Genomic DNA, 288,358 nt, shown 5'->3' on the forward strand with positions numbered 1-288,358 from the left:
AAGCAACCGAGTGCACATAGTGTTGTCCAATGAGGTTTCAATATTCTGCACATAAACCGTGTGCACCTGGTGTGCGTGTGGCGTGTGTGAGACTGACCTTCCAGGACCCGATTTTGGCTTGTGAAAACTCATTTTAGAACGAGAGGCTGACATAATAAACAGATTCTGTTGCATCTCTTTAAGCGCTATAGGCAAATGGTCAATCTCATTTTTTTGTTTGTGACACCTAAACAATTTAGACATTGTGACTATGATTTTCCATTTGTGGATAGTAATCTTTGCTCAGTGTCATATGCTCTATATTGAGCATCCTGAATAGAAAAGGCAAGAAACTGAGGCAACCAAAGTCAGACAAATTGATTGTCAAATACTGGCTGTCTGTGACTTCTGTAAAGAGAATAACATATTTTCAGGAAGAATGGCACGTGTTACTGTGCATCCCATGTCATCCGGCATAAGGAGGTACAGTACCATTTTTGGTGTGGGATGTCTGTTCCACCTTGGATGGGTTAGGGGCTAGAGGCTTTTAGTTTGAGGTAAGCTGTCAGTTCAGGATGTCCACTGCATACTAAACACACCATGTCATTCTGAGTGAAAACTCTAAAGGACAAAGAGAGAAATAAAAATGTCAAGCTAGAGGGTCACAGCAAACATGACAGCCAATGCTGTCTCTTTAGCATGGGACCTCGCATTATGATTAATAAATGGGTTATTTGACCTCATGCAGATTCGTTTGGATATTCAGGCGTGATGACATTTCCTCCTGCTGGTTATCATGACATTAATTACATTTCATGACATTACTTTTCTGTTTAAATGTCTCAATATCAATGTGTGCAATTCTACCTGTTCATTGCCCGATATATTGGCAATAGCTTTATTTTAAATTATTCTTCTCAACATGTCTAGATGAAGGCAGAAAAACCAAGTGTGCCTTGTTCTTTCAATCCCTTCCCCCAATGGGCCAACCTTTTTGAAGTTGTTTGGGAATGTTTGAAGACTGAGCGTCATTTGACTGTTATTGATAATAAGGTTTTGGCTATGATTCTGATTGATTTTTAAGATATTTCAGCATCCTAATGGCTTCCTTGACTTTCATCTCTTTGGTCCTGTTGACAGACACCAAGAGTAGACTCCAAAGGCAAATGCAAAGCCTACAATCAATACTAGACATCGGCAGCCCTCTTATGACTGCACAAATGTGACGGAACACACCTGACTAATCAGAAGCACCAGTCAAGCCAATTTTCCAATACTTTTGGTATGTCTGAGAATCTCTACTTTAACCTCATAGTAATTGTTTGATTTCAAATCCAAACTGTTGGACTGTAGAACTAAAAGAAGACAACAAGCTTTCTCTTTCCAATATTTGTGGATGGCGCTGTATAAGCCTTTACATAGGCCACATCTGCACTGTGTGTACAATGTCCTACAGGAGCAGCATATCAGCTCACACTCAAACCACTGTGAGTGATTTTGGGCAAGAGTAAAATGCAATGTGACAACAGCTGACACACACCCCACACCTTCAGCAAAATATACAGTCCTTGGGCATTCACCAGTGGGGTACCAAAGTCAAATCCGAAAGCCCTCTTCCCAAGGGTTCACATTGCAGTGACATCACTCCTGACTGTGCCTGTCAGAATTCCCTCTTGGTGTCGGCAGAATGACATCACTTGTGGCGAGACATGTCAGGACAAGGTATGTGTGCATCTCGAGCACACAGTTTACATCTGACATTCTCTTATGGACTAAGGGACCTTATTCATTTCAACATCGACGGGTAGGCCTATGGTTTGATATGAAATGCATAGAGATAAGAGCTTGAGAGAAGAGTAGGTTAGATGAGTTTATAATGGTAATATTTATAACTCATTAAATGCTGTTTAATCAAGTGTTTTCTCCTATTAGTCTTAATGGAACTCACTGATTTTTTTCAGTTTTGTCACCCAACTGCACAACAGAATATTTTGATGATGACAAGCAGTCCAAAAGCTGTCCTAAAAAAGGCTCCTCTGTATCTGCAGTTTGTCAATGGAAATTAAAGATGCTACAGTGCAGGCTTAAATGTCATGGTAACCATTGTGCGTTCAGAGTTCACATTCTATCAGCTGTGTGACTGTGCTGTGCGTGGATGATTGGATGGACAAGATGTTAGTTCATACTGCAAGAGCTCTGATAGGTCGAGAACGTCCTCCGAAAGTTGTCATAGCTACTGTATAAGTCTACAGAAGGAGGTGAGAACCTAGAGCCTCCTAGGTTTTGTATTTAAGTCAATGTAGCCAGATAGAAGCCATATACTGTAGCCATATACTGCTTATACTGTTTATACTGTTTATACTGTTCATACTGTTTATATTTTTTAGTAGTTCTATTTTATTTTATTCTATTTTAAAACTTATTGTTGCACTACTCTGTGGCACTGTCACTTTTGCATTTCACTGTATACTTGTATGCACGTGACAAATAAAGAATCTTGAATCTTGAAAATAGCTGGTTTAGTGCTGCCCTAGAGGGTGCTGTTGAGACTGTAGACCTTCATTGCAAAAGTGGTTTTTTTTTCAGGTACTCTATTGGTGACGTGAATTTATTTAGTATAGCTTTAAATAAAAAGGAGCCTCCACTGATTTCCTGGCTACTTACAATACAAAGACCACTGGTAACTTGCTGTTGAGTCATGATGACAAACAGTGACATTTTCCTTTAAAGGTTATTCGAAGAGATCCTAAATAACATTTTCCATTGCTTGTTGCTTGCCAAATACACTGTTTGTTTTATATCACATCTGACTGGCTTGTTTTCCCCGTTGCTAATAAGAATATTGCTTATCCCAATGCAGTCAGTACAGGATGTCAGTTGGCTGTTATTTCCTGAGCACTGACTGATAAACGGTGGTGATTTGGTAAGCATTTGACAGTTTGCTTATTTCCCTCAGAGGGCTCTCATCAGCTAATTTCAACATGGCAGTCTCGGAAGCACAACTAAGTGTTTGGGGAAATGTCATTTTTAATTAAATCCCAGGTCCTTTAAGATAAGCAGTTAGGCATTAATTTCACCTAGGGCGTGAAGTTATAAAGAGCCAGAGTAGCATGACGTATGTCTGTCTAGAATAATGATATGCATAAACTCATTTTTCCCCCTCTTGGTATGACAAAAGAGCCCCTAATTATATGCCTGTCATGTTGCCATAGTCCTCCCCCATTTTTTTCAGTAGCCTATATACTTTTTGGGTAACACTTTTGTATGGGGAACACTTATTAGACACTCATTTGTAGCTTATACGTGTTTAATAAGTTAGTTATGCTATGTTTTGGGTTTACTACCCATGTATTACTGTAGGTATTTATTACGTGTTTTCTTGTTCTCATGTTATTAGTCATGTAGTAGCTGGCCAGTTAGATGTGATTTCAGCAATCCTCCAGTCACCAGCTCACATCCAGGGGATTGAATGAGCGGTTGTGGTTCCTTGATAGCCTCCCTAACATCAAGGCCAACCTTTTTTGTTCGCCGTTATCAATAAGCCATATTTTCTTTTTGTTCCACTGCCCCAAATTTGTCAAGGGGGCTTTTAGTAGAATTTTTAAATGTGAACATCTAAATTTGTATTCTGATGGTGAACTCTCTGACATGTTTGAATGCACCCAAACTGTACTCAAATCATTTTAAAAATGTGTCAAATTTACTTTTAAAGGGACTTATTATCTCCAGCACCATACCGAGACTACATGAAAACGGCGATGTTCTGCATTATGTAGTCGAAAAGATAAGACAAAAGGTCCGAAGGAAATTACCCCCTATGTCATTAGTGGTAAAACAAAAACATTGAATTCATTGATTTTCAAACACACTCCCACTTGCTGGAAAATCATTGTAGTTTCTAAAAATACCTGAATTGGTTATTATTTTATTCCCAATAACAGAGGGGGTCATTTCCTTACATTTCTCATATTTGACTACAGAACGTCGAAAATCGCCGTTTTAAGTTGGTGAAGTGTCCCTTTAATTTGATCAAGATCAAACATTGAAGACTGACTGATACATGTTTCATCTCTCAGTATAATCCACAGGAAATGAGTCGTCTGAAAGAGAAGCCAAAACAATCCACATGTTAAAGAAAATCCTCTCACATTCAACATACTGTATTTTACTATCATTACATTAGCTTACTTCAAGTGCTTATTTCGAATGGTTCGACAATATCCGCCTATTTCCGCCACTGTCTCCAGCCACCTCCATTTTGTTGCCGTGTGTGTGTGCTTGCTTGGTGCTGTTGGCAAGAGAACATTGCTGAAAACTCTGTCGTTCAGAGAGATTCTCCGGCAATGGACGGGTGAGCAACATTGTATATTGTACACATTCGTGCTTCTGTTTACATGTATAAAGCACGCGAATTCGTCTTGTGTGTGTATGATGTAATCTTGTTGAAAATAACTTGCCAAAATATCTCCTAGATGGCTTTAGCGACAATGGTATTTATTCGCCAGCTAGGGTATGACTAATCCCTGGAACGATAGCGTTCCATTGAACGTTGGATGTTGTTGAATATTATGTTTTATATAACGTAGCTAATGTGTAATTGTAGCGCTCCTTTATATAATGATTTTACAGATCATAAGCTTATAATCAAGGTGAACGGGAAACTTGTTTTGGTAATGTTCAACAACGCTCCATTATTGACGCGTTCCATTATTTTCCAGCATTTAGACTTAACCCGTGAGCTAGTCAACACGCCTACTTGCTAGTGCTAACAAGGGGTCAGTCTAGCTTCTGAAATGGTACGGGAAGTTACAGCTGATGCATGTTGCTGTTAGCAAGCTAGTTAAGCCAGTTTAGTTAAGTAATGCATGCATCACTCGTGTGATATATTCTTTATTTTGGGGGTATTTTATTATTAAGTATGTGGTTATAAGTTTCATATCTGATACGAGATATATCCGATATGGATGGAAAATCCATGCTGGGAACGTTTTCCTTCCAGGGATTGGTCAGATCACTTACAAGCCATCGCATCAGAACAGAAGCATGTGGAGTCTGGGGGTAGAAATCGAAGGATGGGCTCGTTGTAATACGTGGAATGGAGTGAGGAATGGTATCAAACACGCCTGATGAATGGAATGGAATGTTTCTTATTCCATCCCATGCATTACAATGAGCCCATCCTCTGATTTCTACCTCCACCAGCCTCCCCTGAGGTAGAGGTGACTCTGGCTACTTCACATTCAAACAAAGTCTGATTGATTGCCCGATTGATAATGCTTGCTATTTAGAAACATTTGGCTGGCTAGCTTGCTAGTTGATGGAGCGCACCAGTCCAGTCAGAAAGGGTGTGTTGTGAGACTTGATTATAGGATTAGGAATCTTGATGATCTGATCATCAATTATTTTGTGGACAGTTGTCAGCTAGTTATGCAGTTTAGCCCTGGTGGTTATATGGCCTCCATACTGTCAGATGTAATGATCTAACCATGTGCCTCATCTCACACTCACAATGAGGACTAACTTGAAGTCTTTTAGCTGTAGCTGTCCAGTTTGCTAGCTGGGTTACTGGATCATGTTTTTCCCTTGTTGACGGAAGTCTATCAATTTAGTGAGGAACTAGCACAGATCCCAGCTGTTATGTCAAACCATGAATTAAAGTAGCAGACTAAATGGTTATGAGTAGCCTAATCATAGTCGATACAACAATTAATAATTCAACATTTCCCTGTTCTTTTTTTTTTTTTCCAGCATCAGTGATGTTGCAGTTGGCGTAAAGGTAAGTCTTAGTCCACCACAAACAGATACTAATTTACAGCAATGGTAGTACACAGAACCCAACTGAAATAGTATCATATTTTGTTTTTATCGATAGTAGGCTATATATACTAGCACAGTTATCATTTGAGTTGCAATGCAATACACACAGGATTTTTGTTGGGACGGTGCCAGACCTGTAAATGTTGGTCAGGCCCAGCCAAAAGTTTGTTTTCATACAGCGTCCAAGATCGAGATGAAACATTACCATTAGGTTTTTGTCCCTATTTGATCCTGGACCTTTTTTTTATTCATGCCAGGGCCTATGTATTGGGACTAGAGCATGCATGTGTCAGCTTGATGTTCTAAGTAGGCTATAGAATGTTCTTTGATTAGGCCTACTGAAGATCTTTTGTCAGAAGCAAAACATATTGCACAAGTAGCAATAGGCCTAGCTGTATAGGCTACTTGATCTTGAATGGACTACGGTTTTGGGATGATGTATTAGATTGAAACTGCTTGATTGCATTTCATTTCATTTTAAAGTTCTTATTTCTTGCTTTCATGGTATTAGAATTTGAGCAATGAAATGGTAACAGTGCATGTCTGGGTTGGTTTAGAAAAAAACTGGTTATGTTGTATAAATACATTGTGGTCCTGGACCTCCTAACCTAGTTTGTCTGCAACAGCAGCATGTTTGTGTGTACAAAACAAAGTTAAGTCTTCCTCTAGGCTAAGGGAGATGGTTGCAAAAACAGATTTCTCTCATAAGATTGGTCCTTGCCATAGTGTTTCTTTCATCAATATTTCATGTCAAAAGAAGGTTGGCTTGAAGAAACATTTCTTAGCTGTGGTGTGTGAGTCGTCACGTTTAAGTCATAGACAACTTTATTACCTGCAATTTATTTGTGGACTTTGGGCCCTATGGGGGGCTCCGCATCTAATTTATCGTAACCATAAAGAATGTTAGCGCTAAAGAACAATTTGTTCAAATTCACTCACAGACGAAGGAGAGAAGCCTAAGATGGCCTATTAGGAAGTTGGGTCTGTAATGGCTCCACGCCTGGACATGCTGTCCCATCAGTCAGTTTTAGCGGCGCCCCCAGTGCGTCAGCGACCGACTGCGGCGGACAGCTCCGAGCCTTCAGGGAGCACAGAAAGATCTAGATGAAATGACATGTCTGACATCCTAGACTCGGCGAGATTAAACCGACATGCGGGGGGAAAAAAAAAAGAAAAAGAAAGGGCCGACTCTTCTGGTGTTTTATGCCCCTCCGTTTCCTCCGACTGTCTTGAGAGAGCTGTATTTCATTGTTTTCTTTGAGGGGGCTGACTGCAAATAAAAGGTGTCTTTCTTGGAGAGCATGCCTTTATTTTACTCTCACTCACTGCTCTCTTTGTTTCGCTGTTTTCTCTCCAGAGGGGATCAGACGAATTGCTGTCGAGCGGTCTCTACAACAGCCCCAACTCTGCCATGAGCAGTATCAGTGGTGAGTTTGGGCCCCCTTTTCTCGGCTCCCTTCCCCTTGTCTAGCCCGCTGAATGGAATTTGCATAAGTCATTTGATCGGTGTCCAACGGCATTAAAAGAAATCAAAGAATTAATGGGTGTTTCAAAGTGAAACTGCTGTATTGTGGATCCCTTCCTCACGGGAGGTATTTAGTATCTGAATAACCTTGTGCTCCTCTGTAGGTGGGCACCCACACAACGCAAGCATGTGACTGGAATAGTGATGGTGTAGTGCTGTGAATTTTAATGTCTCTCTTTTGAAGATGGTTGTAATGTCTTAAAGAGAAATAGAGCACACTTCTGTAATTTTGTAGGTTTCACACTTCTGTAGGTTTCTCAAAGCCATATACAAAATGCCTTCTTTTTCCACTCTTTCAGAATAAATGATAAGGCTGTGTTCCTCATGCAGGTTTAACTATTGGGCTGTGCTCATTTGTGTTGTTACATGTGATGAGATCTTTGTAGTCTCAGTCTTTGAATCCGTTTTTTTGTTAACATTTGTAGTGGGAGGTTTATTGACATTGGCTTTCAAATTCGGTACGGTCAATGATGTCGGAGATTAAAGCAAGGAGACATAAATCCCATAAACGGTTTATGATGCTTCCCATTGTGTCTCCTAGACGGCACATCAAATGGAAGCGACAGTAAGAAGTTAAGAGTGGAAGACAGAATGGAAGCGCCACCCTCTCGTGTCTTGCACATCCGAAAACTACCCAATGAAGTTTCAGATACAGAGGTCATCGCCCTGGGGTTGCCTTTTGGGAAGGTCACGAACATCCTGACGCTGAAAGGAAAAAACCAGGTCAGTGGGAGGTCTGAGGATAATGCATCCATTTTACATTTTGCCCTCTGTCCGGACCGGCCGATGACTTTTCAACGAGTATGGTGGGAGATTGTTGGCATTAGGCCCTGATATTCAAGATTCTACATTCTTTATTTGTCACGTGCATACAAGTATACAGTGAAATGCAAAAGTGACAGTGCCACAGAGTAGTGCAACAATACGTTTTAAAGTAAAATAAAATTAAAATAAATAGAATATAAGCAGCAGTATAAACAGCGGTGAAGCAATGTACACAATGGAATGGCTATATACAATGGCAATGACAGGTTGACAGTACAGTTAATTACAGTGAAAGGATTCCTCTCCTGTATTGCGGCTTTGTTTGATTCATAACTGCCAACGTCAGTCTTAATCGATTAGCGCTCATCCCTAACCTCATCACAAGGACCCGGGGACAGCAGCTGTGTTTGTCTGAAATGAATCATGGTGAAAATCTGGGTGGTTTCTTGAACCTTACCAGAAAACATGTCTAGGCCTACTCCTCTTTGGTTTGATTCTGTACGATATCTGCAAGACTTAAGATAAAACACCATTTGATGTTAGGGTGCAAGGAAAATCCTTTGGGCCCAACTTTAATACTTTAAATAAAAGAAGACACGTTCGATTCCCGGAGTCAATTGAGGTTTACCATTTATTACAGATCTGCAGGAGAGAGTCAAAAACGGCTGTCTGCGCAGAGACCCAACTCTCTGGCAAAGTTCACAATCTCTCTCTGTCTCAAACTCTCTCAGATGAGGTGTTTTCACGCAGCCTATTTATAGGGACAGCAACACATGCACAGTTCAATAACAAGAGGCCTCCATTTATGTCAGGGTTGCCTTGCACCTAACTTGGCACGTCCCCACCAACAGATAGAACCCAGGGGAACGATGTAACTGGCGCCTACTGACTGGCTGTCTCTATTTGTACTGTTGCTACATAAAATCATCGAGTATAATATTGATCATAACAGAATCATTGAACAGTGTATGACTGAGCAAAATATAATCAAGACATGGCTGTACTCATTTAAATAGATTGTTTTATGGCTATAAATGATGATAATAAATGACAGATGCAACATCTGTCTCCGCGTACAATAACACGAAGCTCAAAATGCTTTTTTTTGTGTGTTTTGCTGCTCAGGCTTTCATTGAGCTTGGGACAGAGGAAGCAGCCATCACCATGGTGAACTACTACTCGGCGGTGACACCCCAAGTTCGCAACGTTCCCGTATTCATCCAGTACTCCAATCACAAAGAACTCAAAACCGACAACACAGGAAACCAGGTGTGCAAGACAGTCCAACGGACTTCTCAGACTTTCACAAGCAGACATGGATTCATCCATAGTCCAAAAATAATTGCACTGTGTGATGTTAATGCCTACGTTTTGTCTAAACATTCTTTAGCAAGTCCTTTATAAGAGAGAAAGATGGTAATCCTCTATTGGTTGTGCCCTATACTGATCCAAACACCTTGCCATCCTTCTCCTAGAGGACACAAGCTGTCCTGCAAGCGGTGTCTGCGGTCCAAGCGGGCGGAACACCTACATCGGGTTCCGTGGCCGGTGATATTGCACTGTCTGCAGCCTCCAGCCCTGTGCTCAGAATAATCATTGACAACATGTTCTACCCCGTCACTCTGGATGTACTGCAGCAAGTATGTTCACTTACTTCATTACCTTATTAACTTTGTTGATATTAGTATGTGTTTTTAAAAATCCTCTTCTTTCAGTTTTAAACGGCTATGGAGCTGTTACATTATTGCGTTTTCATCTTTGTCCACTGTTTTGTCTTTTAGATTTTCTCCAAGTTTGGTACAGTCATGAAGATAATCACATTCACCAAGAACAATCAGTTCCAAGCCTTGCTGCAGTTCAGCGACCCATTGAACGCACAGCAAGCCAAACTGGTGAGAGAGGGGTGGCTCACCAACGGCTCTTTTCTGATGCACGTTATCCTCTTAAAAGACCAAGAATCGGGGCACTTAGTGGCGTAGCACTAAGAATCGCAAGATTCCTGGTTCAATTCCGACCCTCGACATGTCTTGCATGTCATCCCTCCTCTCTTTCCCATCCTTCCTGTCAATCTCTACTGTTTCTAAGCAGAAATGCCCTAAAAACATTTTTAAAAATAAATAAATACCAAGAATCGGCAAAAAAACGGAATTAACATAACTGGTGATGTTCCATTCTTCCTCAGGCCCTGGACGGTCAGAACATATACAATGCATGTTGTACACTGCGCATAGACTTCTCCAAGCTGGTCAACCTGAACGTGAAGTACAACAACGACAAGAGTAGAGACTACACCAGACCAGAGCTCCCAGCGGGAGACGGGCAGCCCGCCATGGACCCCTCCGTCGCCGCCGCCTTCAGCAAAGACTCCTCCTCCCTGCTCGGTAAGATCCCAGGTAGATCCCTCTCTTTTTTTTTTTCCCTTCTTCTCTTTATTCTTCACATTCCTCTTTGGACTCTTGGGGGTTTTGGGCGTGTGTGTGAGCTGTTTGTAATGTATTAAATGTCTGCCACCACAAGATTCTCCCCCGAGGCGCAGCAATGTTGTACACCTGCCTCCTAATTCCCCAGACAGGTGGTTGAGGCCCTGACACTGTATACTTGAGAACAGTAGACATACAATCTGCTGTCTAGGATGAAGAGGGGCTTTAAAATGAGGGGGGGGGGGGGGGGGGTTGGGAAATGAAAGGGTTTGATTAACGCCCAGCTATTCTCATGCCAGATCGGCCTCAGGGTGAATTAAACAAATTGCTTAAACAGTCCTTAGGGAGGCTTCACATAATACTGACGGAGAATTATCCTATCACTAAAACCACCAGTTACATCTTTTTCCCGAGGTCTTACATCACAGCTTGACACTGGCGTTGGGGGGAGACTTACTGTCTTTTGCCCGTTGCAGGTGCCCTGAGTCCGCTGAGTGCTGCTGCCGCCGCCGCCGCTGCCGCGGGGAGGGTGGCGCTGTCCGGACACTCGGGCTCCGCTGGCGTGCTCCTGGTCAGCAACCTCAACGAAGAGGTCAGTTCTACCCTTCCCCCTCTAGAATTTACCACCCATGACCTAATCTATCTCTCTTTTTCTCTCTCTCTCTCTCTCTCTCTCTCTCTCTCTCTCGTTCAGCCAGCCCACACCGTGCCGCTCCTTTTGTTCCCATCATTGTCTTTCGTGTCCCTTTTGTATCGATTTTTTTTAGTTGGTCTACAAATGTAATGATATGTTTTGTTGGCTAATTGGCAGATTGGTTGAATGGTTTGATAGGATCAGCCTCAATACAAGATTGAAAGGCACAGGTCTACAGTCATTAATTGATTACAATGAGGTTGGTTATAATGCACCAGCAATAAACCAGGCCACTACATACTATTCACTAGCTGATAGTATATGGGCATGTAGCTTAGTTTCTGTTAATCTTTTTGTGTATTTTTTTGTTGTTGCCCTTTTGATGTCCTAGCTGTTCCCTTCATCTGTCTCCTCACCCTTAATAACTAATAAATGTTTCCCCTAAGCCCCGGTCCTCAAAATATAGAAAAGGGACTCTCCAGTCCCTGAACTGTGACTCCATTTCACCGATTCTGCTCACTGTTTCCTAGATGCTCGCTATTACCTTTTTGTATCCTCTCTCTCTCTTCCATGTTGAGCTGAACCTGGTTAACCCTCTCTGTTTTCTCTCTAAGCTTTCCCCTCTCTCTGGCTCATATGAAAGCTCATATGACATGACCGCTCTCTGATTTCCCACCTGTGTCTTAAATCTTTCACAAACCTTGATCTTGTCTCTCATCACTCTCATTCTTTTTTCTTTCTTTCTTGTCTCTTCCTTTGCCACACTGAACTGAAACTCAAATCTCTGCTTTCTTTAAGCTCTCTCCTCTCTACTTACCAAGCTCTCTCCCTCCCTCTCTCTCTCCCTCTCTCTCTCTCCCTCTCTCTCTCCCTCTCTCTCTCTGGCTCCTATGAAATGTGGGAGCGTCACTACTCTCCATTCAGAGGACCCCCAAATTTCAGATACTCTTATGTCTTGTCCCACACATTCCATACGTGTCTGTGGAGGTCAAACATGACGTGTGAATGCCATAACGCACTGTCAGGTGGTTTTCACATCAACTCTTGCATGCTGGTGGTACAAACAGGGATTTGAGTGCATGGTCTTCGACTAATTCTCTACATTTCATACTCTTCAGCTGAGAGATTCTGAAAATCCAGCTCTACTGCATGTTTGCTTTCTTCCCATTACTATTACTCCTATTATTACGTTGTGATTATGATTTTACCCATGTATGTCCAGGGTGACGACATTTGGCACAATTTGTTTGCTTGTGTATTTATTACTAAGAACATGAACCAACCATTCTCTGACCAAACTCCTGCATTTCCAGTGTACTGACCTGTATTTTTATTTTTGTCCCCCTCCCTCCATTTTGTTTTTTTTCCAATTTGCATTTGCTCCTCCTCCCCCACCTCCCATAATCCCCTTTCCTTCTCTCCCCCCTCTCTCACCCCAACCTTTCTATCCCACCCCATCCCTGTAACCCCTACTGCTCATGCTTTGGACTTGAACCCAAACCATCCCCTCGACTCCCCCCCCCCCCCCCTCCATTCTTACAAATTAACTGCCTTGAACCATGCTCCATGACCACCTTCACCATTCTCCGGGAAACCACCCTCCGTTATGGATGATCTGTCCATCTCCGCTCCGCTCTCTACCTCCGACTCTTCTCTCTACCTGTCTCACGCTGCTTGCTCTTCTCTCCCTCTAAAGATGGTTACGCCCCAAAGTCTGTTTACCCTCTTCGGTATGTTATTGTTAGCACTCTACCTTTTCTTTTGTTGTTTATTTCTCTTTCTTTTTAGAAACACCACTAGGCTCTTTATTTATGTATTTATTTATTTCCATACAGTCATGATTTTGACTTGTAGTTTGTAGTATTTTGCTCTTCTGTCTATTGGTTTGGTTCTCCCCCTTCCTCTTTTGGCTCTCTAAACCAACCCATAGATTTGTGTTAATGCATGTTTATATATGATTTTTGCACGTAGTTTGATTTACCATCTCACCAAGCTTGTTAACTTATCTGTTTGAGGGTGTCTCTTATCTGTCCTTTACACCTCTGTTCAAGTCTTTCAATTGTCAATTTTATATCTGATGAGTGCTCTCCATCTCTTACTCTGTCTAAAACCTCCCTTTCTCCAGTGCTAACTTGTTTCCTCACTGTCTGTCTGCTCTTTCTCCCCTCACTCCCCCTCCTCCTGCCTGCCTATGGCTCTAATGCAGGGGTGTATGGGGATGCCCAGAGGGTGAAGATACTGTACAACAAGAAGGACAGCGCTTTGATACAGATGTCAGATGCTAATCAAGCCCAGCTAGGTGAGCCTCTATATTGTCTTTCTTTTTCCCCAATAGTCTGTTCTAACAACAGCAAAACAGCAAACACCTGGACTCTATGTAGTTATCATGTATCATTTTTCTTTTAACTGAATTCGGCCTATTGTATGAATTGATCAGACCCTCTTCCCTCTGTCTTTTAAATGTTGAAGCTAAGCCTCCCTGTTGCTCTGTATCTTCTCCCACCTCAGTCTTTGTGTCTGATTTTGTTTCTGTGTCTCCCAGCGATGAGTCATCTGAATGGGCAGAAGATGTATGGGAAGATCATCCGGGTGACGCTGTCCAAGCACCAGTCTGTGCAGCTGCCCAGAGACGGCCTGGACGACCAGGGGCTCACCAAGGACTTCACAAACTCCCCCCTCCACCGATTCAAGAAGCCTGGGTCCAAGAATTTCCAGAACATCTTCCCTCCCTCCGCCACACTCCACCTCTCCAATGTCCCGTAAGTACACCAGGGAACTACTTGGGTACACTTTTCTGACAAAGGTTATTCCAGGCAAAATGTTGTGCGGTGTGTTTTAAGATTATTTAAAGCACTTAGGAGTAGCAATTACCCATGTGCTGGCTTTTCTTACCTTTTAACACCAAACTGTTTTGGGGTGTGCATCACATATTAGACATGATTTAAACTTTTCATTTAGCTCTGTGTCCATTGTTCGAATGCTAAGCCCATGTCTCACTTTCATAGACAAGACGTAGCTGAAGATGACCTCCGACTACTTTTCTCCAACTCTGGTGGCACTGTGAAAGCCTTCAAATTTTTCCAGTAAGTAACTTATTGGCCATCATAATGTAGGCTAACTGATTTAACAGTCCTTTTTTTTTTTTAGATTCTATTGTGAATGAACTTGACCGTACATACCTAGATTGCATCAGTAACCAATTTGCCTTTTTCATAGGGATCACAAAATGGCGCTCCTACAGATGTCCTCAGTGGAAGAGGCCATCCAGTGCCTGATTGACCTCCACAACTATAACATGGGCGGCAGCCAGCACCTTAGGGTGTCCTTTTCCAAATCCACCATCTAAACCTGCGCTCATCTAAACCTGCGCTCATCTACACCGCTTTGTCTCCAAGCGCTTTTTCTGGCGTTAACCTGACTACTGTTTCTGGACATTGGGGACCACAGTTTTTACCCATTTTTGTGTTTTTTCCTTTATAAGTTTTAGCATTCCTTGAGAGTATCAGAAAACTCTAATCCAACTGTGTAAAAAAATGTGTGTATCCCCCCTGTGAGTCCCATGCCCAATTTCTATTACAGGCAAGCTATTCTCCCTCCCCCCCACACACAGACACACACTTTTTCAAATGAAGGAAGGATGAATGGACATTGGCGCCTCATTTTTTATTATTATTTGACAAGATATGTGCCTTACCTGACAATATCAACTCTCTTTGCATCTGAATATTTCCATCAATACCCGTAACCTGCTGTTGAGGCCCATTGATTCTGACGGTGCGTGACATTGTTTAAAACACAATTTAAGTTGTGTGTTCATGCAGTTTGTCAAGATCTGCCACTCAGGAGGTGTAGCCTAGCCGTTTCAGTTGTAGGTAAAAAGAAATTGGGCTCAATTCATTGGTTGTTGTGGAATGACTAGCCATTAGATTGACATTGAAACAGTCTTTTTACCGTTTTTAAGCAAAGACCATGATGCTTTAAAAGGTTTCATATAGACAACAAAGGATACAGCTTTAATCCCTGTTTCTACCTGTGAGATTAATTTAGCTTTCTTTTCCCCTCTCAAGTTTCCTCAACTCATCCGCAGCTAAAATGGTATAATGTGGCTTGTGGCTGAATATTCTTTACGTGTTTTTACCTTCGATGCTTTTCTATTGCAATTTACTGTTGTACATGGGTTGAAGTTGACAGTGGTTTTCTAAGCATGTCTAGTTCTTGGAATTGAAAAAAAAATCTGGTGTTGCATGCATTGGAAGAAGCTAACAGAAATGAGCCTACAGTGAAGTCATCTTGTGATAGTGATTGTTACTGGAGTGGGCCAACTTTGTGGGACCAAAGTTTTATGTGCCTTTTAGTTTTGATTTACATTGCATAAAAAAAGGAGAAACATTTTATTGAACTTCTGAAATGTTTTGTAATTGTTGAATAAGAAAAGATTCACAATTTGATTCAGACTCGACATTATTCACAATGGGATTTCTCAGACGGTTATCTTCAGATTTACAGTACATGTACCCACTTTTGTTTCATGAAGAATCCCTTCCCTCTAAAGCTCAGCCTCAGCCTTCTGCAAAGATGTATCCAGAGAAATAGATTCTGTGTCTGTTTGGGGGGAAAGAAAAATAAAATAAAATGTCATGTATATTTTCTATATTAGTTGAATTTTTACATCTCAAGAAATGTAAGATTCAGTATAGTTTTGAAGCGGCACAATTAAAAAATAATTTTCTAACAAAGTGGGGAGGTTTTTGACTTGGTTGTGTGTTTTAGATTTTTGCTCTCTCTCTCTCTCTCTTGTGTGTATTCTGCTTTAACTCTGTAGCATGCTCAATAAACACTTCTGTAGCTCTGTATTCACCTCTCCTCTGTCTCTCTGCTGCCTCTTCCCCTTTTCTCTCCGGTCTCACATCACTACGCTTCTGTCATGCTCTGTCCAGGGTGGGAAATGTCCTAAAACATTTTTGGGACATATATAAACATGTATCCAAACAAGCCTGATTTAAAGTATCTGATTGTATAGATTGTAAGATTAGTGAACCATAAATATACATATTCCCAATGGTTTCCCACCCTGATTTAACTCTTGCTTTGACAGATTCTGCACCCTCTGGTTAACTCTTGTTTTGTGTCCTGTAGTTGTATCTACTAATCAGTCTCTCAGGGGCTCATGCTCTCTCCTGCTGTTTCATCTCTACTCTCTCTTTCTAAACTGTGGGGGGCCTCTACCCAGTCTGACATAAAACTTTCTTAACTACACTGCAATATGTACTTTCCCTGTGCATCAACCTCTCAAGCACAATCATTTCAGTGCCAGGAATATTTGTGGATCAAAAAGTCCAGTAATAAGATAATTACTATCAAATGACAGAGCTACAATGAGCATTTTTCTTGTTTTCAGTTTTCTTTACTTATTTTTCAAACTTTATCTTCGACCACTTAAGTGATATTTCTGAAATATAATACTTGGGCGAGATAAGAAGTCTTCCTTCCACTAACCAATAAAAAGTAATGTAGTCAGTTTGGTCTTTTCTCCCTTAAGCATTCCTGTACTTGACCAGTAGCTGAGGCGTTACAGAGTCATTTCATCGGCATGGGCTGTACGACGATGGACGCCCTGTCTGGGTTTGCCTGATGAAGACGATCCTCCAACCCCGCTCCAGAGTTGGGCCCTGGGAAGGCGTGATTCATCATGACCAGCCTGCACCCGTAGTGCTACACCATGCAGCTTTTATTTTGCACACTTAAATTGAAACGCTTGTGTTCTCAATCTACCTTTATAAACAAAAATGACATGATATATCAGGGCACTGGCCCAGACCAAATCAATAGCTCGTCTAGCCAATGCATCATGGGCTGGACATCTGTATCCACTCTCCATCACCCAGTCAAGAAGATGGGAGGTGGGTTTTTTTTTCAGTTTCCCCCCCTGTTGTCTTTGTGTTCTTTGCCTTTTGAACCACCAATAAGGTGTGACTTTGTTCTTGTTGCTGTTGAATAGTGATCATATTCTATAGTATTCTGAAAAAGATCCTATATAAAGTTGTCACAATGGATAGTTCTGTCCTATGCCAGTTTGCTCGAGTTGATTGCTCTTTTGTTTTGTAAATCCTGCTGAAAACTTCTTCTGAGGTTTCAGATGTGATTTGAATTAGATCTCTTTTTTTTTTAGTCTCTTTTTCTTTTTTTTCCCCTTTCACACAGTGACTGCAACTATTACTTCCATTCACACTCTCCATCATTAAGTACCTGTAAGTCCCTAATTATGGCTTTTTCCTGAGAGTAGGTCCTTACTAGTGTTGTCCCTCTAGCAGTCAGCAGCACTAGCCCCACTCAGCCATTCCATGCCGCTGCTCTCCGCTACACTAGTTTCATTCCCTTTTATAGAGATACAGTCCTGAGCCCGCTGTTTTGATATTGTATTCCATTTACTAAGTTCACTACTTGGTCATCAGCGATTGGTGGAGACTATAACTGCTAATCCATACCTGCTCCACTCAGGCAATCCAGGCCTCTTAAAGGGTTGTGAGGGCTGCCCCCTATCCATCACCCACCCCTCATAATCTTCATGTGTGTCAGCTCCCCCTTTGCCCAGAGGTTCTGTGACATCTAATTCAACCCCGGCCCGGCTGATAATGACAGTATTGATTTGGATTGTGTTCCCTTTGTGAGAGAGACAGGAGGATTGTGTCTTTTAAAGCTTGGCGTGTTCTATGCTGAGATCTCTGCTCCAGCTACCCTTCCCCCTTGCGTCACCACCCCCCCTTACCCTCACTTTGGCCCAGCCCAGTGGAACTGAACTGTGTGTTGTGGGATCGGCATGGTGATGGCTGTCACTAAACACAGGGGAGATGGGGGGGGAAATATCACAAGTGTGTGTTGTGTGTGCTTGTCCTTGTAACGCCTAAAGCAAGACAACCACAGCTATGGTGGATGGATGAGCCCCATGTAGAATTGTCCTGTCAACATTACATTAAAGAAGTGTGCAGGTTTACAACAGGAAAATCAATCAATCCTGCACAGTGTTGTAGAAACGGTCCAGTAGACAAAGAACTTATTTGTATTCTATGGCTTCTATGTGTTTGATAATGAGTATTAGGATTGTCTTACTTGCTTTCTTTTAATATTTTCACATGTAATTCAAGTCATTTACCTGGAGGGTACTAAGGAGCATGTTTAAGGCAGCTGCTATTGGACAGACCTCAAGGTGCTTTAATATAGGACCTCTGTCTGTACAGTTTTCATTGTTTAGCAGAATATCGTAAGCACAGCTCAAGGCAGCAAAACGAGTAATTTACTAATTGAAATGAAACGTATGAATACAATTGTAAAATAGATTGTTGTCGTACATCATTGTATTGATCTAAGATGATCAACTTGCTCGTGTCTTAAGGTATAACGTCACCACACAGCTAGCTTTACACACTGAATCAGTAATATAATTTGTCCCAGATGGGAGAATATAATGGGAGACCATACAGGGTTTTTTTCTTTCTCTCTGGCTCCATTAAGCTGCCAGCAATATATATTTTTCCGCAGGAACCCCACCTTCAGAGGTAAAGTTTTATTACATGGTAATTTAAGACATGGTTCGTTCATCTCAAGTGTCGCCGTTGGACATACAAATCAAAGAGCCCTGATATTTTCGTTCTTCATTTTCTAAGCCCACACATTATCACGTTTTATTATATATATGTTATCTTCATATATCACCTGCGGTGAGGAGAGGAATCCTATGATAGCCATGAAAATCAGCAGTCATCTTATTTTATGTGTTTCTGCTTGGGAGGGAGGGAGGGAGGGAGGGAGGACAGTGAAATTTGTCACACCTTTACACCATTGTACCCACATGATTTACAGCAGGTCGCCTAATGCTATATGAGGAACAAGAGAACATGGAAATACTGTATGTCCTATGGTCTGATTGCTACTTGCATTTCCAAGGTGAGACTACATGTTCTAGTTTGTATATTACATCACACTGTACCTACTGAAGCCCATCTCCTCTCTGTTTTCCACTCTGTTTGTGAAACTCTATGGGATGCACACACTCAAAATCACAACCTAATGCTATTAAAGAAACCAAATGGAGGTAGTTGTAGGAATACCTGAATCGCTCCATCATGAGGCCAGAATGAAAAAGCATTCCTTTCAGACACATTTTCTCTCTCTTTCTCTCTCTCTCTCTCTCTCTCTCTCTCTCTCTCTCTCTCTCTCTCTCTCTCTCTCTCTCTCTCTCTCTCTCTCCCTCTCCTGGCAGACTGACTGTGTATGGTCAGGGAGACACAGCTCGGTTGCCAGGCAGAGGGGTCAGAGCGCTAACGAGATGCTTTGAGAGAGAGTGACAGGGGTGTGCATGTGTAAATAATCTATTAATTAAAGGGGGGTGCAGAATGAATAGAAAACCTTTGCCTGTGATATCTTCATCCTTCCTTCCTCCTCCTCTCACACTCCAGGTTCACAAAAAAAACACAAGAGGCGTTTATTGGGAGATTAAAGCCAAATCTTCTAGATTGCGGTATAAAAAGGTAATTTACAATATTAAACTGACTTTTATCTATATGCAAATGACTCCCCTCCTACACTCATTTGAATAATTTATGTGAAGGTTTGAAAATGAGGTGGGTGTCTCTTGCCGTCTAAGATAACCCAGTTAGACTATAAAGGAAACTATTAACTTCCTTCTTCATTCTATCTCTCCTTTTTTTTTTACCAAGAGTTTATTTCTTTCAATTACAGCAATTGCTTTCCTCAGTTGAGCTATGGGAGCTAACATTAGGGTTATTGCACTGTTTCTTTGAGAATATTTTGCCTGTAGGTTGTTCACCAAGTAATGTCAATTTCAGGAGCACACCTCATTCCTCAAGTCTCCCTCAAACTGCTTGTCACACATTCAGATGGCTTCCTGACATGGATAATTTCATCTCACGTCGAAATGTTTGCTGCTGTGAGTTCACCAGATATGACTCGCGTCCTCTTCAATACCCGAGGCATCACTCTCCTGTCACCTCATCAGAGTGGCATAGGGATGTGCAGGGAGTAGCTCCACTACAACAGCTGAGATTACTAAATCACACTTGTTGTTTAAAGAATTAGCTTGTGACATAGGCTACCATTACAGAACTGTACATGAAAACATATCATGTCCATTTATACACAGTTAAACTATCAACCAATCAGATAATACGTATGGTTACCCTCAGTTGAAATTGTCATTTTCTTTCGGGAGAAAGTTTTTTTTTTTTTTTTTTTTTTTTTTTTTTTTTTTTTTTACATTGATATGTTATCAAGGGAATGAGATGTGAAACTAAAACCATTACTTCAACCTACAAAATGCCCTCAGCCTCAGGCAATGACAAGATATAATTGAATGGCTGCAGTTGTAGTGTTTGTGAAAGGTAAAGTGAGTAGACTGGTGAATTTTTCTCCTTTTTTGTTGGACTTCAGATAAGCTTGTCTACAGAATTGGTGAACACTAGGTAAAATATACTAACCAGATAGCAAAGACTTTGTCTTAGATGTTATAAATACTGTACCTTCCTTTTGCAAATACCCCCCCCCCCCCTTATTTTGTTACCATGCAAAACCAAATATCCACCCAATATCAGTTTTGTCGTTATTCAAACACATTCAGTTAATTTCAATAAACTAAAGCTTATCATTTGTTTGAATATATGTTCTGTAGCCTAGAGACACTGCACTGTGATGACGAGATGATGACTCCAAAGTTTGGCAGAGGGTTCATCTCAACACCAGTGGCTAATTGATGATTATGTACATCATCACTGCAAAGTGATTAATTTAATGAAGAGATTATTGGCAAAATGACAAGTGGCCAACGGCCCAAGCGGCCCCCCAGGACCACTCCGGCATGGTGAATGACATCAGAGTGTGAGGTGAGGTCACCAGGCGTGACCTAATCTCCCACAAAGATGTATTAGAGAAGAAAAACAAGTTTAATATCCTGCTCTTAGGATGGAACCTCTTCCCCCCCCGATGGCACCACAAGAGTAAAAGCTCCATAAGCCCCATCCAGAAACACATTACAGATATTATCACATCTCAATATCCCCCCCCCCCCCCCCCGTCCTTATAATGTGATCCACAGCTCTTGTGTTTTGTATAGTTTAGTCCCAGTGGCTATGAAGTTGATTTGACCCTTCACCATTTTGTTTTCTTGCCTGCTCTAATGATGATGTTATTGAGAAATTATATGCAAATTCTAATTAATTATGAAATGGTTGGTTCATCCAAGCACAAAGTCCTGACACACATGCATCTGTGTAATGATTGAAAACATGTACTGTTGTCTTGGCTAAAAGACAGTGGTTTTGCAGTGGTGTCGGTGGTTGAAAGGTGCTTTGGTCAGCATTAGGACTTGTTAGCGGATAGAGGCATGTTTTCTATCTAAGCTCCTGCACATTGTTGCCTTAAACTAGATCTCAGTGGCTACAGAATCCAAAACAAAATGTCTGCCTAATTGGTGATGGTTGATCAGTTTATTTCAGGCACATACATTTATTATAGCTTGGAGGGTCTTTTTCTCAAAGGGATTTTGAACAGGGAAATAAAGAAAGGGAAATCCTCCTCTGGATGAGAACTGAATAGGAAACATCAGTGAGAGATTGATCTCACCAAAGATGAGAGATTGAAAATACATTTTTCGCACATCTTTAACGCTATTAGCCTTTGATTGGGTTGGATATTTGGACTTTAAACCGTAATTGTTGCCCCGGAAATGCTGGGAAAAAAAGAACGATGCTGATGTAACCGCCACCACTTTGTGGATCTTTGCAGGAACTGATGATGCTTGAGCATGCATATTTACTGTAAAACACATTATTTCATCTCTGTCTCACTGGATCAATGGAAACACATTTACTGTACCTTACTTATTGACCCAACAGCTGCGGTGGGCTTAAGAGTTGAAGAGTGACTTCATATTAGTCTGACAAAGTTGACAGCAAACTTTCAGAGAGGAATTAACAACCGGGCTGTCAAAATGAGGAGAACGAGGAGCAGAAAATACCCTCAGTAGGGATTCCATAAAGCATGCCTCTAAAAACGTCTCATTGTGAAGAAGAATTCATAGAGATGTTTTCAGTTTCTTAGTTCAACCAGGGACAGATCAGAGTGACAGAGAGTCGCCTGGGACAAATTTAATCAAACCTGCAGAGAACCGAATTCGGTTTTACAGTATATTGTTGTCTCCCGATCACGACTGCTGTAAAACATGTCTGAAGAATCATACTTAAAATGTGCTTCGTATGGTGCAGGAAAATCAAAGCAGTCTACCACTTGATTTAATTCTAGACTCATTTGTACTTTTCATCTAGTTTAGCTCAACGATGAAGGCCTTTTGAAATAAAGTTAGTGCAGCAGGTTGATGTACCTATTTGCACCTGCACCTGTAGACTATTGGGACATTGGGAATATATACTGTATATTTAATGCTTTCAATACATTGTGTGTTCTGTCTGGACTTGGGGGAATGATGGAACCCCCCCCCCCCCCCCCTCTTCTTCCTCCATCTATCACCATCCCCACCCCCCACTTCATTAAATGGTTCTCTTCTATCATACTGAAATTCTTGTAATTTTCAGATCTTTGTTGAAAAGATGTGGTTTGTTCTAAACATAACTGTTGCTTCACAGTCAGACAGTAATTCATTTAATCCTGCCCCCTGTTGAGAGTGTTCTCTCAGGAGAAATGTGTATGCGCTGTGTCTAATTGGAAGTATTTGACTTGAGACATATTTACAGAAAAAAGTGTTTCCTCTTAGAAAAAGGACCATGGTTATAAAAGGTTCATTATTCTTGGCTTGTAGAATCGTTCAGAAAAAAACAAAAACAAACATCTGACCAACACAAGATTCGGGTGGCTTACGATGTGTGCGTGTGTTGCTTGTATTTGCTAATGGGAAACCATGTGTGTGTGTGTGTCTGTCTTGTGTATTGGTTACATTGGTTACACTGTGTGTCTATGTAGGCATGTATCTGTGCATAATATATATATATATATATATATATATATATATATATATATATATACGTGTCACAAAGTGAGTAGAGCATGTGCAGATGCATTCAATGCCCTGCGGTGTGCCAGTAAAATGCTGTTATTAGCGATGATGATTTTCATAAATCTATCCATAGGCATAACTGTTGGGGTAGAAATGCCAATTCTCCATGAAGGACACAAAGCTTTTCTCCCAACAGATGGGATGAAAACCACTTGACAGCATCAAGAACGACCTTGAATACAGGCTTGGCATGCGGTTTGCATGTATTGATAAAATACTTATGTTATTTTCCTCAACAGTGTGTAACACCTATGCTTTGCATTCATTGTATTCAGCCTTCAGCCTGTAACTGTAATATAAAGCAGCTGCAGTAGAAATGCAGGATGACAATGTTACTGTGCAGTGACAGGTTGCAGTGAAGATGTGTTGAAAGCATTAGATTGTTAACTTCTGACATTGGAGGACAGGCATTTCCTTGGCTTTCAAATACACTTTTCTGTTATTCATAATAATCTGTTATTCATACCATAATAAACGCTTTGTTCAACGCAAAGCAATAAGAAAGAGAAAGAAAATAAGGTGCATTTTGCATCTCTAGTCTTTGATTATTCCCACCATGCATATTTGAAGTTCCTGGTAATTGCCTATAATTTGCAGTTAGGTGCCTGGCAGGAGAAAAGGTAAGTTTGAGAAACCTTTAACAGCGGGGTGCTCACAAATGAGCCAGGTTCACAATTAACTGACATTTCCCTCTATCTCCCCTGACTAGAACCAGCCTTTGCATCACTTTTTTGTAATAACATCTCACATAAGATCTCTACAAAAAAGTAAAAAGTAACTTAGAGAAACCCAATTAACACCTTCTATTGCCTTAATCTTCATGGCAGAATCAAATGAACTCTGACCCATCATTAAAATGTTGCAAAGGATTTTCAGCCAATTAAACATTTATCCAAAAAACAAGCTTTCATTACAAATGTTGTTAGGACTGCTGATAGATGCACTGTTTCAACAATAAGATTAATAAACTTTGGACAAGGTTATACTGATAATACCCACAATGTTTTTCTATGTTTCCTTGTTTTAATTGATGCTTTGAGAAAGAGAATTCACAACAGACCCAAGCGTCTGTGCTATGCAAGCACACACCCTTAGTCATAGAGAGACACATGTTCAAAGCTTGACTGAACTGAATGTATTGTTTTTTTTTCTTTTTTTCTTTTTCATCCACCAGATGTCGAGGGAGGGACAAGTGTTTGAGGGGAGGGTTTCCTTGTGTGAATACATGATAGATTTACAAATATACATGATGTTTCTCACTGGAAGTATTTGTCTATTTGTTCAGATGTTTCTGCTCCCTTGTGGTCACTGAGTCTTTGTTCAGTTCCTTGGTGGAGATACTGTTTGATTGATCTGTACGAGAGTCTCAACCATTTGGCAGTGCCACAAATAATGTACAAGTGTCTTTTCTCTTGCTCAAAGAGATTGGTCTGATTGTGGAGCTGCTTCAAAAAAATTGTTGCAAAAACAAACCCCCCCCCCCCCCCACACACACACACACACACAAACACACACAAACACACACGCACACATGCACACACACACACACACACACCATCTCACACTGTTATTGTGCAGATTACTGGCAGAGAGCAGGGCATCAGGGAGCCTCAGCAGAGGTGTATTTTGTGGAGCGTGGGGCGAGTGTGTGACACCCCAGGGCCCTGGGAGCCCACAGCTAAGTGAGAAGAGCTCTGAGGGCTATTTGAGCAGCGAGCAGAGAGGATAATCCCTGGGGCATTCTTCATCCCCACAGGGAGGGATGGATCACCCAGCATGGGCACACACAGTCCACATCTCTCTCTCTCCTCCCTCTCTCCATCTCTTTCTCTCTATCTAACTCTCTACTTTTCTATTTCTCTCTCTCTCTCTCTCTCTCTCTCTCTCTCCTGTGAACGTACTTGTGTTGGTGAGCACCTGGGGCCTGGAAAATGATGTGTGTGCTGTTGATGATGCTGGTGGTCTGCTGCTGAATGTTTTAACTCCTTTTTTTCCTTATAGGGATGATGCAGAAGATGATAATGACAACGATGATGATGATGATGATGATGATGTCCTGAGTGGTTCGGTGTCTGAAATTGCATTGTTATGTACTGACCCAATAAAGGGGATTTTTAATTCAAATTCTCTCTCTCTCTGTTTCGCATGACTTCCCTCTTTGCATGTTCTACCTCTCCCTGTACTCCTTTCTCTTCCTTTCCATCTCTCTACCCCATCTGTCTGGTCCTCTTTCTTTCACCCCCCCCCCACCCCCCCACCCCCCTCCCCTCATTTTTTGGAGCCTCCAGCAGTGCAATGAGAATCAGCAGTGGCGTCTTATCCTCCACGTTCCCCAGGCTCCCCAGGCTCAGGGTCATTGACTACACAGCAGCGTCTCTCCGTCTGCCTGTACATCATACCACACTACATTGAGTCTCTCCCCTCCACTGGCCTCACTGTGGTCCACAACACCATAATGACACTCTGCCTCTCCACACAGCTCTAAAGGGGGATTTATGTTCTTCGCAGGAGGATTTCACAAATGACTGTTGGCCAAACATGGAGTTAGTCCACCTATGCTTTTGTTTATTACCTCACGGCATATCTCTGTTGTTGGTTTCATTTCTATTGCTGGCAACTTGAGATACGGCCTTGTCTTTGTGACTTCCACTAGGTGAAGCATTCCATTATGGAAATGTCCAAAACTTTATCTGAGGTTGTCAAATAGCTAGTTGCGTAATAAGCTACACCATGCTATGCTAAGACTGAGAGGGTTGTGGGGTAAAACGTGACAAACTAAGCCTAGGCCGATCTTGAATTGGTGCCTCAAAGTTCCAGGTCATCATTTCACACCAATATGCTGCCTCCTCAGAGCCATTGTGCAGCATAGTGGGTGCCAGGAGCACCTGAGGTAAACAACAGGGTCTAATTCATCAATCCACCTGCTGTCCCCACTGCTGTATCAGTAGGCGCTGGGCCGTCCTGCCAATACTCGGCAGCCGAAAGGTCCATTTGCCTCGTGAGGTAATCACTTCCATTAGCATTTATCAGCGCATCTATCAGGGGACCACTTTGCTAACATCTGCTTTATGCTGCGCTCTAAAAGGCAGAATGTTCCATCCTGCAAGCCCAGGCTGGCTCCAGCAAGCAGCGCCAGGGCTTTATCATTAATTGATGGCTTTTGGGGCACGCTGGGGTATTAGTGGCTAAAAGGCTTTCCCTACAAATCTGCTAAAAAACAATGGTGTTATGGGGCTAAATGGAAGCCAGACACAAGTATGTCCCAAGCTCATTTGAACCTGTCACTCTCTCTCTTTTTAACCCACACTCTGAACATACATACCCTAATTTACCCAAAATCATGGATGGGCATTCCGTCAGGTTTTGTCAATGCAAAGCCTATATGTAAAAGCCTTGACAGTGAATGCTGGTACTGACCAGACCCATGCCTGGTGGCGCTGACTGGGCAGAAGCCCAAGCTAGACTCAGAAGAGAGCTGGCTAAATGAAATTACGGCAGACTTGATGCCACAGACATCCTCCCTCCCACAGGCTGATTCCATTACGGTGGCAAATAAGATTTGATACTTTTATATGGCCATTGGAGGGGAATTGATTTGAATTTAGTCTAACTGGCTCAGCCACATGCATTCAGCAGTAAGGGCTAATTTCTGAGGGGATGAGTCTACCCAATGTGATGTTTTTCAAAATGTTTTCATCTAAAATACATTTTGAGTGATACTTACAGTAGTTGAAGAGGGATATTATTGTCAGGTGTTATTCATTTCTGATGTAGTTTTGGGCTGTTATTGTAAGGTGTTATTCATTTCTGATGTAGTTTTGGGCAGGTGGCATATTCGTCCGTGGTAAGCCCAGACTCACAAGTGTCCATCAGGCTGGTTGGAGATGATTTTTCTGTCAAATTCCAAGTTTCCGAGGGCGGGAGGGATGGTAGGAGGGTAGGATGGTAGAACGTGGGAAGAAGGACCTCAGGGTAGGATCTTTTTCAAAGGCAAGGATCACATCACATCTACTGTCTTACATATATGTATTTGTATTATGTGATTGATTGTTTACTGCGGAATGATGTACAGTAGTTCTCTGTCACTAGTGAAAATGAACAAGGGTTGGTTGCCAGAGTAACCAGAGTGTATAGACAATGCAGTGGATGGATACCTTTTTGAATTTACATGTACTTATGAGCATGGCAGAGAGCATTTACTGTCATCATCCCAGGTATGTATTTATCAAGCCCAAGAGAACCCATGTGCCTGATACCATGTTTATTATTTAATAATGTATTATTACATTATTTTATGTTTGTAGATGTTTCTCCACACGATATCTGTTCTACGTCATGTTCCCCAATGTAAGTCAACACCATCATGATATTTATATTGCTATTGTTGTATATGGTCATAAGTTAAGTACCGTATATACATCACAGAAAGCTGTCATCAGGTCTGGTTACACCTGTCCTATTGGCCCACCAGTACCAGTATGTTTCTATTAAGATGTCCCACTGCAACATGTCAGACACCTGTTCTGGCCGCTGAGAGACAGGAAAAAGAGAGGTTGAACAGTGATGACTGACAAGAGGGAGACAGAACCCTGTGTTTAGGCAAATGGAACTCTGTGATCCGGTGAAAAATCGACTTTGTCAGAGGGGATTAACATGGTGGCAAAGTTAACAACAAACAGACAGACAGAGAGAGAGAAAGGTAAAGGAGGGAAAAGCAATTACAAGTGCTTGACAAGACAGCTGTGGTGGTAGTGTTCGGGGAGAGATGTCGGTGGCGCACACCTGCGATAGACTTTACAAGGCCTTAAAGAGACATTTGGGTGAGAGGAGTCCTGATGAAAGCGTTCCCTTCAAGACTACCAGAGGAGCCAGCAACAAGGTAATTCTACTAGTCACTGTTCTTCAAAGGGGTACTGGCTCTGAGGATGACGATCGGTTGATTGAAAATAACTTCCAGGGCCCCAGTCAATTACCCTGATGGAGATGCACCTCCTCCCCTTTCACCTTTGCCCTCACCTGTCACCCTCGACTCTCACTCTGAATGACGTGACGATGTTGGGGCTGGGACTTCAACATATAGTACTCTTTGATTGAGGCAAGGTCAAGCAAAAGAGACAAGTGTTGTTGCTTAGTGAAGTGTTTGGTGACAAAAGTCTCTGTGAATACTATCTATACTCCACTATTCACTAATAGTAACTGATGACATTTTATGCAGAATGTTAAGTAAATTCTTCTAATAGCACGAATCTGCTTTCGCAAGGTAATACAAAACAGTACAAATAATGATGTAGAGTGAACATGCATTCCAGTCTATGTCATATTCATTCCTGTGAAGTGTTCATTTCCTCTTATCCGTCGCGCCCTTGATGTGGAGAGCAAGTGTGGGGAGTGGTATTCAGTCAAGCATTGCCCATCAAACGGCTTCATCATATTTTCAGACATGATAACACTTTTTTATTTCTCAATTAATTTATGCCTTTCTGTGAAGGACACTGACAAAGTGAATCCTGCCTGGAGCAATTATAGGGGTCAAGGTTCTGCACTCTATCTGCTGTACACTATTGCCTGCTTTTTACCATTGTGCCAGTATGCTAATGTGATTCCATGGCCATGACTGCTTTCATCCTCCAAAAGCATGCAGTGTGTTTTCTTCACATATTGTGTGTGCATGTACAGGAATGAGCCTGTCTATAATTGACTATGTTTAGAAAGGCGTATTATAAAACACATTGGCACACGCGCGCACACACACACACGCACACGCACACGCACACGCACACGCACACGCACACACACACACACACAGACACACGCACGCACGCACACGCACACGCACACACACACACACACACACACAGTTTGAAATTCACTGGCCATCTCTCCAGCTCCGTCCCTTTTTAATGACAGAAACGGTTATTTTCTTGTGTGTTGACAAGCTTTGATTGTGTCACCAGTCCCCTCCCCTGCAGGACATCATCTGTTGTGGCATTATTAAAATGCTCGCCTCGGACCAGGAATGCAAATACAGTAATGTAATAGATAGCATCACGCATCATTGGGTAGAAGAGAGGGGGGGGAGAAAAAATACATATGGGCTTCAGCTCCCGGAGCATCATTGGAATTTGCATGTTATCACACAAAGAATATCTCAATCAAAATGTCACCCATTGCCTGTAGTCACCGAGCGGTTTATGCATGCACAGCCATAGAGTTAGGAGTTTTCCTCGCACAGATGAGAAAAAGATCCTACTCTGCTATTTACCTTTTCTCTAAATGTCAAACATAAGCATATGAAATAAGAACAGCATGTGACTACAAAGACAGAGTATTAGAGTTGATGTGATTCGTGTGTTGAGAATTCTTAAAGGGATGGGTTTTTCATTAGACCACTCATTTTCCACTTACTTGCAGTGTTGTAGGCTCATCCAGACACTTTTATTTGGTCAAATTTCCAATCTTGAACTTTCTTTGGCTGGTTCTGGACTAGCGTTTAGCCATACCAGTGGACATGAATGGGATCAGTGCTACACTATACATACGACTACTTAAAAACATCTCCACAAGAAATTCTATAGCCATCTCATATCTTTGTGGGCTATACATGCGATATGAAAACAATGTGTTATTTCCACGATAACAAGCGTAAATGTATATTATTCAAACCGAGAATACTTACTGTTTTGCCCTCAGTTTGGAACTCAAGTAAATGGAAAATGAGATAAAATATTGGAAAAACCTGAACTATCCCTTTAAACATGTCAAGTCTCTCTCAAAAGCCATACAGTATACTGCAATTAATGTTTCAAGGGCTCTAGCAATATTCTACTGTATTTTTTCTATCAGGCTGTTCCAGTCTTACTATATCTTGAACTGAACAGGCATCTATCAAATGTTATATTTCTTTCTTTGATTCCTTGTAAAAAAAAAATATGTCCTCAGGGGTGATATGTCAACCTGCTGATTCCTCCTCCTTGTCTCCCTCTCAAAACGCCTAGCAGATGGTAAGACGAGAGGAAGTTGAGATCTCCACCTCCAGTGCTTTTTGAGAAGGAATTATAGAAAGACTTTTGAGATTGACCCTCTCTCTCCATCAATCTTCTCATGTCGCCCTATGGCTTGATGGACACAGCGCCCTCTGTTGGAGAAGGGAGCGCAGCACATTTCACAGCTCTGTAAGGTTGACTGATTGGTATGGATCCAGAGGGACCAAGCGGTAGAGGTCGTGAGCATTGGCCAGCCTGGGTGTGTCCTTACATTCTGGCAGCTGCCATGCACATTCTCTTAATTTGGTTGGCTGAAACAAAACTGTGCTTTCCTAATAAGTGATGAATAAAGGACGTTTGACTTACATGATGATTACCTATCACACCCTCTTGCTTTCACATAGAACCAATATGTGATAATATATTCTTAGAAAGCATATGTAACTATTCCAAATGTATTTCAATGTGTACCTGTTTGTATACAAAATAATCAAAGACTACTATGGTAGTAATTCCACTGTCTCACAGGTCACCATACAGAATCTCACCGTTTATTTCTAGAGGACAACTCTAGAAAACTCCTCTCTGAATAGTCTTAACACTTCCATGTTGATGAACGTGGTTCAGGGGAGGTAAAAAAACAAAACCTGTTGACCTCCTGTATACGTCATTACTAGTTTTAATAGAGACCAGTTCCTGACATCATACTCCAATGCAAAGGTCAACATTGTCTTTTGAGCATGTGCAGAGCAAGGCTATAGAAGGGTTGGGGGGAAGAGGGAGGAGGCTACATCTATTAACATTTATGAATAATTTAATCTTGCATGGCTGGCCAAAGTCCAAGTGCATAATTCACTAATTGCAATCAGAAGGGAGAGGGAAGTAGTGTGTTGCCGGCGAGGAGATATGCTGGTCTGGGAATTGGCTCTGAATGCAAAGAGAGAATAGCACATATCACCCATGCATGTTAAACACATTCTCACTGGCCTTGCTTAGCTATTACACAAGTGAACATGGGAGTCAGAACAGAATATGCATTTTTTTTTTTTTTTTTTTTTTTTTAAGTCTTGAATACACTCCACATTGTACAGTATAGAACTGGAGTGTAGAGCTCTCAACATAAGAAATTCATCGCAGAGAAATCTCAATGACACTGATACACTGGAAACAATGACTTGTGAATTAATGTTGACATTTTCCCTCACTCACTCTGTCCTTTGTAACAAAGTTTTTTGTCTTGACAAAAGTATCCGGAATGGAAAACATCGACATCATGGAATCCATCCAGTATACCTTTTACAGAGGGGCGTACATACCACACTGGTCTCCAATTCAAATGTGTGTACCTATACATGATTGTGCCTGGTTGGTGCTTTTAGCTATACTGGCAGCTGGATACGGAAGGCGGAACAGCTTGCCTAGCAACCCACACGTTGCTAGTTCGAATCTCGCTATGGACAACAATATTTGCTAATTATTGTTGCTAATGCTAATGTTTGCAACTGCCTTCCCCTGACAACTTCCCCTTACCATAACCATTCAAAGTGAATGCCTAATGCTGCCGAACCTCTCATGCGTCAACCAGGACACACAATTGGGAATACTTACTGTTGTGTATAGGTACATGATTTAATTAGGAGACTGTGTTGCCACAAACAGTATAGAAAATGTAAATCTTTATGTCAGCCTCATGCCTTTATGATTGCTTGGAAGATATTAGATGTTGGATGTCCCAGATCTTTTTACAATTGAATGACAGTAAAACTGCAGTCATATTTGGGCCTCCTAGCTCCACAGTAGCAACACAGGACAGTCTTGGCTGTCTGTCTGACAACGTGAAATCTTCAGCTCGTAACCTAGGCTCGTAATTTTTCATGCTAACCTCAATTTCGAGAAACAAATCAAAACAGTGGTACAGTCATGTTTTTTATCAGTTGAGAAACATTTCCAAAATACAGCCCTTCTTGTCATTTGCCGATCTAGAAAAAGTCATCCATGCATTCATCTCATCTCACTTAGATTATTGCAACTCCCTCTATTCTTCCCTCAATAAAAAATCCCTTGCACGGTTACAGACAGTCCAAAATGCAGTAGCTAGGCTTTTACCAGAACTAGAAAAAGAGACCACATCATCCCAATTTTAGCCTCCCTACTCTGGTTACCTGTTCATTTTAGAATTGATTTTAAAATTTTACTGATAACTTTTAAGGCTTGGCTGGGTCTGGCACCGGACTATATTTCTGACCTTTTAATCCCCTACGAGCCTCAGCGCAGCCTAAGATCCTCAGGCAGGGCCCTTCTGGCCGTTCCGGAGTCTAGACTGAAGACAAAAGGTGATCGTGCCTTTGCCATTAGAGCCCCTAGACTCTGGAATGACCTGCCTGAGGATATTAGGCGAGCAAGATCAGTATTGTCTTTTAAATCTCTTCTTAAAACTCATTTTTATAGACTAGCCTTTAATTGATGCTGCCCTTATTCTTTTAAATGTGTTGTGTTTTACTGTTTCTATTATATTGTAGTTTTTATTTGCATATAGTTTTATTTATTTGTAAAGCACTTTCTAACATTGTTTTATTATTATTATTATTATTATTATTATTATTATTATTATTATTATTATTATTATTATTATATCAACATCAGGGTAGTCTTACACTCAAAAAAACATTACCAATAGAAAATAATTTTCTTTCTAGGAAGGCTTTCTGGAAATGTCAACATTCTGAGCCAAAAAAAGGAGATGGAGAGAGAAGACTCAGCTTTGGAAGCAGCCAAACTTTCAAATTGACGATTACCCTGTGCCAACCTCTCTCCCTCTTCCTTTTGACAGTGAGAGGAGATGGTTTCAAACACACACACACACACACACACACACACATACACACACACACACACACACACACACACACACACACGCACGCACGCACGCACGCACGCACGCACACGCATACATACACACACAGACTGGAAATCAATTCCTGGGAACGTGTCCTTTTGAAGCGGTGCTGTACAGATGCATTCTCCCGCTGCAGTCTGCCCCCTCTGTGACACTTCTGAAAGGCACCGATGACTACGCTACCACAGAGAAAAAATGTACAATACACGTCAACTCTCTCTCCACAGAGAAGCCCAGAACAAAGGGTTGGTTTTCAACAATAACATAGCCAAACACACTGCTATGCTGAACACCACATTCAAAACCCGGTAAGAACAGCGCTAGAACCTGCCCCTTCGGCCTCCTTCACTGTTCATTCCATTAATCCATTTTTTTCCCATTATGTTTAGAATCCACAAGACACTGACAGCCTGTTGACTTAATCATATGGCAAGAACAAGAGGTTGGTTTTAAAAGCCAGCGGGGTGAAACAGGACATCCTTCAATACTGGTCATTTAGGCTTAGGTACTAAGGACCCCCTCAATCATCTATCCCTTCAGCCCACAAGTCCCAAATGTCAGACACAATGATTTCTCAGCAGCATCCCCCCTGCAAGATATGGACAGGAGCGAGATATTGTATCGAACTGTGCTGAGGGAACAAATACAAAAGCTTTGAGCTAATGCTTTTGTTCATTACACTGCACCTGATGAATGGTATTGGCTCAGGGAAGTTTCAACACCTCACCTGGGATGCAGCAGTGATGCTAGCCATCACTCCAGCCAAAATGTTTTTCTTCTTCTTTTTTTTCTTTTTTTTTACGTCTTTTTTCGTCTGAATTTAAACTGAAAAAGGTTTGTTGCTATGGTAACTGAGCTACAGCAGCGATGAAAAAGAGTATGGTCTACAAAATGAAATTCCAATAAAAGTCAGATGTAACTTTGAAAGCACACTTTTTCTTTCAGTGTTACAAAAGAGTGGAGTTTGCGTTGTGAATGTCTATTCAGCTCATGATCCAACACAGAGGTGTCTTTATTCTGATAGTACCCTTGTCTAGTTCTATTCTGTCGACAAGACTCAAAACCTTGAGCCATTGAGGACAAATACAATGTTAAAACTGTATATAGTGGTTGTCCAAGGTAACTCTTTGAGAAATATGAACAAAGGCTACCAAGACTACACGTTTCAATGTCTTCTATTCAAATGAACGCAAAGTAAGTCCTAAAAAGTCCTAATCAGACTGAACTATGTAGCAGCCAGCGAATGATGATTTAAGGTGATTTAGTTCTGTTTTCTCTCACCTCAGTTTTTCATATGAGTATCTCTACAGTCTTGAGGCAGCCACATAGTAGCTATGGGGATCTGCTTGGTCTAATGAGGTTTGCTCTGGTTCTTGGCTGAATTCCAAATTCTGAATAATGGATCAATACAGCCGCCTGCATTAATGTGAAAACATACACAGTGTTGGTTCTAATGTTAAACCATGTTTCAAACGCATCTCTCTCATTGGCCAACTTGCCATGTTTGACCCCCAGCTAAAATAACCACAGCGCTCATTTACATAACATGGTGTGTCCTCCTTCTCCCCCTCTCTGCTCCAGTATCATTAATTCAAGTGCAGCAGAAATCGCTCGTCTGAATCACGTCTTGAAAAGGTATTTTTTTCCCTCTTGAATAATGGACAGCCATACATTATGTCGGGCATGTGTCTTGTGTGCATCCCTTATTCGACATACTATGTTGATTCTGATTATGTGGCTACGAGAGAGCCTTACCCTTATTTGTGGACAGACATTTGGCATCCATTATAACTAGCAAGCTATGTGACCTGCTAGATGTAGCTGCATGGGCTAGCAGGGAAGGCTAACAGTTGTCAGGTCACTCACATATAGATGAAACACTGTCGTCCTGCCGAGGGGAGCCTGTGCCACTCCACCCACTCTGCGCCTGCCACTTACAGCACCGCTGATGATCGTTTACTCTGCCCTCGAGTTCATTCCCGTGGCCCAAGATTGATGCCATGTTGATTTTTAATGATGTACTGCAGAACGCAAGGCAGGATAGGAACCATGGTAGACATCGTGGAATCCACAGCTATGTTAAATGTCATTCTAATTATCTTGCCTTTTTCCTGAATGCAGAAGTAAACATTTACACTAACCCGTGCCCTCCGGTCCTGCTCTGACGCTGTGTTTGGGGATGCTGTTCATGTCCGACCCTTTCTGTGAACCCTGCCTTGTTTAGTTCTGTTAGGCTTTAAACTTATCCTCCATTTTACGTACTGCACCACTTCTTCCACTGTTACCGAGGTGGTGTTTAATGATCCAGATACCAAATATGCTTATACTCAGAGTAGTGGACTCTCCCTGGGCTGTAAGCCTGCAGTGTAAACGTATGGAAGCTTACAGGAAAAAATAAGATACGATGGATTGTCTGATAGAGGTGAAACTGCATACATACACCAGCTTACAGTATGTCATCACTGAGGTCTCCTTAGACGGTGTACCTAGAGTGGAGTGGAGCGATGCAGCACTGTTCCCTCTAATGTTAGTCTCTGTTACCACTACATCAGGGAATGAATTACCCTCACACACACACACACACACACACACACACACACACACACACACACACACACACACACACACACACACACACACTCTCTCTCAGATATTCAACTAAAATGTGTGTTGGAGTATACAGTAGTAGCTGTGAGCAGTAGTTTATTGCCCTGTAATACTGTCTATAGTCACCATAAGCCTTTAGAATATTGACTATGAAGACGTAACAAGGATCTGTTAGTAATTTAACATTTATTTAAATGGTCACCATGTCTGTATTAGCGCAGCACAACAGATTACATTGCATATTACTAAAGATTACATCCATTGCCGTCACACCATGAACAAAGTGATTTCCATTTAGCTGCACTTAGTAAAGCTTCATAGCAACAGAATTACATCCAGAATCTCACATTACCGAACTGAGAAAGAGTTCTAAACAAAATAAAATACCATTTTGCTTCATAATCCATGAAAATGTGATGTAATTGTGTATATCAGACAAGACACGGTAACATAAAGTCATGTAGACAGGTATGTACCCTTCAGGCAGGTACCCACAGGGTTTGATACAGCGTATTGCATTGCCAAGGCGGCTGCCATTTTGGGCTCTGTGTGACATATACTTTAAACATGGCCCAGTACATGTTGAGATGAGAGTAGTCAGGGATGACCTTTAGGGTTCAGAGAGAATCACAGCTAGTATTCATATCTAATGATCTGGAAACAGTCACCAGTGACCTTTAGTTACAGCAGCACCCATAACACGGTACAACAAGGAACCCTGATTTTAAAATGACATACCAAAATCAACAAGAAATGGGGGTTAAAAACACAAACACAAACAATGCATAATTACTTATAATCAACTTGCAAGAATAATTATAGATACATACAGTAGATTACATTTAAAGCTTTAGCATTTAGAGTTTCTGTAAAAGCAAGCTGGGCCTAGCTTATACTGGCACACTGACTAAACATGATGCAGTGCTTGAAAACAATGTACCCAATTGTTGTGAGAGCAGCAGGCTGGACGATCAGGAATGGAATAAGTCAGCCTCATGAACACCTTTTCATCTCTGTTCATTACCGCTTCTTGTCCTTCGGATTATTTTCCCACCACATAATGTCTCATTTTATTGCTTTGGGCTTGTGGATCGACTGTCATCGCGCTGCTTGTTAGGAAACGTAGCCTTCGTCAGAGGCACAGGGCTTTCGCCATGTGCATAAACATCCCCCCTTCACTCTCATTATCATAGCCTTGACAGAGCGGGAGAGAGAGAAAAAAACGACAACACATCGCTCCACCATTGTTTAGAAATAATGCAACTATTTGCGCACGCCCGTTTATTTCTGGATAATTGGCTTGGGAATATAAGGCAATTATTTCTCCAAACTAATTATTCTTTTTCATATAATAAAGGTAATTTTTCACACTGCAATTATAAAGAGGAATCAATGTTGTTAAGTAGACATTTGTGATTATTATTATTTTTTTTTTCATCCCTTTAGCATACAGGCATGACGGCTTGAGGCAGGCCTCTCTTCGGCACGTAAGGCGTTGTCCTGGCAACCATTTTGATGCAGTCGATGATGGGGCGCACGCTCAGGCAGAGAGTGCAGCCGGTGCAGCTGTCGTTAACTATGGGGAGATGGGTCTCAGGGTCAAATGTAATAGCCTGCAAAGAGAGAGAGAAAGACCAAAGGCTATTAGACTAGAATGGACCCATCATACCGCAGGAGCGGGGGTTTAGCGTGCTAGCACAGGAAGCTAAACGAAGCACCCTTACAGCCATAGACCGATGTGTTCTGACTGCACCATTACGTCAAAGCAAGGCCTATTTTGCAACGACCACAGGCTGTATTGAAACACGCTGTGTAATACTGTGTTCCATTTGAACCTTGCTCTAAAAATTTAGAAATTGTACTCATTGGAAAATGCATGATATTGCATTTTGCCACCTATTCATCATGTTGATAAATAATTTACAGTTTTTGTTTATTGTCGAGGCCTTATCATAAAATGAATACATATTTATGGCGTCGAGATGTCGCCATATTGTGCTGAATATCATTCTGGGAGGAATAATACATCTACCCTTTTTGTAATATTAGTGTTTTCCAGGCCAGGCAAAAAGTGGGCTATTTTGCATTGTGTGTGGAGCCACCCATTTGATCGTGACACATTATGCTGATGAATGCTCCTCTTTATTAGAAACCATTAATAATACGTAATCCCTCTCAGAGATCCACTCACAGACAATGAGCGTCACTGTGAACAATTACAGCTTTGATAAAATGGGGACCGCTACTTCATCAATACCCTTGTGATAAATTGCAGGGGACATTTATTTACCGGGACAAGGGGAGATGGATACTTTAATAAAACTGTCACAGCATTCCCTCCTAGTACAGAGGTACTTCTGCAGATGAGACAAGGAAAGACTTTAGCGTTTTTCCCAATTTATATGAATCCCTGTGTCTGCAGTGACGGCAAGGCCTAGTAACAAGGCGTTTGTTCTCTAGGAGAGACAGAGGACCATCAGATGGGGTGTGATTTGATTGTGATAGCGAAGCACAGAGAGGTGATATACTGTTGGCGCTGTTATAGTGGATGGTAGATTATCTCTATTCACCGTAGTCAATACGGTGGGAAGCAGATTTTGTGTGGGTGAGAGCAATGTCAATGTGTGTGTGTGTGTGTGTGTGTGTGTGTGTGTGTGTGTGTGTGTGTGTGTGTGTGTGTGTGTGTGTGTGTGTTTGTGTGTTTATCCATGTCTGTATGTGCCTTGGGGAGTGAAGGGTGTGTACCTGGTATCCAGAGTCGTTGCAGGTCATGTAGCATTTCCCACAGTTGATGCACATCTCCTCATCTATGAGGGCCTGCACCTGCTCTGAATTGCTGAGCTCCCCGAAGGCTCCAATGTGCTTCAGGGCCCTGGCGATCACATCCTGGGTACAGGACAAGCACAGTGACCATGTCAGTAACATATTTTATATGTATGTCCTTAGAATACATTCAACACATAGTTGAAGAAGAGGAAGATAGAGGATTGGTGAGGGATCAATATGAGGGATGTTTTTCCTTCCCTTACCTTGACAGCTGGGACTGGTGTCTTGGGGTTGTAGGTTCTCATGCCATTGGACTCCATCACTGTCTTCTCACTGTTGACTTTCATTGCCTGCTTGTAGTTTGCCAAGACCTTCTTCTTCTCCAAGAGATAGGGTCCAAAACTGGACAGACTCTACCAGGCAGGAGGGATACAAGTATGAATTGATTTTGAATTTCATCAGGTTCACTCAATTCTGGAATACTTTTTTCTTTAGGCAGTACATTCTTTTTGTTCCACTGTAAAACAGTATTTCCTTATTTCTTCTTCTCTTCCCTTCATATTAAAAGATAGATTGTTTAATAAGGTTGTAGAGTGAATATCTTACTTATTCATAGCCACCCAATTATCTTTGCAATAGCAGGGTAATAGATCATATCCTCTCTCTTTAGGCATAATGTACAGTGCATATTTTATCTCATATTTCTGGTCACAATTTACACTACATTGTTTCTATACATTAATTATGTAATTACTTGAGTAACAACATTGTACTACCATAATGATACATAGTATATAGGGAATTGCTTTCTAATTGCAGAGTAATGAAGTTGGTGGTAGTTTGTTATCACACAAGCGGAATAAGAACAGTTACTCGAATAATTACAGTGTTACTACACAAAGGGGCAAACTAATGAAAAGCGTTACAGCGTTTCTAAGGTTGTCTTTGTTACTGTCTCATGTCCTCTATTATATCTTGTCAGCTTTGTTTACCTGTGAGAGTAGTTGTTCTGGTTACTCCTGATTACTGCGTCTGGAAGCCCTACCTCTACTGGGCACCAAGGCAACACTGATGTGTTGTTCATTAGTGCATCACAGAAGAACAAACAGAGAGGCAGATGAGGACGAGAGCTCAAAACACCCACAGACTGACCGCATTAAAGAAACGCTGTTTGCTTTGGAGTAGCGGCCACTGTTTTTCATCCTTGAAAATTAATGAGATCCGTTAGACCAACATTGGCCAACATTGACACTTTCACTTTATCATGCACCCAAGGAATCTCTGTGGCTTATTGGGTTTTTAAGCATTTTGTTTGATTTTGTTTTATTATGTCTTGCTTCATTTTCGGGAAGCTTACTCCAAAAGAACTCCCCACCCCCCCAAAAAAAACAACAAAACAAAACATGACAAAAACTAAAAGTACAATAAAAACATATTTGTTTCAGTTCCAGCTCTCCATCAAAATTATATCTCTTTTCCCAGCTGTGCACCGGACGTGATATTGAAAAATTGTTTGGGTTCCAAAAGTGAAATAAAAGCTGATGGTGGTCATGGAGTGTGGTTTTCTGGGAGATTATTGTCGTGGGTTTACTCCGTTTGCATCTCCTGTAGGCCCTCTACTGTAAAATCATGCAATATATTTGCAAAAATATTCATTCGCCATCCAGGCTTAAGACATTACCGTGTCAATGAACAGGAATTGCTTGCTCACTCAAAATGGTTGCTGCAAGCTATTCCACTTGATATTTTGCAGTGGAGGTGATGTTACAAGACAACATTACCTAAAGCACTTAACGTCTTTTCTGAAATGGGCAATTTTGTTTCACAGTAGCATAACAGAGAACAACATCATAACTTTGTCTGGAAAAAATAAGATGGATCTATGATTGTTACTGGAGAAAAATAATCGTGGAAATGGGTTCTTTGGAAGTACTATGGAAATTTCACTCATTTACAGCTACAAGCTACAGTGTACAGTACATGGGGAAATATAAGGACATACATGTATATTGATATAGTAGGCTGTGTGGAAAACTCTGAGAAACTTACTGTAATAAGACCACTTTTAACTAACATCACATAGACAAACATCAAACATCAAATTTGTAATTTCATAAATAATTGGGACTCTACAAATGGCAGACTTGATCTTACTAAAACATAAAATAAATTGTGTGATCAATGAGGACATCACATTCTAATTGAAACAGACATCAGTAGGGGGAATCCCTTACTTGCTATATTTAATCTGGATGGTACACTTTTGATATTCAGATCTTCCTTGTTCTTTGCTTCCATGTTCTTCCATGTTAAATTGCCAAAGACAGAGGACACTCTTTGATCAGGAACAAGGTCAGTTTGTGTGAGAAGAAAGTGAGACCTGTGCTATATCATGTGTGATTCTCAGAGCGCTTCACCTACTCACCCCATCATCGTTACACACAGTTGGCGCCATGGCGGGTGGCGGGAGGCCCTCAGTCCCCTGTGGATGTGTCTGTGTACAGTATGTGTATGTGTGTGTGTGTGCATGCACGGTAAGATGCCCACAGGCCAATTGTGTCTCTCTTGGTCTGTTCTTAATTGTAGAAGTACCTTCTCGTACAGATTATCATATTCATAACAGTTTGGAGGGGGAGAATTCCACATGTGACTAGAACATAGAGGAGGGGAATTAAGCTCAGACCTTTGGGCACCCGTGTGTGTGTGTGTGTGTGTGTGTGTGTGTGTGTGTGTGTGTGTGTGTGTGTGTGTGTGTGTGTGTGTGTGTGTGTGTGTGTATGTATGTGTGTGTGTGTGTGTGAGTGCGTGTATAATTATATTATAGAATTTAGGGGCACTCCTTACAGCTTCATGGAAATTGCAGTGACCAACATGTCACTGAGGCTCTGTGGAAATGCAATCACCTGCCACAGCCTGGGTGCCACTAATTCATTTCAACCCCCAAATCTCAAAATTGACCAAAAGGAAATTGGGTAAGACCAAGCTGTTCAAAGTATCAACATTGATTTGGCTTTCAAACATAGCTTTCCTTATGAATTTTAACAGAGCTCTCACTTCGTTAATAACAAGGGGCACTTTGAAATATAACAGACCAAAAAAGTTGTCAAGAGAAACAATTATAATAGAGCTATATGCATTTTACCCCCCAACTACAAGTATTTTATGTCACATACTGTAACATTTATTTTATAGTAAAATTAATTGCTTGAGTAATTGAATGGAATCAAATGGAGTCAAATAATTTACATCTACACATGAGACACATCAAGTTAAGACAGCAAATGGTTTCCAGTTTGAATCAGCTGGTTGTGTAGAATTCCACACAGTAGCCCATTCAAACACTGACTGGAAACGGGGTCTGGCATGTCAAGTTATTGTATCTTCATCATTTTAGACAACCAATGCAACACATCGTGTAAGAGGAGAGCCTGGTGGAGATAGAAATCAGAGGATAAGCTCATTGTAATGCATGGAATGGAATCAAACATCTGAACTTACGTAAGAAGTTCATCTTTATTAAGGCAAGGGTAAGTTGTCAGAGGAAGGAATTAGCAAACATTAGCATTAGCAAGAATAATTAGCAAATGTTGTTGTCCACTGCACAATTGGAACCAGTGACGTGCGGCTTGCAACGCCTCCACCTCCCCACTAGCCTCCTTACAGCGTTCCGCCTTCTGTATTCACCTGCCAGTATAGCTAAAATCATGAACCAGGACACGCAATTGGGAAGGCGTACTATCGTGTACATGATTTTGACCAGTCTGGCAACAACATATAATGTAGCACTCCTTCAGTGATTGAAAATTAACTTGAAACTCTGTTGATGCTTGCTATTGTTAAAATGTGCAAATTGACTGAAAACCTTTTAGTTTCAAACACGATTAATATTTATTGAACGGCCAACATCTTTATCTCCTCTGAGGATTACAAGCAACACATCGTCTACTGTATGTGTCAATCCACTGAGACTGACAAAAAACAACTCTATGTGCAACAGGAGTATCGTCACGTGAAAGTAAAACCTCAGAACACCTGTAGGTTAAAATTTTTTGACATATTATTTCTGCCTCTTTTTTTTTCTCATTCACAGCTGTTCACAAGATATCAAATCCAAAACAGGGAGGGAAGTAAATGGAAGTACAGATGGTTGGTAGGCAACTTGTTGCAAGTTTTATTGGTCGATCCTCAGGAAAAACAGGTGTGTGTGTGACATGTTTTGCTTTTCATTTAACCATTTATTCAAATGAATGTTGTTGTTTTTAATTAGATTTTTTTCCTCCTCCAATTTCATATGATAATGAGACTATATTAGAGCCATAAACTTCAGAAATATAATTTAAACACATCGTTAAAAGTTGTCACACCATGACACCATAGGTGCACATTAGGACACATGCATGGTGCAAAGTGTGTTGTGTGTGTAATGTTGCGCCTGTATATTACAATCAGTAGACATCAGAGTTCCAAGGCTGTCTTCTGCAGTCACCCATTATTGCAGATATTCCAGTATCTATCAATCCCTCCTATAGGTTTCAAAAGAAAACTCAATGCCATCTATCCACACAAGGCCTTCCACATGAAATAACTCAAGGTCTCGACGCAAGAGCATTTTTCCTAATGCATATTCCACCAACCCATACAACCCATCCAAATGAGTTAGCGAGAGGCCCTCAACTCCTCTGTGAGGCTCTTCTATACAGTATGATAAGAACATTAAGGCTTATTGCTCCCTCAAATACACAAGTCATCAGGTTATGAGTCTAAAAAAAAAAAAAAAGCAAAAAAAAAAAAAAGCATCAACAACCCCACTGCATAATAATTGTGCGATTTATCCTCACTAAACTACTGCAGTATGCCATAATTAAACATGAAAACCTACATTTATCTCTGTGTGTTCAGCCCTCATTAATTTAAAACCAGGACAGCTCCAGATACTGTAGGTTCTAATCCACCCCCTATCCTCTTGTTGTTTTTCCCCCTCCCTTCCCCTCCCATTACAAAGCATTAAAGTGTATATTAGCCTCCAAGGTCCATCGGCATAAACCACAGACCAGGGGGAGGAGCTGGGGGGAAACCATAGAGGACGGAGATGAAGCACTCGACTGGCTCGGGCACAAAGGAAGGGAGAGAGAGAGAGAGATAGAGACAGTCACTTAGCCTCATTAAGACAAAGCTGTCTTTGCTGTGCGTAGCCCCTGTGTCCTGCATGATAGCCGCCTATTTGTTTAGTAATAACTCTCTCCATTGAAAAGTTGCTAGAGCCGATGAGCTGTGTCCACTTTAATGAGAGGTAGCAGGATGGCGTTGCCAACCCATGCTGCCCGGCTCCACATCTTCAACAATCACACAACATTCCCTAATTGGATGCAATATTTTCCACTCCTTGTGCGAACACACACACACACATGCGCACACACACGTGCACGCTCGCTCACACGTGTGTGCACGCACCCACACACACACACACACACACACACACACACACACACACACACACACACACTCTCACACACACACAGAAACAAACTTGTCACTGGTTTGATTTGTTTATGTGTTTTATTTGTTACATTTGCTTCCTTCAACTGTAAATCAAGAGAGCACTGTTGCAGGGGGAACTAATAACCCACATGTACATCTGCCTTCATAAATTATGCAGCAAGCGCAGCCTGTTGTCTGACAGAAGTTACTGTCAGTGTAGACCACAGTTTTACAGGTTGGGAAATTATCTCCATGGTAAAACTGGGTGGGCGGGAGGCTTTTTTTTCAACACATCTCCAAAATTCAAACTGGCAATTAAAAACTTTCCACTAATGACTAACTGTGTACACTTTCCTTTTTAAACCTGTCATCGTCATGCAACTCAATTCAGTCCATTTTGGCCCTTTGACACTGTGAGTTTAAAAAAACATGCCAGCTTGGTTTCCAAATGTCCATCGTTAAGTCCTTCATAGTCTTTCAAATCAATTGAAATTATGGCAATATTGAGATAGACATGTTTGCTTGACTATCACATACAGTGCCTCTCCGACCGTGGTGAACCAGCATGGTTTCCCTCCTTCACACTGTCAAGCTGATAGGCTCTCAGCAGCAGCGTCTAATAACAGACACACAGGAGGCTCAGAGACATTATTTGCCCTCCGTCTCAGGGGCGAAATATGAGGGCGGCTAATGAAAGATCCCATAGAGAAACTAGACAGCCATGGCAATAACTGTATATCTTTACTCTGGTCAGGCTAATAGGCTAGAGGACAGGCTGCCTCCGCTTTCACTTCTTATAACGTTCACAACCGGACTCCCTACCAAATCCTGTGCTGCCTTTTACCGTTTGTGAGAAGGTGGTTCTAAACAACGCACAGAATAAACAGGGACTTCACTGGTGAACTGAGACAGTGAGGACTTTACCTGCAAAATGAGTCGAAGAAACAGTACCCATTTGCAAGGTACACTGGATATACTATACGGGACCATGCTGGCCAAATGGCTTTTTACTAACCATGTTTTTGTTGAATCTACCAGCCCTCAGCCTCTAACCCACAGCCCTCTCAAGCCAGATCTTTGGCCCGGCCCCCAGCAGAGAGAGGCAGGTCGTCCTGTTCCGAAGGCTTCATTACCACTGTGGGCCTGCCAAACTCCACCGTGCAGTGCAGACGGCCAAACCACTATTTAAGAGCCCCCTCATTCCCCCCTCCGTGAAGCTAGGGGGGGCGCCAGCACTCCCACTCCTTGTTTGGCATCGGACGGGGAGATGAGGCTGTATGGGGGTGGGGGAACAGAGATACCGGGTGAGACCCAACAGGGGGGTTCAGGGGGGTTGTTGTGCTTGCCAGTGTCGGCTCAGGAGTAGGCCACAGCGCCTGTTCCAGCCTAACGCACACCTGTGGTTCTGGGCCTCCCGTCCTGCAGCAAGAGCAGTCTCACACAGAGCACACGCAGCTTTTAATGAACCTCACTGCCAACTCCCATTTTGTAATCCACATGTACTGTAGTAGAGTAATAGGTCTGCAGTGTGCACCAGGCAGTGTTTTCACTGATGCTGTGCCACCTAGTCTGTGTAACTCGGGTGAATTTAGTAAATTCTTATGTAGTGTTGCAATTACACATTTCGGTAGGCCTTTTTTTATTTTACGATAATGCTCCTCTGGTATCTACCAAAATACAAGCTAATTACGTGGTTACACTGGGTACTTTTTGTGGACTTACTTCAAATAATTCAACACAGCAGGGAACTACTAGTGTTCGTTATAATGAATCCAAAAGTACTATTTACTTTCTAGCAAATAATTTCTATACAGTAAGATAAACATTCAAACTATATCTGTATATGTTAATAATATGGTGGTCTAAATTCTATAATAAAATGACACACACACACACACACACACACACACACACACACACACACACACACACACACACATACACACACACACACACACACACACACACACACAACCTTACCCTTGTCTTAGCTTGACTGTGTACTGTAATGTAAGTAATGTGATCCTGTCCCCCCATGGTGTGCTGTGTATTTGTCTTGTTGGGTCTGTGCCACAGCTCTCTCTGCCCTGCGGCCACAGCTGCCCTACACACAGGTGAGCTGTCACTCTCTATCTCCACTGGCCACCAGTGCACAGACAGGGTCTCCCTTAACAGCAGGAGGCATTCTTGCTATCCGCTAACACACCAACTCAAAATTGCAACTCTGAAGGGTCCCAACCCTTATAGAAAAAGGAAAAGTGGATATAGAAATACTGGAAACACTGTGAAACAATGTGAAAAAGTAAAAAAAAAAAAACGTATTTATACTATGCATTCAAACTTGAAGCAGAGCTGGAGTATGTCTATAATGTCAATATGATGGCCAAGCATTCACCTTTAGAGAGAGAAGCACCCGTGGAGCCCTAAAGGCCTGTTTATGGCTAGGTCAATGGCAAAAGTAAGGTTGAAAAATCACTGGGGTGTATTTAGCAAAAACTGAGAGTAGAGAATTGAGTGCATGTGGTCCCAAACCTCTCTGTGACCCATGATGTCAGTGACTGTTGGTTCCTGTGTGTCAGGCTGTACTCCCCTCAGTGTATCCAGCACCGTGTTAGCCTGGGGAGACGTGGGGTGCTTCACTGTGTCTGTGACAATGTTTCTACATGACACCACACAGTTCCCAACTTCACTCCGCACTCCCAGCTAAGGGGATGCTGCTGACTGCTGTTATCGGAGAACTCGTGCAGACAATTTCCCCCAACAATGTTGGCAGCAGCAGATGAGGGAATTACTTCTGTTTATCACCTCTCTGATATCGCTTGCCTCCTACTCGTTTATTTCTGTTAATTTCTCCCCTCGTTCCACTCTTTTGGCATTAATATTTAAAAGATTTAAATATTTATATTTGGGTGGCATTGTGGTGCAATGTCCCGCCGTCAGAACTGTAGGAAATTTGGTGTGTTTTTGGGGCCACGTGTCGGCTTCAAAGCCTTCCCTCCGCTGGTGTGTAAGTCAGGGTGACTGTGATCTGATAACAGTCTCTAATTTGAAATGTTGAAAGAGTTACAGAAGTTTTTTTTGTTGCTCATTTAAATTTGTCTGTGCATTTCTCTCCAGCAAATAAGGAGAGATTGGGAATTGCAGTATGTGGACTCAGAACATAATGGAGGAAATGTTTTGACAATTGGCTTTGTCAAATTTGATTTGAGATTTCTTCATTGTGTTAGCGGCAGGCATTGGATTAAGACAGCGCTTGTACAAATCATTTTTGAGAACGTTCTATTTCAAAGTAAAATAACAACAAACTACAGGGAATTTAAACTGCTTGGGCTCCTGAATTGGTAGCAGTTAAGCTATTCATCACCGGAATGTTTGGCCTTTTACATCAGTGCCACAACCAGTGACAAAGGGGATTGGTCTTACTATAGAGGATTTCAGACAAAGCTTTTTCTTTTGACTCAGTTCTGATATTCAAGCATCCAAGTCAGTAGGAGGCATGTAGGAGATAAAGCAGGTTTGAAATACGAGACTGTAGCATTAAGCACAGCACTTACCATTCGGACAAGGCTGTCATACCAATGTGAAGTCCAGGCTTCAATAATATAATTTACATAAATGCAAGTCCCAATGAATAATTGCACGACTACAGATTACATGAAAATGTATGGTTTACAATACTGTAAATGGACATGCACGATAAATAATGCAAAGTAAATGGAGGGGTATGGGAGTGAGGGGTGATGCAGTGTAAGGCCAATGGGTAAGAAGAGAGCGAAGCTAATGGTCAGATCAGCCGTCAATCACTCACCTTGCCCACCAGCTCCTCCACTCTGGGGATTGGTTTGCCCTTCTGGTGGCGCAGCGTGGGTGGTGATTGGCCGTCCCAGTCCCACAGCTCCTCGATGCTCTTCAGATAGAGCGAGGCCTTCAGACCCAAGCAGTAGTCCTCGATCAGGGTGAAGTCTTGATTCTGCACTGCACTGCACACCTGTCAGCAAACACACACAGACATTGACGCATTAAAAAAAAGACATACACACACATACGCATGCAAGTGCACACACACAGGCATGCATGCATGCACAGACAGACAGACAGACAGACAGACAGACAGACAGACAGACAGACAGACAGACAGACCGACCTATCAGTGCTTACTCCGTCCCCACATTTACAATTCCATTCATTTAATTAAAGGTTAGTCAGATGGAATAAAGCTTATCAGGAGAGTCAGTTCAAGCTGACTCGTGAAAGGCATGTGAAACCCCCTTGGTGAGACCCATTCACATGGTTTATCCTCTCCGCAGAGAGTATCTGATCTGCATCATGCACTGGGAACCTTGTCTTTGTGCGTCTGTCTCTGCCACTTCACACACACGACCCACGGTGAGCCTTAAAGCATAGAGATAAGACATGCTTATCACCCGGCACCATCTCTGAGCTGACATCTCCCCTGCACTGAGTGAGAACCCACTATCAGAGGATTAATGTGCCACCAAATGGTAAACGGTCGAAGCACGCGCACCTATGGGTTCACACCGCAGGTGCAAGGCACGTTAGGAAGGGGAGAGGAAATTTTGTCAAAGTTGTTTTTACATAGCTGGGAGATAGTCATAACAAATAATTTCCTTGGGAAAAGTGAAGCTGTGCGGTGTCATTTGTGTATTTAAAAACCGCATTTCCCAGTGACTGCCCCATGCTGAGAAAATGAAGGCATTTATTCTACCCATCTCTGGCTTGGAGATATGCTTTCATTAGGATCCTGATTAGCATACCGCTTGTTACTGTGTGCTGTTAAAAGACTGTGTTGCCTGTCTCTACACATCCTTCTCCCCAACAAACAACCTGTAATTCACACTGATAGGGACCCACATCCACATCATCACAACACATGAGACACCGTGGGCATACATTGTAACGACTCATAGGGAAATATGTCAGTTAATTGGAATGATGTACGTAACTGAGATGCACATTCCGCATTCTAGGAAGTAAGAAAACGGCACATATTGTAATTTTGTTTAAAAAGAAGAGAAAATAGCCAATGTTTGTTGTGGAGGAAGAACACATGGGGGTGAAAACACCATCCTCATTTACGTCAGAGAGAGAGAGAGAGAGAGAGAGAGAGAGAGAGAGAGAGAGAGAGAGAGAGAGAGAGAGAGAGCAGGTCCTCTAGAGAAACACATGCGTTAATTACCCAACATCCGCCCACAGATGAGAGCAGTTTTCAGCAATCTGAGGACAGATTTTATGAGGGCTATTAGAGAGTAAATATGAATCACATTCTATCAAACGGAAACAGTGGTTCACTGTACACTCATATCGCAGGACATTTTGATCACTGGACCTCAAAACACTTCCTATTTCTCAAATAAGGTCAGAAGAGCACTCTCCTTTTCTATTCTCTTTCTCTCTCTCTCTCTCACACACACACACACACACACACACACACACACACACACACACACACACACACACGCACACACACACACTCACACACACACACACGCACACACACACACACGCACACACACACGCACAAACACACAAACACAAACACAAACACACATTGTCATATAATATTTTCGGTAATAACTCAATTGAAAGTGAATGATAAGAAAAATAAATAAGGAAAACATGATGATATCTGCAGATGAGTCCTCCAGCTAAATCTGGGCCTACACATGTGTGTAGTAGAATGTCCATTAGAGCTTTTATTTGTCTCAGAACATCAAAGATGTGATGTCCTAACGCACTGCATTTAGCGCTAATGTAGCCTGACTCCTGAAATAAATCGATGTGAGAATTTCTAAGTAGTTTCCAGGCAATTGAGACAGCAGGTCCTTTTTATGTGCTCAGAAAAAACTGTGGCTGCGCATTGATTTCAACTCCATCTGAGATCTCAAATGCTTTTAGATTCCCTGCCCCCCACCCTCTCTCTCTCTCTCTCTCTCTCTCTCTCTCTCTCCTTTCTCCCTGTCTTTCTTCCTTTCTCTGTCAGCTCTTTTATTCCCAATGATACAATTCTGGCATTTAGTAGAACCCCATCCTCTCGAAAAGAGTGATAGATTAATTCAGCTTGGAGTCAAAAGCTACAATGACTATGTATGAACCCCCTGTCATTTTGGTTTGAGTCCTATGTCCAATATGTCAGAGGATACAAACCAGTGATAGTTTGTCTTGATCCTCAGGTAAACGAGAGATGGAAGTATGTACATTTTACAAATCAATTAATACAACCAATTTCTATTGTCAGTAGTGTGCAGTTCTAAGTGGAAACTTAACTTTTCTCTCAGACTTTTTGTGATGTGCAAGGTTCTTTAAATCACGATCTAAAACATTGAATAGCCTGCTTGTTAAATGACTGTGAATCATTTTCTTTCACTGGCAACAGATTCCTGATGTTTACTGGTCATGGTCATGTTTGCTACCTGACAATGGTTCTTTTATAGCAGATCACAACTGTAGACATGCTTCAAGGACAAGGCGAATAGCACCCTGGATCATTAAGATTGAACTTGTTTAGTCATTAGTGAAATATAGCTCCATCTCCTCTAAAGACCTGCCGATAAAATCACTGGCCAAATCTCCTCAGGCCGTTCCAACGCAGCAATTCCACAATTTAATGAAAACGACAAGAAATAAACACAGATAGCTAGAAAAGCACATTGTTACCTCGTAACATCTTCATTCAATGAAAATTGGGTTATTGCACAAGAATAATGTGATTATTTCTCTAACAACCTATTCAAATCTAAGATCTCTTATTTTTTGGAGTTAATAAAATACTGCAGGATTGTTCCATAAGTCACAGGTATTGTAATCCCTATCTGAACGGTAAGATGCCCTGCACTGCACATGTATAGAAGTCAATAGGCATATGCAGAAGGAAGGAGTCCCTCCAGGGTAATTGCAACTGAATGTTTTTGGTAATGAATGAACGAAGACGTATCGATTTACAAGCGGATCACATCAACTCCTGGCTACATACAGCAGGTGAATTCGCAAGGATATGTTTTAGGTATACGCAGGTTTGCGTAATGTCTATGGAATGAAGGTTAGGTAAAAATGCATCGGAATGTCCCAAGTTGATTCATTTGAGACCTGGCTTTTCAGTTGAGGTTACATCTTTTATGCATGTCTACATATGGAAATCAATCATACAAGCTGTAGAGGGCCTGGGTTTCCATAGTAAATACATAACTTCAGTATACACATTCCTCATGTGTTGTGAACGATTAAAAACACAAACACTACAGAAGAAGTTTGAGGGTCCAGCATTGATGGGTTTGTGTGAGATCAGTGGTGGCTCTGGGTGCACTTCATCATATTGTTTATTCAGAGAAGAATGTGTCTGAATCAACCTCTCTAAATCATCTCTAAATCAACCATGGCTCTCTGAGGCAACGCTGCACGCTTGTCTTTTCTGTACAAGTGTACAATACCTACAGCCTTGGCTGTGATTCTCCTATTCAACAGCATCAACGTGGAGGACAAGGCATACTGATTGGAACCACCAAGATGACAACATATTGTTTTAGGCCTTTTGTGAGTTCAATGTCTTTCGCTGCTAACTGCCTTGCGTTTTCTCATAGGTTTGACGTGGATACGCAGGCCTGCTAAGTATAAAGCCAAAGCTGCAGTATCTCTATTGTTGGGTGTCTGTAGTATGGACAAATGAGCCATGCAGACATTGTGTTGAGGGCTGTGAGCTCTTCATAGATATCAGACATTGTGTTGAGGGCTGTGAGCTCTTCATAGATATCAGACATTGTGTTGAGGGCTGTGAGCTCTTCATAGATATCAGACATTTTGTCGAGGGCTGTGAGCTCTTCATAGATATCAGACATTGTGTTGAGGGATGTGAGCTCTTCATAGATATCAGACATTTTGTTGAGGGCTGTGAGCTCTTCATAGATATCAGACATTGAACCATAAGACCATAGCTCTGTCTCCTTCACACTTGACAAAGATCAAAGTATCAGAGCATTTTCAATGCTGAACTGAAGCTTACTCATAATTCCAATGACAAACTTTCATTTAAATTTTATCAAGGTAAAAACATGGAACTGAAAGAAAGCATTACAAATAATGAATGAATCATGCACGATGAAACACAAATTAAGGTTTTTCGAGAGAGCACCTAAAATAGATGGCATTCTGATTTGATCGAGCGCATTCTTTTTATTCTGTAATTAAAAATGTTCCATTAATTTAGAGGAGGAATCTGTGGTTCCATTGCTAAGGCTTCTCAGATCCCATGTGTTCCCATTTGTCTAGGCAGGTGGAGGGGCGGTATTACCAAAAGATTAAATTATGAAAAAAAACAAAACAGAGTGGATGCATTTATTCACAGATTGTGATTCAATTTACATGCTGATTCCGAGCCTGATTACTCCCTCGGCACGAACCACTGCGGGAGCGGTGAAGTTAAAACCACTTTCCAATCTAAATATAAAAGTTAGGAACATTCAAATAAGAAGTTCAATTATTGGCCCCTGCAGCATACTGAGAGACTGTGCAGTCCTTTTATGTTTGAGGCTTTAATACCTTTACACACAGACCACACATAAACATGACACACTCCAACTCGCTGTAAGTGTAAGATGGTGGCACTGTAAATACACACAATGTAACATCCCGCCCTGTTCCTTGGTTTACGTTTGTCTTTGTTTCATGTTATTCCATTGATGGTTTCCTGTTTATTTGTGTGTTCCTCACCTTGTCTCTCGTATCAGACACTTCACCACCTGCCCTTGTGTTTTTACTGCCTGTGTGATTGTCTACCCCGCCCTGATTGGCTTCACCTGTTCCTCATCATCCTTCCCTGTGTATTTAGTCTGTGTCCCCCTGTCTCTATGCCAGTTTGTCTTTGTACCTTGTGTCAAGCATTCCAGCGATTTTTCGTAGTGTTGAGTATTCCTGGTTATTTTGATCTCTGATAGTGTTTCTGACTTTGCTTTTTGCCTACCCCTTTTTGCATTATCTGCCTGACTTTTTGAACTGCCTACCTGTGTACCAAACCCTGCTTTGCCGACCCCCTTCCTGGATTATCTGCCTACCCATTGACTGCCTACCTGTGTACCAAACCTTTTTTGATAGTAAAGACTATTCTATTGGATTTAAGTTTTTGTCTCTGAGTCATGCATTTGAGTCCTCTGCCTAAGTACTCCAGTCATTACACGCAACAGATGGAGTATTGACTGTAACCAATGGTTTTCACAGTCAGGGCCCAGCGTGAGGTAAAATATACTTAACAGTACATTCTGTGGAGTCTGTTTACTGGTGTAAATGGTACATGGTGAGAGAGGAGCACAGATTATTGCAGTGTTGTACCTGAAGGACTGATGCACCAGCGTGGAGGAATGGCAGGCCTGCCTCGGCAGAGTCAATGCCCCCGGTGGCAAGGATGGGAAAGACAGGCAGGGCCCTGCCAATGGCAGACACAGCACACAGGGCGATGGACCGGATGGCATTTCCTGCACACAAACACATCATAGACATCATGTGTATGAGTATGTGACATCATTGACACACACACACACACACCCCAGTCCAAAATTCAGAAATGACCATTGATCACATGAAACTGAGCTTTAATGCTTAATTAATGAAGCTAAACTATCTGAACAGACAACCTGTGCCACCAGCTTGCTGCCTCAAACAAGACAAAACCCTTTCCTTTACCATGAATAAAACCTGTATTTCATCATCACGTCTGCTAACAGGAAATGCTCCACTAGTTTGTCAAAGCTCTAGAGAGCATCACCTAATGTCACACCCCTTTATTTATTTACCTGGGCTCCCACGTCCCCAATGAATTAAAACTTCCACTCCAATCAGGCTGACAGATGGAGCAGTTTATCACATTAGATTTAACCTCATTTAGCTGGGAGGGTTTTCTCTCATTGATCAGAGCCAGACATTGTCTACACTCATTTAGCTTCTGGATACTCATTTAGCTTCTGGATAATGTCCTGTGCTAGGCCACAGAGAGAGAGAGAGAGAGAGAGAGATCCCTCTAGTGCAGCCTTTATTAATGCAATCCTAAAGCTGAAAGAATGAGTGGAATGACATGATACACATTCCCCTCCATGTCCATGGATAGTTGGTGGGATATTGGGAATTTGTATTTTCTTGTAAGTCTTGCATGTTGGGAACTCTTCAATTCAATTCATAATTCGATTCATAATCCTCTGCTATCACAGGGGTCCCCTGCCACGGCAGGGTTTTGCACACTTTGGTTGATGCAGACAATAAAGTCTTAAGAAGGGGATCCTGTCATAATATTAGTTGGTTTGGAGTGTCTGCAAGGTGTTTTGGACATACTGTATTTCCAGAAAGAATGGGGCCCTACGGGGCCAAAATATGACTACTCAGTATCTAAGGAAGAAAAATATTGAACTAAAAATGGTCTGGGCTAATCAACTACTGGGCCAACACGAAGGGACACACTAGGAAAATAATTTAAAAGTAGAACATCCCTTCAAGACAGATTATCTGAATCAGGTGTGCCCGTGCAGGGCTTGAACAAAAGCCTGTGTAAACCCTGTAGCTCTGTATGGTTGGCTACCCTGTAGCTCTGTATGGTTGGCTACTCTGTAGCTTAACATCCATTATTTGGGCTGGAATGTTTGGGACAGACTCAAGTCAGGCTAAAGCTAATGTTTAGACTGTCGAGTCTAAGTCAGACAAGACAGTCAAGACAGTCTTTATGCTTTATGATATATCTGTCTTTAAACCCTGCTGATTACCACAGACAACCAACCCAGTCCCCTCTGTTTGTATCAAACTCATACTTTCACCTGTTAAATACATTGTACCAACTGATTTGATGAGCCATCTTTGATAAGACGGAGAGCTGATGGTGTGAATCTCTAATGCTTGACTATAGACACGGTAGGAGAGTGTCAGCTTGCTTTAGCCAAGTCAAGGAGCCAGTGTTGTCAGAGCCAATATGACACGCTCTAAAACGCTAATCCAGCTGGCTGCGTGGGTCACACGTGCGTTATGGATCAGACTGTCAACAAGGAGCCTGTCCTCCCTCTCTCTCTCTCTCTTTCTCTCTCTCCCCTATCCCTGTCATCTCAAGCTGAACGATGGCTTTATCTACCTGAACACCGTTCAGCACTGTGTCCCATCAAAACGCAATCACGGCCACCTAAAGCCATGTAATCTACTCAGGCAAATCACAGTCAACTTAGCCTAGGGGGAGTGCACACACACACACACACACACACACACACACACACACACACACACACACACACACACACACACACACACACACACACACACACACACACACACACACACACACACACACACACACACACACACACACAGGTCTCAATGCCTGCTCTGACAAAACACTGTAAAGAGTGACAGAATGGGCGAGTATTCTCAACGTTCTCGTGTCTATTGTTTCACGGATTATTGCTTGTCCTTCTCAACGCAAAGCTCCTGTTGTCAAATCCCCCTCCTCCTCCTCCTTCTCCTCCTCCTCCTCCTCCTCCTCTCGCTCTGCTCAAGCGACAGCTCCCCGTTGTCTCGGTACAACACATCTATCTTTGGGTCGTCCTCCTCATCATGGTCTTTTGACAAGCTGTCCATCGTGGCCTTGCATGTCAGTGCCACGTGTCCGGTGTTTTCCAGTAGGGGAGCTCTGTGTCCAATGCTTTACATGCTGGAGGGAATCTGAGATATAGACTACTAGTGCAACAAGCTGAGGCTTCTCTCAACAAGAGCACACTGGCCAATAGCTGCTTAGGCAAGCACTGCACGTAACACCTGCTATTTTGATGAATAATTTCAAACACAAAAACAGAATCAGGGAGGAGGAGAGGGAGAGGGGCTCAGAATTTGGTGTTTCTCATCAAACCATGGGGAGAAAATACAAATTCATGGAGGCAACTAGGTTCAGGCCATAGAAAAGGTCTACATGGTGTTATACCAGGCCCTACAGGACCAGCTTGTTTAAATCAAAGTGAGAAGCATCCATTGTGGCTCATACAATATCCAATTTCTGTTCACTTAGAAATCACATGGAATACTGATGTATTGTAGTACATTGGTTCGTACATAAATTGAAAGTCTCGGTCCAGATTGAAATATCTCTAAATATGACATATACGATGTGTGACAAACTGAAGTGAAAATGGAAATAGTTACAATACAGTTGAGAGGATGAGTTACATGGCACACATGATTAGTCAAAAATCTTAACTCATTATTTAATATTTATATCATATTCAGTTGTAGTATTGTGTTAAACTGGATAAAAGGCTACAGTACATGGGCCAGGCATTTATTAGTTAGATTGGTTTGGTATTAATAATGTTTTGCATAGTTGAGGCGAATTAGTTTGAACTCAGAAAGTGATTTGAATTTCATGACTTGCAAAATGTCATCAGTTCACCTTTTCTTTTGATGATATGATTATATAAGTACATTTACTGTATACAATCAACGACAACAGTTTAATAGAATTGAGTATCTGGTGTACCTTAAAACAAAGTCCTATTTCACAATATTCCTCATTCATATGACATTAGTACCCCTTGAAATCCACACCTTCTCGTGTTACTATAAAGCAGCAATACAACAAAATAAGACATTTAATAGAATTAACATCACCAATGTTGTGATCTTTCCCTTTTTGCATTAATCCATTGATTACAGGGATCAGCCGGATGTGGGACAAACTTTCAATTTCAGTGGAATAATGGGACCCTCTTCAGTGGGTGGCCTTTTCTGTTTGTGCAGGACAAAGCAGCTGGGTTTCTGATATCAGTGATGGCTATCTTTGTGGGGCTCAGAAGATGCATAATTCAACAGTTTAATACCAGCGTTTGGTATTCAGGGTCTAGAATGGCCACAGGCCCTATCCCATCACATTCACAGCACACACAGGACAAGGAAAGGAACCAGGCCAGCTGACCTCTCCAGCAACAGGCTTCCTAGGGTTTATTATTCAAACTAAAGAGTGGCAAGGGTCAAGGCTAGGGTGGAATACTGAGCACTGGTTTATTGGCCAATCTTTATTTGCATGGGGAGGGTCTTTCTACCGTTGATTCTACAGTTACCCAATCAGCAGAGTAATGATTGCCCATATCTGGCCCACACCTGTTTTCTACCAGCATTCGGATGTGATCCAGGTACAACTTTGTTCCCCGGGCCAGAGGTGGGCCAGCTCTGGCTGTCATTCGCAAGCTTTATCTTCGCCATGAAAAGACCAGGCCTTGGCCGGCATGTGGATGTGGCCCAGGTACGAGTTTGTTCCACAAGCCAGAAGTGGGCCAGCCCTGGCTGCAATTCTTGAGCCATATCTTTGCCATGAAAAGGACAGACCTTAGCCGGTATGTGGATGTTGCCCAGTTATCACTTGATAAAACCGTCCAGATATGGGCCAGGTCTGGTTGCTTAAGGCTGAGATGTGGTAACCATAACTGGCCCATTTCTGGGTCATCATTCCAAGTGGTAACTTGGTCACATCCATATGCTGGCTAAGATGTGGCCTTTTCATGGTGATGATTCGGCTTAGGTACGGCCAGCAGATCGGAAACAAACATTCCGGCCGAGGCTTGGCCTATTTGTGGCAACAGCCTGGCTTAGTTATGGCAATCGGAAAAAAACAAACATTCTAGCGTAGGCTTGGCCTATTTGTGGCAACGGCCTGGTATAGTTATGGCAATAAGATCTGGTTTAGTTATGGCAACCAGATCTGGCCCTGGTCTACTCAAATTGTGGTCAAGATCTGGCAACTGTAGAGGCTGGGGGTGGGATGAGCCATAAGTATAACTCTCATAGCCAGTGGAGTTACCCTGTTTAACCATGGTGGAGTGTTGCATAACTCAACACTTTTAAGCCTTGGTCTGATGAACATGTGATGCGTTTTGCATATATGAGATCAGCTGTCCCTCACCTGACCTGAATTTACGTAAACTTAATTTCTGTTCCTTTATTCCAAATGGGATGTGGACTCAGATTTGTTTAAATAGCCAATGCCAACTTCAGCTAATTGTAGCTACTGCTAACAAAAAAAAGTTATATGGAAATACTGACCAAGTGTAGTTTCGAATTTCTCAAATTGCCAGATATCAAATCTCAGAGCTGACCATGAGCAAAATGCCAACTCTCACCCAGCACTGGCAAACCACACTCAGACCAAAGATGGCAGAGTAACTATAGGAACGTATCAGGGCCACATTCCTCCTACCCGAGCTGGCCCATGAGCAAAGTCACCCAGTACTGGTCCCATGCTGCGTTTCTCACTTTCTTGTGTTGTTAAATATGGACCAAATTGTAATGAATTTTCAGCCATAATAGTTTTTAGATTATTAGTGCCTGGGTTTAATTACTTTATAAACAGTGTTAAGGTAATATGTAGGTGTACGGTATTTGATTTCATACCAACTATTTACTGCTGTAGTGGATAGTATGTCTGCTAATCAGATTAATATTCATTTTGATCAGTTAGGACACCATTCCCGACTGCCCCGGCCCTAACCAGAGATAGGATCCCAGCCAGATACAGTATAATGACCACATCAGGCCCAGCCCCAGCCCCAGCCAGAGATATGAGCCCAGTGTTGTTGTGGTCCTGCATGGGCAAGTCCAGGAGCTGCAGACCACTAACTCACAGGTCATGCATGACTTGCAAAAAGAGATGAGGCAGCTCAAAAGCTCTGTGGGGGAGCTGAGGGCCACGCCCCAAACAGTTCCCAGCACCAGGCCCGGAGCTGAGCGGCCAGGAGGAAGGAGGAGACAGGGTGAGTCACTGATAACTTGACATAGCCATCTTGACATCTCTTTATTTGTCTTAAAATAGGTGTCTATGAAATATTCTGCTTACATTCCTCCTACTCAGTCATCTTGTATTTGTGTGCTAATATATGTTTTTAGGGCATTTCTGCTTTATTGGGATATAGATAGTAGAGATTGACAGGAAGGGTGGGTGAGAGAGAGGAGGGATGACATGCAGGATAAGTCGATGGCCGGAATCGAACCAGGGACCTTGCGATGATATGGTATGCGCCTTAGTGTGCTACGCCACTGAGCGCCCCTTGTGTGCTGTTCTCTTGTCATTCACAGAGGGCAGTGCAGGAACTACACAATGTTGGCCAGAAGTACAAAGGTGAAAGGAGAGCTAGACACCCATTCTTTAGTCATTTGGAGACATCACAACAATTAGTAGTAGGCCTAATACCATCAAAATCAACCTGCTTAGGGACAAGTATGGTGTTTACCTTACCTTACAGCTACATGGTGCCAGGAGAAACTGTAATCCATGGTTCAGATTTGTTGTTTCTTAAGCTAATGTAAGACGCTGCTTTTTACATAGATCCGAACCATGAATTATAGTTTCTCCTGGCTTATACTGTAGAATACTTTCAGGGTATGGAACCATATAAGGTAAAATGCAACTGGGTTGAACATGATGGTGTTGTTGTGACATATCACAATGACATGAACAATGGTGATGTTAGCAACAAACAGCTGTTTTATTCAACGCTTAACTAATCTAATTGGTTGGGTATGCACTACTAAGCAGCAATAACATTTGTGACTTCGGCCCGATAGTGATGGTAATTTCAAATTAGATTGTATTGTTGTAGTGTTGTATTTGAATAGTGTTGTATTTGCATTATTTCACAGTAATAGATATTTACTCAAGTTTCTCATTGTCCACAGTAAAAACAGTGCACACAATACCATGGTGAGACAGGACCAGTGGTAACCCAGCTAAGGACCATATTCCAGAAGGCATGGTACCTGGAAGAAACTTTTTTTAATTTACTCCATCTAACATCGTCTTGAATGTCACAAGTTTCAACCGCCTTTCATCATTAGATGTTCTTACATTGTCAAATCTGTAGTGTAATCAGAGTGAATCTTTTTCCCATCCTTTTGGAGAATTTGCTTTGCTCATGTCATGAAAATAACCACACACTATTTAATTAACATTTTCTTTTTCTGTTTCGCCCTTAAGAGGCAGCCAGTAAACTACTGGATGCAGAGGGAGGCCTTCAGGATGGGACTCCTGGAGAACAGAGTGCCACATCATTGACTGCAGTCTGCACCAGACTGCTATGTAATATAAAGCTTAAAATGTCTCTCTAGACATTGTGAGTCAACTGCAATCTAGGCCACCTGGAACCCCACCCTAGTGTCTCTAACCTTTCACTCAAATCTGGGAGGATTTGAGATGAGAAAGAGTGTGAATCTTCCACCTGTCCCATCAGAAGACAAAGTAGAGCTATTACACTACTGCTTATACTGTACCAGGCCTGTCCAACCCCCCTCCTGGAATTCCTTGCCTCATCCAGAAATAACCCCTAGCTCCTAACCCTAGGCACTTGTTTAGATTTTGGAAAGACTGGATAGGTCTAAGCAGCAATATGGTGAAGGTCCCATCTAGCCTAACACCCATGGAGCCGATGGACAACCAGCATTTGATTTTCACTAGGGTTCATGGGTTAGGGTCTTGACGTTGACTTGTGTGATTCAGGTGTGTAAAGTACAATATGTTCTCTATAAACTGTTTTGATAAATATATGTACAGGCATTATCACTTTTCGGTGGATAAGCTGTTATAGACATATAGAATTATGTTTAATTTAACAGTGCATATTATTTCTTTTTATATATTTCTTTTTATTCAGTTTTTTTGTACAGGCCCATATCAAATGGGTGAGGCACCTGACTCCAGAGGAAAGGGAGCGCTGGGAGGGTGCTCGGAACGACAGACATGAGAGAGTGATGTGGATTCTTCTTTGAAAAGGAACCACAGAATAAGGAGGCCCTGATCGCCAACCCCTCCTCCATACCTTAATCTCATCAATTCATAAAGATTCATTTATTTTGACCAAAAACAATACCATTTCATTATTTCCTAGGACGATGGTAATGGTAATTTTATTGCAGTGCAAAAGCTTATCCTCTTATTGTAGAGATCAATACTGTTCCATCAACTGATTTAGAAATGTCCATTTCATAATAGCCAAGACAACTTTCATCCATTTCGGAAAAGGTAATTTGGTTTGGAAAATTGATTTGACAATATTATATTTTTGATAAAATAAAACATTATAGCTATGGAATGTATTATGAGGGTGAACCAAACCATCAGGCTAAGGCAGTTTTAGAAAGAATACAAGTGAATAAAAGCATCTGATACAATCTGTTTTAAGATGTTCAAGCATGTGTTGAAGCATGTGCTGTCAAGATGTCAAGCTGTATGAAGGTATTCGATACATTCTGTATTCAGATTCCTCATACCAGAGCTGGCCCATGAGTTCAACCTGCGTCGTTCAGGCTTTGTGATCAGTTGTTCATCTGCTTTGCAAACCCTGCCTGGGGTAGGGCGCTGTCTACACAGAGCCTCTCCCTTTGGATCGTGGGGGCGCCATTGTTGAGGCTTACAATTCTAGGGGATTGCAGCCCCCTGTAGGAATCCAGGCACACTCCACCCTCCGGTTGGCACCGTCTGGGCCCTATTCAAGGGTGTCACTGTTTTGGAGATATGTGCTGCTGCCAGCTGGTCTTCTTCATGAAGGTTATACAGCCTGGATGTCACTGCGCCCTATTTGGTGCATACCGTCATTAGCACTGGTTAGCACTACATCATCTATGTGATGTAGAAGGGGTACATTCTTGTATCTGTACAGGTTTTCAGTTTGGACCAGGCAATCAGGAAGTTTTGCAACTTAAGGTCCCATAATGAGAGGTCAAACAAATATCTCTGAAGGAGATGAGGGAGACCCCTCATCTCATTGCCCCTCTCGTGCTGAGCTCGTGAAGAGTGGTTCACTGGATGAAATGAGCGTTTACAAATAACAGGTGATAGGCGGGGCTATGGCCTGCATGCGCCACCAGCCTGCACCAGGCGTGATTGAATAGGGGTCTTCAGCTAAAAGTACACATAGTGAGGGATCTCCCTAATCTCTTTTAGAAAACCTAGGTTACATTTGTAACCTTTAGGTTTCATCAGATTGCAGTATGATCTAAAATTGGACAAAAAAAAAAAAAAAAAAAAAACATAGAGAATATTGACTGCATGTGAAGGACCAATGTCTTCCATCACACATTCCAGGATGACAAAATAATGGCAACACGTATTGCCAGTACTGTTACCCCTAACCACTTAAGATGTGGTTGATTTTGAAGTGGCCATGGCATACAGCCTATTGCCTTTACAACCAATGCATTTTAACATAAAGACCAACACTTAAACATTAAAACCTATATGCTGCCACATTCATTGCTGGCAGGGCATCAACATCTGCACAAATAATGCACTACAAATATGTACAAGTAATTACAACGTTGGCCCTCCCTTACAGAAAATGTGTGAAAATAACAGTTGAAGCATCATCTCCCTCCTATTATACAGAGAAATCAGTAGAGGGTAACACTACTTTCTTAGCATTTTAGAGCAGGCACACAAAAGGCCTTCTCTCCCCCTCCAGTGGAAAACAGCAATATGCTAAACCATGTTAGGACACGTGAAGAGGCTGCAAGGCTGTATTGCATCAATAAATTATGTGCCGTGTGCTTACCAGAGCTGTGCAATGTATTGTAAAAAACATGTTATGGTATAACAAGCATGAAAGGTAAAATATGTACAAAAGGAATATTTTTGATTCTTCAACAGCACATGCTACCAACTCCCCCCACTTAGGAAAATTAGAAAATGTAGTAAATACATGAAAAAATGTATTGCTGTTTTTATTGATTTCCATTGTCGCCACGTGTTTGCTTCAACCAAGGGAAAGAAGAACGAGGTCTTGAGCACCAAGGGTAAAGAGCAGCAAAGAGTGTTCACTTTATATTCTACAAAACATGAGAGAGGAACCCTTAATGTCTCTTAAAGGGACCACACTGCACTGTACATTACAATATATTACAATATAGCTTTAAATAGTCCCTTCAAACTGAACTGTTATGTGATTTTATTTGGTTTCCTTAGAAACACTGACTGTTCATGGCCCTGTCAGTGCTCAAGAAAACATTTCTCCTGTTGTGTGGTTCAACTGACAGCAATATGATATTTTAAATATGTTGAAGAAAAGACATGCAGTTTTCTCTTTCAAGATAATTAAAGTCTTACCAGCTCAATTATCACTGATCTAGTAAAGAACACTAAATTGATCTAAATCAAATTATGATATAATTGTTCTTAGAATTAAATTATCATCGGCATAACAACTTCAAAAACATCTAACTAGTCTCAAAGTTACTAACATTGGGAAGTTGAGAGTTATTTCTATCATAGAAATAAAAGAAAAGGAAGAAGAAGAAAAAAGGTAAACTAGTCCAATAAGACATGATTAAGTGTTAATTTTCAAGTAAAGTCTCTGATGAGAGGGAACTTTAATCAAGGCAGGAGTGAGATACATTGAATAGACAAGTCAAAGAGACAGCCAAACAGCCAAAGAAAGAAAGAGATACAGATTTTTCAGACAAAACCATTACGCCTGTCTAAAACACAGCAGGGCAAGACTGTCTTCAGATAAGCTTGGATGGCTCACATACATACTGTAGCTGTCTGATGAAAACAGAGGCAGATATCAAGGCTTCTTCAGGCATTTAGTGCCACTGAAGCAGACACTTGGAGAGTGGTAATCTAACCGGCCTACTTGTGCGTGCTGGTCAATAACGCATTTGTGGTGAGCCAATCAGAGCGTCACCACCACCTTGCCTTAACCCTAGGCTTCAGAACACACTGAGAATTCACAGAACAGATAAAATAGTCTGTGCTGTTTTTCTTAGTAACTGATACAGCACTGTGTGTGAATACTATGTATTTGTATGGCATTACAAGTCATTGACCATATTCAAATAGAGGTAACATCTCTATATATTAATAATAGTCATGGTGCACATAGTGTACAGTTACGCTTCTAAACAACTGGTTCTTTAAAAGCTACAGGCATGGGCCAGTCCTACGTAATCAAATCATGAGGAGAGACTCCATTCTGCTTCCAGGAGCCCACAGGCAGAACGGCTTCCTGTGCATTTCAAGAGCTGAGAGCTCCAGCTTGACCAGCAGATCAAGAATGAGAGAGAGCGAGAAGGAGAGAGAGAGAGAGAGAGAGAGAGAGAGAGAGAGAGAGAGAGAGAGAGAGAGACAAAAAAAAAGAAAAAAGAAAGAAAGAAAGAAAGAAAGAAAGAAAGAAAGAAAAAAGAAAGGGAGAGAGAAAGATATTCCAGTCATGCTCTCCGTCCCTAATTTCTCCTCTCACCGTTTGGTCTCCTCACCGTCGTCCCTGGAGACGAGGAGTGATTGATAGCCTAATCCAATGACTGTATTACAGGCGCCTCATCTCGCCCTGTGTTCTTATCATTAGCAGTTAGCCTATGGTTACGTTCACAGCTCGCTGGCTAGCGCCGGCCCCTGAGATTTAGGGGTCTGGCCTTTGGAAAATATTTAACAAGAAATTGAAATCTTGACAGCACCGAGGAGTCCGTCAGCCGCGGACAGCCCTGCATTTTTAATTAATCGGACCTACTGTACCGTGGCTCTGACAAACACAGCCTACACTGGCACCCACCAAGAAAACAAGCAAAGCTGAATCAAACAGCCATAGTACCGTCCCTCCCAATGCACGCAGTGCCCCGGACCGCTAGGGGGCCTTGTTTTTAGGGGGGGTTTTCGGAGGAGGTTTAGTAAATGTGTTGGTTGTCACTCCACATTCAGTTGAGCAATTCCCCTATTAAAAATAACATTTGGCTCTTTTAAAAAGCAACTGAAGGCTTTTCTTTAGCCTTGCTTTTAATAACCCAGCCCTTTATATTATTTTATTCTATAATTTGTATTTATTTATTTGAATGCGTGGGGGGGCATTTTTTGCTTAGGGCACCATAATCGTCATAATAGCTTGTGCCGGCACTGAACAGTCACAACCTTGCATTTAGCAAGGAAGAAAACACGTCCTCCTTTCCCACTGTTTTAACAGACGAGCTGGGTGTTGGGGGAGGGTAGGGATGGGGAGGAAAGGGGGGATGGGGACTTCTCAAGATAAATAAAAATGCAAATATGAAAAAGACCTGTTCAGCTATTCGGAGGCCTTCCAAGATGCACTTTACGCGTTATGACCTGCAAACGGATGCCATTGACTACAAAGAGGGGGAGGCATTATTGCCTCAAACACCAGCGCCTAAGTCCTCTCCCAGTGCCCATCCGGAGAAATGTTTAGGGGGCATCTCGGCACATTAGTTCATACAGGCAGAGATAATGTGGCTTAACGGAGGGATCTGTGAATTAGGTGTTGGCTCAGGAATCAATATGCTCCGCCAAAACCTGTTCTCCGGCAGAGCCTCGTTCCCCCGCCGTCATTACCGAGTGCTCACGTCTGCAGCGCCCTCCAGAATGACAATCACTCCCACACTTCCTCACTGCATCCTGCAGACGTGCAGCAGGAAGGATCGGCTTATTACCCAGCACACGCTAACGCAGGGGTGTAGCAGTGCACTGTACTGCATTGCTGAGAGGCTGTAGAAAGTTCCAGACCTCCACTTTCCAGTTAAATCATGTAGCTCGACAAATCCAAAAAAGGCAGGCCTGGTCGATATTTGTGGAGGGAAAAAAAAGAGGAAAAGAACAAGAGGTGAGACATGACTGACATGCTCAGACGCTCTCTCACGGGACGTTGAGAAATCACTACTTCCTGGTTCTCTGGAGCACTTCAGTGCTAGATTTGCATTCCCATCTCACCAGCAACCCCCTTCCCAACCCCCACTCACTTGCTTGCACGCACACGCACACACACACACACACACACACACACACACACACACACACACACACACACACACACACACACACACACACACACACACACACACACAAACACACCCTCCTCCAACTAAACCCTGGGAAATGGGCTGCAGTTATGCCTGAGCATACAGTACCCTCCTGCTAACCCTTGGAGTGGTCTGGTTGAGACCAAGACACTGAGGGATAATGGACTAAAATGAGGGAGATTCACCTAGCAGAACACTGGTCGTTTGATACCACATGATTATTTCTCTTTCTGACCTATTGTGTTATGACGAGCGCTTGGATTTGCAACAAGGCAACAGAAATGAGGGGGACCTAATAGTCATTATAATTCAGCTTCACTCTACGGTATCTGCCAGCACAGTGTCTGTTTAACCAAAGTTAATGTATTGCAGTTGTGTTCTTTGGAAGTCGTACAGAACAGTGCAAGGGCATCACATATTGCTGTCTTACTACAAACAAGCCACCAGGGAATTTCTATACTGTACTGGTATACATTGCCAAACAACAACAGCAATTCCTGGAAAATACCAGTTCACCAAAGGCAGTAGCTACGGTATAATGTTTCCTGGAAACCAATACCTAGAGTACAGTACCGATCAAAGTGACTCTGACTTGCTCGACGGCTGGCAAAAAAAAAAGAAAGAAAACATACAAAAATAAAACATGAAATATACATGTCAGAGAAAGAGCATTTTCCGTGTGAAATGTCAATCTTTATATGGAGTTATACTTCAAACCAAGTACTTGACATTTGTGTCTGTTTGGCTTTGGTGGGGGTGTGGTAAATACGAGGGGGTGGGGGGTTGGTTGTTGGGGGGGGGGGGGGCAGGAGTGTCTTGGGAAATCTTTAAACAGGCTCTGATCTGACGTAAACTGGATCAGCTGTGAATAACAATAATAATAATAAGCAGAAGAAGAAGAATATTATCATTATTAATAATAATAATAATAATAATGTTTAATTGGAAAAAAAGACGACATTGAGTAGTTTTGCTTACATAAAATACTGCTGCAATAGTTTCTCTAATAGTTTTTGCCGTACTTGTTTTTCCATCTCCCCCTGACGTCTGTACAGTCACTGAGGCAGGAGACTGAGGCAGAGCTGAGAGGAAAGAAAAACAAGGGCGGAGAGAAAGAGGTCGTACTAAAGAGAGAGAAGAGACTGGGGGGGGAAGACATACAGGAAGGAAGAGAGGGAGAGAAAAACAGTGGTACACACACACACACACACAGACACACACACACACACACATACACACACACACACACACATACACACACACACACACACACACACACACACACACACACACACACATACACACACACACACACACACACACACACACACACACACACACAGCTTCAGGTGGACCCAGTTGTGACCCTGGTGGTGATGGCAGACTTCTTGTAGTGTCGTAGGAGAGTGCTGCTAGCTCATAAATGGCATTAACAATGCAACAGCACAGCAGTACAGTTGTGATACAGTGAGGGGTGAAGGTACAGAAAAGTATCCCCATAAATTATTGACACAGTGCTGTATCACACCAGCAGGTGGATAACATGTTTGTTGTTTTCTGAAATAAGGACAGGGAAGAAGTGAGGTTGATATTAGAAGAGTGAGAATAACTATCCAGTCATTTCCACAACAACACATATTAAATACAAACCAATGTTTCTGTACTGTAGAAATGCTTGCTGAAGTGTGTCATTTGAGATTAATAGCGATAACATTGTGATAAAATAGCTCACCACTGCATAGCCCAAACGTACACATCAAGTAATTAATTCTGAACAGGCATGTTTATCCGAAATTCATCAAAGTCATTCCATCTGAGAGGACTTAGGGCACTGTGTACTCTTTTGAAGACAGAGCGGCTCTTGCCTTTCTAACATCTTCATAAAAAGCCTCTATTTCACAGACAATGTCAATATCCCATGGCAACCAAGTCCTTTGTTTCATACCCGCTACCATATCTCATCACTCAGGACTGTGAACAAGTGTTACCCAAAAGGCTGTGCAAGGCACTTTACAAGAGACGTTATAAAGCGGTTACGCTTTCAGAGGAGGATGATACAGTATCAGGAAACAATCTTACAAGAGCCGCATTTGCTCAGAGATTGGTTGTACCTTTACATATGTATATTCTTCTCATATTGCTTTTATCTGTATATAGTGCCTGTAATTACCAAAGACAGACAATGAGAACCAAATAACTGCTTGACACACAGAAACAATGACAGACCAGCATCTTCTCTTTGCTGTGATTTCAAGGTTTTCATCAAATAAAAGCCTCCTGATTGGTGGTGATACAGCGTACTCCTCTAGGGGAGAGTGAGATTCTAGAACAAGACTGACAGTAACACTACAGTATAGACAACATTAAACAACATTCATTCCCAATACAATATTCACTGTGGACCAGAACAACCATGAAGATACTGGTGACCAAGAGACGATCAAGAGATCCCATTGTTGGCCAACTGGTCAATAATAAAATAGCTATGGTTTACTAACATAGAAAAACACTGTGCCTTTCCAGGATGCAACCTTATGTTTCCACTGAAATAATACATTTTTACATTAGAACACATCAGAAACATATCAAACTTGGTCCTGCCTTCCAAATACTACACACTCTAATATCACACTTTACACCAGAGAAAGGCAACTTTGGGCAGAGTCCCTCTCAAAATGATTGTGGCAGGTTGTTGCAGTCCTCTTCTATTCAGTCTCTCCCATTTCATCCCAGCAGAGCAGAGAAGAGCCAACATTAGGAGCACTTTCAGACTCAATCTGGCCCATCTGTCACTGCTATTAGAGACACTGACCAGCCTCACTGCCTCCCAGCGCGCGCACACACACACACACACACACACACACACACACACACACACACACACACACACACACACACACACATACAAATACCGTACGTACTGGAGTGGAGCAATAGCTACAGGATTTATCCTTCAGCATACCAACGTACACATAAATGCACACACACCCACATGCACCTATGCACACATGCGCACAAATGTGGACACACACACTAACACACACACACACACACACACACACACACACACACACACACACACACACACACACACACACACACATTCAATCACTCACACACTGACAGAAAAAATCAGGAAGCAGTTAAAGACTCTCCCTCTCTCTCTCTCTCTCACACACACACACACACACACACACACACACACACACACACACACACACACACACACACACACACACACACAGTCTGGCTGTTCCGGCCCTGAGGGAGTGGTATAGGGGGATGCAGCGAGTCAGATGACACTTACCAGACACACCGCCATATGTGGTGCGCTTGCCTTGGCCGATACCAGGCCAGGGAGTGCCGTCTGCCTTCAGTCCCATCAGCCCCGAGACCGTGTTGGTAGCTGTGACGCCATCTGCACCACCTGCAGGGATATGTTTAGCCGTTAGCTGTGGGGGAACGGGCACAGGATCCAAACTCAGGGCCAAATCACCACCTTAAAGGGTCCTGCAGAGCACTGTGGGGTGCCCGTAAAGATGCCTGTGGACTTTAGCTGTGCCAAGTAATTCCATTAGGCTGTGTTGTTTAGAGCTGTATATGTCTGTTGTTGTCAGTTGCTACCAATAGTAGTTTAGAGAAGGGGAAGAGAACAAGTTCACATTAATCTACTCATCTACTCAACAATATGTAGCTGACTATGATGCACCAGTTGCATTCTTCAAAACAACATACAAAGTTCATCCAAACACAGCAGATGTTCACAATCAAACATCAATGAGTAAAATCATCCCAAAGTCCTTTCTGTGAGTTTTCAGTGAACATTGACTAAGGGAGGTGGGGGCTCGTACTGCCAGAGCTGCCTTGGCTATATCCACAATGTTGGTGACATTAGGGGTCAGCTTGGCGAAGAAGGGGATCCTGACAGCTTGGCGGACCCAGCGGCAGATGTTCCGCACCAGCTCTGTATCCTGCTCACAAGTGGGTTCAGAGGAGCAGACACACAAACAACAATATGAAGAGAGAAATGGCGGACGTAAACTGTGCAGCTAAATCTGAGAGGTGGGAGATGGGGTGGTCCATTTTGCTGCCGTTCTGTTACTTTAGTAACTAGGAACCGTGGTGGGGTGCTGACTACAGCCTGGTAAAAGACAGGGTGGTCCATTACGCTGCAATCTGTGACTTTAGTAACTGGGGACTGTGATGGGGTACTGACTACAGCCTGGCAAGAAAATGTATCAGATCACAGTAAGCAACACCTCCTTGAGGATTCATGCTTTATTAGCTTATTGCTCTGAGGTATGGTTGTTTGTGGCTAAACACTGTGAATAAAGAGCTGTATGGTTCCTCCCCTCCAACATGAGACACATACACACTGCAGTAGTTTTGTAGGCTGGTAGGAAAACACAGGTTGTAAACCACTACCATGCAGTAGACAGAAAAACAAGGGTTCAGCAGCCTCCATCAAAAATGAATGTGGTGGCTGGTAAAACGAATATGAGAGAGAAAATGAAGGGAATCTCTGTATTCAAGACATTTCCATCAGAAGAACCCCGCTCTCAGGTGAAGTGAAATAAACATTGCAACACTGATGGGTAACCCCACAGTGAATTATTCAGCACAGTATTCAGCATTAGTCAGCTCGGTTTTCACATTCCTGTCGCACTGTTAAATAATTACCATGTCTCTGATAACAAAAGGCAGTGTAGGCTGATGAGGAGGCATTAGTGAAGGGCAGTGGTTCTGTTCTTCTCTATCCATGCTACCACTTTGGGCTTGTTCTTATTACAGCAGGTCCAGTACAAAATCATGCTCTCAATCCTTTTAACCCTTAAATACCCAGACACAGTTTTCCTTGCAATGAAATGAAGCAATGATCAGGACTGCCCGAGGAGACACAACAGTAACACATTTCTGGAAAAAAAAAAAAGGAAACATGTCAACACTCATATCAATAGTTATGCAATGTTGCCTATATGTATGTCTCTATATACACTCACCGAATTCTTTATTAGGAACACCTGTACACCGTCTCATGGTGAACGTGATGTAATGGTGTGGGGAATGTTTTCTTGGCACACTTTGGGCCTGTTAATACCAATCAATCATTGAGTATTATTTCTGACCATGTGCATCCCTTCATGACCACAATTTGCCCATCTTCTAATAGCTACTTCCAGAATGATAATGCACCATGTCACAAAGCAAAAGTAATCTCAAACTGGTTTCATGAACATGACAATGAGTTCAGTGTTCTTCAGTGGTCTTCCCAGTCACCAGATCTGAATCCAATAGAACACCTTTGGGATGCGGTAGAGGATGTGTGTAGATTCACAGCTTGAAAGTGCACCTGAAAAATCTGCAGGAATTGTGTGATGCAATCATGTCATCATGGACCAGAATCTTGAAGGAATGCTTCCAACATTTTGTGGAATCAATGCCATGAAGAATTGAGGCTGTTTTGAGAGCAAAGGGAGGCCCTACCCAGTATTAGTATAGTGTTCCTAATAAAGCGCTCAGTGAGTGTATATATTATTTTATTCTTATTTTTTTAACACTCTCATATACGTGTAATAGAGATCCAGACTCTGAATGTACGTTTTCATTCAGCTTTTGATCAACAGAAATATAATTATAGCAAAAAGTGTCATTACAGTCCTTAACACCTGATGTTGTGTATACACAACATTTACACAACATTAGCATTTCAAGTGAATATAACTTTTCCAAAAATGAAACATCCATTGATTTTCAGAAACTGACCACGTACAAGACTCTTTTGGAGAAGCAGAATGTCTGTATTTATAAGCTTGTGATTTTCAGCAAAAGATAACAATCCGTTATCTAACAATCTGTTACAACTATTAACATTACAACAATCAGCCACCAGAAGGTGCTAAAAGTGCTTATTAGGATCTCTTGTTGAAGACAGTATTTTTTGTGTGAATTGATCGCCTACAGGCATTTTACCAGGTGTTTAAAGACATTGTTGCCTATATGCAACACCAGGCATTAAAGGGTTAATGTGTCCATAATGATCAGTATATGACTTGTTTACACCTCCACTTGGCTGGGACTCGGGTGTGAGTCCCAAGCTAGTGTGTTCAGTATGAGGAGAGATCAAATGGGCTGTTCTGCTGGACCCATACAGTATAATTTCAGAGGTTATTGTGTTTTCTGTGGTTTGCTGTGTACTTTACTTCACAGTCAATCAACACTCCTCTTTCTCTGTTTGTGCCATTTTTCTCTCTCTATCCCTCTCTCTTCAATGTGCTCTATTCTCCTGTTCTATCTAAGCTCTCTCTCCTCTTAGCCATCTCGCTTTCTTTCTCATCCTCAGCTCTCCCACCCCTCTCCATCTCTCCCTTTTTTTCAAAGGAAATGGGATGCTATTTTGACATATCCAATAACTGTTGGCATATATCCCCTTGAGCAATGGGTTTTGCTCCCCCATACAAAGAAGTGAGATTTACAAGGTTGTGTGCAAAACAGCATTCTGAGGTCAGTCCCTTGCGCAGGCTAAAGGTTAGCATTTGATTTTTAAAACCATTAGCAAAAATTGATTTGTAAAGAAAAAAAAAGAAAAGAATAGAGGGTCCCTGACTATTTCCTCTCTGTTTCCAGGTCATGCTGTGTGATTCAGTGCGCATACAAAAAATAAAAGCTATGTATTGAATGAGATTTGAATGGCGGACATCCCAGGGCCGGAACATATACAATACCAGTGACGCATAGAACACACATAGAGTGGTCAGAACATTGAGACAGCTCATACTCACCAGAGAGCAGGCAAAAACATTGTATTGTACTGGACATTTAATTAATTGTCCAAGCGCATTTGTTGGTTGCCCATTGCACAGCATTCTATGGATCAGGGAAACTAAGCTGATGTGTGTGTGTGTGGTAGTGATTTCGAACATTCAGAGTTTTTTCAGTGAGCCAGATCATTTGACTCTATTCACTAAAAACACACGTGCAGTGTTGAAGCAATTGCATATTTTGCAAAGCGTATTTGGATCCTATAAATACGCTAGCTTATATAGCCTATATTTAATGCATTATGATGATGATGATGATTATATTAGTAAACAGAAGTACTACTACTACTACTACTACATCATCATCATAATAATAGTATACATTGCAAACTAATCCAATTTTGGCATCTTCCCAGACAAATGAAAGCCCAGACAGACAGAACAGCATAAATCACGATAAGTCAGAATATTACAGAAAACTGCCAAAATAGGAAATTAAATGTCTTCTCTGTTAAGTCCAAGGCTGCTGAAATAGCAACTGAATTTCAAGTTTGTGGGATACAAACTCGATTATTGCATTAGTTGCTGGCCCAAGCGCAACTTACTAGTGCCATCTTGCAAACAAAGTCAGTGTGTGCACGAGGTCAGTTTAAGCTTGCGTTAATTCACTGTGATGCTCCGCAGCGGCAGGAATGAAGCGCGCACGAATGCCCCATCGTCAAACACAATATATTTGACTCTATCTGTATCAGTGCTTAAACATATGCCAGATGTTTTCTAAAGGCAGATGAGGGGGGACAGGGTAGGATACTCTATGGGAGATGATAAAATTCACTTGCAGGATTTGGAGAAGATATTAGATTTATGCACTTGTGTCTCCAGCAAGTGCCATCCATAGCAATTTGCCTTGATTTATTCAAGACTTAAACAGAGTATAAACAAGACTGGAGAGGAGGGTTCAACCAGTCCACTCTCATCCGCCTGCCAAACAGAGAGCTGTAATATCTGAGCTCCCAAGAGATGGTTGATAGCACTCGCTGCCTTCCAGGAGAGATTCATTGGCTAGATATTCCACATCCTGCGCCCATTGCATCAATACTTGAGACACTGGATGTATTTGTGGTAGAGTGTGGATGTATTTGTGGTCCAGTGTGGATGTATTTGTGGTAGAGTGTGGATGTATTTGTGGTTGGCATGGTGGGTGAGACAGTGTTGAGAGAGAGAGAGAGAGAGAGAGAGAGAGAGAGAGAGAGAGAGAGAGAGAGAGAGCTAAAGAGAGAGCTAAAGTACAGTACATGCAGCGTGGAGTACATGACTCCTACACTGAAATAAGAGGGCCTAGCCATCCTCCCAGAGGGTCATGGGAAATTGCATTATGCCTGCTTCAGCACAAGAGGCTGGGTCATGGCCTCCAGCCAAGCACCAGCGCCCAAACAGATGCTGCTTGTAAGAACTCTGCTCTCACAGAGGGGGATCTCTCCCTGCCAGGCACGCGCGTGACAGCTTATTACACAGCAGATGGGGGCCAGTGCTCCTGTCTGGGGGCCAGAGGGGCCGTGGGGGGCAGTGTGTGTGTGTGTGTGTGTGTGTGTGTGTGTTTGTTGGAGGGTGAAGGTCTGGGGAGAAGGAGGATGCTGAACCCCTATCCAAGCCGGTCCCAGTGCAGTCTGGCTCATGAGGCCATGACCCAGCCTCTCCACAGCATCATCCGCTTGGCTGCATAGCGCACCTGTATGACAGGCCTGGTTTTGGCTAGGGAGTCAGTGATCTTCTATTATACACTCACATGAGAACATGTTGGGGAGATCCTGCTCCTGCCCCTGCTCTACCTCTGTGCGCTGAGACCCCTAATTGAAGGCCTCAGAGGGAGAAGGGACATCTAGAGCACATAACAGGCAAGCTGTCATGAACACACTAACAACACGCATTCCCATAGGAGAGCAGAGGGGGCCAATAGTGATGGGACATGCCAAGCATTCCATTAAAGTTCCATCAAAAATGGAATACATTCCAAAACAGCAATCCCCCCCTGACTGAATTGCATAGAGAAATGAGTGTTACAGGAGGGCCATGATGGAAAATCAAATAGGGGCCTCGCTGTTAAGGACAGGAGATCTGGTATGAAATTAAAGGAATGGTGAACAGGCACTTGGCGGCCATTTTTTCATATATATTCCTTTTACCTGGTGCGCTGTCACTGCAGGGCAAAGAAGCATGCGGCGCAGGATTAGTTTCAGCACGACAGCCGACTGCTGCAGAGGTGTGTGTGTGTGTATGTGTGTGTGTGTGTGTGTGTGTGTGTGTGTGTGTGTGTAGGGGGGGCTGGATTACCCCCAGGCAGGGTTGCAGAAGGGGTGAAGGCCGCTGAGACAGCCCAGCTCACGAGAGGGAGAGGGAGGTTAGCGCGGGTTTACACCTGAAATTTAAATTTTACAGAGCAAGGTCAAGATAGGTCGGCTCCATCGTTAAGAACCCCAGACTCCCAGCAGGGGTTTATCTGGGGGTGGTCGCCAGGCTCCAGTTCAGGTGGAGGGAAAATAGCTCAGGGGAAAAGGCTTTGGTTTTAATTTGTGAATTGGAGGCGTTATTGAAGAGAAGGGGCGGGGGGGGAGGTGAGTTCCCAGTGGATGCTGAGTCAAACCTGAATAAGAGCTATGAGAGGACGGAACCTCTGCACTCTAGAGGCTTGGCACAGTAACTGAGCCATTCACGGGTGTACCACAAACTCCCAGGCCCCCCTGCAAGGTTGAATCCCAGGGCCTCCCCCCAACAACAAAGACATTGATTGGACCCACTTCTCCAATTTCTCATGCACCCACAACACAAAGAGAGATCAACACAACAACCCACCACTGTCTAATAGTCATTAGCCGACCTAAAGTCATGCAGAAAACCCAAATAACAGATTATTTTTTAACAAACCTTTTTGTCTGTGTGAAGTTCGCAGAGCTGTCAGCTTGTTGAGAGTCTACAAATGTTGCTTATTCAGGTAGACTGAGGGGGAAAAACAAATGCCACTAGCTCTCTGTTTGCAGAAGATATGTGTGTGTGTGTGTGTGTGTGTGTGTGTGTGTGTGTGTGTGTGTGTGTGTGTGTGTGTGTGTGTGTGTGTGTGTGTAATCAGCTGTGTGTAATCAATGTCAGCATTTCCAATACACTTCCACTACCACCATCCCCTATAATAACCAGAGTTCAAGTGCAAAATGAATCGATGCCTCAGAAAAGATCACACGTGATCAAATGCTACATTTGACTGTTACAAAGTGAGAATTATCTACCCAATCAACATTTTGTCTAACATGAGGAAACCAAATGTTAACCGTCTTCAGAAAACAAGGAGGAGCACAATTCTGAACCCCAGCCATGGTGAGTGAGCCAAATTGCATATTAATAAGCCATTAAAATGAAATTTCCCTCCTATTTCCATACATTGAGAACTAATGTTTTTCCCTGGCGTGGAGAGGAAGTGCCATGCGGAGTGATGGAATGATATTGCCTCTCTTTAGTTCACACGGAGGTTACCTGCCTACGGGCACATAGCTTTGATTAGCTTTTTGTCTTACAGCAGAAAATCTACAGCAAAGGGGATATAACTCTGAGAATTTACGGTCACTGTGGGGGAAAATAGCTTTGTCTCCCTGTTTAGATGGCCGCTTGTTTCCCTACACGGGACTCCAGTAAGGATGGGAAGAAGGAAACTCATGTTTTTTCTTTGCCTTTTATCCATACTATAGTAGATAAGGCCTTTAGGTTGTGTTAGCGTGCTGTGTGGTCGTTCAGTCATGACACAGCCTCCATTACTTATATCCCACTGCCTTATTTTATGTGTGTATCATTAGTGATGTGTTTTGTATGTTAACCTTTCCCCTTCTTTGTACATACTGTGTGTTGCATAGGCCTACATATAGTACTCTACAACTACATGCATAATATGACATTATCCATACTTCATTTTGGGGTCCAGAGTGCATTTTTTACCCATATGCAAAACACATTGTGTATTATTGAGGCTGTGCTATTGTGGTGGAAGTATGGTGGTCACAGCTAAAGTTGCTCACAGTTGGCACAGTGGCATTGTCATCCTTAAAGAGACGCTACAGGATCTTTGCGACAACTGTACATATGTATTTTTGAAACCTCCCATTTTGGGCTATAGCCTGTATGTGTATAATACATGATATCGGTCACTCAATTACCTGATATGGCCACAAAATCATCAGCTGCAATGCATAACCTTTCCTAAAAAAAAAAAAAAAAAAATGTGTTTCTGTGCCATTTGAAACTCAGCAAACTTCAAAAGTTTTGCATCCTTCCTTTTCACAATTCCAGCTAAAATAAATACCATATACAGTATATCGATAGTATGGCTGTTTAGTATCTATTAGTGAATAGTTTCAATATTCTACATGCACCTCTCATGCGTGAGGCGCATGCAGTAGACTTATTGTGTGAGAGTGACATGCAGGGACCAATTTGGATCTTACGTACACATTTTAGAACCAGTGGCTAAAATTATACAAATATCATCTTGTATCACTTGAAGACCTGTGACTGTCTCTTTTCAATCATGGAGGCTGAGAAGTCCTGGTTTAAATGTTGACTTCTGATGTGTAGACTGCTGGTGGTGATGGTACACTACATCACATTATAACACTGTCACAATCATATTACAATATTTCCCTTTAAAAGTAGCTGTAAAAAGTCCTGCATGATCTACTGAGTGATAGTCACCTCCAGAGTGGAGCGGGCCATATCTGTGCTTTAAAAGGCCCTTTCATCCTCTTCGACAGAAGCGCTACTTTGCATTTAATGACTCTGTTGTTTTAACATTCTGACACGGTGGGCGTCAGGTAGAGTGTGCTCTCCTGTCACTGAGTTGACCAACGCCGGCTCTCTGACAGGTTGTGTCAGACATGTTCCAGTCAAAAGCCCAATTTACTTACCCACACAGACAGACTCATCTGTAAACATTTAGATCTACGAGAACGTTTCACCATCAGCTCTGACAGTTGTGGTGTGTGAGCAAATGGACAACAGGGTGTAAGTACAGTATTACAGTACGTCATCCAACCAAAAACTGATTTTAGCATCCATTCTACTCCCAAATTGTATGCCCTCCCTTGTGTCTGATCTTTCCATCTCATATTCCACGACAGGCATTCAAAGAAAAGAGAGTGAATAGATAAAATACTGTAATCTTTTAAAATAGTTAAAAATCTGCTACATTAAGCTCAGAGAATGCAGCATGTCAAGTGGAAGGAAAATGTTACGAGGACAGAACGAGGAAGAGGATTATCTAGTATGGATTATTACATTTGGTAAATGTTTCAATTAAATGCGTTGTTATGGAAAAAGGTGTAGCACTAGTGAGCAAACGTGTGAATCCATGCTCCGTTGGAGTGGGATCTTGATAATAGACGTTGAATTCACTCCCCAGTGCAGTTCGTTGCCCCTTGTATCCAACCACGCACACATACCTAATTTTACCCCAGAGTAAAGTGAGAGGTACACGAGTGACTGCACCTCCGAGTCTACATACCCTGCATATTATCACTCCCACTACAGTGGAGACATTCAGACAGTTGGAGAGAGCTACTCAATCAGAAAAAAAGCTCAAACCAGGCATATTCAACTACACTCTGACGTGATGAAGAACTTCGATACATGCCATTTAAAAAATCATTTGGCACGACAAATGGGGGGGGGGGGGGGGTAGATGATGATAGGGACACACTGTGGTTGTATCTGAGGTTCTCACTTAGCTGAACAAGTAGAATAGTTGTAGGGTAGTAGAATAGTTGTAGGGTAGTAGAATAGTGCTCCTGTATCTGTAGTTCACTACGCTGTAGGGTAGCAGAGTGTCTCTGAGACAGGGAAGCATCCAATACATAGAAGACACATTGAGTAAGGCCTGTCTGATCTTTTACTGTATGTTCATGAGGGAAATCTATCCCTTTAAGGTGTCTGTGGGTCAGTAGAATTGTCTTTAAGTGAGGAGTATACACAAATACTCTAAGTCAGTGAAGTGTTTACTAAGATGCACAGCAGTCGAGTAGTGTTAATGTTAGTGAGGTGCTCACTAAGCTTCAGTCCATCAATAAATGTGTAGACAGTAGAGGCTTTCAGTAGGTGGTGTTTTCTATAGAGAGGCACAGTAGTGGAGTTGAGAGCTTACCTGGCCGCAGGCTAGTCCCATGCCCCTCTCTCCCATTCCGTGAGGGCAGGAGAGATTTAACTCCAGGGCATCCGCTCCTGAGGCCTGTTCAATGGGGAAACACATGCAAAAAAACAGCCAATTATTCCAATGCATTCTCTTTTTTATTCATGCCAAAACCTGGGCAGATGTCACACAAAAGCCGGCCCATGAATTTGCTCAGGGGATGGATTTTCTCTTTCAAAATGCATTTCACCCTGTTCCACCATGCGACCATTCAAACAAATGCTCTGAAGAAAAAAAAAACAAGCACATGCGCTTTGAACACGTGAATTTGCGGAGACGCAAAACAATGGAGACTGAAACACAATGCCTAAAATAGATCAGACAAATGATAACTGTTCCACACGGATGGGCGGCAGTCAGACACCACTGTACATAGACTGTTGCTGGTGGAGTAGGGTGTCGGGAGAAGCGGCTGAGCCGGAAAGGCGTTTGACAGGCAATTACATTTCCGTGGGGGCTTTAAAACACATCACAAGAGGGATTTAAACAATTACAAAAAGCTCCACCAACCTGCCGGAGAGACTCCAGCTGCAGATTTATGATTTGGCCTCAGACTGACAGCCATTAGAGAAAGAAAAGAATAATAAGCATTTTAGCCTTACAAAGTTCAGAGGAGCAAGAGGCAGACTGGAGCCATTTATCATAGTCAGCTTTAGGAGTGGCGGGGCTGGTGTCAGCATGGGATTAGGCACCAGATTTCATGGTCAATTAGGGGCCAAACGCAGGTACAAAATGGACACAATACGCTAGGATCCCCAAAGCCAATTATCAATAATGTTTAATTTCACCCTTCTTCCTTAAGCCCTTTATGACAATGGAGGGGGAGGCCGGATTTTCCTATTTTTTCTCTTCTTCCCCCGCTACCACAAAGGCCACACAGACAAGAAACATTAAGCGCTATCATCTCAGATCATAATAAGCAGCTTTGGGATGCTGTGTGAAGGAAGAAGGGAGGGAGCTGTTTGATATTTTTGGCTGTGGGCTTAGTTTAGAGAGAGCAGAGAGAGAGGGATGACAATCCTGTACACAGCAGAAAAGAGTTCAGAGACAGGTTGTTAGACATGTATTCATCCTAAACCCCCTTTCTCCAACTTAGAAAGAGACCAAGAGAGACAGACAGACAGATAGAGAGAGAGGGAGAGAGAGAGAGACACACACACACACACACACACACACACGCGCGCGCACACACGCACACACACAAACACACACAAACACACACACAACACTGAAGTACAGATATAGTTGCCCAACTGATGATAAAGTGTACTCCACAGGTGCATGGATTATAAATATGCAATTTATGAAGCTAGCCATACATATAGGAAATAAAGACCAGGATGTGCATGAATTAGTTATGGATTGAACCAAACACCCTTATTTATATACTTTGTTCCCAAACATCATTACATCAAACATCCAACATCCAAATGGAATAGGGATTATGAGGGAAGTTGTCTAGGAAAGAGAGTAGACTTGCGGATACCCTCCTCAAAAGAGCCAGAGGCCTGAAGTAGATATTTATCAAACCTGACACTGCCTTTGACATGGATTATCAACCCCCAACTTGATAAGGGAAAGATAACATGGCCCCTGTCATACACTCTGTAACATCAAGGTTGGTTTGATCTCCAGGGGTATTAGGAACATGATATGAGGTATGAAAGTGCCTTAAGGACAGATAGAATCTGCTGAGGAAACAGACAGGGGAGGATTGACAGAGCCAGCAGTCCTAAACGTGCTGATCTAGGGTGTGTGTTGTTGTGCTTGACTCAGTGATGTGTTTCAAATGATAGCTTTTTTTTTTACTGTTTCCTCATACAGGTCCTTTAGCATCTTTCAAATGTGCGTTTGTGTGTGTGTGTGTGTGTGTGTGTGTGTGTGTGTGTGTGTGTGTGTGTGTGTGTGTGTGTCCTGCTGTCTTTTTTAATTGTTTCAGATACTGTACCCTGTTGTTTTTCACGGTCTGTATTTTTGTTTATATCAGAGCAGCAGTTAAGACAAACATAACTACAAAGAAATATCGATGGTGTGGTCTTCTTTCATCGATCGGTAACAATGACAACATTACATAGAAAAACATAAAAACATAAAATCCAATTATAGATTTGTGCATCCCTTTGTTAGGGAGAGCCAGTATCTCTGCATGTGTGTCTGGGATTGGGAAGCACATTTTGTGAGGCTTTATCAGTTTTTCACACATTCAGAAAAAACTGCCTTCACCTAACAGTAGTCGGTATATTTCAGCTGTGATTATTGGTCTATGGTTAGGGCATTCATCGACTATCCAACATTCCCTTTTCTTCTCTTAACTTTAGATTGAATAAAATATGAAGGGCTCACAGAGAGCATTTGACATTATGAATTATAGCCTCTGGCATATAGTTATGATGCAACGTTTTTCTCAAAAGCTGGGATTTTCTAATCGTGAAAAAAAAAAAATAGTTGCTGAACTGGAGTGGCAGTTAAAAGCGGCAAATGTTTTACTTCAGATTGACACTTCAGTAAGGAAGGAAGAAAAAAACTTTTAAGTAGTATCCTTAGGCAAGGAACAGTGTTAAGTGTACCCTTACAGATTTCAAAGTGGAAATGAATGGTTGACTCGCCTTGAAAATTGAGTTGCCATAGCAACCAAGCTTTTATTTCATTTTTCCCAGCGCAGGTAGTTAAATAGCGCACAATAGATGTGAGGAAGATGAGGAAGGGGGCCAGAGAGCCTACTTTCCCCTCAACATGAGGGTGTGCTTGCTGAGCCTCTACTGTTAACGAAACCGAACCCTTCTCCCCAGCTTTCCCCAGGACTCCCATTTCAGGCTATTCCCCACTGCTTCTGCAGTGTTGCAACCAAGAGGTTTTCATGAAAAGACAAATTAAATATTCTCCATGTAAAGTCATGGCTAGAGGCCTTTTCAAATGTACTCCAGCATTCCGTGGGGGCCTCCTGTAGACTTGTGCATATAGGGAGCTGCCCTTGTTACCAGTTAGAGGAGTGTTCAAATCCCAGGTGCAATACCACTGACATACTCTTTGGAAAGGTACTTACCCTAGCTTGCTTCAGTAAGCTATCCTGTTCCATCAATGTTTAATTTCTTCATGGATAAGGAAGCATGTTACAGTAACTAAATTACTATTATTATGACGCATAACGTAGAATATGGAGCGGTTAGGGTTATGTTGAGGGGGGGGGTAGGGGTGTGTGTGTGTGTGTGTGTGGGGGGGGGGGGGGGGGGGTTAGGGTTAGGGTTAGTGGTGCACATTTGCACACTGCACATTTGTACCAATATAGTGTATTCTGGATCTATTTTTGAAGGCTGTGGAAGTGGGGGTCAGCATTGAGAATAAGCTAGACAGGTTAGGTGTAATGACATACGGGAATGAGTGGAGCATCAATGAAATCGATAGCAGAATTAACACATTGACATGTAGACCTGTTTGCTTCCTGACATTTTCCCCCTGTGCAATTAAGCACCTGAGATATGCGAGTCATCTCTGATTAATTCTGCAGTCCCTAAACCTACCTCAGAAGGAAACACATATTAGTTACTGTATCTGCTGGTAAAAAAGGAAACGAAAGTGGAATTGTAGCACATGTGGTTGAAACACCTCGTCCTTGTCAGTGTTTGATGTGATTTGGGACGTGTTTGCAGCTTTGGGAGGGGGGTTGAAGAGTTGGAGCGCTCCAAGCTTACATATGGGTGATCCTGAAGATGTCTGGCCTGAAAAAGCTTCCGCATCCCTCCATCCCTCCCTCCATCCCTCCCTCCATAATAGTTTTACTCTCACATTGTCATCTGTGTCCTAGCTTGCAGCCACTTGGCAGAGCCCCACACGTCAGGGCAGATAAACATTTAACTAAATGTAGCACGCTCCAAATTTCCGGATTACATCCCACTGATTCAATATTTGGGGTATTTAAGAGCTCACAGTGGATGTGGCTTTTGCCTCTCTGAAGCGGAGGTCAAATACAACAAATATACTCCAATGGAGGGAATAGAAAGAGCTATGCAGTGGAAAATCAAAACATACAATACGGGAAATAATGTTGTAGACATGTCTGCATAGCAATAAATGTGGTACATTGAAAAAATACATTGAAAAAGACATACCTCTGCCATCTTGGCAAGTTCTGTCCAGTCTGCCTTCTTATACTGTCCATACTGTATATTTTTTAGTACTTCTATTTTTATTTTATTGTATTTTAAAACTTATTGTATTGTTGCACTACTCTGTGGCACTGTCACTTTTGCATTTCACTGTATACTTGTATGCACGTGACAAATAAATAATCTTGAATCTTATAGCTGCACATTATACTGGAAATAATGATCTACAAAGAGAGAGGGTAGAGGACAAAGGGAGAGAAAGAGAACATTTAAAAAAAAAGACAGATTCATTGTGGCCTTTTACCCTTGGGAATCAAGCAAAAAAGTAAGTTTTGACAGACTCCCATCAAGGTCTTGTTTCAATACATTATAAAGATCTAAGCACTATTATCTTGTCTTTGAGAAGCACTGGCATTGTCCTCCCTCTCCCTCAAAGTCACAAAATCAATATTTATAATTTTACAAGATCAAGACAAAACCACTGGTGTGCCAGCGTTATTAAAACAATAAAAACATCAGATAGGGGGGTATTTGCTGGAAGCCTTGAGTGGATTAGGCTTGTGCCATTTTCACTTTCTCTCCTCCAGACACACAATAAGCCGGGCCATAAAACAGGTTATATAGACCCTGCTTCTTAATATTGTTTCTTGGCTTTAAGTAATCACAGAGATAAAAAGGAATGTGATGTATGGACATGATGTGAAGGGTACCCACAAGGCCCAATTCACAAAGGTTGTGCCCCTTGACTGTGAGTCAGAAGAGGTCCACATAGTGAGGAGCGTTTTTCTGACCACATACAATACTGTATCTCTGCTCTGCTTTCTCGGTTATAACTCTACCTGGAAACGGTAACGACATAATGCATATATACTTTCTTTAATTGGTGAACTACAATATTTCACATTCAATATTTACAGAAATAAGGAACTCTATATAAAATGGAATGAAATATTGCGATCTAAATGCCAGTCTGAAATAGCCACCTTGTATGGCTCCTCTCTTGCAATGATGGTGCATTAAAGGTCTAAGAGACAGTAAATGTTACTCCTTACAACAGCGGGCCATATAAAAAGATTCACAGGAGGAAATTAAACTCAGAGGCTTTGCCACCTCCAACCACAAATATCCGCTGGATATAAATCTCAAAGGTATTAAGGTTCCAAAACCCAACTACAGTCCTGCGTGTGTCAGAGGTTTAAATACACCTACATTTCATTGCACAAATAAAGCAAAGCACCCTCGACTCCATGACATTTACCATAGCCTATATACTCTACTGACCCTATACTGTACTGATTCATATTTGAGTTCTCTGTATAGTGAAATATTGGAGTTTCATATGTAATATTAAGAGAGGAATGACACATTCTACTCAAATAGCAAGAGCGACAATAAGGATGAAAAATACAAAATGGAGACATCACAAGTGGCACTAAATGGAGCTTTATATAGAACTGTTCTTGTTGATGTCTTTCATTTTAACTGCTCTGACTGCTTGTGTATGTTGTTTTGGCTACTTCCATCTCCTGGCCCTCAGACCTTGCAGAAAAAAGATGGCCATAAACAAGCAGTGAACTGTCTCCAGGGTTCATTATAACCAATCCAGCATCAAAGACGCAGCTCAGCCTATGAAGTTACCTACCACAGACCTTCTCATGTCTCACCAACGTCTGCAGATAATCTCGTTATCACCTCAGTGATGGAGCCCTGAGCTATGGTAGGAAGAAATGACTTCAGCCAGCCTCCTACCCCCCGTCCCTCCAATCCTTTGGCACTGAGGTAATGAGAACACATTTGGTGCCGTTTGACCCCGAAAAAAACTCTTGGGTGCTATTGGGTAATTTTGCCCTGCATTTCCTCCTGATGCACTGTGTTTCTGTGAGATGAAAACGCTCATGCCAAGTGCTTTGTGGGTCATGGTACAGTTTGAAATGAGCTCCGTCTGGTTTCTGACTATAAGAGCTGTGGGGACATACGTGGCTCTCCAGGAAGACAGGTTCAGCTTTATTAGCAGGGCACGGTGACCCTTGTCTCCCTCACGTAGTCACAAGCCACAATGAACATCATCTGTGTCAACACACATCATCAGCCTTTCCCCCATCACCATACTGTAGGCAGTCAAGCTTTCTCCAACAGACACACACACACACACACACACACACACACACACACACACACACACACACACACACACACACACACACACACACACACACACACACACACTCATAGCACCCATCTTATTTGTGTTCAAATGAAACACATCCCAGAAACACAAATGTACACAAAACCATAGAGCTCAGTGCTTTGTCCTGGTTCAATTTGAATCTGTGAAAATGTGAGTAAAACAAAGAAATACCCTGCTGCTGATCTAAAAACCCTCAGGCATTTGTTTTATTCTTCCATCCTCCTTAGCAATAACTGTTGAAGCAAATGCAGGACATCAGTGGCATCATTACACTTACTCATCAACAACGGTAAGTCAGGGGGAAATCAATTCATCGTTTGATACTGTATGTTTTAATTTTTTCCAAAAGTTGCAGAACAATAAACTCTAGAAGTGAACATATTTGAATAATTTTGTCATTTCATCCAACATATGCCATGTCTGCAATGCACATACTGTAGAGCAAAATGCATGGGTGGGTTTAACACATCAATATTTGGGTGTCATCAATATGCATAAGCCTTAAATCACTCTGAATAATAAAGAGGACACTGAGTAATTAATATTTAATATTTCATGATTAGAAAGCAAATCAAGACTACTGAATATATTTTTTTTTTCTTTATATATATATATATATATATATATATATATATATATATATATACAATTCTTTAAGCAGTACCAACAAGAGCAACGTCTTGAAATAAAGTCTCTTTTAATACAAAACCAACAATAACCACATTTGCAGAATAAGTCAAGAACACAACAAGAAAGTGAATTTCCTTTTCTTCATTTTTTTTTGGCATAGGTCAACATTAGTACCATGAGACTTATGACACAATATTAAACAAACACTAAGCTGTATATGGATCCTGATATGAAGGTTATACACAACACAAAGCAATATTGACCCTGTTTACAGTACTTAGGTTGTGGAACACTTACGTTATTGGGGAAGTCTGATTTGAGCTCTGTCACCCTCTGACACCAGTAGGCCGCAGTCTTCTCACTGATCAGCTCGATGTTGAGGAAGGAGCACTGACCTGGACCAACCATGGGGCCAGAGGTGGTCCCACGCACAATCCGCGGGGAGACGTTTGTGACTAAATCCTGGGGTACAGGAGGGGACAAAATGAATACTATGAAAGTGGGTACAATAAACACTTTTTTTTTTTAGCAAACTTGCAAGTGTCCTTTTCAAAAGTGACCTTTGTATATCTCTGCAGGGCATCTCCAAGTGGCTGTTAAATATGTAATTACATACAGGACACAGCAAGGAGAGTAAATAGCCTAGCAGCTACTTAAGTTGCTAAATGGATCTCTGCCAAGGCTATGAAAGTCTTGTAACGGGCATATGTTCTTAGTTCATTATTTTCCTCTAAAACACTATAAGAAAGACAATTATGGTCATATTTTACAAAAATACACGACACAAACTCAATAATGTTATTTCCTTTTTTTTTGTTCTCCTAGGGGGCTTTGAAGCTGAACTGAGTTCATATGTAATCACATACCACAGCAACTCTTTTGAAATACAACCCAGTGGAAGAGAAAATTAAGTCGCAATGAACAACAAAAGAAAAGCTTTTACGTTACAAAATAAAGCAATTCATCTATCAGTTCACATTTTTTAATAATATATCTCGGAGGCAGCTCTCAGCTCTCTCTGTCTGAGAGAGAGACACTGTGTGTGTGTTTTTTTCTTACATAAGGTTGTCTTTCGCTGAATGAGCACCTTGAGATTTCTCACCCCTTTAGAAGCCCTTTTCTCTCTGTGTGATAGATTTACCCTCAGTGACGGAAACATACATCAAAACTCAACGGCTGGCAAGCGGTTCCTCAACAGAAATTCTGCCAAATGGCCATAATGTCCAGTAGTAATTAGATTCTTGTGAAGGGGAAATTTTTTTTGAAGTCATCCTCTGCAGCTGTAATCAGTCTGCTGTACACATCCAAGCCAGGGCCAGAGGAGGCTACTGGCAGCTTACTCCTGCTAATGCTTTGATCAACCTGCTAATGGCTCTGGCAGATCACAAACACACCAACAACCACCATAACAAATGCAAGGTCATTCTGTGTAGAACACACACAATTGAGTTTTACATACACTAGCTATTTTTTGTTTGTTTTATGGTGCAAAAGCAAACTTGTTAATATATCAAAACAAGTCTGAAAACTTTTTTAATGATTGGATAAAAACAATTTTCTTTCTCATATACCATACATAAAGTCTCTATGTTTTAAACACAGTGTTAAACATACTGGTTAAAAAAAAAAAGTATCTAAAGATGAATTGACATTTCAGCTCTACACAGCTCTATATTCTAATCACCAGTGCCCATTAGAATGTGAAACTATGAACATGTCAAATGTACACATCATAATTACCTCATATGAACAATTAAGGTAATAGCGTAGTTACTTAATTTCATAACATTTGGACATTTTTTGAACTACATAGACAAGAAACCTTAATTAGCACTAATTAGACCTAATTTGCATGTGACTGATAAGACAAGGCACGACCACCATGTGAGTTTATTTTGAATCCTTTTATCTGCCAAATGGCACTGTGAGTTCAAGTCTTACACATTATATGTGAATTCACATGCATTTCCCTCAGCTTGACTTTCATTTGTTAAGTCAAACCAACTCAGAAGTAAAGTTAGTCACAGGTAAAGTTAGCCACTATTTACAATCAGTTAGTGCTCTTTCTAACTGTAAGTTCTTGAGAGGTTGGTCCTAGTTGTTCTATGGACTTAAAGCCCCAAAAAATGTATAATAATTCTGGCCTGGGGTGGGTCAGTGGTGTAGCACCACGGCCTACAGTGCACACATATGCCCATGTCGCCATTGGGTTTGAATGCCCATGCCCTGTTGACATACCCTCTCCTCCTTACTTTCCTGTCTTTCTCTACTGTCCCTGTCCAATAATAACTGTAACAATATGTGAGGGGGACTTTTGTCTTCCCTTTTGCCGAATGACTGTTTGGGCAGTACTTGCAAAGTGTGAATCAAGACATAACCCTGTAGTACCCTCAGGTGAAGAAAGAGAAGCTGACACACTGTGGAGAATCGAGCCAGCGACTGAAAGGGCTCAGGGCGGATCTGCAAGTCTGTCCTTAATGAAGCCGTGACCGGGGAACATTTAGCTGTTGGTGTTATTTATTATCAGGACAGGGCGGAACAAGAGTTTTAATATTAAACAACCAGGAACCATGAAAATTGCCAAAGGGAGAGCAAAGGCGTGCCACTGAGACACAGGTGCCACACACGGTTTTAAGAGATAAGGCTAGCCCCCTCTCCCTGTCCCCCTCCTCTCTACTACTCTGTACTGTATCACACCTCCCCAACAAATTGGATTTCGCAAGATTTGTCCAGCTAGGCTATGTGTAACAGTCACTCTGGAGCAAGGACCTTTGCTTGTTACTGCGTGTGATTACAAATGTTTTCCATGAGAGCAGTAGATTAAAATGTCCAGTGAGTCGTTCTGACTTTTTTCTTCTATTTCACATGACGCCGTTGTGGCTAGACATGCCCTTTCTAGTCCTCTTTTCCAGCTTAATACCTTTGAAGGACTTCTTGATGGTTAAGAAATGGGGCTATCCCGCTGTCCCTTAAGCAGGATCCTGATGGAAAGGAAAATGGCAGCGCACGTCCCTCTATGTCCTGTGATTGGTAAACTGGGTTGTGTATGTTTAGGAAGTGACTGGTATTTATCATGCCCGCACAGGTCTCTAATCCCCCCGAGTACAGTAAGCATCCTTTTGAGAAGTGAACACATGCGAGAAATACTAATCGAATGCTGTGGACTGCACCGTGACATACACAAACACACACATGGGCACACGCACACACACACACACACACACACACACACACATACACACACACACACACACACACACACACACACACACACACACACACACACACACTGACACAGCCACAGAGAGCCACACAGTCACACTCAAAGGCCTCTTGTGATTCTGAGCTATATTATGAGATTATTACACAAGCAGGTATATGGTCATTGCTTCATTGGTCTTATCATGGCAAATCCTTTTTCAAATTTGACCACACTTGGAATTCAGAGAATATCTGCCTTTTGGAGTTGGTAAAGGAAATTATTGAAAAAATTATTAACCTGGTGACTCAATACCAGTCAATACCACCAGAGGATGGAGATAATGGCCATGAATGTTAAAGGGATAGTTCATTTTTTACACCATATAGTCAGATGGTTCCTTATCCTCAAATAAGTCCATGGGCCATGAGAAACTGTAATCCATGATTCAGAGTTGTTTAAATAGCCACTACTAACTTCAGTTAACTTTAGCCAAGGCAAAAGTTAAAAAAGCAGTAGGGAGTGATGGGGGCAATTAAAACATTATTAATCAGATGATTCCATTTAGGAATCATCTGACTATAAGGTGTAAAAAAGTAAACTATCCCTTTAAAGAGGTGCTACAGGATTTCTGTGAATTTCAGCCACTCTCACGAGCCAACAATGGGTCCCTGATAAGTGCGTACTATGTCAGTTTCACGCAGGCCACACGGGCCAGATGCACAGTTTATGTGTAGAATATTGAACAACGCTGCATGTACTATTCTACTTTTCCATATACTGTACCAACATTTCAATTCTCATTAGGGGTTGCTTCTCTCCCATTGAAATAAAATAATTGTGGAAACTTGCCCAAATGTTACTGATCAAACTGCAGTTAATTTTGGATATCTGCCCATGTTGGAAACGTTTCCAAGGATTACTGTGTTTCAAATGGGTGTTTCTACTGCGGCTCATTCAAAAAAGATGTGATTAATATGATGTATTATACATGTATCAGGTTATAGCTCTATAGAGTATATGTAGAGTTCAGTTGTCCTGAGGAAGTTTCTCTCTCTCTCTCTCTCTCTCTCTATTTCTTTTTCTCTCTCTATTTCTTTTTCTCTCTCTCTCTTCCGCATTTGCACTCTCTCAGAGTAGGAAGAGGTCATGAGAAGTGTATGCAATCGAAGGTGAGCTAATCCTAGACATTAAACCTTAGACTAAAGCTAATACCACATCAGATATGTTGATACTCAGTGTAACAGATCATCACTTGCAATGTTTTCAACAACAATCAATTGAAATAATAATACATCTATGTAAAATGTCTTAGGTATTGGAATTTGATTGCCATTCTATTTCTGAATACAACAATAAAAATACTGGGGAATTCCACCATTATAAAAACTAATGTTTTATTGAATAACCAATTAGACCCGAGGCATGTGCAGTAGCCTATCAGGCTACTGTAGCTCTCAGACTTGGATTTTTCTAAGGAGTTGCTCGAGGGTTGTCCAAATTAGATAAACCTTTTTTTTTACCATTGAATCTGAACAAACAGAATATGGAGGAACTAGCCAGAGAGGCCTCCGTCATTACCTGAAATCGTTAGCCTCCTAGCATTGTTTTGTCACCTGCATTTATCTAGCAGATTAGCCCTCTCTCCCTGTGTTGGTGACTACGGTCATTTGAATGCAGATGTACTCTCTACATACAGCACACAACCACCTAAAATGAGACTGTGAACACTGTTCCTTACATGTCTCAGAGCATTGCCTATGGATCCTACAGGTCATGGCATCACATGTATACAGGGTATCAAGATAATACTTTTATCTTTAAAGGGGCAATCAGGGATTTAACATTTTTGGTAAACAGCTGAGGGATAGGGCTGGAGAAATTCATACAGGTAGCCATGGATGCAAGGACTGACCATCCATGAGATAGAAATGATAGTTTTTCACCATGTTTTGAAGCTATACAGTGTTTGTTTACAATTGCATTGTTTACAAACAATGGGAGTAAAGCAATCATATGTTTTCGGTTCTGATGAGGCACAGTGAGACAGTTGAATTAAACTCATGAGATGCAGCGCAACATGCACTTGTCATCTCCCCCTGGACTACTGCAACTCACCTCTGGCCGGGCTCCCTCTGCCATCAGACCTTTGCAACTCATCCAGAGTGCTGCAGCCCGTCTGATGTTCAATCTCCCCATGTCACCCTTCTCCTCCATCCACACCTTCACTGGCTCCCAGTAGCAGCTCACATCAGAGTCACACAGCAGAGTCACTGCCTATCTTTCACAGTAGACTACAGACCTATCTTTTTAGACTACACCCAGGGCCGTAACTGCCATACAGGCCACCAAGGTTGACTTCTCTATCTCTACTTGTGTAGAGGCACAATTGGAATAATCCGATTGCAAGTAAGTTTGTGATAAATAATTGTCAATCCTGCAATTTGCTTTATCGTGTTAACAAGCACAGTGCTCACTCTCACCAGCTCTCTCTGTCCTGTGCTTTCACCTGCCCACAAATAGCATAACTGTGTGTTAACAAGGTCACACAGACGCTTACCATCACCAGCCAATTAGGTCACATCCATCACATTTGAGAAAGCTTATTAATTTGTGGCCATTAGCAAGGTTGCCCAAAAAAGTCCAAATGCAGTTTCTAGCTGTTGAGCTGGAAAAGAAATCTCCTCGGGAAGGATTCCTCTACCAGAGGTGGAAAGTAGCAAATTACGACTACTCTTGTGACTGTAATTAAGTACATTAATCGATAATTTGTACTTAAGTAGCTTTGAATGTTTAGACTTTTAATTTTACTTGAATACCTTTTGAATTAATATTGTACTTTGAAATTGTATTTCCAACAATTGTTACTGTGTGCAAAAATATTCGGACACCACTCTCTCGCTTGCCTTGATTATAATGACTTGGCAATCTTGTTATAATGAGATAGTGATTTCGTAATAATGAGATAGCATTCTGACAAGATAGTAAGTGGTCCATACATTTAATTAAGCCTTTTTTTTTTTTCTGACTTACACTTCAGAGCTTCGGTACTATTCCTTTCTCTCGTATGTTATGTTGCGTGCTGCTGCATGACACAGCTTAGGTGATATAGGAGCATGCAATTTCAATTTTGAAGGCAAATGTTTTTTTTTTGTTTTTTTTTTAAACAAATTGACTTGAGTACTTTTTTATGAGCTACATTTGTACCCTTAAGTTGTTTCCTGGACTATACGTTTTTCTTCTACTGAAGAACATGTTAACTAAAGTAACAGTACTTTTACTTGAGTAGGATTGTTCAGTACTCTTTCCACCTTTGACCCCTACATGGGATATGCATATGACCTAAGTAGAAAATGTCCCCTGGTTACGGCCCTGACTACACCTGGGCTCCTCCTCCTCCTCCTCAGAGCTCTCCCCCTCCTAGTACTTCCCAACATACCCACGGTTGTGCTGAACCTGAACTTTTGCACACACCACGAAAAAATTATTTTGACTGCTTGTGGCACGTATTCTTATAAAAAGTCTTACTTGTGATGATTGTGATGTAAAGTTGTTTTACTTACGTCAGGCGAATGTACTTGTATTGTAAGTCACTCTGAATAAAAGCATGTGCTACATTACTAAAATGTAAAATGCAAATATAATGCAAATCAACAATTCTTATTATTCTTATTTTTTAATTAATTTAAGTCCAAAAACAGATGGACGAATCCTTGGCTTTTTAATTCAAATCCACAAAAACCCTACCATTTGACATGCTACTGCAAATGTTGCAGCTTTAGATTAAATCATATGGGAAACAGCAATGCAGAAAATAATTACGATGAAATTAAACTGAAAAAGTGTTGCAAAAGAGTGCTAAAATAGAACTAGGCCCTCTTGGCTATAAAACATATACTGTATAGGCATCAATACTTCCCCTCTGAGCTTTCAGTGGAGAGCCATGCAAGCATTGTGGTTAGCAGCACCAGAACCTCCAGGTCCCATAATTACTCAGTGGCCCCCAAGTATACACATAAATCATTATAAGCAGTCATGACAGAAAAATCAAAGCTCACTTCTCCTCCTCTGCAGCCTCACTGTCCAACGCAGCGACCCACAAACAGGAAACTTCATAAAACAGAAGAGAGAAAGAGAGAGCGGGAGAGATAAAATAATAAAATAAAATAAAAAGGTCATGTAGCAGTTAGGAGGAGTTCTGGACATCATTCATCTTCGTCTGCAAAGTGCAGATCTAACACTTGCAAAGCCATCATTTAATAATGGTGTTGTGTATTGCCCTTAACCGCAAACGCACACCTTTGCATGCACAGACACACAGAGACACACGTTCAGTGTGTGTGTCGGCGTGTGAGTGTGCGTATATATGCTCATGATGTGTGGTAGATTTATCCTTTTCGATGTCAGTGTAGATTTCTGACAGAGATGGCCTCAGCTGTCCTAATTCTCTCTCTGTGGCTGTCAGTTGCAAATCTACAAACTAGCCCCTCACTCTGCGACACCTATTTGTTGAAACCCTATTCAATCACGCCTGTAGAGGCTGACAACGCTTGCAGGCACGTAGCCCCGCCTAGTGCTCAGCCTATAAAGTGCCTAGCTCAGCCTATAAAGCTCAAATTTATTCTTCAACCCACTCTTCACAAGCTCAGCGTACAGCGTATAGTACAATTCACAAATGTTTTCCGTGATCCTTAAACAAAAAACACAAAGCACAAATAAAATGTACTATACACACAAAAACATCTCTTGATTTGTATTTGTAAACCAGAATTTTAATAAATGCAAAATGATTTGTAAATATGGCTAAAGGTTTGTGAATAAATGCTGTTACATTTGCAAACAAATGTCACGATGTGTGAATAAAAACAAAACCTGGTGTATACCGCCTTGTCCTTTTTTCTCCACTCAATGAGTGGAGAAAGAAGTGTGAACCACTGAGGAAACCATTCGCCGCACGCTTGACTGAGAAGGGCAGCTTCCACAAAGATCTAATAGCCTCAAGGCATTCATCGAGGACGGGCATGTGCTGGTGCGCAGATGAGGGCTCAACCTCTAGGGTGATCCCATCTAGCCTCATCCTCTTAGGCAATGGCAGGGCCGCGGGGAGCTCGAGATTGAGCTTGGAAGAGGCCTCACCTCACCCTGCTTGTCCCATGTCCCTGTAGTGGGCTGGGCGGGATGGGGAGGGAGTCCAGATTAGCACCGGCCTCTCCATCACCAACTGAGAACTCCTTGTTGGAGCTGCAGATAGATAGCTCGCCCACCCGCCTCACTGTTGGTTTCTCCCTAATTCAACTCCTTGCAAGCCTTAGACAAGCTGGGGCTCGAGGGGGGCTCAGCAACGGAGGAAGAGTCAAAGGGGGCATTTCCAAAGGAGTCCTGCAGAGCCTCACCCTCATAGAGGCGTTCAGCAGAAATGACACCCTCAACGCATTTGCCTGCAGGACGAGGCGCCCAGAACGGCGGTCCATGCATGGAGTAAACCAACGCACGGTGGACCGACTTCTGTCTCCCACAAAGCACGACCACATCCATTCGTGCATACTCCCGAAGGAGTTGCCCTGAAGTTAGCAGTAGAAGTTAGCAGTAGCCCTGAAGTTAACAGTAACAGGAGGGTGCTAGCTCTGTTCGCACAAAGTGAATAAGCTACAGTAGCAACTGTCAGATAAGCCACGTGCTGAAGTCATAAAAAGACGAACATGTGAGCTAGCCAACAAGGAACCTAGCGTACAGGGGACATAGCGAAGTTACACAGGGTAACCATCTAGGAATTATGTCAAAATATTAAGTGCTCAAATGGTCCGAGAACTATGAGCTCGGCACTAATATTTCTTGCGTGAGAAAAGGAAAAAATGTGTTTTGTCAAAGCTAGGTAAGGGCTCAACTGATTTGTAAACCCCAAGCCCTCGAAGATAGCCGACCGTCCAAGTGCTAGCCATAGCCTACACAAGGGGCCTAGCACATAACCCTAACCCTAACTTGAGGAATCATTGCCGAACTAGCCAGAGTTCAATTCCGTGGAATTGTGAGCACCAAGATAGCTATCGACCTTCTTGTGTTAGCCTGAAGGTGTGCAAAAGGTGACAACTCCAATGGCTTACCAATTTATGAGTTCTTCAGTGAATAGGTTGGGCATTAGGCAATGCTGTGTGCCTGCAAGCGTCCACAGCCTGACAGAGAACCTTGAATCCAATCCTTGAATCGAACTAACAAATATACAGCCCCGGAATTTATATTAACCATTTGAAAACTCGGTGACTCTTTTTTTTCCTCTATTTTTTTCAACATAAGTTTAGTTGTGCTAAGGAAGTGTTTCGCTCGCTCTCTCTCTCTCTCTCTCTCTCTCTCTCTCTCTCTCACATTTAAGCAGTGAGATGATTTCACCCCACAGTTCTGATTCTGATGTATTGACAGAAACTCACTGAAAAAGAAACCCTTAACATTGTACAGATGTGGGCTGAATAGGTGACAGAACGGCCCTGTCAAAGACTAAATAAATGAATGTCAAAGCAAAAGGATATTAGTCCGCTGTGATTAATGAAGAAGGATATTGTGTGTCAGCTTGGCCATTAGTCCTCTTCACAATTCACTACTTTACCAGATGAAAACCTCCCCCTCACTATTCCGCTAGCAAGCAAAAATAGAAAGACATTGTTAATGTAGCCATGTTGCTAATATCAATTAAACTGCAAACTCCTACTGTTCATTGACAACAGTAGTGGTTTCAGTGTCAAACTCTACTTTGAATTCCTAAAATATCACAATGTTTATTAAAGTGTATTTATTTTTATTTATCTTTATTTAGTTTATCCCATTGAGATGTGCATCTCTTTTGCAAGACTGACCTGTGTTAACTTAACTAAAACATATACAATACAATACATACACAGGTTTCAGCAGAGAACATACATAAAACTGGAGATATCTAAAAGCAGAAGGGAATGAGGTACTCAAGTTTTAATTTGTTTTGAAGATTATTTTAGGTCCAGGGGACATGATAACTAAAACCAGTTTTACCAAGTTCTGTAGCGGTGTATTTAAAACGTGCGATATACAGTAGTGCTGTAGCCTGTCGTTTTAAATTGAAGCAGTAATGTGAAGTAAGATGGTAGTTTCTGCAGCAGAGCCTTTTAAATAAAAAAATAATGCAATGCTGCTCCATTCTTGCAGGAAGGGACGATCAGCCCACTTTCTGACAGAGAACACAATGATTTTTATCAGCTGTAATAAAGCGGAATGTGCCTATTTGAAATACAAAATGATGATATCTAGGCAACAAAATCAAACACTCGCCACTGAACCAAGAAAAAAGTAATACTTGGGCAACAATAGACAATGAAATGCTCTAAGAGTTATTCCTAAATGAGCGATACATACCACAGAAACGAATTGATGCATGCCACAATGCCATGTCACACCCAAGTGAACCAATGACAAGTGGAAGACTCACACACAGGGTGAGTTTGATCACATTAGGAGACAAAGCCGATCTTTGCAGCATAATTTCTCTGCCCTCTCAGCCATGCAAGAGGTAGTCACCACTGCCTTGATCTCCCAATTAATGGGGATATTTATAAACGGTAAACATGTAACTGTAGCTAATGAGGCTGCAGTATTTAGCTTATCTGTTTTTTTACCATCCTCATACAGGCAGTATAAACTCCACTTGCTCTAATTTGCTTGTTAAATAAATACAAACTGCTGGACTGTGACTGGTGCCTTCCAACAGTGTGCTGTTTTTCTCTCTCTTCCACATCATGGATTTTCAGTTCAGGAGGAAAATAAACAGGGGCCTGTCCATGGGCAAACAAAGGATGATGGCGAACTATGGAGCGGGAGGTTGGGGAGCTAACATTCTCAACTCTCGTTATTATTATTCATATGTAGGCTTCACAAGTGGTTCAGCTGTGCTTCCCTGCACTGGCTACAGGCTATAGACCATTTAAGTCAAGTACAAATCTGAAGTAGCACTTTGTTGAATTTCGAATGTTGGATGTCATGTTATGTTTTGAAGGTGGTTTAATTCTTCAGATAATTATCTGTTTAATGTAGTTGATATTGAGGTTTTTAACTGTGTAGGGTGTGTTCTCACCTTTGACCTCTCTCTGTACCAACGCTGTAGTTTCACTGTACTATAGCTACCACTGCAATTACAATGTACACAGTTACAGTTTACAGCACAACCTGTATATAATAGTCATAGAATGCACATCATGTTGGGATCCAGCGGATATACAGCAGAGAGAATGTACACACACACACACACACACACACACACACACACCTAAAAAAAACTGCTGTGCAAGCTTACCCTAATTAACCATCAGCTTAATTAGACAATTTACTGTGTAATTAGCAGGCAATTAGTCAACACCTCTCAGATCTTACACTGACTGCTTTGACAGCCATGTTTCTCTATGCTGATTCCAGTCAAAATCACCTATGTTGATTTACGTATTTTAATGTGAAACAACTGCGCACTAGCATGGAGTAATCATTGCTGATGAGGAGAGGATGAAGGGAGGACACATATAAGACGATGTGAAATATCTCAAATATGTGGTGGTGTCGTCGTGTTTGTCTCCCTTGAAACAACAGGAAACCATGTTGAGTTCGCTGGTTTTGCTTATTATGCCATGTTGTTTGTTGAAGGAAAAACTAATCTCTGAACAGTGAGCAAGTGGTGGGCGTAATCATGTTAATGATTCTACCTTCCAATTATGAGAATCAAACTGGGGAAAAGGAAGTCTCCAACACATAGCTTCACAACTCTTTGTCGACAAATGACTTGCCTCCACATGACAGATAAACTATTTTTGACTGTTTCAAAAATAATCAATCCCAGTTCAATGAACTTGTCAAAAAAAAAGTCAGTGAAATGAAGCAGAATCATCAACGGCTCAGTCCCAAAGTATCTTGAAGATCTTGTCAGACACACATAGCTATGCCACTAAACTAGAGCCAGTGCTACAGATGTTGTATTGTATAGGTTTAAGAGCTTATCTGGGAAACATACTTTCTTACACAGCTTCTGTAGATTGGTTTACAAACTACTGTTAAATAAATGCCTGCAAGTAACCGATTCAGGAGAGCTGTCAAGGAGTGGTTCATGATGTAGCCTAGTATTTGTAATGCGAGGTCATGTCAGTTCTCTGGATCACTGATCTAGACGAGACGAGGTGATTGGGTATTTGTTGATTTCATATTGTATGTATTTTTCCTATTATTGAATGTAAAGTGCCTTTTGTGTGTAAAGTGCTCAATGCACTGCCAGTCTTGCCCTACCTGTCCAATCGTGCTAGCTATCCAATCTTGAATACTTTATCTCACCTCGGTCGCACCTCACTCCTTGCAGTGACAGTGGCTGAAATTACCTTACCTTCCACGGTGATCTAAAAGGAATAGTTATTTACCCTGTTTGCTGATACAGTATTTTTAGTTAAGGAACAACATGGCAGAGGACAGTTTATTTGCAGAGACAGCATGCAGGGGCACACTGTGTCCAACACAGCCCTAGGACCCTGTCCATCTCTGGGCTTCCTCTGTCACTGTGCCAGGAGGGGTGATGAAATGACCATGTCACCAGCACTTCCACTCACACTCTGGGCTTTCCATCCCACCATGCACTCCTGCTGGTGTGAAATGGAAATGAGACGCAGTGCATTGGATTTGGGGTAATGCCAATCTACTGTTCCGCAGCCTTGAGGGGAGACCTGGTTTTATGATACAGTGCCTGATCTAGTTAGAACTCAATGTGTGTAAATGATTTGAAGTGGTAAACTCCCTCCTCAAGTCGAACTGTCCCTACCTGCCCCATCGGATTGCTAGCTTTTCAGTGGCTTGGTTGGTTAATAACAGGCGATTCCAAGGGAGGTCACATGTGTTGACAATACAGAGGACGCAAGGTCGAGACTAGTGTGAGCTTGTGAGCAAGGAAGCAATACTGCTTACCGGCAGCATGACTCCTGTTACAGTGGTGCCAGTTGACTCGGATCCAGAGTTGTGCTCAGCTGAACGGCTGGGTCAGGTTTGGTGGGGTGAGTGTAACTGAGGTTAAACTGTAAACTCACTTCTTAAGTTGAATTACCCCCACCCACGCCATCCAATTGTTAGCTTTTCGTGGCGTAGCAGCATCGGGTAGTAGCAGCATCGGGTAGTAGCAGCATCGTGGCGTAGCAGGTTAACATCGGGTATTTCAGAGGGTGGTCACATGCGTTGGCAATACAGAGGACCCAAGATCGAGACTTGTGTAACTGAGGAAGCAATTCTGTTTTGCAGCAGCGTGATGCCTGTTACATGTGCAGGAGCTCTAGTACTGTATGTGGCTTTTAAGGATCTTTCTTTCTTTGCAATGTTAACTTGAGGCAGCCTGAAATTAAACCCTGATGGTGTTATTACATCGGAGTAAGAGTGCAAAGCTTTCTTCTTTTCTTTGAAGGACTGCCCACCAGCCTGGACCTCACCAAACAATGTGTGTTCCTCTTTTTTGTCCGAACTTGAAGCAGCCCGACATATTCCAACAAAACATGCACCTACTCTTAAAGCAGCATTGGGCCCCCTACCAATGCATTATGCACTACTTCCACAGTCAGAGGTTGTCCGAATAGTGCAGGAGCTAATTAAATCAGCCAGAAGCAGTTCCTCCAGGATGAATAACAGGCTAATTGACTTGCCATACAGCACATGGCTTCATGCTATTTATTACCAGTAAAAATCATCAGAGAATCTGTGTGGCATCGACAGTACATGACCCCGCAACCTCTCGCTCTTAATAAAACGTTGGTGCAGTTGATTAAACTACATCGTTAATTAGTACAGCCAGATTTACAGAGTCCGTGGACTATGCCGTCGTTAGGATGTATGTAATATTAGCAGTGTTGCCATAGAGATGTTTCATAATTTGTCATTTAATCAAGGACACATTTGAAAATGTAGGCTATGTATGAATGAGGAAGAGTTGGTTTGTCATGTTTCCCTTTAATCAGTGTTGAAAACACACATACGGTATGAATGTGTGCTATTGTTCCATTGCTCTTCAAATCCTAATTGTTGTGAGGAAGTTGATTTGAGTAGATCCCCCCCCATCCCCATTTTACCCCCACCATAACACTGGTAATGTAATTCAAGTGTTGAAGACTAACCACCTAGCTACAGGGCCCTCCAGGTCCTCTACCCATGTCTGCAGTAGATGAAGTCTTGATCAGTTTAACTGGGTTAGGGCCAATTACAGGTGTGATGCTTCCGATCCGGGGCAGCCAAGGGGTTAACTAGACCTGTCTGGTCCTTATCTATACCTGGTATCCTTTCTTCCGCGATGCAGCAATGTCTCTGCCACACTGACATCCATCTGGAGATTTGGTAATTAGCCCCCCCTACCACTATGTATCAATCAAAGGATCTAACAGTCGGTAATTGGTAACATCGTGAGGAAAAATGTACTCGTCACTCCTGAGGAAGCGAACGACAAGGCTATAGATCAGCTCCGGCGACAGTGGCCCCGGCGCTCCCTTGTTTCAGATGGGTCTCTTATGGTTCACAGAGGAAAAAAAAGGGGGCAAAAAACTGCATGTTTTCCGCAACATAGTTCATTCATTCTAATTAACAGTGGCCTGGCTTGCACATCCCAGCTTTGTTATCTTCTCCCCTCCGCTAGGCCCTAAGAGCTAATTAGCAATTCCATTCACATTCTTTCCTTTAACGCACAAGGCCCTAGAAACTGTGAAGATGCTCATATCTACCAAGTAATCCACTCTGCATCTCCACCACTATCAATGCCGAAGCATGGTAATGTTTTGATAGGAGCGGCACTGGCAAATACACAGGATATTAAAAAAAAGAGGTCCCCTGTGTTTAAGAAGAGATGATAGCGAGGAGCCGCCTGTTCATTCATATTGACATTAAGAACTTCTTTATCTCTCTCCCCAAAGAAAGCCCCCCGAAACAATCTTACCCGCCAAGCACACAATAAAGAATAATATGATTTCTGTTTACTGAGATATCAGCTGGTATTTCGGTGCACCCTGACAGCCAATAGCTGCAACAGTATATTAGACCCCAATCTGGCATCTACAAATGTCAAGAGTAAAGCTAGGTGTTGAGAGAAAGGGGGAGGGGGAGGGGAGAGATGCACATATGTTTACAATTCCTAAAAAGACATAAATATATTCTGAGACAGAACCATTATTTTAGCATATGCAGCTGTCAATCTTGATTCATGTGCCTGAGAGCAAAGCATCTTGGGATAGTGGATAATGCAAGCACATGCCCAGGGTGACTGACCATTGTTTCTCATTCAACTCCCCTGGTAAGTCTAGGCATGGCAAATTATGCTTATTCAAAAGCCAGTGGTGAGATTGTAGTATATCATACTGTAGCTTACTATCCAGGCTGTCTCTCTCTTTCTCTTTCTCTCTCTCTCTCTCTCTCTCTCTCTCTCTCTCTCTCTCTCTCTCTCTCCATTTGTCTCTCACAGGAAAAAAAAGAAGGTTGACCTTTTCAAAATGACAAGGGGGCAGTCCATAACACAACTGATGGAAACGGTGACAGATTGTCATCATAACAGGCACAGACATGCACTACTAACACTGTCTGACCATTAAGTCTATCAACACACTCACAGGCAGAAGTTAACTGCATGGCTGATGTCCACAGGTCAAGACGTAAATACGTACCAACTATTTTTTATATTTTTAGTATCGCAACATGAACATGTTATATGCTGCAGAAATCTGTCACAAGTGTGTGTGTTTCTTCTTACGTTTTTTTACCTCTTCTTTCTCTTCTTTACTCTTTTTTTTTAAACTTTCTGTTCATATCCCTTTTTAGCTAGACTAATCAAGGGGCAGCAGCTAGCACCGAACAAACATATGTTCCTGATTAATTCCCACACTGACAGAATTAGAAGATAAATTAAAACGAAACGATTCAAAGTTCAATGAAGAGATTATTTGTCATCCATCCATCGAAAGCTGTTTAAATCACACTGAAATGAGGATAAAAATAGAAAGTTGAGGTGGGTGACTCTGTCGTGAATTACTGGAACTTTCACTAGTCTCAGATAAAGTAATGGAAAAACGCTTTCTGTGAATCAGGATGAAGAGACGACTGACTCAGTTTACTTCGTTATTATGATAATTTCCCATATAGAAGATTTGCAATAAACATATTTCTGTTACTTTACAAGATTTGCGGAGCCAATTTCCTCCAAAATAAGGTCCAGTAACTTCGATAAAGAGTTGTGAATACATTTTCGTAAATTATGTAATAATAATAATATTGCCTTGAAAAATTAACTGGGAAACATTTATACAGTACACCTATGCAATATAAACAAGACCAATAAGTAAATACCTTGGTTATAATGAGTTTAAAAAAAAATATGATAACATGATGTTGCCTCAAATTATAATAAGCAAACACAAACATTAGGCACCTATGCTAACCATGAATACCTTGTCGAGGGAGAAGGTCTTGGTGAGAGCAAAGCCCCAGCCTTCCTGGAAAGCCCTGTGGATCATGGCAGTACTGGTGGTTGGTGGGGCGCTGGCCAGGCCAAATGGGTTGGGGAACTTTATCCTGACAATCTCCACACTAATGTCTACAGCATCGACGGCACAGTGGAACAGTGGGATCTGGGGCGTGCTGGCCATACTCTGACGATGGAGAGACTGCAACGACAAACAACCCAATTCAATCAATTGCAGATATTGGGTTTCCGGGATAATGCAACAAAAAGATTCTTATTATTATTGTGAGACTATAAGGAATGTGTGTACTCAACAAAACAATGTTTACGGTGTGAAACCAAAACAATGTTTGTTGCATTTCCAATTGAACATGCCTTCTTGTTGTATAAGAACAATAACATCTGTAAAAACAAAAAAGCAATATCCACAATTGATAAAATTGTGACCATAGGGGTTAGTGTGTAACATATTGAACGACACCTGGCACCATCACAAACAAAACCATCACATTAGGATACTTCGTTCTTAAGACAACAGCAGAGATATGTGCATTGAAAAGGTCATAAAGATTAGTTTTTATGAGCGCTAAGATCTCTTAAGTAGGGTAAGATTAAAGCTTTAATTTAGTCACTCTCTCAGCTGTTAATAACATCAATGCTATAGGCCTACACAGAGATCGAATGATTTAGTGGTTACTGGATTGCAGCACCTCCAGCCATAAAAACAACATATTGGCATCGTTAAAAAAAAAAAAACGAAAACAGGTTCAACCACGCCCATTGGGCTATGTACTACCTATATACAGTATGGCGGTAGGGTATACCATCTGGAGAAGGATGGCTGTTGAAAGTATATTTCCCTAAAAACCCTGCTGCATTGTTTATCTCTGTCTGCGGTGAGATACAAAGTCAACAGCAGTCACACACCAGCCTGTCTTTTTAATTAGCCTGGCGTTTATCACACGTTTCTGATTGCTTTTGTAATGATGTCACCGCCGCATAATGAATGAGGAGGTGTCACGCTGCGAGGAGGCGCGCGTACATGACAGCCGGCGTGCCCCTCCGGGGAATTTGACGTGTGGAGGACTACACGCCAAGCGAGGAAACACAGGGGAAAACAGCAGCAGGAAAATGTAAATACAAAAAGGGCATTATTACTAATGCTAGGGGTTCCAATCACTGTTAGCTGTCAAAGATTGAAATGTTTTGGACCATCTCTTTGCCTCGTGTCTGCTGTGAAACTGGTCTCCTGCGACCTTTAATAGATAACGTTGACCTAAGCTATGAACAGATAATTAATGAGAAGTTGATTCACTTCCAGTCATTTTGCAGGGTTTTTTTTGTTGCATAAATAATGACATATCTCAATTCAACCAAGCATATGATAGCACAAATACACTAAAAACAGCATAAACGCATACAGTACATTGAAACTGAGACCTAAGACACTGAAACAGTATCTGATATAAAAACATCTTTAAAAAAGGGAATGCGTACATGCACTACAGGGGACCTTTGAATGCCTGGGATATTAATTGGTGACCCTTTCTGCAAATTGCCTCAATTCATTTCCTCTTCCTTGGTCCATTACCGTAAAAAGCCAAGCAATCTGCTTGTCCTTCCTTTCTGGTTACAAGTGGTAATTTAATCTGCAAATAAACACTTATCTTTGCTCTGCACTGACCACAGCTAAGGTTCCAACAATTAACCTGCCTCTGAACCTTGAGCATGTCTGCCAAGTGCTGCACTTTGCAGGATAATGTCAGAAAAATGGAAGGATGGGGTGGAGGACAGGAACCTCAGGAAGACAAGCCGCCAGGCTGGGAGTGGACCGGGGGGGGCAGTAAAACATCCTCTCTGCATCTGATCCTGCCTTTAGAGGAGCCCAGTGTGGGTCCATTTGCATTGCACTTTGACTAATTTGTTGGGAGTTCACCAAGTAAGTGCTACAGTAGCATCTGCAGTCCCTGCTGAGTGGTTGACTCAGAGTGAATATGGTAATGCTGATGAGCATGACTTGGTGTTTCCTGTCCAACCACAAAGGAAAAGAAATGCCTCATTTCACAATGGAAACATACCATTTCAATAATTCATAAGATATTGACAGATACGGTAGTTCTCACTTGCAAGAGATAACAACTTGATATAAAACAAACAACTAAACAAGTGATATAAAATACATCGAGGGGGAACCAAGTTAGTTTGTAGCAAAATGTCTAGTCTCTCTCGACAAACTCAGGGCACTCTGCACACTCTGTCAAACATAGATTGTTCAATGGCTATTGGGCAGTCAGAAGTGGGTGGGCTGTTGATGTCACTGAAAAGAAATGACTGACAGGTCGTAGCACCAATCAGATATCAAGTGGGAGCACATGCAGTTTTGAAATGAAGAACTTCAAACAAACACTGTAATCAGTAAATCCTTCATCAATGTTCTTGCTCTCGCTCACTCGTTCTCTGTCTTTCTCTCCCTCTTTCTACATCCTTTTCTCTCTTTCTAAGGTATTTTCTAGTGGCAATCTAATTAGGCTTAGCAAACTTCTATTGCCAATGCCTTAGAGGCAGGATATGCTAGTTAGCACACACAGTGGAGGTGCTGCATATATATCTACTGTAGCATAAAAAAAACACTTCACTCAATAATGCAGCTAAACAACCATTGCAAATGGCTCAAACTGTACACCAGTGCAGGTCATATGATAAAGCATACATTCATTACATACAGTGATGTTCTCAGAGTGGTAATAACTACATTAACATAGCATTAAGGACATTAAGTACATCTATCCCCATATACAATGAATGCATGACTTTCCTCCTTCATAATTAATGTGTCCTCTAGATCCCTTACCATAGGGTTTTCTGGTCTCAGAAGTTAATACCCAAACATCTGCTCCAGTCTCTGAAGCACCAACGCTTCAGTGCAGGTGGGAGGGTCTGTATTTGTATTATCTGTGCTGAATATGAGCATGCCAATGCCAGATAATGTGTACAGTAGACACAATGATACACTGGTTACATACAAAATGTTGGTGTGTGTATGTGTGTGTGTGTGTGTGCGTGCGTGCGTGCGTGCGTGTGTGTGTATAGAACACCACCCCTTGTGGCCCACCTGTAAGTACTTGTGGATGTGCCAGGAGGCTTGTTTTCCATCATTGACTGACTCCACAGTGGTGTTGGCCAGCCCTGCCACGTCCCCTCCAGCAAACAGCCATGGCTCACTGCTCTGCATGCTCTCAGGGTCCAGCTCTGGGAGACCCCAACGACTTAACCTGATGGGGACCATGGCCTCCTTCACTGGTTAGAGAGAAAGAGAGAGAGAGCGAGGAGGGTGGAAAGAGAGCGCGCATGGGGGGGGGGGGGGGGGGGGGTGAGAGTGAGCAAGCGTGATAGACTAGAAACCATACAGAGAGCAATATGAAGTCTGTGACAAGACAAATGACAGTGGCAGATTTGTTCTCCCTCCCTCTCCCCTTTCTCTCAGTTAGGTTAATGTAACATCTCCTGATGCATTTCATTCACCGTTAGCAATGTTAGCCAAGAGATACTCTGTCAAACTGATCTACATTACAAAATGGTATTTTCTTCCCCCTCCCGTGCCCACCTATACAATTCATCTTTCAGACGGAATGCTTTTCAGCATGGACGATGGCCCACATCTATCAATGAGGACATTTTTAAATACAGATCTACGAGCTGGGCGAGATTTATTATACACTATTAGAATTGCTAGGGGGGGGGGGAAGTTTCACCTTTCCAGTCCATTCAATGTGGAAGGTTCTATTTGACGCCCATAGTTTGGCTGTACAGGGAAATGTATAGACTTCATACAGTATTTTTCTTATTTTTTTTATTACACCATAGCATTGGGGTTTAATAGGCTAAAGGCATGGGATTGGTACGCCTCCTCAAGGGAAGGACAGTGGAGAATTTGAGGCACATGATGCGTTGAGCGCTATCATACACACTGATAGGGAATAAACACACCAGCATTACCCTGCCACAGTGATGAATGCACTCATTTAGAGAAAATTGAGAAAACAAAATGGCGTCAAGTCATTTCCCCCTCTCCCACCCATAACATTTACTGTAGACAGCTGATCGTTAGAATCCTACAAACAATATTTAGGAACAAGAAAAACCATATTCCAGAGAGGATTCTCTCTCTCCTACGTAAGAGAATGCCATGCCATTGTTCAAATACATACATGCTGTGTCCTTCACTACTGTGTGGAGGTAAGACCACATTTTGTCATATATTTCCATATATGTCTTCCCTGCATGACCTGTCATGTGATTATTAGCATGCCCCTCCCCTGCTAAGCTACAACACAAAAGAACTGCATTTGTCATGCAAGTCACCTGCAACAAAACAAACATCAACTTACACAAAGCCTCCTGATGAATGATAGCAGAGGGGTGTAGTGAATGCAGCCATTACTACTGATCTATGGTGATTAATGTACTGCTGATGTCTGAATATTTCCCTTTGAGCGGTGGGCTCCACAGTTTGTGACAATGCAGCGGAAAGAGCTGCTTTATCTTAACACTGAAGTGTATGTTTTTGTCCCCCATCCTCCCCAACCCCCCTCCCAGCAGAAATCACCAATCAGCCAAATGCAAGCAGGGATCTAATCATGTTGCTCCCTCCAATGGGTCAGCCCACTAGACTGTGGGCCAGGCTTATACTGCTAAGTCAGCTTTCCTTCACTGCTGGGGCTCCTCTGTGCATCTGACAAGATACTTAAGTGGACAAGCGATTCATATTTCTAGAATGAGCGAATTTTACCACGGACCCTCTCTGAAAATATGTTTCTCAGCATTTTGTTCTTCGTACAGCAGGAACTTGTCTTAGGTTTGAGAAATGCTAAGGTGACAGTGTAGCAATGTATAATCACATCACAGTATGTGCAACGAGAGCAATGTACACACACACACACACACACACACACACACTCACACACACACACACACACACACACTCACACACACTCACACACACACACACACACACACACACACACACACACACACACACACACACACACACACGCACACACGTCACATGCCAAGCTTGGATAAATTCTACCGAAATATGCAGTCAATCAGGTTTTACAGAAATATCATCCAATCAGATTAAACTAGTTTGCTCGCAGTCATGCACCCAATTTCATTCAGCCTCTTATCGGTAATTCCTCATGTTTTAATTAACCTTGTGGACTAATTGCTAATCATAACAATACCCTCCTTCACTTCGACGACACCTTGGGGATGTGGAGCAAGTTCTAAGGACTCTTTTTAACAACAGGTCAACCGTTGTAGAGGAAAAGAGCAGCTCAACATTGTGGCTCATAAAATCAATTTCAGCTATGAGAGGACTGGATAAACTGAATCAGTGAAGCAGGTTACGATAACAGCCAGTCAATCAACCTTTAACATGATCTATAAAATCAATAAGACACAGTCAGATAGAAAATCTGAAACTTGCCTGCATTGTCTTACGTTTGCACCGATACACACTCTATCCTAATTACTTGGTTGAGCGAATGTGTATTTCACCGTCATGGCCGATTATGACTGTGTGTAAAACATGGTTGGTTTCTGCTTGCTTAGGTAGCCCAACTAGGTATTAGCACATCTGTGCTGCCTGGCAAGGTTGGCTAATGGCTCCGCTGGGTAACCAGTTGTAAAGCTCTGTTGTCTCCTCTACCATGAAACTCATTACTGTGATTCCATGTCATCGTTGGTTGACTCTGGACAGTGCGCGGCCCTGGTGTGACACCCGCCTCTGTTTATTCAATATGACCCTAATTGAAAATCATAGCAGGTATGCCCTTTCTCAATGCAATCTAATTACCTGCCCTCACGACAGTGTCACACGCAAAGACAGGCGTTGTCACAGCCAGTGTTTTTTTTTTTTTTAAGAAAAAAACATGTCCTTGTGTTGTGCGGGAGAATACACACCAGGTCAGTATGCAGTAATGTATCAACTTTAATAAGACAAGGTGTAATAAACACCCCCGTGAGACTTAAGCAGCAGTACATGGGAGCCAGTACAGTTCTCATCACTGATACTCATCTTAAGAGTCTCAAAACAAGCTTTACTGTGCGCTGCTGCTGATGAGGGACTAAGTGCTGACTGAGTATCACCTTAAGTCCTGCTCCAACTCTGCTAAATTAAGATAAGTGAGACTGGTATTAGCACACCAGGCAGATACACAGTCGTATCTAAACGGGAGCACTGTCTCTGCTGGTATGATGGGAGGAGAAGCAGGTGTAGCAGCATCTCACAATGGCTAGTGTTTGTTGCCTCAGTTGTCTGTCCGTGTGTAGCAGCTGAAGGATAATGTCCATCACACTTTTCAGAGAGGCGTTCAATCGAAGATGTTTTCTCACAAATAACTGAGCCGTAGACTAGGTAAGGATAAAAACAAGTCATAGTGATGGATTGATTAACACAATACTGTTATCAGATATATTTTTTAAAGGTATCATAATATTGTGATGATGCAAACCCCACAACCGGTATCATGAAAACAGCCATCCATATGATATAACTGCTCGTGAACGGTTATGACACCTTCCTCACGTTCATAAAGCTGTCATTACTGTGTCATAAGGACAACCTCGTAATCAATACCTTTGTTTCGCTCTGAAGCGTATGATCTGGTCCTCATCCTCCATCCACTCTCCTGACTGTCAGCTCCGTCCGACAGAACTCCATGCCTGCCACACAGCCCACCTTCATGATAACCTCATGAGGGAAGAGGAAGGGGAGGAACTCACACTTCTCCTCCTTGGCCAGCTCCATCTACAGAGGACATGCAGAGGAATGTTCAGAAGGCAATATGACCAGAAACTATTAATTATGTATTCAATGTAAGTATCATAAAGTAAACACATTGTAACCACTGACTGATTAGCAAACGTCAGGTAAATCACAGCTGACACAGAGCTGTAAAATAAAGTGTTACTTTAAGTGTCTAACTATTAAACCCAAGGGCTAAACTGTTGTGTTGGCTTGTGAAGGCAACAATACCAACTGCATTTCACTCTAACAATACACCGATACACAATGTTATAAAATAAGAAGTTTCCCCGTTGTGTTCAAACTCATTTGATTGCAAACATAGTAATGAAAAAAGACCCCACCTACAATAAAGTCATTCAAATGTCAGTTTCACTCCTGAGATATGCACACTGCAATTGTCTCAGTTGACATCAATGCTCACGCTTCACACAATATTGAGCAGAATAGCTTTTTTTCTTCTCTGTGAAGGTTACTTACGCCTACAAGAGTCCTAAACTTAATATACCTTATAAACAAACTTAATTAGTGTGAGGCGATAGGAGCAGCTTAACGGTAGGCTCCAGCAGGGAAAAGCAAACAGCTGTTGATAATCACCTTACTTTTCTCATTTCGTTAGGGTTATTTTCAGCGTTACTATGGTAGCATGAGGTAAGCGCTGATATGAAGCGTGACAAAAGTTGCAGTTTGGACCGATCAGAATGTGGCTACTGTTCAACCTCGACATTCCTATTATACCGGTGACATCTGCTTTATTTCTGCCAAGATATCCTCATAAAAAGAAACATGAAGGTCAAATCGTTACGACTGACTTTATATTGGCTACTGTGGAGTTGGAGTGTGTGCTGGGTACCGGTACAGTTGTTATCTTGACTTATCAACATGTTATCTGTCCCAACCCGCAGTCATACTAGTGCAACTACTGTATGCATCTTACTCCCACTGCTACTTGAAGGTCTATAAGTAACATTTAGCGAGCATGCCGCCACATCAAATATGATAAGAATCAAGAGTACATAGAGAGAGAGAGAGAGAGAGAGAGAGAGAGAGAGAGACAGAGAGAGAGAGAGAGAGTGAATGCCATACTTCAATTGCAGATATATCTTTGAAGGAACAGTGAAAATAGCCCTGTCCATGATACATTTCCTCTATCCTTTGTAGATCTGTTGCTACAAAGGGACAGCTAGAGATCCTAGGGAGGCCTTCTGGGGTTCTTCTCTGTGTGTGAGCTGAGTTTTTTGACAGTTATCGCCTGCCGAACCCAAAGACAAGTCTTTGTAATAAACAAGAGAGAAAAGAGGCTTAAGAGGTGTCAGCAGGGGCAGAGAAAGGACACTCACACAGACATCTCAATAAAGCCAGCGCATCCTCTGTCTCTCTCTCGCCTTCTCTCTCTCTCTCTCTCTCTCTCTCTCTCTCTCCCCGTGATGTTGTCTATCTCTCTCTCTTTCTCACTCTCACCCTCTCTCTGCCTCCCTCACTCTCACTTGCTTTCACTCTCTCTTTCTTTCCTTCTCTCTCTTTCGCTCCTCAACTCTCTCTGTCTCTCAATTGCTTCATCATACAGCAATATCGCTCTATCACTGTTTCATTATTTTCTTTACCTCTTCAGGGACAGCCCTGATGTTAGTGAAGCACTTCCTGAAAACTACATAGGCTCGATGCGCACCACATCGCAGGGCAGAGGTGGCACAGTCGAAGGCTGCGTCGCCCGCACCCAACACAATCACAGTGCCACGAAGCTCAGGCTAGGAGGGGCGGCAGCTGCACGTCCCTGAAAAGAGAGAACAGGACAAAAGGAGAAGTGTGATGATACAGCATGTCAAATTACTTATTATTATGTGTCAATGAGAAGTAGGTTTTGCCTATTTCCCCCCCCCCCAAGTATGTCCTATGACTATATACTCTACAGCAGGTAGTTCTAAATATGAGGGAATTATGTCAACAAAGACTTTCCCCTCCCCTGGCTGTGACAATCAATTAATTGTTTCAGAAGTCTTCTCAAACTTTGTAAGTGCTATTACTCATGGCCAACCCTGTTTCCACAGCACTTACACTATTGACTAGGATCCTGTCTGCAGCCTGTTCCCTTTTCTCACAGGCGACCTCTTTACACAATGTAACACATAAAGAGAAGCCACTCAGTAATTACCGCTGCGATGTCACCATGACATTTTTGTAAACGAAAATAAATAAATACTTATGCAATCCTGAAAGCAATATATAACAGTGAATATAGCAAACTGTTTTCAGTTGTTTACAATTCGTAGAATAATGTGAAATTTGCACTTAGGCTCTCTTTCTTTTGGTTGCAGTATTTACCTCTTTTGCTGGCCTTCGCAACTAGGGGGAGGAAATCCTTGGACGTATAAAAGCCCTGCTCCATCGACAGGCCTTCAAAGATTCGATGCCTGTTTGCCTGCGGGAGACCTGTTGACAAGAAAGCAGTACAGACCAAAACAGAAAATTATACAACCTATTCTGCCATGCTACAGCACTGTACATACAGTATGAAAACATCCTCAACAACCAGTTTTAAACCTCATTGCTTTGAAAATGTTCCAGTTTTTTTGAGCAGGACTTATTATGCTGGTCTTTTCAATAGTAAATAACATCAGGTCCTAACGGGGAAATTATATCATGAGTGAGAGCTCATAAAATATGTATATGAACTGCTGAATGATGGTGGCTGTAAGGGTAAATTGTGTCAGAGAGTCGAACGCTTTCCTTCAGTGTTTAAAAATGCAGGTTTATGTGACACAACGGGCACATTGCAATAAGACACACAAATGATTAATATCTCCCATTTATAAGAGAGAACTTTTATGTCAAAGCATAGAACTGCATCCATTCTAGAGCCTACTACTAATGATTCAAAGGAACTACCTTCTTATGAAAAAAACATAAAGACTACATAAAACACTCATCTGTAGGTACATACAGAATAGAAGTAAATGCAAGCTTTTCCTTTCTCCAACCAGAAGATCACACAAACAGTACCACAGCATATCAAAGCAGTCAGGTTCCTAAATATAACAAAAACAATACTAGCATAGCTATAGGCATCTTCTTACAGCCACACAGTTGGTGTAGGTGAAAACATAGTGATTGTTTTGTGAACTTACCTTACCCAATCACCTTGGGCTCATGCTGATTAATGCTACAACTCACAGTGTTGGTTTAACAGACTGTAGTATTCATTAGTATTCACCACCAAATCAGAGCAGACTAACAAAAAAACTGTGATCGTGACAAAGTGGATTTCAACAATAACATCTTCCTTTTTGACAACTCCATTGTAACGTGTTGCCTCTCGTTTCCCTCTCTCCTCCCTGATTCATACACCTTACCCTCGGCAGAGGGACGGTACAAGCACACCCTACCCCCTTTTTATTTAAAAGAATAAAAAATAATAAATCATCAGTTGCAAATGTTTTCATTCTCGGCCCGGCCCGGCTCTCATTAATCACATGTTATCAGTTGCCATCAAAGCAGAGAGAGAGCGAGGAAGTAAGAGAGAAAGAGAGGGAAAGTGAGGGAGGAGGAGGAGAAGGTGAAGAAGGAGGTGGAGGACAGGAGCTCTCCGTTCCCGGCACAGGCTTTTATTCACTGTACAGTCCCTGACCCCGGTCACCCTTATGAATTGCGCGAAGACGAACAAGTGCCAAGGGCACTGTGTTAAATGATGCAGAGGCACACTAAGTACATTAAGATTTAACATAAATAAGGACCTCTGGAGTCATAGATGCCCTCTGTGCTGGGGTTTCATTAACCTTGTCACAGGAAGAAAGGGACGACTCCAAAGAGAGATGTCATGAGAAAATGGCTATTTCTGAAAGATGGAGGCCACTGCATCTCAAACGGGCTTTATGGTGGAAATCCAAGTGGGCTATTGTGATTCCTATCAAAGGAAAAGGAAATATTTCTAAAAGATGTCTGTATATGTGCCAATTATATGTTCTATCTGACTGATACAAGCCTATTGACAGTGTCTTCACAGACAGATCTGATCTTCTCATCAGCCATTGATCAGCCATTGTGATGAACTGTATTAGGGTCACATATAATGTAAGAGTAATAGTCAAAATAATTTAATAAGTTGAGAACTTTTCCTCAGAATAGGGAGCCAAAATGGTTTTCCACTTTACAGCATCAACAGCACACTGTGTCATCAGACCCATTTCAGCTATTTAAATTACAAAACAAAAGTATGTTGTTTCTTTTTTTTTCTAACATCAACATATTTCTACTGCTTTCAAGGCGCGCCAGTCCGATCAATGAAAATCCTTTCAGCCTCTCAAGACTCAGAACATCTGCTGTCGAACGTTCTCTTTAAAAGACCACAGAGGCAAAGAGACATTTCGGTGAAGCTCATAATGAAAAGAGAACCAAGACAATTCAGCCTAGCAGAGATCACATCGAAGGATGGCACAGAGAGGGTTAAAACCCCTCTTTAAACCCAATGAACCTTTGAGCTGGCTTCCTAAGCCTATAGCTCAGAAACAATGCCCTTATCAGCCTCCCCCAACCTGCCTTGCATTTAGCATACTGCCAGGGAAAAATTTGCATGTCAATCATGTCTGAGGATGACATTTAAAAAGCCTGTAAAGGACTAGTATGAAATCACAGAAATTAATTGCAAACACACTGTGCTTTCATTTCTCGCCGGGAATTGAAATTCCTTTACATCCCTTTGACATCCCTTTGTGGGGAAAAATCCCAAAATGGTTTAAGTAAACGACTCACCATAATTAGGAGGCGGCTATCAAAAGACTTTTGAAAAAAAGACTTTTGAAACAATGAATTATGTGCAGTTATCTTTTTTTCTGTGTTGGTTCATAAAAACAAAACAAACAGAGAGACAGCTTCAAGGAATGTTTGAGTTTCTCAGATCCATACACAGCAGCAAAATGTATTTGCCTCCAATGAAAAAGCTATATTACTGTCTTAATACATGCCTTTTATTCTGGCATATATATGTTTCTGGGAGAAGAGGTCTTCATCTGAAGCAAATCACTATGTGAAGAAGTGCCTCTTTGATTCTAATGAGAAATGGAAGCATCTGAATGAATCCATGCCAGAAAGATAACAGGTTCATTCTTTCTCTCTCTCTCTCCCTCCCTCCTTCTCTCTTCCTGCTTCTCCCTCCCTTTATTATTCTCTCTGACACATGTTCAATAGACCTGCAAGACACTGGAAGATGCAGATCCTGTAGAGAGGCCAATGAGACTGAAACAGTAAAAGACTAAACTGTATCTTAAAGATGCAATCTGTACCTCAAACTTTTCTGGTAAACAGCTGAGGGAAGGGGCTGGGTGAGACATGTATCCACTCTCAATTTCATAGACAGAGCTATGGATGCAAGGACTGACCATCCATGAGATCAACATTAGAGTTCTAAGCGTGTTTTGAAGGTATACAGTGTTTGTTTTACAATTGCATTGTTTACAAAACAATGGAGTAAAACAAGTGTATATGTTGGGTTCTGATTAGGTAGGACAGTTGATCTAAGCTCATGAGGCATTTATAAATTATATTCTTCAAGAATCAATGGCTACATACAGTATCATTAATTTAAAAGTTTGATTTCAGTGTAGAGTGTAGAGCCAAAAGAAGAAAACATTTCTTCACTGTCCCATTACTTATGCAGTGCACTGTATGTGTAAAAAAAAAAAAGAGGGAGAACACTGACTGTAATGTAACCTTTGACGGCAACATGGCTATGTGATATGCAACATGGCTATGTGATATGCAACATGGCTATGTGGTGTTAGCGTTCCGTGCCAGTGGTGAGGTAAATGGCTAAAGAGCATTCCAGGTCAGCAAGTGAGAGCTTTGGGATAACTCAGAGGGGGAACTCTGGGAAGGATATTTGATGGGGGCACACTGCGTGATCCGAGGCACCCCAGTGCGCTGTTAGGTTAGCATGTTGGGACCCAGTATCAGACACAGGAATAGCAAATGAGAAGTGAATGGGGCCGGCGGCAGGGTTGGACCTCTGAGAGAGAACCTGACTAGTGAATAACACAGTCAGATTATCCCAGAAAATGGACTGCTTTGGCATGAAAGGCATTTTCACAATAAAAGACTACATTTTCTTTACATTCGCCCCCCAACAAATTGATGTGAGAGGTTATACAGAGAAGACAGGGGGAAATTGCTCTGCGGAAAACACAAGAGAATGAATGAAACAAACAAACAAACCGATTCCGATAAAGACAGCCTTGTAACCCTCTTGTTTCAGAGAAAGTAGAGTCATTCCATCTTGGCCCAGAGCTTTCTCACACACCACCTGCAAACATACAAAATACGCAATCCATTCTAAAGTGAGAACCACCACTGACAATATTTGAACAGTCAATCTACAGTATTCAAACTGGGTAAGAAAGCTATCCTTGTTGATGTGGTGTACCCATAAGCCAGATCCCACTTTGGACCCAATTTACTTGGTTACAATTCTTCATAGCAGCCTTTCATCCACTGTATATCTGTCTTATCACAGAGCAAAATGCTCTGTGATAAGACCCCCCCCCCCCCCCACACACACACACACACACACTTGCAAATACATACTACTCCCACACCCTTGGAGCGACACAATTTGAAATCTAAAATGAGTCCTGAGCAGGTGCGCTGTGCTTTGGCTGTGTGGCCGTGGACTATCGATTGCCCTTTCTCACCACTGTGGCATTCAGACAACAGACAGACAAGCGCCCCGAGCCGGAGCAGGTCTCTGCAGCCGCCTGCCTCCCTGATGCAGCTTTTAATTGTTCTTTATTAATGCGCCTGACATTTGGGCTGGTGATCTTCTCACAGACCTGTCGCCTGCGCTAGCCTCTGATGTCAGAGCGAGGGAGGGATGGGGGGAAGGGAGGGGTTGGGGGAGAGATGGAGAGAAGGAGAGATAGAGGGACAGAGGGACGGGGGGAGGGGGGAGGGGCACTCATTACCCTCACGCCCAAATCCTTCATGAGCTCCACCTCGAACTGCACCACCTCATAGGGCAGTCTGAACTGAGGGATCTCAGCAGAACTGTGAGAAAAAGGGGAAAAACGATGGTGAATCGGAGAGGGAAAGGAGGAGGAAGGAGGGGAAGGTCTCTCGGAGGGATATAAAAGTTAAGAGGTGAGGAGAAAATACGAGTAAACAAGGAAGAAAATACTCTCTGCTGTTGCAGGACCTGTTCTTTTCTGTTATTCCATTTGACGTTTGGTTTTAATTGCTCTCACTCTCCTGCCTCAATGTCCAACCTCTCTATACACACATCAAATTCCTGCTGTTACTGTAAAATCCTGCTGTGGACATTCCTGGGACTCCCATGAGCAATCAATGCTCTACTAAATTGTTCCAAGAGTTAAAGTGGAGGAGGGGTAATTGATAACCCAGTCCAAACCCGGGCATTTGAAAGATGAATATTCACAATTATAGAACTCTCATTAGCCCCTCATTCTGACCTTATACAATGTTCTCCATATTGATCCACCAAAGCATGATCAACAATGCCCTTTAGTGGATAACACTCACACAAAATGACATGAATTTAGATGTATTAGTGATGCATAGCAGCATACATTATAGAGGAATCTGTCTTTAAGTAACAGCCATAGGAACCTGGGCCAAAGCGGCCTTGGTGTGAGGACAATCGTGGTAAATAGTGTAACTTTACCTCAGTCCGCCGATGTACTTCTGTTTTTCAAAAACAGTGATGTCATCGTAGCCCAGGCGTGCCAGGAAAGAAGCACAGCTGATGCTGGCGGGGCCGCAGCCAATCAGAGCAATCTTTGAGTGGAAGCTCTCTGGCATCAGGTTAGAAGGTGGGAGAGCTGGGTTCCAGAGCTGAGGAATCCCCATCTTACATTATGGAGGCTTGGTTCATACCAATACTACCAATTAAGTCATGTTCATAATAACAGGGATGCCATATTAAGTGTTTGAACAGAAATATAAAACATTTAGAAAAACCTCACCAAATTGGACTGTGGTCTAGCCAACTAAAAACTATGACTGGGTGTAAACTGTATTCGTTGTTACATAACATACTCTGACTTATATAGGCTATTATAAAAATATGGTATGAAAATAACATTGATCAAATAGCCACATTAATGTAGGCTACATATGTTAACTGATGATGTGTATGATAGTAAACATTGTAACTAGACAAGCAGTTGAATAAGATCCCTGTATATTCATTACCAGAGGTAAAATGAGAGTGAGGATGCTCTGTCTTCTTAATAAGATTATCTAGATCCATATATAAAGGCTCAGATTGTTAGTACAATATTATGCCTGAGCAGGCAACGTTATATGTGATATTCATTTAGTTATTCATGAGTTTCATGAACTGTGAAGCTCAAATTGCTGCATGACAATGCATTTCTAATAATCCCTGAGAGTCGTTTGGAAGCCTCCCTATTACTACTGCTGCTGCTGCCAAACAAAACAATGCATCAATTCCAAAAACAATCTCTGCTTTCTAATTTTCCTTTGCAACCTAATTGAAACAATGAAAGGCAACCTATTTGTGACCATGGTGCATTTTAGACTCTTTTGCTCGGGTATGATTTATGCACAAGACAATAAGCACACAGCACATATATACTAAAGCATCAATCAACCGCATCCTTCAATGCAACATGAAAAATTAGTTGCCACGCGCATATCATCATCTGACTGAGGACATCAAAACTATTTCTGAGGGCGAGGCCCTGTTGAACTGACACGACCCTCTGTTGAACTCAAGAGAATATACCCAGTCTTGGAGCACATCATTTACCGTGGTGCCAGGTTCCAGACACTAATACCCTTAACCACTACGGGATTAAGGAGGGAAAAAAATGATTAAGAAAGATGCCACGTTATTTTCTCTTTTCCTCCTAAATGAAAACAGGCATTGACTTCATCTGTGATTTGAGTGGAACTACAGGAGCAGTGTCTGAATGGAGCTGGGTGGTGATAGCCTCTCTTCCTGGGGTTATCTAATTATCAGCTCGATAACCGGCATGACCTTTCACATTTAAGGAGAGAGAGGAGCTGCCACCTTGATAGAGATGTATAATAAGTCACAGCAGAGGTGGGTGGCGGGAGAGAACCCAGGCTTTTGTAATTGTGCCTTTTATCCTTTAGGAAGTAATGAAACTTCACACAGAGGCCTTATTTGAAGGGCTGTTACAGATTAAACCTGATAGGGAGAGAGCAGGGGGGTCAGGTGAGTGAGATGGGTCCAAATGAAGTGTCATGTCTGAGATTTTCCTTTCTGTAACAGCATTTAAATAGGTAGCATATATAAATCTGACAGGATTATGAATGCATTAGGTCATACAAACTTGATTAATTGTTTAACCGTAAAAAAAAAAAAAATTATATTAAATTATTTATTTTAGATTATTTTCTAGTAATTATTTTCACCAGGTATGAGCCACAAATTCGGGGCACCATTGGCACGACTAGCAGCACAGCAGCTGAAAGGTGAAAGCCGACAGCGGAGCAAGGGAGAGAATTCAAAGTTCAAATCTCAGAGTTTAGATTTTTATTTAAGGCAAGACCTGATTAAAACTAAAGATATCATATTTTGTAGCTCAACTAGTTTACATCTGTGTACTCTTCAACTCAAGATAGACACACTGGCTGGCTGAGGTCTGACTGAGGTCTTAAATGGCCAGTGTTGTATTTTAGGAAAGACATACTGTAAGTGCCAGTTATTTCGTCTTTAGGCTACAATTAAATACACTTTATACTGTAGGTTTCAGGTCAAATATGGACAATGTTTAAATACCAGCATTTTCATGCCATGAGTCATAATATGATATGATCAAGCTTGCATGTTCTTACTTAAGAATATAAACTCTGGCAATGCTTCAGGTTAACCTGTCTTTCATTTTATTTATGTCTAATTGTTCTGAAGCACAAGTAACAGATTGGCATGCAAATACAACCCTCCACATCACTAGAGATCTTGCTCAAGACGTTTTGTTATACTTCTCTTAGAGAGACAGCTCTTCAGTGATTCTTTGCTCTGCGGTAGTTCTGTGTACAGTAATTTAAAGTTAGAATATACAGCACCTAGAACCACAGAGGAAGCCAATTGAACATGGTAGGGAACATCTACTGAACATTTGGGTATAGTTGCATAACTATGACATACAGTAACATTGTATACGTAAGGTGAATTCCTTGGGAACATTCTGAAAGCATCACTAGGCTTACCTCAACCTACCTGCAGGGTCAGTGGTTCAATTAGTACACTCGCATCAGTTTAACCATTTATTTAATGAAAATGGTTATACATTTAAGCTTGACATAATTGGATGGCTCCGCTCTCTACAGCTCCCTGCCTGGAGTTTAAACGACCATAACATATAAGTACACAATATGGCAGGGAGCCCATGATTATCAAACCCCCCCTAAGTAGGTTACATACAGAGTGACCAAACGGGTGGAAGTTCAGTGCGGTGGGTGGGACGACCACACAAAACGTACTCTCATAGTTGAATGCTATGAAGGAGCGTGAAACTTTCTGCTTTGAAGCCTCTGTCCCTTGAACATATGATGCCGTTTTTGTATACGTGTGAACAAGCTGTCCTGTCACCTGACAAGTCAAAATAACCATTTAGACGGATTTTGTTCGTCTACGCAGAACAAGTTCCAACATCTGCATCCCTCAGAATCTACTCATTATGTTGCACTGTTTCTGCAGTGAAAGCCTTCGTTAGGGAAAATGCATCCTTAGCAGCAGCCACACGAGGCTGCGGGTCAAAGGCAGCAATTCAAGCCCACACACTGTCTTTGACATTTTCATTTAATTAGCAGTTACCATGGAACTAAATAAAGCTCATGACGACAATGACAGGAACAGATATCCTGATTATCTCTGAACTACACCATGAAAATACACACACTCCCACTTTCACTGACTAACACACACCACACGCACTTGCGCACACATACGCCCACACATACACGCTCACACACACACACACACACACACACACACACACACACACACACACACACACACACACACACACACACACACACACCTGATGTTCTTATATTATTCAACATCAGAAAAAAAAGAAGGGCCATAGATGATCAAATATAGCAGTTCAAAAACATCAAGCTTTACGCAAAAAGCTGTCATCAGTGATAACGGTCATGGCACATGAACAAAATCTACTGACATTGCACACATCTCATCTGATATCTATTTACCACAAAACAAATCTAACAGCCTTCCTTTATTTTGGATCTGAATTTCTTCCTTTTTTTCAGTCATTCCTTTGCAGCTTCAAATGAATTTCAGTTCACATCAACTCTGGTACTTCAGACATGAAAGACTCCACCCATTCCTAATGAGCCTTTAACACCGGCATCTTAACAAAGTCATATGCGTTGACTTTGACATCTCACATGAGTCTCTGTTGTCTTTCCCCTCTTTTCTGACCTCTCTCCCTTTGCGCCAGCCTGCTTCCTAATAGTGAATCTGATGTTTATCATGGTAGAAAGCTTGGCCCAGATGATGAACTAGAAGAGAATTATGACTTTAATGGTGGAGGGTGACGGACGCATTGCGCCCAGTCCCGTACCGGTGACATAATAAAGGGTTCAGAGGTGCCATTAATACTGGGGTTGATGCAGCAGCTCGGCACTCCATCAAGGGTTATGGGGAGTTGGCAGAGACAGAAGGACTTACAGTATGGCTGAGGGAAAGCATTTGCACTGTAGGCAGTAGTAATGTGCAGTACAGTACAGTGCAGTAGTGGGGTGAGATTAACTACAGGTGAAATACAGTATCTGGGCAAAGGAGTACAGTAGTGGATAGGAAAATGTGTCAACATTACTTGAAGTGTAAAACTGTATACAGTAGATACAGCAATGATGTAAAACTGTACAGACACAACAGTGTTGCAACAGGACGGTTGGAAATTATAATTTTCTACCAACACATCAACTGTGGAAATGACAGAGAATATGTCAGAAGCCACAAATGTGCCAGTGAAAAACATACATTTCCAGTCAATCTCATTATCTGTAACAATCTCATTCTTTTGATAGCCAGGCAGAAGTACACCTACTCATTGGTTTCTCCAATAGCCCTGCAGTTCAAGAACTCTACCCAGAGACTTTCTCTCACTTAATATCTACATTCATACTAAAACAGCAACATGAAACAACCAACTTCCCAGCTTCATAACTTGGATGTTGAATGAGGGGACAGATCAAAATGCATGTTTGATTTCAGTAAATATAAATACATACAGGTATGCCTGATTTCTAACAAGCACCTGATAATGTGATTTTAATGGCTATATTCTGGACATGTCTTTTCAGTTATTTTCAGTGTACAGTATTAAGATTACTATAGGGTTACATTTATATCTGAATTAAAAACTAGTTCTTCCATACTAATTAAGAATAATGTCCTGTTAAAGACCCTAACCCTTGAGCAAGATAGATAGTCTTACATTTAAAAACATTATCATAATTATTATTCCATTATCATAAATATTCCATTATCATAATGGAGTGACAGCACAGCCACAGCATATGTTACATTATATTTCGCGGACACTGCTTGGTGGACAACAATACCCTACCTCAGTGGCAAACTCTCGGAGGCGTAGAGATTACAGCCCCCCACACAGAGGTCAGAGGTCGGGCACACCATGCCACACGTCAGGCCCAGGGGGTTGTCTGACAAGATTGCCTGCTCTGCCCCATAATAGTTCTGTAACGCAAGACAGATTAATCTAAATCTGAGTGCAGAGAGTTGTGTAAGCATCAGGGACACACCTGTGCTAAAATGCAGGTTTGTATCACCCTCACTCCCATGTGGTAGAGTGGGATTATCAACATCATGTACTGTATACAAGTCAATCAGTAAACACCAGGCATCTTCTTTTTTTTCTTTTTTTTCTCAGTGAATGTTGCATTCTAGACGAGTGTCAAGAAGAATGTCACATCTCCAGTTTGAACTTTAGGGATCAGGGATGTAACAGAGTGACAACAATCTGTGGATGATTGTCATGTGTCCTCTAACTGTCGAAACGGAGAGGCACTGAAAGGACTGGAGTGATGAAGACAGCACTCGTTGCCATGCAGTTTTGTATAGTGTTTATAGAAAATGAAGAATAATTACCTCTCCCTCCAAATATTTTTTGGAATTACATCAACCTTGATTGAGAAACTGCACAATAGATTACATTGAGTTAAACAGTGCCCTTGGAAAGTATTAAGACCCCTTCACCTTTTCCCCATGTTGTTGTGTTATAGACTCAATTTAAAATGGATTAAATTAAAAGAATTTGACCCTATAAAACCCTATAAAAACAAACATATTAATTCCAAAATTACATGAACTATTATCATTGTATTAAGATGGACTCAATTCAACTTATTTAGTGATTTGTTGATGACATTTTTGCATTTTTGCATTTAGCAAAGGGTCTGAATACTTATGTGCATGAGGTATTTCAATTTCATAAATTTACTGAAATTTCTAAAAACCTTTTTTCACTTTGTCATTCGGGGGTATTGTGTGTGGATTGATGGCAAATTATTTTAATTTAATCCATTTTAAATTGAGTCTATAACACAACAAAATGTGGAAAAAGTGAAGGGGTCTGAATACTTTCCAAAGGCGCTGTATATTCTGCATTCTACCTTTCCCTTTATTTCTGACTGTGTTGGTTGGTTAGTCACCCTTGTATTTTGGAAATACACCTTTGCATTGGAAATATCACGAATAGAAATGAACTCTTAACTTAGTTCGTCCTTTAACTGGCAATACAATTTTAAAGGAGCAGGCCATAAATCTGTGACCTCTGACCTCTGGCCACTGCGGCGAAATTCAGTTTGAAGTTCCAAACAACAACATCCTCCCTGATAATAATATAATACCCCGAAATGGACTTGCAGTGTCGGACATTAGCTGTTGTGTTTCTGCATGCACGCACGATTCGAAAGAGGCAGCAAACAGAGACAGAAAGACGAAAATCGGTGAGTCCACTCCCCTAGAACACGCCGGGCCAGTCACAACATATTGGTACTACATACAGTTCAAGTGTCATCTCTAAAGTCGTCTCTAAAGTGAAAGTGATTTTGGGACCAAAACAGCATTCATAAATGAAATGTTTATTTCAAGGGATATCATTCCCTGATGGCTACCGATTAAACATAGTCATTCTAACCATTAGAAAGCTTGAATGTTAGATTTTGCACCTTAAAGAAGGATAAAAACAGCTGTTATGCTTCTGATTTGCGGGGGAAAAAAAGAAAAAAAAAACATCACTCCATTATCAAGTGCATGAGTGAGGGAGAAAGAATGATGAGTCCATCACCAAGGAAACAGTTTGTAACGTCTCTAACCCTAACCCTTTTCGGATTATCTGCCTGCATGTGTACCAAACCCTACTTTGCCTACCCCCTTCCTGGATTATCTCCCATTGACTGCCTACCTGTGCCTGAAAGTAAAGACTATTCTATTGGAAGTTTTTGTCTCCGAGTCTTGAGTCTTTTGCCTGAGTACTCCTGCCATTACACAGTTGTATTAAAGACTTACTGTAAAAGGCCCCTTCAGTGAATAATTATGCTCCAAAACAATTTCAGTGTAAGTCAGATCCAACAATTTCCTTTAATATATCAAAATAATATATTTCAATTCAAATCCTCCATATACTTTTCCTGCTTAAATCAAATGTAAGAGTCTTAATCGCTTTATAATATTCCCTAGCATGGAAAATTAACAGGCATATGTGCAATAGTGGCTAGGCAAGGAGACACTCTTTGGAAAATCCCTGAAGTTCTCTGCTTATCCCAGAAGAAACAATACATACCAGGAGAAAGGAAATGTCAAGAAACAGAGCAAAAATAGCAAAAATGAAATATGATTAATAATATCATGCTGCACGCTTTCGGGTTTATTAGGTAGTGTATATGGCATGCAAATATTGGCCTCACATACAATATTGGCTAGGGTATACTGAATTACTGTACATAATGAAATGAGAAGAGGAATCTTAGATTAGAGAGATGAAAGTCCTTTCATGTTTTTCACTCCACATGCAATACTGGAGTAACTGTTTATTCTAACACTTTCATCTGTGCAGACACTGAAATTACTGATTTTATCAGTTTTAAAATGTTTATCGCATTCACAGCGACATAACTTAGTGTAAATAAACAGTTCTTATCAGACTCTAAATACATTATGCATACTGTGTTTACAAAGTATCATTAAATACCAATTTTGTATAGTGATGTGAGGATGCATGGTCTTGATCATATGGATGCAACATACTCTACACCATGTACTGTTATTTACAATGGTGGACCATCGAAATGACACAGAAATTCATTGGTTGATGAAAAGCCTTCTGAATACAGCTGCTACTGAGGGGAATCAAATTATACCAGGCCCATGGCCCATGTCCCAGCCAATCAGAGCTATTATTGGCACTTCATATGAGTGTCAGTGTGTAATAAAAAATAATAGTGATGATAAGAGTGTCATGAGATGATATAATTGTAAGATGGAAAATTAAAATGAATTGTTACCCTGTTGGCAATGCTAGTGATGAAAGACTTTATGTCAAGGTTGGTTGGACAGCTTTTCTGACATGGGGCATCTGCACATTTCAGGCACCTACAAAGAAATATGAGACAAAATAAGAATCATTAATAATTAAGAAGGAATCCAAACAAACAGAATCGATAGAAAACAAACAACTCAATCAAATATGTAATAAGATCATTGTTTATGTCCTCTCCTTTCCTTTGTATAAGGTCTACCAACATACTGACAGTTATTATCTTAGACCGGACCACTTTTGTTATCCTGATATCGACAGCACAGGACCAACTACTCCCGAGGAGCGATGCTGTTCTAAATGCTGATGGCTTCGGTACAGATGGGAATCACCATATTGGTAAGCAATAACATACCAATTCCAAATGATAAATAGGATAATTTGGGGGAGGCCAATTAAATATTCATGCACAATCAAAATGGATGTGCTGTCTTTGGCGGGCCCGACTTGATTCGTGCAGAACATGCAGGGTGGGGTTGCAGGGGTTGGGGAGGTTCCAGCTTGCTGCTCAACACCACTGTCAAACAGGTTCTCCAACAAACAGCTGTTTTAAAAAGGGGCTTGTTAATGAGCTATTAAAGGTGTGAATGTAGTGTAATGAATGGAGTGAGTCTCGTGAGTACGCATAGGAACCAGAGACAGAGAGGTGGGGGAGGATAGAAAGTAGGGGATGACAAAGGAGGGGTTGGAGGAAAAGGAAGGAATAGAAAGACAGGGAGAAAAGGGAAAAATGGGAGTGAGAGCAAGGGAGAGAAAACCCCCCATCCACTCCAGCTGGACAACTATAATAATCCCATCTTGCAATTCTCCAAGCTCAGTGCAGACCAAAGTGCACAAGGCTGCCATTAATACCACTTATCACCCTGACAGCGGGGTAATTATAGAGGGGCTGTAGCCAGGTAGACGGGCAGGCCAGTCCAAGCACCGTGCACAACCACGCCACTGCACCACCATGTTTTATTAAACCTGGGTGGTTGATCATCAACTGACATTAGCTGTTGACCCATTTTTTATTTAACAATAAATTATCCTTTGCCCATAGCATAATGGATATTGCAGCAGTGTATCTTAGCCCAAATAATAGCTGAAAAGGCATGCACAATGTAAACAGACAAAATGCTCTGGAGCTATCGGCCAGTGTCATGACTGTTATCTGGCTAACCGGGTTTCATACTGGGATAAAAAATATACATTATAGCCTTTGCCTTTAAATGCATAGACACATAAATAAAGATGAGATCTAACAGCGAGATATAAATGAAAATATGTGTGAGGGCACCTTCAGATTGTTGTCCTCTCAGAATTTGAGTTGGCGGAAAAAAAAGTGAATAAAAAATACCCCACCAAAGTCAAAGTAGAATAACCTTTTCCTCCCACTGTCTAAAACAAAGCTCTGGACAGGCATTTCTATGGACAGGATTCCCATTGGTGTTGCTATTCCCCCCTCTCTCAAGGTAACATTAAAGACCCTGGCAGATACAGACACATTTTAGGCCCTCATCTATCTCCCGTGGCCAGCAGCCCTAGCGCTTAGCAAATGTCAACAGAAAATAATGCACACACAAAGGCAATCTTATTGGTTCAAGAACTGCTCTAGGTCACAGCAATTCACCCGGGTACACATAGCCACAGCTTTCCAAAGAGCTGCTCTCTCCTCTCCTCTCCTCTCCTCTCCTCTCCTCTCCTCTCCTCTCCTCTCCTCTCCTCTCCTCTGTCTGGATGCACACTGTGTGTTCCACACAAGAACAATCCTAACACAATACAGGTTCTCTCTCTCTCTCTCTCTCTCTCTGTCTCTCTCTCTCTCCTTCCTAAAACAAATATCCTCTTTGTATTTCTGAAAATGTAGCGTGAGTTGATTAGCTATGCTGCATTAGCTTTTTCTTCCTGTTCCTCTTCTAATAATCAGGGCTTTGAATGCTTTGATGAGTGTATTCTTGTGCATTATGTATCCTCAATATGCGGCAGGTAGCTAATCTGCTAATTCATTGTTTCTATTATTATGACGCCAAATGAGCTTGCAATAGAAATGTGGAATTCAATAAAGCGCCCAGACCTCTGAGGGGTTTACAATTTAAATGATTGCTTTCCCTAGAATAATTATTTGTCACCACACATACAGCTACTCGCCATTAGTTTAGAGAAATTAGTCATTTTTATTCATGAGGACACCTTCTGTTCTTATCTTCTCCCTGATTTGATGATGTCTATCACAATCAGCCATGCAAATGTCAACTGACAATTAGGTGGACATATATTTCTATAATCCCCAAATGCAAAACCAAAGATTATGGATTTCATTATATTTGTTCTTACAGCACTGAATGGCAGCTCTAGGAGATATCATGTTTAATCTCTTGAAACTATTCAAATCTGAATATTGAAACAATTTGAGATATGTCGGCATTGCCAAAAATGAAACCATAGTTGTTGTACAGGTAGCTACAACATTTTGAAAAAGGGGGCCATGCTCTGCTCATTTGAAGGCCTCGGTTTCAGCTCCACGGACAGCAGCTTGGAACCATCTCTGCCATTCTTACTTTCTATACGTTTTACCTGAACAAACTTGCAGTGTCAGCGTAAGCATTATCATAGCATAGCTTCAGTACAATCACATATCATAAGCTAGTGTTAAAGAGGAACTGAAGTGAACAACTTTTCCTGTTGAAAAACGTTTTATGTAGCATCGGTGGTAGTCATATACTATCAAATCTAGTCATAAATTGACTAAACGTTAACTTTGGACATAATTATTTAGTATTAGTATTAGTATTACATTAGTATTCAGTATTTTCATGTTCAGTCTAAATTGAGTCGGTACGAGAATAGACCACGTTTTGCGGAGAGTTATGACGCTTCGTTCCCTGAAAATTTGAAGGTGGGGTTTTCGATGGTACATCAAACCACACCTCTGAGAAACAAGTCTCGTTCTCAGTTGCATTTTTTTTCAAATGAGGAGGAGGAAAATCAAGGCAAAATCAGCCAGTGCAGTCCCTCTTTAACATACAGTATATTGATTCGTATTGAGTATATTGATTTGTTGTGTTCTTGACAGGTTGGTCCTGACACAGGGGTACCAGTGGTGTTGGCGGCCAGGGCTCACTCTCTCCCACACATGTTTAATGATGTCAGCAGTGTGGGTCAGGAGTGTCCTGCGGGGAATCAAAGCCAGGTGAGGTTAGATTAGGCCATGCACACAGGTTACCACCGGACCCATCATGCCTGTCAAAGCTGCCCTGTTGAGGTCCACCACAGATCAGACCGGGGATATCCAACAGCTGCACACAATACCCACGAAAGCATCACAGAGGGACTGAGGGGGCAGGGGCGGAGGGGGGGGGGGATCTACACCCCCTACTTCTGTTCTGTCACCTCCATCAAGAGTGACAGGTAGGGATGGAGAGAGAGAGAGATAGAGAGAGAGAGAGAACACACGTGTGTGTGTCTGTGTGTGTGTGTGTGTGTGTGTGTGTGTGTGTGTGTGTGTGTGTGTGTGTGTGTGTGTGTGCGCGTGCGCTGCGTGTGTGTGTGGATGAATGCATATCATCCTGCCACTGGGTTACAATTACATTTAGGCCTAACGTTTTCTCTGTCCACGGTTTAGGATGTCAAAGACTTATAGTGTGTCATCCATGGTATATGCAATAGAAAACGCTACAAGACTGCATATTTTAGTAGTTATTAGTATATACATTGTTTGTAACAGGCCAACAATGCATTTAGATAAAAAAGGCCCACCTAGTATTCTACTGCAATAACAACATTTCATATACGATATTGAAAGAAATTATGTTTTTCTTCTTTAAATCAACACACACTATCTCATCACAACAACAAAAACCGCGCTAAAACAAACCACAAAAAATACCTAGTGTTTTCAAGGTAATGTAATTTACCATGATGTCTACAATTCAAGCCCAATAATCCTTTAGTGAGAGACACAGCAGTCAAATTCCACTGCCCTGAATACAAAGAGCCATGGCTTAGGCATTGTTTGCACCCCATGACACAGACGTGGTTCCATTGACACATTTCCCCAGCTAAATTGTTGAAACCGGGAGTTAAATAAAATCAAAGGCACAGTGGAGCCATGGTAACAGTTCGAGCAGGGTGTATGTAGGGAGCTGTCAAGGCAGACAGGTAGGGGTTATAATGAACATCGTCCTTTTACATGTTCACCTGTCATCTTAATTGCTTTAACTGTCAAAGTTTTAAACCAATTAAAGTTCCCTCTTTATCGGGGGCTAGGAAAAGGGAGAAGTGTACTTAATATTCAAATCAACAATTCAAATATTTAAATCAAACATCACACAAGGACCTTCATTATCTAAAATACCACACATTAGCCGTGTCAATTTGTTTGTGAGAATTCTTAATGGAACATGAAAGCATACTGTTGAAGCCACAAACTGTACATGTCATGGAAGACATCACTTCACACAGTTCGTCAACTGCTTGATGTCAGTTTTAAACAATTTCTGCAATGATTACTTATTACTATATTCTCAAACACATTAAGCTTTCCTCGTGATGACCTAAAGAAGGCCCCTTAGTAGCAGTAGCCCTTGGACTAAGATACTGATGATGATGATAATAATTACAAACTGCAGGGGACAGCAGAGAGCAGTGTGTGAGCTCACAGACCCGCTCAGCAATAATCCCCCACAATCCTCCAATTAGCACCCTAGGCCTGACCCCAGATCAGCGTTAACAGAGTGCTGGCTACAGCCACTGAGCACGGCTCCCAGTTAATGAGCAGAGGTAATGGGTAGGACACTGGTGCTGACCCCTGGCCAATCCCAGGGAGGAACAGTGGGAGTGATAGTGGCCCTGTCTTATAGGACACGTAGCCAAGGCAGCCAGCAAAACATAGTAACAAGCAGAGACTTTTTCTTACTGCTTGAAAGTATGTAAACCCCTTGTGCAATTATAGATTTTTTTTATGTATAGATGTTTTTACCATGAAATCCGTATTTAATCAGAACCAAGATCTTTTTTATCTGGCATAACAGGTTTATATTTACCAATTCCATATGTTGGTTTAGAGGAAATCATGCGTGTAGTAGAAAAACTAAATTATAAAGAAATTAGTGCAGGTGCAACAATTAGTGAACCCCAAGTTGCATTGGTTAAATCAAGTAGGTAAGTAGAATCAGGTGGGTAATTAATTGAGTACCAAATGAACCAATCAAAGGAGAGATCTTTAGGAAAGAGTTTGGGCGGGACTCTGATAAATAGAAATAAGAAACCTGCTCAGTTTTGTGTTACCCATACAGGTACCATGCTGAGAGGAAAGGAGATCTCAGAGGACATCAGGAAGAGGGTAGTAAGAGCACATCAGTCTGGGGAAGGCTATAAAATCACCTCAACAAGATTTGAGCTCCATCAGTCCACTGTGAGGCAAATCATTTACAAATGGAGAGCATTTAACATGACAGCAACTCGGTCTAGAAGTGGACGCCCTTCCAAAATATCCCCAAGAGCCACAAGAAAAATAATAAATTAGATAAAAGCCAACCCAAACATAACATCTAGAGATTTGCAGACCTCCCATGCTGCATCTCAGGTAACTGTGCATGCTTCAACAATAAGAAGAACACTGAATCGAAATGGCATTCATGGGAGGGTTGCTAGGAAGAAGCTTCTACTGTCAAAAAAGAACCAACTGGACAAGCCTGAAGGTTTCTGGAAGTCTGTTCTCTGGACAGATGAGTCCAAAATTGACATTTTTGGTCACAATCAAAACCACTATGTTTGGCGAAAACCCAACACTGCCTACCACCGAAAGAACCTTATCCCAAAAGTCAAGCATGGTGGTGGGAATGTCAAGATCAGGGGCTGCTTTTCCCCCTCTGGACCTGGACGACTCAGAGGTATACAAGGAGATTCAAGCCGTCAGTCAAGGAGCTAAAGCTGGGCTGAAAATGGGTCTTCCAACAAGACAACGACCCAAAGCATTCAAGCAAATCTACCAAAGAATGGAGAAAGAACATTTGTGTTTTGGATTGGCCAAGTCAAAGTTCTGACTTAAATCCAATCGAGATGCTGTGGCAGGACCTGAAGCGGGCAGTTCATGCCAGACACCCCTCAAACCTCACTCAATTGGCTGAGTTCTGTAAGGAGGAGTGGGCAAAAATCCCTCAAAACAGATGTCAGAGACTGACTAGTGGCTATACGAGACGTTTACTCCAAGTTATCGCTGCTAATGGAGGTGCCACAAGCTATTGACTGAAGAGCTTCACATATTTTTGCAAACATGAAATCTGAGTTTTTGTTAAATAAACCACTTTCGTTAAATAAACAATGAAAATATATCATATTTTTTTGTTTCTGTCCTTTATTTGGGATGTCTTTATTATGAATTGGGGTTTAGATAAAGATTCATTTTAATATTTTATACAAAAATAATGACCATCCCCGTAAGGTTCACAAACTTTCAAGCAGCACTGTATACTTTCCTTTTTATTAAGTGTGCCATTTTCCTATTCCCTTCTTTAACTTTTGCATGACTCACTATGAGATAAATATTTTACTAGCTCCCACACTTTGCAATAATGTTATTACAGACCTAAAAATGATTGTAGAGAGTGTGCCATGAAGTTTATGTGGGTTTTGTAAGCTTGCAAATGCTTCTGTCTTAAGTTCTTAAGTGTCTACATACCAGAGGGTAAAATTGGAGTGTGGTAAAACACAGATGGCAAAACGGCCATTTAAATGTGAAGAGAGTGCCTTTCTGGTTTTATTGCTGAAATGGATACAGAATCAAACACAAGACAACAATTTTCAGCTTAGAATGTCATTTGACAAGATAATGATTATGACCACACAACAGAAAAGGCCTTTCAAATATCATCAAAATATCCCCCACGGGGTTGAAATTCCGGAATTGAATCAATTGAAGAATGGCCCTCAAAAAAAGAATGGCTTTTAATCTAAAAAGGTTTTGTTGAAACAGAATAAAGCAAATATGTACCATATGCCTAATGATACAATTGTAATTCTATTCTTTTTCCTTTTTTGAAAATGACAAACTGAAAAGCCCATTTTCCATTTTCCAAGCTTTAGCCTTGATCCAATAAATACCCATCATTTCCAAGAAAGAAACATTGACAAGAGTCATACAAAGTCCTCCCAAGGTCTCCGGATTTGTGAACTAACATTGAAATTCATACAGCTATTCAACGTGGCCCAGGCTGCTTTCAGGGTAGTGATGTTCCCTGGCAAGTTCATCACTCACAGCTGAGCTGCAGCAGCAGAGAGAAGCCTACAATAAGAGGAAATCAAAAGAAAGAGTGATGTGCACCAGTACAAACATCTTTTCTGAAACGCAAGCTTTCATTTAAGGCAACGACAACCATCTCTCAGTGGATGGACATGGCAAGCTACAGTTCTGCCCTTACCTCCTCTCCATGACTAGCGATGTGTCTCTCAGACTGTTGAAAGCATAGCAGGTGGAAATGTATGTATGTGTGTATCCTATGTGGGGGGGGGGGGCATGGACACAGGATGTGATCCGTTCTACACCCCAAACCTCTGTTCTGTCACCTCCATCAAGAGTGACGGGTAGGGATGGAGAGAGAGAGCGAGAGAGAGAGAGAGAACACGTTTGTGAGATTGTGTGTGAGTGTGCTTCTGTGTGTGTGTGTGGGGGGGGGGGGGATGTAATTATGCAGCAGCTCTTCAAGTATATGTGGGGGCATGCTGCAGCATTCATTAGTCGTCACCATACTAACTAAAAGGAAAGCTTCAGTTCTGACCTTTACTTTGACCTCTGACACCTCTCTTGCCATGTCCACCACACACACCCCTTTGTCCCTCTCTCGTACCCCACTCCAGCATCCATTCCCTGGCAAAGCTAAAGAGGTTATTTGACTGAAGGCTCACTCCTGTAAGCTGCTTATCAGTCAGGGGTAGAATGAAAGGGAGCAGGAACACACAAAGGTAACAGGTGGTCCTCTGTGGCTCAGTTGGTAGAGCATGGCGCTTAGGTTGTGGGGTCGATTCCCGCTGGGACCATATACAGTATACTGAAAAATGTATGCACTCACTGCAATGTAAGTCACTTTGGATAAAAGCGTCAGCTAAATGACATATATAGGTGGACTCTCGTCAGCTAAATGACATATATAGGTGTACCTGTTCCTCATAACATGAGGAACAAGTGGGCATACAGGCAGCTAACCTTCCCATTGGAGCCATAATGACTGCTGTATGACACCATACTGCCTGTCACTAGGTATCCATGGGGAACTACATGTACTGTATGTTTCATACTATGAAAATGATGAAATACAGTCGATCAGACTGTAGATCAGATGGGTGCAGTACAGTTTTGTATCATGCTCTACATCACAACAGTCACATTCTATTTTCATTGCTTCCTGGTTGTAATGTATATGCCTCATAAAATATCCTGCTTTTTCCCCTTTGTTTTATCAACAGCTACGACACAGGTGATGGAGATATTCATCATATCTTACAAGCTCACATGTATTCATGACTTCAGTTTTCTCCTCTCATTTCATGAGATATGCTATTTCAAGAGCACAGTGACCTGACCCGAATCAAGTCACTCAGCAAATGCAAGAACATAATTTAAGGATTTACCATTTATATCCAAGGAATACTGCCATTATTGCTGAGATTTATGCTCTCACACTTGCATTTGGGTGAAAGGTTTATGGGGATTCATTTTGAATATCCTGGCTATGATTTGTAGCTAACCTTGTTAACTCAAGCAATTAAAGTTGTGTCATACACTCGTATTTTGGCTATTACAGCTGGAACAAACTGGATAAAACCAAATACAAACTAGAAAAGGAAGTTCCTGAAGAAACTTTGTGGGCTTGAAAAGTCTTATTTTGGTAGTTGATGATTTTGACTATAAACAGATGGATAAGTGGATGGATGGATGGATGGATGGATGGATGGATGGATGGATGGATAGATAGATAGATAGATAGATAGATAGATAGATAGATAGATAGATAGATAGATAGATAGATAGATAGATAGATAGATAGTTGGGATTTTAAATCAAACAATTACTATGAGGTTAAAGTAGAGATTATCAGCTTTAATTCAATGTTTTCTCTTTTCAGATTGGTTTCACCATTTAGAAATTACATAGTCCCCCTATTTCAGGGCTCCAAAAGTATTGGAAAAATTTGCTTGACATGAGGACCAAAGAGACATCAATGAAAGTTAAGGAAGCCATTATGAGGCTGAAATATCATATAAATCAACAGCCAAAATCAAGATTTTGTAGAAAACGAAAGACAGCACTGGTGAGCTCAGGAATCGCAAACAGGCTGGTAGGCCAAGGAAGACTCCTACAGTGGATGACCAAAGAATGCTCAACACAATTAAGAAAAAAAAAAACGAAAAAAAAAACTGCCCCACAGATTAGAAACACTCTCCAGGAGGTAGGCATATTATCCTCAAAGAGAATGGTGTGCTAAAACGTACCTAAAAAGCTTGCAGAGGTCTGGAAAAAGCTCTTTCTGGACAGATAAGACAAGTGTACCAGAGTGATTGCAAGAGGAAATTTGCAGAAAAAATTATCTGCCCAAGGTGGAGGGGGTGCTATGGCCCAAGCATGTATAGCTGTCATAAGAACTGGCTAACTTGTCTTAATTGATGATGTTACTGCTGACAGCAGCAGCAGAATGTATTCTGAAGTGTACAGCAACATCTTGTCTGCTCGAGTACAAGCAAATGCCTTGTACTTGATGCCTTGGGGCGCTTCATCGTACAGTACAACAATGGCCCTAAACATACTGCCATAGCAACTAGGGAGTTTTTCAGGGCCAAAAAGTTGAAAGTTCTTTACTAGCCAAGTCAGTCTTCAGTCAATTGAACATGCATTTCATTGGGGCCCGAAGAATGAGTTCTGCAGGTCTCATGGTGTTTTTATTTTTAGATATTTAGAGTTCTGAAAGTTCCATGGCAGTTGCAGTAACAATGGAGCTCACAGAATGTTGGCCTAAATCAACATTCCACCATGTTAATGAGTGACAGTTTTTGGAGTTCAAAAAGATGAATACTTTAAAAAGTATAATAGGTATCAGAATAATGTTTACAGGGTTCATAATTTCCTGCACATTGTACAGTTGGATTGATGTGAATAGCCTTCTTACAGGACCTGCTATAAAGGCTACCTGGCCACCAACTTTTCGGGAACACCCCATGTCCGTCATTTTGTGAAGGGAGCGCACCACATCCGTCTGGTCTATAGGCCACCTGTGCTCGATCAAGCCTTTGGTGACCATCGACTTTGAGACTTTGTCTTATAAGATGGCTTTGTTGCTAACCTTGACCATGGTGTGCTCTCGGGTTCATCCTTCATGCACTCAGTTTGCCCCTGGCAACTCTAAGATTACAATACATCCTAACACCGCGTTCCTTCCCGAAGTCATTTGTATGAAGTGCTATTGAACATCACCCACCGCTTCTTCTCCTGAGGATAGACGGGCGCTCTACGCATTTACAAGGACAGATCTGAGATTTCTCCATTAGAGGAACTGCCACGTCTTGGGTTCTGTTCAAGGACATCTTGTAACATCTCATCCTTTTCCTTAGTTCATGTTTGTCTTTGTTTCATGTTATTCATTTATTGTTTCCTGTTTATTTTTGTGTCACTCACCTTGTCTCTCATTTCAGACACTTTGCTACCTGTCCTTGTGTGTTTCCCGCCTGTGTGATCGTCTACCCCGCCCTGATTGGTTTCACCTGTTTCTCATCATCCTTCCCTGTGTATTTAGTCTGTCTCTGTGCCAGTTTGTCTTTGTACCTTCGTGTCATACGTCCCATCCGGACTGACATCTGTCTGGACTTCATCACGGGGTTACCTCCCTCGGAAAGTAACACCACCATTCTGACGGTGGTGAACAGATTTTCTAAAATGGTGCACTTCATCCCTCTGTCTAAATTGTCGTCCGCCAAGGAGACGGTGGAGGCACTGTTGTATCATGTTTTCCGTATCCATGGATTCCCTAGGGATGTGGAGTCAGATCGGGGGGCCGCAATTCATCTCTTGATTCTGGAAGGCATTCTGCTCTCTTCTCAGTGCCACCGTCAGTCTCTCCTCCGGGTACCACCCCCAGTCCAATGGCCAGACCGAGCGGCTCAACCAGGAGCTGGAGACCTGCCTACGGTATGTTGTGTCCCAGAACCCAGCCACCTGGAGCAAGCACCTCACCTGGGTCGAGTATGCCCACAACACCCTGCAGGGTTCTGCTTCTGGCCTCTCCCCCTTCCAGTGCACCTACGGTTACCAGCCACCACTGTTCCCTGACCTGGAGACGGAGGTCAGCGTCCCCTCTGCCCAAGCATTCGTTCGGCGGTGTCGCTGCACCTGGAGCCAGGCCCGGCAGGTGCTCCTCAGAACCTTGGCTCGGTACAAGAGGATGGCGGACCATCGGCAAACCCCCACCCCCACTTACCGGCCTGTCCAGAGGGTATGGCTGTCCACTCGGGACCTCCCCTTAAGAGTGGAATCCCGGTTTGTGGGTCCCTTCCCCATCTCCAAGGTTATTAACCCTGTTGCTGTGCAGCTCAGACTCCCCAGATCCCTGAGGGTGCACCCTACCTTCCATGTGGCCAGGGTCAAGCCAATGAAGGAGAGTCCTCTTCCCACGTCCAGGCACCCCCACCCCCCCCCGGGTCGCTGATGGAGGTCCGGTATAAACGGTTATATACGGTAATAAGGATTTGTGCTGCAGCCAGTGGGGCTCCCTCTCACACTTTTGTGAAATTCTACCGCCTGAATGTCACTGCACCAGGTACATTTCCATGCTTCATACTGTATGTTTGTTAGGAACAATAAATTAATGATTCGGTATGAGTCATTTTGACCCTGATTGACCTTTATACAAGTGTATTGTAATGGCCCTTAGCCTACTATCGTACTGATAACAATTACCAAATTAAACAGTTGGTGGTCGGAGCACGCCTCCAAGCCCCTGAGCCGGAGGGGCGCGTATTATTCCTGCTGTAGTACTCACTGCAACCAGCAGGGCAAACGAACTACTCAAATGAAAGAGTCACTCGGGAAAACTAATCATGACTCGAGTTGTTCAAAAAGAAACATTTGTTTTGCGAACTGCACATCATTAGTGTGCATTAATAAGGTTATCCGCACTCTTCCTGTCGTTTGAGGAGTCACATTTTAACAGCAAAAATAGCACGTTTCAGGGGGAATCCTTGCAAAAAACGATGGGATCAGTTTTAGACATAAGCCCATTAACTTAAGCCCATTATCCCTATCCCTCTGTAGTAGTGTTACAAAAGTATCACGATACCTTGCTCTAAATTCACGCGGCGATATGGATTTTGGCTACACCTTCAATAGCAGTATTGCTCCTCTCCTTGTAACACGTGCAGATTGTGTGTGGCCAACAGTTGAATAAGGAAGTTAAACATGAATATAAGACACTATGATAACATTAAAAAGTTAGCTCTCATCTGTAAAATGAGCAGCTTTTCATGCATGCAACACACAGCACGAAATAGATTATTATATAGATTATGCGCAAGAGGAAATAGCAGAGAATTGACATGAATAGGCACCATATGTGCTATAACAATGCTCCCTATGAAGTACAGAATAACGTGAGGACTTTTCATGACACAGGAGTCAGGTTTTTAGGTTATAGCAGCATTGGGACTGGACAGAAAAATAGGCCACTATCCAGGATAGGAGAACGTCATTTCCCTTCCCACGCAATCTCTGAATGGTTAACCGACTCCGTGTTCTGTTAATAGGATGCTCTTTTTCTTTGCCTGATGTTTTTCTTTTTTGCTGTGGTATCGTTGGATAAGAATCAAAATTGTGATTCTTAAGATGGTATCAGTATTGCAGTCAAAAGTTCGGTATTGTGACAACTACTGTGTGGTGTTCATAGCATCCTCCACACTCAGAGCATTGACTCTACGGTACTCTGTCCGCTAGGCCTAATGAAGGCAAATGTCACCCTAGACTACCTCACACACTCCTAAGGACCAGGACACCAATGCCTTTACGTCCCTCTGATCAGCGACAGATGAAGGCTCCCGCGTTATGCTTTGATGTGCTACATTATTAGCTTTTAGGGAAACCTGAATCTTTCAACAAATTGTGTTGCTCGACTCTGTGGGCGGTCGTTTAAGGAGGAATTACAATCAGGTGAATGCAGGAGAGGGAGGGAGAGATCTGCTTTGCTGAAACAACTTTTTAGCTTTGTGCGTGAGCTGAAGAAAGGGAAGAGAGAGAGAGAGAGAGAGAGAGAGAAGGAACACAAGGATAATCCCAACTATCGGTTCTGCCAATTAGTGCATTCTAGGCAGTTGTAATTCTGACAAATAACAGGCAATGCTTCATAATAGGGATTCAATTAATTGCTATTTTGATTATGTTTGTGTCTCCCTGATGATGTATTTATCTCTGAGCTGTTTAAATTTCTCTAGGAATTATATTCATTTACATGCAGTTCCTTCTAATCCTATTCTATCTGACTTTAATGAAGCTAAAAAGATTAAGTGAGATTTTCTCCTCGCAACATAGGGCTCTGTCATCTTATCATACAGCCCCATTGAAAAATATATGCTATAGATCAATGGGATGAAATTTGGATGGAAAATTCTATCAAAATACATGGATCATAAGAGGAACAGAAACATCAATCAGAATGTGCAGACTTAGACTGGATCTAGTCAAACAGAAGGGCTGATTTATAAGAATGATAAAGAAAAGTGTTTTATGTGTGGTAGTCTTAACCATGACAATGAGGAAATAAATTGCAAAAGTAATTCAGGGTAAAGAACGGGCTTGTAACTATCACAATATGATTATGATGACATTGGTTTCCCCATTACTGTAGCAATGTAGGTAGGAACGTATTATGTGCTGTACATGATCTGTTGCAAAAACATGATGAGATGCAAAAAATAAAATAAAATAAACATTTGCAATTGCCTTGGAGCAAATAAGCCCTTCAATAATCATAACATGTTCCCTGCCTCCAGATAGAAGTTAAAAAAACAAAACATTGATGTGGTACAAATTGATTTATTCAACATCACATAAAAAACGTGAACACCAATCCATGCTATACATCTCAGAGAGTTTTAATATCTTATCAGGCTACCCATAAAGGGGGAGGGGATAAATTAAACATTGACATGTTGGTGGTGTGCAGTTTGCCTGGAGTAGCCATGAGGCACCAAGTTAGGCCCTCTGGGGAGGCTTCTCCACTGACAAATTAATACCTTCGAGAGGAAAGCTGAATGGTGGCAATAAACTCATTTGTTCGACCAATAATGAAGAATGACTTTTTTCCCTCTCCTCCTCCTGCCTCTTTGCCACATCTGTGACTGTTGCCATGGTGACCCGGGCCTTACCTCATTGCTTCCCGAAGTGCTCCACGCTCGCTCAGAGAGTTGTGTGTTTGATGTCATCGAAATTGTTATCCAGCTTCACGCAGCTCTGCCGTTAACAGGAAGAGGGGAGAGGGAGAAAAAAAGAGAAAATAGAGGGATGAGGCAGGAAGTACTGTATGAGTGTTTGTTTGTCTGTTTGGTCTCTGATGCGTTGCATTGATCGGGGGGCTATTACTCTGGCTTTAGGCTTAATCCACTTCAATACTATCACAGGGATTTTTTTAAATCTTTCATCTCCATGCAAATTGCACCTTAGCTCAAGACCTTGAGTGAATCATCAAAAATGGTTATTGCAAAGTTATTGGTCTGGCAATCCCGTGCGTCATGTCTCTCTTGGAGCCGGGCGAGCCGTTGTCATGGCGACACCCCTATCAAATCCCCAGGACCCCTCCGGAGATGAGCATGGGGTCGGGACAGAGCCGGAGAGGCCTGACATTATTGACACTCTAGCGATTAGTGCAGAAGGGCCCTCTGCCCTCCCGGCGGCCAGGTAACCACTCAGCTCCCACCTCAGGCAGTGGTGTGTGTGTGTGTGTGTGTGTGTGTGTGTGTGTGTGTGTGTGTGTGTGTGTGTGTGCACAGTGACCACAGGGCCTTGATAAGGAGGCCACAGAGTCTAATCCTCTCCTCCAACTGAAGAGCATACAGGCCTGGATGTTTGTCTTTAATAACCCACACTGAACAACACAATCAACTCTTCAAACCGATCCACCACCACCAGTAACAAAGCACAGCATCACGTCAGGTGGTCTAAGACCTGGGTTGGTAGTGGAATATTGCCCCAAATGCCTTATGATAGAGCCAAACTCATTTTGCCAAATGCAGACCTCATCTCTGAGCTACAGTTGTTGTATAAGTAATGCACAACAATTCAAGAAATCATTGGCTTATAGCATAGTTATTAACATCATTGCTGCTATACAGCATCAATATCTTACAAGCTTCATCCATAAGATACGTGTACCTATTACATATAATGGTAGTGAAGTCATTTTATCCATATACTGTGGATAAAGTTGTACCTCCCATAAGTGTATCTGCTGACATTTATCATACCATTGGTCCTGTAGTGCTACTGTAATATTCAAAAAGGCTAACTCAGTTATGTGCCCAAATTGCAGAAAGGCAGAAGGTTGCATACTGTATCTAATAACAGGGAACTCTTGCCAATTCCTATTGACATCTAATTTCCATGATTGCAGCCAAAGTACAAGTCAGTGATTTCTAAATTGAATTCTCACACAATGCTCTCAATTGAAGTTTTTATTTAATTGGTTGGCATTAACAAATGTGTTTGTTTATGCTGTTCGAACAATAACAACTAAATGATATGGAAATTGATAATTATTGTATTGCGCGAGTTTCTGAATGACATGGATATATTGGATATCTCAGAAGAATGTGGATACAATGTAAAAAAAAAAGCTTATTTCCTCAGAATCATTCCTTTGGGCAAGGGGTGGAATATTACATTTCTAAAGCAGCAATATTAATTCAACACTGGGGTGTTGAGGTGTTGGGTAAGTGTTCAGTTGTGTCACATTGAGCAGGTTGTCACACAAATACAGTATGGAATATCAGAGGTGCTCCATTATAACTGTAGAATGAGAGCACTACTGCTGTATAGAAAATATATTTTCTTGGCCTTGAGTGTGTATTCACAGTTCACATTTGAGGTCTGTAAAACTGTATATGTGTCCACTGTCTATACCATTTGGGTATAATCAGTTTACGTTTTTTGACCTTACAAGGCAATGGTAGAGAGGAATAAGAACTGAATGTGACATATGGAACACTTGACGGCTCAACTTTTCACAAATTCATTCTAGAAGCACATGCTCACCATCACAGCTCAAGGGAATTCCCAAATTGAGCAGAACACAAAGATTAGCTTGTCTGGTGAGATTTATGAATTTTCATCTCAAATAACTGTGATTAATATGAGCCATTAGGCATACTGATATGGCCCGCCTCTCTTTATGTCTGCCAAGATCTAACACGGATTCCCTAGGCATCCCCACCAACCCCCTTCAACATTGTGCCATATATGTAACCCTATATTTAAAGGAGGATAAATAGTTAGACAACTAAGAGTGAAATACAACATAAGACACACATAACAGACCTACCATAATCCTCTTAATAAAACACCAAAATGTAAAAGCCTGTTGGGAGGGTGAAATGCATTCCGATTACTTCACTGAGTACTCTAAGCCATAAGCTGAATAGGCATAAAGAAAGCCTTTTGTGTGTTCTATTGTACATTACCAAGCATGAAAATGCTTGGAGGGAAAGGAAATTTCTATTAACATCAAATCTTAACCATATTCATGTAATCTCCCCCCACCCCTCCATCAGAGCGGCTTAGGCAGGGAAGTGCTTGTGGTGTAATAATCCATGTATCTGGTAGTTAATACTATGATGGAAGTGGGGAGGGAGAGAGGGTCACCGCTGGGATTACGAGGGGGGTCTGTGTGTTCCAACTGATAAAGCCCATCGATCACAACCACCCCCATACCCTCTCTCTCACTCTCTCTCTCCCTCTCCCCCTCCCTCTCTCTTTCTCTATCTCTCTCCCTCTCTCTTTCTCTCTCTCTCTCCCTCTCTCATTCTCTCTCTCTCTCAATCTCTCTTTCTCTGTCTTTCACGCACACACACAGACACACAGACACAGACACACACATACACGCATACACCCCCCCCCCACACACACACACACACACACAGTGTACTCCATCCTGGTGCAAAGCGGCAGCCTGACATTTGATCAGGCGGAGAGAATCAATGACTGGGTTGATCAGTGTCTTGTAATTATACTGAGGTAGTCAAAGATAACGAAGCAGCCCGTTTGCAAAGTATCTGACTCACTAGCTCACAATGACCTGCTTTAACCACACAGTGAATGTCAACGTTTCATCACAGTGCCCCCTATGGATCACCCACTCCTGGTGCACGTTTACAAGACACCCTGAGGATCAAGGGACCAAGGATGTATGAAAAACATCGAAATATGGCCTAACATACTTAAAGATGCAATCTGGAATTCAAATAAGAAAGCGGTCACTTTTTTGGTCAACAATTGAGGGATGGAGCTCATGATGCATTTATATGTTATATACTTCAAGAATCAATGGGCTAATCCATGATTGCCCCTTCAAGAGGAAAATGAGACTTCCTGGTGGTGTATGAAATTAAGTCTTGTATGTACTTACTGGAATGTAAGTCGCTTTGGATAAAAGTGTCAGCTAAATGGCATATTATATATATATATATATAATTTTCATTTGTGGAAGTGATACCTCTTAGATGGGCTATATATATATTATATATATATATATATATAGCCTATCTAAGAGGTATCCCTTCCACAAATGAAAATAATGGGAGCACAGTACTATATCCTCAGATATACTCTTGTCCTCGGAGGATGTCCTACAATCACAACACCTACTGTGTCTGCATCTTGGAGAGAAGTTAATTGTCAAACCTTTCAGGTTGATCTGTGAAATGCAACCTCTGATATTGCTGTCCCTTTTTAAAAGGAATAAATATTCTTGAGCTGAAGTTTAATCTTCAGCTCGTACGCAACTGGCCTCCCACCATCACCTATAAAACCAACATTGCCACGCCACCAAAATGCCTGAATGCACATTTGTATCCTTCCACCTAAATGACAAAGTATGCCTTCTGTTCTTTCGAAATAAAACATGTCATCTTGTTTTAACTGAAATGACAAGATAACCATGCAGTTGTCACTAGAAATTAGTCGAACAAGAGGTAGACAGCATGATAAACCATTTGTGGTCCATTTTTTGTTTTGATATCTTCATATTTCCTGAATAGAAATTAATCTCCTCTTCTTTCCGACATGCAAATCATTTAATGAGCAATCTGTCTTCACACAGCCCAACTATTAGAGGCATGATCCATTTACTTTTATCTCAATGTGATGGAGTGAAGCAGTTGCTCCTCGTTTGACTCAATTTATATCCCTTCAATAGTGACACATAAACCTGGCAAAACTGCTAATGTGATCTCATCCATAATACTGCATGAGAGGACAATTCTTTCACATGAAAATATGAGAATACATCTCCTCACTCGAAGACCTGCTGTTGGATATGGCACCTATTGCATGGGACAAAGTCCAAATATTGTTGCATACATTTTGTCCTAAGTAGAGATTGACATTCATTGTCACTGGAATGAATTGTATTGGTTCAAAGTGCCAAGAAGAAAAAGAATCTTTTATTCAATACCATGGGTAGAACATGTTATACAGCTCAATTAAGCCATGATATACTTCAATTTTGCCAGTCAAAATACAGTTACTGTCTGATTTTTTGTAATTAATAAAAAAGAAAAAATCTATTGCATTGCTTTTTAAATTTGTGCACATCAATGTGGTAATTCTCTCTAAGGGGGACGTGGGTTAGATTGTTAAATGTTATTCCTATGTCTGAAATGCTTAATTATCAATTAGACAAAATGTTCCAGCACCAAGAGAAACGATAGCCGTAATTTATGCATCTCATGAAAATGAATGGAAGATGAAATTCCTTCCTTAAGATTTGATTGTGATAGAAATAAAAACGACTATTTAAAAAAAGAAAAAATGCATTTCTCCCTCGTTTTATGGGACCTTGACTCTGACCTGGTGCAGAGTGATAATTATGAAAGGCAATTTAAGACATTTAACGAATTCCAGTCAGGATTCACTTATGAAGCATTTTTGCCCTTCTCGCTTTCATCGTGGCTCATTAAAGCAATTACCTTCAGATGCCTAATAAACCTCCCACAAGCCTTCTCTGACACCAAAGCACAGGCCTCAGATCAGACACGGAACAGAAAGGACGATTACAGGGATGGGCAGGGGCTAAATGTGCTCTAAATCACTGTTGTCACCCAGCTTCACTGAGGTCTTAGTACTTATACTAACATACTGTAACATGTAAGACAAGTTAGTTTTAAGGTATGGGGACAAAATTCCCCAATCAAAATTCATGAGGTAGACTTATTGACAGACCTGAGGGTCTATACGAGCGGGTAAGTAGTTAGGTAGGCAGATAACTATTAGACAGGCAGGTAGGCAGGCAGTTAGACAGGCAGGCAGGCAGGCAGGCAGGCAGGCAGGCAGGCAGGCAGGTAGGTAGGTAGGTAGATAACAGTCTTTCCATTATAGCCGGTAATAGCCGACTTTTGGCCGATAAAAATAATGAAAACCCGATAAATAAAACTGTTGCCAGCCAAATTGTCCTTACAATCCTTTGTCCTTGTTTATCGTTGTATGGTTATATAAATGTGTAAATGTATATGTGCATGTATATATGTACATGATCATTCTGCTACTGTAATACAGTGTGCTGTAAGCCCACGTGGGCTGGGCATCCTAAATGCATGACACTATAATAATGAATAAAGAAAATCCCCCAGAATGCACGGCCCACAGCATGCCGGAGCGCGCGCTCCAATGCTTGAAGAGGTAATTTATGCACGCACCTATAATGTTGGAGTTAATGACTGAATGGTAGGTAAGTACAGTGCCTTCGGAAAGTATTCAGACCCCTTCACTTTTTCCACATTTTGTTGTGTTATAGACTCAATTTAAAATGGATTAAATTAAAAGAATTTGCCATCAATCCACACACAATACCCCAGAATGACAAAGCGAAAACACGTTTTTAGAAATTTCAGTAAATTTATTCAAATTGAAATACAGAAATACCTCATGTACATAAGTATTCAGACTCTTTGCTATGACACTCTTAAAATTTGCTAAAATTCAAAAATGTCATCAACAAATCACTCAATAAGTTGAATTGAGTCCAACTTAATGCAAGGATAATAGTTAATGTAATTTTGGAATTAATATCTTTGTTTGTATAAGGTCTCTGATTTGCATAGGAATCAATTACATACTGTGTAGATTAGGATGTCAGTACCAACTCAGCAAATTTCATAATTTTATCTTGATCCTGACAAACTCCCCAGTCCCTGCCGGTGACAAACATACCCATAACTTGATGCAGCTACCACTATTTTTCACACAAGAGATGGTGCAGAAACTGCATTGCATGTGCTGGATTTGCACCAAACTTAATGCTTTGTAGTAAAACCAAATAAACACATTTCCAGCCACTTTCTTTTCTATAGCACTTGAATTTCATTGTTGCAAACACAATTATGGATATGAGATAGATTATTTTCCATTAAGGGATTCTTTTCAGCCACTTGGTTATAAACCAATTTTGTAGACTGACTGAGATGATGTTGTCCCATCGACTGTGCTTTTTCCTCTCCACCATTCAACTTTGTAGATTTTTGTAAGTCTCCTCAGGGTCGCATTCCTGAGCAGTTTTGTTCCTCTCCATTTGCTCAGTTTGTAATGACAACCTGATCCACAATGTGTAATTGATTCCTATGCAAATCAGAGACCTTATAAAAACAAAGATATTAATTCCAAAATTACATGAACTATTATCCTTGTATTAAGATGGACTCAATTCAACTAATTGAGTGATTTGTTTGTGACATTTTTGTATTTTAGCTCATTTTAAGAGTGTCTTAGCAAAGGATCTGAATACTTATGTACATGAGGTATTTCTCTATTTCAATTTTAATAAATGTACCTGTAGGTAGGTAGGTAGGTAGGTAGGTAGGTAGGTAGGTAGATAGGTAGGTAGGTAGGGAGATAGGTAGGTAGGGAGGTAGGTAGGTAGGGAGATAGGGGAGTAGGTAGGTAGGTAGGTAGGTAGGTAGGTAGGTAGGTAGGTAGGTAGGTAGGTAGGTAGGTAGGGAGGTAGGTAGGTAGGGAGGTAGGTAGGTAGGGAGGTAGGTAGGTAGGGAGGTAGGTAGGTAGGGAGATAAATAGAAAAGAAAAGCTATCGCATCTGGATAGCGAAGAGGCTGGTTAAGAAACTGAAACAGTATCACACTTCCCAGACAGTATGATTGTGTGTGTAGGTATTCTATAATTTAAAGCAATAAAACATATGAAGACCTGAAGCGAGCAGCTTACCCTGCCTTCTACAATAATATACAAGATCATAATGCAATATAGAAGTTCATTACGTTGGATTAGGGGACAGAGGTGGCTTACTAATAAAGCATATTTAACAGAGAGAAGCACATACAGTGTATACATGGACAAAAACAGTTGGATTAGTTTGAGCTTAAAAAAGATTAAAAAAAGACATAAAATGTTTTTTCTTAGCCAGGGCTGATAAGGCAACGCTAGACAATGTGCAGAGCCAAGAGGAAGAGACACAACTCAACCCTTAACATAACTCTTTACCTGTATATCCTAGGTTTACACTGGGAAACTATAGACACTGACTATTTCTAGATGCACCTACAGTATAAATGATGTTTACGGCCTCCATGGCATCCGGCCTGACCCAGAGAACAATTATGAAGATGCTCTGGGGCCAAACCAAACTTATTTTAAGGATCACTAAAATACTCATTGCTTTTCCCCTTAGCAAGAAGATAAATCTGTTATCTACAATCAATACTGTGAAACTCAACTATCGTAACCAGAAATCAAAGTCAGCACTTTGATAAAATAGAGTTATCGGCTGTATTTGTTTAGCAGTAAACAGAGTGTTTGGAAGAATGGGCAGAGAGAATTGCAGTGTGTTAGCAAAATACTGCAGTGAGCAAAACAACATCTCCAGTCGTTGGATGATGACTTACTTTGAGTTTTGATTTGACAAGATAAAAACATTCATCATCATCATCATGTATCTAAACACAATTTCATCTATATCTACTCATGATTACTGCTACACTTAAATGCCTGTTATTTCATAATTGAAATTCACCTAAATCTGTTCTAAAACTTCATGAATCCATAAACATACATGTTTGTATAAGGTATGCATATATTCATGCCATATGTTCAATCTATAAAGCTTTTCAGCATGAAATAAAGAGGTGAATCCATCACCATTGATTACCGTGATGAAGTAGCCAGTTGTACTTAGCAACAGAGCAGTCAGTGGGGAGAATATAATCTCTTTTACAAAACACCTCGATCATGTTTTGTGTCTACATCAAACAGAGTCTCAGTTGCCTTTCGGGACAGACTTGGCATTGCAGCCACCTGCCAAAAAACAAACACTCCAGTCGTGTGCTGCTTTTAATAGATATTTCAGAGACTTTGACAGTGTGTGCCTGGGATCCTAAGATAATTTTGTGCTGAGTGTGTTGTGCCTGTGTGTGTGTGTGTGTGTGTGTGTGTGTGTGTGTGTGTGTGTGTGTGTGTGTGTGTGTGTGTGTGTGTGTGTGTGTGTGTGTGTGTGTGTGTGTGTGTGTGTGTGTGTGTGTGTGTGCGTGTGTGTTGTCTTGTCAGTGGTCCTGGACACAGCTGTGGACATCACCATAAGTGCAAGCAAAGGTTAAAAAACAGCTACCTCAGATAACCCGATCAGATGAGGTAGAATGCCAAGGAAATAGGGTTCTCTAAATTTGGAACAGTCACAAAGTCTACAACAATCACATGTGGTGTTTGAATGAGTGTGTGTGTGTGTGTGTGTGTGTGTGTGTGTGTGTGTGTGTGTGTGTGTGTGCGTGCGTGCGTGCGTGCGTGCGTGCGTGCGTGCGTGCATGCGTGTGTGTGTGTGTGTATGTGTGATTGTGGTGCTGGGGGGGGGATTTCTATTCTTTCTCTAGATTCAGGGTGAGGGGGTGATAGTGTAAGGGGTGAGGGGGCGAGGAGTGAACTACTCACGTCACAGCCTTTCTCTGGGTTCCTTTTCCAGTGTCTCTTCTCTACTTTCTTAGCAGCTGTGGAGTGGATCACAGCATGGCTTTTCACCCGAGGGTTCAGGGCCAGGATACTCTGTCAAGGGATGGGGGGAGGGAGGTGTGTGTGTGTTTGGGGGGGGGGGGGGGGGGGGGCGTAGGCAGGGGAGGAAAACTCAGCTTCACAGTGACATAACAGACCAGGTATGGTGTGTATGAAAACAAGAGGAAGAGAGTGAGAGAGAGCATAAAGAGATAGAGAGAGAGAGAGAGAGAGAGAGAGAGAAAGAGAGAGAGAGAAAGAGAGAGAGAGAGAGAGAGAGAGAGAGAGAGAGAGAGAGAGAGAGAGAGTGTAAGGGAGAGTTTTGTGTGGCATTTGTAAGTACTGTAACTTCTAAAATATAAAAACACATCATTGTGAGATTTAAAAAAAAAAAAAGTATGTTTTTAATGGAAAATGTAAGAATTCATGTTCCTTTTCTGCTAGATGTATTTATTCTCAAATAAATTAAAAAATGTCTGTGTTTTCACTCGTATCTTCGTCAGCATGCTACACTGCTCTACATTCAGTCCAGTGGTTGTCCAGGCGTATTGTGATAACCAATGGAGCGTGATAAAAATAAAACTTGAACAACACTCAATGAAAAGCCACAACGGTATTACCGATCCTTGACACCACCCCAGATGATAACAGGCTCAAACCAATGAATAAATTATGCCTTTAAAGTGTATCTGAATTAGACTTTTTATGTCATTCATATAAAGACCCGAGGTGCAGTTCATACTCTCTACTTGGTCAGAAGTACATTGAGTTGTGTAACCTTCCATTACAATCAACTGTAGCCCCACTCTCCACTCTAGACTGGGTGATCCTGCAGGCTTGCATTACCACTGATCAGCAATCATGAGGCTCCCCAATGTATGTCATTATGAATACAACACACTCTCTTGCACTGCACAGTCGAGCATTGTGTATTACACACACCATTCATGAATAGATGAGGGTCTCAGAAGCAGAGACTTGGATTCAAAATACTGTATTTGTATGTGTATTATACAGTATTCATAGTATGTATAGCACATTCGTTTTTTTTACACAATGCCATGGTCTGAATACACAGGGGGGGCATGTTGTTACAGGTATGTTTTGTAAATATATTGTTGACTGTGGCAGTAGATATACTGTATACAGTAGATTCAAATGTAGGCTTTCGGTCCACTGATTATCAAATGCGTTGCCCAGGTGTATTCCCCAGACACAGCACTAGTTCTCCATGAGAGGATGTTCAGTTTTGTTTCTGTAGCTGCTTACTTTGTGAATTTCCTTGTTTGGGTGCAGATGGTGTGTGGAGGATACTCTCTTCCCTCTGCATGCATACTACAATCATCCCTCTTGCGCTGCCCTAAAAATCATATATAAAAGTATTTCCCTACAGGTTTAATGCAAATACGCAGAATAAAGCCAACAAAGTGCATCCCTGAGCAGCGTTTTGGATATATTCACCATGGAATCATTTTCTGTATTTTTTCTCGTTTTCTCCAATAACATCAGCAACCCTCCTCAATTAGTATCCCACAGGCTATGTGACGAAACATAAAGCATCTTCTTTTAATATTTTCACAGTCGGCAGTGAGGAAAGTCTATTTCGTACAGAGGTATGGGGTGTTAAAAAGACCAGGCATACATAACCTGTTTCTCTCCTACTGTGTTAGCCACGCTAAATGAAATGTCCCACTTTTATGCAACACCAAACATCATCCTATTAATTCTTTAATTTCACACCTAATAAAGTGTAGTTACACCGCGGCATGAGGTCCATATTGAAACAATAAAAATACACCTCTTCTTACTTTATTGCCTGTTAGGGACTGTGGTATTTTTATATTGTGGGGTCTAGATAAACCAATATATTTGTATCAAATGCTCATGGGTAATTCTTGAAAATGGGAAGGTAATTTTGCTGGGGGATGTGATCATGCAATAGCTGTCCTGGGATTCAATAGTAACAATGATGCTTTGACAGCATGGACACCACATCAAGTAAATGTGTAGCTGTACTTATTTTATCAAAATAGCTATGTTCATTTATTCAGTTCAGTGACCAAACTTAGAGCCTCTCTGATCAAGAACTATTACAGTGGCCGCTAGACATACTGCAGTTGCTTGACATCATCCAAAAAAGATTGGAAATAACCTCGGCGCCCAGTGTGGCTGTAGAACTTGGACAAAAGGGGGAGGAAGTGATTGTCATCCAGGGGTGGAGAGGCGCGAGGCATGGAGCTTTCTGTACTGGCTGGCAGGAGTGGCAGGACTATGACTGAAGCTCAATCTGGGCACCAATGCCAGGCCATCGTACATAACTGTGAGCTAAACTCTTCATTCTTACCACACCTGGGTGTGCGACGTGGGGTGCAGGGGCATCAACGATGGCTCTTACTTTCTCTGGTGACTTGTGAAAGCCTGAAGCATCGATGGTGTGACCCAAGTATTCCAGTGACTTCCTGAAGAAATCACACTTTTCTCACTGGACATGCAGACCGTAGTCCTCCAACCTGCCAAGGACAGCATCTAGGGTATGCGATGTGTCTTCTGGACCTGTTACCAGTATGTCGTCGAGGTAATGGTGAGTGTTAGGAAGCTCCAGAAGGACTTGGTCCATAGCCCTCTGGAACAAGGGAGGAGCCGAGGCTATTCCAAAGGGTAAGCAGTTGTAACAGAAAAGTCCTTTCTGTGTAGAGATAGTCAATACTTTCCTTGATTTTTTTCTACTTTCATCTGTAAGTATGTTTGTGACAAATCTAGCTAACTGAAGCGCTGGCCTCCAGCTCGAGATGCAAATGGGTCTTCAATGCGTGGAATTGGGTAGCGGTCCACACATATGGCTTGGTTTAGTGTGACTTTAAAATCACTACAAAGTCTTACTGCACGCGAAAGGACAGGTACAACTGTCGTAGCCCATTCACTGCACAGTATTGGTGATGTCACCAATGTCCGAGCTCTGTAAGGCGTGTCAGCTCAGCCTCTACTTCGGGTCATGTGACTTAGGGTACGACGCGTGGCTGACAAAACTTGGGTGTGTGATTTGGTTTCAGCGTTACTTTTGCTTCAGTTCCCTTCATAGTGCCTAGCTCTTTCGCAAAAACACTACTTTGTCTCTATAAAACAGTCTTGAGTGTATCAATACGTATGTTTTGTACAGTCTTTATTTCCTGCCAGTTCAACATTCCTGACCTGAACCATTCTCTTCCAAAAAGTGGTGGTGCATCACCTCTCACCTCATACAATGGTAACTCAGCTGACTGATGGTTTAGTTTTACTTTCACTTGAATTACTCCTTCGGGAGAAATTTCCTCTCCAGTGTATGTTTTCAGTATGTCTATAGGCTGGAATGGAATGTGTCTCAAAGCATCTTCTTATTTTTCTATTGAAATCAAAGACACAGCAGCCCCAGTGTCCAGTTCCATTTTCCTGTCTTTACCTTCAATCTCTGGTGTAACACCGATTTGTGTTAATTCATCTCTTTGAGTGATTATATGACAGTTCATTATCTGTATCCGTGTCTGTTTCATCTCTGTACGTCACGTGCCTCCAAGCGACGTACTCTTCTAGTTTTTTCTTTATCATGCCGCTTGAATGTTCTTCCTTTATTCTCGGTTTTTCCTTGTCTTTTCTCCTGTTCTTTTTACTTTTACACATTTGCCCTATGAGGCCTTTCTTCCCACAGTTATGGCAATCTTGGTCTTTGTACCAGCAGTCATCATCTGTATGATTTCCATTCCCATATCTCTTACATTTATGTCTCGTTTTGAGAGAGGACAGGGTCACTTTGTTTACATTGATGGAGCTGCTCAGCTGTTCAGCTGTTCAGCTGTTCAGCGCTTCTCTTGCGACTGTCTCCGCTGACACGGCGATTTCCACTGCTTTGTGAAAGCTGAGAGCCGCCTCTGTCAAATACCCGTTTCTGGGTAGCTTCACTCTTTAATCCACAAACTAATCTGTCCCGTAGTGCATCTTCCAGAGTCTCTTCAAAACTGCTACATACTGTGCGACTGTCCCCTTCTTCCTGGTTCCGTTTATGGAAGCAAAATCTCTCCTCTATATTGAGCAGTTTTGGAGAGAAATGGGCCTGTAGTTCAGCCACGATGCGGTGAAAAGTCAGGTCCATACGCTCTATCCATAACACTAAGCAGCACTGACACCTGTTTCTCAGCTTTGATGTCATTCACATTTACAAAGTGTTCAAATCTTTCAATATACGTTGCCCATTGCTCCACGGTCTCATCGAATGGATCAATATGTCCAATGGTAGCCGTCATTTGACTTTCTTAGTTTTCTGGCTGTGCTTGCCATGCTGGCTCCTCTGCTAACTCTCCTAGCTCCAACTCTGAACTTGCACTTGATGAGCTAGTGCTAGCCATGCGCCCTTTTGCACGTTTTTCATGGATGTTCTTTCTTTCTTGTCTAAAATTCACTCCCAATGCGACTTTCTTCGCTCATTTTGAGTAGAATTTTATAGACAATACCGTCGACGACAATTTGTATTGTTTGCACCATAATATAGTCATACACTTTATATCATGAGAGCTACGAAGGTCGAGGCGTTGGAATCCATTTTTAACTCTGCTTTATTAGCACCAGGATATCATTACAAATTACAATAAACAGGGTGCGTAGAGCGCCACCTAATGCATGGGAATAACAATGCATTACAATTAAAATAATCAATTGCATACATAACATCTGCCTTGATACCATAGTACTGTACTTTATGTACTGTACTCTCTCCCATCTGTTTAAGGCAATTAAGAGCCGTTTCATGGTAGAATCTGCAGGAAAGCAGTCTGTATGAGCAGGACTCACTATCAATCAAAATGATACATTCTAGTCCGGTTTTACTGGTTTAATTTGATGCAATGTGATTAAAGTCTCTAAACATGAAAAACACACTCCTTTGCCTTTTCACCACATTCACACCGTCAAATAACCTGAAAACCTTAGAACAGACATAGTTTCCCCCCTCCTGCAGAGCGACCCACTTACAGGCCCGTATTGACCTTCTCTCCTCGAGTGGAAAATGTACAAGAGAAACAGATCCATGCCAGGGCCAGGCTGGACCAAACACTAATGATGTTTGACAGCAGTTAATCTGCCGTTGTTACAAAATGGTTAAATGAAGAAAAATAGCAAGGAAATGGACAGCAGTGTTAATCCTCTGGCTTTAAACCTAGGGTTACTCAGGTTAAACCTGGATTATATGAAAAACAAGACAAGTCTCATTGTTTGAACTGACCCTGACCAAAATGTAGGTAGCAGACGTGCATCATTCATAGAGCAGTGATCCTTACATACATCCTATTACTATACATGTTCCTCAAGCATGGTTTAACATCATACATACAGACACTGTATGTACATACTGTACATACATACATACACACACACACATACATACATACATACATACATACATACATACATACATACATACATACATACATACATACATACATACATACATACACATACACATACGTAAGTACGTACGTACGTGCGGGCGTGCGTGCATGCATGCATACACACACACACACACACACACACACACACACACACACACACACACACACACACACACACACACACACACATACATGCATACACACATACAAAGGCAATTATATTATGCTACTATAGGATTTTCTCAGTAAAGTCAAATGTTACGCATCTTGATGGGATCAATAATGTGCACAAGACGGGGCATTCATCCATATGTTTGGATCAATACCTCCTATACTGCATAGCCATCTTGTGATTTTACACATCCTCATTTCCACAGTGGATCTACATGCAACTGAGAGGCAGTCAGACCTCAAGGAGCATGAATTAAAACTACCCATGTTACAATAACATCCCTGGCCGGTGACAAATCATTAGCATGTTATGTATATGCACCGTGTCTTCATGCTAGTGTTTGTGTATGTCCTTGCCTGCGTTCCTGCACGTGTATGTGTATGTGTGTGTGACAATGTCATCAAAACACCAGTGTAAATAACAGAAGAGAACTACTCCCCTACTGTTTGTCTGACCTTTCTACTGGATAGTTGGGGGACCAGCGTTTCGGGTTCGCACAGAAGGTCTTGTCTAAACCCAGGCCCATCTGTGAGTGTTGGCTACGTCCACAGGGGGAGAGAGGGAGCCCGGCCCGCGTCTGGCTTTCTCACTCTCCACTGATCACACAGGGCCCCAAACAGATGGGAGATCAATAACGGCCTCCGCCAGGCCCACAGTATGCAAACGCAGAGCCCTCAGAGGAAATCAAATAGGGGGGGATATATGATGGACGCAGGGAATGGGCAAATCAGATTCAGCTGGAAGCAGTGATAACATCGGGGGCTGAGGAGCTTAGAAGCACAGCTTAGACATGCAGGCCAGGGAGATGCAGAGGAAATACTAACCCACAGTAACAAGCACCAAGGAACTGTGTGCACTGCACTATAACAACAAGTATGCAACACTATGGTGTGACACATTGACACACTGTGTGAAATCCATGTCGGCTAGTATTCCCCGAATTGATCAGTGTTCCAAATTCTTTACAGGCAACCATAGAACTCAGATGGTCAATAACACTGCTTGAAAACTCCTTAAGTATTAGTGATTCTATGACCAGTAAACAAATGTTCTATTCTGTTGGGTTGGAAAGATCATAAGACGTTGAAGACATTCATAGGGCTATTATTAGAAGAACCGTTGTGCCTGCCCTTTCCATGCCTAATCAATAGCCGCGCCATATTGTGCAATAAATTACCTTGACCTTCCTCTTGTTGCAATACAAGACCTCCTAGGAGGACTCTGCATGCAAGACATGCGCTGGAGCTTAGTATGCATAAGCCGCAGTGCTACAAGACTTAACTCTTTCCCACATTAGTCTTAATCATAAACAGGAGATTATGTAGTGTTGAGAGGTGGCAAATGGTTAAACGTGAGCAGGCATTTCTGTGCCATACACTTACTCTTCTACTAAAATCAATAGAGGAATTTCCACATATTGATCTACCGTTAGAAAGATAGAGCAACAGCCTTTGGGTCAGCAATATTAAATATAGAAGAGAATATAATTTGTTGTCCTGTATGAGTAGAAACATAACATAGAAGTGTCCGGTTCACCAGAAAAATCAATCTTGACTGTGGGTCAAGACTGATGACCCACAGACAACAAAATGCCCATTTGAGAGCAAAAGAAGAGAGGAATTTGCACTGCAGTGTAAATTACTTTGTAAATGTCAATGGGTAATTCATTTTTTTTTTTAACAATATTTTCACAGTAGTCATATCATGTCAACAGCTATCATATACTGTATCTCATATACCCATATGTAAGGTTAAGGATGAGTCTTACAACTGAAAAAAACTCTCTGTAAGTCACGTGACTGATTATTTGATTAACACAAATCTAATAACAGCTAAAGGAAACATTTGAGACTCATGACCTTGTTTAGGTTTCTCTCTCCTTAGAGCTTCCCTCCTTCCTATAGTATACTAATGTCTGGTCAACTCAAAACAGTTCTAGCAAGGTGTTTTTTTTACATGATATCCAAAAGGCACCATCTCACTTGAACTGTCCTTCCCTTGTTCTCAATGTACAACAAAACATAAAAACATCCAAATATCATCCACAACATTTTCATAATGTGAATGTGAAGCTGCTTTGCTAGAGACTTGTGTTAAAGACTCAAAGCTTTCTTCCGGACAGTGGAGCAGCAGGATTATAGGGTGACCTCCCACATTGCTGGGTCAGTGGGGAGTCTTAGGAGCACTGGTGGCATAACGGCCGCTTAGTCATGCATGTATTCATGTACAGGAGTCAAACAGAGTACAGAGGACACGTTTCCATGTCTAGGCCCCGCTTCTGTTGTTCTATTAAGTCACCACCTACGATATAGTCTGTAACTGTAAAGCCCTGCCAAGGTTGATCAATGTATCTTTACTTTGCCAACCTAATAGATGCATGGTATACATCCATGAGATCAATGGTTAATCAATCAATAGTTTCAGACCAAAATCAAATTGTGTTTTCTTCCAAGACTTAAAAGACCGCTTCGTAAATGAGATTCAATGGAATATCACAGGCCATCTGTTTGCCTCCTACAGACCAAGACATCTTAGGTGAAAGAAGCCAGTCCCAGAGCACATATCAGTTGAAGCCACTTCTTGGCATCATAGCCAAGGGCTCACCAGAAGGGCAGAGACCCCAGTTCATAAAGTACAGGCAGCCCTCAGTGAAGCTCCCTCCATTCACTATGTGTGTGTGTGTGTGTGTGTGTGTGTGTGTGTGTGTGTGTGTGTGTGTGTGTGTGTGTGTGTGTGTGTGTGTGTGTGTGTGTGTGAGAGAGAGAGAGAGTGAGGGAGAGAGAGTGAGAGAGAGAGTGAGGGAGAGATAGAAACAGAGGGAAGAAAGAGAGAGAAAGAGAGAGAGTAATAGGGGGGGGGGGTTGGGGAGAGACAGAAAGAGAGAGAGACATGGGAATACTGAGGATCGCCTGAAACAAACCATGCACTCGCCTCGGTAACAGAGTTTAATTTGGGTAATGGGCAATATGTGCCAAAGCCCCATTACATGGCCTTTGCAAAGTGTCCCTGGCCATGTTGAGGCTCGGAAAACAATTAGCACAGAAGCAGAAGGTAAATGAACTGTAAAAGAAATCAGGGCTTGATGACCGAGTCTAAGGCCTTATCTTGGTTCTCAGTGGAGGGAAGCAGAGTAAAGTAGAGGGGGAAAAAAAAAAAGGGTTCAATATGCCACATGCTATAAGGGTGTGTAAGCAAGCCTTCTTTGCCTGGGGGGGCCCTGGGCTATGAACTCCACCGAGGGGATTGAGTTTGCAGACGGAGATTGCACCAGACAGAGGGGTCACATGTGATCAGGTGAGTGTGCGCTCCTCCCCTAGGGGACGGAGGTGGCAGTAAATTGTGCAGTGGAGGAAGAGGAAAGTCTCGGGTGGCTGTGCTCAAGCCCCCCCGTTCTCCCTCACCCCCCCCCCCCCTTCTCTCTCTCTCCCCTCTGTCTCTCTCTCCCCCCTCTGTCTCTCTCTCCAATCTTTCTCTTTCTCTCTCTCTTTCATCTGTCTCTCCCTCTCTCTCTGACAAGCCTGGGGATCATCACTGCTTTGTTGATTGATTAAAAGCACAATGTGAACGAACTTCGCCAGGAGTGCAATTACCGGTCCACTGGTTTGGGTGCCACTTGTGAGATGTGCTCGTCTGGGTGTGTTTGAAATGGTGCCAATGCCTCTGCGAAGTACACTCAGCAAGATGCTGAAGATAATCAGAGGCAATGTCTTACATAAACTCCCTCTTACTGGTTATTTCAGTAAAATATGCTTCTTGTACTTGTAGAACTGGCTGCAGGCCGTCTTCAAAAACTCACTTCCTCAAAGAACATCTACAGCTCTTTTAGCACATTGAGCCAAACCAATCGAGCCCAAATAAACCATTTAAAAGGCCTACATACTGTATAACATAATTAAATAAGAAAATGAAGGCTTGATAAACCAGAGGCTTGATAAACCAGATCATTAAGCTACATCTGGAGTTTGCACGACATATACTCATGAATGTATTGTGAGGCATATGACTTATATCTTATATATGTTATATATCTTGCAAAGGATTTATATTGCATACCTATAAAAGTAAAAGTATTTTAAAGTGACCCAATTTCCAAATATGATATACTATATCCACACAAATACCCAGTTATATTATACATAAGCTACACACTACAATGTATCTCTGTAAGCAACCACATGCCTAAACATAAATATGTGCATCTATATAGAGGTCCTTCTTGAAAGGAAATGTTAAACATGTGCATTTGAAGTGTAATTTCTCCCTTCAACAATGATCAACCATGCAGCCAACAACATCATTAATGCCAGGGTCTTTGGAAGTACAGCCTAAATCATTTCCATAACACTTCATTTCTATGCGACTTCTTGGACCAATCCCCTGTCAGTTTTCCAGACAGCAGGTTGGGGGGAGAGGCAGAGAGTCTGCCATGAAGAGTCATACCTCTTTGTTTAAACGCTGTATGGCTGTGGGCTTTTTAATGAACTCTAATGGCAGTCCAGGAGGATTCTAATTAATCTACATGCACACACAAAAGGGGACTCCACATTCAACTTTCAGGAGTGCCGTGCTGGATATTAAAATAAGACATCTGACAGGACGGCAGGAAAAATTGAGGACTTAATTGCACCAGAGATGGCAATTATTATGAGATTTAAAAAGCCATTTTCCAATGGCATGCAGGCGTCATTTAGTGGCCATCTTAAGTGCAGCGCCAAGCCGAAGGTCATGTCACTGTTGTCATTACTCCCTGAATAAAGATGCTAATGAAATGTCTTGACTTACTCCACTGTGAGCTCCATAAAAGTTGCATTAGATTCCCCTCAGCATACAACCACGGCTTCCTAACGCTCATTAACCCACCTAGGTCATCTAAGCAATGTATGCTAAAAGCTAAATATCATAGCTTTTTCAGGTAAGCAACACCATCCCCCCTAAAGACCTCTTCACTCCCACTACCCCCCTGTACAAGTTTCTCTCCTGTAAAAAAAATAATGAAAAAAAGTAATTCTTCCTTCTTCTAGCATTGTGACTGCCAATAGTCCCTGGTCCTACCATAGCTTACTTACTTACTTTTTCTTATGATGACTGATGGATAGATGATTCACTTACTTAAACAAATGTATTTGTTGTAAGTCGCTTTGGATAAAGGTGTTTGCTAAATGCCATGAATGTAAAAAAAATGTAAACACCAAAATGGCAAAATTGAACCGTGAGGGAAAGGTTTACATAAGTAGACGAGCAGCCACTTTATTAGCTTGTACACCTCTTCTTGTCTACTTTATCTGCTTTCTATGCAACATCATCTTATTATTATCATGGATTCAGAACACTATAATCCACAAAGTGATGTGAGTGATGGGGGTGGGGGATTCTAATCAGCTTGAGCATTACCCACTCCAATCGGACCTGTGTAAAATATACAGTTTCCTCTTTTAACCAAACCTCCTTCACCACAATAATTAATAACAACACATTGGGTGTTGGCTACATATCAGCAAATTCCTAAGAAGATATGATGAAACGCAGATGTACACACACACACACACACACACACACACACACACACACACAGTATATATAATATAAGTACAAGCAACCCATTAAAATAGTATAAGATACATATCAACGGTACAATATTGTCTAAACAGATGTGTGAAACTGAAAACCAACACACTAAACATTAACACCATCCCTCTTCCTGGAACCTCTTCTGTGTTCATAGAAAACTCCTCCTCACAGGACATCTCCTTAATGAGCTGGGATTCTCATTGGCTCTCAGTTGAACACATTCCAGTTCATCCAGAGACAGACCTTTGCAACTCCAATACTATACAGTATATTTATATGGTAATGATTAACCACTGACCCAGTATACGTCTCTTTCTGTGCAACATGGTGCAAGGGCATTTATATGAGGAAGTCCTGAGACATATTGCAAAACAATACACAACTGTAGGGCCTGTACAATGGCTCACGGTGACGGGTTGACCCTGGCCTACACGCATTCCACTTGAACAGGCAGCAAACGTGACTCGTGGCTTGTATTACCTCACTAAACTGTACATTCAGTCCATTATGGATGTGTAATAACCCTGGGAAAATAGGCTTACCTTGACTGATTCCTGACTTATGCAACACATGGTATGATTGTTAGAATAAAACCAATACAGAAGATATTATCAGCCAAAACAGCTGAATTTCATAAAATGGTGCAAATCACAAAATAAGCATGTGTCATGTATCATGGAACATATGTGAAATATTCCATATATTCCAATATTCATTCTAATTCAATACCAGGTACTTGCATTCACTAGTAGTGTGTATTGAAAGGCTAGTAGAAGTCTAGTAGCGTGCATCACCTACTGTACCATTAACCCCTTCACTGCCTCTTCATGACTAAGCAACAGATTAAGCCTTGCAGGTGTACTTGCAGGATAACATTTAGTGAATATCATATCACAATCCAAACAAACGATTACACTTACAAATATGAAGAAATACCCACCAAAAAACTTACTCTACAGAAATGAAAACACCCACACAATAAACTTTGCCTCAATACCTTCTCTCAAGGCATCCATCTCTCAGCAGTCCACACAGTCCAACACAGTCAAACTCACAATTTGACAACAAAAGGTCGCAATTATGCATTAATAATCGCATAACAATAGTTCAGCTCTTGCTATGCTACAGTAGATTGGACACACTTCTGTGATAAACAAGGCTTTACTTCAAACATGAGTATTAACAGGATAAAAGGACAAGACGCAGACATGCCAAACAAACCTTTTTGGCCATGCTCCTGTATTGTTCCAATGATCAATTATGGCAATACTGTTGCAATCAATTCGTTATCGCTTACAGTATGTGTTATTAATAACAAAGCAATAGATGCTACGTTTTGAACTGAAATTGAGTGTATGCAGAATACGAGCTTTACACTATTTACAGTATACCTCGATATCCGGAAGGTCCTTGCTCAGCATTCTAGCCATTGCCTTTCGAGGAAATTGTGTTTTTAAAAAAAACGAAAACGAACGAGGTAAACGCAATATAAAACTACGTGGGGTATCGGCGACCTGTTTGATTTCTTGATGCACTGTTTACAGTTTTGCCACTACTGCTGAGGAGACCAGTCCAACCACACTTCTTGCAGGTACTGTATACTTCCCAGAGGACTATCGCCATTTAATGTAATGTGTTGCCCAATGCAGATATTATTATAGAGTGTCTTCAGAGTCTCGAGAGGACCATACAGATTCGAAATAGGTATTAAACGGTAATCCGTTTGGTTCGGCACTGGACAGCGGAAATGGTATATTCCGATATGAAAGAGCAAAGAAAGTTGAGAAACTTCATGCGGCTGTTGAAAGGCGTGGTGACTGCATTAAGTGATATTCGAGGATCCGCAGAATATCAGTAAATTGCAGTGTATCACCAGCATAGCAGCAAAGCATATTGTTATGAATACAATACATTTTGATTGTATGTAAGTTTACAGAATATTCAATCAAGTGCTCATTTTCAAGACCAATCACCAGTATCCTACATGTGATACACCAATCCAATCTGATGGATACTATACTGAAATAAAAGATATATAATTCAAGAAGTTACCACTTCTCTGATTTGTTGTGCTTGCTTTACTCACTCCTGGTTTATGTGGCATTTCTGTGAGCTCAACTTTCTACTATTATGAAAGGGGTTTACAAGGTATGAGCACACAGGGGTCTAAAGAGCACACGCACACATTTTACTCATGTTTGTATTTGGTTCTCAACAATAGACATGTAGTATGATACTGTAGGCCATAAAATTATGGTATGTTGAAAATTCCCTAATCATTTGAAACTGACATATCCCTGAGTGCATACACTTCACTAATACTGATGTATGTGAAATTAAGTGTATACATTTACTGGTTGTCAGGAAATGTGTTTCGGGAATGAATGTTGTTCACTGCTCAAAACCTTTACCCAGTGTATACTACACGTTTTGCACAGTATTAGTGCATGCATCAAGGATTTGTCCATTTCAAATGATTAGGGAATTTTCACTCACTTTCAACACACCATAATTTCTTGGGCATATACTATACCCCCCACTGTATCCCTTCGTAAGAACGTCGTAAGAACACACACACTGAGCCGATAACCTGTCACTGTTTTTTGCTTACTCTTGTTCCTTTGACAATCACATGCAAAACACTGGAGATTGGACATGGCAGTGTGTGTATGGTCCAGCACAGCAACCACATTGCTTATTGATTCCTTTGTGACAGAAACATCCTCAAGTCCAATACTGTTTAATTTGTTAGGCAGATCTTTTAATGCGAGCAGCAAAGTGTGTTGATTACTTTGCATGCGTTGCCCTCCTCGTGTATAAAATGAACAAATAATGGATGAGGTGTCATTCAGGCAGTTAACCACATTTAACCTGTACTTATATTGGAGGTGATTGTTTGGGTGAGTGCTCGATTGAACAGAAGAAATCAGTCTGACCATTTACAACCATTTATTTCTCTCCAAAAGAAATTGATTTTATGCTTAATACTGTATATTAATGCTATATGATGTAGCTTGTGTGTTGCTTATTTTGCTGCATATCATGGTACTACAGTGGTACTACAGTGTATGCAACAATTAAAGGTGCATTTAATCTTCAGTATAGAGATGAATTAGACCAACAGTTTATTGTCGCTGTGGTTGTTGGGGAGAGGGCAGAGAATTAATTTCTCAGACAAAAGTGTGCATCATCTTAATATCGTGCATTGTTAATGAAATGAGGCCAGCAAAACCCAGTAAATAGTTTTTTTAAAACTTTATTGTCGCTGATGAAAAGATTACAATTATATTCAGAACCATGTATTGCAAAGGATTCTCCCCAGGCGTTGTAAAGATTCATCAAGTCAAGTCAAGTTAATGTACTAGGCTATACACTGTGTCTTATTGTGAGTGAAACCCTTAGTGGTTTACAGTAGCTGCTGCAGAGGTCTGCAGGACCAGAATGACTTGGCATTTCAGTCAGGGATTATGAGAGGACAGGGTAGGAATTGATTATGCACATTAAATCCCCCTACAGTACACACACTCCCACGTGCGTGTGAGCACACACACAAACACGCACACACACAAACACACACACACACACACACCCACTCAATCTCCTCTGCTGATCTGACTGACCCACTCAAAAACATGGCTCTCTGACGTGTTTTTTTTAATGACTCAGCTTGAATTTCACTTGAGATGGGCAGTAAGTCGTCTTGTACGGTTATGTTACATGAATCACTATCATTACTGTGTGTTTGATCCCCTTTCTCCAGGGGGTCACATTTGTGTGCCAGCTCTGCAGGCCTACTGTGGAATGAACAGGCCGATCTCTTATAGGGTACATGCGCCTGTACACGAAAGCAGTTAGCAGCTAAGCATGTGTACATGCACATATTACGCAATAGCAAATGTCAGAGTACTACAAAAGGAAGATTGCTTTGCTAGGTGGTAGGTTGGGGGTGGGGGAGTATGTATAATGTAGACTTGCAGCTGCCATTGAAAGTGAATGGATCCCCAAGCAGCTGCCGTTCTCATGTGAAACCTGCTTGAATGCCCAACACTAACCCTAACTACTCAAAGTTAATGCCTAACCCTAACCCTACCTTATCCACTTGAAGTGAATGTCTAATATTGTCTTACCACTACATAAGTTGAAGTACTACATAGTTACATTGCTTACATAGTGTTTTATTTTAAACAAATGTACCCTTTAGTATTGCTTTGTGGAAACATGCAGATTTTATGATACCGTAACGTGCAGATGAGCACTTTATGGTGGTGTTATACTATTGTTTATGTATGTACGTTTTGCTAGGAGACTGTGTTGCAGGACTGGAAATAGATTTCCAATGAACAGAGCATTGTTTGGATAGGGTCAAATAAGAGCATGAAGAAATTGTCTATATGGAAATTATTGTCAGTTTGTTTGGCATATGCATGCCTTTAAGTGGAATGTGGTTGAGATTGAACATCGAAGAACTATAAAAATCTATAGTCTTAATATTTCTACATAAATCTGACTCCAGTGTAAGTGTGAAAGGTAATTGTATACGATTACATTTACTTAATGATTCTATCCATGAAACAGACATTTTTTCTGTCAGATTGTTTTTTAACCCTGCTTGTATTTTGCAGCAGTGAGGAATCAACAACACAACACACAATTAAAATGTTATTGCTATCATCCTCTGTTATTAAATGTATCAACAATAACAGAGCAAATAGCTGTGTCCATGTGAACACAGTTACAGTAAAAGCTAAATCAAAGTAGAAATGGCAAAAACATTCAGAGGGATAATAGTAATTACACAAGTGGGTTGGAAATAAAGCAAAAATCTCTGGACTGATTCCTATGGGCCCAATTTCTCTTGTGCAAAACAGTCCCAATATGTGAGCAAGTTGCATAAAATAGCCCTAATATTCCAAATAGACAGGATGGGACATATTCCAATGGGAGTTTTGAATACTGCAGCTACAGTATAATTTAGCAATCCATTTTCACACTGCTTAAACTCTGGTTGAATAAACACAGTTTTTCAAAAAGCATTGATAAAGAAAACATTGATAAAGACAACTACATTACAATATAAATCGTGCTGTAGAGTGTTCTGAGTTGGTAGGTATTTTTTGCACAAGTTAAATGAGCCATATAAGAGTTTAAATCAGAACTACTGTACAGTACACTGGGCAAAATCCTTCTCTGAATGGTCAATACAGGAAAGCTGCAGTTACAGTACTATGAGACTGCCTGCTCCACCAACCACATGATGAATGGTTCTATCAAAGGCCAGAAAGGAGAAATCAGCATGAATCTGGGGGATAGGGAACGGGACAGGAGTCTTACAAGCAGATAGATTAGAACTGGTTCCCTGTGCTGACACAAAGCCTTTCTTTTTTATCATTATGCTCAGTCTGCACTGGCGGTTTTGTGCTGGTGGTCTGAGGTGTCAGAGCTTGTTAGAGGTTCAAACTGCGGTAAACAGTGCAGTGGTGTACAGAGGAAGGCACTGTCTTTGAACTCGCCTGTGTAAGCACAACAAGGCCTTCCATATGTCTTTGTAGCAGTGGCTGAAGCCTAGCAGAAGCTACAATATAGCTGTTAAATGCACTGTGATGTTCCGGCTTCCCCTTATTATGGGACCAATTTGACAGAATATTTCTTAGAAAACCACTTTGATTTCTGGTACAGACTGCAATGACATTGTCAATCATGTTTATTGCATATTAACATATACATTTTTGGTGGTGAGATAACATTAGAAATGCAAAGACATGTTGCAGAAGACAGCTGGGTGTTTTGTTGTCTTTTTTGTGTTACAGCTCTTCAAAAATGTTAAGATTCTAATATACCACTGAACACAACTCGTCAATATTCTCATCAATAATGGAGATTATTTACTGGTTGGCAAGGGGGTAAAAATGTTTTCTGGGACTCTGTTTCCCAACACTTCATTTGGCTGTGTGACAGGATCCATAACCTGCCCTGAATCCCATCAAATGATGTGGGAGGAAGTGTCATCTCTCCTCCCGACGTTTTTGAGAAGTTTCATCTCTGCGGGGAACTGTCATCAACTTCTTTCTTTTTTTTTCTTTTTCTTTTCTCCCTCTCAGTAGTGGCTCCTGACACCTCTGCCCATCAGATCTCCCCCAATCAGAGGCTCATTTTCCAGCCTTCAGCTCAGCAGGTGAGGGGCTCTCAGACTCAGTTGGGGCTCAACGGCCACTGAGCCCCCCCATCCCCACCCCCCATCCATGGCAGGCTGTGTCCTGGGCCACCTGGGTAGTGTCGTAGCCCCAGGGTCCTTCTTGGTCCTCTCAGCTCACTGCCCACCCCCCCCCCCCCCCCCTTCTCTGTAGCAAATACAAAGAGCCAACTTACATGCCGTAGTGTCTAAACAGAAGCCTGAAAGCACACATTGGAGAACGGAAGATATGTTTTTATTTATTTATTTATATTTTTGTATATATATATTTTTTTATTTTATATTATTATTTTTATTTATTTTTTTGTCATGTGTCATTTTGTCATGTGTTATATCTAGAAGATATACTATATGGCAATAATGGATGTTGTATGTATGTGGTTGCATAAACATTGCTTTGCAAACTGCCTGTAGGCTTCATACACATTCGTTTATTTATTTTCCAATTGAGGGTTGGTGTGAAAATATTATATAACAATTAGTTACATTTGGTTAGGAATTCATTTTCTATCAGCAATACAGTGCTTTCTTCACACGAGTTGAATTGCTGATGAGTGCACCAGGTCCTACATTAAAATTCTAATTGGTGATCCTTAGGGCTTTGATTACATTGTTTTATATTTCTCTGAGACTAATCACCAACCATTGCCAGGTTTATATACTGTTAACAGAGCAAAAACACTGTAATCATGAAAACAAAGCCAAACATACAAAAACATTGCCCATAAACAATGCTCTGATTATGTTGACTGAAACCAGTTCATTCTGATTTAATTCTCCTTATACCTGCATTGGTTTGGTTTCTTCTAAATGCCATTGCCCACAAGCATCCATACTTGTGCACAGTGTATACTACAATCAACTACCATACGTTTCCTCTCCCAATACAAAGATATTGCGAATCGATTCTTTTTTCCTAGCTGATCCATCTCATTTTCCAGCATAATTGAGCCATAATCTAATTGGTCCTGCAAAACCTTTACGTGATTAAATGTAATCAAAGTGATCTTTCTTCAGCTTGCATGGAGGAGATTTTGAGTTTCAGTGAGTAATCAGTCATCTACCGTGTCCTTCAGTCAATCACAATTACCATGATTTCTCGAGGCCAGAGCTTGGCCTTCGTGTAGCCCATATACCACTGTTGGATCCTGGATCTGGATCAATACTCACCTCCATGGCAGTGTTCTGAATAGGAGACTCATCAATGCCTTTGATCAGGGATTGTGTTGGCCTGAGCTACTAAAGGATGACGGATGCTAGTGTGATGATGTGATCAACAATGGTTCAGTGTCATGGAGAACACTGTAATGTGTACCTGTTGGTGAGGGACCACAGTTTTTAAAAGTGGGTTGAAACATCTTGCTCAATTCTCAAAAAGACAGAATGAATACTTACTATGCATTTTTTGTATTAAGATTTAATTGATACTTTTAAGTTCTGTACTGTATATTGTATAAGTAAATGGTTCGAATGATTTTGAAAAGGGAGACAGTTATACTGTTTCCGATGCTTTCAGATTGGTGTATTGATAGATTGGGATCTACTGGAGTAATGACTACACATACAGTATAGGTTGGGTTGTTAGACATGCTTCCCTCCGATTTAATTTAGATAGATAGAATTTGTTTAATTCATGCAAAACCTCCATGAAACTGTTAAAGAGTAACATGAATTTATGAATCTATCCATGCTGGTATTTTGGCAAACTCCTTCCAGCCATTCTTTTCCACCATTCGCTAACATTTTGGCAGCAGCACCGTAATATTCAGTACTATACAGAAGCTCCCACTTGGTTAGCTACTCCGAAGAAGCCTCTCAAAGAGGATGATAATGTGGGCTTTGGTGGTGATAATCCATATTTTGTTGAGGCCTAGAAAGCTATACAACATAATTATGCTGCAGCTGCAGTATTTCTTGGAAAATGTGGAAGAGAGAGTTTGACAACAATGAATGTATAGTGGGATTTTCTTGCTGCTTTTTTGCCGGAGGAGGCTGGCATGTTTGACATAAATATTCACAAAGTAACTTGTTTTGAAGCCTCAGACACAAATATTCAGTTGTTGCTTTATCCAATAAGTGTTGAAATCTAATATTTCTCTTACTTTAAGTGTCACTCAACTCATATAGTCAATAATCTTGTTTTGTACTTAGAGTCACACAGTGGAAGTTTAAGACATTCCAGAATAGCCTGTCACGGTATTTAAAGGACGTATCACATTTCATCCAATTAGGGCTCAGCAAATGGCTAAACTAGATTATCCGCCTGACCAATTTAACAAAAACACTTTAATTGTGTAATCAAGAAATTGAATATCCCAACCATATTGTGTTCCACTAGTGAATACTTAATAACTGTCTTCAGTATAAATGAGCTCCAACATTTTAGACTCAAATCAATCTAACGGCAAAAGATTAATCTCACTGTCATTACACAGCACCTACTGTATGAATGAAAAGGCATGCTGTGTAACATTTTGCAGTTAGCCAAGAAACATACAAATGGACCAACGTAAGAAAAAGTATGTTGCATTTGATTATACTGTATTTTCTAATGAAGCTCTGATTTCTAGGACGTTGCATTAATTTATTATTATTATTATTATTATTATTATTATTATTATTATTATTATTATTATTATTATTATTATTATTCATTATTCATTATTTATCATTATACATTTATCAAAACATAATCAATAATGAAATCAAAGACTCAATATTCAATCAATATAACACCCGAAGGTTTTATTCCAGCCCAAATACTGTAGCAGTCTCCTGGGATCTATAGGGAGCTTAGGTCAAATTAATTTACAAGACATAAAGTACAACTCAAACCTGGAGGAGAGCAACTCACAATTCAAAATAAATTGTATTACTAATTACCATTGGGTCATTTGTAACAGTGTTTGACTATGTTAAACCAACGGGTATCATGGGATCATTAAATGCCTTATCATTTACTGTAACAGTATAATAGACTCATATCTTATAATTAATGCAAACAACATAACATGCACAGTAAACAGGTAAACATGTGGCAAATAATTGTGTAATGTTGCAAAAACCATTAAATTACTGTACTCTTCCTGTGGCTTTGAATGATACACAAACAAATAGACATTGACACATGTAAAGACACAAATAAAGCATGCAGAAGACCGAACTCTCCAGTGTGGAATTTCTTTGGCCACTTTCTATGTGCAAACAGAAGCAACCTAACAACGGATTTACAAAAACTCAAGTGTCCCACTGCCATGATGAAACATTACAGAAAGAACCTGCAACATCGGACCTTAGGACACCCCACTTGCGAGTCTCTGTCTGTGTATATATGTGTGTGTGTGTGTGTGTGTGTGTGTGTGAGTGTGTGCGTGTGTGTGTGTGTGTGTGTGTGGGTGTGGGCGTGTGCGTGTGTGTGTGTGTGTGTGTGTGTGTGTGTGTGTATGTGTGTGTGTGCGTGTGCGTGCGTGTGTGTGGCCGTGTGCGTGCGTGTGTGTGCGTGTGTGTGTGTGTGTGTGTGCGTGCAGTGCTGGCTCAAGCTATTATGGGGCCCTCAGCAAAAAAATGCATATAAGGAGAGACGGCACTGGGTGCATGCCTGCGTGTGTGTCCATGTAAATGCGTACATTTTAAATCAAACATGTCGTTGTGTTTTTCTGTGGTTGTTATGTAAGAGAGGGAACACGTCTTCAAGGAATACTGTACTCTGATGTAACGGTTGAAGCGTCACATATGTGTTAGAAAGAACATCCCCAGCTACGTCTGGCCCTCATCATTTCACAAGTTTCTCAAATGTCCGCTGTACTCCCACAGCACCACAAAAACACTTACCAGAAATATGTAATAAGTAGCTTGACTGAAGCAGGGAAGACGGGAAGCCCATACTCCAAAATGAAGTGTTATTCTTAATTGCAGGTCAGTGTGAAACTGATGTGTCAGCTGCCATAACTGCTAATTAATTCAGCTCTGAAAAGAAGCCCATGACACTCTCCATCTGTTTGTGTTTAACCTGCTATTGAGAGCGAGGTTGGTCTGCCATGGTCTCATCATGACCAAGTGTTTGGCTCTAATTACCACTTTCATGTCGAACAAGAGGGATGCCACAACTTTTGTGTTGATGCTAGTCATTTATAGACACAATTATTTGTATACTTTTGTACAAGTTTCACACAAGTTTGATAGACAACGAAATGTGGAGTGTTTCAATGTTTTCATCTACCAGCTTTATGTTGATATGAACATTATCACATTCATATTGCTGAAAAATTCTAACGATATACTTTTTGTCCTGATTTTATTTCTAATTAACCCCGATGAATGATTGCTCTCTAAATAAATAAAGATTTGAACTATGAGATTATAGATATATTGTAGGCTTTTGGCAAACACTAAAATCCCCTCCTTTAAGAGCTCAGTACAGGATAATATTTTCCCTCTCACAGCTGCTCATCGAAGGCATGGACTGTCATGACAAACACTCACGGCCATCATACGTACATGGCCAGTGATTATGTGACTGTACACTCAGTGGGAACTCAAACAAAGCTGCTGTGTGGGTGAGCCTACCTGCCTCCTCCAACAGCTGATGAAGCCTCAGTTTGACTACACATGTTCATCATCAGATCCTTCATTAAATCCCTCCCACTGATTTTGTCTTGTGACGGGTCAGGCAGATGAGTCCTCGCTTTGATTCAGAAAATGCCCACAGACGAACATGAGCACAAGGTTTAAGTTCACACACCGAAGGGTTTAGAGGGCTATTGTGACTCTCATTGCTCAGGAGGTATGAACAGTTCATCCACTACAGAGGAGAGGTTCTCAATACTCCATACATAAGTACCTACACTTAAGTCATATCTATGTACCATGTGTCCAAAAAGTGGGCTTTGAATACACAATTACTTAAAGAGAATAACTTCTCAAAGTGTCCCCGATGCAAATAAGAACAACTATTTAAAGACTTTAGATTACCTAGTCTCAAATGTGGTTTACTGTGCATTAGAGCTGTGCGCATTAGAAGACAAAACTGAATTTCATGTCAATTCAATTAGTCATTTAAAAGTCCTTTTGCAGACATATCAACCTCAACAAAGGATACAAACATACCATAGTATTCTTTGAATAACAATCAAACAAATCCAAACACTACGATATCATCCAGATAAAATAGAACAAATATCATTGAATACTGCAAACAACTCTTAACAAAGAGCCAAGGCCCTCTGTATACTGTAGGTGAACAAGTCTTTATTGTGGCATGGCTAAGATACGGACACGTCGCGGCCGAACCAGCCTTTGGGATCTTTGCCATGCCATAATAATTAAACTTGTTCACCTGTATAGAGAGTGCCTTGAAGTGCCTTTTTTTTGGAGTTGTTTGCTCTATTATTATACATAGATCACAGCCTCCATCATCTTACAAGTATTTCAACCTTTTCAATGAGCACCTCAACCCACCAGAACCACCAAGGCAGCTCTCCTCTTCTTCTTTCAGTATCACCGAATACAATTTGATGTTAATGATTGGACAAAAGTATGGGTTTTTCTAACATACAGTACAGTATGTGGAATCCATTTGATGGCACATTGATGGCGTTGTTGTTGTTGATGTCTCGGGGAATTCCCTAGCAACTAATTAAACATTTCAAAAAGAGAAGTAGTAGAGACTCAAAAAATTTAATTTCAAAAAACGATTTTATTTTAATTTATTTATTTGACAGTGAAATCTTACATCTGAAAACGAATCTTTTCAACGATGTCAAAGAGAATACAATAATGTCACAGACCTAAAACAAACAACAAGAGAACAGGGCATCGCCATTGTACATTTCTGGTGCTGTCTTCCAAGAAGTTCTTACACAGACATTGTATGAGATTTTTTAACACAAACGCAATGAGATGCATACAGATGGTAGTTCTTTTCACACATCCCATTAGTGCGTAGGTCTGGGGACTCTATAGATCAGGCCAAGTGCTGAGATGCCCCCACTTTGCATGTGAATGACGCCAGCACAAACAGCACATAATCTGACACACAAACCAACCTGCATTGTCTCGTCAAAAGATTGAATGAATCTTTCATGCACTTGTCAGATATGAGGCAAAGATGCACATGGACAGCAGGTGAGGCTTGTGGAGGTCATCTGAGGATGAGTTCATTTTAATGTAAGGTGTTTGATACCATTGCTCATTCCATTCCATATAGTATCAAACACGTGTGTTTGATACTATTCCTTCCTCATTCCATTCCATGCATTACAATGAGCTGTTCTTCTGACGTCTGCCTCCACCAGCCTCCCCATGTACAGTTCAGTATGCAATTTGACCAGATCAATGTACTATACAACATGCCAGTTGAAAATATTAAATAAAAACCTTCTCAATATGACAGGTACTGTACAGTGTGAGTGACACTATGATGGTCATTATGAGATGTATATTCCAAAAACTTGCAAAACATAGCAAACAATTTGCAACCAAAATAGCCATGGTACAAATGCAGCTCTGAGCAAGAATAAATGCAATTCCCATGACAACAAACAGTATGAGCGAACATATGCACATGAGTAGGTACAGCAGGTTACTGTATATACATGACTTTCCGATATGACACTTTTGCCAGAAAATGTACTTACTATTTTGCATTAGAACACAATCAATGCCTAAACTCTGTCTGCAGATAATTCTATTTTTGTGACCAAAAATGGTTTGCTTCCACACTTAGTGAGTGGAAGAAATGATATACAGCAGATCAAATGGTGCTTCTGAACAGACCTGCAGACAATACATGAGAACCCAGGATCCCCCATGTACTCCAGAATGCTTGTTTTCAGTGACAATGATGGTTTGCGCCGTGATGGAGCACCCTGTGAGAATGGGGAGAGAGGTCTAAGAGCTCCACTTTCAGAGGTTTTTCTCAGGAGAAAAAAAGGTGGTGTACGGAATATCAAACTCATCATCAATTGCTTTGGTCTTCTCTCTCTCCTCCCCCTTGTGTCTCTGACTCCTCATCTTTCGCTCTGTTTTCTCTCTCCTACCCACCCTCACTCATACAGTATTTATTTCTTTACCACTGCCCTCTCTCCCTCTCTCCCTCCCTCCCTCCCTCCCTCCCCTCTCCATCTTGATTCTCTCCCTCCCTCTCTCTCTTTTTCTCTGGTTGCCACAGTGTAATCTGGTGGAGTGGGGGTTTGCACCAGACCTCACGCAGGTCCACCTAGTGCTGTGGCCATAGCTGAAGGAGATGGCTGAAGGATATGGCTGAAGGATATGGCTGAAGGATATGCTGAGACAGACAATTAACACCCACTCTACCCCATCATAAAACTAACCAAGTAGCAACTGGCCCATGGTTTGCATTGGCCATACATATTGGAGAAAGAGGTACTTTTATAGGTATCTAGTATCGTATATTTTTGGTATCAAGTATTTAGATCTTTCAAGATTGACATAGTAATAAACTGACAATTGCATTGACTGCAAATCTCTATTAAGTATATTTATATGAGACTGAAGTGTTATTAGAATTGTCTTATGAGGGTTATTTCCTTTGTTTTAATCGTTTTGGATTATTTATTTTAATTGAATACGCAGAGAAGATTTTTATTTGAGCTCCTCTCCGAAGAATATTAGTCACAAGAGTTTGTGAAGTGGGGTGAGATAAAGAAGTGGAGAGAGAAAGCGAGAGAGAGAGAGAGAGAGAGAGAGAAAGCGAGAGAGAGAGAGAGAGAGAGAGAGACAGAGAGCAATTGCGTTCAGAATGGGATGAGGGATGTCCACTGAGAATCGGACTCCCCCCTTCAATCTGTGCAATCTTCAATACACTGAGAAATAAATTGCTTTTTAAATAGATTGCTTAGCTCCTATCTGGGAGCCACTGATGTGGATACATTTCATAGCACCGTATTTAAACGAGCCGCAGTGAATTCGATATTGTCCCATTATTAAAGATACTGGTAAGTAAGACTACTTGTCCTGTACCCCCTCTTGACACCTGAAATGAATCCATGAAATAAAAAAGACATATTATAGTCACATTAAAAAACACACACACACACACACACACACACACACACACACACTTCACATAAATGCTGAGGGGGGGGGGGGGGGGGTAGTGTATGGGTTATTAATCACACAGTATTTTGTCTATAAGCTCAACCCGATCTTTTACTAGAGTCAATAAGCCTGAGGAAAGAATGAATATCTGCCTGTGCCTTTGTCTTAGTAAGAGGCCCAGGCAAACGGAAATGCAGCACATTTCCCATTGATTAATACTGCAGATCTTGTTTGAGGAAACCACATTATGTTCCTGGAGGAAGTAGGGATGGGAGGATAGGCAATCGTTATCATAATGTACTGGAGGAAGATATAAATGGAAAGTCTCCCAAAAAAATATGTTTTAAAATTATTTTCAGGCAGTGTACGTTTACATCTTGACTTAAGAACAATAAAGGTCTGTTGGTTTTGTATTTAGTGCTATTTTAGTTTGTTTCTTATATGTTCCTGTCCTGTCTGCAGTTCCCATTATATCCCTAACTTCCCAACGTCTTGTTTTAATCTGTCTGTAATTTATCCAGTCTTTCTATATTTGTTCACATATTAAAATGTTTCATAATAGCCTATGTGATTTTAGAACATTAAGTGCAATTGTATCGTTTAACCAGAATACTTTGAAAATGTATTAATATACTGAACACTTAATACTGGATACATGGCTAAAATCTTGGTTTACAAAATTGAAAGATAGATCTTTCTAAATCACCAATTACTATTACTATTAGTTATAGGGTATAATCCATTAGATACTTCTTCAATGTTTTAGTACCACAATAGTTTTGCCTAGCCCATTGTATAGAGGTCAATATGCACCTGCTTGTAGTAAGCCTATGGGAGCAAGGATGTAAAGAAAATGCATATTTGATTCGCTGAGGCTAAATTGTTCCTGTGGCATTTCAACCAAATGAACCACTGTGTTTCCTGTCATTAAGTCCATTTCCTTAATGGTGTGTTAAATAAATAACAAGGGCCTGAAAACAACCCTGACCAATATGTTTGGACCACCACATCACCCAAGCAGCTCTGCTGATACAGAGTGGATGGTACATTATGTAGCTAGCGCTCAATAGATTCCATCCTATAAAATCCCAAACTACATTTCAGAACGACTCACCTCCCTGGTAGAATTTGTATTTTAAATCTTAATTTTTGCAATAGGAATTTGATCAACAAACTAAATCAATAAATATCTGATTTCATACCACCAAACATATTTTGGATATTTTGAGTGTGAAGAGATGAACAATGGTTATAATGGTTTTGGCCATGGAAAGCGTTTGGCTCTCGAGCAAGGTGTTTAGTCCAATTACTATGCTTTAACAGGATTACAAGAGATACAAAATACTAAGATGCTCTGGGCATTTGCTGGGGAAATTAAATAGGATGTAATATGGTAATCTGATGAATAGAGATAAGAGGATCTAAATATCAGTCAACAGTAGATCAGCTCTATCTCTGTATATGGATGAGGTCTGCACAGATACAGAGACAACTGGATTTTTACTGTCCAATCTTTCAGAAGGTCTGAAGGTGTTGAGGTAAGCTAAATCACATGATACTTCTTAGGAGGGGAAGGTTGAGGATTTAAACATAAGAGAATGGCAGGCAAAGGCCTCAACCAAATAGATATTTGTATGCATATAACCTATGGTTTGCTATTATTACATTGTTAAGATATATACAGTATGTACATGTTGTTATTCTATAAATTAAGTGTAATGTGACTACTGTAAATGTCAAGGACAGAATATACAAAGCCTTATACTGTATCTTAGGTCACATTTTATTGATAAAAGAAGGCAAATTTACAATAAATTAGATGTATACATTGCAGCTCCATTGCAAACATGTTTTAAAAATAGTAATCTATCTCTTTGGTGCATCGTATTAAAACACCATGAGTACATTCAATAAAGACAATAAATGTGAACCATCATATTGATCTTGGCATGTTATTTCATTGGGTAAAAAATCTTGTCAATTTTAAGTAAATTGAAAGGATGTTAATGATCACTTACTGAGTATTGAAACACATTGTAAATAAATATACAATTGGTGATTTATAAAAAAATCTATCTTTGAATTGATAAATTATGTAAACCGAGATCTTTTCACTATACTATTGGCTTTGGCATTCTTACTGGTTATAAACAAATAGTGTTTTTTATATATTTTATACATTACAAACATTTTTTATTTTACTGTTAATAAGTATCTCTAAATTAGTATAGTATCACTTCCATTTGTAAACATCTATATTGATATTGTATAGTTATCTATAAGTAGTATGCCTATTTACGCAGCATTATGTATCAGCAATTTGACAGATACTGTACTTATTAAAACAGAAAAAAACTGTTTATAAAGGATTTATAGACATTTAAGAATTTATATTGGAATGTTTATGAAAGTTATTACAAAGTGTGACATACAATTGATTGGTAGTGTGTTAGCAGCTGAGTTGATCAAAGTCATGTGATGTCCACGTAAAGATTGCATATTCAATATTACAAATGCATTAATTACCCTCTGGCGTTGTGTATATATTCTATGCTTTTCTGACATAATTGAGATACAATGCAAAAGTGGAGGAGAACATTTGGATATAGATTTGATCAGCTATGTGGTTCCCCTAGTGGTGAAATTTATGGCCAATAAGCATCTGGTGTTTCTCAATATTCCTATTCCCACCCATTCAAACAGATTCAGTGGATTTGTCAACACAAAAAGAATGGTAATTATCAAGTGTGCCAAGTGGTAAACATAATTGTACAAATCTGAAATGGTAATAGTTAACTTAATTTCAATAGTAATTATTCTGAGTATATTTGACAGATTTTCAATTTAAAAATCAGAATAGAATAAATTAATTATAATTACTATTATACATGTGAATATACCAACTATATATATGACCAGTGAAAAGAGCTTGAATGTGTTTTAAATGGCTAATTTAGTAAGTTTAGCTTGTAAAAAAAGATTTTTCCTTCAAAAAAATAAATCTTCAGTGTATGATCATGAGAGGTGACATGTCTGAGGATATGCCTCTATAAGTCAAGTTGATCCTATTATGTGTTTTAAATGGATTTAACATGGGTGTTAGGGTTCAGAATGCGCCATAAGACCAGGGAAGTGATACATATTCATGGCATATACGTAGTAACACAGAAAACCTGGATATAGTTAATTTGAGCCTGTGGTAATTGTTTATCTAGACCCTCTCTCCACAATGCATAAATTGAGCTGTTGCCAGCATGGTGGACATTTTGTTTTCTCAGCCAGTGCGGCACGGCAGTCTTTCGTGTGGAAACCCAGCACGATAAATGTCATTTCAAAATCAATTTGCATGAAAAAAGGGAGGAGAGGGAGGTAAAGGGTGTGTGGTCTGGAGAACTGATAATAAATACACTACATGTATTTGCATGAGAGGCCAAGTCTACCTCAGCTGAGGGCACACAACACAATCCTGTTCAGCACCTTATGAAATTCACACTCACTATAGCATATCTACCAACCAAATGCAAATACAGAGTCGAGCATGGATAGCCTACATGCAAATACTGTACAGTTACATACTAAACATTATAAATGTGGTCAAATAAACATGCATCACGGGATCTATGACAAAATAAAAAAAATAAAAACAGTGTACAAATCTGTATCTGTGAAAAAGGATGGGGGGTGGGGGGTTGTTAAGAACTGTGACCAGAGAGGTAAGCCGACGCTATCTACAAAGACTCGACAGCACAATCATCATAGAAACAGATAGGCAGCAGCAGTGCTCTGTCTGCTTGCTTGATAAATGGGCCTTGGTGTCAGTCTCAACGGTTTGTGTGTGCGACAGCCCTCAGTTTTAAGGGAACCAGGTAGGTGGGCACTTTAGGCTCGATCTGATCTCAGTCCTCAGCAGCAGAGCAGGCGAAGAGAGGACTCTCCTCGACTACGCGTATTCTTAAGCAATAACAACGTGATCCGTATTATCCACCCAAGAATACCCGTCACCGAAGAGAATCTTTTAACAGAGGCAATAAGGGAATCGTAAGCGCGATTGCATCAACTTCCTCGGCCCCAATGGCAAACACACAGAGAGAGGTATCAACATAATTGATTGAAGACACCTTGCAGCGCAAGGCAAGGCCCCATCAATGGCTTTTCTGCAAACAGAAATGAACAGTGCATTTTCAATCCAATCCAGAAGAAGTAATTCCTTCTCTTCTCTGCATCTCTTGTCTCACACACTTCCTCATTCACCACTCACTCTCTCACACACACCAGTGATGTATATAATAAAGCTCCATTAGAGGTAAGGGGTGGTGTGTGGGGCAGCGAGCCCCCTCAGCATGCTCTTACCTGGGCCAGCAGGTGCCTGAAGCCCTGCCTGGAGATCCAGTACTCCAGTAGCCATCAATGAGGAGACTCCCATTTTTGCCCTCTCCTGCTCTCACTACACCATATCCACACGTAATGAGATCTCCTGCAATATAGGGACATAGGGGTTAGGGGTCACCGTGGCCTCTTCAATTGTCAAGGTATATGACGATAGCTTAGTACATCACATTAACAGTCCACAGGCAAGCCAATCCCCCCTGAGAGAATCTGGTGAAATCAACCCATATAATACACTAAAATCAAGACATGAGAGCCTGGAGGCAAAACCATTGATTATTAGAAGCTGGTCCTGCATGTCAGACCAGCAAAACAACTGGAATGGCGTTAGATTGTATATTCATAACTGCCTTTATGACACCAGACGCAAACATTTAGGGAAAATTCAGTCCAATCTCTTTTGGAAAGATCTAATTTCTGAAAATGTAATCGCTGTCATTTTCTTTATCAAATTTGAGGTGTATCATTTTGAAATATTAATTTATCAACGTCCCACATTCTGAAAATCATTTACCAGTAGTAATAATTAAATGCTAGTATAAAGGCATAAATAATGTATGATTAGTAAAAGCAATTTCATTCCATTCCACTCTAATTGATCTGCTCACGTGAATACAAATAACATATTCCAGCTTAGCATATCCAAAATCATTCCATTGATTTGTTTTCTCTAATCAATATCAACAATTACTTCATGGGTCGTCTTGTAAAATTAAAAAAAAATCCCCTCAATCTCAGGACACATATTCAACATTAAACTCTCACTCACACCTAGAGAATCAGCTACAGCTGTAAATGGCATTATATACATGACTACCTGGAGGAAAGTCATACAAAAACCCCCAAAAATAAATAAATAAAGGAAAACATTTTTTTGTTAATCAAGAGCTCAGGACCTGAAAAAAAAACACCCTATGGAGATCCAGACAAGAGAAATTGTGAATCCACACTATGAAACCTAAATTCCAAGCTAATATTTCAAGAAAAAGTACCAGGCACACATATCTACGAGAGAGACAGCTCTAAAAGAAGAGAGATTACAGACAACATGAACGGATGAACACAACGAAAAACCCTGCATCAAGCTTACCACTATTTAGCCCACACACTGAGACAAAAAAAGGGGAAGGAAAGAGGAAAAGAAAGAGAGTGAGAAAAAATAAAGAACGAATGGGAGAAGGAAAGAGGGGCTAATCCATGAGTGGTTCTCTCTAGTACACAGCAGCTTGACTGAGGCGCAGGGCACAACAATAGCAGCTCTCTAGCCTCCCCTCTCCCCTCTCCCCTCTCCCCTCTCCCCTCTCTCCCCACCAGCCTGGACCACTATGCTCTCCTCACTACACACCCTGGAAGACCCCCCTGTGCCGCTGAGAGCTGACACACACACACACACACACACACACACACACACACACACACACACACACACACACACACACACACACACACACACACAAACGCACACACACACACACCAGCCCTATATCCCGGTGGAGATACTTCTACTTCCACCCTCTTAGACACAGAGAACATACAGTACTAACTGGGATTGATTATCCCACAGTAGCCCCAGACCCAGAGTAGTGTCTTACTTTGAAATGATGCACATCAAAGTAGCTCTATCACAGTACCAGAGGAATATTCAGAGCTTCACCAAGCATTAAAAGTTCCACTTTGGAATCCTTGTATCACACTTGCTTTGAGTTGATTTGATTTAAATACTTACAAATTCACGACACAGAACTTAAACCTTGGAAGGAGAGAAGGATGAGCAGAGAAGAGAAGGAGAAAATCTGTGCATATTTTTTTTTTCTGCCGCGGAGTATATCTCTGGATGAATCTGTATTCTCTTCCTCACTCCACACCTCCCTCCTCCTCCTCCTCCTCGCCACGAGAGCCCCGCGCCTCGCTTGTCCGCCAGATCAACCCCCCCTAACTTGCGGGACCCTTTTTCTGATTGCAATTTAATTGCAGGAGTCCCATGAATATGGTAATACTTCACACCACAGGGAACGGATCCAATGAAAAAACACCAGACTGTCAAACACACCAATACACACAACGGGACGACAAAACACACACTAAAAATCAAACACAAAAAACCCCAACCAAACTCCTCTGTGTATACCAGTTAACTGTTTGTCAGTATGCACCAGAGAGAAAAAAAAAAAGAAGATTTTTGTTAATAAAAAAAATGATATGGATTTTCCTTCTTTGTTGAGGAAAAAGAGGGAATTTTGACACGTCCACTTGTGCTGAAGCCGCTTACCCTCTCTCACTGCTGATCCTAGAACAGCCTCCCACAGTGCTAAAAGCCAGGGTGGTGCCTGATCCCTGCCTGAGATATGCCCATGATTGTAAGGTATCGCCTTGCTCTGGGTCCACCCAGGAGGATCTCTATGGTGTTATCATGTTCGGCCAGAGGCATAGGCAGGCGTTCCCCGCGTGGCAGCCAGCCCCTCGCGGTCCCAGCATGTAGCGTGCAGCGTGTCAGCCCCAGGTTCTGCAGGTGGAGGATGCAGCAGCAGTAGCAGCAGCTGTAGCAGCCTCACAGGGGAGGGATGCTCAACAAAAGGATCAGAGCCACTCTCTGCACCGGAGCCAGTTGTTGCTCACCACAGCGAATGAACTTACAGCAAGAGAAAGAGTGAGAGGCAGAGTGAGAGAGACAAGAGAGAGAGCTAGAGAGAGAGACGGGAGAAAGAGAGAGAGAGTGACAGAGAGGAGAGACAGAGAGAGAGTGTGTGTGTGGTGTGCTGTGTGTGTGAGAGAGCGATAGAGAGTAGAGAGAGAGGGAGAGAGGTAGAGAGAGGGGGAGGGAGAGGTGGGGGTAGAGAGAGAGATAGAAGGAGGGGGGAAAAGAGAGAGAGATGGAGAGAGAGAGAGAAATCGCAGCATAGAAAACCCACAGCTACAAGTCTGTGGAGCGACACTGGATCCTCTCTTGCTCTGAGGAAGGGAGAGAATAATTAGATTTGAGCTGAGCACAGTTCCAGGAGGCAGTGAGTCGTGGATCCCAGGCACCTAATGGTGGATTAATTGAGGGAGAGCTGACGTGCTGCACGCTCTATGGGCCCCACATCCATGACTTCCCAATCGGGGGGAGGAGACACCGGGGGACATGTCCCCCCCTGGGACCACTGTTAATACACAATGAAGAAAGAAAAAATGCCATCATGAAAACGCTTTTCTATCTCTCTGCCTCCATCCCCGATGACCAGCATGTGTCTGATATTGTGAAGTTTGTTATTTAGAAGAAAAAAATAATAATTAAAAAAGCAAATTTTCTCTATGACTCGTAAAGATTCCTATTTCATCCCCCTCTGAAGAAAGTCAAATGCGTCAGGCTGTCACCAGTGGCTATGGAGAGTAGAGACAGTTGAAGAGGGAAGGGACAGTAGAAGACACCAAAGAAGGGAGAGTTGCTCTCTGTGATGATGACTAGTCCTTGGCTCTTAGGGGGGAAAAGAGATATGGGGATAGACAGAGAAAGAGATGATAAGAGAAAAAAAAGAGAGAGAGAGAGAGAGAGAGAGAGAGAGAGAGAGAGAGAGACAGAGACAGAGACAGAGAAACAGCCCTGTGAATTTCACTGGAATAAAGGAGAGAAACAAAAGCACCTAATTTATTCCAGGATGATGTAAGGTCGTCTTAATGCCAACAAGCCTTTTAACTTCCCACAATGGGGCTGACTTTTGAAGCTGACATTTTCAATTACAAAGGCCTACAATGATTTGAAGAGAGTTTTTTTTTTTTAAGATAATGGCCTGATCAGAGATGTTTCCCTGTAGATCAGAAAGATAGGATATATAAGCACACATGTAGATCAATAGAAAAGTATGTTTGGTATGTCACTACTCTTTTCTCAAAGCAGCCACAACATGAGAAGAACACATGCTTACAAAGATCAATGTTTTACATACTTTTTTTACACCATATTATAGGCTTAGTGAAATTACAACAGATTGGAAATTCAGAAAAAGACAGCTATGGCTATCCCAGAGATGGATCAACAATAGACTAATAATCGTAAAATAAAGATCTGTGGTGATTTATTGTGTATGCATACATTTGTGTTATATGATACATTAAACCCTATGAGGCTCCACAATTAAGTTGTAGGTGACCACATATAAAGATGCAAAGCCTTGTGTCTTTCCGTTTGATAGGATGATGGATACATTTCCCATTGACCAGATTCACACTGACATAAATGATCTTTAACTCCAAAGACACAAAAAAAACCTTTGTGTGAGTCAAACAAATTGTTACCAGCTTCAAGATATATGAAAAATAATATAGCCTTATCTTGTTGCAGGATGCTAATACAAAGCAGACAAAGGAATGGAATGGGCCGAATTCATCTCAAATCACAGCCCTTTACTGCCCCCTATTGACGTCTGTGGCTCTCTCCACACACATGCAACACCCGAATTGCCTTATTGTTCTCTGAAAGAATGTGTCATTCTGTAGACACACTGCAATTACCACTGAATAACGAATAATTCTTTATGAGGCGCAGTCATTCAAGGAAACAAACAAACAAGACACAAATTATACAAAGTAAAGGCAAGACACAGCAACAGTCCTTATCAACCACTCTAAAAATGGAGAGAGAAAATGGGCAAAAAGCAAAGGCCTTGGGGTGAATGAGTTGCTTTTTGAGATGTTTCAAGGTAGAGTGAGCCAGTCACACAAAAGGCTCAATGATCCGCGTTTTCAGTGCTGCAAGGCCACGGTTTCACTCAGCACAATGTGTCGCACGTCCACACAAAAAAATCTGCATAAGCTGCTTTTTTGACACAGGGTAGCAATTAATGTGAGAGTAGCTAGCTCTTCAGGGGGAATGTAAGAGGTTAAATCCCATACATCTGTAGTTGTTGCTACCCCTTGTTTGCACTCGTTGGAGTAATTGCAATCGACTTTCAGAAGACTGGGTGCATTAACTGTTTTTCATCGATCAGGGAGATGCATACAATAGTTAGGTCTGCACCCCATTATGCATTCCAAGATGTACACAAATACTACACAATGTTAATATATATGGATGTAATACATATATGTATATATTAACACACATATACATATATACATATATATATATATCTGTGTGTGTGTGTGTGTGTGTGTGTGTGTGTGTGTGTGTGTGTGTGTGTGTGTGTGTGTGTGTGTGTGTGTTAATATATACTTACTGGTTCTCTCTACATTTTTACTTAACTATTTTCTCTTTTACTATGTGAAAATAGTACAAAATATCCTTACAAGACGATAACTGGCTTACGACAGCTACAGCTCTGTGACTACCACAATCATGTGGATCTCTTAATGGTAAGAATTAGCACATATTTGATATGCACAGCCCTAATAGAGCTCAAATGATGTCTTAATATCTGGCCATATTGGCAATGGAAATGTTCTACTACACACTTAATCAGTCAGTCAGTCAGTCTGTCGGTCATCAGTCTGTCTGGCAGCATTCTAATGATCTAGTCTCTCTTGGTGATGTTCACTTAGTGGCCTGTTTTTGTAGCCATTCACATGAGTGCATTAGTACCTGTGCAGCCGTAATAATCCCCTGACTGCTGTGAAGGAAGACTTCCTTGGGTATGAGATGAAAAAAAGAGATATATCCAGATTTGATTCTCTCTATGTATTCACCTCATGGCTCATGTGCAGGGATGTTCGCCTACTCCTGCAATGTAGAGACATGAGCTTGGCAATGTTTCAATTCAACGCCCAACAGTGGCAAACTAGGACAGATCTACACATAAATGGTTTGAAATTACACATACAAAGACAAAAACACAACACACATATAGATGCACGCACGCACGCACGCACACACACACACACACACACACACACACACACACACACACACCACACAAACATACTGTACACACACCATTATTATCATAATACTATCTCTATATCTCTTCACAGGTATGAACCATTTTACCTCTAGTAAATCAAATTCCTTCCCTGACGCGGTGCACCTGTAAGCTTAAACGAACACCATACATGAGAAGGGATAAAGGGATGTGAAGGCTATGCAGTAAAGGCCATGCTCAGTGCAGCTACAATCAAATGGCATTATTTTTCCCTCAATGTGTACATCTTAGCGATGCATTATTGCAGAGAGAGCGGGAGTGCCTGAGGCGGTAGCTGAGGCAACGATAAACAAGATGGAATGCACACCTTTTGAGAACATCCACTTGACACTGTACTGTACTGTACATGCTTAGCAGGTGAATACGCAGCCTGCAGATAGGGACTCAGTAGGATGTAGTCGTTTACATTCTGCTACAGACCCGGTGCATAACCTTACTAGCTGTCTGTATGGTGCTACTGCTAATTGACCAGACGAACACTGGCGACCAATGGCTACAACAGCAACAGCCTGCAAATCAACACCCCCTCCACCGTGTCACCCTTTGACCTTTGAAAGAAGAACTAGATAACGTTGGGCATGTCTGCTGCAGTAGCCACCAGGTGTGTGCAGTTGTTTTTTGCACCAGAGGTCAGAAAGCAAGCAATACCCTAGAGGAGGCTGTACTCTATTCTACCATAGTGGGGGAGATGCCATTGTTTCAGACACAGTGTCACTTCTAAGTAAAAACAATGGAAATGCAGCATATCTCTATCACTCCATCTGTCTCTCTTCCTCTCTTTCTCTCACACACATACACAAGAAGCATGCACACACACAGACACACACAGACACACACACACACACACACACATGCACGCACACACACATGCACACACACACACACACACACACACACACACACACACACACACACACACACACACACACACACACACACCCACACACACACACACACACACAGGAATGTAAATTGGTTACTCTCTCATGCAAATTATTTACAGGTTATGAAAAGAGACTGGGAGTTTTTCAGACTCCCTCTCTATTGGATTATCCAGACTGAGAATAGGAGAGCTTTTAATAGTATAGATGGAGGAAAAGCACAAACTGATTCCAAAATGGCTTTGACATGACTAGTTTAGAATTCCACGTGAGAAGAGTGCCAAAATCTTTTTGATTGTTACATCTCAGCTCACATATTTTAGATACAAGTAAAACCTCAATTACAAATACAAATCCTTCCCTCAAAGTGTCTCTCTGGTTTTCTGTCACCTATCAGTTGGGCCATCAGGCGTCAGGAGAGCCGCCCAATCTCACCCTGCAGTCCGTCTGTCAATACTGACAAAGCAGAATTATTACGTGTCACCAAAAATTTACAGGCCGAGAGCTTTAAAGCAGACAGGATTGTTCCATATTATTTGCGTACAGTGTCCATAAATTGACCCCAGTCAGCTGCCATAAGTCGTGCTCAGACACGTCGCAGCTTTGGGAGGAGGGAGGTGGTTGGGGGTGGGGGTGGGGTGTGGGGTGTGGGGGGGGTCGTAAATCAGGGGCCAAATGAAAGGCTCCAACCTGAGGCTATACTTAGAGAGGCAGCAGCAGTGGCAGCAGTGGCAGCAGCAGCCTCCCAGCCTCCCAGCTCAGTGCTCTCCCTCAGAGAATAGCTTCATTATCAAATTAGGCCCACCGATGGGGAAACGTATGCATGCATTTCATAATCAATCGGTCATTGTTATGGTCTCCTCGTGCATAAGACCCTCTCTGATTGATCGTATGTTTTCCTTGCCTAGATGAGATGCCCCGGAGTAAGTGTGGGCATGTACAAATCAACATTTGCGTGAGGGCAAGGTCAAATCTCATGTGGTGTACGTAGGTGTGTGTTTGTGTATGTCTGCAAAGGTCTATCCAAGGGTTACAGGTATGTGAGGTGTGTGAATACAGATTTCTCACTAGATGTGTATATAATGTAGGATGAGACTATATCAATATAGATTCATACATGTGCATGTGATTATGCGTGCATGCGCTTAGTATACACGACTGTATAATAGTGCAAAAGTTAGGGTGACATTTTCTCAAGACTAACAAGCTAGAAATTAGGAAGTAACTCACACTATCTCAAATGCAGAGCTCCTCTTTATGTAGCGTAACCTAAATAGTGACTTAGTTGTCAGAGGAATCCCAGAAACTGTCCCGAAGGCTGAAATAACACGGAATGTTCACTCAATGGGGTTTGATTGTCTTACATTCAAGTTAATTAACTGTCACTCGTACATTTTTCCTTTTTTTCTCATTTCTTCTTTTTGTCTTATTATTTCTTGGCACGTTTTCTTGTGTGTTTATCCATGAACAATCAGTTATCTATCACTCAGGAGGGGGGGGGGAAATGAGTTGAAGTGGAACACATTTCTTTAAGCTTCTTTGGTTAAAGAAGGCAGTTTTGGTGACTCGATGCAGGGTGTTGCAAATGTGATCAGAGATGGTGTGGGTGTGTAAACATCTAAAACATTTTCTGAAACATCTATGACACTGAAGACTGAGACTGAAACATATCCATCCTCAACTCCTGGGTCATCAAATAAGCATGCAGATGAAAATGGTTTATTTGAAGAAGCATTCTTTATGTCTGCATATCACATCATGAAAATGACACAATGCCCATCCCAACAGATTTGATCTCTCTGCAGTCTGTGTAACCTTATGGTCTGTGTAACCCTATAGTCTATTATCCCACCATCAGATCTGCCTGTCCAGTCAGTGCTTAGGAGACGCCTAGGCATGCCAAAGAAATGCCAATAGGTATTAAGCTCATCTACTCATCCGAAGAGAGACACTGACCAGTGAGGATACTGCATTTGGCCTGATGATTTCTCCTAACCTAATTCCTGGACTTGCTCTATCACTCTGCCCTCAAACTGACAATTTATCCTGCTGACACAACTTTAAAAACCGCAATGATTAAATCTGACATCATCACCTCCTTGATAAGCATCACCAGAGGAGTACAATCTGCCGATCGTCAAAGTCATTAGTACACACCCTCTCTGTAGATTTTGATAGACTCTCCTGTGTGTACACATCTGAGTGTTATAGTGTTCTAATAGTGTGTCCTGGTGTAGGTGCTCCTAATTGAAGCTATGAGGCAGTGTGGTGACGCCGTTGTGACTGGAACACAGCCATGACTCAGTCAGACAGAGTGTGACAGAAACATGGCACCCAGAAGGATTACACAGCCCTGGCCGTCCCTGCAGCAGCCAGCCTGACGCACCTCAGACCCAAATACGCTCTCTCCGATGCTTCTCTTTCTGTTAGATCAAATTCACATTCTCCTCCTTTTCTATCTCTGCCAGTCTCTCTACATGTTTCTCACTGAATTTCCAATGAGTGGAGAGTAAGAGCAATTCAGGGTGTGTTTGAAGGGAGAATATTTTAGTTTTCAGTTGAACTCTCATCTTTTTTCCCTTTGTGCGGGCTACCCTCCACTGACTTTACTACGTACATCAAAAGCAGTGATTTTCTCCCCTTTTCATCTGCTGTTTTATTTTTTTCCTGCTGATTGTTCTCCATGGGAGAACAGTGTGTGTTCTTTCCACGCACTGCAAAGCATCTACTCGCAATCGTTATATTTGCCAATCTGTGATAAGCGCCAGTGTCTCCCTTTATAGTGCAGCTGCATTTTTTATGCCTTCGTTCCTATGCCACAGTGTCAAATCTAAACATCCCTATCTTCAGCCTTGTGTTAGGCGACAGAGAAGACTGCAGCTTCTCTCCCTCTCTCTCTCTCTCTGAGGCCCTGATCGCCGCCTGTGATTGATCCTCTTGTTTTTATCAACCCTAATTAAACATTTAGAGCCACGGGCTCCCCATTGTTCAATGTAATTTCCTCTAAATTCAAAAGTGGCGCAGCCCGAGAAATCTTTATTATTGGCAATGGAGCCAGCGCGATAATGAGCGAATGGGATGAAACGCCCAGTTTAGCGGGACTCCAGCCGGCCCTGTCTGAGAGTGCACTGATGAGAGGGAGAGGAGGAGAAAGGAGGGGGAGGGGGGGGGCGGGGGGAAGGAGCCGAGACAGAGGGTCAGATATGGCTCCCTTATCACAGAGAGAGAGGATCAGAGAGGCAGAGCTCAGGCAATGATACCCCGTAGAAGAGAAACATAATTTGCATTCATGCAGATAACACATTTCTCTATACATTTGCCTTAATTTTCACCATGAATTCACAGGCATTGGAATAACATGCTGTGTCTGGCTGAACAGGGTTGCCAAGATCGTAAATACTTTGTGGCTATCGAGCAGAGAACAAAACCAATGAGCAGATTGGAGTTACATTATAATCAAGTTATCATGTATACATGTAATCTAAAACCTGAGAGTCATGGTCTGCTGTTTGAGCCCAAATTCAATATGATTGGTCAGACAACACAGACCTATCAGCCACTAAAATTTAGAAATTTAGAAATATGATCAATAACGGTCAGTGTCTTATTTCATTGTTGGTCCTTGATGGCTTGCCTGCCATTTTTCATTGTCTGGTAGATCTTTCCAGACATAGCAAGCTGCCATGCAACCTTACACAAGAGAAGTTATAGGATGGAATATAATTAATTTCAAACGGATATCTGATTTGTTAAGCAGACTTTTGCAAACAATGTTATGGCAATTTCACTGGAACATAATGACAAATCACTTGAAGGACTGTCTGTTGTAGGCTTGAGGATTCTCATCTTCGCAAAGTCTGCTATACAACTGGAACAACAATCATAATCTCAACACTAATAAACATATCAACCATAATCATAACCATTAGCTGCCAAGTCAAAAAAGCAATAATCGTATTCATGGGAAAGGCCATTACTGTAAATGTGCCACTTGCATTTCTTCTATGACAAGATGACATGGATATCATCTATATAGCTGTTGTTATCATGGCCATTTTATGAAATGCATATGTCTGCAGCCAATTGCACATGTCCACAAGTCCAACACTACAGAAGCCTCCAACAGCCTTACCCTTGTTCACATTAATAATGTTAAAGCCAATCTGATGGTTGGAGGGCAGGGGAAGCATTACTCATTTAAGAATCGCACGGGACTATCTGTCTTTATCTCTCTCAGTGTGGGGGGTAATGGCTCTGATTGTGTTCCAAATTAAATTTAGACAGGATATTACTGTTACATGAGCTCTCTTCAACAATGCCATTTCCCTTGCTTACACAGTACATTACCCAGCAACCCTCGCTCCTCCTCCCCTCGTTCCACTTGCGCTAAAATAAAATAAAAAAACGGGCAGGGCAATCTTACAGCCCTGTGAACAATAGCATGATGACTGGTGATTTCAAACTGTATTTAAGAGCGTGTAAATTGAAAATTCCTGCTGCAAAGCGTGCTGGATTGCATGATGCATTTGCAATCGGGCAAACATGCAAATAATTCAATCGTAATTCAGAAGAACATTTCAGAAGGGGTGGAAGAAGGAGAGGGGAAGAGGAAGTTCAGGTATGTACAGGTATACACATGAGCATACACACACAAATACACATACATGTACAGGTATACACATGAGCATACACACACAAATACACATACATGTACAGGTATACACATGAGCATACACACACACATACAATACACATACATATACACATACACATTGTATGCTCAATGTTTAACAGTCATGTTGCTGATTCTCATTATAAGTGATGGGGATCTGTGAATCCAACCTCATGTGGTTCTTTTGGCGCACATAGCTGATCTTACTCGGAAAAACGGACATGACCGTTAATGAGGAGCAAGAGAGAGGGAGAGAGAGAGAGGAAGAGAGAGAGAGAGAGAGAGAGAGAGAGAGAGAGAGAGAGAGAGAGAGAGAGAGAGAGAGAGAGAGAGGGGAGGGGTGTGGGGTTATGTTTAAGCATGGAGGTCCCTGTGAAAGAAACACTTCACAGTCGTCAGGTGCTATTGTGGTGGGCCTGGTGCTGCACATAAGTTGCCTGGGCAAGCCAGGCTCTGATTACTTTAACAAATAGCGATCCTATTCAAGTCAACAGAAAGGTTTTCAATGACAGCTCGCATGACAAAAGGTCAGAGGAAGGCTTCTTGCCGTTAATTAAGTAAAATTGGTGAATGTCAGATCCACAAAGGTCACGACTAATCCCTAGATATTGTCATTCCCCCACTGTCTTATACAGAGAGGGTTCGCAAGGCAGGGGTGGGGGTGGTAGGCAACTTCATATTGAAATGCTTTTGCATGATATTCACATTCGCTGCTGTCTCTCTAAAAATGGATACAACAAGAACAACCAAGGAAAAGAAAGACCTCTGACATGGCACCACCTCAAATTGAAAACACCGATAAAGATAACAGCGATGCTACGCTTAACTTTACTCATTATCTTCAACCAACTGTGTGGGTTTCCCTGTGATGCATAACAAACATTATGTTCCTGCAATAGGACATCTATTTTTCACTTTAGTCTAAACGGCAGATACATAATCTATGTATTATCTTTCATCTGTAACAAAAAATAATGTCCCCGATTTAGTACCCTGCTGTGGCAGTGCTGGGAGAGGAGGTGTTTGGATGTACGGTGGCATCCTCTTTGATTGTTAAGGCCCTCTGGGGATGGTGTGACATCGTGAGCCACATGTAGTTTATAATAAGCAACAGAGCAGCTCTCTAGTGGGCCTAGCTATTGATCATTAGCCTCTTGTGCAGGCTGTAATTTCTTATAGAATCACTGTCGCTTGAGAAAGGCAACTATATCCAGTAAAGTTTGCAGATACTATCTGAGTTCACGAATACTTTTTGTGAAAACACTTGCTAACAAGAGGTGGTAGCAGCTGACTTCTGGATAATCTTGTGTCTGGTGGAAAGAATATATGGGTTTGTTGCTGCGGACACATTAACATCTTATGTTATGCCTGCATCTTGTTCCTTGTTATGATCCTGAGGTTAATTTATGCGGGATTCATTGAGCTAGCTAGTGTTTGTCAGTGGTGCTCACTGTTGTTATTATTATGAGAGTCAGTGACGTAAGACACAGAGAAAGAGAGAAAGATGGGGAGTGAGAGAGAGGAGAGAGAGAGAGAGAAAGAGAGAGAGAGAGAGAGAGAGAGAAAGAGAGAGAGAGAAAGAGAGAGAAAGAGAGAGAGAGAGAGAGAGAGAGAGAGAGAGAGAGAGAGAGAGAGAGAGAGAGAGAGAAAGAGTTGAGGATGGGGAGAAAGAGAGACAGGAGGTGTCAAGAGGTATCAGTGTGGCCTCAGTCAGATATAACATGTATTGGTTGTGAGCAGGGCTGTATTGCTCTCTGAGAAGGTATTGTTTGGTGCTACAGCTGGGGGCCAGTGTTGCCTCTGTGCAAAGTGTGCATTAACTTGTCAGGAGATCTGACAATCACACTGCTGGCCAGCACCACACCCGCTCCACACTTGTACAAATCTCATTTACATCACAATTAAAACACTGCCAATGAATTCAGAAGGATGTTTGCACTGCAGGAGACTAATGTGCATCCCTCCCGGTCTGATATTGTGGTTATCCAGGTGGCTACGTTCCTCCCCCACCCACCCGTCCTCCCACGTGTGTGTGTGTGTGTGTGTGTGTGTGTGTGTGTGTGTGTGTGTGTGTGTGTGTGTGTGTGTGTGTGTGTGTGTGTGTTTGTTCCCTGAGGTTGTATACATTGTCTGCATTTATTAAAATGCACTTGCAGAATTAGAGCTTGCAGTTATGCATTTATGTAGCTAAACATGTTAAAGGTGTGGGCCCTGGGCATAAGCTCTGTGTTTTGTCGCCCAACGAGGACAATGTGAGACCAATTCTACACTTCCAGCACTCAAATCACTACTAGTGTTCTGTGATCTGTTCCTACACCGCTGAAGAACGCCAGCCCAAGGAGTCTGTTCTCAACCCAAACCACTCTGGCGCTGTATAGCACACTAAAGCTCTGTTCATACATTTGGATGGGCCCATTCTCAACAGCTTGGCCCTTCACTGCTTATGGACGCTATCCCAGAGCCGTTCTCTGGAGCGACTGTGAGAGAGAGAATGGTTATTTACAATTACAGCCACAACCCCAGGGAGAAGGCAGTCAATGCGAACAACGAACTCACTGCGCCACAACATCCTTTATGATGCTGGGCGTTCACGTTCATTTGGAAAAAACACCCCCTCCCCATACTCTGCATTACACATGAATTATTAATGCAGGTGCTCCAATGTATTTTTAATCATTAGACAAATTGAACATTGAACAGGGCTCTATTCATTAATAACTGCCAGCCAGGAGAGTATTTCCTTTGCACTGGTGTACATTTTAGCCCAAACTGTAATTGCTCATTTTTCAGCCAATGATTATAATAAAAAAGACTTGCAGTTACAGGAGAGGAATGTGGGGAAAAAAAAATAATTAGTACTGCATCGCAAATCTAATTTGGAGTTCTTTTTAGCCAGGGACCAGTCCATGTATTACTGTGTTGATTAAGCCTGCTTTTCAGGGGGCCGTTGAACTCTATGAACTGACTTAGATTTTGGTTATTAAGGGGGAGTATTTTTGAGGGGGTGCGGTGGAGGTGAGGGTGAGGCAGGGGTAGGGGAGAAGGGGAGGCACTTGCACCCTGGGCTCCATGCAGCTCTCCCGATTAGCTTGGCCTCTCTCCGGGCTGTTTAGGATCATTACTGCTCCCTAAATGCTCCAGCGCCCTCCTGGCTCATAGAGCACACTGGAGTGGAACACAGGCCCTGCACTCAGTCTGATAAAACCTCCCCAAATAGAGAAAAACATCTAGAGTCCATCTTCTGTGGTTAGTATTCCGTTTGAGTTCATTACATTATTTATCTCTGGGTCTGAAGAAAGAGCTGGAAAATTCACTTGGCGATAGTGGACCCAAGACCAGTTCCAGCGTGGACAAGAAGGGTCTTATAATATGAATTAAATGTGAGACAATATTGGAAATGGAGAAGGAAAATATACAGTACACTTGTTCAAAGCAAAGGGTGTTTAATTCAATCAGGATTTTTTTTTTTTTTTAAAGTAAGAGAAATAATGTGAAGGTTTAATGGTATTGCAAGTTGCATATTATATCGGCATACAAGGCAAAGTTGTAAATCAAATAATGCATGTGATGAGTTGGAGCTAGCCTTAAAGGTTCAAGCAGACAGTCTTGATAAGACCAACCAATTCCTTTGTTAAAAAATAGCATATATTGATTTTCTCACTTTCAAAGAGTGGGGCACCCATTGAACCCACAGGCTCAGTTGGAAATAAAGTACCCACAAAATGGAAAAACATTGCAGGGAAAAAGATTATTCACAATTTATTATGTACATCGGAAGACCTGCATCACAAAACTGGGAGCATATATTTTTGGGGCATTTTTAGAGCCTTTGTTCACGGTTACACGATTGCCCACATTAACTGGTGCCGGTAAGTTTGCTAAAACCAAGTGAAGTCATAAAAAAAAGTGTCTGTACCCTTCTACAACATGCCATTTACTTCAAACATAGACATTTGGTTAAAAAAACATCTGAACTTATCCTTTAAGAGGCGAATGGCATTTCCACTGTCTGACCTGTCCATGATTCATCCTACCATGAGCTTGTAGACTGCAGGAGGAGCTGATCTCTCACCCTAGCTCTTTGACTCTGCAATATTGAAACAGTGGACAGCAAACAGACAAAGAGGCCTATGTGGACCCCCCCCCCCCCCCCCCAGCAAAATATGACCAAATGTCATCTATGCTCAAAATGAATGAGTAGAGTATGAAGAAAATATAAATAATATTGTTTACTGTTGCAACACTGGATGGGTGTGTGTGAGATGAGGTATTCTCATATGGGCTGCCAAACACTCCCCCCCATCCTCCATTAATAATGCACAGTGTGTTCTACTCATTTCCATTCAAGACAGCCACAATGTTATGAAGTGCAAGTTAATGGGTGAACTAATTGCAATAAACAGGAGTGGTGTTTAAATGTGAGCAGGCCCTCTAATAGGGAAAACAGCCCTAATTAGCAAGTGTAAGCGGCAATGTGACAGTGGGTGCTAAAGGAGAGGGGGGGGGGTCATGAAAGCTTTCTGATCTTCTTGGCGCACTGACGAACCTGGGAGCGTCTCTCAAAGAGCTCTACCTTGCGCTGTACCATTGATCCACCAGCACGCTGGCGGGGACAAGACAGATATGTGGCATCTCTGTCATAAAAGTACACTGACCTCTTTGTCACCCTTCCACACACACATAAACACGTAGAATACACTCTCTCTCATACATACACACACTCTCACACAGACACACACATACAGTACACACACAGACACACAGACACACAGACACACACACACACACACACACACACACACGCACACACACACACACACACACAATAATGATGTCGGAGCCACTCTCATTGCCTTTTGATGAGGGGCATTCAAAAAGCTAGCTGCTGTGATATTGGTCTCACTATGCTGGCCCATATTTGCATTAAGAGCAACCAGGTAGCCTCAGTAATGGCTTAGTGAACAGAAACATGGTGGTCACAGAAGTCTTTGATGTCAGACAGTCAATGGGCCTCTTCATATTTTTGCAGACAACGCTTCTGGACCCACTTAGGCAAGACCATGAAACACACATAAAAGTGTATTTGGGGATAGGACACAGTCTTGCTAGGGGATTTTCCTCTCTCCATGGTCGACTTTGATATATTTCCTGTTTCGTTGAAGTCAAATAGTGTTGTTATACTTTTAGAAGAGAGAAATAATGCTTGAGTTTAGAGTGGGATTACAACTCTGAGTAACGGCCAAGAAATCTAAAACATTTCAATCAACCTCACTTCAGCCTCCAGGGTACACTGACGAGCAAATGTCAACTCTTCTCTTTTGGGGGAGGTTGGTCCCCTCCATTGTAGCTAAAAGGCACAATTTTGATAAAAGCACCGGCGAAGTCTGATATTGGATGTGACTGGGGTGATAATTTGAAGAATGGGAGGTGATGGTTAGTCATTATCCTCGTCAATGGGAGCCAGTAAATGTCCTGTGGCAGCCCCAGCTTCCTCCTAAAGACAGGCTGTCACCATTCACCACACCAAAGGGTATACTGATTAATCACTACAGACCTGCTCACTATGTTTTCTTATTCAACCTACAATACAACACAATAACGTCCCCCCCGTATCTGCTCTGCCACAGTGTTTTGACTTTGTGGTTGGTGGTTGGTTTAGTGCAAACCCAAGTGACTCCAGCTTGGGATGCAGGTAGCATCTTAAGCCAAAACAGAACGAAGAAGAGGCCCCAGTGGACATGTTGGGGTCAGAGCATGGGGGCCATATTAACATAACTGAGATGGCCAGCCAACGTTGGGGCTGTTCCTAGGCACGCTAATTACAGATCCAGAGTTTAAATCAATACCTTGGAGGGAACGTTGCTACAAAAATCCACCCAAATTACACTGGATTTTTTTTTCTTCCTCTTCCAAAGGCCTCATTAGGGAGAGGCAGCGTTATCATTGTGCCGCTGGAGCCTCTCCACACTGTGTCTAATGCCACCCAATTCGCTGTGTTTACCAAAAAGGCTCCCTCTCCTAATGCGCTGCTTTAAATTTTAATGCTGGGAGTTCACACTGGAGGGTTAGACGGGGCCCATCAAGGCAGAGGCAAGAGCCAGATGCCCATCTTGCCCCCAGAAGGATGTGGAAGTATTACATTAGACGGTAAATCAACACCGGCCTTGTTAATTATTTAGGAAAACAAAGTGCTGCAGTCATAGACACTCCGCTGGGCGGCTGGCGATGTTTAATCTACATAATGTATCTGGAGGCAAAAGGCAGTAGGGAAGGAGGGAGAGAGAGAGAGGGGGCAGAAACATACATTAGAAAGAGGGAAGTGAGAGAGAGGGGTAAATGAGGGGTTAGAAAGAGAAGAGGGGGATAGTGAGGGGCAATAGAGGAACGAGAGGAAAAGGGGGATGGGGTAAAAGGGGGAATTAAATGGGAGAAATGAAACAGGAAAGATAGAGAAGATAAGGAGGCATAGAGAAGTCAAACTAATGATGGAGGAGGTAAAAGAGAGGGGCAGGAGAGATTAGAAGAGTAAAGAGTAAGGATGATGGCCATGGAGGGGGGTGGATGGATAGGGAGGAAAGGGTTGGCTAGAGGTGCACATTAGGCATGATTGGTAAACAGCTGCACAAGCTGCAATCTATACAGAGAGAAGGTGTAATAAAACTTCAACAAAAGGGAGGAGTAAAGTAGAGGGAAAAGTCAAGTATTGTGTGATAAGCACACAAGACGCAGCCAAAATGTCTTCTTAAAAGCAAGCCTTTTTCCTTAATCCGACCATTGTGTTGAAAAGCCCTCTATGTCTCGCGTCACTGAACAGAGGCACATAATTGACAATATCTTGAACTGTAACATTAATAACGGCGCAAAAGGAAAACCAAGAAGATTGTCATAATCTTACATTTTAGCACATCACTTTTCACCACTTCCAGTAGTTACTGTATACATTCATATACATTCAACCAAATTGGATCAAGTTATCAGGACTTACTTTATGGATTTGGTCTTCTTTTTAAATCAGTTCTGTAAAGCCTGACCAATCATTTTGTATGCTATCCTCCGTAAAGTAATGTCCCAGAAACTGTAAAAATGTTTACATATGGGCAGTCAGTTCGTTGTACAGATGTTAATGCCTTACCCTATAACCACAACAGTAATCCTAACCACTCAAAGTTAATACCTAACCCTCAGCCTTACCTTAACAGTGAAGATACCGAAGCGGAAAAATATATACCTTATATAAGTATTATATTTCTAGTATACGTGAGTTTAAATATACTTAAGTATATTAAAGGGCACTACAATTTCCCATCTTAAATTGTATTTAAGTTATTATGTAGATTATGTAGGTATTGTATCATATGTATTTTAACATATGATGTGTACATGAAATCAACCTGCTCACCTCATGATACGGACACATTGTTCATCCCACAGAAAACGACCAATACTTTACGTATGCCTCCATCGGCCGAGAGGGGAACTGCCGACGCATGACAGGAGGGGAGGAGGTGCATCGCCCAAGCGAAAAAAAAGTACACTTAAGTGTTATTAAAATCAAAAATAAATGTGTACTTAATATACCTCAAATATATTAATGTTTTTCTATACTTAATTTGTACTGAGGTTGAATATATTGGTTGAGAATCTACTTGAATATATTTCCGCTTAGTTGTATTTTAGGTATACTTCAGAAAAGTATACTTGAGAGTAACATGCTATTAACTGTAATCAAATATACTTATAGAAAGTGTACTTGGACATAACATAACTACAAATAATTAGGACCATACTGTAATTAGGACCAAGATATGGAATGCACCATGTACAAGTACAAGCCTATGGGTCTCCTTGCTCGGCAGTTGACCTGCTGCAAGAGTTGCATAGTTACATGTCATGTCCCCCTCAACCTCATGTGTTAATAAAGGTTGAATATTAAATGTACATGCTGTAAATACCAATGTGTTTTTGGTCTAATTTAAATGTACTTTTAGTATACACAGAAATATGCTAGTGACACATTATTAATTATTTATTATACTATTATAATTCAATTATAATATACTTCATGAACCGCCCGACTTGCAACTCGAACATGTTTGGTTAGAATCGTGCTTGGGACACTACTTTTTTTTGGTGCTGATTCTTACTAATTCTTGTTGCTTATGCCAATATTTGCTAATGCCTTCTCCTAACCTTAACCACTCAAACCGCCCGACTTTTTGTAAGTATACTTAAGTACAGTATTTAAAATACATTCAATTCTAGCATACTGTTTGCAAGTATGCTAAAGCACAAATTTAAGGGCATGAAATGAATGTATACTTTGAGTAAGTACACACAAATATGAAGTCAGTACAACTTTTGTGTACTTTAAGTAAGTATAGAAAAACATTAATATATTTTAAGCATATTAATTACTCCTTTAATCTATTTTCAATACACTTCAGTATACTTTTTTGTTTCACTGCATACTAATTTAGTTGGACACCACATGGAGAACTGAATCAAGTTAATCTTCAACTGCACTTCTGTGTGTGTTTCAAAAATATATATTTGTCTTAGTAAAATGTTCATCGATAGATAAGTGGAGGGATCATTTGCCTCAGGTTCTGTGAAATAAAAAGTCTGTAGCAGCCATTTGCCTTTATTAATATAATCCCCCGCCCCCCTCTCTCTCTCCCTCTCTCTCTCTCTCTCTCTTTCTCTATCCCTCTCTTCCTTACCCTGGGAGAGTTGTGTGTCTGGTTACATTTAGCACTCTTCCCCTTCTGTCGCCTGCATTTCCTAAACTCACTGTGAACCCGTCCGTCTGTCAACCTTTAAAACTATGCCACTGGTTACAATTTTTTTTAGGAAAATAATACAACTCCTTAGGGAAAATTGGTCTGTGGAGGTAATAATTGTACATGTTGCAGATATCTATTCTATTGTGTCAGGCAATGTTTTGTCATGAATTCATTTTGTCTGGATTCAATATTGGTTTTGTTGGAATTTCAATTGGTATAAGGAGCAATGTCAGTTGTGTTTTTTTCACCAGTGCATGCTGGGCGCTTTGAAACCTGAAGAATTAATTCTATTACCAATTCAACCATACCTGATGCAATCCATGTGTACTATAATTTGGAATTCCACAGAGTGCACTCTAGTGCATGTTTTTCCTTCTGTTATCTCTTCAGTTCAGCCCTCAATCATTGCACTTTCTATTTTAATTTATCTTATTTCTGGCTGATTGATTAGTAATGCTTTTTTTGTTTGTTTCTTGAGGAGACTTAATTAGATTTCACAGGTTAGAGGTCTATGTACTGAGAGTTCAAGATAATTATTTCTCTTTTAATTGGGGGCTGCGTCAAATCAGTTTTTGGGAGGTTATTTTTATTATTTCATTTTCAAAATCGAACATTCCAGTGGTTTGTGTCCCTGCTATCAGTGTCTCAGGGGAAAGCTGAGATGCACTACCTTCTCCAGTCCGGAGAAGTGTGTGTGTGTGTGTGTGTGTGTGTGTGTGTGTGTGTGTGTGTGTGTGTGTGTGTGTGTGTGTGTGTGTTGTGTGGGTGTGTCAAACATGTCATCGTGTTTTTTTCTGTGGTTGTTGGTCCTTAAATCATGCAAATTAGATGAAATACACCCCATATTCCCCAAAACCCTTTGTGTATTTGTATACATATTTAAAATCACAAGTTCATGAAACATGCATAATCTATATGTAAAAGAAGAGAACAGTTGTTGTAAAGAAAACCAAGGACAGCTAAAAAAGTTGAACTATACCCCTGCCTCTAACCATCTGTGTATCCAGCTCACAAACCCACGCTGCTTGCAAAGGAAGTCTAAAAGTTTCAGTACCCTTGCTTTAGTAAGACACTTCAGACACAAACAGGATGTTTATTTGCTCCCTATGTTGGAATGCTGACATCTTGTTGAATCCTCTTTCCCAATGTGCAATGCACTCAAACTGTTTTAAGACTTTTGAGAATGTTTTCAGTTTTAATTCAAATTAGTAGCTGCTCCTTACATAAAAATGTGGTAAGTAAATGATTCATGTCATGCAAGCACTTCACTCAGAAGACAGGCCATATGACTATTCACCTGTCACTTTTCACAAGAAAAGGAAGCTTATGAAGACTGTTGGAACACAACCTCAGTCTCAGATTCATGATGAGAGCAGTGGAATGCTAGCACTGTGCTGTGACTGATCATTTATATGACACATGTATGTTCATAATGACACTGATAATCATACCACACTTATCGGATTGGACACCTGGCAGGAATTTAAATGTCTTTCGCATTTAAAATGCATTTACAGCCTCAATTATGTATAATGGCCCTCATCTGAATTCTAGTTTGTACTCCATGTCATAATGTGAGCAAAAGAAAAAGAGAGAAAAATGTGATAATCAGAATAAACACAAACAAAGATATGAAACAATGTGTGATACAACACTGTGCCCTGAAATGCAGGGCCCAACTGGCTTGCATGCGGCTTTAATTAGAACGCAAAGGTTTTTTTTACAGTAAATTGATTTTTAATTGTTCACTTCCCGCATTCGTCCAGGTGGCCAAGTCTTCCCCACCCTAACCCCCCCCATTACCCCTCCCCTTCATGCAACATGTTTGGAGCTGCCATGCATTTAGTAGCAATTTCCCAGAGCAGAGACATTCAACATTGGGAGGGAGAAAAAAAGAAAAGGAGAAAGCAGGATAAGAGTTTGGCCATAATTGTCTGTAATGCTTTCTGCGTTATCCCTTTTAGGAGCAGTACAGAGAAACAGCAGCAATAAGGGTTTTTTCTAAAGACACTTTGGTTGGCCACACTAATGGGTCTGACAGGGCGTAAATGCAATTTGAAAGAGCTGATCTTTGTAAGCCATTGTTGAGGGGGGTTGGTGGGGTGGGGAGTGGAGGGTAATGCTGATCTAATTATTAACTGCTACTGATGGAGCTGCTGTTTGGCCCTGAAGAGCAATGGCTACGTTTTGGGCTAAGGCCAATGGAGGGCAGTGAGTGGTGAATGCCAGAATGAGTGCCAGGACACATCTATTTGACCATTCCATTCTATAGAGTGCCATGGACATGTGCCACACTATCTCTGTATGTGGTGCTGACATCTCTAACATCCCCTCATTTAATTCAACGAGTGTAGAATGATGCACTAACTAACATGTCACTTGCTTTACTGTATTGCACCCAAGCAACCCTCAATTCCAATATTGCAAATGGTAGTGAACTGAAGTCTTAAGCCGACATCCTGGAATCCGTTTTTGGTTCCATGTACAGTAGAACCCTTTCCACACAGAGGATTCTGTATGGAATAAAAAAAGGTTCTACATGGAACCAAAAAGGGTTCTTCAACAGGTTTTCCCTCAGGGACAGACAAAGAACCCTTTTTGGTTATACAGTGGGTAGAACCTTCTTTGTACAAAGAGTGTAATACAGACAACATTCTTTGTCATGGAAAAAAACCACATTCTTAACATCAGCTTTAAATCAATCAAACAGACAAATGATACAAAATGGCAGCGAGATAATATGATTGTGGTGGCTGTGACCTTTCTGTGTATTCTGCGCTCTACCAGTCTAGATTCCACACAGCAAAACCATGACCTTTGTAGAATTATTGCAATACCTTCTAATCTGAATAGCAGCTGAAGAATATGGCCTTCCAGGTTTATGGAAAGGCTATGATAATGGCAGTGTTTCAATGACTTCCGGCATGTGGGAATTGGTGCGGCAAGAACGATTCAATATTTGAGCGTCATAGTCATGTGCATTTCAAAAATATTTTGATAAAACAGAGCATTTGAACAAGCTTTTTTTTTCTGATCTGTGGAGCAACAGTAGTGTGATGGTGGCACTGTGCCACCAGTATTAAGAAACAAGGAATAAAAGTGCTGTTACCTGTTCTGTTTTGCATTACCTTGAATGCATTGAAATGCACCTTTTTTGACTGTCAAGGTTCAGTAAGTGAGTCAGACATTGATTATCTTGTGTGCATGAGGAATGATCAGTGACAAATTCACAATTAAAGGTCCAGTATGTAACATTCAAGCTTTCCAGTGGTTGTATAATGACTATGTTTAATCGGTAGTGATCAGGGAATGAAATCCCTCGAAAATAATATTTCATTTACGAACACTGTTATGGCCCAGAAAAAGTGCTTTCTAAAATGGAGTGTCCTACCCGACACTCGGTTTGCACATAAACATGTTGTTACTGCCAGGGGTGTGCTAGGGGAGTTGAAACTCATCGAGTTTCAACTTTCTGTCTCTGGTGGCTGCCTCTTTGAATCGTGCGCGCATGCAGGAACACAACAGCTAATGTCCAACACCGCAAGTCCATTTCGGGAAGGGGAGGTTATACTATATTATTATTAGGGAGAATGTCGTTGTTTGGAAATGCGAACTGAATTTCGCCACGGTGGCAGATTTCCAACAAACTTACGCCCTGCTCCTTTAAGGTTTATCATTCATCATTTGAGAGACAATATTAAGGTTGCATCATTAGATTAGACAATTGCATAATTGATTTCAGAAACATTTGTTTTTGACCTACGGTCTACTCCAATAATAACATTTGATGATCCACATGCTATCAACAATGAATAGTATAGGGTCTAGATTCTCTATAAACCAATCAGATATCCTCCATCTGTTGTATCTGTATCTTTTATAATAACATAATTGTGATGTGTTCTCAAGAAACATGTAATGAATGTTGGGCATTTTAACCCCCTAGAGTACAGTACATTATTCTTTTGCATTCCAAACATAGTGCTACGTGGCCTTTGGATGAAAAGAGATTACCATCCTTTGTGCAACAGTGACATCTTTTGGATACAAATATATCCCGCCTTTGGTAGGTCTATCGGTCCAGCAGATGAGAAAAATTGTTTTGAAAAACTACATGCAAGTAATGACCAAAAACAGAATCATCTTCAAAATATTTTTTGTGATCTGTATTATGCTACATAACATCAGAGGTGACAAAAGATCAAAAGATCACAATGAGTGGCACTGTCATGTTCCATAAGTCAGTCATTGATACCCCACAGTTGTGTGCTGATGTTGTTATATTTGAATTCATATCTGTCATCATTGGCCATTATGATTTAAAATTGTGATTCATAGTAACCTAGCAACCTACATGCCTTCCCTGGCTCTTTGCATCTTTGCCACCATTATAATGGGCAGGAAAGACTACAGTTGCTCAGTGATGATTTAAAGTATTTTCACACTTGGTCCCTTTAAGACGGTTTTTGTGTCCCTTTAAGCGGTCACCAAAATGTTCAGGGTATTTTCACATATAGTCCCACATATAGTCCCCAGTTAAAATAACTGAACTGAGTCCTCCTTAAGTGAACCAAGAGATGAAAACAAAGTATAATAACACACATTTCGTATTCACACTGCCCTTTGCTTGAATGAGGACTTCATTTGTTTTCCTGCTGGTTTATTTCAGCAGTGATGAGGTCATAGTCCACTATGCTTTTACAGCACCGTCTTCAATTGGAACTCAGACCAATTAACTGCTTTGCACCTTCGGTAATTGCACATTGAACAGCACTGCAGACTCCTGAGATGGTCTCAGTTCGGTTCGCTTCAGAGGGGACTTGGAGTTCAATTGGAGCATTTACATATGCATGAACATTTAGGCAAACCAACCTGAGTTCACAAAAAAATTGGCTGAAAGGGACTAAGTGTGAAGATACCAGAAAATTCCCTGAAATGGACCAGCAAGAGAATAGAATGAATTCCTTATTCAAACAGAGAGCAGTGTGAATACAAAAATAACTGAATTAATTTCATTTTGAGAATTTAATTTATTTTTTACCTCTTGGTTCACTTGACAAGGACTGAGTTTGGTCATTTTAAAGATGGATACTGTACTATATATGTGAAAATCCAAAGTCAGTCCTCTTTAAGTGAACCAAGAGGTGAAAAAAAATATTCACACTGCCCTGTTTGAAGGAGGACACACACTCACGCTTGTTCACACTTGGTCCCTTTCAGTACAGTTTTCTGAACTCCATCATTGTCATAATTTTCATATCCAGCTGCTATCACTGATGAAATGGACCAGCAAGAAAACATTCAAACAGAAGGGCAGTGTGAATACTAAAATAACTGACTCCTTTGACGTTTGTTTTGGTGAGTTTGGTTCTGTTAAGAAGGATTATATGTGAAAATGCCCTGAAAAGGTTGACGAACCACTATGATTTCACAAAACTGACTGAAAAGGACCAAATGTGAAAATACCATACATTTGCCAATCTGCATAAATGCAGAGTACAGTAGGTCAACACAATACAATAGAGTAAACCAATGCACCCTCTCAAACACAATAATAGCATTATTAATTATCTTAAATCATGTGCACCTTAGATGTAAGAGGTTAATTGGTGACTGGAATTCACAATTTGTCCCTTTCTACTATCCTACACCATTTCTGTATACATAGGTTTAAGTAATAATCTCAGAACCCAGAATCTAGTGAGATGAATAAAAAAATCTCATAATTGACATGCTGTCCTAAATAGTGGCCTTAGGCTATGTAGGCATAGTAAACTGGGCAGTTTGTAGTTTGTAATGGACGACAGCAATTTAGGATTTAGGGTACGCTACAGCTTCAGCTTGGTAATTATACTGAGACATGTTGTCATATACAGACGATCCTGCATTCATTTCACTGTAGCCACCAGAGACCAACCCACTCTCCTCTTTCCTGTCTGCGATATTTCCGTTACTGCGCAGTCAGTGAAGTTCTAAAGTTCCAAGTTGTTTCATAATTGCTGATGAACTATCGTTGGTGTACTCCAAGTCTGACGAGCTATGAGTGGAACTATCGGCGAAGCGGCTGTTGTCTCCCACACCCAAACAATACCAGCCGATATCTCGGGCCAGATGTTAGACCTAGATGAAGACGACGACTTAGAAGTTTTCAGCAAGGTAAAAAAAAAGCTGTGAAATGACTAATTTGACACTGACAAGCAGTTTGTGCTGTGAGTTTGCGTTGAACGCGATGAGCGATACTTGCTACGTGGATGCATTTTACACATTTAATCCATCGCTTTGTAGAGTAGAGAAGAGGGTCGCTGAGTTGGCAAATCCATTGAAGTCTACATTTGAATGTTTTTTTTCAAGGCATGCACGGTAGTCTTAGTTTCTTATTCGGAGTGTTAAATCCCGATTATTCAAAGGTAAAATGTGTAAAAGCAACGCACCTTGAAAATCACTGCTATTCATTGCTTGGAATTCTAAGTTATCATCAGTCAGAATTCCCTGCCGAAGCTTGACTTGCGCTATGGGCTCGCGATGTTGTCTGTTTCAAAGGTCACACGATCAGGTGCTGTCATGCAAATGCGCTTAGGACAGGGATACGTTTTCCTCAAGGGTTATTTTGATATGTGCGAGATGCATCATTGCAAAGTTCTGAAATGAATGCTTGGGTTGATGGAAGAAAAAGTAAGCACACTGTTTCCCATCGATACGAAGTTCATTATTTAAACGTTGTTTTGGAAAATTATTTTTCTTCCTTCCTCAATCTCAAGTGTGAGATTGAGCATCTCCATGGGATTCAAGGAAGTCACTTGGCGTGTGTGTGTTTTTTCTTATCCGACTCATGTTTGCAACATCATAAAGTGGTTAAAAGAGTTACATTGTTGTTACAGGTTGCGCTCTCTCCATTGTTTTTCGGTGTGAGTCGACGCTTGGGGAGTATGCATTCTGCTGACTAGCCTCTGTTTGTTATTACAGGAAGCCATCATGAAAGGGCTTTGAGCGTGACCTGCGAACAAGGGCGCATCAGTTCAAATTGGCTCGTTTGCCTGTATGGGCTGTTAATGTTTTTAACATGACAACTTGAATTGAGGTAGCCGGATGCAGTCTTATGGACAGATAGTCAGAGACTTTGCCGTGTATTGAAATAAAAATGAATGGAAGGGTTAGCCCCATTTGTGACTAGACATACAAAGGTAAAATATTTATTTTGGGGTCATATTTATTTTGATACATGGCAAGGTCTCCGACTATGTGTCCATAGCGCAGAGGAGGATGTTATCCGGCTCTAATTGGGCCTAAACACAGAAGTATGAAACATGGGCAATTCCACGGTAACAGAATGACCCTGGGACTAAATTTTTCACTTTCAAACGTATATCAAACAAAAATCTAATTACAACTGTATACACAAGGACTACTAACAATTCCAACAGAGAATACACAAAAAAAAACATTTATTTTAAGAACTGCAGCTTCAAAGTTCGGTAACGGAATGACCCTAAAACCTCCCAGTGTTATTATTTTTATGTAACCATGTTTCCCAAAACTCTGTTAAATATCTTCTCCAAATTGCGATTCAAATATGTCTGCAGAAAGAGTGGGGTGTTAGCTATCATATGATACATTGAGTTTGTCTCAAATCTCTCTTGGTTTTTGAGCTACAATAAGTGAAGTGAATTTATATCTGGTAACAGAATGATTAAATGGGTCTCCCACAGAAATATATGATTTATGGATTTGAATGTAATTCTGTACATGATGATGAAACTAAAATAGGGAAACAAAGATATACATAACCAATAGACACTCTCATTATGGGTTCTTTGACCAGAAGTCAAATCCTTTGCTTATCCCTAATCTTATGATGGAAGATGGTTGAGAAATGTATTTCTCACTTCATTTCCCCAAAATATAGGCTCTTAATGTAGCTTTCATTTGACACTCATTTTGATATGCTCTCATGAATTTCACATTTTAGTCCTCATGGGTCCTTTTACACTGAACTGCCTACAAGGCATTGACTAGTAATACAACATGTATAATGTGTGAATAATAAAACATTGAATAAAGAATACTAAAGTGGTGCTAAAGTTTCTTAATCAGACAACACAAAAACAAACTCTGTATACTTATATACCTGAATTGATGCTCTATATCCAACACCTTTTTCAACTGAAAGATGTAGCACCTTATTTTACATATGAGTAAAAGGTGTGTGTGTGTCTCAAATGTGATTAACTGTTACAATGCCACAAGAAAGATGGTGCTGTGCAAAAAGCTCATGCTACATACTTGTTTTCTTTTAGGGTGCTTCTCTTCCAGAAGGGAGCCCCTTGATTGCCACCATACAGAGTTCCGCGGGTTCCATGAGCAACCAATATAAGTTTGAAGAGGAAGTAGATTCTAAAGACATCTTCATCACAGTAGACAACCCAGAGAGCCATGTCACTGCCATCGAGACGTTCATCACCTACAGAGTTTTGACACAGGTGAGGAGGAAATGTGAAACAGAAGTAGGCCTATTTCCTATATTTGACAGACTGGCATGGCTTGAATGTCCAATCAATTCTTAGAGCTAGCGTAGCGTGTGTGCTTGCATGTGTGTGTACCCTTTTGATATTGATTTGATTATTGATTTGAGTTTGTGCTCTGTCCTTTTGAGACATGAAATTCCCAGATTGCATTCATCCATGTGTATTTATCTAGAATAGAGTTAATACCAGTCCTTCATGTGTTGTCATCCTCTGTTCCCCAGACCACAAGCAGTGAGTTTGACGCCTGTGAGTATGAGGTCCGCAGACGCTACCAAGACTTCCTTTGGCTCAAAGGGAAACTGGAGGAGGCCCACCCCACTCTCATTGTTCATGTATGTACTCGTGTCTGACCTGCTCACTGTGTGCGGAATTGTACAGTAACTTGAGATCTATCCACATAACAACATCATTTTCGCAATGGGTTATTGGACAATTTGGGACTACTGTATCAAACCTGCCTTTGAACTTAATATTTTAGGTCCACTGCTAGTCAGACACATTTTTAGTCTCTTCATTTCTAAAACTTTGTCTCCCCCCCCCCCGCCAGCCTCTGCCAGAGAAGTTTGTGATGAAGGGGATGGTGGAGAGGTTCAATGACGACTTTATTGACACGCGCAGGAAAGCCCTCCACAGCTTTCTCAACCGCATCGCTGACCACCCCATTTTATCCTGCAGCGACGACTTCAAAGTTTTCCTCAGTGTTCAGGCGTGGGTGAGCATCTACACCAAACACACACTAAACACACATACATATGCTTCACATAACTGTAGGCCTCTAAGAATCCACATTAAATGCAGTTAGTAGTTTGGATTATTCTAATTCTTTTTCTTTTTCATTCTGAACTCACAATAATGGTAGCCTGGATGAATTATGTGAGGGCTAGCCTATGAGTTTCAGCCTGGTGTTTCAATTTGTAAAAAGACTAATTACTGTCTTGCTCTGAGGAATTAGAAATTATGTCCTCGGATAAATCATGTGTGTTTATAAAATTATGTCAGACATGGAATATATGTGGCAGTGTTTCCCCTACCATTGAATAAAAAAATGCATATTAATTAACTCATAGCGATGTAGTGATTCCGCACATTTCAGCAGTAGGCTATATGGACACAGCATGCACACAACGCAAAGAATGCAGTACGTGTCATGAATTTTCTGCTCTGTCACCACAAGTTCACGTTAAACGTATTTCACATGATTGAAATGAGAGCTTTCATGATTAAATAAAAAAAAGTTCACATGTCATGTGCAACGACGAGGATAAATCTGAGAAGGGCGTCAAGGGATAATGAGAGCGAGCAGGTGGCAAGAGTGAGGGACAGTGAGGGAGGGTAAGCTATAGCAGATCAGCTCATGAACGGCAAGATGAAGAGACTAAATTGTTTAAATAGGCTATCAAGGTATTTTAATGAGGACCAACTCGTGTTTAAAAAAAAAAAGAACATATCCTTTTGGCTATATGCAGCGTGGAGAGAGCCGCCTGTAGGATGGCCACATATTGTTCTCCTCTTTACCCTATTCTGCACGGAGAGCAGCAGAAATGGGACAGATTTGTTGGTCTCCCATTTTTACTTGGTCACAGAATAATAGGGCACTTTGCACTTTTGCTTAAGAGAACCTGATATTTAAACCATTTCCACTCTTCGTCTGTGTGATTCATGAGCTGCTATAATAAACTTGAACACCAATAATGTCGACACTGTCAGTAAATCCTTCCCAGCTTTTGTCACCACAAATGGCTTTCAGCGGCACTTCACACGTCTTCACAACGTGTCTGCTGCAGCAGTGGTATTGAGGTAGACCACCATTACAATGGCAGTATGAACCTTTTAAACACTGGCCTACAGTGCAGTATGGCCGCACAACTTGTCTCACTTTTGGAGTGGTCACCTGCTTTGACAAACTGGCTCATGTTTAATAACTCACACACGGCATAGTCATGCCCTGCTTCTAAATCTGATTACTAGTTAATGCCTAGACTTTGACTCGATGCATGAATGCTCTCCTTGTGTCCCAGTGTCTTGAACATTTTTATCAGTGACAGTATTTAAGAGGATTACGTGGAGTAGCAAACACAATTGATATTCTGTGGTCTCAGGAGATGGCATTACTCCTTGGCCTCAATGAGAAGTAAAACATAAAAAAGACCAGGTCGTTATGTCAAGTTTTTGTTTTTTTTCCATCTGGCTCTTGATGTCATCAAAATTCCAAATCGGTGGAAGATAAAATGCATACAAATTCAGTATGACCTCAGTAACATTTTGTTAGTAAATTCTAAATTCAATGTACAGTAAACTACCAACACAGTACATAAGGTTCATATGGACAGCTGTTCATAGTGCATTCATTTCTATATCATACTGATATCATTTAAGGTAGATCTCTATCATCTCAATGTTAAAAACTGAGTACAAAGTAAATGTCCTGTCGTATGTCTTGTTTCATACTACTGCTCTGTTTCATACTACTGCTCTTCTGTACACATCTGTCTATACTGTTCATAATGCACATATCCTTTTTTAATGCTACTGTTAATACACTGCACATCTGTACATATCTGTTTATACTGTTCATACTGCATTCCATATTTATTCTGTTAATGTACTTTGCTTTAATGTTACTGTTAATACATATATACTGCTCATACTGCACTGCCTATACAGCTCATATGCTGCTTATACTGTTCATACTGCATTCTATTTATTCTGCTTATAATATTACTGCTAATACATATACTGCTACACTGCATTACTTATACTTATACTGCACTACTTATACTGCTCATATACTGCACTACCTGTATATATTGTTCACACTGCACTTTTCTGCTTTTTGCACTTCTGGTTAGACGCTAACTGCATTTCGTTGTCTCTGTACTTGTACTCTGCACAATGACAATAAAGTTGAATCTAATCTAATACTATTCTACGGCACCAACGGTTTTAACCCTGTGTCAATCTAGGAGCTGACCTCACATAAGAAGCAGGGTCCAGGCTTCCTGAGCCGGATGGGGGACACGGTACGAGCAGTGACCAACTCCATCAGGGGGGTCAAAAACAGGCCAGAGGAGTTCACTGCCATCCAAGAGTACGTAGAGGCCTTCAGCCAAAAGATCTCCTCCCTGGACAAAGTCACTCAGAGGATTGTTAAAGAACAGAAGGGTATGGCATACATTGCACAACACATGCTAGATATTTTAGCTTTGGCTAATGGTGGCTTTCCAGTGAAAGGGTAGAGAAAGTACATTGAAAGAATATGATAGCACAAGTAAAGTTAGTACATGTATAATAGCATTCGGTATATTGCTTCTGAAAGTAAGAATTTGTCTAGTGTGATTCTTTCATGTATGAAAGAAAACGGTATGACGGTATAAACGATATACGGCATTGTTGGTAATGTAGTTAATCCGCCCCTGCGTGACAGAGTACCTGGATGAGCTGAAAGAGTATGGCCCCGCCTACACCCTGTGGTCCGGCTCGGAGGAGGAGTTAGTGGAGCCATTGAAGGGCGTGGCCGGTTGCATCGAGCGCTGCTGTACAGAGACGGAGGAGCAGGTCAGCCACCTCTCAGAGACCTTAGTGCCCGCTCTGCACGAGTACGTCTTGTGTGCCGAGACACTGAAGGTAAGGCAGTGTCAAAGAGTCCAAATTCATAATCCTCATTCGTCTTTTATATTGCTGTATTTGTGATTATTCTGGAGCCCAGACATCACCTAACACTGACTCCCACAACCCCCCTGGCACTCCATAATGACTTATTGTGTTTATTGACTTATTGGTGCTTCTTCAACAATCAGTGATGATCACAGTCAGCTTATTTTTTCTAGGCTGTTTTGAGAAGAAGGGACAACATCCAGGCTGAATTTGAGGCCAAGAGCGAGGCTCTGGCGGCCAAGAAAGTCGACAGAGAAGCAGTAAGTGCAATATTGACTCTTTCCATTTCCCCCTATAAGCCACCTGATGCATCCTAGCAATTTCCCAGAGATTAGGAGTAATAAAAGCCGCACAAGCTGCCACGTCTCCTTTCATTTCCACGCAAGCTGTCTTAAGCCCAAAGAGGAGTTGGCAATATTGGAAAAGGCTATGGAGGATTATCTAAATATCTAAAGCTAGTTGAGGAAGTCTTTTTGAGCCCCTTCAGGAAGTTGGGTGTAAATATTATTTAATATAGCCTCACTAATCAAACCGTAATTAAATTCCACGATCTCTCGACACCAAATGTCATTTGGACACTCTCGAAAGATCTTGGAATAGAGAATGAAGAAAGAAGAGAATCACAGGACCAAAACCACTTGGAGAATTGCTCCACAAATCCCTGGTGTTCCCCCCCTAACTTAACAGTGATTTTTAATTAGGGTGCAGCAGGACAGAGAAATACGTCTGTGGACTTTCACAACATACTTTAATAGCATGTGTGAAAGGATAGGCTCCTATGGTTCTCTGATACAATAGAGCTGTATTGAGAGTGCTGTTCACTTCCCTGGGTTTACAGTGCTATGTTAATGAGAGAGGAAATGTCAAAGCTAGGCTTTTGTACCACTGCCTCAGTGTGTCTCCTAATTAATGCAGGGGGAGAGTATGAGGTCAGTTTTGTCAGAAAAAGGCTGCATGCAAAATTGTTTAACATACAGTATTTTAACTGCTTTGTTGGCAGTGAAGGGTCCACATTGGCTACAACTTAATTACTGTGTCTTAAAGGTGAAACATGTAGTTTTGCTCTTTGCTGCCATCTGTGGCCACACTGGAAATTTGCAAAGTTTTGTATGCTATGTTATCTAAGAGCGGCAAATATATTCATATCCTATGCCAGAAATGGTAGGAAGAGAATTTACAGCATCCTTGACCCAGTTGCAACACAATGCTAGAGTAGGCATCGCCTACAGTGTTGTGTTATTGTGTTCTTGCTTCAGAATGTGTCATTTACTGTCTGTACGCTGACACAAGCATTCCTCCCTATTGCGGCTCGTCCCTGTGTCATGAACTCGCTGCTTCCTGTGCGTGTCACTGGAGGAGTCTAGGGACCTAGGGTTTGTGTGGGGGAGTCTCATGGGCAAAAACCCCGAAGAAGCCAAGCAGCAGAAGCAGGAGAGGCTTGATGGGGAGATTGAAGAGGTACAGCACATCTGACAATGCTAGTGTTACAGCTGCACCTGCATACGCTGGGCTTGATTGAACTTTTACTGTAGTTTCCCCTTAGCAAGTTTGACAAGACTGAGATGGTAACATTTTGGAAATTTGAAAAAGAAATTACATTAGAGAGTCAGTGTCTTTGAATTTGTCCATGACCCTATTGGCTTCTGTCATCATTTTGTTTTGTTAACAGCATTTAAAATGTTACCAATTCACCACTTGTCTAAGCAAGCAGTGTTTGTCAAGGCTTGTTTGTGTTATACGTGCCGTGGTATCACTAGGTTACCCTGACCTAAATTAACCTCCCTAATGCTTTGGCTGTGGTGTGTTTTGTTGGATGTTATTTGTCTGGTCCGTCATACCTAACTCTAACATTGGCTGTGGGTTGAAGCAGAATAGCATGCTGACTATTTTTCTTCACATAGCTCTGTTGAAAGGAAAATATACAGTATGATTTTCCCACCTCACAGGAAATAACCCAAATATGATTTTTTTTAATTCTGTATCCACTCCATAGTTCTGAGTCAATTCTCCCCATGGTAATCATGCACACTTGAGGGTTTGCAATAGAGCAACAACCAAATATGTGTGTCTGATTGTTTATGGTAAACACAGTCTCATAAAATGAGAAGGGCTCTTGGAACAAAATTGTTATGGCATGAGGTAGTGTTGTAATGATCTTCTGAACCAGGAGATGGCAGTAACATGTAAATCATGAGGAAATTGTCAGGGAAAAAAGCTGATGCAGTTTATACCCTAAATCAGAAAATAAAAAAGTAGAAATGGCAATGATTTATGATTCAATCATACATCTCTGCTCAAAATTTAAGAGTGAACAATGTGAGAGTAGAGGAAATGTTTGGCATGCCATTATTGAAAAGCTTGACTTGTACATTCCATAACGCCAGTCATATCGTGTGTGTGTGTGTGTGTGTGTGTGTGTGTGTGTGTGTGTGTGTGTGTGTGTGTGTGTGTGTGTGTGTGTGTGTGTGTGTGTGTGTGTGTGTGTGTGTGTGTGTGTGTGTGTGTGTGTGTGTGTGTGTGTGTGTGTGTGTGTGTGTGGAGGGGGTGGGTAGTAATGACAGTGAGGAGGACAAATCCTTATTCCTAATGATGTCCTCATTGCCATCTGGGAGATCCAGACAGACAGGATTCACAGCAGCCAAGCCTTTAACCCAGACTCCCCAACCTGCCTCTCATTCTACACCACAAGCTCCCCTAATCAGTGCCAACACACTCATACGTACAAACTCTCTCTCTCTCACTCACACACACACACACACACACACACACCTAGTCCGTCATGTCTCACATCGATCCCCTAAAACAAGATCAACCCAGGAGTGCTAACTAGGCACAACCCTTATCAGCTCCCCTGTCAATATCTACCTCATCTCAAACCCAGCCTTGCATTTCGGAGTGCTCGGGATCTTGTATTATCTTTTGTTTCCCTATTTATCTGTGTTAATTATTCATTGTGTTTCCTGTGTGTGCTGACAGTAATATTGTTGTGGGCTGCTGAGAGATGCACTCTGGAGGGAGCTTGTTTAGCTATCAGACAGACGTTGATGCATGATGCTGGTTAGGCGTCACCTTGATGATGTGACTGAATCAATATTACTGCAGTAACAAAAGGGCCTCGACGATCCCCTGTGTGTGTGGGCGTGTGTGTGAGCACTAAATGCAATTTCCCTGTTCAGGTGAGCTCCTTAAACAACCATATGTATTGACATATTCTCGCTGTACTGTATATGGCATAAGATGTGACAGTGACCAACTTATTAGCATTGCAGGGCTGACTTAGGACATCTATGGGAGTTAGCCAAGGAGGAAATCATCTTAATTAGCACTGAACATTAATCAGTTCATTGCTATATGTTACATTTACAACCACTGTCTCTGTGTTGAGCAGATTTAGGGGGTTCTATTGGAGCAGAAGTTACTTATCAGCATTTCTAAAGGACACGCTGTGTCTGAAACTAGAAGTACAGATTGAAACAGTGGTGTGCATCATGTCATCTTTTTAGGTGGTCAGGCGGTATTTTATAGCAGGCTGGCATTTTTCCTGATGACATGATTGAATTCAGACTCATTGACTGTTCAACTTCTGACTTACACTAACAACTACATTAACTGCAGTTACTTTACATCATTGCATTGTTATAAAAGGTGTGATGATACTAGTCGTAAACAAGGATACGTTGTTATTACTCTGATGCAATTTGCATTGGATGGCGATTCACCAGTAAAAAGCTGTTGTTTTAGTTGAAGCTTGTAAAAGCATACCGTAATTGACCACATGTACATAAGGAAATAGTTTTCCCAAACAGATCAACCTAACTTCATGAAGGTTGATGTGATTGGGTTACCCGTTTATGCTTTGTAAAGCAAAGCCTGTGTACTGTCAGGATGTTGATGGTGATTGGTTGACGGTGATGGTGATTGGTTGATGGTGATGTTGATGGTGATTGGTTGATGTTGATGGTGGTTGGTGTTGTGTTGACAGCTGAAGGAGGAGATTGACAAGCTGGAGGACCGGCTGGAGTTTGCCAACAACGCTCTGAAGGGGGACTGGGCTCGCTGGCAGAGGAGCATGAGGGGGGACCTCAAATCTGCCTTCCTCTCCACAGCAGAGAAGAATGTAGACTACCACGAGAAGGTGAGCATGCACTAAGTGATATACCACTACACAGACAGGGGGAGGGAGGGAGATAGAGATGCCTCTACATCAAGAATATGGGAGAGAGAGCGGAGGATAGGGAGGGATAGAATAGATGATGGTCAATTAATGGAAAGATGGAGAGGAAGAATGAGGGAGAGGTAGAGACAATGTTGACAACAAAGGAGACACAACAGGGAATGAGCTAGTAAAATAGAACAGTGAGGGAGAATGAACAGAGACAGCAAAAGCAAAAATCTAAGGATAAAATCATTGTAGTGACTATTTACAATATATCATTTTTGTAATAGCTGTTTTGGGGGGTTAGAATATAAGAATAGATATGCAGTTAAATCTGTCATTGTAGCCAGTACGTCTACCAGTAGAGGGTAGTAGTGCATAATTGGTATGCTGCCTCATTACTTTTTGTCACTTAGAGGTTGTTAATACTGTATATAGAAGTATAAATTGAAACTTGAAAATTCATCATAGGAACCCAATGGTCCTCATAGAAAACCCATGTTAATTCATGCAACTTAAAAAGTGTTAAAGTTGAAAAAGTCTAATTGGTATCAAGACTTAAGTGGAGTCAGTCTACACAATTTAAAGTTGAATTGAGGTGTCAAGCTTAAAATATATTTTTTTAAAAGTGGATACATTTCGAAATGCCCCCATTCAGAGCAAATTGCCATAGGAATGAATAGGATTTAAGGCAAATTTGAGTACAAAAACTATGAAGAGTATGAAACCGATTTTTTCAAGCAACTGAAGTTACACAAATCTGGGCATTTATTTGTTGATATGAAGTTAATAGGTTAAGCAGTTTAGGCTGTGCACATGGCAGTATAGGCATACATAAGAGTTAATGCACATTTGAGTAAAGTTCAAAAAGTGTAAATAGTATCAAACGACTGAATGGAAGCTCTTTAATTTTGTTATCTTGTATATTTGTTTAGTATATATTGTATATTTTTTAGTATTGTACATTTTACATTGGTTGGCATTCTGCGGACAGCAAAGCAATTGTACAGGGAAACATGTTTTCTACTGTGCATATGATAATAAACACTTTGAATCTTGAATCTTAAGTGGAGTCAGTCTACACGGGTAGATCTGATAGACAGATAGATAGGATGAACTGTTGGCGAGGGGAGATGTCCGAGTCTATCTCAGACGAGGCAGTGGAGGTGGCCAGCTGGTTATAGATTTTGTCCATCTTGGTTTGAAGGAATGACAAAAGCATGTTGCGTTTGTCAGTGGTGAATGAGTGAGAGAGATTGTCCATTGGTTTGAGGAGTTTGTTAATAGTGCTGGACGGTATTCTGGAATTACCACAACCGGAGTGAATGACATCGGAGTAGTGGGGAGCTTTGGAGAGCATCTCTGTACAGCTGCTGGTGCTGTTTGTAGGCCTCAGCATGTACAGTGAGACAGGTTTTCTTGAAGAGCCGCTCAAGTTGATGTTCCAAACTGTTGTGTTTGGTAGGTCTAATGTTTTGGCTATATGTTTATGATTTGATTTAGATTTTGATTTGATTTTGATCTGGTATTTCAGCATCATAATGGCTTCGTTTAATTTAGTCGATGACCCTTTGGTCCTCATGTTGACTGACACCAATAGTGAACTCTAAAGGCCTAGAATCAATAATAGACATTGACAGCTTTCTTATGCCGACACAAATTATGTGACAAAATACACCTGACTAACCAGAGACACCCGTAAAGCCAATTGTCCCATTACTTTTGGTGAAACCAATATGTACACAAATACCATCACATAAAAGCTGAGAATCTATACTTTAACCTCATAGTAATAGTTTGATTGTATAGAGCCAAAAGAAGAAAAAATGCTTCACTGTCCCATTATTTACGCAGGGCACTATAGTATTTTGCTGTATTTCACATTGGCAGCTAAACTGTAGCTTGAATAATAGTTTGTTGATTGCTATTGTATGCAGAGGTTTTGTACATTTGTACATTGGGTGAACTGTCCCTTTAACTGACCCCTTAATACTTCTTCTTGCGGTTTGGTAGAAGACATCCTTGTGTTATTTCTATGTTTATTTTTGGCCTCCCGAAATAAGAATCGTGACACCAACACTCATCATTATACCGGAGTGGCCCGAAGGCTGGCCTCCACAAACACAACCCACTTAAACTGGGAGAGGGAGAAGGAGACAGAAAGACAGAGATGCAGGCTCTGGACATAGTGTTTGGGAACTTAAAGTGTGCAGTCTTTATCTTCATGAACCCAACATGACCATTCTCAAGTGTGCAATGACAGAGAATCTGCCCAAATAATTGTGATGAGTAGGGATGGGAATTTACAAAAGTCAAAATATGTATCCATGTCATCATCTATGATACACAATTTAACTTGAGAATGTCAATTCCACAACTCATGTATTGTTACCCAGAGAACATGCACATGTTTCTCATAGAATGTTGTCTTGTATTGCCTGAAGGTAGCCTTGTTGTTTAATGCAGACATATAGTGTAGGGGGAAAACTGGCAGTGTTTGATACTTTTAGAACTAAAATTGTGCAGGAGACGGAATCGCCTGGTTGTGATTGATAATGTATGTTTAAATTGTATTATGGGTTTGTTTGCGTATATCGACCAGCTGTTACAGATGACCTCAGCTAATTTGTCTTGACCAGTGTTGAGTTGGAGTTGTGAATAAAAACTCTCTTATGACTGTCTGTTAGGAGGCGAGTGTGCTATTGTTATTCAGGTGTTGAAGGCGCGTTTGGCCGTGGGGTTTGTGAATGATTTATGGAACCCAGAGTGACCTTAATAAGAGAGACTCTTGGCGGGCCCACACTGGTCATCCAGAATGCAGGACGAGTAGTGCGAAGAAGGGATGGCGGTGCTAAGCCTTGAAGGAATAGCTCTATGCCCCATGCCCCCCCTCCCCCTTCACAACCACCACCCTTCTTCACTCTTTGCCACTGTCAATGCAATAACCAGCCCACACTGATAACGTGGCAAGAGAGAGGAGAAGATGGGGGAGGGGAGGGGAAAGAGAGAGAAAGGGATAGGGATGGGGATGGGGGTGGGGGTGGGGGTGGGGGTGGGGGAAATAGAGACTGAGAGGGCCCAGACAATGCGAGCGAGAGAGAGAGAGAGAGAGACACGAACGAAGAAAGTGTGGGATGGAGGAGGAGATAAAAAAGACCTGAGAGAGGAGGGCTGTATGAAGGGAGAGTCAGATGGAGTTATACTCTGAGGACACAGTGAGATGTTTGCTATTCCTGAGAGAGAATAATAACACCACATCTGCGTGTGTGTGTGCATGCATGCGAGTCTGTGAATCATACGCGTTGTGCATAATTGACCTATATTCTATACATCATCATTTTGCAAATGCTTGACATGCATGGATTGAATTTACAATACAGTACATTTATCTTTCCCACCAGCTCTGTTGAGCATATTTTACCAAGTCATTACTTTGTCATGACGTGTCATAATGGCATATGGTATGGGACTGTTTAATTGTTGTTCAAAGGTGAGCAGCACGTCACTGTTGTACCACTGTGTACTGTACATCAATCTCCTCGTTTACAAACCAGTGGTCGGCGTTGGAGACGAGCCTACACCTCTAAATCGGATATCTCTGGAAAGGTATACTCTATGGTTTATTTGCTCATTCAAACATGAATATCTATAAATAGGTGCACATGCTGCCAGTGTAAATAGCCATATTCAAGTCAAATGGCCATGTGTGGGCGTATCAGGAATTGGCAAATTTTCTTGTGTGTATCTGGCTTGTGTTGCCTGTGTGATATGATATACAGCAGCTGTGCATTGTAAAATATCAACCTCAGATTGCCATGGTGACTCCATAGCAACGAGGATGTTGCTTGAGGTTGGAAAAGACAAGGATCTTGTTTTTTAAACGAGACAGTTTTTATTTAGACTGCTGAATGAACTGATCATTCAAGGTACAGAACAAGGACGGTTTGAGATGGTGCTCATTCACCACGACTAGTATTGCACCTTTCTGTATTATTTAGTTCAATACCCCCACATCCCTCAGCTGTTTACCAAAACAAGTTGTGGGGTGACCACTTTGTTGTTGTTTGAATCCCAGATTGCTCCTTTACATGTTTGAGTCCGTCCTGTGTAATGTACAGGGAGCTGGAGTGTGTCCCCTGCCATTGTCATGTTATGTTGCTAATTGTGTCTATTTACTTGTTCTCCGGCCAAACCACTGGAGCACATAGGGGAGGATGGCTAATGGCTAATGAGGCTAGCGGCCCTGCCTCCTAATGAGCGCAATAATTAGCGCTTTAGCCATGGCTACACAGGACCAATTACCTCTGCTGGAGCTATTATAGGCAGTGTCAGAAACGGCGCACTGACAGAGCACAGATACACTCCCACGACAGCAGGACCCGGCTCATCGGCTCTGTACAGAGCGGTTATTGACATTTGGCTCTTTGGCAACGCATCGATGCCGCCTCTTGATTGGACAGACATGTATCACCCCTGTGGATGTCTGCATTTTTTTTTTGGGGGGGGGGGGGGGGGGGGCAGGCAGACAGACAGAGACAGACAGACAATCATATTATACAAGGTACTAAGGCTTAAGAGTGACAATGTAACACAGTTCAGTTCAGGCTCGTCGGTTCCTGCACCTAATTCAAAATAAAAAGCCCTGCTTTGTATCCACAGAAATACCCAATTACCCTTTATTCCCTTCTTTACAATTTATAGTTTACCAGAGAGAGAGAGAGATGTATCTCTCTCTCTCTCTCTACAGCAGCTCAGTGGCAGGTGCCCACTGTGAATTTTATGTAACACAAAGTGAGAGGCTTTTTGAAAGAGATATGGCAGCAGTACAAGATGCAAACTTCATGTATTCTTGAGTGAGGAGCCTGAGAGTATCACCTGAGTTGGCAGGTGCTGTAACTCTGGGGTCCTAAAATGGATTTAGTTGTCCCTGGAACTCCTGAATCTGGTTCATTCATAGTCTGCAGGTGATGTCTGTTTGAGAGCTAAAAAAATACTATTTGTTTGGAAAGGAAGATAACATTGACCGGTTACATACTGTATGCTTCACTTAAAGAGTATAGGATATTGGTTAGTTATGGCCTGAACCAAGCTACCATTGAAAATGCCAAATATTGACATGATAGCATCACGCAGGTGCTGCAGATTTGTTGGCTGCACATCCATGATGCGAATCTCCTGTTCCAACACATCCCAAAGGTGCTCTATTGTATTGAGATCTGGTGACTGTGGAGGCCATTGGAGTACAGTGAACTCATTGTCATGTTCAAGAAACCAGTTTGAGATGATGTGAGCTTTGTGACATGGTGTGTTATCCTGCTGGAACTAGCCATTAGAAGATGGGTACACTGTGGTCATAAAGGGATGGACATGGTCAGCAACAATACTCAGGTGGGCTGTGGTGTTTAAACGATGCTCAACTGGTACTAAGGGGCCCAAAGTGTATATACATACACACTCACTTTGAGTATTGTTGCTGACCATGTGCATCTCTTCATGGCCACAATTTACCCATCTTCTATGGCTACTTCTAGCATGATAATGCACCATGTCACAAAGCAAAAGTCGTCTCAAACTGGTTTCATGAACATGACAATGAGTTCAGTGTTCTTCAGTGGCCTTCCCAGTCACCGAATCTGAATCCAATAGAACACTTTTGAGATGTGGTAGAACGGGAGATTCACAGTTTGAAAGTGCACCTGAAAAATCTGCAGGAATTATATATATATTCTGCATCCACGCACGCAACTGTTCACGTTTCTGGTGTAGCAGGGTAATTTACTGCTCTGAGAGGTACTCAACGGATTCCACACGCTGCATCCCAGTGTAGCTGCTACGTAACAGTACTTCAAGAAGTACTTAACACTACGAAGCTTTCGGGAAACTAACCCCAGAACATTTCGCTGTGTCATCATCAAATCCCCAGCTAAAGTGGTATTCAGAAGAATCTGGAATAAATGAGGACAGTGTGTTTTTTTTTGTGCTTTTTTTTTTTTTGTGAGGCAGATAAAGAAAAAGTTGCGAAAAATGCGAAAAGGCACCAACTTGACCATGGATTTGCGTTTCCTGATGTTGGGTTTCATTGAATAGACCCCTCAGTCCCTGAGAGTTGAATATCAATTGATTTACTCCCTTAAAGCTGACTATTTGGTAGTGTTTTTCCATGCTGTAATGTTGCCTTCTGTCCCTGTGCTGCAGTAGTGCTCCGCTCCACTCCGCTCTGCTCTGAGCCCGGCTCTGTCCGGTCCTGTCTGTAGTGTCAGAGGCTGCTGGGTAAAGGTCAGGGCTCGTCTGTGTCCTGTGGTGAGGTGCCATCTTGATTAAGCACTTGTGACAGGGTAGTCAGCTGCCCACCCAGCCCCCCTCAGGCCTGTCACTGACATGCCACTTTTGAGTGGTGCCACTAAAGTTTGGGGGTTCGGTAGAGTTTTGAGGGAGGGGAGGGAAGGGAAGGGTGGAGAGTGAAAGAGTTGTTTGGGTGCGTGAGATATGTGCTGTTTGGAAGAGGGTGAGGAGAGGAGAGGGGAGGTGATGAGGTGTGGGCTGTTTGGAAGAGGGTGAGGAGAGGAGAGGGGAGGTGATGAGGTGTGGGCTGTTTGGAAGAGGGTGAGGAGAGGGGAGGGGAGGTGATGAGGTGTGGGCTGTTTGGGTCAGAACATTAATCACAAACTTGGCGAGTGACAAAGAGATGGGACGAGAGGCCAGGGAGCAGCCGGAGCTTGTGAATGAAATTGGGTGCTAAATTGAGACTGGCCGCGCATCTGACTTACGGTAGGCATAAACGGACAGCTATTACTTTGGAACCTTAGACTGCAGAAGGTTTTTATTGATGTGTGTAAGCAGACAACCGACTCTGAAGTTCACAGACCTGTTTGTGTGCTATTTGGACAGTGTGATTGTATTGCAGTCTTTTATGTTGTGTGTGTGTGTGTGTGTGTGTGTGTGTGTGTGTGTGTGTGTGTGTGTGTGTGTGTGTGTGTGTGTGTGTGTGTGTGTGTGTGTGTGTGTGTGTGTGTGTGTGTGTGTGTGTGTGTGTGTGTGTGTGTGTGTGTGTGTGTGTGTGTGTGTGTGTGTGTGTGTGTGTGTCCAACACCGCAAGCCTCCTCACACCTGTCATAACGGAGCTGTCTATCATTTCCTGATGCTGTTTTTTGTTCTGTTTTCCAGTGCCTAGCCGTGTGGGAGTCCTTCCTCCTGTCTCAGAGGACTGACAGAGAGGACCCCTCCTAACCCTCAGCATGCACCTCTCTGTCCCACCGCCCACTACCCTCTCCCCATGGCACCACCAAAGACACCTTCCAAAACAATATGAAGGACTCCTGGATTTTAACCCTCATCATTCCATTGATGCGTCACTTTAAAATCACTTTAGCACAGACTGTGATTCTCCAAGAGATCTCTATATTCTGCATCAGCCACTGCCTTAGGGCTTCCATTCTGCCCTGGATCGGAGGGTACATATTATATACACTATGATGGATCTAAGAGGACTTAGTGTTGCTTATGAGATACTTTGTTTACTTGTTTTACAATGACTCACTATGATATTTTGATAACAGAACACTTATTAAGATAGTGCCAAATGTTTTATACTATACACTTATTTCTCTTATTGTTGTTGAACATGTAATGCATTAAATTGGGTTTTTAGATGTTGGCATAATAAAATGAATTCATACGTTGAACTTGCTTGATAAATGGTGTGATCTTTACGTTGTTTTATGAAAGTAGTAAATTGATGTCTTGTGATTACTCTTGAAAATGCATTCATAATATTCCAATATATGCTCCAGTCTGCATAGTGTATCTGAAAACCATATTAACCGTCTTGCTAAGGATATACACCAGTTTTTTTTCTAGTTCATAGGTTCCATTGATCCAACATTTTCCTAAATTATCCCTTTATATCAAAAATGAATGTGTCAGACCAGAATCTCTACTACAAAGCCCATTGAGAAAATTGTAATAGGAAGAATCATTTTAGTGGCACGTTTTAAACGGGACTAAAAATTGCATTTTCAGTTTTCTTTGTGGGGGGATTTTTCTTCACTCTGGGTGTGAGAGAACAGACAGCAGTGCTGCATGTTCCATGCTAAAGTAGGTTACCCACTCGGCCTAATCGCATTAAACATTAAAGAGCTCCTCTTTAAATAACACAGTGCCCTGATCAGCAGTTGATTTCATGCAGAATGAGTAACAAGCAAAATACTTGTGATTGTTAGCTAACCTTGCTAAAAATGTGCCTTGTTGAACGCACCCCAGGACCTGGGCAATACTGACAACTTGCCATGTCTTCCGCTAAGTCTTCCACTTACAGTTGCACATTGTGTAAGATTGCGTTCTTAAACTGTGATCTTGCAACATGTTTAGTTTGTATTTTCATATAGACTTCTCGCAGGTCATTTCTACATTCTAGTCCACACCTTTTGATCATGGTTCTCTTAACTAATGCTATCCCCATGAGGTAAGAAGGAGGACACATGACCACCTTGACATCCTGATTTCTCCGCGGCTATAAGCCGGCCCTGCCATGTGGAGATGAATATTCCAGTAGCTCAGATCAGCCCTATAAGCACCAAGCCAAGCTTGGCAGTATGGCGAGTGCTCCAAGATTCCTGGTCAATGAGGCGGGGGACTATCTCTAATCACCATCTGTGGTGAGTTTCCAGACAGTTTTGTAGCATTAAGATCATTTCAAGTCTATTGTTGGCCATGGACAAAGGACAGTCTCAGTGTTACAAAGCTTTTGAGAAACTCACTTCTGATTAGCTTTCCCTGAAAATGGAGACATAGAAGAGGATAAGTTGGCATAGAGATGGTCTGGCTCTATTAACCCTTGAGTAATGAATGCCTGAGGGATGAATGTGGGCTGAGGAAAGAAGGGATGGACATTTGAAGTTGGAGTCTCATAGATTTTATGTGGGCTGTTTTATGTGGGCTCCTCTCCTCTCTGATTGGTTGCCTGACTGAACCAATTATAATTCTTTCTGCCCTGAGAAGAAGTAAGTAAAACTGTCTGCTCAGAGCGACGGGACAGCTGGTTCACACATATGCAATAACACCATCACATGTGCAAGGGACAAAGGCTTAAATGTCCAGTATGTAACAAAGCTTTCTTTTTTCTTTTTTAATATGTTTTTAGGGCATTTCTGCTTTATTGGGATAGAGACAGTAGAGATTGACAGGAAGGATGGGAGAGAGAGGAGGGATGACATGCAAGACGTGACGAGGGTCGGAATCGAACCAGGGATCTTGTGATTATGTGGTATGCGCATTAGTGTGCTACACCGGTAGCGATAATGGAAATTACATTTGGTGGAGGGGATTGTCACGGTACAAAGATGCCACGTGCAGATTGTGGAAGGGCCTCTTTCTCTATAATAGCTGAGCATAAAACAAGTTTTTAGCATGTAGAGCTCTGACAGATGCTGGTTTACCACCTATTGAGTTAGCAGCAACCATTCCTACAGTGCACACCCACTGGTCATACAATCACAATAACTATGTCTTCTCCCTTGGCCGCTCGATGGTTAATGTTCTCTGGTGTCTTTAGCAGCTGTTAACTGGATGGAACATCTGGGCTCCATGTGTGGCATGCTTGGGTAGTACCCTGTAGAGTAGCCTGACCGCCCGTTAGCAGCTAATGCTATCCATACTGTCCTCAGATAGCAGGCACCTTAAACATGCTCCATTCAGGCTGTAAAGGCATTGGTTTCCTCCTTACTACCTATCAAAGTGTTAAGCTGAAAACAATCTTATCAACATTTTCCCACTGTCTTCATAAAACACAATTTTCAAAGTGGGACATAAAAGTTAAAAAGTAATAAAGGTATAAAAGTTCAAAATCAAGGTGACGCACTATGACACTACTGAACAAGGAGCCAACAATTCAAACAAGTCCTTGTTCAGTAAGTGTCACTTTGATGTAGAATGTATATATCTTTACAGTGACTACTAATGGCCTGTAGAGTACCCGTAGAGGGTACTGTACCACCCCTGTATGTGGCTTATAGAGCCAAACTATGTCCTTTTTTGCCTCCACATCTCCTATTCATTTTCTTGTTTGTACAGTTGGCAGTACAGTAAGTTCACATTTCCACTCGCTAGATGTAAGACAGCTTATGACTCAACTCTCAGTCTCTTGATGTATGCAGAGGGATAATTAATTGAGATACTCTTATTATAAAAAATAAGAAAAACATTATTATTCCTTTTGACGTATACATGTTTTTTTGTTTTTATTAACACCTACATTTGAACATCGCTGACATTTTCATTTGAGGAGGGCAGTGACAGGCACATTAACAAGTTTCTAGACTGACTGGTCACCATAGTTACTCCTGGATTTCATGAAAACACTTGTACCTGCAAAAGGGATTTGATGGCATCATGGGTGCCTATCAGCAGGCTGTGTTCAGTTGAGTTCTAGAGATGGAGGCTCTCACAGTTGCACAGCCCAGTTGGACCGCTGAAGTGTCATGTCATTCACACAACTTTCACTCCTAATATACGCCATTTAGCTGACGCTTTTATCCAAAGCGACTTACATTGCAGTGAGTGCATACATTTCAGTATAAATGGTCCCAGCAGGAATCAAACCCACAACCTAAGCGTTGTTAGCGCCATGCTCTACCAACTGAGCCACAGAGGACCAAAGCATGTAATAAAGCATCTAAATGTAATAAAGCATCTAATAAAGGACCACTCCTTTATTAGAATGTGCATTAGTCCCACATCTTTCACTCCACACTGCTTGGAGCATTCACTGGTAGTAAGAAAGGAGCTGAAAAGAGAGAGGGAGAGTTACTATATTCTTCAATATTTCATTGTTAAGGTTATTGAAATACAGTACCTGTCTGGCTGGCAGCTCCACTGAACTGTGACCAACTTCCTGGTTACTGTTGTGTGTTGTGGTAATTACAGTAGTGGGTATGAAATTGATAGCAGTAGGCAGCACGGTCATGTCAAATCTCTGAAACATTCCTATGTGCAGGCTAGGGAATATAAGAGAGATGAGCTCTGGCAGAGGACAGACCAAGGAGAATGGGAGGTGCAGTAGTCCCTGTTGCCTTATTGTTTACCTATTTTCACTGAATGTATTTCTTGGAATGTATGTTGAATCTATCAAGAATAGGCCTATGGGTGAAATCAAATTCATATAATAGAAAGTCAATTCATATTGCTGACCTTTAGGCATGTTATCAAGACAAATCACACATCATTGTTGCAGATATGTTCCCAGAACTTCAGCCTGTCTTTAGCCGGAAGTGCGCTTATTTTGATATCCAGGCTAGCTATAGCTATATATATAATCTGAACATAAAATCATGGTCAGCCCACAGAATGTCCCCCCGGGCGGAGGGCCAGACATGACGATGACGTAATAGGATATAATGAACAGGGCCTACTCATGGTATTATATATGCATTTTATTTCCACTGCCACTTCTGTCACTCTGATCTTTCCTGAAGAGCATCCATTAGATTAGCCAGTGAGCATGGTTAAACGCTGCTTTCCACAATCACTTCTTGCATGACCATGGGTTCTCTTATCTCCTAGAAGAGAGAAGACCACCAGAATCAAAGCTATCAAACAACATAGAAAAGTCATACTATGTAGGTCATACTGTATGTTCAATAGACCCTTTCAAGGTACAGTATAAAATATAAGCTGTGAGAGATACAGGATCATGTTCCTTGATATAGACCTACAGTAGTAGCTAAACTAACGTGATACAGTAGCTCTTGCATTGCACTCTGATTGCATTCCACAAGCCAGCATTCATCAAGACAAGTGTAAATGAGAAGACATGATGGAGATGATTTCACTGCTGGTTACTGAGATCGATCTACAGATATTTCCATTGCAAGTCGTTGGTCACAGACTCTGGAGAGCACTTCGGCTTGATGAGAATCGTGATGAGCTGGGGGAGAATGGACATCTGTCGTGGTCATAATGCTAGAGAGCATATAGCCCTCTGTGTGCACTTAGTGTTACTGCTGCTTACTAACTCCCTCGACATGAATGGTAAGTTAGCCAAGGTTATGAGTAGGCAGCTCTGTTCATGTCTGTTACCAACACAACTACACCCGACACCAGATACACACCACTTACAGTACAAATTAGTATCTATTCATCCATTCTGTTAATTCATGTTTACATCTACGCCACCTGCTGTGGAGTGGATACAATAGGCTAACTAATGAATGATTTATAGGGAGAGTTTTCAAAAGGCTGCATCAATGAAATATGCCTGAGTGTTCTCATGTATATTTAAGGTGTATTTTCACATAGGTGTTAGAATTTATTTTTAAATACTTTGTGACTAACAGCAGCATCATCTTGTGTAACACAACATTGTGTTCATTAAAATGGCTATTAATCATTTCCACTTGTCACATTTAGGCGGCCATGGTGGTTTCAATGTAATTGACAGGGGATTGGATATGAGAATACATGTTGGTCCCTCTCTGCACCCCTGTTCTCAGAAAAAGACGATAGGAGAAAATCTGTGGAGCGCTTGGGAGGGTTCGGAGGCAGATAATGGACCCAGCGGTAAGTAATCAAACCCATTCAGTCAGAGGGCCAATTCAGAATTCAGAATGTCAGTATTCTGCCTTTCCTAGAAGCTGCATGCTGGGAAGCTACTTCCTAATAAGCAGAATAGATAAATACCAGGAAAGAAAACAAGAAAAACATGATTGTATTCAGTAAATGTGACATGAATGGCTCACAAAGGTAGTAAAGAGATGTTGACTAACATCCCCATGGAGCTGCTTTTTAACACTGGGTTGGAACAGCGAGAGAGAGTGTAGTGTGTGTCATCCCAACAGTGAAACCACCAACATGTTGCGGCAGGGGAGGGGTTAAACAAAGTGTGCACTAGCCTATAAAACACACCTAATTTCCTGTGATGGGAGCCTTAAAAGCTGTGGCAGCCCAGGCCACCGTTCCGGAAGATGGCCCTTGAGTAAATCATCGTTCAGCGTTTGGGCCGGGGCGGACACAAAGCTGACGTATATAGTCAGAGTCAGTGATTCATCATGACCGCAACACGACCAGGTCGTCTCAACAATTCTAATGGGCACTCACTCAATAACAGGGCCTGCCATAGCAGCAAATATGGTTATGGGAAAGACCTACTGCTCCCTACCACACTGTAACAGAGGGAAAGGAATAGTAGGGAGTACTTATTAAGGGAAATCCTGTAGATTTCGGGTGGCAAGACTCTTGGCTGTAGAGTATTGTTACTTTAGCATACGTCTTTCAGTGTTATTTTCAATCGTGTTATGGAGACAAAGGGAATGTTTTATCTAAAAAGAACTGGAAACTGAGGGTATAGTTAAGATGTATGGAACTGATATGAGTGTTGAAGCTTCATACTATAGCTGTTAGATCCTAACTTACTGTACAGTACCTGTCTTGTCATTTATTCTTTAATGATCATTTTCTCCATGTAAATGATCCAGTTAATCTTCAACGCCTTCGGATATGCAATGAACTGATTTCATCATGAACACTCACCCACAGCTAAGTAGCATGACAAGATTAAAGTCATTCATTTTGCAGTCAGTAAACATAAGCGTTCTCCCATTTATATTCCAGATGATAATGAATTTCACAGGAGCCAGAGGGCTAGACGGGAGTCACATCAGAAATGCAGATGTTTGGATGTGAGGAATATCGTAGTTTCGCCCCATTTGCTATCTGAGCCATGGTCTTATGCTGTAGGAGTGGGGGATGGGCTGAAAAAACTAGTTCCAGAATCCAATCCGCCTCAAGTGACTCCTCTTGCAGTGAATCTGCCCGTAAAGCTCCATATCAACCCCTGCTGTGAGCGATCTAACATGTCCAACTCCAACGATGCTCAAACACATTACCAAATGTCCTTAAATTCTACGCTTCAGAGAAGAAACATTGCTCAAAACGCACTATATCCACTAACAAACATGCTGAGACCTCCACAACTGCTGCCACTGACCCACTGGAACCCCCTTGTTTTCCTATGTGCAGCCAGCTGAGGAGCCAGTGCATTGGTGATACACAACCCTGAACCACCACAACTCTCCTCCAAGCTGCCCAACCTCCATCATAGGGCATCTGATAACATACTGGAGCTATGCCACCGTGTGTCCTCTATGGGTTGCTGTGTGGACAGGACCACATCTGGCAAAGGCCTCAGACCAGCAGACCGGAGGTCACAGAGGCAAACAGCATGTGACAGGAGGAGGATGCAGGTGCAGGACCACCACACACATCGCCACACCTGGAAAGGCCCAGAATTCTCTGGGGCATCTGTGGGCTGCCACACCGGCCATCTACATTGTGGTGATTAAGGTTGTGGTTTATTCAGGTGAAGTCAGAAGCAGGTCCTGGAGTCTCTGCTTGGGCGAACAATGGCAGAGGAATCAGTCAGCAGGATGGATGTCAGGCTAGAGGCTACAGAGGGAGACAGAGAGGTTGGGGTGAAAGAGGGAGACAAATGCCCACAGCAGGCACTATAGTCTGTGATAGAGAAGTGACAAAACCCTGAGTGTGTATCTCCACAAACTCACATATAATAGGAGTGGGGTTCTGTCCACCTAACAGTTATCAAAGTGCAGACAATTGCAGACATCTTACCAGAAACAACCCTAACATGTAAATGGCTCATGAGAGGCCACTTATTCCAAAAGTTAGGAGTTTGTAATACTGCAGCTTCCCACTGCATATCATGTATTGCATCAATACTGTGTTCACCGCCATCTTATGGACATCATTCAAATTAGATTGTTTTTATAAATGCAGCTGCAAGTACAGTGAGTGATAGTCTGTTATGCCTATTCCCCTGACTCAGCCTGTCACTCCATTCAGAGCATGCATACAGTATGTTGACAGATCTGGCATGTCACCTCAACACTGCCTGATACCTGCCATCTTGATTTAAAAACTGCATATGCAACATGAAAAGCTTTCTACCTCTGTCTGACATTTAGAATCAAAATGGTATCTTATCATGGTAATGTACACTCACCGAACACTTTATTAGGAACACTATACTAATACTGGGTAGGGCCCACTGAAGAACACTGAACACTGAACTTATGAAACCAGTTTGAGACGACTTTTGCTTTGTGACATGGTGCATTATCATGCTGGAAGTAGCCATTAGAATATGGGTAAATTGTGGCCATGAAGAGATGCACATGGTCAGCAACAATGCCCAAATAGGCTGTGGCATTCAAGCAATGATTGATTGGTATTAACGGGCCCAAAGGGTGCCAAGAAAATATTCCCTACACCATTACATTACCCCCACCATGAGAAGGTGTACAGGTGTTCCTAATAAAGTTCTCAGTGAGTGTATCTTACCTTTTCAAATACCACATTTGGTACCACAATACCATATTTTCTCAGTTTTCTCAAGTGCTGCATATGTGTTGCTGTGCACAGAACATAATAGCATCGTCTTTTGATAGTAGTGGCCTCTAAGTACCTGAAAGTATGTAGAACTTCATATCCACATAAGGAAAACCTGAGAGAACCCTTTCTTCCACACAGGGAACAGAATAGTCTGCCTGTATACATGTATTGTATAACTCAAGGAGAAAACCACAGCTCCATTCCTGGTAGCTTCCAGTTATAAATGGGTGCCTGCTACTTCGCTCTGTCTTGTGTTGTAGAGGATATACCCTGGGATGCTCATCATACTTCTGTGTATACAAAACAGTGCATATAAGTACCTCTGAAAGTAGTCAGTTACTATAAAAGCCGATGGTTTTAATTGACTTTGTACTGTAGGTTGTAATGCCACTGAAAGCAATGGGTGGCAGATTTATTTTCTGATGTGATAGCACTATATTTCCGCAGATGCGGAAAATCTTTTTTAAAAATCAAGAATCGTTCCACATTTTAAAAGACAGGTAGTTTAGGCTAATTGGCATCACGCTAGAATGACACATGACGTAAGACAATGAGAGCCCCCTTTGAGACAAAGGAACCTTCAGATACCTTGACCCTGCATGTGTTGTTGTGCACAGAACATAATAGTATCATGTTTTGATAATACTATTCTTCAGGTATTCTTGCTGAATAATAAGTATTCCGAGGCCAGCACCCTTTACAGAATACTTCCCTCTCTGTTGAAACAGGGGCTTTCAGCTTGGAACAAAGATCACAAGGACATTGTGTTATTTATAGAACTGGAACAAGCATCATGCAATAGCCCTGTAATAGAGTTCCAAAGTGTGCCGTCAGAATGTAGTTCATCTGGACTTATTTCCGGTTCAAGCCGAGAATCACCATTAATTTTTCCCATCAGGATTCTTTCAAACAGCTAAAATAAGTGTAAAATATAGGCTGACAGTTTCTTGTACGTTTTCTTGTCTGATTTACTTGCATCTTTCAGTTGGCCATCTACAGTCCTGAAGTTAGCTTATTGATTTTCAAGTTTTGACTTAAAGACACAATAACTGAGAAACAGTTACCAAAACGCTAGTAAATCGGAAAAGTAAACATACAGGAAACTGTATGCCTATGTGTAACACAACGCTTAGATTAGCTATTTGAATGTATGTATGTTCTTGGACTACAATCTGATGAAAAACTTCGCCACTCAGCTCTCCAGAATAATAAGAATACGAGGCCCCATTTTTTGTCCCATACATAATGAATATCCATGGCAACCAAGTGGATTGTATTGTATCAAGAGGCATGCATGCTTAAAAAACCGAGAGCTTTTTAAGATATACAGTAATGGTATACAGTAACTATTTTCGACAGGCAACCTAACACATAGTTTTCAGTTGTCTGTGTTTCTAGCCAGGATTTGAATGTTTAAAGTCATCTCTAGAGAATAACTATCAGTAGTGGCCTCTAAGTACCTGAAAGTATGTAGAACTTCATATCCACATCAGGAAAACCTGAGAGAACCCTCTCTTCCACACAGGGAACAGAATAGTCTGCCTGTATACATGTATTGTATAACTCCAGGAGAAAACCACAGCTCCATTCCTGGTAGCTTCCATAACAGATTCCTCTGAATGACAGTTATAAATGGGTGCCTGCTGTTTCACTCTGTCTTGTGTTGTATACTTCTCATACTTCTGTGTATACAAAACAGTGCATTATAAGTACCTCTGAAAGTAGTCAGTTACTATAAAAGCCAACGGTTTTAATTGACTTTGTAAAGTAGGTTGTAATGCCACTGAAAGCAATGGGGGGCAGATTTATTTTCTGATGTGATAGCACTATATTTCCGCAGATGCGGAAACTATTTTTAAAAAATCAAGAATCGTTCCACGTTATAAAAGACAGGTAGTTTAGGCTAATTGGCATCACGCTAGAATGACGACACATGACCTAAGACAACGAGAACCCCCTTTGAGACAAAGGAACCTTTAGATACCTTGACCCTTAGATGTTCCATAGAACTCTCATTCTGTTGTGCTGAATGAAGATAGTTGACAGACTAAAATGATGTGTAATGTGTGCTATGTTTTAAGATATTTTACTTGTGTAGTAATAACATTTCATGTGATTAAACACTGTACCTCCAATAGATATTGAAACATTTGAAATCAATGTACAGTTGATTCTATGTATTAAATAAAGGTCTGCAATACAATGTTACATACATTTAAACATATAATAAACATTATAACCCATAATAAGAACAAATAATTTAGAATTGAATGTTGAATGTTGAATGTGACTCCCCCAGATCTTTGACCAATTGAGGTTCATTTGGGGTCATAAACCTGATCCTAACACCTCCCGTTATCAAAGACTATATAGAGAGGTCACACAAGACACTCCCCAGAGACAAGCAAGTCCTCCTCATGATCTATCCACCAGATGTAAACAAAGGACAGCTGTTTGCCACAGCAAGGCTCAGCTGCTTGGAAAGCATTGATTACTACTAGCTAACGTCAGCCAAAAGGCTAACCCACTACAACAAGATTGAACAACCAAACCATCACAGCTAAGGCTACAACAATATGAACTTTATCCAGTCTGGCCAGATTCACTCGCTGAGTGTTTTCTTGAGATCACCAACAGAAAAGACATCTACTGTGTTTCTTAAGCAATCAAAGCTTCAAGACGCATCAAAGTAATTAACAGTGATTTTTTTTAATTTTTTTTATTCAAAGACTGTAAATGTATTTTCTCTACAGTGTAAAAGGTCATGATTTGATGCAAGTTAAAAAGACAACAGAATGAAATAGAATGATGGTAAAACAACTGGGTGACCAGAATAGCAACAACATCCATACAAAATCATTCACTATGCAGATAACAATGTGACAGTCTGACTGAAAAAACAGGAAAGAGGAAGATATAAATCAGTAAAAAAAAAAAGATCAGTCAATTGCACAATAGTCTTGTCCCATCAAACCTTTAAACAACTTTAACAAAACAGCATGAAATTAGTCGCATATGTATTACCTGTATACAGTAACATGAATAGAGGAAATATTAACACTAGGCCTATTCACATCATGTCAGAGTATAAAAAATCCAAACATAACCATTTTTACTTAACAATAACATGATGTACGTATATCTAATGATATCAAAATGACAAAGCAATTATAGAGAATAAAATGAACATATATCATATCACATGTACCTTTTGTGAACAAACACACATACACACACAGGGGTCTATTCCGATTTCCTTGCGCACCACCTTACGCACGCAGATCTGTGCCGAATCTGTCAAACTTGCGATCCACCGGTGGTAAATTATTATCAATTGGGCAGTCCGCAACACTGCGCTGTGGATGTCGCACCAGGCTACGGTGCGTTCTGTGTAACGCATGTGTTCAATATTTTCAACTAGTTGCAACCAACGCATGATGGCATAACATTTTAGTTTTCCCAATGGCTTCATGGGGTGGCATACCGAGGCTAAATGATAATGTCTATTATGTTGTTAATTATAGCAGATTATATTGTTCCTTTATAGTCTTTGAAACTGATTAACTCATTGTGCCGGCGAGTATGTAAGGCCTGGTGTCCAACAGATGTGTAATGCGTTTGACGTATTGTAGCGAACGGCGGTGGTAGAGCAGCTTGCCCTAAGCGGGTATCGAACTCACGACCTTCCGCTTACATACAGGCCGCGCTAGCTGCAACACCAAAAGAATGAACTCCATTGGCCTTACACAGGGTCGTTACCGTATGTTGTTTTTGCCGGATATCTAACCCCTTTTGTTCGGTACTCAATGCATATGTTATTTGCAAGGTGACAGAACAGTGTGGACAGGTTGGACTCTCCACATATCGTTCATATACTGACATATCATAAAACAGGATTCATTTCGATTTGTATTGTCTGCCTATGCATACATCACATTAACCAGCACAATGTAATGGGGAAAGCTGCAATTGTATGCCATCTTTTCCGTTGGTTCGAACGTCCGTTTGTACCCCCGCACGGTAGAGCAACGCACAAGTTGAAAATATTGAACGCATGCGTGACACAACGCACCGCAGCCGAGTGTGACATCCACAACGGAGCGTTGCGGACTGCTCCAGTCACAATGAATGACTTCCGATGCATCGCAAAGAGTTTGACGGATCTGGTGGACACCAGGCAGTCCGCCCCAAATGTGTGTGTGGAGCTCCAGCGCGTATTCTAATGTCAGCCCAGTACGTTAATGGTCAGCCCATTGTGCAGAGAAACTCACATTTGTGTCACATTACCCATACACCTTTTCAAGATGGGAAAGTGCCGAGCCAGAAGTACTTAAAAGACTCGGAGTGCAAGGGAATCAGAATAGACCCCACAGTGCACAACCATGAGAAAATAGACAGCAATAATGTTTGACAAAAGGATATCGACGTATACATTTCATAGTTGTTTTTTTCTATTTGATTATAATACTGTAACAGTTAGGTCTTGCAATGCACGTTTCAGCAGATTTTACATATCCTGAATCTTTTAGATAGATTTTTTCAAGCAGCAGCTGTATGGACGACCATTTTGTCTGCAAGTTTCGAGTCTAGCTTGATTTTCATATTTCTGTGTAGTGACCTTAATGATAAGTGCTTTAGTGATTATTACAAAAATATAGATTTCAGGAGCAACAGAATGGAGGAACCAATATGCGCTGCTCTTCTCTAAATATGGGAAAGACAATCACACAGTATTGCTCCTCAAGAGAACATTTTCAAATGGATTGGCTTGATCATTATTAACTGGTCAGAAGCAGGTTGGAAGGATACATCAACAAGAGACCACTGATGCCTATGGGAAATAAACACACAGCTCGCATCCCCCAAATGCTGTTTCTTTTCTGCATTTTTTTTTCATTCTTGTGAACAAAGCTTTGATGTGTAGATATGATTCAATATTGAGATTGCTAAAGTGCAACTGAGGTGTGTCTGGTTGAACAACTGAAATTGAAAGACACTATTTTTTCAGATAACACCACACATGTTCGATATAACAACATTTGGGATATTGTTTAACCTGAATTCCATTAATATCTGAAAAAACATTGCACATGAGACAATGACAGAACTACATCTGACTATGACATAACAAATCTCAATATTGGCCTGTGAGTCAGTGATACAGCATTTAACCTAGGCCACCTAGGTCATATGAATCAAAGAGATGAAAATACATCATTTTTCGCAATGGATTCGAGGGACCATGGATGCTGTGCTCCTTTCTGCGTCAAGACACCTATGATACCATATACCTGCTAGGCGATTGTCTGGTGCAGTTTATGCACTCTTCACAGAGATTTGTGTGTGGCAGAAAGACACACAGTGTGAACTGGAGTCCAATTGGCTGGCTCAAGACATGCACGCACTAGCACACTAACAAACACGCACGCACGCACGCACGCACGCACACACGCACACACGCACACACACACACACCATTGCTAAACCCTACCCGAGCTTAGTGATGAGGTATCAATTTTACAGTAACCATGTATGCCACATGTAGAATCATAAATCTAAAACTTTCCCACACTAATGGTTTAGACTTATCATACTATATAAGAATGTCTATCGCTCTATGGTATTCCATTTAAGTGATCATTCTGAATCTGTACCTACTGTACTCACACATCACACATCTTGAATCTTGTTCCTTCCCTACTTTTAGATGGCTTCATTCACCTAATAATGTTTATATTTATGCTTTACACAATATATAGTCTGAAGACAAAAATAACTTTAACATGAAACAATGACGGAATGAATAAGAAAATAGCTTTTTAACAATGTTGTATTCCCAGTTGAAATGTATAAATCACGTTCCTGGTGAATTCCGCTCTTCTTCAGTAGAAAGTGACTTCTGAAGCACGCCTCAGTATGTCTGGTTACGACTAGTCTTGATATGAGCTTAATTTGAGGGATAAGGACAAATTAGTTAAATACATCATTAGATGAGAAACCAACACAGGCCCATCAAGCTACTTGGGAGTTTGTTTTTAGGAGTTCCTTTTTTTTTTTCTTTTTTTTTTAAGAGCTGCGGCAAAGGACACAGGGACCAAAAAGACAACAACATAGACCAGATATAGACACACAGATGAGTTAGCATTGCACCCCAGCTATGTTGATTGGACGGTAAAAAGCGTGGATGTCCAATGAGTCTGCCAAACGGCCGATTCTAGGTCATGTGACTTCAGCGAAGGCGATATGATTCTACAAGAAGAAAACAAACAAGACATGGCAGCAATGTCAGTAAAATGTTCAGAAGAAACAGGCTAAAGCTTTTGGAATGGGAGTTCCATCATTAAGCAGCTGGAGTTATCTACTCTAGACAGGCTAGTTGAAAAAGACCATGTTTACCCTTCATGCAGATACAGTACAGGCAACAACATGTCAGTTTAGCTCCTATCTCCATGAAATGTTAATGCACTATGATAGGAAATTATTCTGCTTTTATCAGCAACAGGGGATGTTGAATGCCTACGAGCGATGACTTATCAGGCTGTCTTGCACAAAAAAAAAACAACGGGTTTGGTAGTGATGCAGGGAAGAGGAGTGATTTGAGTGTGTTTTAGTAGAGGCAGTCATATGCTTTTCAAAAGTGGCAAAACATGACTCTTGGAGATTAATGTGACAGCCATGGCAACGATCCATCCTAACCTGGGGTAAGGTGTGTGTGTGTGGGGGGGGGGGGGCGGGGCAGGGGGCAGCCATGCAGAGCAGGGGGTGTGGGTGGGTCGGATGATGTAGCTATAAGCTACCTTGATAATCTGGTTCAACTGCCATATAACTGTCCGCTCCCCAGATCTGAAACCAAATGAGGCCTTGTCAGATTGAGATGCAGTCAGTCATTTGTGCCATTGCTGAGTAAGAGAGATGGCCGGGGGAATCATGGCGGTCCCCAGTCTGACTAGTGTGGTATGATAGAATAGGGCTGTTGAAGTGTCAAGGAACATTCACTGCTCCATAGACAGTGATACTCATGTCTGGGGAAATGAAGTTGTTAAGTGTCATTCATTTCACCAGTTGGACCCTGTTGGTGCTGAACAAATGATCTTGAGCACCTGTGGCATGTATATTAAGTGTACACCCACACAACAATAGAAAATAAAGTTTGCCTTGCAACAGTTACGAGTTATGCGATGGAGAGACCCAGAAGGTCAATATGATTATGATTGTCTGACACAATGGAGCCTTCCACAATAAGTGGAAGTGACTCAAGGGACGAGAGACGGTACTTCAAATGAGAAGTTCAAGGTTCTCCTTCCACACAACTCATTGGAATGGAATCTGAAACATGACTTTTTTGAGTATTTCCTTACTTTAATATTTCACACTTTCCAAAATGTATTATTCTCAGTATGGAAGTGAAAACCACACAGTGAGCGATACACACACACACACACACACACACACACACGTCTTGGTGCTTAAGAGGAGTGTGAAGCAAAAAGACAAATATGAAAGATACAAATCTGTCAGTTCCTTGAAACACAGAGCTTGAATAACATTAGCATTTTTATTGGAGAAAATATTACTCACAAATTTCCCATGCATTGCAATAGAGCGAGCAATAAACCCAAATCAGACCCCAAAAGCGTGATTTTGGTTTCAATAGGCTAACAAGTAAACTATTCAATCTTCCATAAAGCAAATCCGCACAGAAATCGAAGATTAAATGATTTACTTGTTTGTTTGCTTATAGTTGAGGGATAATACTTAGCGAGTAATTGGTTTCTGACTACAACCTCCTAAGCTCAGTTCAGCATGCGCTCTAGTTACATGATGTGTGTTAAAATCAGATTGGTACCGTACGGCTCTAAGGAGAGTCAAATGATTGCCAAAAAGGTTTCTTCCTGTTTTAGAATGCCTTTTCAGATGTCTTCAGGGTTTTTTTTAGAACAGGCAATTTTCCACTGAAGGTGTCTTTGCCGATGAGATGTTCTTGGCCTTTGTGACAAACTAAATTGAGCTCAGTGTAAGTTGTGAATTCAATCAACACTCAATAAATAGTGTTATGTTCAGCTTTCACAGGTGTTATTTTTTTTAAGTGGGAAATACTTGTTCTGCTCTATAAGATTCTAACTTAACACTTGCATATTTAAAAAAAACAAGGGGGTAAATATATTATAACAAGCTGGTCGAAGATTGTATAGAGGTCCAGAAACAAGTTAAAAAAAAGCAAAGAGAGAAAAGAAAAGAAGCACTTCAACCATGAGTGCCAAATACTCTGGACACTGAAATACACTCTAATATTAGATTATCCTCGTATCCATCTTGGTTGAATCTAATTTGGACCATGGTTAGTTTGGCTTAGGGGGCCAGATGGCCAATCAGTTAGTGTGGTCCAGAGAGTTGGCAGACTCAGAGCCCTCACACAGGGGCATACGTTTATTGCCTTGTGTTCTGCAGGTGCTCGAAGGGCCAAAGACTCCTGATCCAGCGAAAGAACCCCAGAATGCGCTCCTTAAAGGACCACTGGGCCTCATCGTCAGAGTCTGTCTGCTACAGGGGTTTAGGGTGTACGAATATGATTAAGATGTTTAAGATTAGCTACATCAAAAAAAATCATTCAACCACTCCACAGAGCTCAAAAGCGATTACACTATCTCATCACAATATGTTATCTTTCACAGTAGGATACATTGGATTCAGTCTGTTCTGATAGTAAAGCAGTCCCGCAGATTTGTCATCTATAGAAAAGTATACAGTAGAGTAGGCCTACCTGTGAGGCAATGTATTTCTCCAGAGGGCTCTCCACTCTGGGCATGTTCATCATGGGAGTGTTAGCCAGGTTGTCCTGCGGGGGATCTTCACTCAGCAGAAGCTTGCCTTTGAAGTTGTGCACCACACACACCACCTATAAACACAGCGGGGAGGACGTCAGGGAGAGACAGGACTATGAACTGTACACAGCTGAATAAATTGGCTCTCACACAGATCCCTGCTTAAGATCCCCACTCCACACTCTTAATAGCATTGTATACTTTACGTGACATTCCATAACCTGGAATCTGGCTCGTCAACATAGAAGAAGTGGCTGTAATGTGTGTCTGTTGGATGTGTTTGTGTGTGAGTGCACTCATGTCTAATATGTGTACTGTATGTGTGTGTGAGCTTCTGTGTGTGTGTGTGTGTGTGTGTGTGATACATGTGAACGTATGTTGCATGATAAGCTGCATGATATGGACTACTCCAATAAGGGGTAAAACAAGGCTTTGAGGTTCAAAATGAGACGATCAATCTCCAGTTGGAGTTAACAGAGCAGTATTTGTGTGTGTGTGTGTGTGTGTGTGTGTTTGTGTGTGTGTGTGTGTGTGTGTGTGTGTGTGTTTGTGTGTGTGTGTGTGTGTGTGTGTGTGTAGATGACATTCCCTTGCTCTCTCTTTCCGCTATACTGCATCCCATTGCCCCACGGTAAAAAGGGAGAATACATATCTGAGCTCTTTGTTGTTGTAAATTAGGAGCTCGCCTTTTTCTCTTATTTTTCTGCAAGCGAAATCATTCCTTCATGCAACACACCATTCAAAAGCAATTTAAGAGCCCTAACACTAAGCTTATTGTCCACAGTGCATTATCTGGCCCCCTGTGCAAGAGGGTGTTATAATTGGAACAATAACAATCAGTGTCACAAAGCAATATGCACGGTGATCTATATACGTATTTGACTATTTTTTCAGTAATAACCATACATTTTCAGCATTGTTTTGCTGGGTAGGGTTGACAGGGACAGTAGTGATAGTTCAGCTGGCTAGCAGAATGTGTAATAGTATAAAGGGTGGTTTGGAAGAGGGTTTGGAATACCTAAGATGTCCATACATGTAAATCAGAGAGATATCTACATTATATTACCCCCATTTATTGCTTGTTTAGACAAGTGTGTACTGAGGCTTTAATAAAGCGTTAATGAGTTAATGAGTTGACAAACATCCAATGAAATACTCCTAACATAAGCCTGCCCTGGATTCTGTTTGATACATTGTGATATGAAACAGCATCAGACAAATACATTACTATAGTCAATCAAATCATTGATAGAGATTCCAGACATCTCATTAAAGCAATATGATTATGCTCATCAACCTTGGAACAGGCATAGCACGTCACATCAATGAATCAAAGAATCTAGAGAAGATTGAAGTAAATGAAACATCTTCTTTAAATTCGGCCATGTAAGGAGGCACTTTACTTAGGTAGGGCCACTGCGATATGAAGTAGGACCTAGAGCTTGTCCCTGATGGATCACACAGTTAGGAAAAATAAAGGATTTAAGAAAGGTACTATTCATACAATACAAAGGTCCCTCTTCTCCAACAATCAATGGAACTTGAAGCAGTTGGAGCTAATTTGTTCAGAACTCCTCGTGTTTGATGTATTGAAATATGTTGGTATTTTTTAGCGGAATGAGGAGCACTAATGGCACTACAGCCCACTCTTCTAACCCAGCCACACTGGGCTACAGCAGCCCTGCCTTCTATTCACCCACCCTCCCCAATGATGGAAAGAGAGAGAGGGGGAGAGGGACAGAGAGAGGGGGGGGGGAGAGATGGGAGGGGGGAGAGAGAGACACAGTAGAGTCAAGTTTGATGTTATCTCTGTGGATTCCCTTTCTTTTATCCGCCGACATGTCTTATCTGAGAGCAGGGATGATTGCTGTCACTGTCACACACTTACACGTGTCCCAGGGAGGGTATGCAGCAGGGGAACGTGAGTGGAAGCACCCCATCACAAATAGAACATGCTAACATAAAAGTAGACATAAAAAGCGCCAATGTATATACAGTATAGAACAGGGATGTACAAGAGGATGTGAACTGAGGGAAGGAATAATTGAGACCAACACGGAAAGGCTATTATTACACCCACACTGTCTGACTGTAATAGGCATGTAGAACTGGCGAGGTTCATCAGCACATACGTGAGCATAATCACAGCAAACATAAATCTACTCGTAAACATACAAATCATATAAGGAGCATATACGAACTGAGAAAGAGGACTGACACTATAACAGGGCACAGCAAGACCTAATGGACTTCAATCAAAGAGGAAAGGCGTGGGGCAGGAGGTAATATCCACATGTTGGCATGTTCTGGGGACTGTGGTCCTCTGTGGCTCAGTTGGTAGAGCATGGCACTAACAACGCTTAGGTTGGGGGTTCGATTCCCGCTGAGACCATATATACTGAAAAATGTATGCACTCACTGCAATGTAAGTCGCTTTGGATAAAAGCGTCAGCTAAATGGCGTATGTACCGACAGTCCAAAGTCTGATCCAGACACCTGGGAACCCCCAGGGAATCGATTCCACCCTCACACTCCTGCCGCCTCCACTGGGCTACAGACACAGATCCTCGGCCCAGTCAGAAGGAGTAGGAGAAAGGAGACACTGCATTGGTGTGTGTGCCTGTGCATATGTGTGGAGAACTGTTTCGAAACAACAATTGTTTATCAGCACCGCCACATTTCTGCGTTAAGCTACTCCCGTTAGTGCACAGCTTTGCCTTCCTGCCGATGATGGATCCCTGTGAGTGGGGGGGGGAGAGTCTGAATGAAAGGGTCCATCTCCATGCAGATCTGCACTTCAGAGCACACAATTGGCTTTGCAGGGGTTCCAGCGGATCAGGCCCCAGGGGGAAAGGCGCTTAGGCTCCACAGGAGGACCCTTGGCGAGGGAGGAGGTGTAGGAGAGGAGGAGAGGAACTGAACGGGGCCCTGCCAGTTTGGAGGTTGGTCACAGAGAATTAGTCTCCGAGAGAACAGTGCTGGCACCTGACAGCACAAGCTAAGAGATGTGTGTGTGTGTGTGTGTGTGTGTACAGTATATACAGTAAGGGGAGAATGTAAGATACCACCTATTATCTGAATTCCACTGGAATCACAGCAAAAATTGCAACAGTTCTTTTGACTTCACTTCAAAGAAATGGACAGCTCAGGGTTTCTATAAGTGTTTGTGGACATTATGTTCAGACACTTACTAAGTACCGTAGCACACACTCAGACACCTAAAGGGAGAGCTGCAATGTGCTTATAGCCATCGTGAATGTTGGCCAATTAGGAGAAACCTTAGTTTATGTTTCCAAGTAAAAGTGTCCATTAGACTCTAGAGGTACTTTAGATGCTAATGAAGGCAGTGTGTGTGTGTGTGTGTGTGTGTGTGTGTGTGTGTGTGTGTGTGTGTGTGTGTGTGTGTGTGTGTGTGTGTAGTGTGTGTGTGTGTGTGTGTGTGTGTGTGTGTGTGTGTGTGTGTGTGTGTGTGTGTCGGAGGCCATTCCCTCCCCCTCTCTTTCCGCTGTGCTGCATCCCATTTGTATGTGTGTGTGGCATCCTGCAGGTTCTTACCAGGAAGGTGGCGATGGCCACTCCTATGATGAAGCCTGCGATGACGTCAGACCAGTGGTTCCTGTACTCTGCCACTCTGTTGAGGCCTGTGAGGAAGGCCAGACACATCAGACCCAGAGACAGCACTGGCTTGGCTAGCCGTGTCCCTTTAGCTCTCACCGTGCATGTGATGTACATCTGCAGGGGAGAGATAGAGGACAAACATGGAATTACATTGCCATCACCTCTATCATTTTACAACAACAATGACACTCGTTCCATCCCTGCCACCTGTACAGTAATTGCTTCATCTATAGTGTGTGTGTACAGCTGAATCATTACTTCAGTTGCATTGTAGTCAGGGGAAACAAGCGCTGGTGTCATATCTGAGATAGTGGGCAGACCATGAACGATTATCATTGTAAGGTCAATGCCTTCTGATTCCAATACTACATTGATTCAGTTCCACAGGCATCAATACATGCTCTAAGTATATTCTAACTGAACTCATTGTGATAGAGCTGAGTCTCTATTTAAAGGCTGAGTTTTCTCATGTTCATCCACCGTGTGTAGAGATGTTAGTGGATGTGCTTTGTGTGACCTGACAGAGAGAGAAGGGGGGTGGGGGAAGAGAAAGAGAGATGAGATGAGAAGAAAATAGAGAGCACAGAGAGACAGAGAGAAGGTCCACAGCTGCCATTGCCCTCAGTGCTAAATCAGGAAGCCTGAGTCAACCAGAGAGAAAACGCCTGGAGCCTCCTCCACTTGGCCAGCTGGGACACAGAGGACAGAGGTAGACAAGATCTGTCATTCCTCTTCCCTCTTAAATAATTCAGCCATAACACTAGAGAGAATAAATGAACAAAAGAGCCTAAAATGCATCAGCATCACCATTACAGGGTAAGGGGGTTATTTAATCGAAAATCCTTTAGACAGGCCCTGAGAAGGTGTCTAAATGGGTGAGGGAGGGAAAATAATGTTGTTTTCCCTGGTTGGTGTCATCTGAAGGCACATGGTTTATAACAAATCCCTCATGTCACAACGGCAGACAAGTACTGAGGGCCTAATTGTGTTTTTCATTAGAGCAAACCATCTTGTCCAAGGGCACATGACTGTGGTTGTTTCCCCCACCCCAATAGAGTGTCCTGTTTATGGTCTCAAAGGTCGCCTGAACCCTGACCCAATTTTAAAGCTGGCGGTAGAAAGAGATCCACTGTTTTTTATGTTGTTGTTTTTTCCCCATCTCTGGCTCTGTGTTTCTAGAGGGCTGGGCAAGTGTTAAGTTCACCATCCCTCCAGTGTGAAAAGACAGATTGATAGACTGCTATGGTTTTGGAAGGAATATGAAGTGGGATAGTTTTAATCATTTTAAATCACAGTTTTGTTTTTTTCTCAACGATGCACAGAGAGGTCATTCCGCATTGATTTGCACTGGGTGAGCTTAATGATATCTATGATATAGTATCACAGCTGAAGAACCATTACTTAACAAGAAAGTGCTTTCTTCAGGGCTGGTAACAAACCATGATGAATGTCATCATCTCCAATCTGCCCCTCCATGTTTCACCATACAGAAATAACTTTCTGTATGGTGAAATAATTTAATTAAACCAGTTAGCCCAATGTGATGCGATGTGTAAAACCCTTGTAAATCTAATAGCCCCTCGGCTAGTGGTTCACCTCACAACCACCCCTCTGACTGTCTACCCACTAACATTGGGAATAGTCTCTCCCATTATGTGGCCAGAGCCCCCAGAGTTTTAATTACACTGTGCCGTGGTGATGTCTTTGTGTGCGGACTGTGGAGGGAAACGTTCCCTTTTAAGGTCAAGGTTATGGCTCACGGTCATTCTCAGGGCAGTAGCTTGTGCATTATCAAAAATGTATCAATTGTACACACTGCTGCACATGGCCATGCTTCACCCCTCCAAAAATGTCCTCTGAGGCGGTCCGATCTACCAAAAGGCTGAGGTCAACTTGATTTTAGCCGCCTAATAGCCTCATGGTACGTTTCACAGATGGTTTGGAGCTCTAACCCACATTTTCCATTTTAATGTCCCAAATTTAGACAATTGTGCCGTCGCTACATCAATGCCTGTCAGTTTAATGAGAGTGTGACACCATAAATCTAATCTGCAGAGATGAAGAAGAGTGATAATGTCCTCTATCGCCAGCATTTCATACATCTATATGAACCAATAAAGTTCATCTGATGTCATCCCAGCCTGCCTAGCTAAAACATATAAACTGCTGTGTTCAGAAGTCAACCAGGGTCATGTAACTTCACTGATGGTTCTTAGTGTAGTAGAGGAGGTGGGGTGAAATACACTGAGGTCAGTTGTGATCAGTTACATTGCTTGAGAGCTGAATACTTTTGGAGTTAGCTGCCTGTGCTAATGCCTTGGAAAAGTAGGTTAAAGTCTTATGAGACACAGATGAACAGGGTTCAAACCACGGTTAGTCACATGAACCTGTGGCTGTATTTCTGTTGTTTAACACATCCAACAGAAACATCCCATTCTGAGTCATAGTGACTATCTGTGCAGTATACACTGCTATAACTTTACACTGCCTCATTATTATGTTTAATGATTATCTTTCCATACAAGAGATTATAGATGTCCAAGAGTCAAGCATGTCACCCTGATATCAGTTCCTTCCCAGCACTGTAATAATGACTAAGACAATGAGGGTATAAACAGGGGTAATCACCATCTCCTGGGTGCTGAAGCACACTTCCTCTACCACACAATGGCTGTGCTAACTGACCTACATAAAGGCCTGATTTGCTGTGCAGATCGTGTAGGGAATAGTCCACACAAACATCCCTTTTGGCCAAGCAGTCGAAAACTGAAAGCTCCACGTCTCGACCTGGTTCAGGGACTGTAAGCTTCAGGGACCAACTGTAAGGATTCCTTTTGAAAGTCATCAAACTGTATCAGCGACAGTGGTCCTCTGAGCATGTTAGTAAGAAGCAGAATATCACCCAAAAGACCTGGGAAGTCGAGAGGAGACAACTTGTCTGAAATACATTTTTGGGGGGAGAGAGAATACATTGATTTTGGATTTCCTTCTGTGAGAATCTCATTTACAATCACAAAGCTAGCACATTGACTTTTTTCCATTTAATCAGACAATCAAGTGAAAAATGTATTTGAGTGCTAAATGGGATAATCGTGTTAGACAGAGGCTGATATGTGAGGTCACACATGAGGGACCGCTGTCTAATTTGTGCTCAGTGAAGAACAGCGTTTAGAGCACTAGCTCGCGACTTGATGCTTATTCATTCAAAACAACAACAACAACAACAACAACAACAACAACAACAACAACGTTAAATGAATTGTAAATTCCTGTGTGCTAACATGAATGTATGATGTACTGTATACCTTATATATAGTATGTTTATGTATATGTGGCCAATGGTATTATGTTAATGTACTGTAACAATATGTTTATCACGAACAGATGCTGTTCTCTTCAGCCTCAAGTATGTTGTGTGAAAAGCTTGAGGGTACAAAAGAAAATGTACCACAAATACTACATTTCTGGTGCTTACAGTATCTCACCAATAAATCATTCAACTAGCAGGCTTTTCAGAGCGGGTGTTGGGAATCAGCTGGATAATCTTTAAATAAAGTAACAGGCTTAGACAGCTAGGAGGAGGGGGCTTTTCATCATGATATTAACCTATTTCTCAAATCCACAGCCAACCAAACAGATTGCATTGGCCAAAGTGGTATTCATAGCCAAGATTAATATCAATACCCTAGAATCAAGCCAACACTGTTTAAAAGGGGGATGGGGGATTAGCACTGTGCAGTTGATGAGTGCTACAATTTCTATGTGGCTTTCATGGTTGTACTTGCTGGAGCTGATGCACAGAATGCAAATCTGCTACCGCTGCTGCGCTTCCCTGCACATCTGCATTTCAAAAGCAGCCAGGGGTGAAGTCACTCCCACTGCAGGGGATGAGTGTACTCCAGCAGAACTGCTCCAAGACTTGGAGAAGTTGATTTTGTATGCATATCAGCCAGACACGAAAACAAAGCAACAAAACAATATAGGGGAAGTTCATCATCTGTGTATAATGTGTGGGTGATGGAAACGAATTGACTTGAGGAATTAAAAATCAGAGGAGAAATCTTGAACCGACTGCCATCTTTCAGGGCCTCCACTCACCGCCAAATAGAGCGCGGAGTAGACGCTTAGTGCGGCCTCTTTGGAGGGGAAGGTTTTACGGGCGCGCAGGATGTCGTCCTGGTTGCCAGTGCAGGCCTCCTGGTGACTGATGTAGCGCAGGGCCTGCTGGCAGCCCAGGGCCGTGTAGTTGGGTTTACACACCGTCAGAAAGTGAGGCGCCAGGTTCCCTGTCACTACCTGGCCGGCATTGACGAAGATGTCGGTGGTGAAGAGGCCAAAGGTGTACACACCTGAGAGGAGAGAGGTAGACACTGGTCAGTGTACACACCTGAGAGGAGAGAGGTAGACAGGCACCGGTCTGCATGAATGAGCATAAGAGCATTAAAATATGAGGATTATAGGGGAATTGGACAGGGAAGAGGAAGGGAGAGGGAAAGGGAGGGGGGGGTGGATGAGTTTCAACATTGTATTGTAAAATAAATGGGATGTTAATCGTTGCTTACACAAATGAAAAGCAATAACTATATGACAGCAATAACCATAACATCTGCCCTCACACTCATTATTGAAGACTTTCCTGTGGAGAGGGAGATTGAAACTGCAACAGACCATATGGGTGTTGTACAAGGTTTTCAAATGGTTTAGAAGAACTGTGTTCATAGTGAACTGATTAGTTCAGAAATGACTGCTCAACAAACACCAGTATATAATATATTCTGAAGGGTAAAGTGTGTTACCAAAATGATTTGTGAAAGCAGGGTAGAATATTCCTCGCTGCTCTCCCTGTGTGCCCAAACATAAGCTAAATTAAATGTGTGAGGCTGCATAAAACACTGGACCTAATAGTTATACCTAATAACGGCTGAATTAGCTGCTTATGAAACACTAAAAAGATACAAATGAGGGCCTAATAAGTGTTCCCTATACTAAAGTGTGACCAATAGGGTAATGTTCCACACACAGGAAGGAGTGCATAATATGCCTTAAAAAAACACTATCCCCAAAAACCCGTCCCCTCCAGCTGGATCCACCAATACTGTCCATGACAGGCATAGAACCCTGGGATGCGGCTGCCCATGACTACTGCTCTTAAGCTAACAGCGGTGGCATGTATCCATTGTGTGTCTGATTTAGGGGCCTTATCAAAAACTGTTGCTTTCCCCATAGGAGAATCCTTTCTGTCACACTGAATCTCCAAAAAAGGCCTCGTCAGCCACACACAGCCAGCCGCAACGCATTAGTTGCCAGGCCAACAATAGGGGCTTTGTAATCACTGTCAAGAGTTTGTGTCTCTACATCTTAATGCAACTTTGAAGTCTTTGAAGTCCATTTAGCTGGAAACCATCCATGGAACAGCAGCAAGGCGTCATTATTGTAGAGTGCTGCATGTTTTTTTTCTTTTCTTATTTTTCTTTTAAAATGTCACATTTCAAGCCACTGCATTTTATTTTTGTATCCACCCTTAAAGTGAACGGGGGGGAGACACACACACACAAGATGCTGACAGACCCATTCTTACAACTGTCAAATGGATTGTGTCAACAGTGAGTCACTAGATGAACATTTGGCACAATGATTCAAAAGTCATTAGTCTGAGGTTGTCCCACTTAGCACAAATACACTGGGTGACGCCTGTGAAAACAGCTACGTTTGGGGTTTTACAATATAGCTAGCAAAACGTCTTCCTTCCTGGCCGGTGGAACATCTCTTAATAGGGCAGATACATGTCATTCAATTTGCCTGCTTAAAAAAAAAGCCAGAGAACTTCAAAGGCGATCTCATTTAGTAGCATTGATCACATTTCTTGTCGTGTGCGGTGGGTGTTGGGGAGTCTGAGTGACCTTGATAACTTTGATGCTGACTGGGGGTGTAGTGTACTGCATCAGACTGCAGCGATGGAAGAGCTCTGGCGTCAGATCAAAGGTGCAGGTGCAATACCTCACTGTCTTCCCAGTCCCCACACTTCTTCACATTGGCCCAGAGGGGCTTGATTCTAGGGTAGTGATGTTAATTAGGTATAGCTAACACTATTGGGATAGTCTAGGAACTAGAACTAGAACATTGAACTAGAACACACACACACACACACACACACACACACACACACACACACACACACACACACACACACACACACACACACACACACACACACACACACACACACACACACACACACACAGCTCTGGACAGTACAGTAATCCACTTGTTTTTTACAGGGCTGTCAAATGATTAAAAAGATGAATCAAGTTAATCGCATGGTTTGCTGTGATTAATCACAAATTAATTGCAATTTTGCTTTGGTCAAATTTAGCCCTAATTAAAGAAGTTTTAATTGAAAAAACTCTACACTGGGTTGTAGATGTCATATAAAGGGGAGAAAACATTAGATTAGTTTTATTAGAATATTATCTGCCAATAATAATTCATCCAGGTGTGATAAACGACTTTATATCTCTGTAACTGTTTAAATAAATAAAACATTTTCAATTTCATTGCAGCAAGACTACTGCCCTTTGAGCATCTGCCCTGGACCGTGCACCTTGCAAAGGTCTGTTTCCTTCCGAGACAGCCTCAGTGTTTGGTGGTCGGTCTAAACAAGGCACCGTGCACTGATCTACAAATCACCTAGTGAAAGAAATAAAAATTGTTGATCAATATCATCAAATCTGATCCGTGCCTTGCTGAGGCTGATCATCTCAAACGTGGAGAGCGACTTTGAAAACCCCTTGTCTAAACGCTGCAAGGTAGCAGCATTTAGCCAAGGTGGGCACTTCATCAGGGTGTCTGTTCGCGTGTCCTTCTCTATTGTTGCGTGTCGTAAATAAAATCCCTGCACACACTCTGCGGAAATAAAACTGTTATATTGCAAGGGTCAAACTGAGGAAACTGTTAAAAAAAATGACACTTTTTTTTTTTTTGGGAACACTTTACATTAAGTTGCCTTCAAATGTATGTAACTATATAGTAATAACTGTGGTATCAACATTGTACTTACATAGTAACTACTATGTAACTGCTATGTAATTACAGTCTAGCAGTATCGGTTATTACACAAGGGAAACGCATTGGGATCTTGGTGTCACCTTTGACCATTTTTAACATGTTGAATGGAGTTATACTGTTATATCGATTGCCAGGAAGAGTGAGTTTTTACCTTGATCAAGCAAACTCTGGCCCATTCGTATAACCGCTTGTGTAATAACTGATACAGACAGACTGTAATTAGATAGCAGTTACATAGCAGCGATTTAGTTTTTTGTACTGTACCTCTTGTACTGCTTGATTGGCTACCTAGGTCTTAGCAGGTGTCAAGTCCAGCAACCAAACTAATTGCTTGTGGCAGGACCTTGATTAGTTGAATCAGGTGGAGCAGGGAGCTTGGACAGAAGCCAACACTCCATATAGTTCTCAGGATCTGGCTTACCTAACCATGGTGCCACCAGGTAAAAAGACAATTTTGAATAAAGAATACCAGAAAAAAAGAAAGATTCCTGCCTATTAGAGTGACTGCTTAAGACTGTTATTTGTGAAGCTACAATGCACTACAAAGTAGTTCCTTTGTGTAACCATGTGTCTTGAAGGCTTTCCTAACAAGTGCACATCAATGCTCCGCTTTGAACCTTTGAGAACTTGGGAAACAACAACAGAACAGTCTCTCTTGGGGTGCCTTTCATCTCGTACACCACTTATTTTCATAACACCCCTCCACATACCTAACTAAGGAGGGGTGCAATTTAACTAGTATCTCAGAGTGGAGTGAGGCAAAGACTTAAGAGCAGGGGGGGAGAAATCGTCGAGCTGAGTGTATGCGTGTCATGACCCATCGGCATTTTTCAAAATTTAATCTTTCCCAAAAGAGCATTGCAATGCGAGTCATTATGCTAAACAATACTACACACAAAAGCATGAATGGATGCGGGGTCGCGAGACATCTGGTTCCACGTGATGCACTGATCGGCTCTGAAGCAAAAACATTGACGTCATATAAACAGCACACAAACGCGCGCATGCAAACATGCACCTGGTATTTGTGAAATCATGGTTATAACATCACCACAGGAAGAGAGGGGAATGAGGGCAGAAGCAGACAGAATCTGAGAGCATCCAAGCAGAAAGCTACCACATCATGACAGTTATAAGGGGTAGTGGTGGTTAAAGAACATGAGGTAATAACATGATGTAACATTTCAGTGATACATTTCAAGTACACTCTCTTCGTCAACAAATCTCTTTGTCAAGGGAATGTACAGGTGTGCTACCATGCTTTGCAGGCAAGTGCTGTGAACTGTGTTGAAGTAATCCTCTTGGCACTGCTGTCTGGTCTGCAGGAGAGGCTTAGGTGAAAGTAGTATCCCCACCTGATCCCCTTCTCTAAGACCATTGGTTAAAGCCCTCAGATCTCTACAACACAAATCCTCTGCTCTTATTAACTCAGGCATCCACACTCCATGGGTGGCCAGGGGAGCTACAGCTAGCCTACTGAACACACATGCTCTGGAAAGTACAGTTGCACAAAATCAATATATTACTATATATATATATACATACACACACACACACATATATATATATGGTATATATATATGGTCTATATATAGACCTATATATGGTCTTCAGAACTGTGGCATAGATTCAACAAGGTGCTGGAAACATTCCTCAGAGATTTTGGTCCATATTGACATGATAGCATCACGCAGTTGCTGCAGATTTGTCGGCTGCACATCCATGATGCAAATCTCCCGTTCCACCACATCCCAAAGGTGCTCTATTGGATTGAGATCTGGTGACTGGAGGCCATTGGAGTACAGTGAACTCATTGTCATGTTCAAGAAACCAGTTAGAGATGATGTGAGCTTTGTGACATGGTGCGTTATCCTGCTGGAAGTAGCCATCAGAAGATGGGTACACTGTGGTTATAAAGGGATGGACATGGTCAGCAACAATACTCAGGTAGGCTGTGGCGTTTAAACGATGCTCAATTGGTACTAAGGGGCCCAAAGTGTGCCAAGAAAATATCCCCCACACCATTACACCACCACCACCAGCCTGAACCGTTGATACAAGGCAGGATGGATCCATGCTTTCATGTTGTTTACGCCAAATTCTGACCCTACCATCTGAATGTCGCAGCAGAAATCGAGACTCATCAGACCAGGCAACGTTTTTCCAATCTTCTATTGTCCAATTTTGGTGAGCCTGTGCGAATTGTAGCCTCAGTTTCCTGTTCTTAGCTGACAGGAGTGACACCCGGTGTGGTCTTCTGCTGCTATAGCCCATCTGCTTCAAGGTTCGACGCGTTCAGAGATGGTCTTCTGCATACCTTGGTTGTAACGAGTGGTTATTTGAGTTACTGTTGCCTTTCTATCATCTCAAACCAGTCTGGCCATTCTCCTCTGACCTCTGGATATTTTCTCTTTTTCTGACCATTCTCTGTAAACCCTAGATATGGTTGTGCGTGGAAATCCCAGTAGATCAGCAGTTTCTGAAATACTCAGACCAGCCCATCTGGCACCAGCAACCATGCCACATTCAAAGTCACTTAAATCACCCTTCTTCCCCGTTCTGATGCTCGGTTTCAGCAGGTCGTCTTGACCATGTCTACAAGCCTAAATGCATTGAGTTGCTGCCATGTGATTGGCTGATTAGATATTTGCATTACCGAGCAGTTGAACATGTATACCTAATAAAGTGGCCGGTGAGTATGTATATATATATGAGTATGTACACATATATATATATATATATATATATATATATATATATATACATATATATATATATATATATATATATATATATATACACACACACACACACACACACACACACACACACACACACACACACACAGTATATACATATACAGTGCCTTCGGAAAGTATTCAGACCCCTTCTCTTTTTCCACAATTTCTTGTGTTATAGACTCAATTTAAAATGGATTAAATTAAAAGAATTTGCCATCAATTCACACACAATACCCCAGAATGACAAAGCGAAAACACGTTTTTAGAAATTTCTGTATATTTATTAAAAGTGAAATACAGAAATACCTCATGTACATAAGTATTCAGATCCTTTGCTATGACACTCTTAAAATTAGCTAAAATGCAAAAATGTCATCAACAAATCACTCGATAAGTTGAATTGAGTCCATCTTAATGCAAGGATAATAGTTCATGTAATTTTGGAATTAATATCTTTGTTTTTATAGGGTCTCTGATTTGCATAGGAATCAATTACACACTGTGTAGATTAGGATGTCACTACCAACTCAGCAAATTTCATAATTTTCTCGTGTCATAGCAAAGGGTCTGAATATGTATGTACATGAGGTATTTCTGTATTTCAATTTTAATACATTTATTAAAATTTCAAAAAATGTGTTTTCGCTTTGTCATTCTGGGGTATTGTGTATGGATTGTAACTTTTTTAATTTATTCCATTTTAAATTGAGTCTATAACAACAAAATGTGGAAAAAGTGAAGGGTTCTAAATACTTTCCGAAGGCACTGTACATAACTGTAATTTGGTAATTAGATAGTAACCTTATGGTGTTGATTGAGACTATGGAAATAGGAAAAGTCTCCCCTTCCACTCTGGTAATAAAAAGGCTAAAAAGGCCATTACTTCATAATTTCAAAGCAAGTACGGAAGCAATTGTTGAATCATTATGTAACAACATGTTAATAATGTGTTGTTACACCAATAATCAGTGTTATTACTGAGGTATAAGAGCAATTTGGTGTGAAGTGTGCTAGCCATCTCAATTTGAATTGTAACATGACATTTTACACCAAGCTACATATCATTTAATGAAATACATTATGTCAAAATTATAGCGTGTAGAGGAGGAAGGGGAGGTTTATGTTGTGACACGAAAGCCCAGGAATATTAATGAGAAGTCTGAACTGTACGTTGGACGGGTAAAATTATGGTTTGAGTGGATGTGAGGACTTCCCTTAGGGATCAAGGTAATAATCCTCTTCTCTGGCCTTATCTAATCTAAGTACTTCAGCGTGAAGAGGGGACTGTATACAGTCTGACACCCTCAGAGACAATGCTTCCCCTCAGGGCACATGAGGGCTGCTATACTAGGTTGGCAGTGGACATATGGAGCTAATATGCATGGCACCATGGTCTAAGTCTCTATAGCACAGGCCAGAGAGGATGCAAGACGGGATTACAGTACACATATACAATACAATGCAAATGTACAGTAGCAATTCTACTAATGTCTAGATGTAATATATTTAGTCTATGACGTACCCAGAAAGCGAAAAGTCCTGCGCACCAGAGGGTTGAGGTAACAGCAGTCTCCTGTCATTATGGTCTTTTCGCGACTGTCAAACTCTTTCGATGTGTACTGCACCAAAAACAGAACGGTCTCCGTAATGGTTATCTGGAAAAGAGAAGGAAAGGGAGAGAGAGAGAAACAGATGATAAACAAAGTAGCATCCTCATCCTCAGTTAACTGCACTGCAGAGTCATTAATCAAAGGTGGCACAGTTGACAAAGCCATCTCCTCTAACATCACATACTGTAGGCCCATAATGTAATTGAAAGACTCTACAGACTTTTCAATGGGTACCATCTGTAAGGCATCAGCTGAACAGGAGGCAACATACTGGGAGAGAGGAGGGCTCTTCCTAAGTCAGTTCATATTAATGAGAGACAAGAAACACAGGTGTGTGTGTGTGTGTGTGTGTGCGCGCGCGTGCGTATGCACATGCGTATGTGGGGTGTTAACAGGTGAGCCTGGAGGTGAATGGCAGAGCTTGACACAGTACACTCTGTGAAACAGGGAATTTCAAGCATGCGCAATGTGCATGCCTATGGGTGCTGTCAGTAGTAATAAACACAAAATGCAGTTTAAACAGCCCTCTTAGTAGAACTGGTATGTTATAGCGTATGTGGAATGATTACAGTTTTGTAATACACAACTCTGTAATACGATCAAAATGTGCAGCAGTGTAACTTCAAGTATAACCATGCCAATCTATTCTGAAGCTTCCTGTCAGATGAAGTGTTAAAACACGCTATATCCTTGAGATGTTAACATTTACAGGGGTGTGAAATTATATAATTAGAAACCAATTTGTAGTTGCCAATGGAGACAGACGGTGAGGACACAGAGAGAGCAGAGCTAGAGTTGTACACAATAAGATCACCACTACGGTACTTGACTAAAGTGTACACACTTAAATATGACAGCCAATCAGGGTTAAGAAACTATCCATTGGTTTGGTACAGGACAACAGTGTAGTTGTTCGGGTATTGAACATTTCTTTGTCTTGTCTCCTGGTAATAATGAGCCAATAATGAGCCACTTTATCTATGTTGTTCCATATGCACAGTAAAATATGACATTTCATAATGACGCAGCTGAATAAATGTTTGGAAGGGATTATTGACAGTGTTTGAGAGCCCTCACACTTAAAATATGTGGAATGACACACAATCTACACTCACCAGCCACTTTATTAGGTACACCTTGCTAGTACTGGGTTGGACCCCCTTTTGTAGCCCATCTGCTTCAAGGTTCGACGTGTTGTGCATTCAGAGATGGTCTTCTGCATACCTTGGTTGTAACAAGTGATTATTTGAGTTACTGTTGCCTTTCTATCATCTCAAACCAGTCTGGCCATTCTCCTCTGACCTCTGGCATCAACAAGGCATTTTCGCCCAGAGAACTGCCGCTCACACTGGATATTTTCTCTTTTTCTGACCATTCTCTGTAAACCCTAGAGATGGTTGCGCGTGAAAATCCCAGTAGATCAGCAGTTTCTGAAATACTCAGACCAGCCCGTCTAGCACCAACAACCATGCCACGTTCAAAGTCACTTAAATCACCTTTCTTCCCCATTCTGATGCTCGGTTTAAACTTCAGCAGGTCGTCTTGACCATGTTTACATGCCTAAATGCATTGATGATTGGCTGATTAGATATTTGCGTCACCGAGCAGTTGAACAGGTGTACCTAATAAAGTGGCCGGTGAGTGTAAGTGCCTAGAAACATCTCTAAGTGTTTCTACACAGCTGAACATTTCCCATTCATGTTAAGCACCAAAGTTCAATGTTAACCTTGTAGGCTCCACAGGTTGCTTTAACCCTGCTACCTGTCTGGCACATTGGTCCACATGCTGCTGTTGCTGCTGTTTCCCCTTCACTGACCACACAGACACACCACATTCTGTCAGGGAGTAAAGCCGGGGCTGTCCCTGGGGGAGCAGGGGAGGTTCACCACCGGGGTTGTACACTATTCCCCCAGCACACAGGTGCTGCCATAGTGATTTATTTAACACTGCTGGTAGAGGGAAGGAGAGAGTGTGAGAGTGTGAGAGAGAGAGAGAGAGAGAGAGAGAGAGAGAGAGAGAGAGAGAGAGAGTGAGAGAGAGAGAGAGAGAGAGAGAGAGAGTGAGAGTGAGAGTGAGAGTGAGAGTGAGAGTGAGAGTGAGAGAGTGTGAGTGTGAGTGTGAGTGTGAGTGTGAGAGAAAGAGGAAGAGAGTGTGAGAGAGAGAGAGAGAGAGAGAGAGAGAGAGAGAGAGAGAGAGAGATAGGGGAAGAAGGAAAATGGCAGGCTTGGCTGTTCCGGGTCCCAGCTGAGGCTACAGGACATACAGTATGTGATGAAAAGCTTTCCTCCTCATCTTCTTCCTCCTCCCCTTCATCCTCCTCTCTCTACTACAGCCCAGGGCCTTGCTGAGGCCCACAAATGGAGAATCTGGGTTACACAAATTAAGATGCTAAGGCCAATTTAGCCACCTCAGCAACATATTGAACGTGTTTCTCTTTTCCATGTTTTCCATCGGCTTCAAAAGATTTCCTTGGAATGCTTAATGAGGAAGACTGCAGAGCAGCATTTCACTGACTAATTAAAAATAAGTATGTTATTTGGGTGTATGACTTAATGTACAATGTATCTTGGACAGTGGGATAATACTGTTGAATGGTAACAAAATGCCTGTCAACACCAAAGAATTAACGTTCATAGCCTACTCTGAACTTTAAAAACACATGTGGAAACCAACACATCTTTGAAGTATGTCAGCCTAACCTGAATGGGCATCCACAAGTCAGGGTGGGCAAACATCTATCTGAGGTACGCCTCACCTCGACAGGATCACAACAAGGTTATGTTTCATCCCCACTGCTCTACATTCTACACACAAACGATTACAGGAGCAAGCATTCAGACAACACCTCATCAACTTTTAAAAGAACACTGAACTACACCACAGGCCTGTTTTAGATTAGTTTATAGAATGGTGTGACCAAGCATCCCTACATCTTAATACAAAAAAACAAAACAAAAAAAAACCTACAATAAATGCTTATCGATTTCAGGAGAGGTGCAATTCCTCCACCTGCCACTGACATAAAAGCGAACGCATTGACACAGTTAGTGGGTACCTGGGCCTTGTGATGGACAGAAACCTCTATTGGGGTACAAAGGCATGGACCAGATCTACAAGAAGGGGCAGCAGCACCTCTGCTTTTAAGGAAAGTAAACGTTTTTTAACATTGACAAGACAATTATCTGCCTGTGAAGCCTGAAGTCGCTTCATCTAATGTGTTTTAACTTATTGTGTCTCCTGGTTTAGAAATGTCAGTATGTCCATTTGCAGGATGTGGCACAATCTTTGGGGCTCCACAGACAGTCTGAAAGCCACTGTATGAGAAAAAGGCCCGAAAGAAAGCAGAGAACATCCTAAAGGACCCCGTCCTGTGAGTCTTTTGAGATCCGCTGCAAATCAAATTCCCCATGAGGGATAATACAGTGTTCTACTAATGTTGTACTACTACTACTACTGCTGCTACTACTACTGCTACTGCTACTACTGCTACTGCTACTACTACTACTGCTGCTACTACTGCTACTACTACTACTACTACTACTACCGCCACTACTACTACCGCCACTACTACTACCGCTACTACTACTACCGCCACTACTACTACCGCTACTACTACTACCGCTACTACTACTACTACTGCTACTACTACTACTGCTACTGCTGCTACTGCTACTGCTGCTACTGCTACTGCTGCTACTACTACTACTACTACTACTACTACTGCTACTACTGCTACTACTGCTGCTACTACTACTACTACTACTACTGCTACTACTGCTGCTACTACTACTACTACTACTGCTACTGCTGCTACTACTGCTACTACTGCTACTACTACTGCTACTGCTACTACTGCTGCTGCTACTACTACTACTACTACTGCTGCTACTACTGCTACTACTGCTACTACTACTACTACTGCTACTGCTGCTACTACTGCTACTACTGCTACTACTACTGCTACTGCTACTACTGCTGCTGCTACTACTACTACTACTACTGCTGCTACTACTGCTACTACTGCTACTACTACTACTACTGCTACTACTGCTACTACTACTACTACTACTACTACTACTACTACTGCTACTACTGCTGCTGCTGCTACTGCTACTACCGCCACTACTACTACTACTACTACTACTACTACTGCTACGACTACTACTACTACTACTAATGCATCTTATTCCTTGGTGGGCTGTTAAACGTTTCCTCGGGTCATGTCAACACAGGAGAAGATAAGGAGATTAGATTTACATTTGAGAGTAGTAAAGCTGTGCCAGCACAATATAAAGACAAACGGATTAATTATATCTCATACAGTATGTCTATGCACATACAGAGGACTTAGTATGTGGTATCCAAGAGGATTTGAGATAATGGCATTGGATTTACTGTATATTATGACAGATAAGACTGCATTATGTATTTGGCAACAACAGTCAACCAGCCAGGAATTATACTGTCCAGTAGCCTCTACTCTACTGCTAATACTCTGGTTTTAATAGGTTTTATGACATGAAAGGCCATGTTACTGACCATTTCACATTCACCAGACCATTGTTTATTAACCATAGCGACATAGTTTATCAGCTGCAGTCAAGTCCAGTAACAAGGTGGCTACGATTCCTCTAGAACAGGGGTGCCCAATACGTCGATTACGATCGACCGGTCGATCGCGAGAGTAGTGCGGGTCGATCGCGTGACATTTTTTTTATTTTTATTTTTTACGACGGACATTTGTGCTTCAGCACGGTACGAGGCAATTGAGCCAGTGTGAGTGCGCCACTTGATTGACGTACAATGCGGCCAGTCTGAGATCGCTTCTCTTCTATGGGTCACGTGTCATATATATATATATTTAGCATTTTTTAATGTAGGTAGATCATTTTGACCTGGTCATTTTGAAAGTAGCTCGCAAGCCGAAAAAGTGTGGGCAACCCTGCTCTAGAAACAGGATTCCTGTTGTTAAAGTGGTTAGTGCAGCTGAACGCAGCCCTTCTCAGACACTGCCACCTCTAAGTGGAGGATTTAATCTGACATTACTGGGCTCTTTTATGGCTTTTTGCTAGGCGAGCGTCCTCAGTTTTGCTGATGTGACATAAATGTATCTGTTTTCCTAGTAGAGTAGGTGTTCCGCCTGGCCCTTGATCAATATTGGTCAGAGACACCATCAAATTGATCCCTTTAGACAGATAAAGTATGAGATGTGCACATTAACACACGTGTAAGTGCACGCACACGCACACACAGCTAGTTAGCAACACTCCAATGTCTCTACTGGCCCACAAACATCTCTTAGCATCACCATGACAAGGGAGCATGATAACTACGGCCTAACAGGACACCCACGCCTCCAGACAACCCCATCACGGCTAACACTGAGGGCTCGCTGGAGGCTAACCGCTGTTCCTAAACCTTCAGCAATTCACTGTGACAGCTACAGGCCATTTGTCCCAGTTTCCCAGACTCATCCAGTCTGTTGTCGGGTCCAGGGTGACAGTTAAGTGGTGTTTGTTTAGCCAACCATTCCTCTGGTGGTCTGACAGAGATGAACACCTCCCCAATATGTCTTCATCTGGACCTGAGGTAGACCTGCTCTGACCAATCGGCTCAGTCTATTTTAATATGTTTGACACTGAGACACTGGCTGAACTGAGGAGGTCTGAAGAAGTCATCCATGTTGTCTACAAGGTTGGCATTGTTTCCACAATACTCCGTAGTGATGACCCAAACCCATCATTTCATATTAAAGAGTATGGAGGTCCTTGACTGAATTCTAATCTTTTGAAAGTTAGCTTGCTTGGGTGCTAGTTGTCTCCATTTGCTCCTTGCTATGTCTCCCTCATGACTTTTTCAGCAGACCACACAATAATATTTCAGAAACTGTTCAACCATGGTGTGCACTGGATAGCTAATCTCTTGGATGTTCAAAAAAGAGGGAGATTTTCATAGAATATATAGTCATAAATAAATGATAGTGTGGTCAGGGGGATTTAACCACTCCCATACCTAAGGGCTGTAGTGACATTAAACATATTGCTGATTGGATTAAAGAAACAATGCATTTTCAGCAGAGGGTATTGCAAGTCGCCCAACCGGTAAAATGCACCATATTGACAGCGGGACTGTGTAAATATGTTTTGCATTTCGCCCATCGGTATAGTATCAGCAAAATGCATCATATTGAGAGCAAGACGACGTAAAGATGTTATGCATTACTGTCTGGGGTACTTAACCTGGCTGTGACTGACCAAAGCGACCATAAAACACACAGATAATGAACTAAAATGGAAGAATATTCCACTGCCCTACATACATGTCAACGACTAGATCAGTGTTCTTTTTGAACAAGTTGCTAAAATGACATCATAATGTTCCTTGAGAGTTTTCGGCTGTAATCACTTGAATAAGCACTTTTCCACCCCAAAAGAGCTTCAGTTGCAACTCCACATATACAGCAGTGAATCATTTCGCAGGAATTAAAATATATGTTTGGCTTCAGCAATCAGACACCACCATTGAACACACTGCATCTCCACCTTGCATTATTCATTGGGTATTTCTAAGTGGTGTGTCGAGGAGCGGGTGCAGCTTTTTTAAAATGCCTTCACAACCCTGCTAAAACGCCTAACGACTGCCACCCCTTTCATGTCAATGGTAAAAAGTTGTGTGTAGCAAAAGCTCAGAATCAAACTGTTGCTGTGCGGGGGCATACAGTTAGTTTAGTTATGTTATTATAACAGTTAGTTATGGCTCAATGTGTTTTCATGTCCGTCTCTTATACTGTTGCATCTCTGGTCAGAGATCATGGTGCTAAATCACAGCCTTTAGTCTATGATTTATTTGTGCTGGAGAGTACGAGAGAGAGAGAGAGAGAGAGAGAGAGAGAGTGTGTGTGTGTGTGTGTTGGTGTTTTCCTCTGTTTAAAATCAACCATTATATGTGTTGCCATTGGGGTTTCTTCTAATCCTAATCTAATACCATGATAGAGCCTTAAAATGCCAGTAGATGACCCACACCAGATACTTTAATCTAAATAACTTATCAGTATTTACTTCAGAGTATTTACTTCTTAATGTGATTTGGATGACATCCCTGGTGATTACCTAACAAATGGGTCATTTACAGTAACATACAATATATAATACTTTTGGGGTGTTTTATCATGCTACAATATCATGCTGTGAATCCTTTCAGCTGTCCAGCTCGACTCAGAGCCTAAGGTCTGCCGTAGTTTCACAGTAGCCTACTGTACTATCTCCTCTACAGCTCGTCAACAGCTCATCATGCCTATTAAGCCACAGTACACCTGCTGACTGCTAATCAGTACACACTGCTTTTACTTCTACTTTAAAACAGATAAGACATCTCTGAGCTGCAGATTTCAGGAGCCAATACTGCTTTACAGAGAGTGAGTGAATGGCTACACGGTGGTTAGAGGTTTTCTCCCAGACTGGAATCGAATTGACTGTATGCTGTTTAGATTATCATCCATCATGCAGACACCTTCAGTTGCTGAAAAAATGTTTTATTGGAAAATGTGGTGCGCCCGTTACTGCAAAACCCAATATTCTGTCAGTGTTGTCTCTAACAATTAGATATAAAACAAATGCTTGGAAAAAGCCATAGAGTTTAACAAATGGAATATTCTAGAACACCATTAAATAAAGAGGGCAAGTTTAGCATCAGCAAATTGTGTAGTAAGAGCATCACCCTAAGGGTGTGCTGAGTACTCGGACAAAACAAGTCTCTGTCCTCGTAATAGATTTTGGGCATTTTACAGATATGATGGACCTTAAATTAGCATGTTTGAAATGTCAATGGCTAAATAATCTTAAAATCATTTAAATCAAGTCTTGAGTCTTTTCAGAGAATTAGGATGATTTGGACATGAAATTTCAAACATGTTCGATTTAGAGTCTATTAACTTCTATTGTTTTTTTGTTGAAAATGCAAACAGGAAGCGGTAAGTTACAGTGCCCAGTTCAACAGAACCAAAGTGTGGATTGAAATCTGTCCTTGTCCACAGATTCCTTTCAGGGTAAGGAACCAAATATGTGATTTTGTAATTTGGGTGAACTATCCCTTTAAAGCATAATGCACATCTAAGTGCACTTGAACCTATGAAAATAGAGTGACTGACATGTCAAACTGGGATACTCTATTTCAACCAATTATATGTATTAGTTTCTTTCATGTCAGGTTCTTAAAGTGCTAACCTCCTCCAAGAATAGGGAACACAATAGGCTAGAGGGAATATTGTATGTGTTCAACCTGCCAACCATGTGCTGTTCGACTGCATACATGTCATGCCTGAAGTGCAGGGGTAAAGCAGGCAGCATGGTATTCAATTTCCAACTCAATACAATATGAAAACTTGCCACGCTTTAGTGTTTAATGTGACATTTCATATCTGGGGTTATTAGAAACAGGTATTATAATTACATCTGGATGTAGAATCCGCCTGTGCTGTACAGTGTCTTGCATGAGAGTTTCTATATTGGGTTCCTGATCATAGCAGGAAGAGAATGTGGGCTGTAGCATGTGGGTGTTTTTCTTTGTCTGAGTACAGAGCCAGGTATAGAGGTGAAACTGAGTCCTCACAGTCGGCTCCATCTGAACTAGAATAGCCATTGATCAGAAGCAGGTCATGGACTGCACTGTGGAGACATGCAGGAGTTGCTGACAGCTTGAATGAAGACATCACTGAGTTAATTAAAACATCAAATAGAGCAATGCACTATAATGAAGTCTGCCTTCAAAGACAGGGTCTCAGGGTGGTTGAGTAGGGGTAAAGTTGTAACCATATGATGTGTTTCTAAATCTGTTTAAAAGTAAATCAGCTAAATCATTGATTTTAATCACCAGCATATTTGGACTTCTGTGATTTCACACGCACACGGGCGCGCGCGCGCGCGCACACACACACACACACACACACACACACACACACATTTGCATGTTCGATCCATCTCAATCAATGCATTCATCCATCCTGATTTTAAAATGAGATTAGTAACCTGCAATAATGCAGAACCAAGTTGCATGGCTATAGCTAAATGCTTGCTATGGCAACTTGAGACCAAAATCATTTGCTGTCTACGACTGTAATAGCCTAATTTGTATTCTAAGCGCACTGTACTTTAATCGATTAAATTTTGCAAGTGTATTTCCAATCTACATTTAAGCTGAAACACGTCAAGCTGAAACACGAATGAAACATGAATAAGTTATGGACCGCAAACCTCAGGTTCGTTCGTTATGAGTGTCCCTACTTCCGTAGCCTGATCTAATATCCTATATCCATCAATAATCAGAAGGCAAACTCACCACAAGTGTCGGGACTCCTGCCACCATCGCGTACAGTAGAACCGGTGGGATCGCGCTGCTCTCCTCGGGTCCGAGGTACGGCTTCGTATAGGCATTGTCATAGCAGAAAAACCCTTGGACGTGCACGTTGAACGTGTCCGTGTACTCGAAGTAGTATGCCAGCATAACTGTCCCCGCCATGATCACCAGCTGAAAATAAAGCATGTTCGACAAAGGTTGAGGAAAGAACATTTAACAATCCACTAAACTGAGTGTAGAGAGCCCCACCGCCGCCTCCGTCTTCGTTCCCCCTCTTTGCCCTAGCGCAACCTGGCCATAGCTCCTACTCCCTCATCTCTCCCGCAACTACTGTTTGTTGAAATGCATGGCTTGATGGTATGCGAAGAGCCGCTTTCTGTCATGGCACTCCGTTCAGTCGCTCGAACTGGAATAAACGAGACAGAAATGGAAACGTGGGAGGGGGAAGCTTCGTCTAAGAGATGTGTGTGTGTGTGTGTGTGTGTGTGTGTGTGTGTGTGTGTGTGTGTGTGTGTGTGTGTGTGTGTGTGTGTGTGTGTGAGAGAGAGAGAGAGAGAGAGAGAGAGAGAGAGAGAGAGTAGCCGCTATTCGCCGTTGGCACCCAATGATGGCAAGCGGAGTGACACGCACGGCGCCGCGCTTAATCCCTTCAAGAATATAGCGCGGGGAGAGAATGATTCCAGAGAGATGAGTCCAACTTGGAGCTATAGGGGTTGACTCCAAAACATCAAATGGCCAGTCAAAACCGTGCGTCATACCCAGTGGAAGTGACAGCATTCTTCCAAGATGTACGCTCTTGTGCGTATATCCTAAAATACTCACCATGCTAGACAAAGCTGATGCCACTATATATTTCTTTACTCGTATATGAATATGTGCAATGCAAAATGAGAAGGACAGGCTGTGTGGGACATAGTCTGGATCTCTCTCTCCACTGACACTTGATTACTCATGATGGAGAGCTGTCATCAGAACCTAGGTACATTATGGCAGATATGCAGCTGCTTTTGTCTGGGGCAGGGGGTGATTAAGCACCATTAGACTAATGTGTCATTAACACCTGGCTTTCCAGCCTCAATCAAAGTGTCGATTCTGAATGGGCCAATGTTCATTTTAGTAAACCTACTGGGTTAAGCCTCTTCAATAATATTCTTCCATATGTCAAAATCGGCATTTACATACAGGTCAGGGGCCTTTGACTACAGCTCAAACTCTCAGTGGGAGAACAAATAGCGAGCTCGGGTCAGAGCACCACTCCTTGAGCCCGCACCACAGAGCCAAGGATCCAATCATGCAGAAGGATCTACAAATCCATGCAATTACGCCCATGTCAACTCTGAGGCGTTTGTGTTTATAGGAACTATCATCTGATGCTCAGGGTCCACCTGTCACCCTATGCAAAGTAATTGTTGAACTGTAATGTTTTTTGTAACGTATGTGTCTGCGCAATGTCAAAATAAATAATCTTCTATTAAATGGGGTTACGTTGGATGTATAACATTTGACCTTGTAAAGGACTTACACTTTACTAGATAATTTTTAACACTATAGCAACTTTAATATTCTAGCTAATGGTCTATCTTCAGAAAACCCAACTGATATTCCTCAAGTGTTCTGGTGGTATGGTGTCCCTCAGCCTGACATCCAGCTGTTTCTATTAACCATGGTAAACAGCAATTACAGCACAGGGAGAGACATGTGATGAGGTGATTCATTTGGCTCGTTCTACTTGTGGAGCTCAGCATCTGACAGCAGCTTGAAAAAGAGATTTTATCTCAATGAGACTAACCTGAATAAATAAAGGTTAAATACAAATAAAATAAAATCTGCTTCAGTCTTGACTGTGTCAGAACTAATTGATGGCAATGACACAGCTGTTTACATTCTTGTGTCTGTCATGCTTTATATTTGAGTCTCTACTACAAAGTGATTCAAAGCAGGCATCTGGCTGGAGTTGTGTTCAAAATAATAGCAGTCCAACATCACTAACCAGATCAATCACTGTTTTTGGTAGAAATTATATTTCTACATGGCAAATAATTTACTAGTAGGTGTAGTAGAGTAATAGAAAACCAACAGACCCAACAGTCATGACATGCATGCTGCTGATTCTGTGTAACTGAATCATTAATTGAAAGGGGGGTGTTCAAAATAATAGCAGTGTGGAGTTCAATTAGTGAGGTCATTCATTCTGTGAAAAAACAGGTGTCACATAGGTGGCCCTTATTTAAGGACGAAGGCAGCAAATGTTGTACATGCTGGTTATAGTGCATTTCTCTCTGAAATTCTGAGTGAAATGGGTCGTTCCAGACATTGTTCAGAAGAACAGCGTACTTTGATTAAAAAGTTGATTGGAGAGGGGAAAACATATAAAGGAGTGCAGAAAATGATAGGCTGCTCAGCTAAAATGATCTCAAATGCTTTAAAATGGCAACCAAAACCAGAAAGACGTGGAAGAAAACTACCATTCGAATGGATTGAAGAATAGCCAAAATGGCAAAGACTCAGCCAATGATCAGCTCCAGGGTGATCAAAGAAGGTCTAAAGTTACCTGTGAGTACTGTAACAATTAGAAGACACCTATGTGAAGCCAAGCTATTGGCAAGAAGCCCCCGCAAAGTCCCATTGTTGAAAAAACGACTTGCTGAAGAGGTTACAATTTGCCAAAGAACAAGACAACGACCCCAAACACACCAGTAAGCGAGCAGCATCTTGGTTCCAGACCAACAAGATTAACGTTATGGAGTGGCCAGCCCAATCCCCGGACCTTAATCCAATAGAAAACCTGTGGGGTGACATCAAAAATGCTGTTTCTGAGGCAAAACTAAGAAATGCAGAGGAATTGTGGAATGTAGTCCAATCGTCCTGGGCTGGAATACCTGTTCACAGGTGCCAGAAGTTGGTCAACTCTGGTAGATGTGCAGCAGTTCTCCGAAACAGAGGTTATACAACTAAATATTAGTTCAGTGATTCACAGGAAAGCTAAATCTTCAAGCATTTTTCAGTTCATACAGTAAATGTTTGAGTTTGTAAAGAAAAATGCAGACACTGCTATTTTTTTTAACAGCCTAATATTCATTTTTCTTCACTTTCTGTAAAGAAAAAAACAAATTTGATAAATTTTTCGTCATGTTTTGATTTGGAATAGAATGTGCAGTGTTCCCAATGCATTTGCGTGTATGGAAGTAAAAGCTATTATAAGGATTTTGAGCTTTACTCACTTTTTTAATCACACTGCTATTATTTTGAACACAACTGTATAATTTAGTATGATTTAGTTACCTGAGAAAAGTGAGTTGACATGTGGTGTCGATATCATCACATTGACTGCTTGATTGGATTCACTGACTTATACACAGCAATATACTGTGTAATGACTGCACTTTGTCAAATACGAAAGTCATGAGGTCAACAAACAAAACCAGCATTTTGAAACAGACATGAAAAGTGTTCTGGACGATCTGACATCTTATAAATTATGCATGAAAGCTTCTCACAGTATATTGCTGTGAGAAGAACTTTGCCAAAGCAAAATGATAACTATTTCTGACTTCCCATAGGAAAACAATTTGATGGACACAAAAGATGCTGAAATGGATATCAAAGATAACAACTCTATGCTGTGGGCGTCTCTCTATTAACTATCCCCTATGTATCATGTGGATATCATCTCTTCCCTAGGGGCAGTTAATGAGCTTCGCCTTATTATGGGATCACTGTTACATAAATACTCCCGTGTTCATATTTTATAAGTCACTAAATTAAAACATGAAAGGGCTGAGATAATTATTGACAGCCTCAGAAGTAGGAAAAACTGAAAAACCCAAATCAAATAGACTTTGAACAAGCTCAGAGGCGGCATATGAGGACATATAGGATAATGTATTGGTTCTCATCATTGGTCTAATCGCAATTTATACTTTGGTGACTATATGCTCAGGAATTGCTGTGTACAGATTTACATTTTACATTTACATTATAGACAGTTAGCAGACACCTTTATCCAAAGCGACTTACAACAAGTACATTTGTCTAAGTAAGTGAATCATCTATACATCAGCCATCATAAGAAAAACAAATCTATGCTAGGACCAGGGGCCATTGGCAGTCACAATGTTAGAAGAAGGAAGAATTACTTTTTTTTAATGTTTATTTACAGTAAACTGTACAGGGGGGTAATGGGGATGAAGAGGTCTCTAGGAGGGACAGTCAAGATGTAGCCTGAAGAGCTGGGTCTTCAGTCTACAGCAAGACGGAAGATAGGTAGTAGGTACTCTGCAGTCCTGACAGCAGTGGGAAGCTCGTTCCACCAACGGGGCACCAGGACAGTGAAAAGGCGTGACCGAATAGCGCGACTGCTGCATCCACGTAGAGGCTGTGGTGCCAGGCAGCCAGTCGAGGTGGAAGAGCGGAGTGATCGGGCAGGGTCTTGAATCTGATGTGAGCTTCTACTGGGTGCCAGTGAAGGGTGCGAAGGAGGGGGGTGACATGGGAGAATTTGGGGAGATTGAACACTAGACAGGCGGCAGCATTCTGGATGAGCTGCAGAGGTCTGATGGAGTAGGCGGGGAGCCCGGCCAAGAGTGCATTGCAGTAGTCAAGGCGGGAGATCACAAGTGTCTAGATCAAGATTTGTGCTGCTTCTCTCGTGAGGAATGGACGTATCCTTCTGATGTTGTAGAGGAAGAATCTACAGGAGCGTGCTGTCGCTGTGATGTTCACCGCACAGGATAAGTGGTTGTTAAGGATCACCCCAAGATTCTTGGCTGTCTGGGAGGAGGTCTTCAGGCTACATCTTGACTCTCCATCTTGATGGAGAAGTCTTGGAGAGGGCAGGCTTTCCCAGGGAGGAAGAGCAGCTCAGTCTTGTTTGAGCTTGAGGTGGTGGGCTGACATCCAAGCAGAAATGTCCGCAAGACATGCAGAGACACGTGTTGCCACCTGTGAGTCAGAGGGGGGGGAAGAGAGAAAGAGTTGAGTGTCATCTGCATAGCAGTGGTAGGAGAAATCATGTGAGGAAATTACAGAGCCAAGAGATTTGGTATAGAGGGAGAACAGTAAGGGCCCTACGACCGAGCCCTGGGGGACCCCAGTGGTGAGGGCTCGTGGAGAGGACAGTGATCCTCTAATGATTTCATAATAATGATTGGTGTTGTCCATATGCCAGACAATACAGCGAAGCAGTAGTATCATTATTATTGGGATAATTATACACTCAACACTAATAAAGACTACTAAAGCTGAGTAGATGTCACCTTATACCAAAATTCATTGGCTGAGAATCTACAGTATATGACAAATGTGAAATGCTTGCATTGTGTTTTACTGCACTGCTACAGTATGCCCAATGCTGTATGGTGACCTATATTAAGTTACTGTGTTATGGAACATAGAATACAAAATTACATTACCCGCAAGGTACACTCTTTGCTTACAAGTGAATATTGGTTCAGAAAAAAATAAGAATTAATTCCCAAAAACTCTACAGGCCTACTGTACGTAATTCAGCGAAAATCAAGATGGTTAGAAAATAAATGTCTATAACTAAACTAAATGAAATGCCTTCAGATATCCAGAGGCAGTCTACTACACAGCATATATTTGATTTCATCATCACATCTGAATAAACACCACTTATTAAAAGGCAGAGCAACAGACGGAAACTTCAAAGTAGCATGCTTCAAGCAGCCAAAGCTTATCTGGTGTGCCACTTCATAAGAAATTCATGCACTGTCTTCATCGCACCCCCGAAGATTTGAAGGGAACCTGTTGGCATTTGTTTAAATGAAAATATTTGTTGCTGGCTGAAGAGTACTGAAATCATTGGGCAGTGGGAGAAAGACAAACAAACAGTCCACATTTTGTCATTGTAACTGTAATGGGAGAGTCAGAGACACTTTAACACCTGCATTTCCAACGTGGTTGCAAATAAATAAACATGAGATCAGCATCTTGTTGTGTCTGTTATTATTAGCGTTGCTTATGGTTCGACTTGGATCAATGACAGTGCCTTCGGAAAATATTCAGACCCCTTCACTTTTTCCACATTTTGTTGTGTTATAGACTCAATTTAAGATGGATTAAATTAAAAGAATTTGCCATTAATCCACACACAATACCCCAAGTATTGTGACCAATTGAAAACATGTTTTTTTTAAATTTGAGCACATTTATTAAAATTGAAATACCTTATATACATAAGTATTCAGACCCTTTGCTATGACACTCATATGCAAAAATTGTCATCAACAAATCACTCAATGAATTGAATTGAGTTTATCTTAATGCTTAATGTAATTTTTGAATTAATATCTTTGTTTTTATAGGGTCTCTGATTTGCATAGGAATCAATTACACACTGTGTAGATTAGGATGTCACTACCAACTCAGAGTCTATAACACAACAAAATGTGGAAAAAGTGAAAGGGTCTGAATACTTTGCGAGGGCACTGTATACAGTACCAGTCAAAAGTTTGGACACACCTTGCCATCAAAAGCAAAAGGTGACTACTTTGAAAAATCTAAAATCTAAAACATATTCTGGTTTGTTTAACACTTTTTTGTTTACTACATAATTCCATATGTGTTCCTTCATAGTTTTGATGTCTTCAATATTAATCTACAATGTAGAAAATAATAAAAATAAAGAAAAACCAATGAATGAGAAAGTGTCTCCAAACCTTTGACTGGTACTGTATACAGTATGGTGAAATGCTAGTGAAAGTTATTATTCGAAGTAATGTATTCCTGTACAATGGCAGGCTGTAGAACCACTGTTAGCAAATAACTACTAATAACTGTTCTTACTATATCTAGTTAGAATACTGTACTGGTTCATAACAAACAAGTGATGGTTATTCATATAGGACTACTTAAGATAAAACATAGCACATCATCAACTGATTTATTTAGATTTATAAAAGACTGTAAATGTAGCCCTATGGAAAATTAGGCCTAACTATTAAAAGTTCATTGATTAATAAATAGGAATTAATAAATAGAAGTATAAATAGAATAGATTCATTAATAGAATACATAGGACTTAAAAGGGTAAAACTATTACTATTGTAGTGAACGGCGGGGCAGAGCAGCTTGCCTTAAGCGGGTATCGAACTCGCAACCTTCCGCTTACAAACCGGCCGCGCTAGCCACAACACCAAGAGAGTTAACTCACTTGGCGGAGCTGCTAACGGGCCTTACACAGGGTCGTTACACTATGTTTGATATTGAATAGAGTTTCATGGGTTAAGTTCATGTATTGAATTATTTACATGATGTAAAATGTATTTTGTTTTTTTAAATACTATGTTCACAATGCTGGCAATATTGTAAAGGAATTTACTTTTGATTTCTGTGAGAAAAGATTCAAATGTAAAGTTTGTGCATTTTGTTTATTTTCATGAGTCAATGAAAATGTGAGTTGAAGGTCAGGTGTCAGGTGGATGGGAGTGAGATTGGGGAAGGCGAACGAAGAGAACGCATGGAATGAGCTGCTGTGCTGTCAAGTGAAGGTTAATAATGTGGAAATAGGTAGCCCACGTATTTCTGTGTTTAGAACAAGGTAATAATGCGAGTGCACAACCCGTGAACTCTATAAGTTATTACGTTCGGCGGATGAACTGTTTTGGAACAATTTCTCTGCAGGGGAGTAACCGTTCAGACGGTCAGCCACCTTGCTTAGCCTAGCCTAGCTCAACAGTGAGATAGCTAGCTTTTTTCGGAGTGCTTATGGACTGTGATCTAACCCTAACCGGGAGAGACAGTAGCAGACAAGATTACTGCCGTTCGAGAAAACTGCACCGGTTGCCGAGAGAGGAGCTTCGCGCGGCTGCCTGCTCAAGGAACTGGGAGTTTCGGTTTTGTCGTCTAGCTCGTGAGAGTGAAGGAGCCGCCATTTTAGGTGAGCTACAACGCACGCAAGCTACACGCGCCAGGCCCGCAACGCACTGGACTTTGGTATAAGTTATCATAGTTATCATTGCCGGCTTTAGAATAGGTTTTATTTCATTTCATTGAGGTTTACAGTGTTTACCATTTGAAATTGGATATTTGAATGTGCACTTTAAGTGGTATTGTATTTTCATTTCATGCAAGCTATTTTGGGGATTGAATATCAGTGAAAGAAGACTGATTTGAATAAATTTACAAAAGACATGGAATTGGTGGGACTGTACTTTATAAAAGTATTGCAACATAGTTATTACTGATACCTGTAGTGAACAGACAAAGTAAGCATACAATAATAGTTAGAGATAACATTTTATTTAAAGAATTCAGGTTAGCCACCCCTATTAATTGCCCAGAACAGCAAAGGGGCGCTACAGACAGTTGTTCATTTTTTACCCAATAAGAGTGGTGTGCCATGGGTAAGAAATAAGGTCAAGTGCATCAGTGTGTAGACATTAGGTGTCTATCCTCCCTCCTCTCAAGGATGTTTCCTGGTGACTGAGAAGATAATTATAAACTAGATCAAGCTCATCAACAATATCCCTGAGGTCATTAGCACTTTAATTGATAAAACATGCAAATATGTTGAACGCTCCAAGCAAGTACATTCCCTGCCTGTTTACCTAAGATTTGTACATATTTCAAACATCTCCAGTACAAGAATGAAAAAAATATACAATCTCTACCACCAAACATCCTTAGACAATATAATGCAACAGTTCAGTTAGGACACTCAAGTCAGTTTAACCATTTATTGCATGAAAATGGTAATGCATTTAAGCTTGGCATAATTGTAGGCTCCACTCTGTATAGCTCCCTGTCTGTGGACCACAACCTACATAAGTATACAGTATGTAGGGAGGCCATGACCTATCAAACCCCCTGTAGGTAGGCTACAATGGAGCGACCGAGCAGGTGGAGGCTGGGGGTGCTGTTTGGGACGACCACACAAAACATACTCTCATAGCTAGTACAACCAAGTCACAACTGTTGTATGCTATGGGGGAGCATACACCTGGCTGCTTTTAAGCATCTGTCCCTTCAACATGGGATGGTGTTTTTGCATATGTGTGAACCAGCTGTCCGGTCACTTGAATGACAGCTGCACCGTCTGACTTTGAGTGCCCTGTCTGCACGCTATGCTCCATTTCACTCAGGTCAGTTTCACCATTTATTGCATGAAAATGGTAATACATTGAAGCTTGGTGTAATTGGATGGCTTCACTCTGTTGAGCTCCCTGCCTGGAGACCGCAACATACAAGTATACAATATGGCAGGGAGCCTATGACTTATCAAACCCAAACACAACAGAACCATCTATTAGCCAGTGATTCTGTGTAACAATGTAGGTCTAGCATTATGTGAAATAACAGACTGTGTCCATCTGACGTACACCAGTCCTCACCCTGGATGACAGTCCCGGACGACCTTCGGTGCAGAGACAATTGACCTTTGACCTCCTGGATCAGACGGAGGCATTCTGGCATTATGTGACCTAACTCTTACTATTTATTACAAATGTAGCACAGCGACGTAGCACTGCCCTTCTGATCTGTATTTTTAGGACAGGGCTTTGCCCTTCAGAGATAGCCTTTTTCTTGTTATCACGAAAACACCTTATGGTTCTGTGCTAATTTCTAGTTCACAGAGCACATATGAGACCCACCATGGATGAATATCAATATCATTCTACTTTCACACTATGCAATCATTACCTAGCCAACCACCTGCTTACGAGCATATCTGCACTTCATCACAGACTTTGTCTCATACATTTTATATCATGCTTCATATCAACATTTCATGCTGCACGCTATCGCAGGCACGTCTACATATCATACATTCCGGCGTACTCTTTTTGGGCTTGACAACGTAGTTGAATTAAATCTAATGTAACATTTTTGTTTGATTCTGAGGACCATCCTCATCAGGGCAGCTGTCGGCACCTCAGAGGTTGAGGCCGCTGAGATGGCAGCGCCAATACGGAAGGAGTGAGGTGTATCTTTCAGAAGACAGACCACAACGTTGGCACAGGAGCCGGAGACGTGCAGCGAACCAGCATCAGGTCATGGGTTTGCCCGCCTCAGCATTGAACAGCGGTTCAAGTAGGCATTGCCAGTGGTTAACATTGCAAATAGCAGGACATGGAAGAGAAGGTAAAAAATGCTGTATCAATATGAGATGTGACGATAGCTCCTCTGCTACATCTATTAAACTTAGGTGCTTAAGAATGATAGTAAGCAAGTGCTTATCCATTTCTTTTAAAATCAGAGATTATGTGATCATAGGAAGGAGCAAAGATGGTACCATGAGTAGTGTACTCACCATACCTTAAAACCCATAAAAGCCTGTAGAAGTATATTGTATAGGTCTAATAATTTCTGAATTATAAATATTCAAATTACTTATGATTAATTTGCTTTTATTCAAATCAATCAGTAATTATAAAGGCTTTTAAAAAGATTTGATAATAGATATTTAAAGGCCTCTACATGCTTCTGTGTCCCTTGTGCGACTAGTACACGGTTCAGCGGTGTCATGTTCTCTAGAGAGAACACACATATTTCGCGAACCTACGCAGACCCCTGGTTGTGTTGTTGTCGATGAACCATGAATCGGCCTTTAGTTAACCCTTTGATGTGTATGATCAAACAAACAAAAAGTTTATTTTATTGATATAGACTTTCAGACATGCACAGAAGTACCAACAGCATAACCCAGTTCTCATCAAAATATGAAAATAAATGTAGGTTAGGACCATACATTATTCGTGGCTCTGGGGAAAGTGATCTAACAAGCAGTCTAATTCAGCCAACTCTCGGCTGACAGAAACCATAATATAAATTAGATAATAGTGATTACAATTTACAATGCATCATATCACAAATGTACACTCACCGGTGATTGAAATAAAGTTGAAAGTAATCCAACGGTGGCTACTGACTTGTTTGTGCTTTATGTGTGTGGGGGAGAGGGGAGGGAAGTGAAGACCTTCACCAGGGTATATCCTCTACAGCTGTGAAAAAATTATTCCAATAAAACATCTAGAAACAACCTGCTTCTTAGAGACGACACCACTTGTGCACTAGAGGAAGAGTCAAAGAAACATGTTTGTCATTGGCTTCGAGTTGCGTTTTCTTTAATCCTCTGAGAGGAGATGTGAGGGTAGAGGGATTCCCGAGCAAGAAATATACTGATGGATTCATGCAAAAAGATGAACTGAATGCCAGCAATATGAGCCTTACTAAAGCAGGCTGTAATCTGTGATTCAACACAATGTAATATGAATCATAGCCATAGAAACATTACAACATAACACCAACTGTAAATGCAGTACAGACAATGTAATTGAGACCATGCAGATGCATATGCTCACTGTAGAAATAGCCAATCGCATCCTCAGTAGAGAGATATTGGCCAAGACCTTGTGCATATTAGTCCATGAGCCAGACCCTCAAATGATGTCTCATAGGAAAGGAATTATCATTCAAATTTCAACTTGAATGTGTTGTTTCCATGGTAACATTATAAGATTTGTGTATGCTTGTACTGTATCAATACATACATATATACAGTATTGTCTGCTAAATGCCAAAAAAAAAATCCCTGTAGTGTGTGATGTGTATAATTCCATGTTTTAGTTTGTAGATAACTAGAATTCCATGGTTGATCTCTGACATTTTAGAAGTGGTCACAGCACAAAGGGAGTGGTGATACTGTATGTGATTGCTGAACTGTAAAACTATTCCAAACCGTGATGTGTTATACATCATTTGAAAGGCCATGCCATGGCCTTCATATATCAATACTCAAATATAGTTTGCAATACAACTAGGCCTCTTACCTAAGCGAATAGCAAAGATGATAGGTAAAAGGACACAAATACTGAAATAAAGGTCATAGGTCAAAGGTTACCCTTCCTGAACATCTTGAAGCTGTATCTGGTGTGCAGCTGTGATTCTAAGCTGATACATGATTTGATGCTATTTCTATGAGTAAAAGTTCTTTAAAAAAAATTACTGAGATTCTGTGAAATAGGTGAAAAACAATGATGGGATGGAGGGATGAAAGAACGAGTGCTATCACACATTTTCAAACTCTGGCATAGACCCATCCAAAAACCATACTTCCAAATGGTACCAACCGACCACACTGGCTCATTGACAATATGGGATTGATAGAATATGTAATCTAGACCGGTAGATGTCATGCTGTTGCATGGCACCCGGGCGCATTGCTTATGGTAATTAACCGGGACATACGCAGACGGTACCGGAGCATCCAGTCCCGGACAGACAGGTCTGAGATAACTTTTACCTCCAAGCCATAAGATGAATGTTGAACAGTTAACCCTAGCCCCCTGCAATACCTGCTGCTCACCTGCAACTTAAAAGGGGAACACATAGAAATTTGTCTATGTGCCTTAACCTCTCTGACTCAGAGCAGAGCCAGAGCGAAAACAAGAGCAATGTCAAAGAGTTACACCCCTGTCCCCCTCTCTCTCATTGCAGAGCTAGACAGAACCTTGTGGAATACTGCAAATCTCCTAAAAAAAAAGTTAGGGTTAAGGTAAGTTCTGACTTAGAGTGAACTAACGCTATTCTCTTTGCATGTAATCAAAATAGTTCATGTTCAGACAAACAATTATTCCACACAATAAGAGTGTGTATGTACTGAATGCTGGATTTAGTTGGAAGTACTGTACTGGAAATGGCCCAACACTGCTTTACCAGAGGAGATGCCATGAAATCAAGCCTGCTAATTAAATAGTATAGACCTACTGTAGATTTGAAGTCTAGTACTACAGATGATTCAAGCCCTGTTCCCTAATCGTGGCACATACTTTATAATCCAAACTAATTGATTATTCACCCTCTGAGGGAAACTGAGCCATTTGTTTATAAAGTCAATCACTGAGGAGCCACTTATTGACATGAAAGGTAGAATTGTGGGAAAACGTGGGGATGGCATCAAAGTTCTAGCATATGGAACCTTACATAACATGAGTTCAGGATGCTACCGTATATAAAACTGACTTCTGCTTAAATGACAGAGATGCTTCTGCCTTCGAGAATAAGCTACCTCATTCCTCTTATGACCCTTTACAAAAGGTGCATAAATACCCTAATTTGCTAGATCGCTGTGAGGTTTAATCAAAATATCAAGTCAAATTGTGCGAAATTCAGGAAGTGCACAACTCCAAAAACAATTGCTTGTTTGTCAGTGAAAGAGCAGGGAAGAACGACAGATATAGAGCAGTTGTGCACCCTTTGTTCTATGTGTACTGATATTATTAGGTCAGTGAATTCTTCCTCCAGGCCAGTAACTCTCACTTGATACTGGCCTGGTGGGCCAGTGGCTAATTTACCTGATCAAACCTGATTACCTGTCAAGCCCTGGTCAAGGGGATTTTACAGTATATTTATGTACAGTAAATGTGATATCCTACTGTATGTTTGGAGTTATAAAAGACAAGCAGTGTTAGGTGTGTCTATTTAACTTTGTATTTCCAAAATGAGGTCCTTTAGAATAATATTTGTGAGAAACAAGCTATTCCACTGTTATGAAAGACACAATAATAATGTTAAACAAGCTATTCCACTGTTATGAAAGACACAATAATAAAGTTGAGATGTTTTGACCACTCAGTGAAGATGAAATGGTAAATTACATGGTAACTAATGATAAACATTGTTATATGTCAAATGTGGCACACGTTTGTAACACACATTAAATGTAATTACAGTAAATGTGTCTATGAGCTTAAAATCACACAAAACCAATATGCTTTCTTCCATCTAACTCAGATAGGTGAGAAGATTAACAAAAATCCCATAAATAATCGATTAGGTCGCTTTGCTTTACACATAATGTGAGGGAAGTGAGAAATGTCTTGAAAGCATGAGAGCAATGACACATCATTTGACTTTGATTAATTACTAGGTTTCAGAGATTAAATAACGGTTCATCCACTCTCTTTTTAGCCTTGATGCAGTGAGATGTATGAGGTGTGGGTCTTAAACTATGCATACAGCTTAAGGAGGAGTAACAGATATATATTTAATATCTCCCCCTCCGATTTTCTCTCTTTAAAGAGGTCTCCACAGTGCAATACTGAATTATATTGGAAAAAAATGAATGCGACCCTATTAATGTTAATGCCACTTTGATGACTGTCCTCAAACTTTAAAGCATTCTAAATAATAGACAGGCAACGTCAATGAAATACATCAGCTCCAGTGCTGAGGACAATATTTCATATCTAAAGATACATTTCTGGGTTGTGTGTTACATCCCAACGTTATGAAGGTGTATCACAATAGGTAAGGATTAGGCTGTTTGAGAGAAGCTTTGAATCCTACGCAACCTGCCCACTGTATGAGTATGTTGTTTGAAGTACAGTAGACCAAGATACAGCACTATAGCAGGTATCAAAGCTGTGTGCTGTATTAGTTATGGGAGGTGGTGGTGGTGGTGATTTTGAATTTCCTCTCTTCTGCCTCTTTTTTTGGGTCATTAATATAATTTATAAATGTGATAATACAGGCTGAGGTACATAGATAAACAGTGAATAGAATGCACCCTCTAGTGGACCAATACTAAAATACACACATCAATATATGTATACATCTCTCTTTTTTATATATAAAAAAGAATAAAAAAACGAATTGTGACAGACACTGAAATAAAGCAAGAAAATGTCTGATGGATATAAAAAAAAGCATAATATAATGTTTAATGTATATGGTATGAATTATAATTCACACCCATAAACCTGGCCATGAATAAATAACTAACACCAATAATTTTTATTGAACACATAATTCATCAGTCTAATCGCATATTCCAGGGGAGGATGGTTCTCAATGTCTCAGTGCCCTGATGTTCATAATGATGATCACCGCTTGGCTGCTGTGAGCAATAGCGAGCCACGACGGATTACAAATATTTACTAATTATGCTTTCTCTGCTCATTCTGGCATCAGAAACAGCCATGTCATTCCAGCAGGCCTGAGTCTGCCACCGTCACCCAATAGAGAGAGAGAGAGAGAGAGAGAGAGAGAGAGAGAGAATGACTAGGCATTTAATTAGAGACTGGAAACAACAGCATATTCATCATCATGCATACTGCATACCCCTGGTGTGTCAGAGAGAGAGAGAGAGTAATCTACCTGTTTAATCTGCTAAGTATATTCCAATATATACCAGCTGAAAATACAATTTCACATATTTTCCACATAGGTAACAGAGAAAGAGAGAGAGAGGTTGATAGATAGATAGAGAGAATGAAACAAAGAGGGGAACGCAAAAAGAAAGAGAGGGAGTTAGAAGAGAAGATGCACCTCCTGGGCCATCTCGTGCATCCTTCACTTTTGAAGTGCTTCCTGAGTGGAATTACAGTAGGACTGCTGATGGAGTGAGGTGGGACAGGATCGGGCTCAGTGGTGTCTACGACAGAGAGAGAGAGAGAGAGAGACCGCACATGGGAGCTTCCAGGGAGCCCTTAAGACGCCTGAGCATCATGTTGTGTATGATTAAAGGGCTGAGGAGCTAGTGTTGCGGGGGCCTCTCTGTGCTGGGAATCCAGGCCTTGTCTTAAGTAGTCTGTGGGGCTCGTCTGTCACTCCACACTGCAAGTTCCAACACTTCAAATGCACGGCCCTGAATGTATGCATGTTGTACTTGTCAGAGCGTAGGACTGCATTTCAGAGTGTGTTTCAGTTTGATGTTTATGGATTTGATGTATTGATGTAATTCTAACATGCAGGCCAGTTTAGGTGCTTCACGTATGCTCACAGGAAGTGATATATCCGACTACCAAGCGACCAGAGTCTCTAATTATGGCAGTAATGTTCCTACACTCACTCAACCATGTGATAGATCTCCAGAACCAACCCTGTCTCAGAGCTGTTTCTATTGAGCTGAGGAGGAGAGCAGCAATGGGACCCATCAGCCTTAGATTCAGCCTCTGAGGCTAGCTCACAGTCCCACCCCCACAGTCCAGCCCAACTCTGATGGGCAACTGAACACCCCTGTTTGCCCACAGACTCACTCCCAGTTGCATGTGGGCTGTCTTATCCAGGGTCTCCACACTCAAGTCTCCTCACATGGATGAGCCTTGATGTTGTTAATTAATAACATAACTAACTTTAGTCATTAGTCATCGAAGTAGTCTGACTTCTCTCTCAGTCAACATGGGACTTAATTGGGATTCATCAGCACAGTGCAGACAGTATGAATTAGTTTATAGTTTTCAGCTGCTTTATAGTAAGCCAAAGTGGTCTGTAATTGCCATATACACCTGGTGATATCAAGCCTCAGCATGGTTAAAACACTTCTTGTAAATTGCGAGAGGGAGAGACTCATTTTTCTCCTCATGCGAAGCGATTAGCCCGTCGGTTTTGGTGAAGGCCAATTACCGTGATGATGCTGTTCCTTCAGAGCACCATGGTGATAATGGACCCATGATTAAACAGCCGTGTGTCTTTGCGGATGGAAATCACAGCTTTAATAGCCACAGCGCCCGCTTTGTTAATTCACTGTGACATTTCCGCATATTCCTCCTGGCTCTCCCTCTTTCTCTCTCTTTTCTAAATCTGCTTGCTCTCAGTAGCAATGAGCTGTGCAATGCTACTTACTTCATGTTAATTACTTCATGTCCTGTGTTTCAGAAAGGAATAGGAAATTAAGTTAATTAATCTTTTTTTTTTTTTTAAATTGAAAGCAGGTTGTTAAATTGTAATTGTTTCAATTAAGCCCTGTATGAACACTTTATTTCTAGCTATACAGGTATATTACCCCATACAAGTGTTGACCAATGTGTACAGTAATATAGACAGAAATCACAGTACTGTGGAACACAAATTAAAGCCCTGTACTGACTGAACATCTTATTACTTATCTCTCCTCCTTGTTTCACTTGAAAACATGGTTAGGTTGCCAGTGCAAGACATCTTACCTCAACAAGCAGGTAAGTGTACAATTTCTGTCGATCTCTGCAGTGGTGTCTTTCTGGGGGCATTTTTTCTTCCGCTTACAGCTTGCATTAACTGCAAAATGTCATGGAAAAGGAAAAATTTAGTTATTTGCGCTTTTTTTTACTAATTCACACAGCCTGCATAGTCAACTTTAACCACCAGGTGGAGCCTTTAACTTGTTCTCTCCCTCACATGCATACATCACAAACCTGCTAGTGCCCAAACACACATCTGAGTCATCTCACATACCCCTACAATTCATTCTAAATGTTATCAAGACATTTATTTGTCATGATAGTCTTTGACAATGCCAATGCCATAAACAATGTTTTACTTTAAATCATAAATTGCAATCCACTTCATCACCACAGTGGGTCACTAGTAAAGTGAGAAAAGGCTCCAGTACAGATTATCCTCACATATTTAATCCCCAAACATTTCCGAACACTTTCTCCATGGTATCTTTTCAGCTAATCAACTATAATACTATAAAAATAAAAAAAACATGATACTAGCAACAACATGTTTGACAGACTGCATTCAACCTACAGTATGGTCCTCATGGGAGGAAGAGGGAAAGAGAAAACTAACTTGTTTGGTTGTCAATGTGTAAGTACTTAGGCACCCAGGCTACACTTCCTTCATCGTATGTACTGTATGACAGAAAGGGCAACTCTTCCAAAAAGAAAAAAAGAGATACGACAAAATAACTGTCCCTTGTGGGTGGATGTGAGTCCTCAAAGATATGAAGTTTGTCACTGCACTCTGCGTTTGTCACTGCAGACTGAGCATGACTATTTGACCTTTGCCCCGTGCATTAGTGCTCAGTATACAGCCTCTGAACACCCTCCGACATTATGCACGTTAACCAAGGAAGCATAGTGCATCCAAAAGCAGAGACCTGATTCTAATTCCACTCAGCAGATGAGGAATTCAGACTCCACTCATTACTGACGCAGATGGGAAATCATTGTGATTCATTCTATTCTGGGACCCTTTCCATAAATATGCTATTCTTGCCAATGTGCCCTCATGTTTTAAACATCCACTGCTTCTACCCTAACACTTCTCATGCATCTTTAAAAGCTTATTTTGTTTCAGAAGGCAAGTTAAGAACTTCAGATCAGCATCAATATGTTAACTAGGGATATGAGTGTGGACTCGTGTACACAAGTACTCGTACCTGGACTCATACTGGATTAGGAAAAGTCCCTGTTCTTGTATCATTTTATATGTATTCTTTGATAAAGCTGGTGTATTTTGACTGCTAATGATGTTTAACTGCAATACCAGTACATAGACCTAATTGCCCATGCACAACACAACCATATTCTGCGTTTCTATTGAAGTCAGCTTGCACACCAATACTCCATTAACACCTTTTGTGTTTTTTTGTGATATCTGCTGCCAAAAATGCTATTTGCAATGTTTTTTTTTTTTTTAATTATTTGATTTCAGCTTCAGCTGATGTTTTTGTAGGCAAATGAGACGAATTTTTGGCCCCTGCTCTGCCAGTCAGTCGTCCACCATCAGCTTCACACGTAAACACACTGACAGGGGACAAAGATTTTAGACGTGTGGTTTGATCAGACTGGATAACGTGATAACAGTGCAGAAATTCTTAACAATTGCATGCCCTTGCAAAATCCGCAAGGAATGGTTGATTTTGCATTGAATTATGCAACCCCAGAATTGCAAAATCCTGGAGGGACTGTTTAGTGGTAATAATCTTTTGATCCATGGTGGATGCTTGTCAAAAATAATGGCTGTGTTCCAAAATGCGTTCTTGAACTATAGAGTGCAAGAACGCATTTTGGAACACAGCCAATATGTTCATTCTCTGAGCAACAAAACACACAATTTCATCTTAACTAGACATCATGAACAGGTAGGCTAAATAACAGTAGCCTAATGCTAGATCTAGTTTAAAATAACCCGATGCCCAGCCACAGACTGATTAGTGTGGTTCAGTCACTCTCATCTGTGCAGTCACTCTCATCTGTGCAGTCCTCATGTGCCCAGGACTTTCCCAACTCTGTTCAAATTGCCCCCAGGTAATTGTAACACTGTGTTACATTTGCTCTCAACCCTAGCAGTCATAACAAACCGTATGTGCTAGCTTGCTGGCAGCAACTCTGACATATGTTAATCATGTCAATTTGTAGCCAACAGAACAATAATCATAATGATAAGTTAGAATTCATAGACATTAAACCTTAATGTGACAGTACAGGATAATTTGTATAATTTCAGACTATTGTTCTAAAAGTAGCACTCTTAAAACAAAACAGGTCCCGTCGTGTGCCTGCAGTACCCGTGTGCCAACAGTATGGTGCGTACAGTGCCTATAGAAAGTCATCATACCCCTTTGAAATAGTTACTATATTTGTCGTACAGCCTGAAATAAAATAAAAAAAAGCTTCATGTACAAATTTAGCCATACAACATAAAACTAATGAAAAAAAAGGCAACAGTTCTGAACATTTATAAAAAATGAAAAACAAGAATAACAGGGTTGGAAAAGTCATCAGTCCCCTGATTTAATACTTTGTAGAGCCACCTTTTGCTGCAATTACAGCCATCAATCTGTTTGGATATGTCTCTACTAGCTTTGCACACCTAGATTGGAGAATATTTGCTCATTCTTCCTTGCAGAATTGTTCGAGTTCAGTCAAATTCCGTGGTGAGCGGCAATGGACTGCTCTCTTCAAGTCCATCCACAGATTTCCCATCGGATTTAAGTCAGGGCTCTGACTTGGCCACTCAAGGACATTCACCTTTCTATCCTTAAGCCACTGCCTTGTTCTTTTGGCGCTATGTTTAGGATCGTTGTCGTGTTGGAAGGTGAATGACCTGCCCATCTTCAGCTGTCTAGCAGAGGGATGCAGGTTGTCCTCAAGAATTTGGGTGTACTTGGCAGCATCCATTTTCCCTTCAATCCTGACCAATTGCCCAGTCCCCGCTGAAGAGAAACATCCCCACAACATAATGTTGCCACCACCATGCTTCACAGTAGGTATGGTGTGTTTTGGGTGGTGTGCTGTGTTTGGTTTTCCCCAAACATAGCGCTTGGAGTTCAGTCCAAAAAGTTCAATCTTAGTCTCGTCTGACCATAAAACCTTTTTCCACTTGGCAACAGAATCTTCCAGGTGTGTTTTTGCATAGCACAAATGAGACTGAGTGTGGCACTTTTTCAGAAAAGGCTTCTTTCTTGCTACCCTGCCATACAGGCCAGCTTTGTGTAAAGCTTGTGAGATTGTTGTCACATGCACAGACAGACCAGTCCCAGCCATAAAGACTTTTTTTTGTAAGTCCTTCAAAGTTGCCTTTGGCCTCTTGGTAGCTTCTCTGATCAATGTCCTCCTGGCTCGGTCATCCAGTTTGGACGGACGACCTGATCTAGGCAAGGTGTTGGTGGTGCCATACGCCTTTCACTTCTTAATGATGCTCTGAACGGTACTCAGAGGGATAGCTAAAGCCTTCGAAATCTTTTTGTAGCCTTCACCTAACTTGTGCCTTCCTACAACTTTATCCCGGAGGCCTTTTGAAAGTACTTTTCCAACCATGGTGGATTCTTTGCAGAACCATGCACTTCTAGTAGTGGAATCCTCAAGAAACAGCTTGTTTTATTCTGAAGTAATCAAAACCACTACAATTGATGTCAGGTGGGGGGCAATTAGCCTGGTGTTTGATCTGGAAGTTGATTGGTTGCACCTGAGCAAGTTTATAATGGTACACTCTAAGGGGCTGATCACTTAACCAAACCAGGTATTTCACAAATTCATTTTTAATAATTGTCCAGAATTTTTTTTATTTTTTATTTTCACTTTGCTGATGAGGGTTATAATGTGTACATACAGCTCAAAAAAGTTAGATTTGATTTATTTTAATTTCCAAGGTGTAATGTGACAAAAGGTAAAGATTTCACAGGGTATGATGACTTTCTATAGGCACTGTATGTGTGTGTGGATTCCATGCAGCTCAATGTCACAGGCACTCCACACTAAATGAAAGTGAAACCTAACAGTGCTGCTGCTTCAAAGTTGACGCTGATAAACTGGGGATTCCGTTGCTGAATGAGGTAGTGACTCAATTCATTGATTATATTTGTAAGAACTATACATTGACTATCCAGACCCAAAACGAGAGATTTAAAATAGTCTCTTTAAGACAGCAGACGAAAAATACTGTACTGTCAAAAAAGTTACATTTACCCATCAAAAACTACCTTTCCCAATAAAACCTGCAGATGGTGAAATATTTTACTGAAGGTTTTCATGCCTAACTGAATGAGTTGTTACTGAATGAGTTTCATCTCTCTAACTTTGTTTCTAATTAGAGAAAAGCAGCGTTTTACAATTGACCCCTGTTACATTTGCCACTGGTTTCCCCTAAATGAAAAGAAAAAAGACGATTAGTTGTGTAGGGAAAAAAAAAATATTTTTCACATCCGTAATGTGAACAGTCGATTTTGTTTTGCAGTGCACTGGCAATGCAGACAGTGGGTGTATGAGTTAGGTCCCTTTCATTTTCAAATAGTATGTTATACAGGAAAGGTCAGGGAAAGGAATACTAGAATACATTCTCCTCCAACTGTACCTGTCTGCTTGTGTGCTTTTTTGTATTCCTATTCCATTCTATTATAAAAAAAAAAAAAAAAAATCATACCGTTTCCAATCTGTAAGTAGAGGACAAGATAAATATATGTACCAAGAAAATAGTACAGAATACCCTTTCTGCTACGAACTGTGGCCTGTAGACTTCAGCAACTTCAGCAACCCACACAGCTTAACTCTGACCATCTCTGCCTCAGCTTTCAGTTAACTACTGTGTAACTGTTGTTCGTTCCATCTACCTCAAGATCAACTGTAATTCAGCTTCAGGCAGCGTTAATCAGTTTCATGGTGCATAAATCGTTTCACTCTTCATGTTAATCTTCATGTTGCTTAAGGTAGTTATCACAGACTGTAGTGATGTATCAAGTCTTAGACGTTATTGTTTTCACATCTTGTTTGAGATCTAAAGGGGATATCTCACTCCATGGTATCGCCGTGTCACACACGTATCAGTAACCAAATCTTCACATACAGCAAGATAAAGTAAGGTCACCTGATTGATCTTGTTACTGATGACTGAGATATATGGAATGTATTTTTTTTAACCTACAGCTGTATTAAATAATAATAATGATCTTTAAGTGTCAATTAACATGTTACAGTTTACTCTATAGGCCTAGATGAAATCCAGAACACCTACTAACATAAAAACTACAGTTTACTGTGGGCTACTGGAACTGTATTTCACGGGTCAATGGGTGCAACTGATAATGACCAGAGATTCTGTAGCCGAAAGAGTGTCAGTAACAAGACAGAAACAAAACTGTAACAATGTGCTGCACTGAGCCAAACGAAATCCAACTGAAACCATCATGATATTGTTTGGTGACAACGGTAACTTATTATATGCTTTCCTTCTTCAATACACGTCTTCAGAACGCAAACATTGGCAAATCAAGCAGTTACCTAGAGCCGGTGTCATCTCTGGTGCATTGCTGTATTTGCTTAATTCTCTGCAAGGACGATTAATGCAAAGCTGTCACGAATAACCTACATCAACTCAATTAAAACAGTGACAGTCGCTGACTGTCGGATAACGGGTACAATCCTACCTTGGACAGCTCATGGAGTTTTAGCGACTCCAACAGCTTCAGCACAACATAGACTATAAACAGGTGCACTTGTGTCTTTGTATCTCGCGATTGACGTTTGCTTCGGTGATAGGCGTTAGTGGTCTACGCAGGTTCGTGGTCCTTACTGATAAAATGTAGTCGTTTTATCAATACTTTCAGTGTCTCCGTGATGTTGTTAATTACCTTGCTGCTGATTCGTCAAAGCGCATGCGCGACTCGGGTCACCCTTTTTACTGTGGTCCTGGAAGTGAAGGCTCTTTGCACCACTGTTTCTGCTGGCACCCCATCCCCCATCACTCCTAACTTATTCCTCATAGGAACCGGTATCCTATTCGGCGCCGTCACCATGCACGGTGTCGTTTTACTTATAGTTGGATACCAGAGTGACACAAACTGCTACAGTCTACACCTGCATTAGTTTTCTGAGGAATTGATGAACATTAGAAAATAGCCTACAACACACGTTTTACGTCCTTTGGACTTGCATGTCAAAATATGCAATGCCACAGTCATCCTTAATGAAAGCTGAACAATAAAGTATGTTTTAATGTGCATGTTTATGTTTCCTTCACTAGGCCTATTCAGGTGTAGGGTGAACCATTGTTGCTGGTGCCACAACTTCAAATCAAATCAAATCAAATCAAATTGTATTTGTCACTTATCGCATACAGTTGTAATAGAAAAGTGAATGACTTGAGAGTCATTATAGAGTCAACCAATTTGCAAGCAATTGTTTTAGGACTTAGGCGCCTTTCTTTTGACTGTTAATGCGATTAAAACATACAATGGTCATTGTGGTTTCTAATTAAACTCCCCAGAGGGAATCAAATTCATTACAAGCTCTATTTTTACCTTTTGGATCTCCATCGTTGAGAGACGAGAATTGTGTTACTCGTTGTACTGCAGAAGGATTTATACACACACTATCCAAAGATAATGGATATTCTGAGGAAATTGATTGACTTTGATGTTTGGCAGCGAAACAAAACAGTTGGAGAATTTGTTATGTTTTACTCATGATCAGCTAATTGGCATGCTGTCAGTTCATATCTGTAATGTATGCTTCATATGCGCCTGCGCCTTTCTGTCACGCTCCACACAGTGAGGAGAGCGCTGCTGATGCCATTTATCAAGGACTTTACACTCTGCTCGCTGTGTGCACCAAGTGTCTATGAAGTCTTGAAAGGCAAAAAAGGCTTTTTTCTTTTTAGTGAAGGCAATAATCAGGTTGTAAGGTTTTGTTTAGTGTCTCTTCGATATTGTGAAGCGCGTGCTATTGTAAACTGCATACTTCATCCACGGCGACGGTGACACTTCGGAATGGAGAGAGCGGCAGTCGTGCGCGTATGATCTTGGCACGCAAAGGTGACGGCAGCGGATATTTCAGCATCTCACAACAGATTACAGCTATTTCATCGCTAGAAGAGACTCGGGAACAAACATGTCCTCGAGAGAAAGACCAAAAGGGAATATGACCAAAGACAGCGTCAGCTTGCTGCCCTGCTTCTATTTTGTGGAGGTATGTTATTGCTGACTTACTCATTCTGACACCTGTTTCAAGAGGCATCTTACAGCAGTGGAGTGTCATGTTTAGTCCTTTGACAATACTATGTATATGTTCCTGTTGTCTCTCAGTCTCAGCCAACAGTGGATGCTAGCAGACACCAGATTTGATATGCAAAAGATGAGCACTTTAATTTTAGATAACACACTCAAACACATGCTCAGATCAACTTAAAAGCATCCACCTCTACTTGAGAGTTGTCAAATCACATGACTGACTGGTATTGGTACAGAGGTGATCATTTGTAAACCCACAGCTTCTGATTGTATTATACTGCATAAACATTGGTGGTTTATCAGATATATAAACTGGATGTAACGTAAGTCTTTCAGTAGCTAAACATCCAGGAGACAGCTCAGCTAAACATTCAGGAGACAGCTCAGCTCAGCTCACCCATTCTGTTCTCACATGAATCATGTCAAATAGATAAGAGGAGGGATCCGAGTCATCCTCATCTCAGCGTCTCTGCTCCACTCTGCTGGGACACACATCTCATATTTCCTCTGATGTCTTTGGTTTTTTAACCTACATAACAGTGATCCGTTAACACCGTGGTCGTGACTGGGGTACAGGTTATCATAGGGAAGTAGTCAGAGTGTTGTTAAGTTGTCTTTTACTGTATGTGTCAGCACTTTGAAGAGCCTTGTTGTTCGGAACTGATTTACTGACACGAATGGTTGGTTGAACCACGTTGCGTTCTTGATTGCCTGATAAAGTGGCACCATGGATTGTGGCCTGGCTGGGGCTTTTGTTTTTTGTCTCTAGTGGAACAAATTAAAACACACGTGGTAGTGCAAAACCATCCTAGTTGAAACAAGCAAACGCATTACATTGAACAGATAAATCAAACACAACACTGAGTAATCTTATGGTTAGGATAAGGAACAAGATTAGTTGATGTAGTATTCTCATCCACCAGCCATGTGTGAAGATCAATTGTTATTTAAGCAATGAAAGGGATCTGTAATATAAAGCCTCTTTCTCCCGGACCTCAACCAATTTTATTAAACCTTTATTTATACAGGGGAAACACACTGAGACCAAGGCCTCTTTTGCAGGTGCACCCTGTCCACAATATTTACACAATAATAAAACTACACATAAAAAATATAGTACCAATACTGATGCTTTCCGACTGGAGTGACAGAATTTAATCTCTTCCCTTTTGGTGTACTGTACCAGTGTACTGATGCATATATGGGGCAATGGGGCATCACTACAGTGCAGAATGGAGCCAGTGGGGCTTTCACTTGGGAAGAAAGAGAGCGTAAGCAATGCTACACTACATATTACAACACTCAGAGGG

General features: G+C 41.4%; 5 protein-coding genes across 10 annotated transcripts in view; 3 read left to right on the forward strand and 2 right to left on the reverse strand.

Moving 5' to 3' along the window:
• Window positions 1-4,245: 4,245 nt before the first annotated feature.
• On the forward strand, window positions 4,246-15,750 carry ptbp2a (polypyrimidine tract binding protein 2a). Of its 2 annotated transcripts, none has more exons than XM_083666426.1 (14): window positions 4,246-4,330; window positions 5,728-5,755; window positions 7,154-7,223; window positions 7,863-8,044; window positions 9,212-9,355; window positions 9,562-9,726; window positions 9,868-9,978; window positions 10,269-10,479; window positions 10,983-11,098; window positions 12,837-12,870; window positions 13,347-13,439; window positions 13,683-13,899; window positions 14,146-14,223; window positions 14,357-15,750. In XM_083666426.1, exons 1-14 carry the CDS (start codon window positions 4,323-4,325, stop codon window positions 14,484-14,486), a joined length of 1,587 nt encoding a protein of 528 aa, XP_083522552.1. In that variant the 5' UTR covers window positions 4,246-4,322; the 3' UTR covers window positions 14,487-15,750. The 2 variants fall into 2 exon arrangements, with proteins under 2 accessions (XP_083522552.1, XP_083522553.1); XM_083666427.1 differs by having other exon boundaries at window positions 10,269-10,467.
• A 21,397-nt stretch (window positions 15,751-37,147) lies between these two features.
• On the reverse strand, window positions 37,148-160,504 carry LOC310813399 (dihydropyrimidine dehydrogenase [NADP(+)]-like; the record flags this gene model as incomplete). The annotated part of the gene is given in 29 exon segments (XM_083682370.1): window positions 37,148-37,318; window positions 38,451-38,591; window positions 38,735-38,884; window positions 47,758-47,937; window positions 53,286-53,428; window positions 69,064-69,184; window positions 69,608-69,727; window positions 78,690-78,773; window positions 82,841-82,882; window positions 83,035-83,061; window positions 85,953-86,117; window positions 102,306-102,521; window positions 105,432-105,616; window positions 106,222-106,286; window positions 108,960-109,016; window positions 109,018-109,130; window positions 110,732-110,875; window positions 110,879-110,901; window positions 111,450-111,557; window positions 115,332-115,419; window positions 116,078-116,159; window positions 116,794-116,982; window positions 116,984-117,010; window positions 121,724-121,854; window positions 124,683-124,770; window positions 139,094-139,128; window positions 139,131-139,178; window positions 147,864-147,974; window positions 160,466-160,504. Coding segments are annotated over 29 exon segments (3,093 nt in total).
• A 43,442-nt stretch (window positions 160,505-203,946) lies between these two features.
• On the forward strand, window positions 203,947-221,943 carry snx7 (sorting nexin 7). Of its 4 annotated transcripts, none has more exons than XM_083675614.1 (10): window positions 203,947-204,091; window positions 206,230-206,412; window positions 206,679-206,789; window positions 207,005-207,169; window positions 209,421-209,619; window positions 209,882-210,081; window positions 210,285-210,371; window positions 211,468-211,569; window positions 214,094-214,246; window positions 221,432-221,943. In XM_083675614.1, the coding sequence occupies exons 1-10, from the start codon at window positions 203,975-203,977 to the stop codon at window positions 221,492-221,494; spliced, it is 1,380 nt and encodes a 459-aa protein (XP_083531740.1). In that variant the 5' UTR covers window positions 203,947-203,974; the 3' UTR covers window positions 221,495-221,943. The 4 variants fall into 4 exon arrangements, with proteins under 4 accessions (XP_083531740.1, XP_083531741.1, XP_083531742.1 ...); XM_083675615.1 differs by having other exon boundaries at window positions 211,471-211,569; XM_083675616.1 differs by lacking the exon at window positions 211,468-211,569.
• A 13,905-nt stretch (window positions 221,944-235,848) lies between these two features.
• Window positions 235,849-263,086, reverse strand: plppr5b (phospholipid phosphatase related 5b; the record flags this gene model as incomplete). Of its 2 annotated transcripts, none has more annotated exons than XM_083673742.1 (6): window positions 235,849-235,915; window positions 238,428-238,562; window positions 242,044-242,220; window positions 246,205-246,455; window positions 253,435-253,567; window positions 262,856-263,086. In XM_083673742.1, the coding sequence occupies 6 exons, from the start codon at window positions 263,084-263,086 to the stop codon at window positions 235,886-235,888; spliced, it is 957 nt and encodes a 318-aa protein (XP_083529868.1). The 2 variants fall into 2 exon arrangements, with proteins under 2 accessions (XP_083529868.1, XP_083529869.1); XM_083673743.1 differs by having other exon boundaries at window positions 235,886-235,915; window positions 238,443-238,562; window positions 262,856-263,059.
• Window positions 263,087-286,929: 23,843 nt separating this feature from the next.
• LOC310801388 (phospholipid phosphatase-related protein type 4-like) overlaps window positions 286,930-288,358 on the forward strand; it is a gene marked incomplete at both ends in the record, with an annotated part of 13,744 nt that continues 12,315 nt past the window's right edge. Inside the window, one exon of the mRNA XM_083665391.1 lies at window positions 286,930-287,007. Coding sequence (XP_083521517.1) covers window positions 286,930-287,007 — 78 coding nt within the window. The remainder of the gene's footprint in view (window positions 287,008-288,358) is intronic.

This window comes from Argentina silus (genome assembly GCF_951799395.1).
Source record: "Argentina silus genome assembly, chromosome: 1".
NCBI lineage: Eukaryota > Metazoa > Chordata > Actinopteri > Argentiniformes > Argentinidae > Argentina > Argentina silus.

Coding starts and splice junctions, on each gene's coding strand:
- ptbp2a (XM_083666426.1), top strand. Junction 8,045..9,211: donor CGCTGAAAGGAAAAAACCAG/GTCAGTGGGAGG, acceptor TTTGCTGCTCAG/GCTTTCATTGAGCTTGGGAC. Junction 9,979..10,268: donor ACGCACAGCAAGCCAAACTG/GTGAGAGAGGGG, acceptor ATTCTTCCTCAG/GCCCTGGACGGTCAGAACAT.
- snx7 (XM_083675614.1), top strand. CDS start 203,975: ATGAGTGGAACTATCGGCGAAGCGGCTGTTGTCTCCCACACCCAAACA. Junction 204,092..206,229: donor ACTTAGAAGTTTTCAGCAAG/GTAAAAAAAAAG, acceptor GTTTTCTTTTAG/GGTGCTTCTCTTCCAGAAGG. Junction 210,082..210,284: donor TGTGTGCCGAGACACTGAAG/GTAAGGCAGTGT, acceptor TATTTTTTCTAG/GCTGTTTTGAGAAGAAGGGA.